This window comes from Mesoplodon bidens (assembly GCF_964165515.1).
Source record: "Mesoplodon bidens genome assembly, chromosome: 4".
Taxonomy (NCBI): Eukaryota; Metazoa; Chordata; class Mammalia; order Artiodactyla; family Ziphiidae; genus Mesoplodon; species Mesoplodon bidens.
Genome location: NC_138160.1, coordinates 144419504 through 144683149, shown reverse-complemented (window position 1 = coordinate 144683149; position 263646 = coordinate 144419504). Strand labels below are relative to the sequence as shown.

General features: G+C 52.2%; 9 protein-coding genes and 1 pseudogene across 32 annotated transcripts; 7 read left to right on the top strand and 3 right to left on the bottom strand.

The window, feature by feature from the left end:
* The first annotated feature begins 6571 nt into the window (after nucleotides 1–6571).
* On the top strand, nucleotides 6572–35825 carry ILF3 (interleukin enhancer binding factor 3). 8 transcript variants are annotated; one of them, XM_081232119.1, is made up of 21 exons: nucleotides 6572–6755; nucleotides 10032–10175; nucleotides 19783–19880; nucleotides 20434–20663; nucleotides 20858–21035; nucleotides 22901–23048; nucleotides 24461–24552; nucleotides 24942–25037; nucleotides 25669–25780; nucleotides 26203–26300; nucleotides 26852–26963; nucleotides 27068–27178; nucleotides 27543–27742; nucleotides 28100–28267; nucleotides 28707–28844; nucleotides 28953–29129; nucleotides 29227–29380; nucleotides 29529–29582; nucleotides 32985–33353; nucleotides 34144–34272; nucleotides 35145–35825. In XM_081232119.1, the coding sequence occupies exons 3-21, from the start codon at nucleotides 19878–19880 to the stop codon at nucleotides 35279–35281; spliced, it is 2706 nt and encodes a 901-aa protein (XP_081088245.1). In that variant the 5' UTR covers nucleotides 6572–6755; nucleotides 10032–10175; nucleotides 19783–19877; the 3' UTR covers nucleotides 35282–35825. The 8 variants fall into 8 exon arrangements, with proteins under 8 accessions (XP_081088245.1, XP_081088244.1, XP_081088246.1 ...); XM_081232118.1 differs by lacking the exon at nucleotides 10032–10175 and adding an exon at nucleotides 7498–7632; XM_081232120.1 differs by lacking the exon at nucleotides 10032–10175 and having other exon boundaries at nucleotides 28719–28844.
* A 13427-nt stretch (nucleotides 35826–49252) lies between these two features.
* On the top strand, nucleotides 49253–61569 carry QTRT1 (queuine tRNA-ribosyltransferase catalytic subunit 1). 2 transcript variants are annotated; one of them, XM_081232228.1, is made up of 10 exons: nucleotides 49253–49525; nucleotides 49768–49836; nucleotides 49932–50070; nucleotides 56169–56247; nucleotides 56390–56505; nucleotides 59649–59787; nucleotides 60024–60099; nucleotides 60202–60311; nucleotides 60399–60486; nucleotides 61259–61569. In XM_081232228.1, the coding sequence occupies exons 1-10, from the start codon at nucleotides 49283–49285 to the stop codon at nucleotides 61307–61309; spliced, it is 1110 nt and encodes a 369-aa protein (XP_081088354.1). In that variant the 5' UTR covers nucleotides 49253–49282; the 3' UTR covers nucleotides 61310–61569. The 2 variants fall into 2 exon arrangements, with proteins under 2 accessions (XP_081088354.1, XP_081088355.1); XM_081232229.1 differs by lacking the exon at nucleotides 61259–61569 and adding an exon at nucleotides 60576–60774 and having other exon boundaries at nucleotides 49254–49525.
* A 2122-nt stretch (nucleotides 61570–63691) lies between these two features.
* Nucleotides 63692–165304, top strand: DNM2 (dynamin 2). 9 transcript variants are annotated; one of them, XM_081232133.1, is made up of 21 exons: nucleotides 63692–64030; nucleotides 98399–98472; nucleotides 117725–117874; nucleotides 119923–120126; nucleotides 122435–122533; nucleotides 124370–124530; nucleotides 127960–128102; nucleotides 132614–132749; nucleotides 134129–134196; nucleotides 136044–136182; nucleotides 137334–137420; nucleotides 139400–139470; nucleotides 143020–143071; nucleotides 143925–143936; nucleotides 147857–147970; nucleotides 154040–154149; nucleotides 156927–157038; nucleotides 157576–157740; nucleotides 161394–161626; nucleotides 162696–162950; nucleotides 163539–164457. In XM_081232133.1, exons 1-21 carry the CDS (start codon nucleotides 63870–63872, stop codon nucleotides 163603–163605), a joined length of 2613 nt encoding a protein of 870 aa, XP_081088259.1. In that variant the 5' UTR covers nucleotides 63692–63869; the 3' UTR covers nucleotides 163606–164457. The 9 variants fall into 9 exon arrangements, with proteins under 9 accessions (XP_081088259.1, XP_081088252.1, XP_081088258.1 ...); XM_081232126.1 differs by having other exon boundaries at nucleotides 63693–64030; nucleotides 163536–164457; XM_081232130.1 differs by lacking the exons at nucleotides 136044–136182; nucleotides 163539–164457 and adding exons at nucleotides 134809–134947; nucleotides 164915–165304 and having other exon boundaries at nucleotides 63695–64030.
* Nucleotides 165050–168389, bottom strand: TMED1 (transmembrane p24 trafficking protein 1). Its single transcript, XM_081232253.1, has 4 exons — nucleotides 168109–168389; nucleotides 167355–167452; nucleotides 167032–167215; nucleotides 165050–166066 (listed from the first exon to the last, which is right to left on the bottom strand). The coding sequence occupies exons 1-4, from the start codon at nucleotides 168289–168291 to the stop codon at nucleotides 165848–165850; spliced, it is 684 nt and encodes a 227-aa protein (XP_081088379.1). The 5' UTR covers nucleotides 168292–168389; the 3' UTR covers nucleotides 165050–165847.
* Nucleotides 168390–174693: 6304 nt separating this feature from the next.
* On the top strand, nucleotides 174694–184817 carry LOC308616130 (protein HIDE1). Of its 2 annotated transcripts, XM_081232251.1 has the most exons (7): nucleotides 174694–174811; nucleotides 175864–176172; nucleotides 178163–178255; nucleotides 179193–179220; nucleotides 179954–179997; nucleotides 181204–181238; nucleotides 184098–184817. In XM_081232251.1, the coding sequence occupies exons 1-7, from the start codon at nucleotides 174781–174783 to the stop codon at nucleotides 184242–184244; spliced, it is 687 nt and encodes a 228-aa protein (XP_081088377.1). In that variant the 5' UTR covers nucleotides 174694–174780; the 3' UTR covers nucleotides 184245–184817. The 2 variants fall into 2 exon arrangements, with proteins under 2 accessions (XP_081088377.1, XP_081088378.1); XM_081232252.1 differs by lacking the exons at nucleotides 179193–179220; nucleotides 179954–179997; nucleotides 181204–181238.
* Nucleotides 184818–186322: 1505 nt separating this feature from the next.
* On the top strand, nucleotides 186323–227787 carry CARM1 (coactivator associated arginine methyltransferase 1). 4 transcript variants are annotated; one of them, XM_081232172.1, is made up of 16 exons: nucleotides 186323–186585; nucleotides 211148–211273; nucleotides 213560–213666; nucleotides 214614–214718; nucleotides 216561–216671; nucleotides 217754–217931; nucleotides 220050–220140; nucleotides 220322–220403; nucleotides 224536–224621; nucleotides 224817–224906; nucleotides 225352–225489; nucleotides 225580–225669; nucleotides 225766–225878; nucleotides 226032–226109; nucleotides 226348–226416; nucleotides 226579–227787. In XM_081232172.1, the coding sequence occupies exons 1-16, from the start codon at nucleotides 186360–186362 to the stop codon at nucleotides 226719–226721; spliced, it is 1833 nt and encodes a 610-aa protein (XP_081088298.1). In that variant the 5' UTR covers nucleotides 186323–186359; the 3' UTR covers nucleotides 226722–227787. The 4 variants fall into 4 exon arrangements, with proteins under 4 accessions (XP_081088298.1, XP_081088299.1, XP_081088300.1 ...); XM_081232173.1 differs by lacking the exon at nucleotides 226348–226416; XM_081232174.1 differs by lacking the exon at nucleotides 211148–211273 and having other exon boundaries at nucleotides 186362–186585.
* Nucleotides 227788–227797: 10 nt separating this feature from the next.
* On the bottom strand, nucleotides 227798–232799 carry YIPF2 (Yip1 domain family member 2). Of its 3 annotated transcripts, XM_081232237.1 has the most exons (10): nucleotides 232717–232799; nucleotides 232492–232552; nucleotides 231603–231757; nucleotides 231434–231514; nucleotides 230417–230504; nucleotides 229013–229129; nucleotides 228760–228926; nucleotides 228499–228681; nucleotides 228279–228410; nucleotides 227798–228182 (listed from the first exon to the last, which is right to left on the bottom strand). In XM_081232237.1, exons 2-9 carry the CDS (start codon nucleotides 232520–232522, stop codon nucleotides 228297–228299), a joined length of 936 nt encoding a protein of 311 aa, XP_081088363.1. In that variant the 5' UTR covers nucleotides 232523–232552; nucleotides 232717–232799; the 3' UTR covers nucleotides 227798–228182; nucleotides 228279–228296. The 3 variants fall into 3 exon arrangements, with proteins under 3 accessions (XP_081088363.1, XP_081088362.1, XP_081088361.1); XM_081232236.1 differs by having other exon boundaries at nucleotides 227798–228199; nucleotides 232492–232765; XM_081232235.1 differs by having other exon boundaries at nucleotides 232492–232765.
* Nucleotides 232800–232839: 40 nt separating this feature from the next.
* TIMM29 (translocase of inner mitochondrial membrane 29) lies at nucleotides 232840–233928 on the top strand. Its single transcript, XM_081232246.1, has 2 exons — nucleotides 232840–233040; nucleotides 233117–233928. The coding sequence occupies exons 1-2, from the start codon at nucleotides 232947–232949 to the stop codon at nucleotides 233803–233805; spliced, it is 783 nt and encodes a 260-aa protein (XP_081088372.1). The 5' UTR covers nucleotides 232840–232946; the 3' UTR covers nucleotides 233806–233928.
* A 1574-nt stretch (nucleotides 233929–235502) lies between these two features.
* LOC308616135 (GTPase HRas-like) lies at nucleotides 235503–240815 on the top strand (annotated as a pseudogene). Its single transcript, XR_014017878.1, has 4 exons — nucleotides 235503–235887; nucleotides 236054–236244; nucleotides 236348–236507; nucleotides 237008–240815. The product of XR_014017878.1 is annotated as a GTPase HRas-like (transcript).
* A 13291-nt stretch (nucleotides 240816–254106) lies between these two features.
* Nucleotides 254107–255085, bottom strand: LOC308616137 (transcription factor BTF3-like). The gene has a single exon (XM_081232259.1). It carries the CDS (start codon nucleotides 254980–254982, stop codon nucleotides 254461–254463), a length of 522 nt encoding a protein of 173 aa, XP_081088385.1. The 5' UTR covers nucleotides 254983–255085; the 3' UTR covers nucleotides 254107–254460.
* Nucleotides 255086–263646: the final 8561 nt, after the last annotated feature.

Genomic DNA, 263646 nt, shown 5'->3' with positions numbered 1-263646 from the left:
GTGGTCCAGAGCCCAGGGGTAGTTCTCTGAAGAAGAGTTGCAGGTACAGGCAGTGGTGCAAAACCACACAAAGCCCTAGCAAGGGTGCAGAGAAATGATAAAGTGGACCCGAAGGGACCTGGGTAGGTAGGTTGGGTTTTTTGTTTTGTTTTCTCTCGCTTTTTTTTTTTTTTAGCTGCGCCACGCAGCATGTGAGATCTTAGTTCCTCAACCAGGGATCGAACCCACACCCCCTGCATTGGAAGCGCAGAGTCTTAACCACTGGACCACCAGGGAAGTCCCAGGTAGGTTCATTTTGGACCCACTGAACACAACATCTCCAAGGGAAGCTGTCACATAGATGGTTGCGTGGGTGGATCTGGACCACAGGGGAGAATTTCAGGCTGCAGGCATGCCATCAGGAGTGCTCAGTGTTTTGGATGGCCTTTCAAGTCCCCAGGACTGGCTGAGACCACCTGCCCTAGACAGAGGCCAGTCTGAGCCCTGGGGAGGGGAGGAGAAAAAGTGGACTTGAGGAGAGCCAGAGAGGGACATCTGGAGCTGGGGGAAGGCAGGGATGTGGGCACAAGTGCTCATGGCTTTCGTGGTGGAAGAATATGCATGGGAGCAACTGCTTGCTCTTGAAATAAGCAGGAAAGTCATCAGCTGAGAGCAGAGCATGGGGAGATGGCAGAGGCTGTGAGAAGAATGAAGGCGTGAGAAATCATCTCTGCGTGCGGGAGAGCACCGCGTGAACAAGGAATGTTATGAGGGTTGTGGGAGTTTCTTTTCTCCCCCCAAACTCACCGGGGTACGAGGTGCAGGTGGAAAGCTAGATTTAGTTGGGGCTAATGGAGAGGGGCAGGGACTTGAGGGTATGGGCAAGGGAGAGATGAAGGATGGATCCTATCTCTCCGCTGCTCAAGACCCTCCTACGTGGCTAAAAAGAACCTGCTGTACAGCACAGGGAACTCTACTCAATACTCTGTAATGGCCTATACAAGAAAAGAATCTAAAAAAAAAAAAAAAGAAAAAAGAGTGGATATATGTATATGTGTGATTCACTTTGCTTACACTTGAAACTGACACAGTTGTAAATCAACTATACTCCAATAAAAAAACTGACACAGTTGTAAATCAACTATACTCCAATAAAAAAAACCAAACCAAACCAAACCAAAACCCTCCTATGGAGTTCAAAGCACCCAGAGTGAAAGCCACTGTCTCCATGTGGGTCCAGGGGGCCCCTATAGGACCTCTTCGCCCTTTCCTGGATGGCGCTTCTTCCCCTCCTCCCTCACTGGCCCTGTTCCAGCCCCTCAGGCCTCCTCCTCGCTGCTCCTTCCACAAGCACAGACAACCTCTGGGACTTTGCACTGGCTGTTCCCTCTGCCTGGAAGACTCTACCCAGTAATCTGCTTGGCCTAGGTCCTTTGGCTCCCTGTAAGGGCTTTTCTGCACACCATCTGACTTAAAATCGCACCCACCCTGGCCCTGCACCCCCCAGCTTTATTTTCGCCACTTTCGCAGTTGCCACTATAGACATCTTACATACTTCACTCATTGTTTATTGCCTTCCTCCCTTTCTAGGTCAGCTCCATGAGGACAGGCCCGTGGGATGGTTTTCTCACTGGGTCCCAGCAGCTGCTCCCAGCTGCACGGCCTCTAAGGCCAGCTCCTCTGCCTCCAGAGACAGTCTGTAAGTTACCAGCTCTGGTGGCCAGCATTCATTGCTGCAGTTTGCCTCTCTGAGAGGTATGGATCTAGAATGAGTCAGGATGAGGCCAGGCCAGGGGGAGAGGACCGCTGCTCTTTTGGAAAGGAGGTACAGATGTGCGGGCCAGTTACAAGCTGGCAGAAATCTCAAAAGTGGCCCAGGCAAGGGACAGACACAGAGATGTCTTCCAATTCTGTAACATTCTAGAACAGGTAATGTTCACCCTGGTGATGTAAGAAAAGGCCTGGCAATTGGCTGGGAAGGGCAGGAGGTAACTTCCTGGGGTGGTGACAATGTTCCTTGTCTTGACTGGGGTGGTAGTTACACACATGTATGCTATGTAAAAATTTACCAAGCTCTACACTTAGGATTGGATAAATATTATATTACTGATCTGTGAGGTTGGCCTGATTTGGGCACAGCGGTGGGTGACCCATGTACTAGCCATTTTGAGTGTGCTCAGCCATGCACTTCATGTAGTAGATATAAGGGACTGAAGAAGAACTGTGTTGGAACTTCCCTGGTGGTGCAGTGGTTAAGAATCTGCCTGCCAATGCAGGGGACACGGGATCGATCCGTGGTCCGGGAAGATCCCACACTCCACGGAGCAACTAAGCCCGTATGCCACAACTACTGAGCCCGCACACCTAGAGCCCGTGCTCTGCAACAAGAGAAGCCACCGCAATGAGAAGCCCACAGGCCGCAATGAAGAGTAGCCCCAGCTCGCCGCAACTAGAGAAAGCCGACGCGCAGCAACGAAGACCCAGCACAGCCAAAAAAACAAAAGTCATAAAATACACGTTAAATTTACCACCATAACCATTTTAAAGTGTGCAGTTCAGTGGCATTAGGCACATTCACATTGTTGGGCAACCACCAGGCACCTCCAGAACTTTTTCGTCTTCTCAAACTGAAACTCGGTCCTCATCAAACACTAACTCCCCCTCCCCCTCCCTCAGCCCTGGCACCTGCCATCCTACTCTGTGTCTATGGACTTGACTCCTCTAGGGACTCAAATGAGTGGACTCATGCAGTATTTGTCCTTTTGTGACTGGTTTATTTCACTTAACAAAATGTCCTCAAGGTTCATCCACGTTGTAGCATGTGTCAGAATTTCCTTTCCTTTTAGGGCTGAATAATATTCCACTGTATGGATGGACCACATTTTGTTTATCCATCCATGGACATATGAGTTGCTTCTACCTTTTGGCTATTAATGCTGCTACAAACATGGGTGTACAAGTATGTCAAGTCCCTGCTTTCATTTCTTTTGGGTATATACTCAGAAGTGGAATTGCCAGGACTTCCCTGGCAGTCCAGTGGTTAAGACTCCATGCTTCCAATGCTGGGGGTGCAGGTTTGATCCCTGGTCGGGGAAGTAAGATCTCACATACCTTGTGGCACGGCCAAAAAAAAAAAAAAAAAGAGATAAGAAGTGGAATTGCTGGATGACATGTTAATTCTATGTTTAATTTTTGGAGGAAACATCATAATGTTTTCTTGCCCCATCTTTTGGCTCGGCTTTCTTCCATGTCAGTTTCATTCTCTGTTAAACACTCCCTGTCCCCCAACCACACCTTGTACTTTCTTGGCTTAGAGATCAGAGAAATAAAGGTTTCTTTTACCCCCAAATCCCAAGGCTGGTGCTCACTGGCTCTGACTAGCCTGACTTTGGTCAGTTACTGCTAAGCCAATCATTGTAGCCAGGCCATGGGGCTAGTTTCAGAGTCCAGCAGTGGGGACCCAACAACTGAACTACAGATTGCGCAAGGGAGCGGGGTGGTTCCCCAAAGCACAGCGGTCAACCTATGTTCACTCTACTGAGACGGTGGGAAAGCAGCAAGTGTGGTTCAAAAAACTTTCAAGCAGAGTTCTTGGGTGTGATCAGGGGACTTTGGGGTTGGGGGGCTGAAGTAGGAGAAATCTCTGAAGTTGAGGAAGGCAAGGAATGGAGAGGATGTTCATAAAGACACTGAAGTCCCAGAGGATGGCAGAACCTGTTTAGATCAAGGGACTGCAAGAGGAGAGGGACAGACCTCACTCTTCAACTAATGAGGGAGTGTGTGTAATGGAGACAGGAGAAGGTAAAGCCAGATGACAGTGGGCAGGGGTCAGCTAAGGCAAGGAGGTGAGAGAATTGTTATGCATACAGGGGGTTGCTAACCATGGAGTAATGGAAAGGCAAGGGTGGGAGGCTGGGTCAGGGTGGAGGTGTAGGGATGAGAGGGAAGATGACATCTTGGGTCTCCATCTTGTATGGTGACCATGGAGAGAACATGGACAAGGAAGGCTGGGCTGAAGACCTCTTACCCAGCAGCTCCTGGTGGATGGCGTACGGGTGGGTCCACAGGAATACACTCCTAAGGGAGTTCTGGTTTTCTCATCACCTCACCTGAACTTTAATGGACCACGTCACTGAAAGAATCTGGTTGACGGGGCACCAGTCCAATAGGTAACAATCACAACCACAACTGTTTCTTTAGCATTCACTCCATGCCAGCCACTCCAGCAACCCTTTGAGGTTCAAAAACTCTTCAGGTCCATCCTGGGCTCCTCCATGGAGCCTTGGCCTGTAATCATGATCTTATCTGCCCATATATCAAAGGAATTTGGTAAGGGCTACCTTAGAGGAATGAGATCCTCAAAAGCCAGTTCTTCAGAAATGTAACCTTGGGAATTCCCTGGCAGTCCAGTGGTTAGGACTCAGCGCTTTCACTGATGTGGGCCCAGTTTCGCTCCCTGGTCAGGGAACTAAGATACTGCAAGGTGCGTGGCGTAGCCAGAAAAAAAAAAAAAAAAAAAAAAAGTAACCTTGGGTCCCTCCCAAGAAAGGTCTATGGGCTTGCCAATCAGAAAACTAGAAACCTTCCTTGTTCTGCCACTTGGTAGCGCTATTAGCTTAGTCAACTTGCCCCACCTCTGAGCCTCTTCCCTCAAAGTGTCACGCAGAGGAATAGCTGATCTCTAATTCAGTGTTAAAGCCAAGTTATTACCTTTATTGTCATGGTGACCTTGAACAATCTAAATTTATTTTAGCTAATTTTTTCTGAATACTGCCCCATTAATTTAACCAAAACTTTTTTCAATCTCAAGCTTTATTTAAAGAAAGATCTCCAAGTCAGGGAAAAAAAAAGCAAGATGCAGAGCGTCTATTATTTACGAGAAAAACTCTAATAAAAACATAATTAAGCATCTCTGGAACTAAAACATCTCTGGAGAGATGCACAAAAAAAAAAAACTTTACAATGGTTGCCAAAAAGGAGGGTGTCTGGAGGAGACAAATTGACTTTCTCACATCGTTTTGCACATTTGACATTTTATTTATATCATATGAATAGATTATTGGTTCAAGATCTAAGTGTAAACAAAAATGAAAAGTGATAGGTACAGCATACACTCATTCTGTAATCACATTTTTACACCTTACCTTGTTAATAACAACTATCATTTTGGGGCATTTGTTCTGCTTAAAGAATTGTGTGGGGAAGGGAAGACCTTGGTGTTCCGGAGGATATAAATGTGCCTATGACTTAAATTTTAAATATCAAAAAAAAAAAAAAAAGAATTGTGCCAGGTGCTTTTAAGAAAAGAAATCATCACCATTTTGTAGATAACAAAACGGAGGCTCAGGGAGGGGCACTATTCTTGGTCACACCGGGAGACTCAAACCTAGGGCGACCCTGGATCTTGCATTCTTAACAAATTAGCTGCACCATCCCTACGTTTTTGCAAGGAAAATCCGTTATTACGCCGTAAGTTTTGAACGACTTCTCGCCTTCTTTAGGAAGGAAACCTTTTGAACTACTCCTTGCTCCAAATCTCGGCAGTGTCTGAATCACAGACTCGCACACGACAACCTGCCTAACAACGACGCCTGTCGAGCGCCAACTTGATCCTGACAATGGAGATGAGTGGGGTTTAGTTTATGCATAGGCTGTACATCGGGGATCTCACGAAGCGCTCGGGAGGATTCAACGACACCAGGCTTGTAAAGAAAAGGCGCTCGGTCCCCGGTAGCTTTACTTATGAGCCCTGAGAAGTGGTTGGCCGAGCATCTCTGTCGCAGCCCCAGCTCTCCCACCAAAGACCGTTAAGTCTCCAGCTAGGTTTTTTTCTGGATCGGGCGTCAGTTTCTCCATCTGTGAGTGGGCGACTGGAAGATCCCGACCAACGCGGTTCTGCCCTTCAGAAGCTCGGCAATCCGGCTGGGCGCTACACCGGATAAAGTTTTAACACCAAAGACCCCGGGCGCTCGCTTGGCACCAGTCCCGGGGCAGCAACGAGGAGCTCGGCCCGCCCTTTCCTCGCACACGCACCTCGAGTCTGCTCGGCCTCTCGCAGGAGATGCGGACAGTGGGGAGGAAGTTCCGCGGGAATCCCTCGATTGGAGGCCGAACCTCCTCTACCGAGAACAAGCCACTATGAGTACGCTCACACGCAAGCTTCTAAGACCCGTTTCCGCCAACGTACTTCAACGAGTGTAAGATGGCGTCCGCGCAGGCGCGTAAACTAGCAGCCGCAGAGAGACAGCCGCTCGCCCTGCCTCACGTGGTAATGGCCTCTCAAAACCGCCATTGAAAAAAAGAGCCGCGATGTTGTCACATGACGCAGGCCTACCAATACGACAACGGGAAGGCGCCAAGGTCCTTGTCACGTGGCCAAGGAGAACTCTGAATTTGCCACTGTCACATGACCAAGTAGAGGCGTGGCAAGGGGAGGGAAACGTTCAGACGCCACGTAACGCCTACGGTTCTGTCACGTGACTAGGGCCCGCCTCCTTATCTTTCTTTGTCCCTCCCTCCCGCTCCGGCTGGGCCTGCGTCGAGCGGCAACGCGGCGGCGAAGGGGCGGGGCTCCGACCGGTCACGTGGCCCCGCACCTCCCCGGCGCGCGCCCGCCCGCTCGCCCCCGGCCCCTGCTCCGGCTCCTCCTCCTCGTCTTCTCGCCATTGCAGTTGGACTCAGCAGCCCGGTGCGCACCGCGTGGCTTTGGGGGCGAGACCCCGGCGGGCTCTGGCAGGAGGGCGGCGGCTGCGGTCGGAGAAGGGGACGCGGACAAGGTAAGAGTCAATGTGGCGGCGGCCGGGCCCGCTCCCGCCTCTTCCCCTCCCCCGCCCGTCCTCCCACTCAGCGCGCGCTCGGCTGAATAGTCGCGGTGACAAGGCCTGAGGCGCCCTGCGCTCCCCGCTTCCGCCCAGTCGTCTCGCCCTGGCGCCTGGCTCATTCCTTCCTTTCCAGCCTTGCTCCCGCGCTCGGCCGTTACTCTCCCCCATTGTGCCGAGGAAACAAAATGGCGGCGGTGAGGGCCCGGTGCGCGCGCATCCGCCCCCCCTCGCGGCCCCTCGGCCGGCGGCGGCGCCTCTCGCGGGGGGTGCGCGCGCACCGGGCCCCCGGCCGCCGCCTCCCCCGAGCCGGGCTTTGTCTGTTGTGGCGCTACGCGCGCACGCGCGCACGTGCCGGCAGCACACACCCCCCTCCGGCCGGGAGCATCCTGACCCACGCTGCGGGGGTGACCCCCCTTTCTCATCTGTCCTCCTCTTTGTCCCAGTCCCGCCCCGAGTTCCAGGAGGGTCCCAGGTTCCCGAGGCGGGAAACGTCGCCTCCTTTGTCCTTACGTGGGGCAGGGAGGCAGACCCCCTCCCTGGAACCCCGTCATTATTTGGATTGCAAAGGAGGCTTCATGGGGTTCCCAAATCTCTGGCTACCTAGGCCTCCCCCAGATCAGGAGCCAGATTTGGCGGAGGGTTTAAGCTTTTCTTCTTTTTAATTCAGGTGTTTCATTGATGTTGAATTTTTCTCCAGATTGCTTCGGACTTGGCATTCAGTCTCCCCCAAAACTGTGATCTGGTGCGATATCTGAGTGTCCTGTGATCTGCAAGATTGGGACCCAAGCATGAGAGCTTGAAACCCTTTCCCTTTTCTACCTTATTTTCTCAGGTAGTTGAGTGACAGATTCTTGGGGTTGCTCTTGAGGTTCTGTCCCGGGTAATACTCCGCCTGGGGGAATTATTTGGGGTGTACAGTGATCAGCATGTTCTCCCCCAGTTCACTGTCTAAACCTAGGGAGAGTACGCCATCTCTTCTCAATATTTCCAAAACCGTTTGAAAGTTGCTTGGGATTCTGCCTTGGGGACCTGATCGATCAGCAAGGAAGCATTGGTTAACCTTTTCCAGACTCAGGTATTTCAGAGATTCTGAATCTTTTTATGATTGCTTAGGACTGTGATGTCTTTAAAATGAGTGGTCTGGTTGGCATATTTGGAGTCCACAGGAAAACACAAGGTGTCACCCGAAGTTAGGACTGAAATTTACGACTTTAGGCTCTTTTCCTCAGGTATTTGTGGTCTGGAATCCCCACGGATTGCTCACAGTGCTGCCACTATACTTTGTGTGTGGTCTCATGGGATGTAGCTACAGCAGCCGCTCAAGACTGTGAATGAAATGTGGGAACCAGAGGCTCATTCACAGCTGGAATGTGGGGGGGGGGGAAGGCCCCAGGGCACTGGCAGGTGCTACTATCCCTGTCACTAGTCCTGGGGTCTTTACCCCTGAGCTGTCTCTTGGCCTTGTGGACAGCTCCTGGTCCCTGGGATTTGTGAATAGAATCTGTGCAGACCCTAGCGTTGTCTGAACTGTTTGGAGGCAGGCAGTTACTGCCAGGCTTGGCCTTGCTAGCACTGGGCACTGATTTATCAGGGCCTCCCTACCCTGCTGAAGCTTGGGCCAGCCTGGGAATCTCCCTGTTTCTGGAGTGGAGTGGTGCCTAATCATTTGCAGTTTTTCTTTATTTTTTTCTGATTGAAATTGTCCAGTGCCTGTAGGTAAAAATTCCTTTAACTACTTCCATTGTACTCGAGGAGATAGATGCCCATATTCCTGGGAGTGAGGGATCTAAGGCTGTCTCTTATTTTTCTTAAATTTTTTTCTTGTCAAAACAAACAAAAAAATATTGGCAGGAGTGGCTGCTAATATACATATATATTATGTAATTATAATTTTATTTTTTTGTCTGTTTTGGGTCTTCATTGCAGCGCGCGGGCTTTTTCTAGTTGTGATCAGGGGCTACTCTTTATTGTGGTGCGCGGGCTTCTCATTGCGTTGGCGCTTCTCGTGGAGCACACGCTCTCGGCGCATGGGCTTCAGTAGTTGTGGCATGCAGGCTCAGTAGTTGTGGCTCACAGGCTCTAGAGCGCAGGCTCAGTAGTTGTGGCACATGGGGTTAGTTGCTCCGTGGCATGTGGGATCTTCCCGGACCAGGGCTTGAACCCATGTCCCCTGCATTGGCAGGCGGATTCTTAACCACTGTGCCACCAGGGAAGCCCTGGCTGTTAATATCTTTTCTTTTCTCAGTTTAAGGAGAACACTTTGGGTTTATTTATTTATTTATTTTTGGCTGCGTTGGGTGTTCGTTGCTGCACGCAGGCTTTCTCTAGTTGCGTCAAGTGGGGGCTGCTCTTCTTTGCGGTGTGCAGGCTTCTCATTGCTGTAGCTTCTCATCGCGGAGCATGGGCTCTAGGCGCGCCGGCTTTAGTAGTTGTGGCACGCGGGCTCAGTAGCTGTGGCTCGCGGGCCATAGCGCACAGGCTCAGTAGTAGTGGCACACGGGCTTACTTGCTCCGCAGCATGTGGGATCTTCCCAGACCAGGGCTCGAACCCGTGTCCCCTGAATTGGCAGGTGGATTCTTAACTACTGCACCATCAGGGAAGTCCACTGGCTGTTAATATTTTGATGTCACAAATATGGTGCTCATGCTCCCCTGGTTAAGTTTGCCACATAGGGACAGGTGGAGTCGCTGATGAGGAAAGAACCTTTTACAAGTCTATAAGCCTCTTCTCTTTGGTTAAACATAGGCAGCACTTGTAGGCTTCAGCAGCATGTGGGAGTTGGAACTGTGCTCACTTTTTAAAAATTATTTATTTATTTTTGGCAGCATTGGGTCCTCGTTGCTGCATGCGGGCTTTCTTTTAGTTGCGGTGAGCAGGGACTACTCTTAGTTGCAGTGTGCGGGCTTCTCATTACGGTGGCTTCTCTTGTTGCGGAGCACGGGTTCTAGGCGTGCGAGTTTCAGTATTTGTGGCGCATGGGCTCAATAGTTGTGGCGCATGGGTTCTAGAGCGGAGGCTCAGTAGTTGTGGCGCACGGGCTTAGTTGCTCTGCGGCATGTGAGATCTTCCCCGACCAGGGCTTGAACCCGTGTCCCCTGCATGGGCAGGCGGATTCTTAACCACTGCGCCACGAGGGAAGCCCTGTGTGCTCAGTTTTGAAAAAGGATTTAAAAGTTTTCTTTGGGCTGAGGTGGCTCCCTCTTATTTACCTTTCTCATCTTTCTCTCCAGTTCCTCCTGATTTCACCTTTTACATCTCAGAGGAATGATTCCTTCCCCCTGGAAACTTGCCCTCCTGCTACGTTTTGTCATTAAGTTGCTTAACCTTGTGCAGTCTTGAAAGATGTGTAAAGTGTCACCATCTAGTATTAGCAGGTATGGCCCACAAAATGGTGATATTTGATTTGCATGTTGCTTTGATCGAATATTCTCAGGAGTTAGGATTTTTAGGCTCTGTGTATTATTATTATTATTATTATTATTTTACTTAATTTATGGCTGTGTTGGGTCTTCTTTGTTGCATGCGGGCTTTCTCTAGTTGCAGCAGGCGGGGGCTACTCTTCGTTGCGGTGCACGGGCTTCTCATTTCAGTGGCTTGTTGACGGAGCATGGGCTCTAGGCGCATGGGCTTCAGTAGTTGTGGCTCACGGGCTCTAGAGCACAGGCTCAGTAGTTGTGGCGCATGGGCTTAGTTGCTCTGCAGCATGTGGGATCTTCCTGGACCAGGGTTCGAACCTGTGTCCCCTGCATTGGCAGGCGGATTCTTAACCACTGCACCACCAGGGAAGTCCCTCTGTATATTATTATATATTATATTTTATTTTAGCAAAGTCCTGGGCAAGAAAGATTTGATTTCTTTTTCCAGTGGTAGGGTTCAGAATTAGAGGCAAATAGTGGTTTGATGGGAGCCTACACACTGTTGGTTAGTGAAATGGGGTTGCAGCCCTGAAGAGATGAGGCGGACTTTAGTCTTCTGCTGCAGCATTTGACAATTTTGTCTGAAGCCACTAGTTTCCCTCCTACTTCGTTATTTAGGGTAAGTCGGTGCTGCCTCTGTGGTGCTAACAGTGTTACAGAAATAATACTGAAAGCAGGGTAGGCATATGTTTGTTGGGGAGGCTTGTCAGTGTGCTGACTTTCTAAAAGAAATTGTTTCTTGCCATTGTTATGTTCTATTAAATCTCTGTGGGATTTTTCCTAGACATCATTTTTTAGGTGATACTGTTATAAATAGCAATTGGAAATTCAGTCAGACTTTTTAAAAATATATATTTATTTATTTGGCTATATTGGGTCTTAGTTGCAGCATTTGGGATCTAGTTCCCCGACCAGGGATCGAACCCGGGCCCCCTGTGTTGGGAGTGTGAAGTCTTAGCCACTGGACCACCAGTGAAGTCCTTCATTCAGACTTTTAACATCAGCTGTTTTCAGATGTTTTGTGAAATGATGTCCAGTTGAAATTTAATTTTTTTCTCTTCTCATTGGATGTCCACATAATGAAGAAATTGAAAACCGTGGCTCTAGTTTTAACAATAAAATGAGTTTACTGTCCAAGGGATATTTTCTTGTCCATATAAGATCACAAAGGATCATTTACAAAATTGAATGTGTGTCCTTTTACTAGAGTCTGTAAATTTATTCCAGATTAGTTTTTTAATCTTAGGTGATTAGTGAGAAGAGGTGCTATTGGCAGTTTGAGGTTCATGGTAATTTTCCTTGAAACAACCATTTATATGATTTCCATTAGGATTGTGGTTCAAGCTCAAGGGTAAGGTCTTACTGGGATAATCTTCTAGGCCACTTGCTTTTGTGCTGCTTGCCTTTGAACTGATTTCTTTCTTTTATCTGAGTGTGTGGTGTGTGTGTACGTAAAGGATGAGTGTGGTAAGTTAGGCTTGCTTTTCAGTGGTACATTTAGAGCTTTTGCAGGTTAATAATTCTTACTGTTTATTCATAATTCAAAAAAAACCCAGTCTAAATTTCCCTAATATGGAAATGACCAGCCCAGCCCCATGGCTCATAGTGTCTCTTCATATTTATTTCTAACAGCCAAGAGCTAGAACCTACCCAGATGTTTTAATGGGTGAATGGTTAAACTATGTTACATCCTTATCATGGAATACTAGTTAGCAATAATGAACAAACTGTCAGTACACACACAACTTGGATGAATCTTGAGGCAGTTACGCTGCAAGAGACAAGCCAATCCTGAAAAGCTGTATGCTTTACAATTCCATTAATATAACATTCTTGGAATGCTAAAATTACAGAAACCTTAAAAGGATTAGTGGTTGCTAGGGGTTAGGCATTGGGGAGGGGGGACAGTTGGAAGGTGAATGTGACTATAAAGGGCAACAGGAGGGATCCTTGTGACAGCAGCAGTCTGTATCTGATTGCGGCTGTGATATTGTTCTAGAGTTTGCAAGATGTTGCCATTGGGGGAAACTGGGTAGAGTACATGGGGGATCTCTCTTATTTCTTACAGCTGCATGAGAAGCTACAGTATCTCAAAATTAAAAAGTTTCATTTGAAAAAGAAACTCTTACCCACTAAAATAATTCAGTTTTCATGTTACGTTAATATTTAACATCCTTTGAGAGACAGTCATTTTTTTGTTTTTTTTTTCTTAACTAGAAACTAGTTTTTAAAAAAACTGGGGAGGGGGCTTCCCTGGTAGCGCAGTGGTTGAGAGTCCGCCTGCCGATGCAGGGGACACGGGTTCGTGCCCCGGTCCGGGAAGATCCCACATGCCGCGGAGTGGCTAGGCCCGTGAGCCATGGCCGCTGAGCCTGCGCGTCCGGAGCCTGTGCTCCGCAACGGGAGAGGCCACAAGGGTGAGAGGCCCGCGTACCACACACACAAAAACAAAAAAACTGGGGAGGGCTTCCCTGGTGGCTCAGTGGTTAAGAATCTGCCTGCCAATGCAGGGGACTTGGGTTCAATCCCTGGCCCGGGAAGATCCCACATGATGTGGAGCAGTTAAGCTCGTGCACCACAATTACTGACCCCACGTGTTGCAAGCTAGTGAAGCCCGTGGGCCTAGAGCCTGTGCTCCACAACAGAGAGAATCCACCGCAGTGAGAAGCCCGTGCACCGAAACGAAGAACCCCTGCTCTTTGCAACTAGAGAAAGCCCATGTGCAGCAATGAAGACCCAACACAGCCAAAAATAAATTAAATAAATTTTAAAAAAAAATCTGAGGCTTTCCCATGGGAACACAGGGGAAGGTTGCCTCTGCCTGCCCCTCCCCCCTCAAGGATTTCTAAGCTGGCTTCCCTTCCCCCCTTGCTGCCTGAAGGACATGTTGCTAAAAGAGTTTAATAATTCCCACTTGGAGTCACATTAAACCTTTTTGCTGTAATATTGTTTTTTCACAGGCAGATGTTAAAATATTTCTGTTGGTTCATCCAAGAGTAGCTGAAATTACTCCTTCAGTACATTGCATTTGTAGTTCTACAGCTGATAGAGCATTTTTCCACCTAGTCACCTTTAATCCTTACTGTTTTCGGCTCTGAGGTGTAGGTAGTGTTTTAATCTCATTTTTGACCGAGCTCTGAAAAGATAAAGTGATTTGTTGGAGGTTCCACAGTGGCCAGGTTGGAAAGCCCAGGTGGGCGCAAACCTGGGGCTTCTGTTTCTGAGACCTGTGGCTGTTCCACGGTGTCATTGGGCCTGGAGGCCTGGGTCTCACAGACCAGTTATAGTTCCAGAAGCAATTTAGGAAACAACCTGAATTTGCCAGTTAAAATATCTTTTTAATTAGTTAACATACTCCATCTCCACCTTTTCATAAGAAAAAAGGATGTTTTAATACTGAACATATAGGAAGAAAATAAGTTTAGAGTAGAGGACAGTCCTTTCTTTAATTAATTTATTTTTGGCTTTGTTGGGTCTTGTTTGCTGCACGCGGGCTTTCTCTAGTTGTGGCGAGCGGGGGCTGCTCTTCATTGCAGTGCGCAGGCTTCTTATTGCAGTGGCTCTCTTGTTGTGGAGCACAGGCTCTAGGCGCGGGCTTCAGTAGTTGTGGCATGTGGACTCAGTAGTTGTGGCACGTGGACTCAGTAGTTGTGGCACGTGGACTCAGTAGTTGTGGCGCACGGGCTTAGGTGCTCCGCGGCATGTGGGATCTTTCTGGACCAGGGCTAGAACCCGTATCCCCTGCGCTGGCAGGCGGATTCTTAACCACTGTGCCACCAGGGAAGTCCCAAGGACAGTCCTTTAAATAGAAAATATTTGTGAACATCTTTATTCCTAACTTTATACCTCCCTATGGACCAGTAAAAACACTGTTGGGGACAGAACTGGGAACCATTGCACTAGACTTAAGATATGTCTTGAGTTGAAAATTTTCTCACAGTGGCATCCATAATCAGATTTTAGATTGGACTCTTCTGGCTGGGTTGCTTTATTAAAATTATTTTCCATATATCCTCAGTGATGTGAATCTGTAAAAGTTTAAGGAGTCACTTACAAATTGTATGTATTATTTCACTTCGCATTCCAGGATAGGATTATATCTCCAGAGGTCAGGGAACCAGGATTGGGTCCTGTACCTTTTAAAGCCTAATTAGGTCTCTTTAAGAGGAACATCCAGTTTGGGATCATTCCCAGGAGTGACTGGGACTCTAGGTTTTGTGAAGTACCCTGGATGGGGGAATTTACTCTGGAAGATAGGTGGGGCCATACCTGTTGAGGTGTTGTCACTACACCTGTTCATTCATTCTACAGACATGTGTTGATCCACACATGCTGACTTGGGCACGTTTCTTTCCCAACAGCAAGTGGTCATGAATGGCATATTCCAGTTAGTGAGAGGTCAGAGAGGTGGTCATCTCACCGCATGCTGTCAGTTTAAACTTCTGTAACTCTGCATGCTCTGGGTGGGCTGGTTTTGAGAACAAAAGAAAGAAACCTGATCCCTGCATGTTAGAACATCCCCAAACCACACAGAGGTTGTTTAAGATCCTGATTCTTCGCCCTTCACTCGTTCTTTTTTTGGACTTCTTTTCAGAGAGGCTGGGCTGGTAAATATCAGGCTTCAGTTGGGCCTGGTTTGAATCCTGAATGAGGTTGCAGGAGCAGCTCTGTGAGCCTTTCAAGGCTTGGGTTTAAAGTTAGATTGGCAGGGGGCAGTGGAGTGTTGCATATATAGGTGGGTATTGTGGGTTTCTTGCCAGCGGTGTTCCTCAAAATCTTGAAAAGGAGGTTAAATGAGGTGGATTCTCTGGTATTCAGGACTGGAGCAGCTGGCTTCCAAGAAGCTGATTTGGATGACAGATCAAGGCGCACACAGAAGCAAGTGAGGCCGGTTTTGTTGCCCTGCAAAGAAGTATTGACTCCAGTTTTTGTTTTTGTTTTTGTTTTTGTTTTTTTTGCGGTACGGGGGCCTCTCACTGTTGTGGCCTCTCCTGTTGTGGAGCACAGGCTCTGGATGCGCAGGCTCAGTGGCCATGGCTCACGGGCCCAGCCACTCCGCGGCATGTGGGATCTTCCCGGACTGGGGCATGAACCCGTGTCCCCTGAATCAGCAGGTGGACTCTCAACTACTGCGCCACCAGGGAAGTCCTGACTCCAGTTTTTATTATTTATTTATTTTTGGCTTTGCCACGTGGATTGTGGGATCTCAGTTCCCCAGTCAGGGACTGAACTCGTACCCTCGACATTGAGAGTACAGAAGCCTAACCACTGGGCCGCCCGGGAATTCCCGACTTCAGTTTTTACATGTTTGTTTTAGTTCACAGAATAAGTACTCTTACTCGCTTTGTGCCCCTGAATCAGAAGCCATCGCCACTAAGGCCTGGCCTGAGGGAGGAGGGCCAGGGGATGAAAGGATCGCAGATGGGCCAAGGGTGGTGGTCAGAGTTAGCCACAGCCCAGTGAGCCCCTTTAGGGGTCCCTTCTTGGGCCTGCCTCTCAGGTGAGGCAGCCTGCTGGAGCAGAGGCCACAGCCATGCTCCTAGCTTTAGCAGTGAAGACAGCAGGTGGAAACCTCGCTGCGGGACGTTTGCTGAAGACAGGAGCATTTGGCGGGGGGCACAAATGTCCTTGAGGGCTGTGATGGGCTGATGTTTTACACAGTTTTTTTTAAGGTTTCATTTTATTTTATTTTTTTATTTTTGGCTGCGTTGGGTCTTCGTGGCTACGCACGGGCTTTTTCTAGTTGTGGCGAGCGGGGGCTACTCTTCATTGCGGTGCGCGGGCTTCCCATTGTGGTGGCTTCTCATTGCGGAACATGGGTTCTAGGTGCGTGGGCTTCAGTAGTTGTGGCATGCGGGCTCAGTAGTTGTGGCTCGAGGGCTCTAGAGTGCAGGCTCAGTAGCTGTGGCGCATGGGCTTAGTTGCTCCGCGGCATGTGGGATCTTCCTGGACCAGGGCTCGAACCCATGTCCCCTGCATTGGCAGGCGGGTTCTTAACCACTGCGCCACCAGGGAAGTCCTATCTGCCATTGACATCTGACTTTAGTTGTGATTCACATATCTCTCCATCTCTATTCTTTTTTTTTTTTTATAAATTTATTTATTTTTATTTTATATTTTTTACTTTTGGCTGTGTTGGGTCTTTGTTTCTGTGCAACGGCTTTCTCCAGTTGCGGCGAGCGGGGTCCACTCTTCATCGCAGTGCGCAGGCCTCTCACTGTCGCGGCCTCTCCCGTTGCGGAGCACAGGCTCCAGACGCGCAGGCTCAGTAGTTGTGGCGCACGGGCTTAGTTGCTCCGCAGCATGTGGGATCTTCCCAGACCAGGGCTCGAACCCGTGTCCCCTGCATTGGCAGGCAGATTCTTAACCACTGCGCCACCAGGGAAGCCTCCATCTCTATTCTTTTCGTCTTTCAGTCCACTTCATTTTATTGAAACATAATTAACATAATCTATTTTTACGATGCTTTTCAAAGTAGCAGAAAGTTGTAGTCTTTCCTTTAAATATTAACTAGAGTCCAGTATTTATTTACATTTCTTTTATTTTGAAGTAAATGTACAGATCTTGAATATCCAATTCAATGGATTTTGGCCAGTGCATGTCCCCATCAGTGTTACCAAGATGTAGACCATGACCATCACCCCAGAAGGTTTCTGGGACCCCTTCCCAGGTGTTTCCTGCCACCATCCCCCAGAGGCAACCGCTGATGAGTTTTGGCTGTTTTGCTGAGTTCGAGAACTTCATCTGGGTGGAAGCTTTTTTTTTTCCTTTTTCTTTTTTGATAGTTGCCCCAAATGTAGCCACTGGAAGTCTTAACAGGTCAGCTCAATTGTCCTTTGGACAAGCTTGCAGTAATCTGTGCATGTTTCCTTGCTTTCTGACACTGCAGCGTGACCCAGGCTCACCCACCATAATTGTGCATCAGGTGCCGAATCAACAGTTTCTTCCAGGAGCTCCTTTTAGAAGATTTTAGACAATATCAGTCCTACAAAACCCTGAATAAAAAGGTCTTAGTCACCTGGGATCTCAGTTTAAGCTCTGTTATTTTCAAGTCTCTATATCTGATATCTGTGGTGGAGGAAGAATGTAAGATGAAGAGATGGTAAATGTACAGTGATGCATTGGCTCCGGGCACCATGTTGGATTTGGAGGGAAGGCGTTTCTCCTTTAGGGTACACTCGCTGGCCAGGTCCACAGGAATGGGGGACTTGCGTGCTGTGTTCATCACTGTCCCAGCATCTAGCTCAAGGTCTGGCACGGGAGGTGCGTGCTGGATACTTTTGAATAAGTAAATGCAGTTTTTGTTTTTTGTTTTTTTTTTTAGTAAATACAGTTTTAAACATCATCCTTCATTATCAGATTGATGAAGTTTCAGTATAGATATGGCCAGGACTGGTGGCTGTTTAACATGGGCTCCTCACCAATCAGCTGTGATTTCTGATGGCCTGCCTCTTGTCAGTTTAGAATTGGTTTTCTGAGCTTTGCTTTAAATTTTAGACTACCTGCCATGGTTGCACTTTTGTAAGAATTCTTGTTTACTACTCACTTAAAAAAAAACCCCAAAAACTGTTATGGAAATTTTCCAACATGCACAAATGATCCCAGTATACCCATCCTCATCTTCAGCAGGTATCAACATTTTCCAGTGTTGGTTTATCCTTTTCCCTTCTCCACTCCCCACCTCACTGGAGTATTTTAGAGCAAATACCAGGCATGTAGTTGAAGCCATAAATTTATCTTAAATATGTATCTAACAGATAAAAACATTCTTGTCTTTTTTTTTAATAAGATATTTTATTTATTTATTTTAGCTGCATTGAGTCTTCGTTGTTGCGCGCGGGCTTTAGTTGCGGTGAGCGGGGGCTACTCTTCGTTGCGGTGCGCAGGCTTCTCATTGCGGTGGCTTCTCATGTTGCAGAGCATGGGCTCTAGGCGCGCAGGCTTCAGTAGTTGAGGCTCGCGGGCTCTAGAGCACAGGCTCAGTAGTTGTGGCACACGGGCTTAGATGCTCCGCGGCGTGTGGGATCTTCCCGGACCAGGGATCGAACCTATGTCCCCTGCAGTGGCAGATGGATTCTTAACTACTGCGCCACCAGGGAAGCCCCAAAGACATTCTTTTCAAACACAGCCATAATATCATTCATTCCTAACTGAAGAACAACTATTCCTTAATACAGGATGTGCTTTTGCATGTGCTCCGCCCCTACAACAGCCAGTGATGTACATCTTGTCTATAGCAGAAGTTGGTGCTGTTTTTGTGGGTCTGTAGGATTTATGCTCCATGCTTTCCATAGGTCAACTCATTTAATTTTCACAGTCCCCTTGAAGAGGTAGAGGAGTAGATTCATGTTGCAGGTTAGAAGGAAACTCCAACGAAACTTCAGGGCAACACAGGTAGTGGCCCAGCTGGCAAAGTTTCAGGCCCACATCTTTGCAAAAGCTCCCACGTGGTGACTACCAAGGGCCCAGGCTCAGCCAGGAGCTGAGCCCAGGGACTGGTCCTCCACTCCTCCCTTCCCTCCCTCCAATGTCAAGGAGCATTTGACGCCACCTGTCCTTTTGCCTGGCTCTGCAGGGGCATCGCCTGTCATTCCACCCTTAGATTTTCAAGTTCTACTTTGGAACACTTCAAGTTTTTGATGAGATTGCTAAGTAGTCCTGAAGCATTGTGGGAAATTCTTGTTCTGGCTAGCCATGTCGGAGTTTATCCTTGAAGGGGGTGCGTTTCCGAGATGAACCTGCTGCCCTGGCTGGTAACTGGTATGGATCGAAGGGGCTAGCTGTTATGTGGCTGGAGGGAATGGGAGGATTCATCTGTTGCCTGTTACGCTGATGGAGTTTTTTTGGTTGTTTACTCATTTGGAAGATTTCAGTGTGGACCAGACTGTTTGCATAGAGTAGGAATTGAGTAGGTTGTAGTCAGCATGTTATTTAGAGTCCAAAATTCTAATTATAGCTACGTTTGTCTTGAAGACTTCTGTTGTGTATTTCAGTTGTCTCAGCCACTCCAGAATTGAACCCACAGGTGTGTCCACGTGCTGCAGTGGCCACATCCACCTGACGTTTCAGAAGGTTCTTGCCTCTCCAGTTTAGAGAAACCTTTTGAGCCCCTCTGTTTCCTGCTTTCCTTCCATCTCTTCATTGCCCTCAAGGACCAGAGCTCTTTCCCTCTCTTTTTCTTCTCCAAATACCAAGATTTTGCTGAACATTTTCACCTGTACCATTTTCTGGAGGCTTGTTAAAAGGTTTATTTTTTATTTGTAAAAATTGGCATACTTATATAAAGATACGACGAAAAGGGATTTTTTAAAAAGTAAAAATCACCTGAGTGTGGGCCTGAAGTGAGACGCACCTTCTAGAAACCAGCTGTTTTCATTTTTATGGAATTTTATAATTAGTTGTTTGTACCGTGGCTTAGTGGTTACTTGGAAATAAAGATGTGTCCTGCTGTGTGGACGGACCTCCTTCCTGAGGCAGCGCCGCTTGCATCCTGCTGAATATCTGACTGCTAAGATTCATTCATTGATGAAATATGTGAAACTAAAAAGATTTTCTGATCTTATAGATAGTTGAAGTATTGATAACACCAAGGAAATCTGTCACAATTTGAAAAGATAAGCAAAAATTTGATTTCCAGACACTACAGAAAAAGAAGTAAAAATGGTAAGAAAGTTTTTTTCTTAATCATAGATACTGTTTCTTCATTCATGTACAAAAATGTCTGTAGTGTTGCCCCAAAGCATTTGATTCTTTTTTCTAAATTGAAGTAGTTGACTTACAATATCATACTAGTTTCAGGTGTACAACAGTAATTTGATACTTATTGTAAATTATATTCCATATAAAATTTTTATAAAATATTGGCTATCTTCTCCATCCTGTTCATTGTGTCCTTGTAACTTGCTTATTTTATACTTAATAGTTTGTTCCTCTTAATCCCCTTCACTATCTTGCCTCCCCAAAGCATTTGATTCTGTAATCATTTTTCATTGGACTTTTTTCAAGTACATAGTGTAACAATTCTAGTAATATAGAAACGTGTAAAGTAAATGCCCCCTTCCTCCCACCACCTAGAGAAAGCACAGCTGTTATGTTTGGTTGGCCTTCTCAGGCTTTCAGATATGTTTATATAGTTTTATTTTCATATGCATAATTCTCAGTTGTACAGCTTAAAAGATAAGCATCAAGTTGCATTGTTTTTAACTAATTTTTCCAGCGTCCAGTGAGAATTTTTGTGAATGATGATCGCCACGTGATGGCAAAGCATTCTTCCGTTTATCCAACACAAGAGGAGCTGGAGGCAGTCCAGAACATGGTGTCCCACACGGAGCGGGCTCTCAAAGCTGTGTCCGACTGGATCGATGAGCAGGAGAAAGGCAGCAGCGATCACGCCGAGTCCGAGAATGTGGATGTGCCCCCAGAGGACGAGACCAAAGAAGGGGCCGGGTAAGTTGGTTTTGTAGGGTGGTTGTTTTTTGTTTGTCTGTGTGTTTGTTTTGTTTTTTCCTTTCTCCTTTCTAGGGATACTGGCCAGGGTAGGGTTGAGCACCTCCTTTTCTAAGAAACTCCAGCCTTCCCACGACCCCTGGGTTCTGGCCAGGTGGAATCTCTCACTGAACATGTGTTGGGCTGTCCCTCAGGGAGCAGAAGGCAGAGCATGTGACCAGAACCCTGAGGGGCGTGATGCGTGTTGGCCTCGTGGCAAAGGGCCTACTGCTCAAGGGGGACCTGGACCTGGAGCTGGTGCTGCTGTGTAAGGAGAAGCCCACGACTGCCCTCCTGGACAAGGTGGCTGACAACCTGGCCATCCAGCTCGCTGTGAGTGTGACCACCACTGGGGTTGGAGGGTGGTCAGGGGAAGAGGTGCCCAACCACGCTGTGCGCCAAGAGGTACGCTCCAAACCCAGCCTTGCACCTGCTGTGCTCATACCTTCTGTAGGTAACAGGCAGGACGCTGCAGAGCCACCCAGATGCTCTGGCAGCCAAGAAGGGCCCAGTGCCTGCCGTGCACAAGGCTGCACTGTTTTGGGGCCGCACTGGGCATGACCTTCACATCCAGACTCCAGTGATGGTGGGCGGGTGAGTGGATGAATAGGTAGCACAGTTGTTGACTCTTTCTCCCTGACGCAAAGCTGGACGTAAAAACATTTTTTTTACCGATTTATTTGTCTCATTACAAAAGTATTACATAAATAATAGCCTCTGGCATTTCTTGAGCATTGACTACACCAGACTCCAGGCCAGAAGAGCTCTTTATCATTTCATTGTAATGACTGAGATAGGGCTTTATCATCTAAGTATTTTCAAAGATGTGACTGAGGTGTGGGGAGCTCAGTAACTGACCCCACATACCCAGCTGGTGAGGTCTGGGGCTTCAGAACCTCTAAGTGTCACTGCCACTCAGTGCCTCTTCGGGACACATTTACCCTGGATTTAGTGACAGGGTAAGCAGAAGAAGAAAGTAAAGACTCTCTTAGACACACTGTTCTTTTTCACGTGTGAAGGTATGTTCTGTCACGTGTGAAGGTACGTACTGTCACGTGTGACTGACAACTGGGGATTCAGGACAGAGGTCAGAATTGAAATCAGTTAATTTTAATCTTTGTCTATAAAAAGTATATTAAGTGAAGAAAATTAATTTGACATAAATGTTTCTAAAGGAAAGGCAGTTTTTGTAAGTCTTTAAAGATAGATACAAAGAAAGTATATTTTTTATCAATTTAGCTTAGTGGTTTTTGACTGGGGCAGATTTTGCACCCCAGGGGACACGTGGCGAGTCTAGAGGTAGTTTTAGTTGTCACAGCAGGAGGAGAAGGGTGCTACTGGCATCTCCTAGGTAGAGGCTGGAGATGTTGCTCGAGGTCCTGCAGTGCACAGGACAGCCCTACAACCATGAGTGATCTGGCCCAGAGCGTCCATAGTGTTGAGGTGGAGAAAAGTCAACTTAGATTTCCATAGTGCCTTTGTCCTCCCCGTAATGTGGTATTTACTTTGTTTTTCTTGACAAAAATCAAAAACGCTCGAGTTTTCTTGATCAAGGCATATAAACTGGTATAAAGAAGAAAGCAGAAGTCACCATTGTGAACGTCCTTTTATAGACATGTGCATTTGCAGCAAGTACGTGCTTTTATAGGCATCATATGATGAAACTATTTTACCGCACACAGTTTCCATCATCCCACGTTTTGTGATAGCTGCTCAGCCTGGTGTGGAAATAGCGGTGGCTGGATGCCCACTCTGTGCTGGGTGCTGTGCTTTCCACGGAGTGTCCGGTTCAAGTCCTCTGCAGCCTTGTGCTGTCGGCCATGTCACTAAGTCCATTTTACAAATTAGAAACCACAATCTTGATGAGATGAAGTGATTTGTCCAGTTACACAACAATCAAGCAGCAAAATGAGGATTCACACCCTCATCTCCTCCCAGATGCTAAACTCTCTTACCGTTGCGTTATAAAGCTTCCCGTGAAAATCACTCCTCTAAGTAGTCACCTCCTCCTTGGAGTACCTGGAAGATGGCCAAAGACCTGTCCAGCAAGAGGAAGGTTCTGACCCCTAAGCTGAAGGCACTGCTGTCAGTCACAGTCCAAGAAACTGGCCTGTCTGCTGTAGTAACCAGGAGCTAAACAGAACTGTCGATAGCCTTGGGGGGGAAAGTGCGTTTGAAAGTTGCCTTTTCTTTTGTAGGCTGTTACAGATGACAAGTACGAAATACTCCAATCTGTCGACGATGCCGCAATTGTGATAAAAAACACAAAAGAGCCTCCATTGTCCCTGACCATCCACCTGACATCCCCTGTTGTCAGAGAAGAAATGGAGAAAGTATTAGCTGGAGGTAGGGAGGCTGAGAAAGGCCAGCAGGACACTGGCAACTTGGTGTTCCCTCACGATTCAAACGTGCTATTCAGTTTTAGACTGCTTTGATAAAAGGATAGCGGTGTAGCTTTGACCACCTTTTACTCTGAGATCACATCTCCCACTCGGTTTCAGTCCTGGGAGTTTGACAAAACGGTTGCACTAAAAGTGAGTAGCACTTTTCCTAGAGGATTGCACCATTTTTGTTTGTCTTAATCCTTGGATGTTCTCATCGGTGTTAAATGTGATTTTTTTCTGTTGAGCCAGTCTCTGGCCTTGGAAAAGCGTGTCCCTGGTGATTATAGGCTTTTTAAATTATGGAAGACAACCAGATGGTTTCTGCATGAGCATCACGTTGAACTTGTGCAAACAGCTTGTGTTGCAGCAGAACCGAGGTCTTCTTCGTTTGTCCTCTTCCATTGGCTGCTTTTATCAGTTGCAGTGATTGAAATGTAAAGAGCTGATGCAGAGTTTTGGATAAAGTTTTAAACAATTGAGCGATTTTCAAATCAGGTCTTTTGAACCTCAGACAGTGATAATGCTTTCACCATTCAAAGTCCACCCAGGGCCCATCATACATCTCTGGGTGGACATTTTTCAGTCACAACTCTCACACCTCAAAGTAAAGGTGACAGGCCTTATCCAAACCCCTGATGCACAGATGGCGGAAACGACAAACGCTCCGGTTTTGCTGCAGCACAGGCTCACACTGTGCCCTTGTTGCTGTTCTTTGATTACCTTTGGTTCCGATACCTGATTTACTACCAGAGCCCTTCTAGTTTATCAATTTAGGGACGCTGGACCTTTGACCAACAGGACTCTCTCTGTCAAGGGCTGGGGCTAGGGCAGTCCCGCCTGGTGGGCGGAGGTGGTCCCCTTTGCCGTAGACGCCTCAGGGGAAGGCCTGTGGGAAGCAGAGAGGGAGTGCATTTCTACTCCCCCCCGCCTATTTTTTTGGGGGGTTTTTGGTTTTGTTTTTCATTTTTTGCTAATGAATTTTTTAGCATAGCTAATTTATTGGGAGATCCTGGGGAGGAAGCAAGGTAATAGTCTCTACTAGAAGATAGGATCCACCTATCTGTCCCCCTCCCCCATGGGATTATTCCTTTTAGAGTAACTTCCCACTTTTGTTTTTGTTTTTCTTATTGTTGTTTTTTATTTTTTTGTTTTTTTGTTTTTTTTTGTTTTTTTGGAGGGGGCCTCTGATTTTTACGATCTCCTCTTGGGGCAGAGTTAATGCACTTGAGCGTCTCCTTCCCTGGTCAAGGGTGGAGATGACTTGAGATTCTGGGAGCCTCAGCTGCCCTTTAGGAAGCTGCCACATCCCCTTTCCACCTGACAGAAACCCCTTGGTCAAACTGTACCTTGTCTTCTTATTCCATCCATGAATAGAAACGCTATCAGTCAACGATCCCCCGGACGTTCTGGACAGGCAGAAATGCCTTGCTGCCTTGGCGTCCCTCCGACACGCCAAGTGGTTCCAGGTTTGCATTTTGTTCTTCTATTTGTCTTTCGGTAGAGAATTCCTAAGTTTTAACTTGGCTAATTTTCACCATAAAGTTTCGGTAACATTGAAGAGCACCGTGCTGAACTTAGCACCTGCAGGCGTGCAGTTGCTAAAGGAGCACGCATAGACAAATTTGACACCCCCAAAGGAGGATTGTGACTGAGTAGGTGGGTAGCTGCTGCTTTGTGCCAAGAGTAACATCATTCTTGTCCACTCGGTGAAATCGCTGCCAACCACACACTTGATGGTTGTGAACGTTCACCGTTTACCCTTGACAAAGTAGCACCCTGAGACTTGTGTTTTTCATGTTCGCCTTGTGTTCAGGGAGGTGCCTTGGTGTGAAGAGCCTGTGCTTTGTTCCTCTAGGCCAGAGCCAATGGACTGAAGTCGTGTGTCATTGTCATCCGGGTCCTGAGGGACCTGTGCACCCGTGTTCCCACCTGGGGTCCCCTCAGAGGATGGGTAAGGCACCTTTGTAGCTATAGCCACCCTGGGTCATGTGTTCAGAGACCTCCCAGATCCCAAGAATATGTTAATGGTAAACGGGCTGGAGTGGCCCGTCAGGGTGTGGCCGATACTCCAGTCACAGCTGCTCATTGAGCAACTGCTGTGTGCCACACCCTGGGTGGGGGATGAGAACAAGACCAGACTCCCATGGAAGGTGCACAGCTCAACCTAGGCACAGGCCGGCCAGGTGGCACACTTACTGTGACAGATTGCACTCCGTGAAGGTTTTGTAGCTGTTCTTGGACAGGGGTCAGCAAACTGAGGCCCACAAGCCAATTTTGGCTAGTTGCCTGTTTATCTATAGTTAAGAATGCTTTTTATGTTTTTAAATGGCTACATTTTAAGAATAAGTACCTATGTAACAGCTTTAACTTTGCCTCTTGGCCTACACAGCCTACCCTTGTAACGTCTGGTCCTTTAAGGAGAAGTTGGTTAAGACCCACTCTAGGCGTCCTGTCTTGGAGAGAGAGAGACACACACACACACACACACCCCACCCCACCCCACCCCACCCCACCCCACCCCCGCTCAGCATCAGCCAACTCCCTCCTGGACACTGTGGCTAACTGTCCCTCTTGCCTTTCAGCCCCTCGAGCTTCTCTGTGAGAAGTCCATCGGCACAGCCAACAGACCAATGGGTGCCGGCGAGGCCCTGCGGAGAGTGCTGGAGTGCCTGGCTTCAGGCATCGTGATGCCAGGTTGGGGCCTTGTGCTTTGCAAGTTGCAGGGAAAGGACAGGGATTGAGGCCCTGAGGCCACTTCCTGGCGGGTCCCCTGACCGGGTTAGGGCAGCAGCAGCCCCGTGTCCCCCTAGGGATGAAGCATGTGACTACCCTCTTGCACCATCATATCCAGCCCTGTGCCGGCTCCGCAGCTGTGACTCAGGGCGGATCCGGGGCAGTGGTGACCCACTCCCACACGAGCTCCATGCTCTGAGATACATGTGGTTTATTTCTCTCACAGGCTGGATGCTGAGTGGGTCACCGAGCTCGGTGTGTTTTCCAGAGCTGGGTGTGGATGGGGCGTGGGGGGTAACGCACTTGGTTCCCTCAGCCAGCACAACTCTTCGGAGATGCTAAAAGATAATCCTCTGCATATCTTCCTTGTTTCCTGCCTTCAGATGGTTCTGGCATTTATGACCCTTGTGAAAAAGAAGCCACTGATGCTATTGGGCATCTAGACAGACAGCAACGGGAAGATATCACACAGAGTGCGCAGGTATAGTCATCGCCATTGCCAACGTGAGCCCTTACCCAGTCTGTAATCACTGGCTTCCAGTTCCATTACTGGGTATTCTCAGGGTAGCCACTGGACTCATAGGCTCAGGCTGGGGATTCTGAAGGTCAAGGGATCATGCCTGATACAGGGTGCCCCAATCTGGGTTACTTCTTTCCCCTGGCGCCACGCGTGGTTGTCGCCTGCCCCCTCAGCCTGCTCGAGTGCTGTTTTCAGACACCGAGTTCAGCGGGGAGATGTGTTTACTGTGCGGACTGCTCCAGGGGTCCTTCCCTTGCAGGCCCACCACGTGGCTCCGTGTGGCAACCAGTCCCCAGGTTGGGGTCTCCTGTAATCCTCTCGAGGGGGGTGGTCACAGGCTGGCCTTCCCCCACAGCAAGGCTGGGCCCTGGCTGTTGGGGACCCCTCGCTGTTATAGGGGAGACCGTTAGCAACCCCTCAGCTCCCACCCCTTCCAGAAGGCATTAGTGAGAGCACACACGTTGGCTGGGAACGCAGGGCGGCTGAGTCAGGTTCCTCTTCCCCTCCTCCAGCACGCTCTGCGACTTGCTGCGTTTGGCCAGCTCCATAAGGTCCTGGGTATGGACCCCTTGCCTTCGAAGATGCCCAAAAAACCAAAGAATGAAAACCCAGTGGACTACACAGGTAAGCATGGCGCAGTGCCCATGCCCAGGCGGGCGGTATCATCGCACGCTCCCAGTAGAGCCCAGACTGGAGTCTCAGCTGCTTCCGTCCTTGTCTCCTTTCAGTTCAAATACCCCCCAGTACCACCTACGCCATTACGCCCATGAAACGCCCAATGGAGGAAGATGGGGAGGAAAAGTCCCCCAGCAAAAAGAAGAAGAAGATTCAGAAGAAAGGTACCAGCATTTATTCATAGTCCTTGTTTTACCCTCCACGTGGCTTCAATTAAGGTTCACCCCAAAGTGAGTGGGATACCTCCTTTTGCCTTCTCTTTCTCGGACATGATACTTAAGTCCTTTTAAGAATGGTTAAATAAATACAGCATGGGTATGGAACACAAGTGGGGTGGACGTGCCTCAGCTGTTGACCGCAGGCATGGTGTGCGCCTGGGAGTGGGGCAGGCAAGGCCTCGGCACGTGTGGCTGCCCAGTCCCCTGCCCAGTCCTCCACGTCGTGCATCAGGGCGCAGTCAGGAGAGGTTCCCTGGCCCGGTTCAGAATTGACTGACTTTCCAGAGCAACATTGGTGTGTTCTCTCTAGAGGAGAAAGCAGAGCCTCCCCAAGCGATGAATGCCCTGATGAGACTGAACCAGCTCAAGCCGGGGCTGCAGTACAAACTGGTTTCCCAGACTGGTCCAGTTCACGCCCCCATCTTCACCATGTCTGTGGAGGTAGACGGCAACTCATTCGAGGCCTCTGGGCCCTCCAAAAAGACTGCCAAGTTGCACGTGGCCGTTAAGGTGAGCGCGGCCAGCAGCGTCGTGCAACAGCAAAACACTTCCCTCATCTTGCGCCCCTTCAGAGCCATCGTCCCCTGTTTAAGCATGAGGCTAAAGGAGGGCATGCGTATACTGAAATGGTTAGATTCCCGAATGGTAGCCAAGTCACACGTGGCAAGAATGCCATCATCACTGTGGCTGATGGGCAGAGGGCCCCCAAGTGTGTCCGGGCATCGAGGTGGTTTTGGGAGCTATAGGAAAGCTCCTCCAGTTGGCTGGACGCCACCCTAGGCGCTTCTGATTCAGGATCCTGGGTGTGGGAGGGGTTCTGCGTGGTTGAGCCCTCCCTCACTGGGGGCCTGGGTCTCCCTCCTGCAGGTGTTACAGGACATGGGCTTGCCCACGGGTGCCGAAGGCAAAGACTCCAGCAAGGGGGAAGACTCAGCTGAGGAGACAGAGGCGAAGCCAGCCGTGGTGGCCCCTCCACCTGTGGTGGAAGCTGTCTCGACCCCCAGCGCTGCCTTCCCCTCAGATCCCACTGCCGAGGTGAGCACGGGGTGGGTGCTGGAGTGCCCGGCAGGAAGGAGCAGGCGGCCCTGGGTCCCGTGAACCGGGACAGTTATTGGTCCTTGTTCTCTTACCCCAAGAGAGTGTACCTTCTAGTCCAGGAGCCTGTGGAGGGAGTTGGGTGTGAGCTGTTGAGTCATGACCGAGAGGCCCTTGCTGGTGTTGACCCAGCATCTGGGGCTGCACTGGGGTGGCCTGCAGTCGAGGATGTGCCGTTTCCCCGGGAGATGGAGTGTGGGTAGAGGTGGTCCCATTGCTGGGAAGGCCACAGATGATTTCTGGAGACAGGAGTGGCGAGGGGGACAGCAGAGTAAGTGGAGCGGAGGTCCTCAGCCATGACATAGGGGCGGCTGCCCTCCTCTACGTGCTGGAAAGCCCTTAGCTGAGTTTGTTGGTTTTCTTTTCTGTTTTCCCTGAGAACGTAAAACAGCAGGGGCCGATCCTGACCAAGCATGGCAAGAACCCTGTTATGGAACTTAACGAGAAGAGGCGTGGCCTCAAGTATGAGCTCATCTCAGAGACAGGGGGCAGCCATGACAAGCGCTTCGTCATGGAGGTGAGTGGTCCTGGGGTCGGTTCCTGTGGGGGCCTGGAGTCTTTGGAGACTCCCCCCCGTCCCAAGGGGGGTGTTGGGTCACCCCAGACACGCATGTGTTCTTCCTAGGTCGAGGTGGACGGACAGAAGTTTCAAGGCGCTGGCTCAAACAAAAAGGTGGCCAAAGCATATGCCGCCCTTGCTGCGCTAGAAAAACTGTTCCCCGATGCCCCTCTAGCCCTCGAGGCCAACAAGAAGAAGAGAGCCCCCGTGCCTGTGAGAGGTGGACCGAAATTTGCTGCTAAGGTGAGCGGTCACCCCGGAGCTGTCTGACCTTGGCGTGTATTCTCTGGTGATTCGAGTGGGAGGCGAATGTAACTCGTCTATCTTCTTTCCCATCCAGCCACATAATCCTGGGTTCGGCATGGGGGGTCCCATGCACAATGAAGTGCCCCCGCCCCCCAATCTCCGAGGACGGGGAAGAGGAGGGAACATCCGAGGGAGAGGGAGAGGGAGAGGCTTTGGTGGCGCCAACCATGGAGGCTACATGAATGCTGGTGAGGACCATTGTCCTGTGCTGTCCCAGTGGGCTCAGCCTGCTCCCTGGAGTGGGTGGGACCCCTTGGGCCAACTGAGATGCCAGAAGAGGCAGGGGGGCCGGCAGACCCACCTGCTGCCCTGGTGACCCTGTCTGTTACCTTTCAGGCGCCGGGTATGGCAGCTACGGGTATGGAGGCAACTCGGCGACCGCCGGCTACAGTAAGTGTGTGTTTCTCTTTGTCTGAGCTTGGGGAGAAGCTGCAGCTTAGCTCCCGTGGCCTGAGTTAGAGCAGGGTGGCCCAGCAGCAGGAGCCTCCCTGAGGCTTAAGGGCGGCTGGCACCCATTCTTGGTAGTTAGGTCAGGCGGTCCTCCAGCACCCCCCATCCTGCAAAAGTGTAATTTACTCTTTAAATGTTAATGCACACACTTGTGTGACTTGAAAGTTCATTAAAAGTCAGAATTTTAAATTTCTCTGCTTTAAGCCATGCGAAGCACCAATCCTGTGAATATACTTTTCCTGACAGTGCACAGCTCTTGTCTTGAGAAGGAGCCTTCATTGGGGGGTTACAGGAGCAGAGAAATCTAAAACATGAATTTCAAATGTGGCGCTCTGTGCCATTTTTCAAAAGAATTCTAATTTTTTTTCTCTGCTCTGTCTCCCCCTTTTGTAGGTGACTTTTTCACAGACTGCTACGGCTATCATGATTTTGGGTCTTCCTAGAGCATCTAAAAGTATTGCACACAAAATCAACTTTTTACTCCAATTTTCTCGAACTCCAAAACCCAAAGTGTCCGTGCTGTGCCCTGTGCTTCACTGGGTTTCTCAACCGTGGCTTGTCACCGCAGCTTGTCTGAAACTCTTAGCCTGCAGAATTTAAGACAATGGCAGTTTTTATCGTGATTTGCCTTTGAACTTGGTCATATTGAAGTTCACAATAAGTGGAAAACAATTTTCAGAGAATGCGTTTTTTTGTGCAGAATTGCACAGAATTCTAGAGCCAGCGTTGGTCAGCATCAAGGCAAAAGCCCACCTTTGCTTTTTATGGAAAGCATTACTTTATTTAAGAGACAGATAATAATGCATTTTAATCTACCTTTGTCTTAATTTACAGCAGGTTTTGTATGACTTTTTAACCTTTTAACAAATTCCCAAATCTGGTTGATGCCTTTGACAGTAAAGATTTCACCACATCTGAATCCAGAGCAACCGGCCTTTTTTTGTTTTGTTTTTTCATAAGCATGTGAAACGTTGGGAACGTTGGGGAATTGTATATTGTGCTAAGTTAACCTCTTCCACCTTTTGTAAATGCTCTGGTGGGTTCTTGTTCCGGGATGCAATGTTCTGTGGCTGCTTTAGCTAGAGGTGAACTCTCAAAGGTATCAAAACTGTGCTTCCACTATTAGTGCAAGAAACAGACAGGCTTTAAGGAAGAGAGAACGTGGAATTTTGCAAGTCGTAATCACACCTGCAAATGCATGGGATTCTAGAGGTTTTTTTCCTTTTTTCTTTCTTTTTTTTTTTTTTTTAATGGGGCTTTAAAAATAATCAAGCAGGAAGAGCTTAATACATAGCACAATTCTCCAGTGAAGAGCCAAGCCTCAGCAGGGCCTGTGCTGCTGGGCGCACATCCACGGCAGATTCCAGAAGGCCTGGAAAGCTTCTGCCCTCTCACCTTAGGGTGCAGGCTTGAGCTTGTGTGGCTTCTTCCTTGTGCGCAGAGGCACACAGAGGCGTTTTGGCTCTTGAATGAGACCCCCGTCTCTTGGCGGGAGTCCTTCTTGGGAATGAGTGTAGTTTTGGCTCTGGTCAGCAGGTTTTTTTTGCAGCAAGGCCTGCCTCTGCGTTGACTTGCAAAATTTTGCGTTTATTCAGTCAGGCAAAAAGTTGGTCAAAACGGTTACTTCATAATTTGTTCCCAGGGGTTTGAAACATTCAGTGAAACTTTTTAAAACTTTGATTGCATGATGTATTTTTTTTTCCTAGAAAGTTATTGTTTGAGAATAATGTCTTTTTATACCAGGAAATAGTTATCCTGAAATGACGTTGAAAATTTCCCCTCCCCTTTATTATTATTATTATTTTTTTTTAATCAATACATGTTAAAGTAACAAGCCCTCAGTCCTTGGCGTCTTCATTCATTCCCATGCTGGCGGAGGGGCGAGGAGGCACTCAGTGCTGGCCGTGGGCAGCCGAGGTGGTGGGCTTCCGAGAGGGGGTCTGCAGGGGACCTCCCGTCCTCCAGCCTCCTTGAGAAGCCTTCGCGCGTTTACTTTCTTGCATTGTGGGACACGTCCTTCTCCTTGGTGTTTTTGGCTTTGGGTGGGGTGGGTGGAAGGGTCTAGAGAAAATTAACTGATGTTGCAGATCGGTTCTATCCAAATTATCGTTCAAACCACCCAAGACACAGTGGTGTGGGGCGTACATCTGCAGCGGGTGGAAGGAATTAACCCCATTCAAAAGGCAGGAGATCCTTGGTGCTAAATTCGGGAAGGAAGGACAGGGTGTGTGGGGAGCGTCCTCTCCCCGTCCTCCTACCCTGGGCATAGTGGCCACACCAGGCACCAGCCCCGGCTGTCTGTGGCAGGGGCAGCGGCCAGCCAGCACAGGTGCGCCCAGGCCCGCCTGCTCCAGGAGCCCAAGAGTTCTGCAGCCCCTGTGTGAGTGCTAGGGATTGCCCGGCTGGGTCGGAGAGCCACCCACGTGACCTGTTCTCCTCTACCTGTCGCCTCACTTCAGCTGACCCATGCCCCGTCAGTACATCTGAGTGGTGGGGCTGTGTTAACAAACCTGTCTTCCGGGGTCTGTACCTAGTGACCGGAGGGGGGACCCACCGTGACATTCTCCGCTCCAGGGCCTGAGAATGTGGTGGCCTGGCTGCACGCTTGTCAGTCCTGCCCCGGGTCCTGCCTGCGCCTGGCAGCTGTGCTGGGAGTAAGGAGGGGCCCTCTGGGGGGGCCACGCAAGGCAGTAGCTTGAGGCCCCACCTGGGTGTTCTGAACCCAGCGTAGTGTTTCATTCCCCCACGAGGCTGTGGCAGTCACACCAGGGAGATGCCCCAGGTCATTGGGCTAAGTCTCCATTCGGTCCTCCCAGACCCAGGTTGGACCAGCTGGTCTTCCAGGATCGACCCTGGCTTTTAGGGGCATCGTTACAGAGCATCTCCTGGGGTCACCCAGGCCTGGGACTACAGAGCCTCTTCCCAGCACAGCAGGGGGGAGGTGGCGGTGGCCAGCTGCTGCTTTGGGGCTTTGCTTTTCCTCTCACCGTTGGGGACACCTGGGTAGCAGTCAGCTAGTCGTGAATGTCATCCCACGCTTGGAGCCCATCTCATTGTAATGTTGACATCCGCTGCGAAAGCTGCTGCTGGCCTGCTGTCGTGCTGCTGCTTGGGCAGAGAGCCATTGTTGTCGTCAGCTGATGGGTGAGTGGGGCTGAAGGCTGGGCCAGCCCATACCAGGCTGCTTCAAGGACCGGAGCTGCTGCTCCTCGCTCTCCTGCCTCTTTCCGTCTCTCCCGGCCTGGCCAGTGGGCTTGTGGGTCAGCCTTCAGGGCCCACAGCTGTGACCTTCCCCTCCCCCGTCTCCCGATCCTCCAGCTGACCCGCTGCCTTCCTGTTTAGGTCAGTTCTACAGCAACGGAGGGCATTCTGGGAATGCCGGTGGTGGTGGCGGCGGCGGGGGCGGTGGTGGCTCTTCTGGCTACGGTTCCTACTACCAAGGTGACAACTACAACTCACCAGTGCCCCCGAAACACGCCGGGAAGAAGCAGCCGCACGGGGGCCAGCAGAAGCCCTCCTACGGCTCGGGCTACCAGTCCCACCAAGGCCAGCAGCAGTCCTACAACCAGAGCCAGTACAGCAACTACGGCCCCCCGCAGGGCAAGCAGAAAGGCTATAATCATGGACAAGGCAACTACTCCTCCTACTCAAACTCCTACAGCTCCCCCGGAGGCGGGGGCGGATCAGACTACAGCTACGAGAGCAAATTCAGTGAGTTGGCTTCCAGAGCCGCCAGGGGTCCAGGCCAGCAGCACATCCCAAGGAGTGGTGGAAGCTCAGCCCTGCCCCAACCTGACCTCTGGTGGAGGGACTGGAAGGAAGCCGGGTGGTGCTGGCTGCAGGGCGGGCGTTAGGAAAATCCTGAAAGCAGGGTCCCCTGGCCCAGGTTTTTGCTGGTCCCTCCCTGTTGCCTTCTCCGAGGTCCCGGAGGCTGTGGGCTGAGGCTGGGGCCCAAGGGTGGATAGAGCCTGTGAGTCTGGGCCAGCTGCTGCGAGGTCACCTCCAGGGATGGGCTCTGGAGACAGCCCCCAACACATCCTGAGTTACTTCCCCGTCCGCCGGTCCTTCTACCTTGTGCACAGACCCAGCAGGCCTGGGGAAGCGTGGGTGTGAACTCCCGCATGGCAGGATAGCGGGCAGCTGCGTGCCGGGGACCTTAAAGAAGCTGTGCTGCCTGTGCGTGGGCCTGGCGGTGGGCCTCGGGTGCCTGGCTGGGTGGGAGAGGGGAGGAGGCCGCTGGGGAGCCTGGGTTGGAGGAGCAGGTGGGAAGGCAGGATGGACCTGGGCTTCAGAACATGATGATGTTACAGGGCTCCAATGGCCCCTGGCGCTTCGTGGTTGGACTGAGTGTGCCAAATTTCATCAGTCACGACGGGGATCGGGCAAGGCCCAGGCGTCAGGCGAGCTCCTGCCACTGCCAAGGCCGCGCACAAGGAACCTAGATTGCCCCAGCCGCAGTCTTGGCCACAGCCCCTTAACTGTGTTATCTTCTCTCCCCCAGACTACAGTGGTAGTGGAGGCCGAAGCGGCGGGAACAGCTACGGCTCAGGCGGGTCGTCCTACAATCCAGGGTCACACGGGGGCTACGGCGGAGGTTCTGGGGGCGGCTCCTCATACCAAGGCAAACAAGGTGGGCCTGGGGCAGCAGGCAGCACAGCATGGGGCCCCTTAAACTCAGAGCCAGCAGGGACCACACGGATTCCATGAGGAGGGGGCCTGGCCTGGGCAGATAGCCGCACAGGTAGGGGGGCCCCGGTGGCAGCTGCCGCTTGGCTTCCATGTGGGGTAAGAACAAGGAGTGGGAGACACGGGCACACCAGGACCCTGTGAGAGCACGGGCTTAGGCACACCTCCAGCGTCGGGTTCTTTCCAAGCCAGGCGTTCAGAAATTGCCCTACTCTTCTTTTTTTCCTTTCCTTTTTTGTGGCGCGCGGGCCTCTCACTGCTGTGGCCTCTCCCGCTGCGGAGCAACAGGCTCTGGACATGCAGACCCAGCGTCCATGGCTCACGGGCCCAGCCGCTCCGCGGCATGTGGGATCTTCCTGGACCGGGGCACGAACCCGTGTCCCCTGCATCGGCAGGCAGACTCCCAACCACTGCGCCACCAGGGAAGCCCTGCCCTACTCTTAAATGTTGGCACCAACGGGGAAAAATACAGAGAACAGTGAGGGCCAAACAGAGCCTGACGTGGAGCTCTGGTTTGGGGTGGTGAGCTCAGCCTGTGTTCAGGCAGCCCCCGGTTACAGCTTCCGCTGCCCATGTGTCGTGGCTGGGCAGCTCCCCACCCCTCATAAACGCAGGGCTGATGGTCCCACCTCAGGGCTCTTGGGACGACTAGGCCCAGTGATCCTGGAAAGGCACTTAGCAGAACAAGGTGGAGCTTCCATGGCTGCCCTGCTGCGATCTCTGGCAGACACAGTTCCGGTGTTGGCCGACGTCCTGCTCTCTGACCGCAGGGCAGGCCTGTGCCTCTCACCTCTAACCACCCCCTCTCTCTCTTAGGAGGCTACTCATCACAGTCGAACTACAACTCCCCGGGGTCCAGCCAGAATTACAGCGGCCCTCCCAGCTCCTACCAGTCATCACAGGGGGGCTACGGCAGAAACGCAGATCACAGCATGAACTACCAGTACAGATAAAGCCCCCAAGGGGTGAAGATTTGTACCTTCTGCACTTACTCCCCTGTTGTAAGATTCAGTTTTATGCATCACAGTTAACATGTCAACCGGCCTCTCCAGGCCCCTTCCGCCCTACCCTGTCCACGTTGCTGTGTTGTGAGGTGCAGCTGGTCACTCCCGTGACCCGTCCTGTGACCCATATTTAGCTGTGTTTGGGACTCCGTGTCTTCAGTGGTTTGTTAGTTGCCATTACAACTTTGTCTGAGTAGAGTTTTTTTGAGTTCTTGCAATTAAGTATCCCTCTGTCTATTTACAGTTGGTGTTAGTGTTAACTCAGTTTGTCTTTAAATAGTAACGGAAGGGATACGTCATCTGTTAATGCTTTTGTGAAGTGAGTTAAACGAGCTTTCTGTATTTTAATGCTTTAGTGTTTCAGTTTTATAAGTGAAGATTTTATTTTAAAAACCAGTGGGAAAGAGTGGGGTTTTTTTTGTATGTCTGGATCATTCAGGCAGTACATCTGAATTGAGCTGAATGTAGACGAATAAAGAAAAACAAAACTCTGTGCCTGTCGTAGGCCTGGGTGTCTGGGCCACCAGCAGCAAGATGGGCAGGTTCTTCCACTCTGTTCCCAGCACAGGAAGGCAGGGTGTGGAGGGCAGGGCAGTCCCTGGTCACCAGAGAACTGCCAAGGCCAGCAACCCAGTTTCCTGGCAGCTTGTAGAACCGGTGTCCCAGCGGCTCCATAGTCCCGGCTCTCCTGTTGGGCTGCAGAGAGACTTCCGGAGACCCACACTGCTGTAGGGGGTTTGCTCACACAGTTGGGCATGCTTTGTTTTCTGCTCCATGAATTCTCATATAGTTTTAAGTGCAATTTCAAGTCACCATGGAGTAAAACATCCTTGTAGGTTGGGTACGTGTAACCTAAAAAAGCCCAGTTGAATCTGGCTGAAAGATGCCAAGATCTAGGGAACCCAGCCACAGAACCATCCATGCCAGGATGGCGCTTTGTGTCTGCAGCAGCCATGGCCTTTCCCCTGGTGCCGCCCCACCTCGAGTGTGTTCCACAGAGTGTACTGTTGGCGTGCTTCACGATCCTGGGTAATTTTGCAGTGGTTGGGAGACATCTGTCACCTAGTGGGTAGAGGCCAGGGATGCTGCTGATCATTCTACACTTAAATGTCAGCAGTGTGCAGGTGGAGGAACCCCCTCCCCAGAGCAGCCCTTCTCAACTCTGGCCCTGTGTCCGGGAGAGAGTGGGGGTCACGCACGGATTGCTTTACCCGCCTGTCTGGAACGAGCCCCTCAGCGAGGCCTGGGACTGCAGCTCTACAGGAACCCACCTAGTCTTGCCACCTCTCCACTCTCTCAGACCAGGTACTGTTCAAGATTGTGGCCCCTTGGCCTCCCGTGCTTGGTTAACCATGGCCTCTGGGAGAAGTGCGAACCATTCTTGACTCAGAATCACTCAGCTGAGGCAGAAAGTCCAGTGTGCCTTCAAAGGATGAAGATTTGCCTTCTTGGGGAGGTGAGAGAAAGGTGTTCTCCACTAAAAGAGGAAACATTGGAAGAATGTTGCTTACTGCCAGAGCGAGGAGGCCTGGGATGCCAAATGGTCCAGCCCCGGGAGCGGGTCCCACAGTGCAAACATTTGTGTTGGCCTCAAGTGCCCTGGGATCCCTCAAGCATGTGCACTTGGAGACCAGAGCCAGACCTGAGGCTTCCAGCCTCGACTCCTCTCCCAGACAAGTCTGGGGGATGGAAAAAGACCCACACGAGATCACTTGGACCTTGTGTTTGAGAAGATAGGATAAAGGTGTGGGCGGAAGCTGTGTCACTGAGAGGTCCATGGCGAGGAACACTCCTGCACCGCCTGCCAAATGCCTTCAACTATGGACCTGCGTTCTCAGCACAGGTTTCACCATTGGTTTCCCAAGCAGCAGCCACCACCACCATTCACATTTCTGAATGCAGACTCACCGCAAGGGAAGGAATCTCAAGGTTATAGAAGACAGTGGGAAAAGATGTACTATGGTGACAAGTCCTCAGGGAGTTGAGACTTGCTGCCATGTTCCTCTGTTGTGGGGAAGGGCTAGACCCCGGGTGGCTTATCTTTGATCAGATGCCTGTCTGTGAGTCTTTGCCATGGTCAGGACAGGTTTATTGCCAAAAAGAGGGCGTTAACTGGGAAGCAAGCAGGATTTCCCCTGGCCTCTTCCAGCTTCTGGTGGCTCCAGGCGTCCCTTGGCTTGTGACAGCATCACGCGATCTCTGCCTCTGTCTCCACGTGACCGTTTCCTGTGAGTCTCTGTGTCTTAAGTCTCCTTCCTTACATAAGGGCACCAGTCACTGGATTGGGGGCCCACCCTAGTCTAGGATGAGTTCATCCCAAGATCCTTAAAAACATCTACAAAGACCTTTCCAAGTAAGGTCACGTTGACAGATACCAGCTGTTAGGACTTGGACATGCCGTTTTGGGAGACAATATTCGACCCAGTACAAGGCTGTGTGAAGGTTTCATCTTCGTTGATGCAGGCACAGCCCTGGGAGTTTGTCGGACACAGGGTTACCGTAGTCAGGTCTGGACGGCACAGAGCCAGCAGCATCTTTGCAGCACGGGTAACTGTCCTGAGGAGACAGCTCGTGAGCCCAGATCCTTGGCACCCTGACTCTGCTCAGGGGCTTCACTGGTGGTGATGCAGCTGGCCAACAACAACAGTATCCCAGCCCTCAGGACCACCCCAGGAAGCTGGGTTCAGGAAGATGTGGCTGACACCTTGAGCATGAAGAAGGCCTTGTTGCTGGTGCGTCACTCCTTCAAAGCTGACTTGAGGCCTTCCCCCAGGCCTATTGCCCTCCAAGTCCAGGAGGCCAGCCTGGAGGAGGTCCTAGCAGAGCTGCTTCTCCAGCTCCTCCTCAGCCAGGGCCATGGTGGGCAACAGCTCGCTTATGAAGAGATGTCTTGGCCCACGTGTTGCTGGAGGATGGCGTCAATGCGTCCTGGAGTCACCAGCAGAGAGCACCAGGAGTGTCAGCAGAAGGATCGATGGCCCACACCCTCAGCAAGTTGATCGGGACAGGGTACTTGGTGGATAGGCCCTGGGGGTCAGTGACCTGGGACTGGGCACCACCCTGGAGGGTGTCTTTGGAGGGAAGGTAGGAAGGGAGAAAGCACATGACTGACACCTCATGGTGGGATGGGATGATGTCCCAGGGAGGGGCAGGGCCTTGCTGGGAATTTGAACTGATCCCAGGGAGAAGTATTGGGGATTAGAGACCTAGGATGAAAGGGGGCTTCTGAGCAGGAATGGGGGAGGCAAATCTAGGATTTGCACCTCTAGATTTAGCAGTCACTGGGGCCCTGGTTGTCCCTGGGGTCCAGCCTGACCTGAAGTCACCACCCAGCTGCCCGACTACTCTCTACCCTGGCAGGGACCTCCGATCATCAACCATTCTTGTGTAACCAACAGGGCTGGCCCTGCCCCTAAGGACCCAGGCCGGGACCTCTCTGCAGCTGGGCTGTCCAGCCTCAGGAGTCCGTGTCCAGGTGTGAGCGCCATGCCAGCTCTTTCTTCCCTTTGCGGGCCTGTTCCAAGACCTCTGGACACAATCTTGGGCAACAGTGCAGCACGTGTTTTTGGCCGAGAGGCTCATTCTAACCCATCCCGGAATAAATGGAAACTTCATGTGCTCATTTGTTTCATTCACACAACATGTATTTATTGGGTATTGCTTACGTATCAGTCCTGTACTGCACGCTGGGAATGTGGCAGTGAACCTGGCCCCTGCCCTCATGGAGCTTCCAGGCACCAAGAGGGCCCTGTCCCAGCTGGGGCAGGGAGTGTCAGGAAAGGTTTTCTGTGTCTCGAGACAGTGTTGTTGAGTGGGACCGAAAGGTGTTTTGGGCGGTGGGGGGAGGGGTGGTGAGCCAAGGGTATGCCATGCCAAGGGAACAGACGGCTCAAACAATTCTGAGAGGTGGGAATGGACTTCAAGGAGCTAAAGTCAGATGAGTGAGGCGTTTGGGTTGCAAAAAGGAAAAAGTGTGGTTTGATGTAATCCTGGAACCACCCAGTGCTGGGCCTTGACAGGCAGGCAGAGGTCTTCTAACCTTTATCCTGAGGACAATGGGGAGCCATGGAAAGATTCTGAGCTGGGAAGAACCCAGGCTGAGTGATGCTCAAGAACAGTTCCTTTGGCTATTGGGCAAAGAACAGGTGTGTGCGGAGCGGCTGGGCCCGTGAGCCATGGCTGCTGGGCCTGCGCTTCCGGAACCTGTGCTCCGCAACGGGGGAGGCCACAACAGTGAGAGGCCCGCGTACCACAAAAAAAAAAAAAAAAAAAAAGAACAGGTGTGTGGGAGGTGAAAATGGAGGCTGAGAGACCAGGAAAGAGGCTTGAGTTCTGGAACATCTGAGCTGAGGTTCAGAGTGATTTATGTGGCAAAAGTCCACTGGCCTTGGTGAGGGACCAACTTCCAGACCCAAGGGGATAAAACTGAATATCCCAGACAGCTGACTGGGACCAAGAGAGATGCATTGCCTTGCCCCAGGACACAGGAAGGAGAGGGGTCCAGACTCACCAGCTCTCTGCTGTGCTGTGGGAAAACAAGCAGGAATGTGTGGCCACAGAGGTCATTCCGCACAGGTCGCAAGTCCTGGGCCTATGGCCTTCCCAGTGTTTCCCCAAATGCTGGCATCCTGGCACCGGGTCTGTGGGGGCCGAGTCTCTCACAAGACAGCTCCCACCCCCAGCTGGATAAACCAGAGAAAATACCATCCAGGCTTCTGGGACCCCTATTTCAACATCAGAGGTACTCAAACCCCCAACTCTCATCCAGAGGTTCTGGATTTTCCACTCCACGCCCAGAAACTCCTGCCCTTCTGGGTCCCAGAACCTTAGTACCCACTCCTTAAGGGCAACCCCCTACTTCTAGTTTTGGGGGGTACCCTGCGCAGTTGCGGGGACCCCAATGAAGGGGAGGTTGGGGAATCTACTGAGTCCCAACCCCGGTCACGCACCTGGAAAGGTACGCGGGCTTCCACTTGAGTGGCACAGAAATCACCCGAGGACCCGCTTGTGCAAACACCACCCTTTGAAAAACGACGTCCTCCTTCCCCTAGGACCGCCTCTTGGCGCACCGCCGCTTCAACAGGGCCAATCAACAGGCCCCACTCCGGATGGGAGCTTTTCACAGGCTCCGCCCCTTGATATCGTACGCTGTGTCATCGAGCCAGCGCTTCTAATTGGACAGTTTCTCAAGCTTCACCCATGGCCCCGCTCCTATAGGATGCGCCCTTGCACAAAGTGCGCCGCTTTTAATAGGCCGCTTCCGCAGGCTCCGCCCCGAGGGCGGCTGCCTCCCTGGTCTCCGGGCGACGTGCGCGGCTCTGTCCAGAGTGCTGAAGCCGCGATCCTAGCGCTGCCTCAACGGGCGGTCTTGTGGACCCCCACAGCCCTCCCTGCTGAGCGGCGCCGAAACGGTAAAGCAGATGCCACTGTACCCCACCTCCAACCCCGACTTTACCTCTGGTGATAGAAAAGGTTCCCTTCACTCCATGCTCCTATCTAGCTCAGAGGAACGCCAAAGTCCCCACCTCAAACCAGAGGCCTTTCAGGATCTCACGCTGTGACCTTGCCACACTCACCTTCCGCTCCTTCCCTCACTCCCTCCAGCCACACTGCTCTCCCTGCTGCACTGCAAACGATCCAGATACATTCCCACCTCACAGAGCCTTCGCTCTCACTGTTCCCACTGCCTGAAAAGCTCTCTCGGATCTCATTTGGCCCCTCCCTCATCTCCTTCAGTTCTTACCTCAAATCTCACCTTCTCAGTGAGTCTGGTCCTGACCACGCGACTTAAAATAGTCACCTCCCAACTCCTCTCCTTTCCTGCCCTCTTTATTCCCCAACACTCATTACCACCTGAGACATGATGTGTTTTACAAATTTTTCTTGTTCACCCCTCCAGGAAATGGATTTTTGTCTGTTTTTTCACTGCTATGTTGCCAGCTATGAGAACAGTGCCTGACACAGAGTGGGTGCTCCATAATGTTTATTCATGTGTGTATGTTGGCATTTACTATGTACCTTCATAATGACCCTCTGCCCCAATTTAAAGATGAAGACACTGAGACTCACAGAGTGGCCATCGCCTGACTAAAGTCACCTGGCTTCTGAGTGGCAGAACCTGAATCCCCTCTTCCACTTCCTCTGGCTGTAACCCTTTCGCCCCTGCTCTGTGCTGCAATCCCTAATACTGCCTTCTTCAGGAAAAGAAGCTGTATAAGAGGGCGGCGTCACAGGGCTCAGACAGGACTAGATTTCAATTCCTGTTCCTGGATTACTACTCCTGTGACCAGGAGCGAGTTAGTAAATATCTCTGCCTCATTTACTTTATTCATAAAACGGAGATGATAATAGTACCCACCTCATTGTCCTGTGAGAGTCCAATAAGGCAATGACAGCGTATGGCTTACCAGACACCTGACACACACTGGCACCTGCTCCATTAGTGTTGGCAGCGTTGGCTCTTAATCATCATATTATAATTTTTGGGGAGAACAAAAAGAAATATTGGAAAATCAGGAGAATGAGACTAGAAAAGCTATAGGAAGAATGTTTCAAGAAGGTGGGAGTGAAGAATAGATGCAAGACCTCACTGGGAATTAAAGAAATGCACATTAAAAATAACACGGAGGGCTTCCCTGGTGGCGCGGTGGTTGAGAGTCCGCATGCCGATGCAGAGTACACGGGTTCGAGCCCTGGTCCGGGAATATCCCACACGCCAAGGAGCAACTAAGCCCGTGCGCCACAACTACTGAGCCTGCGCTCTAGAGCCCGTACGAACCACAACTACTGAGCCCGCGTGCCACAACTATTGAAACCCGCGCGCCTAGAGCCCGTGCTCTGCAACAAGAGAAGCCACCACAATGAGAAAGCCGCGCATGGCAACGAACAGTAGCCCCCCGCTCGCCACAACTAGAGAAAGCCCATGCACAGCAACGAAGACCCAATGAAGCCAAAAATAAGTTAAATTAAATAAATTTTTTAAAAAAGGAAAAAAAAGAAAATGCATGTTTTAAAAAATAATAATAACACGGAGTTACCAGAGTTCTCCTGTTAAGGGGGCAGGTGAAATCGCGTTGGAGAGACTGTGCAGAAACAGGCACTTCCATATACTGCTTGCTGGTGAAGGTGCAAACGCCACAAACCCTATAGAGGGCATTGGGTAGGATTTATTATTCTCTTTGACCTAGTCAGCTAGCTGCTAGAAAATCTTCCTAAAGAAATACTTGCTGCCCTGTGAAATGACTTAAATACAAGATCATTCATTGCAGCCTTGTTTGTAGAAGCAAAAGATTACTCACAACACAAGTGAGAATCAACAGGAGACCCCATAAGCGAGAGATGGTCTACCCATACTTTGGGATACTAGACAACTTTTGAAAAAGAACAAGGATGGCAATTTCCTGGTGGTCCAGTGGTTGGGATGCCTCACTTTCACTCCAAGGGTCTGAGTTCAATCCCTGGTTGGGGAACTAAGATCCCACAAGCCATGCAGTGTGGCCAAAATTTTTTTTAATAAATAAATTAATTAAAAAAGAAAAAGAACAAGGAGACTATGTACTGACATGGGATGGCCTCCAAGGTGTACACAAAAAGTGAAGTGCATGCCCCATGGTAACTAGCAAGCCTCCTTTTGTGTATAAAGGGATAAAAGTAAGTATTTAACTTAATATTTGCTTCTGTTTGCATGAAAAAACACTAGAAGGACACAAGAATCTGATAAAACATGTTACTAGGAAAGGCTGAGTTGGAAAGTGAGTGTGGGGGGGATGAGTTTGTTCACCTTTTGTATTTTCTGAATTTTTTATACATTCAGAAATGTGAAATATTACAAATACAGAAAAGTGCATAAAATACAAAAGTGCTGTTCATTGAACACTCTTGTAGTTACAACCTCCAAAGACCAATATTTTGTATTTTTGTTCCATACGAAGATTTTATACACACACACACACACACATACACACACACATATTTTATTTTATTTTTAAATTTATTTATTTATTTATTTAGGTTGTGTCAGGTCTTAGTTACAGCATCTTAGTTCTTAGTTACGGGATCTTTAATTGCAGCATTCGAACTCTCAGTTGCGACATGCATGTGGGATCTAGTTCCCTGACCAGGGATCGAACCCGGGCCCCCTGCACTGGAAGCACGTAGTCTTAGCCACTGCACTGGACCACGAGGGAAGTCCCAGTACATATATATTTTAAAAGGGAGTGTTCAGCTCAGCTGTGTTGAATTCTGCTGCCAAATCATCTGAGTAATGAAAGATGTCAGTAACTGGCTCAAACATCTGAAAAAGTGTTCAACCTCAGCAGCATAAAATCATGGAATGCACATTAAAGCCAAAGGAGATGCCATTTCTCAGGCACCTGATCGGCAAAATTGAACAGTTCTATAAATGTAGTTGGTGAAATCTGATGAGGCAGCTTATCTACACTGCTGTTGTGGATGTCAATTGGTGTGATCACCTTGAAAAAAGTTGGTCCTGCCTTTTAAAGTTGAATATCCACCTGATCTAGGGTCCTGCAGTTCTATTCCTAGGATTTTTGCAGAAGTGTACAATGAGATGCACGCACAAATGCTCAGAGCAGCACTGTTTATAATAGGAAAACCAAACACACAAAACAAAAGCTGGGGACTTCCCTGGTGGTGCAGTGGTAAAGAATCTGCCTTACAATGCAGGGCACGATTCGATCCCTCGTCAGGGAACTAAGACCCCACATGCCGTGGGGCAACTAAGACTGTGCCACAACTACTGAGCTCGCATGCCTCAACTAGAGAGCCCGAGTTCTGCAAACTACAGAGCCCATGCGCTCCGGAGCCTGTGCACCACAATGAAGAGCCTGCGTGCTACAACAAAAGATCCTGCATGCCTCAGCGAAGATCCTGCATGCTGCAACTAAGACCGGACGCAGCCAAAAAAAATAAATTAATAATAATAAATAAATAAATAAATAATGAATAAATCTTTAAAAACAAAAACTGAAGAGTTCACAAGTCCATTGACTGGAGAAATGATAAGTACATCGCAGTATATTTATACCAATACATAAAAAAGAAATGAATGGATCACAACTACATACAACACAAATGAATTTTACAAACATACTTGTAAGGAACATTAAGCAAGCCACAGGGACTAGATGTGGTATAATATGATTTTATTAGTGGAATAGCTGTGGGACAGACAGCAATTTCTCCCATACCTCCTTTTTGCTATTGAGTTTTTAAAAAACTATTATGAAACTTATACTGGAGTAAGTTGTAAAGGTTTTGAAATTTTTAGACAATTCCATGAGTCAGTGATCCATGACTAGTGGAAAATGACAGTTCAAAAACTTTGTTAGTCTATGAAAGATTCCAGAGGATTAAAAAAAAAACAACCCACAATTAGTAATATTGAGATGAATCAACCCTAAACAAAACAACTGCAACAATAAAGTACATATTTTCTTTTATATGCTGAAAAATATGTAAGGATAGACAAGAGTGAATACTAAAGACTTCCCTCGTGCCGCAGTGGTTAAGAATCTGCCTGCCAATGCAGGGGACAGGGGTTCGAGCCCTGGTCGGGGAAGATCCCACATGCTGTGGAGCAATTGAGCCTGTGCGCCGCACTACTGAAGCCCTCCGCACGTAGAGCCCGTGTCACCGAAATGGGAAGCCACCGAAATGCGAGGTGCGGTGCAGGGGCTTCTCACTGCAGTGACTTCTCTTGTTGCAGAGCACGGGCTCTAGGTGCGTGGGCTTCAGTAGTTGTGCCTCGCTAGCTCTAGAGCACAGGCTCAGTAGTTGCAGCACACGGGCTTAGTTGCTCCGTGGCATGTGGGATTTTCCCGGACCAGGGCTCGAACCCATGTGCCCTGCATTGGCAGGAGGATTCTTTAACCACTGAGCCACCAGGGAAGTCCCTGGAGTAGTTATTTTAATATCAGATAAAAAGATATACACAAACCCATAGGATGTGGAGATAGGGGGATGAGGATTAAAGAGAAGAAAGCAAGAAGGAGAGGTCCTACATGGATCACAATGGTAATGTGCCACCATTCAAGGACTATGAATAACTCAAACCTCTGCATCTGAGCTCCATAAAGACGGGAATAAAATAATATGAGGACATTAGGAGCAACCATAGGCCAATAAATTTGACGACGTAAACGAAATAAATTCTTAGAAAAATTCTACTTACCTGAATCGACTTGAGAAGAAATAGAAAACTTGAATTGTCCTTTATAATCATTACAAGACTTAAATCAGTAGTTTAAAATATTCCTACAAGAAAAACAACATAACCAGATGGATTTACAGGTAAGGCCAATAAAACATTCAAGATGCAAATCACTCCAATCTTGCACAATTTCTTCCCGAAAATAGAAAGAGCAGAAACACTCAATTTACGAAGTTAGCATAATTTGAACATGAAACTCAGGCAAAGACAGTACGTGAAAGGAAAATTATCAACCAATATAATTTATAACAGAAATGCAAAATTTTTCAATAAAAATAAACGTTAAATGCCACGATATATAAAAGAATACCATGACCAAGCTGGATTTATTTCAGGAATGGAAATAAAATGTATATAATAAATTAGAAAGTAAATATTATATGATGGGACTTTCTTTTCTTTTCTTTTCTTTTTTTTTTGGCCCTGAGGCTTGCAGGATCTTAGTTCTCCTACCAGGGATTGAACCCGGGCCCTCAGCAGTGAAAGCTTGGAGTCCTAACTATGGGACCACCAGGGAATTCCCTGATTTGATATTTTCAATGAGGCAAATAATATGGTTATCTCTATAGATATGGAAAACCATACAATAAACATTTATGATACAAATCTGTGAGTGAACAAGGAATTGAAAGCACCTTTCTTTACTTAATATGGTGCATCTTCAAAAAACTTAGAGACATCATACATAATGGTGAAATGTTGAGAGCATTTCCTTCACAATGTCTTCAGGTTAGGTGAGAAGTCAAGAGTTCAGTGAGGAGTCTACTGCAATAATCCAGGCAAGAGAGGCTGGTGATTTGACCAATGTGAGAGCTATGGAGAGGTTGTTAAGTGGTAGATTCTGGATAGATTTAGAAAGCAGAGCAACCAGGAATTGCTGATAAATCAGAGGTAGGGAGTGAGAGACAGTGAGGGCTCAAGGACCATTCTGAAGTTTCTGGTCTGAGCTGCTGGAAGGATTGAGATGGTACTACTTATTTTATTTTGTTTGAAATAAATGACATTTTATTTGGGGAAGGAATTAAAAAAAAAATAGGGACTCCTGTGGTGGCGTAGTGGTTAAGAATCCGCCTGCCAATGCAGGGGACACGGGTTCGAGTCCTGCTCGGGGAAGATCCCACATGCTGCGGAGCAACTAAGCCCGAGCGCCACAACTTCTGAGCCTGCGCTCTAGAGCCCGAGAGCCACAACTACTGAAGCCCGTGCACCTAGAGCCCGTGCTCCGCAACAAGGGAAGCCACCGCAATGAGAAACCCGCGCACCGCAACAGAGTAGCCCCCACTCGCCGCAACTAGAGAAAGCCCACGTGCAGCAAGGAAGACCCAATGCAGCCAAAAATAAATAAATAAAGATAAAATAAAATTTTAAAAAATTAAAAAAAACCAGAATAGAGTTGGGAACACAGAGCAGGGGTGAATGCAGCCCATCTTGTCATGAGTTTTGCTTTGCTTAGGCAGGGAACTGTTAAATTAGAGAAAGAAGTGGGCAATCACTTTTCTACTTTGCTACTAAGTTTTTTACTAGGGAAAGACTCTTTCAGTGCCCAGAAAAATGTGTACATGCCACGTGTGCCCCTGTGGACTCCATCTAAGAAAACGTGTGTGAACATGGAGCTGTCTTTGTCCATGACCTCAGCTGAGCATCTCTACACAGCCCCAGCCAGGAAAGGAGGAAGCATCACCAGGGTGCAAGTGTTCCTAGGTGTGCTCCCGTTCACTGTGACCCCCCAAGTGGCTCCCCTCCATGCATCCTAAATAAACAGTAGTTTTTTGAATTGTAAATACCAAGAAAATTAACAGACTTCTTCAAAGCCATTTCATAACTGACTTATTTAACAATAATGGGCTGAGAATAAACATGCACATGCTAAGATCAAGCCTCACTTGGCTTCCCAAACTCATTGTCAGGGGCCCACAGGCTCTGAGTATCAACTGGTTTTCCCAGAAGTCCACCCTAGGGGGGCGAATGGGAGTCAATATGCTGTCAGTGAACTTGTCCCCACCCCAGTGGAGGACACAAGTGCCGACCTCTGTAGGCTTCTTGCTTTCACCACCTGCAGTCATGAGCAGGTCCACCCAAAGGGACTAACTACGCAAATCCATCTTCCCCAACCTCCTCAACTCCATCACCCCGAGTCACTAAGGCATCTCATATGTAGGTTTCACCCTTCTTCATCTACTGCCTAACCCCCTGCAAATCACAGCCTGGCCAGTAGTGACACCAATCCCTTCAAACCTTTAGGCCTTTTTAAAGTTCAGTCCCAGAGGTGGAGGGCATGAGCTGGTACTACTGAGAAGGGGAAGACGGAGGTGGGTAGGCAAGCTTGGGAGGACAATCATTAATTCTGCTTTGGACATGTGGAGTCTGGATGTCTACAGACGCCCACTGGGGGTGTCAAGGAGGCATCTCAAGAGGAGATGGGAGCTCAGGAGGGAGGACTATGCTGAGAATAAAAATTTGGGTATTGTCAATGTATAGAGGTTTTTTTTAAAAAATAAATTTGTTTATCTTATTCATTTATTTTTGGCTGCTTTGCCTCTTCATTGATGCACGCCGTAGCTTTCTCTAGTTACAACGAGTGGGGGCTACTCTTCGTTGTGGTGCAAGGGCTTCTCATTGCGGTGGCTTCTCTTATTGCAGAGCACAAGGCTCTAGGTGCGCGGGCTTCAGTAGTTGTGGCTCGCGGGCTCCAGAGTACAGGCTCAGTAGTTGCGGTACACGGACTTAGTGACTCCGTGGCATGTGGGATCTTCCCAGACCAGTGCTCAAACCTGTGTCCCCTGCATTGGCAGGCAGATTCTTAACCACTGCGCCACCAGGGAAGTCCTGTATAGAGATTTTTAAAAGCATCATATCAATTACAGGATATGTGATATACAGTCATCGGTGGTGGAGGGTTTTTAAGATTGGGGGAGTCAGGAGCAACTGACGGTGACAATATGAGCCAGTTGTGGGAATATCAGATGAGTGTTGCTGACAATGGCAATAGCAAGTTCAAAGGCCCTGAGGTGGGCTTCATTGGTGGGCGTTTTCCAGACGTGGACTCAGTGAGGACTCCACCACACTGAGAAACTGGTAGCATTAGCCCAAGGCTTCTAGGTCAGGCTCCTGCTGAGATCAGCGGGGCTTTGGGCGGGTGGTCCCGAAAGGAAGGCTTCTGGGGCAAACGCGCCCTCTGCTGGCCAGGACAGATATCAGCTCCATTTCCAACCATAAGATTATTAAAATATTAATACATATCTATTCTGTTATTATTATTATTAGTGGGTTAGGACCCAGATTGTATCCCTGGTCGGGGAACTAGGATCCCGCAAGCTGAGAGGGGCGGCCAAAAAAAAAAAAAAAGACAAAAGATTACGTCAGGCACCGTGTAAAAATCTATATACATCCATCCTGTCATTCAGTATTCGCAACGTCCCTATGTCTAGATACTATTATTCGGGCCATTTGATGGAAGATAAAATTATAGCTAGAGAGGCTTTTACTTCGAGGAATTGGCAGGAATGGGCCTCCAAACCAAGACAATTTTAATACTTCGCAGCAGTGTGCTGCCTGTGGGAACTAACTGGGCGCAGCGCAGAGACAAGCGCGCAGACGTCCGTTTCCATGGTTCATCTGACGCTCTCCCCAGGTTTCGGCCCGCGTCGCGCGCCACGTGACCTCAACCAACATGGCGCCGCCCAGGGTGTTCCACGGCCCACGTGGTTCCGGCAGGCAAGATGGCGGCAGTCGCCAGCCCGACTTCCCTGGAGTCGGCTCCGCGCATCATGAGATTGGTGGCCGAGTGTAGCCGCTCTAGGGCCCGGGCAGGGGAGCTGCGGCTGCCACATGGGCCGGTGGCTACTCCAGTGTTCATGCCAGTGGGCACGCAGGCCACCATGAAGGGCATCACGGCCGAGCAACTGGACGCGTTGGGCTGCCGCATCTGCCTGGGCAACACCTACCATTTGGGTCTGAGGCCGGTGGGTGGGCTGTGCCCCGGGCTGGGCGGCGGCGAAGCGTGGGGGAGCCCAGGAGATTCCCTAGACCTGGGCACGCCTCCCAAACTCTATCGATAAAACGCATATCGAGAGTCCCGGGTGGCTCAGGCCTTGTGCTGGGCGTGAGGGACCAGCGAGGATGGAAGTTGGCCAACCCTGTCGCCCCAATATGAGCCCCAAGGGTTGCCCTCACCCCTAGCCTGACCCTCCTTCCCCCACCCCAGGGCCCCGAGCTGATCCAGAAAGCCCGCGGTCTCCACGGCTTTATGAATTGGCCGCACAACCTGCTGACGGTAAGGCGGGGTCAGCTCCGGGATCCGAGAGTCCTCCTTGGGCGTGGATTTTCCCAGTCCCGTTCTTGACAGCCCTGCGGTGGGGTTTTCCTCAGGACAGCGGCGGCTTCCAGATGGTGTCCCTGGTGTCCCTGTCCGAAGTGACGGAGGAGGGCGTCCGCTTCCGCTCCCCTTACGATGGTGACGAGACCCTTCTGAGCCCCGAGAGATCCGTGGAGATCCAGAACGCGCTGGGTGAGCGGATACCGGGGAGCCGCCCCTTCCCCTGCCTTTCGGAGGTGGAGGTGAGGCGGGCCTGCTCCTTTCGTGCTGCTTGGCTTTGGTCAAGTCACTCCCCCTCCCTGAGCCTCAGCTGAGGGGATAGTTCACAAAAATAACGATGTAATGTCAGTAAATCTCTTATCACAATGCCTGACATGTAATAGTAGCTTTTAGTATTATCTTTCTTGGCTACTGTTTCTCTTAGATAGTAAATTAGCTGGGCAAAGATATGTTGAAATAATGGGGGCAACAAGGGAGGTATCGGGGAGGCTTTAGACCCCTCCCATCTCCATCAATATCCCCTATTCCTTGATAAGGACAATTAACATTTCTCAATCTCATAAAGTGCTATGGAAACAGGTTCAAAACTTCCCATCTTCCAAACAGACTGGTGCTTTTAGACCCCTCTATGTACAGATTCTGTGGCTTCTGCTTATAGCAATGGGCCTGGGTGCTGGTGCCATACCATCCGTGGAACTTACAGTCCAAAAGGGAGACAGGCATTGGTGAAAACATCTTAATTAGAAAGGCGGAAAAAAGAGAAAAAAAAAAAAACCCAAAAAACAATGCAGGTAGAGTGCATTGTATGTTTCCATTTGTATTGAAAAAAAACCCCAAAACCCCAAACACATGATTTGCTTTTATTTGCTTACGGTATCTCAGGAAAGAAAAATAAGAAACTGTAGTATAGGTTCTTGGAGGGAAGGGAACTGAAGAGCTGGTAGACAGGGAGCATTTAAATTCTTTTCCTTTTTTTAAAATTGGGATATAATTGACATGCAATAAACTGCACATATTTAAAGTATACCCTCTGGTACGTTTTGACACATGTATACAGCCATGAAACCTTCACCATAATCAAGATAGTGAACATGTCCATCACCCCTAAAGGGTTACTTGTGCCCCTTTGTAATCCTTCCCTTGGTGGGCAAGAGACTTTTCATCAAATATCCTGTTGTATTTTTTAAAATTGGGGGTGCATTTAACATTTTGAATAATTATATATTATTATTAAAATAAGTTATTATGGAATTCCCTGGTGGTCCAGTGGTTAGGACTCTGTGCTTCCACTTCAGGGGGCACGGGTTCGATCCCTGGTCAGGGAACTAAGATCCTGCAAGCTGCATGGTGCAGCCAAAAAAAAAAAAAAAAAAATTGTTTTAAAGGCACAAATAGATATAAGGTTGGGACCCTGACTGTGAAGGCCAAGTACATGGGACTTTTGGCATGATTCAGTCTGTAGGCTCAGGGAATGTTGCCCTAGGCCTAAAACCTATGGATGAGGAGGAATAAACTAGACGTCCAAAGGGGGGAAGTATGTTCTGGAAAGAGGAAGCAGCCAGTGCAAAGGACCTGAAGCAGGACCAAGACTGGCATGGCTGGAGCCGAGTGGGGTAGGGAGAGTGTGTGTGTGTGTGTGTGTGTAGGGTGAGGACAGGGAGGTGTTGGGGACAGGTCCTACAGGACCTTGTGAGTTTTGGTTTGTCCTTTAAAGAAAAAAATTGAACAAGAAAACATTTTGTATATATTTCTGTATAAAGATGTGTGCAGGAAACAGTGGTCTTCCCATGCCTATATTCTATCCATCTCTTTCACAAGTCACCACTGTTTCTAGTTTCTTATGTATTCTTCCAGAGTTTATGTAAATACAAGCAAGTTCAAATCTATTCTTATTTTTTCCATGATGAGAGCATGCTATTTATGGCACATTCTTCTGTACCTTGCATTTTTATTAATTTTGGAAAATTTCAAGTATATACCAAAATAGACACAACCCCATTGACCTGTCACCCAGCTTCAACAATCACCAGGTCACAGCCATTATATTTCATTAGTATCCCAGCCCACTTTGCTTCTCCCATGTTATTTTCTGTTGGAATTTGCCTAAGATTGGTGTTATGTTTCATAGAATTGTCCAGTAAATCCCCCTGGGCCTGGAGTTTTGTTGTGGTAAGGTTTTTAATGATGAATTCGATTTATTTGACATTTTGATTTGGCTATTCAGATTTTGTGTTTCATTTTGGGTCAGATTTGATAAGTTGGATTTTTCAAGGAATTTGGCCATTCCTTGAACTTTATTTCAACTTTCTTGGCATAAAGTTGATCATTAATATTCTCTTATTAACCTCTTAATGTTATAGTGTCTGTAGTGATGTCTCCTTTTTCATTCCTGATGTTAAAAACTTGTGATCTCTTCTTTCTTGATGTCTGTTAGGGGTTTATTGATTTCGAGTTTGTTGATCTTTTCCAAAAACCAACTTCTGGCTTATTCATTTTCTTCATTTGTTGGTTTTCTGTTTTGTTGACTTCTTTGTTTTTTTTTTTTAATGGCTTTATTGAGATATGATATACAGACAATTCACCCATTTAAAATGTACAGGTTGGGACTTCCCCGGAAGTCCAGTGGTTAAGACTCCATGCTCCCAATGCAGCGGGCACAGGTTTGATCCCTGGCTGGGGAACTAAGATCCCACATGCTGCACAGTGCAGCCAAAGATAAAAAAAAAAATTTTTTTTTAAAGAAGATCAAAAATAAATAAATAAATAAAATAAAATGTACAGTTCAGTGGTTTTCAGTGTATTCACAGAGTTGTACAACCATCACCACAATCTAATTTCAGAACACTTTTATCACCCCAGAAAGAAATCTTGTACCCATTATCAATCACTCCCTATTCCTCCCTCCTCCAGCCCTATGTAATCTACTTTCTGTCTCTATAGATTTGTGTATTCTAGACATTTTATGTAAATGAAATCATACAATAGGAGGTCTTTGTGAATGGCTTCTTTTACTTAACATAATGTTTTTCAGGTTCAGCTATGTTGTAGTATGCATCAGTACTTTATTCCTTTTTATAGCCAAATAACATACTAGTTAATAGATATGCCTCCTTGATTTTATTTTTTGATAGTTGCAATCTTATGTATCTTGTTTATTTTTAAATTTTTAGCTAGTTTTGCATTGTTTTCTTTGTCTAGCTTCTTAGTCTCCGTAGATCATCTGTATTATATCAAACCGAATCTCAGATGTCCTACCACTTCACCTATAAGTATTTTTAATTTGTATCTCCAAAACATAGTTTTTTTAAAAAATTTATTTAATTTATTTATTATTTTTGGCTGTGTTGGGTTTTTGTTGCTGCGCGCGGGCTTTCTCTAGTTGCGGTGAGCGTGGGCTACCTTCGTTGCAGTGCACAGGCTTCTCTTGTTACGGAGCATGGGCTCTAGGCAGTTGTGGCTCACGGGCTTTAGTAGTTGTGGCTCATGGGCTAGAGCGCAGGCTCAGTAGTTGCAGCACACAGGCTTAGTTGCTCCGCGGCATGTGGGATCTTCCCGGACCAGGGCTCGAACCCTTGTCCCCTCCATTGGCAGGCGGATTCTTAACCACTGCACCATGAGGGAAGACCCATAGTTTCTTTTTTTTAAACATAATCACAATACCATCATCCCACCTAAAAACAATTAACAATAATTCATTAACATCATCAAATATCTGGCCAGTGTTCAACTTTCCAGTCGTTTCATAAATGTCAGTTTTTCTTACAGTTTGTTTACTTCAGGATCCAAATAATGTGCAGATACTGCAGTTGTTTGAAAGATCTCTTAAGTCTTTTTAAATATATTATATATATTACATATCATATAGTTCCGCCTTCCAATTCCATTTTTTTTTTAGCAATTTGCTTCTTTTTCTTTTTTTTTTTTTGCTTCTTTTTTTTTCATTAAATTTTTTTTATTTTTTGGCTGAGCCGAGCAGCTTGTGGGATCTTAGTTCCCCAACCAGGGATGGAACCCATGCCCCCTGCAGTGGAAGCCCAGAGTCATAACGATTGGACTGCCAGGGGATGCCCCAGCAATTTGCTGCTTCTTTTTTTAAAAAAGATTTATTTATTTATTTATTTATTTATTTATTTATTTATGGCTGTGTCGGGTCTTAGTTGTGGCACGTGGGATCTTTCGTTGAGGCGCATGGGCTTCTCTATAGTTGTGGTGCACGGGTTCCAGAACGTGCGGGCTCAGTAGTTGCAGTACACTGGCTCTCTAGTTGTGGTGCGTGGGCTCAGTAGTTGTGGCACATGAGCTTAGTTGCCCCATGGAATGTGGGATCTTAGTTCCCTGACCAGGGATCGAACCCACGTCCCCTGAATTGGAAGGCAGATTCTTAACCACTGGACCACCAGGGAAGTCCCAGCAATTCGCTTCTTGAAGAAACTGGTTCCTTTGCCCTATAGTGTTTCACCGGGTCTGAATTTTGCTGGTTGCGTCCCCTGGGTGTCGTGTAATAGTTTTCCTCCACCCTCTAGATTTCCTGTAGGCTGGTACTTGGATCTAGAGGTTAGAGCCAGATTCAAGTCCTTCTTCCTTTTGGCAAGAAGTCTTCACAGTGTGTCTGTCCATCAGGGGGCATCTGATGTCTGCCTGTCTCTCCCAGTGAGCTGTCATGCTCCTTCCCTGGAACCATTATTAGGACTTGCAAACCGGTGATGTTCCAATTCTGTCATCCTTTCTTCATTTATTAACCAGATTACTTCTGTAAAGAGAAACATCTCTCACCTACTCCTGGGAGACCAAGCAGTTTAGTTCACACAGGAAGAGTGGGATTCATTCTTTTCCCTCATTTACTAGTTTTCATGGGTTGATTACGTAGCATCTTCTAGCAATGACAAACTAATGTTTAGTTTTTTAGGATCACCATGAACTCATGGGTTTAAATGTATTTGATACGTTTCAATCCATTGCAGTTAAAATCCTTATTGCTTCTCAAATCACCCCATCTTTGGCTAGTGTGGTACACTGTGCTTTTTTCCTATAATGATACATCTTGGCAATATTTCCTTGCGATTTCTAACCTATAAGTCCACAGTCTCTAATCTGAAATTCTTGTGGCCAGATAGGTGTCAGTATTCAGAATTCCCACATTTTAGAAAGATAATAAAGGGTACATACCATTTATTACACAGTACCTCAATTGGGTCTGGGGCAGTACCCTGTGGTATTACACTTCACTTCTTTTTTTTCAATTAAAAAAATTGTGTTAAAATACACATAACATAAAATTTACCATCTTAACCATTTGTTTCTTCTTTTTTTTGGCTGCACCGTGCAGCATGCCGGATCTTAGTTCCCTGACCAGGGATCAAACCCATACCCCCTGCAGTGGAAGTGCAGAGTCTTAACCACTAGACTGCCAGGGAAGTCACTACACTTCACTTTTATTGCATTAACACTTATGAATCTTCACAGTAAATTAGGTTTTTAAAAAGATGACAACTGTCTCAGGTTTTGCTGCCGAATGAAGATGCCATAAGCCTAAGAAAAATCCTATGATTTTGAGAAGTTTCTGGATTTTGGAATTGTGGGAAAGAACCTTCCATTAAGGCCTGGACCATGGTTTACTTAACTAGACCCCCTGTGACACTTGGACTCCCATCTTGCTATTACCCAACACACTATGAAGAATCACTTGCTACACACGTCATTTGGTTCTTGAAGGGTAAATTTGCAGAGGTGGGATTTTTTTTTTTTTTTGGCTGTACCGCACAGGTTGTGAGGTTTCAGTTCTCCGACCAGGGATTGAACCCGGGCACTCGGCAGTGAAAGCGCCGAGTCCTAACCACTGGACCGCCAGGGAATCCCCGAGGTGGGATTTTATTCTACAGTAGTGCCAGGGCAGGGTTTTAGCTGGGGGATGGCAAGATCAGATGTGCATTTTTTTTTTTTTTTTTGTGGTACGCGGGCCTCTCACTGTTGCAGCCTCTCCCGTTGCGGAGCACAGGCTCCGGACACGCAGGCTCCGTGGCCATGGCTCATGGGCCCAGCTGCTCCGCGGCATGTGGGATCTTCCTGGACCAGGGCACGAACCTGCGTCCCCTGCATCGGCAGGCAGACTCTCAACCACTGCGCCACCAGGGAAGCCCCCAGATGTGCATTTTGAAAAGCTTCCTCTGGTTGCTGTATAAGCAGATTGGGGGTTAAATGGGAGTCAGCAAGACCTGGAGAGGGACCTGGGGTCCAGCTTGTCCTCAGCGTGGGGGCTTTCCCAGTGACTGTGTTCCTGTCTTACTCTCCAGGCTCAGACATCATCATGCAGCTGGATGATGTAGTCAGCAGCACTGTGACAGGGCCACGTGTGGAAGAGGCCATGTACAGGTGTGTGTGTGTGTGTGTGTGTGTGTGTGTGTGTGTGTGTGTCGGGAGAGGGAGGGGGAGAGGGAGAGGATCCTGGTCCTGCAGCCTTGTCTCCCTACCCCTCACAAAGTCCCTATGGCTTACAACCAGGGTCCTCTTTCAGATCAATCCGCTGGCTGGACCGGTGCATTGCAGCCCATCAGCGGCCGGACAAACAGAACCTCTTCGCCATCATCCAGGGTGGGCTGGATGCGGATCTCCGGGCCACCTGCCTCGAAGGTAAAGCCATGTGCCAACAGGACCAGGGCTTTTCCATTGCAGAGAGCCCCACATGGGCCTGGCATGCGATGGTGCTGAGAGAGTTGGGGTTTTTTTTGTTTTTGTTTTTGTTTTTGGCTGTGCTGAGGCTTCTGGGATCTTATGTCCCCAACCAGGGACTGAACCCAGGCCCTCGGCAGTGAAAGTGTGGAGTCCTAATCACTGGACTGCCAGGGAGTTCCCAAGAGTGACTATTATGTGTTGTTGTGTGTTTTTTTAAAAAAATAGTTTCCTTGTTTTTTTTGATGTGGGTTGCTTTGAATTTTATTTTTTTCTGATGTTAATATTGCAACTCCTACTTTTATTTATTATTTTTTCTCTTTTTAAATTTTTATTTATTTATTTATTTGGCTGCATTGGGTCTTCATTGCTGCATGCAGGCTTTTCTCTAGTTGTGGCGTGCAAGGGCTACTTTTTGTTGCAGTGCATGGGCTTCTCATTGCGATGGCTTCTCTTGTTTCAGAGCACAGGCTCTAGGTGCGCAGGCTTCAGTAGTTGCAGCATGTGGGCTCAGTAGTTGGGGCGCGCGGGTTCAGTAGTTATGACTTGTGGGCTCTAGAGTGCAGGCTCAGTAGTTGTACGGCACGGGCTTAGTTGCTCCACGGCACGTGGGATCTTCCTGGACCAGGGATCAAACCAGTGTCTCCTGCATTGGCAGACAGGTTCTTAACCACTCCGCCACCAGGGAAGTCCAAGAGTGGTTATTAATTGACAAAAGAGCACTCTAGGTGGAAGGAACAGCTGAAGCAAAGGCCCTCAGGCAGCATGGAGCAGAGTGTGTTTGGAGAATAAAAATTCCAATAGCTATCAATTTTCGGGTGTTCAGGCACTGTGCCAAACGCTGGTCATGGACTGACCCATTGAGGTTTCATAAAGATCCTGTAAGGTGGAAACTACCAGGTTCCCAAGGTTACAGGAGGGGAAACTGAGGCACAGAGCTGTTAAGTTACTTACGCCCAGCCACACAGCGTGCATGTTACAGAGCCGGTATTTGAACTCAGACCTTGGGCTCTGGAACCTACAGTATTAACAGATACATAGAGCTGCTCCATCCCTGGGGAGTGAGACATGCAGTCAGGAGCAAGGGGTTGGACCCGAGGCATTGTGCTGACGGTGGAGGCCCTGGGACAGCACACCGAGGTGCTGGGGAGCCATGGAAGGCTGTTGAGTGGGAGAGTGGGAGAAAAATCCCAGTGAGATAGGAAGCATAAGGCCCATAGAGGAAGCTGGAGTAGTTGCCCAGGGGGAGGGTGACAGTGAGGTCTGAACCAAGACCGTGGTCATGGAGACAAAGTGGAGGCAGAGATGGGGGCTCAAAGGCAGTGAGGTGTCATGGGCAAGACTCTGGGTTCTGGAGTCCACGCAGCTGGATCCAACCCCCTGATCTGTTGCCTCATGGCTGTGCATCCTAAGGCTAGTAGCTTGGCCTCTCTGAGCCTCACTTTCTTCCTCTGTAAAATGGGAACATACTCCCAATGTCATGGGATCGAAGTGAGGAATAAATGGGAAAATTTGTTTAAGGTGTCCTGCCTGCACCTGGCATCAGTGTATGCTGTTGTGAAGACTGTCCTGTTGTAATTCCTTTTGTCCTCAAACTGCCCACCACCCCTAGTCCCCACCCCCACCCCTGGTCCAGTAAGTCTTTTTAATGGAGACCCACAGTCAGAAGTACATTTCATGTCATGGCTTCGGATGCGTGCACATAAATGAGAGTGGAAACCAAGGCTTCCTGAAGCATTTACCATTATATGTGAGATACTCTTTGATACAATATTTTCTGTTCTCTCTCATTTAAAAAAAACAACAACAGCGACAACCCTGATCTCATCCCATCAAATCAAATTCATTTCTCAGCCACCTGCAGTTTGACAAGCACTGTCCTGCTGGTGCTTCTCAGTGCTCTGAGTCTTGCCTGCACCAGAACCCCCCAGGCTCTCCCTATGACTGGGTCGGAGTCTGGGGCCAGGGCAGACTTGGGAAGCTGCATTTGAACAACTCATCCCCAGTTGGTTCTGCTGCTCACTCCGGCTTCAAAACCCAGCCCCAGACCAGGCCTGCTTTGTCAATGCTGTGGCCTCCCCCATAGTTGAACTGGGCAGCTGGGGCCAAAGATAAGTCTTGGTTTTGAGGCTAGACCTGGGTTCGAATCCAGCCTCTGGCATATGTGGCCTGGGGCCAGTGGTTTAAGCTCTGCATGCCTCAACCACAGTGCAGATCTGCAGCCCCTGCCCAGCAATTGTGGAGCCTCATTGCCCACTTCTTTTTTTTTCTTTTTTTGGTCTTACTGCGAGGCATGTGGGATCTTAGCTCCCGGACCAGGAATCGAACCTGCACTACCTGCAGTGGAAGTGCAGATCCCTAACCACTGGACCGCCAGGGAATTCCCCTGCCCACTTCTAATATCCAAAACACGCAAGAATTTGCAATTCATTTGGTGGCAAGACCAGACTTACTGACCCCAGTTTGTTAGGAGTCTTTACACATTTTTTTTTTTTTGTGGTATGCGGACCTCTCACTGCTGTGGTCTCTCCCGCCGCGGAGCACAGGCTCCGGACGCGCAGGCCCAGCAGCCATGGCTCACGGGCTCAGCCGCTCCGCAGCACGTGGGATCCTCCCGGACCAGGGCACGAACCTGCGTCCCCCGCATCGGCAGGCGGACTCCCAACCACTGCGCCACCAGGGAAGCCCCGTCTTTACACATTTTGCTGTCAAAATGTTACAGCGTTTGATGACAGGCTGTTCTTCAGCATGTAGGATGTTCACTGTTCTAAAATCTGGAAAATTTTGAAACACATCTGGCTTCATCTTAGGTTTCAGCTAAGGGAGTGTGGGCCCTGGGCCTCTCTCCTGAGGATTGAAGAAGAAGCCCTGACATGCAGCAGGCATTCTATAAATGGTAGCTGAGATCACCAGCAGCCCCCAGACACACACACACCACACACATACTCTCTCTCTCTCTCTCTCTCTCTGTCACATTCTCTTTTCCTGATGGCCTGTGGAGGTGTGGGCAGGGTCTGTCCTGAGGGTGAAGAGGAAGAAGAGGAGGAGACTACGGCCTATTTCCCTTTTTCTGATCACCACTGACCTTGCCCCTGCACCCCCAGAGATGACCAAGAGAGACGTGCCAGGCTTCGCCATCGGGGGCCTGAGCGGGGGTGAGAGCAAGGGCCAGTTCTGGAAGATGGTGGCGCTGAGCACCTCAAGGCTGCCTAAGGACAAGCCCCGATACCTGATGGGGGTCGGGTATGTGGAGGAGAGGGGAGACAGCCCCGCCTGCGGGGAGGGGATTCCTGGGAACCCCTGCCTCTGGGGGAGGACGGGGAGTGAGAAGGACACAGCCCTGCTTGGGAGGGAACTGAGGAGGACAAGGTCCTCTGCTGGGGGTGGTCCTGAGGGTGCCAGTCTTGGGGAGGGGGGCCCTGGGTATGTGACCAGGGCTTGAGGTTCTCTGCTCCCCTCCCCCATGGCCCCACCCCCAGCTATGCCACTGATCTGGTGGTCTGCGTGGCTCTCGGATGCGACATGTTTGACTGCGTCTTCCCCACACGGACAGCGGTGAGGCCCTTGGCAGGGGAAAGACCGGAGAGGGATTGCGGGGGCCAAGGCGGGGAGGAAGACCTGGTTGACCCACCTTCCCCTCCCCCTGTCCACCCCCAGCGCTTTGGCTCTGCCCTGGTGCCCACGGGGAACCTGCAGCTGAAGAAGAAACAGTATGAGAAAGACTTCCGCCCCATAGACCCAGAGTGTGCCTGTCCCACCTGCCAGAAGTAGGGGAGGATGGAGCCTGAGGGCAGGGGGAGGGCAGGGAGGGGGGAAGGACCTGGCACTGCCCAGCCCCCTCCTTCTTTCCCCAGGCACAGCCGGGCCTTCCTGCACACGCTGCTCCATAGCGACAACACCGCGGCCCTGCACCACCTCACTGTCCACAACATCGCCTATCAGGTGGGCCTGTAGCTGGGAGGGGTGAGGCAAGGGGGATGGGGGTCTCCCCTATGCTGGTGGCTGATTGCTGACCCCCCCCCCCACTGCAGCTGCGGCTGATGAGCGCTGTGCGTGCCAGCATTGTGGAGAAGCGCTTCCCCGACTTCGTGAGGGACTTTATGGGCACCATGTATGGGAACCCCACCCTCTGTCCCTCCTGGGCCACTGAAGCCCTGGCCTCTGTGGGAATCACACTGGGTTGACCCCGCTTGGGGGAGGGAGGGAGGGAGGGCATGGGAGATATTGAAGGATTTTTTTTAAAAAATTATAACGTACAGTGTGTCCGTGTCTTCTTGGGGAGGTGGCCTGTCTAGGTTCCCTTCCTGGTCTGAGTGTCACTGGGGCCCATGTCCCCCCCACCCCCAACTGATAATAATAACAAGTAACCATAGCAGCAGTTGTTATCTGGAAACTGAGCATGTAGGAAGTGCTCAGAGTGGGAGCTGCATTCCTTTCCTGTGGCTCAGGCCCCCCAGCCATCCTGGGGGTGCGGAAACAGGTCCAGAGAGGGGGAAGTCACTTGCCAAGGTCACCATCAAGGAAGAAGCAGCTGGGCTCCAAAGCTCTGGTTCTTGACCTTGACTCTTCAGACATGTGGCTTAATCTAGTTGTCAGTAAACACAGTGATGATAACATGTGTGATCTAGAAGGTACTTATACTGTGCCTGGCACTGTTCTAAATGGTCGTCAAGTGTATTTAATTCTTGCAACTTTATGGTTCCCCATTTTACAGATGAGGAAACTGAGAAATGAAGTCACTTGGTCATTATCACCCAGCAAATAAACAGGCCTAGGATCTAATCCAGATATGGCCAATTACAGAGCTGGTGGTGCTCTTAGAAGCTACAGTTTTTTAAACTGAAAAAGTAACACGTGTAGGATCTACAATTTAAATATCATAAAAATGCAGTTACTTTTATAAATTTGTGTATTCCATAAATTTTCCATGTGTACATTTTTTCATGAAAGTCAGCATCCTTTACATGCAGTTCTGTACCTTGCTTTTTTCCCTTCTCTTAGTGTATCTCAAATTGTTTACATGTCAGTACATGAAAACTTCCTCAATCTTTTTTTTAAATAAATTAATTTTATTTATATTTATTTTTGGCTGCGTTGGGTCTTCGTTGCTGTGCGCGGGCTTTCTCTAGTTGCAGCGAGCGGGGGTTACTCTTTGTTGCAGTGCGCGGGCTTCTCATTGCGGTGTCTTCTCTTGTTGCGGAGCACGGGCTCTAGGTGTGCGGGCTTCAGTAGTTGTGGCCCTTGGGCTCAGTAGTTGTGGCTCATGGGCTTAGTTGCTCCGCAGCATGTGGGATCTTCCCGGACTAGGGTTTGAACCCGTGTCCCCTGCATTGGCAGGCGGATTCTTAACCACTGTGCCACCAGGGAAGCGCCCCCTCAATCTTGTTTACAGCTGCTGCACAGTATTTATTTAATGAGCTCCATGGATGAGCAGTTAGGGTGTTTCCAGGTTTCTGTGATCGTGGTCAAGGCTGTAGTGCCAAACATTGTCAGTCTTTTTGCCTATCTCTGAGACTAGTAGTTTTGGGTCATGGAGCAGGCATATACCTTTGGCCACTCTGCCATCCTCCTACTCCTTCTTTCTCCATTCCCCTGTTATGGCCCCACTCTGTCAGACTACTTCCCCACCTCCTTTGCCACTAGCTCCTTACTGGGCTGTCTCTCTGGCCTATCTATGCCCAGCATAATCAAATCACTTGCCTTAAAATTGTTCCACCTATTCCCGGCCTCTTTTCCAAGTGGTCAAGAGTTCCCAGTTCCAAGAACCCCCACGTTACCTGCAAAATAACGTGTTTTTTCCTGGGGAAAGGGTCCGTTGAGTTTCATTGGGTACTCAAAAAGATCCAGGGGCTTCCCTGGTGGCACAGTGGTTAAGAATCCGCCTGCCAGTGCAGGGAAAACGGGCTCGAGCCCTGGTCCGGGAGGATCCCACATGCTGCGAAGGAACTAAGCCCGTGCACCACAACTACTGAGCCTGTGCTCTAGAGCCCGCCAGACACAACTACTGAGCCCGCGTGCCACAACCACTGAAGCCCTCATGCCTAGAGGCCATGTTCCGCAACAAGAGAAGCCACCGCAATGAGAAGCCCACGCACTGCAACGAAGAGTAGCCTCTGCTCGCCGCAACTAGAGAAAGCCCACACGCAGTGAAGACCCAACACAGACAAAAATAAAAAATAAATACATTTATTAAAAAAAGATCCAAGATGCGCTGAAGTTCAAGAGGCAGGGGAACAACGTTGGAGCGTTAGCCGCATCAAGACAGGAGTGAGCGGAAGGTATTCCTAGGGGAGAGCACAGCGTTTGCAAGGGCATGGAGACGACTTAATAGGAGTGAAAGTGGGAGCCAGCGAGACAGTGCTAGACTGCCTCTCCCTAGGAACCATTAACAGCCTGACTCTCACCTTCAAAGTGCATTGGGACCCCGCGCAGGGAGCTGATTTGCAAGCCCGGGCCCGAGACGCATTCTGGGACTTATAGTTTTCTCTAGAGCCCAGAAATTCACAAGTGAGGATCGCCACTGCGTCCTACCAGGAGGTGGCGCGCGTTGGCGAGTACTGCGGGCCTACCCTCTGCTCCGGAAGACTCCAGTAGACACGACAATCACAAGTAAGAACGGGAGGAGGTTCTTTGATGGACAGGTACGGTTTTCAATCAGAGTCAAGATTCGGAGGTTAAGTCCCAGTCTCTTGATTTGTTGGCTGATGGAACGAGGTGATATTTATATAAACCAATGGGAAATTTTTAGGGAACTAGGTAGCGTCAAGTGACTGACCGTGGTTAAGAACCGATCCCTAGTATCATTGGCCAGCTTTGTTGACTGGCGGTCTCCCTGCCAATAAGATTGGCGGACGTTCCTGCTATCCTGGAACTGCCCCTAATGGGCGGGGCCAAAATGCCTTTTCCCGAAACACCGCCTCCGGGCCTGGATAACTCGCTTCCCGCCGCTATTGGCTTCTAGCACAATAGCGACAGTTCTTTTGTCCAATGAATCCGAGAGAAGGTCCCCAGGGGGAAGACTCATTTGGCCGTAGGCCCGTGCTTCGCTTTCACTGGCTTATGTGCACGAGTGACAGCGCAGCCGACCAATCGAGGGTGGCGCGAGAGCTTTGGGTGCAGCCCCAGGGCCCGGGCGGGAGGTCGCTTGGGTCGGGTGTTGCCTGAGAACCGGATGAGGCGGCGACCGTGAGGCCGAGCCGGGAGCGGGCGTCGCGCCGAGGCCCGGGCGGGCGGGGAGCAACGGCCGCGGACGCCGCGGGGCCGCATCGTCGAGGGCCAGGGGCGGGCGGGGAGCGCTGGGCTCTCGGGCCGGGGCCGCCGGCGCCATGGGCAACCGCGGGATGGAAGAGCTGATCCCGCTGGTCAACAAGCTGCAGGATGCCTTCAGCTCCATCGGCCAGAGCTGCCACCTGGACCTGCCGCAGATCGCCGTTGTGGGCGGCCAGAGCGCCGGCAAGAGCTCGGTGCTCGAGAACTTCGTGGGCCGGTGAGCGAGCGGGGCGGCGACAGCGGGCAGGCGGCGGCCTAGGGCGCGGAGGGCGGACCGGGAATGGCGCGTCCTGCGCTGCCGGCGTAACTGCGGCGCTTGCGTGCCCGCGACGGGGACGGGGACAGGGAGGCGGGCCCTGTGGGACGCCCTGGGCGGAGGGCTCCCTGCAGGGGCTGGGGGCGTGGGCCAGGAGGTGCGGTGAACCCCCGCCGACTCTCTGGCCCCCGGCTGTAGTGGGTGAATTATGCCATCTGGTTGTCTGTGGGTCAGGGATAGGTTTCCCTTCTGTCTGTTCGAAACCTGTCACCTAGATATCTATTGGGCCGATCCCTGCGGTCTGGCTGGCTGTTGATTTATCTGGAGCAGTTTCTGTCGTCTGGTTGGCTGACTCTCTGTCCTGGATAGGTTTCCCCGCCGCCACCATTTGGCTATCCATCTGTCCAGTACCGCAGGGCAGTCCCCTGCTGCCTGGCTAGCTATCCAGGATGACCTGTCCTGTCTGGTTGCCCTTCCTTCCCCTCCCAGACTTTAACACTTAGCTATTCCTCTGTTGGGTTATCCAGCTGGCCTCTGCTGACTGACTGGCTGGCTGGACCTAGGAGACCCTGTTGTCTGGCTCTCCTGGGCTGACTCTTCAACTTGGTGCCTGGTGAACGCTGGCTCCTCTCTTCCAAGTGGACCCTTTTGTCTGTCTGTCCTGGTGTCTTTCCTCCTAATCTGCCTGTCAATGCCCTAGCCGTCACCTCTGTGGCAGGGGGTGGTGGGAGCATGCAGAGGAGAAGGGAGCTGAAGGATGAGACCTGAACTCCTTTCTGTTGAAAGTAGGACCCCAGGGGGAACTTCCTCCAGGAGTCTTTCCTGGCCCATGTCAGGGTGCCTCCGGGGCCCTGGAACATAGGGTCCAAACCCCAAGCTAAAGCCTGAAAATTGGGGGCCCTCCTTGGGTCCTGGGAAGGAACTTCTTGCCTGATCAGGTTGTGGTGGCAAGAGCTGGTATACAGCCTTCCCTAGGCAACCCTAAGAAGCCTCAGATTGCCCATCTGTCCAGTGGACAAATTCCACTCTCTGGGCTGTTTCCAGGATTCTGGAAGCTAATGGATGAGAATGGACCCTGTGGCCACTGAGGGCGGTTGGTTCTCCCCTCTCCCTTCCCCCACCTCTTGTCCTTCTGCCTCCCAGATGGGTGGCCACTTCTGCATTCTGGGAAGGACTCCATTGGTGATTGTGGCTGCCAAGTAATAACGTCATAGTCATCATTATTATTATTGTTGTTATCAATGTTAAGAGGTAATGTTCATCCAGCAGGCCCCAAGCTGAGTTGTTTCTTGGTTCAGTTCAGAAAAGACTCGCTATTTGCCCAAGGCCACTAGGCTGGCACTCAGTGGAGCCCAGCTGGGCGCCCAGCCCCGCCCCTGCCTTCCCAGAGGCCTGGGGTTTTGCTCCCAGCAGCACGAATTTCCTCCTTTGCTGCTTTGTCTCTGGCGCAATGCCCTCTGTCTACTGTGGCGGAAAGGTGTGTACTTGGGATCAGCGCGGCCTGGGTTGAGCCTGGGGCTGGGCTGTGGGCCCCCAGCTTGGCCATCTTCCTGTCTGCCCAGGCTTCCTGTGAGCGTCTGTAAAGCTCTGTCCATTTCATCTGCCTTGTGACCTCGCACAGATTGTTTGACCTCTTTGAGCCTTAGTTTCCCCTCTGAAAAATGGAGTGATGGACCCTCAACAAGACTGTTGCAAGGATGCAGTGACATGGTATGTTGAAAGTGCTTACTTAGCATAGTGCCTGGCACACAGTAGGTGTACTTGGCTGGGGCTCTTACTCCCCAGGCTGGTTCCTTTCATATCGACAACGAAGGCTAGTCAGAATTAAAAGTGCTCTGAAGTTACACACTGGACTTCATTTAAGCCTTATGAGGCTGGCACTGCTGTGATCCCATTTTCCAGAGCAGAAAACTGAGGCTCAGAGAGCTGAGCATTCTTGCTCGAGGTTGTTCAGTGAGGGATTGAGGGCTCTGGGTTGGAGACCCCGGGTCTCTCTCCCATCCCCACCTCTTCTTGGGCCCCCTGCCCTTCACCTTTCCCTCCCACCCACCCTGGCATCTGGCAACTGCCAACTGCTATTGAGCTGGCTCCTATGGCGACCTCCTCCTAGAGCCTGCAGCGTGACATCAGTCGTTAAGCGCATTAATTCAGGGCTCGAGAACCAAAGCTGTAAAAAGGCCTCTCTTTGGGTATGGGGTGCTCAAACAGAAGCCAACTTCTTTTTATTTCTGGAGTGTGGGTAAGGCTTCTCAGCTACAAAGCCCTGCCATAGGGGGATGGCAGGCAGGCCTTGCTTTGAGTCCCACTGCCTGCTTCTTTTTGTGACTTTGGCCAAACTGTGCTGCAGCTGAGGACCCTTTTCCTCCCTTGTGCCCTGGACCCACATAGAGGGTTTCCCGGCTGGTTTCAAGGAACAAACAGGAGAGCATGTCAAGCTCTGTGCCTTGGGGGCAGCAGGGGCTGCTCTGTTTCCCTGCCTCCTCCTTGTGGCTTTTCTAAGAACTTGATCCGAGAGTGAGAATAGCCCAGATAGCCCAGCCCCGTACCTGGGGTTGCAGGTCCATGACCACGGAGGCCGAAGCCTGCTTGCTCTGTCTTGTTTTTCACCAGCATGGAGTTTAAAATGTTTTGGGTTTTTTTTTTTGTTTTTTATTTATTTTATTTATTTATTACTTTTGGCTGCGTTGGGTCTTCGTTGCTGCATGCGGGCTTTCTCTAGTTGCGGCGAGCGGGGGCTACTCTTCCTTGCGGTGCGCGGGCTTCTCACTGCAGTGGCTTCTCTAGTCGTAGAGCACGGGCTGTAGGTGTGCAGGCTTCTGTAGTTGTGGCTTGCAGGCTTCAGTAGTTGTGGCTCATGGGCTCTAGAGTGCAGGCTCAGCAGTTGTGGCACATGGGCTTAGTTGCTCCGCGGCATGTGGGATCTTCCCGGACCAGGGCTTGAACCCGTGTCCCCTGCGTTGGCAGGCAGATTCTTAACCACTGCGCCACCAGGGGAGCCCTAAAATGTTTTGTTTTTAATTAGCTGTCAACATTTAAAAGTGAGATTTTGCATCAAAATCAAGATTTTATTCGTGCTAGCAAAAACCCCAAAGATGTTTAGGGTTTAGCGGTTTAGCACACAGGCTCTGGGCCCTAGGCCTGGCTCTAGCATGTTTGGCTGTGTAACTATGGCCCAGTTCCTTTTCCGTAAAATGGGGTGATTACTAGGCCCTCTCTGCAGGACAGGGTGAGTTAACATGTGTTGAGTGCATGGACCCTCTACCCGTGGCTACTGCTGTTATAATCATTGTATTCTGGCCTTCCTGGGCCTGTGCCTGGCACGAACTGCCTGGGTCTCAGAAGCAGCAGCCACTGGCTCCCCCATCAGACTAGGAGTGGCCCCTTGAGCTGCCAGAGTCCCCACTACTCCCTAGTGCTTGCCCAGGCCCATTTCATATTTGCCCGGAGCCTCCCGGCCCCGGCAACCTTTAAGTTTAAGGCCCAGGGCTTGTCCTGCCCTGTACCAGCAGATAGACCCGTGGCCCTATAGAGAGTGGAGGATGTGGCTCCCTGGTGACCCTTGTCATTTAGCCTCAGGGACTGGCAAAGGGAAGGGCTTTAGAAATTTTCCCTTGGGAGAAGAGCAGGAAGGGGAGGCAGAGGTTGAGGCCTCCAGCTTGGAGTCTCCCAGTCTTGAACTTGATCCTGTCAGTCTTTGTCCTCCAAGCCTCAGTTTCCCCAGCTGGGAAATGGGGCTCTTAACATTACCTACTCATGGGCCCCATTCAGGCCACCAGGTTGGGTGTGTTTCACCTCTTAGGGCATTAAGGGTGGAGTGAGGGTTAAATGAGTCTTGGAAGAGTGTCTAGTGTGAAAAAGCACTTAAAAGGTCATGCATTTTTCATTCGTTCATTGAAAAGTGTTTTCTGAGCATATATTCACTCTGTGCCCGGTTCTGTTCTAGGGCTGCAGACACAGCCCTGAGCAAGATACCAAAGCCCCTGCCCTGGGGGAGCTGACCTTCCAGCAGGACGCAGATAAAGAAGAAACAAGGTAGAAGATAACCGTTTTATGGAAAAAAAAAAAGAGAAGATTATGGAGAGGGCAGGGGGAGGTTATAGGTTTTTTTTTTGTTGTTGTTGGCGGTATGCGGGCCTCTCACTGTCGTGGCCTCTCATGTCACGGAGCACAGGCTCCGGACACACGGGCTCAGTGGCCATGGCTCACGGGCCCAACCGCTCCGCGGCACGTGGGATCCTCCCGGACCGGGGCACGAACCCATGTCCCTTGCATCGTCAGGCGGACTCTCAACCACTGCGCCACCAGGGAAGCCCTGATCTTGCCTTTGATGTGCAGCTCTGCCTCGATGCCCTCAGTGAGTAGTGCCTGGGAGCACATGTAGGGCCCGGTGCCATTTTTCTTTTGACAAGAAACAGCTGCCCACGGACTCTACCGTTTCCGGCTGCGTTTCCATTTGGTCTCGGGTGATGGGTCCCTGCAGGGAGACGTAGCTGTATCATGGGGCCGCTGCGGGGCACACAGTGGGTACTGGATGAATGCGTGTCAGATGACCGTTGGCTCACGTCCCTGCCAGACTGAGGGGTGGGCACATGGCTTGCTCTTTGGGCTGGTTTGTCCCTTAACAGCTCTTCGGTGTTCAAAGACACTTGGAAATGACAGCTGCTGTTTCCATGGTCCTTCCTTTCAGGCAAAGCCGAAGGGCCTTTGCCTGTGTGATCTGTAGTACCCAGGCCAGCCGGAGCAAGCAGAGTCCAGAGGCACCTGTGGGAAGGTGGCATCCATCAGCTGAATGACCTCACTTCTTGGGCCTCAGTTTCTTTGTCTGGAAAGTGGGGATCATGATGGTTCCTCCCTCCTGGGATCAGGCTGAGCATTCAAATGAGCTAATCCTTGTGAAATATTAGACCTGTGCATTTTGTATAGCCCTGGGTCAGGACTCTGAAGATCAGTTGTTAATTTCTCTTGCCTTAAAGAAAAGGAATTCATGATTACTTTGTTAATATAAGTAACGCCTCATTTTAGCAGAGACACTCATTGAGCACCTGTCAGTGTACTTTGAGCTCTGGGGATGCAGTTGGAACCAGCTGGTGAACCAGGTCCTGAAATGCTTGTGGGAGCCCGTTCCTGCTGTTTCTAAGTGGGAATGGTGACTGTGAACAAACATTTGGCCATGAGAGTTTTTTTGTGCTCATTCAGCATATGATGGTGGGAAATTGGGAGCAAAAAAGGCCCAACAGTATCGAATTGACTAGACAATGTGTCCAGACAACCAACTACGAAATAACTCCTCAGAGTGATCTAGAAGAGGATTGAATGACCCAGAAAGCCTCTGCAAGACCTGTTAGGGCCCAGACCAAGTGGACGTGTGAGCCCATCTTATTCCAAACAGTTGTATTTTCATAGTAAAAAGCCTGGAAAAATGTACAGCTTCGAACCCCACATGTGGGTTGTCTCCCCACATAATTCTTTGTTCGTTTTGGCTTGTTTGGGGATTATGTTTATAACCAGGAAGACCGATTTCTCCAGAGCTCAGCTCTGGGCTGCCCAAATGCTTTTCAGAGTTATTTGTCTGGGGATAATGGCCCTCGCTAGGTACACGGATTGAAATCCTCTGGTAAAAAGTCCGGTTCATTGTGGGTGAGGGCAGAGGATGGCCTCGTGGACAGTTCCAGATTTGAAGTTTTCAAAGGTAGTGTGGGCAGAAAGCGCTGGGCACGGCATGGAACCCTGTGTCTCTCTGGTGTTTGCATTTGGTTCAGAGCCGCATCTGCCAAGCTTTTGCCTGATTTGAATGAAAATGCCGAAATTACAGGCCCCTCAGCTGCAGAAAGGAATGGGGACATCGGCTAACCCTTAATTTACTGGGGTTGCCAACCGCATGCTGTAATTAAGCCCTTATTGTTAGAGCTTTGGAAAAATGCAAGCCAATAATGAGATATTTATAGGCCATTAGCCACAATGCAAATAAAGAAAAAAATTACCCTGCCTCCGAGGCAAAATGGCACTAGAGAGAAAAGACTCCTGCTTCCAGGTACATTGGGGTTCCTGTTAGTATTGGCATCTATTGCTAGATGCTGGGGATTTTCCCCTTCGGAGTCACCCTCACCTTGGACAGGGAGCTGGGTGGCCCTTTCGGTTTCACCTGCTGCTGGCTGTTTATAACACAGTAAGAGCTGATGTTTGTGGAGCGTCACTGTGTGTCGTGCCCCGGGGACTTATGTCTAAAATCTGACCACATGGTCCCAGCAGTCCTTGGGGGCAGATACTGCCCTTAGCATCCCTGCTTCACAGGTAGGAAAACTGAGGCCTCAGAGGTGGACTGGCTTGAAGTCACATAGGGAGGAGGGCAGGAGCGGGCCCTGAGCTGGGCCTGTCTCCTCCAGAGCCCACTGCCCGGGGATCGTGGGGTTGGGAAGGTGTGGCCATGGCTTTTGGCTATCAGGTCAGTAGTGGACACTGCGGTGCTTGTATCTGGGGCTGGGGCCGAGGTGACGGATGGAGCGATTTCTGGCTTTCCAGATCCTTGAGGTTGTTAACTCTGTGTCTGACAGCATGCCGGGTGCTGGGGACCCAGCGGGGACCGAGATGGACAGAGGTCAGCAAAATGGTTAAATGAGCAGTGACATTCTGAAGATGGAGAAGTGCAGTGAAAATGGTGGGGAGAGTGAGAGAGTGGCTGGGCAGGGGCTGCTTCAGACAGGGTGGTCAGGGTGGGCCTGCAATGGAGCCAGCCCCTTGAAGACCCCAGAGAAGGGTGTCCCAGGCAGAGGGCTCCACAGGTGCCCCCTTCAGATATGGAAAGGGACCTGAGTCGAAGGCAAGACCACACTGGGCCCATGAGGGTCAGGAAACTGCCTGTCAGATGCCTGTCTTTCCTAAGTTTTAATTATATAAGTAGAACACTGAAGACTGAGTTCTCAGAAAAAGGGAAACCATGACAGATGAGGAAGGATACATTGCCCACCCTGTCCCTCCCTTCCAGCTCCACGTGGAAGCACCACTGTCAGTTTGGCATATGTCCTGTCAGAGCCCTCTCGTGTTTACGTACATATGGACACGCTGGTACCTATAGAAAATACACAGCACTATTCGGGGTTGCTTCTTTTGGGGGTACATCTTCTTTCCAGAACTGGGACTACCCTGTTTCTATCGTTCAGAAACTTGTTTTCCAACCACGCAGCACATCCTAGGGGGTCCTGCTTCGTCGAAATGTTTGTAACTGCTGCTTGGAGCTTCCTGATCCTCCCAGAGGGGTAAGAATGGAGGTGGGGGGCCAGCAGGAGTCACTGCGGCTGTCCCAATGAGAGAGGACAGTGCTGTCTCACGTGCTGTTTGCCAGAATCCATGCTGGGACCTGGGTACAAGGCGCCTCACCTACTTCGAGGCCAGTGCTTGATCTCTGTCTGCTGACGAGGAAACTGAGTCACGGAGGTTTGCCCAAGTGGCCAGACTTGAACCCAGAGTCTCGGCCTTCATGGGTGGCCCCCTTCCCCCAGGCCTGCTGGCCTGTACCTGAAGTAGCATCCTCACCCCTGGCTCCGCTGGATTTTCCAGCCTCCCTTTCCCCCTTGGCTCCAGCTTCACAGGGTTCAGTTTTCCCTCCCTCTGCACTGCATTTGTACCTCAGAAGTTTCTGGAACAAAGCCGGGTGTTGAGGAATAATTGAAGCCCTTGTGGGGATTCTTGCAGTGCCCATTGGGGTGCCCGGTGCCATGGCTCAGCTGCTCGAGTTGCCTCCTCTGGTGGCGATTGGGGGGCGGCTCTGGTCTTCCTGTCACACTGAATGGACTTTCCATGCCCTTGACCTACTCACCATGTGCTAGGCACTGAGTGTTGTCTGTACGTCCCCTCAGCTTGGCCCCATTTTACAGATGAGGCAGTTGAGGGGGCAGAAATGGGGCAGGCGGTGGGGGTGAGGCTCTGAGCCCCATCCTTACCCACTTGTTCACTCTACCCAAGAGGCCCTAGAGGTTCTTCTCTGAGGAGGCACTTTCCAGTGAGAAGGGAGTGGGGAGGCATGTGGGAGACGGCAGCCCCGTAGGGAGCCTTGGGGTGGGAATAGTGGTCAGGGAATGCTTCTTGGAGGAGGCAGTAGGTCTTTCTGTCCAGATGAGGACAGACAGACAGCAGCTGCCTGGAAGCAGACGACACCAGGACCTTTGTGCCCATCCTGCCTGGCTGTGGGCCCTGGCTCAAGGCTCATGGCCTGTTATACAGGGTGCTTTCTTGTTGTTGTCACGGCTGCATAGTACTCCATGGTACATAGGCACCTTTGTTCGTTCACCAGTCTCTTGGTGGTGATGGATGCTCAGGCTGTTTCTTGTCACCCACTCCCAGGATTTGCACGTGGACATGGGATACCTGTGTAGAACACGTGTCTACACAGAGGAGGACATGGGGAGGTGGATGGCCAGCACTGGCTGTGTGGCCCTTCCCTCCCTGGGTGTGGAGACCAGGATGCTGCCCGGCAGCTGTTTACCTGGGTTGAATGAGTGGACTTGGGATTGGCCAGAGAATCCATCCCAGTGCTCCTACATCAGTGTGTCCTCGCTGCGCTTCACCCATCCCGACCCCTTCCACGGCCTGGACCAGTGCAGTCGCCTCTGCCCTGGTCCCCTGGCACCCGCCCTGCCTCCCTCACCGCCCACAGTGTCCACAGGGTACCTGTGAACACCTGAGTCTGGGCATGTCCCTCTTCTGCCCACCACGCTCTGTGGCCCCCACACTTGGGCTAAAAGTCCAAGTCCTCCACTGGCCCCCCAACACCCCCACCCTCGCCTGCTCCCACTGTCCCCCAAGCTCATCCCACCGGCCACACGGCCTCCTGGCCGCCCCTGAACCCCCCAGACTCACGCCTACTCAGGGCCTTTCTCTTCCTCCCTCCACATCTCCTCTTTGTCCAGAGTTCTCCACCCCCTGCCCCTCTCTCCTTGGGTCCCTGCTCAAACCTCACCCCTCTTGAGAGGCCATCCCTGACCTACCCTGGTTCACACAGGGCCCTGGCACTCAGACCGCGTGCCTAGATGTGTTTTCTTCAGAGCTCGTCTTAGGACCTGAAACTGTTTTGTGTTGTTTCCTCCCCATGCCGCAGACGGCAGGTCCACAAGGGCAGGGATCTTTGAGTGTTCCTCGCCATCCTGGCACAGAGTAGGATCACGCATATTTGTTCCGTGAAGGTACCTTAAGACCAAACTTGGATTAATTTCACTGCATAGATGTCCATTGAGAAGGGGACCAGCGGACAGCCCTGTGACTTGCCTTTGGGGGCTCACAGCCCACCTGGGTTGTGTGGGACTGAGAATAGAAGAGGGTTTGGGGTGCTCCAGGGGGGACAGAAGCAAGTGTATCCTTTTTATGGGGAGGGCTGTGATTTGCCCCTTGGGCACAGAGTAATAACAGTAACAGGGTAAGACCTCCGGGCCGGCCAGGCATGGCTATCTCCCTGGACTGGCTTCCTGGCTATGAGATGGGGCCGAGCAGGGCCCCCTCCCTGGGCTGAGGTTACTGAGGCCCCCTGCACAGCTTCCAGTGAGCCATCCCTTCAGACTCTTGCTTCTTGCCTGGGTGCCAGGCAGCCCTGGAAGGAATGGGCCCCACTCTGTCCAGGCGCTGGCACACTCTCACAACGGGGACCCGAGGTCTGAAGGCAGCTTCCCTCCCACCCCCACCCCCCTGCCCGTGGATACCCAAGTGCCTGCTTGGACCAAGAACCAAGGAAAGGAAGCTGCTGGGGTCATCACTTCTCAGTCCTGGCAGCCCATTAGTGTCCGTCACGGGGAGATGCCCAGTGCCAGACCCTTCCCCAGACCAACATAAAACTCCCAGGGGAATTCCAGTCAAATGCCACAGCATAGAGAACCATGCTCTGTTTGTTCTGGGAGACCTCCTTTGCCTAAACTTGAACCCACTTGGACCACAGACCCGTAGCGTGTGGACAGGTGGCCAGCAGAGCTGTCCAGGGCCCCGATGACACCCTCATGCCCAGACGGAGGAGGAGGACGAGGCGCCTTGGAGACTCTGCCCCATGACACGTTTTCCCAGCCATAAGAGTCTCTAGGGACTGGCAGGCCAGCCAGCGAGCACAGCAGGCAGGAACAGTCCCAGCTGGGGTTACGTCTGCTTGCCGGGTGATACACCCTGGCACAGCCAGGCCAGCCCTGGAGGAAGCCCGGGGTGGGGTGGGGACACAGCCCCTACTGTCCCAGCCATGGGGCCTCTGTCTTCTGTGCTCATGGCCAGGATCCTTCTGGAGGGTCACAGCCTGCTTGCGTACAAGGCCCTCAGCAGGCCCTGCAGCCAGGGAGCCAGTGGCTTTGAGGATGATGCCCTCAGAGTTGTTCTTTTCTGGCTGGTGGGGCGATGGAGTCCCAAGGATCTATAAATCAAGATCAGGGGGCCTGTGACCGGAGGCTGTGAGCCGCCCACTCAGCTTGAGAGAGGCTGCCTGTGGTTTGGGCTGACACGTCTCCTCATCTTGCAACACTTCCCCTCGTCTAGGCGGAAGCCGTTCAGGCAGAAGCCCGGCTCCAGCGGCCTCTGCCCTAGTGGCATCTCCCTGTGGCACCGCCTGGCACAGGTTGCCAACGAGCTCAGAGCAGGCCACTTTCTGAGGTGGGGAGACCCCTACCTGGAATACGCTCCTGGCAAAAGGATGTCCTAGCTTGATTTTTTTTTGTTTTTTATTAATTTTTATTGGAGTGTAGCGGCTTTACAATGTTGTGTTAGTTTCTGCTGTACAGCAAAATGAATCAGCTATACGTATACATATATCCCCTCTTTTTGGATTTGCTTCCCATTTAGGTCACCACGGTGCATTAAGTAGAGTTTCCATAGTGGTATACAGTATGTTCTCATTAGTTATCTATTTTATACATAGTATCAATAGTGTATATGTGTCAATCCCAATCTCCCAATTCCTCCCACCCTCCCCTTCCCCGTTGGTATCCATACATTTGTTCTCTACATCTCTGTCTCTATTTCTGCTTTGCAAATATCTGTGCTGTATCTCTAGATTCCACATATATGCATTAATATACGATATTTGTTTTTCTCTTTCTGACTTACTTCACTCTGTGTGACAGTCTCTAGGTCCATCTAGCTTGATTTTTAATTACAAGAGTTCTTGGACTGTTTACTTGCTGTAAAATACAATTCTCTCCTATAGGAAGAGTAAGGTGGAGGTTCCTCTCGCCCTTTGCTTGGGACCACCTTCATCAGCTTGTGGCTCTTCTCAGATCCTTTTTCTTTATCTTTATGTGTGAATGTCCGCCCCCCCCCACGTTAAATGCCATGATTAAGTCTGTCTTTTTGTTTGGTTTTGGTTTTGGTTTTGTGTTCTTTTTTTTTTTTGACCGTGCCGTGCAGGTTGTGGGATCTTAGTTCCTGACCGGGATTGAACCCAGGCCCTGGTAGTGAGAGCTCTGAGTCCTAACCACTGGACCGCCAGGGAATTCCCAGGTCTTACCTTTGATAGTGCAAAATCTCGCTGGAATGTGTCATGCCTCATGCCAAGTTCTTTGCTACTTAGTGTCTTGAGGGGTTTTTGCCTTTGTTTTGTTTCTTTAAGAAATTTTTTATTTTGGCATAATTTTAGATTTACAGAAAGTAAGCAAGCTGTAAACATACAGGAAATTTATGAGGATAGTACAGAGAGCTTGCATATACTCTTCACCCGTCTTTCCCTAAGTTAACCTCTTACCTTGCTGTGGTATATTTCTCACAGCTAAGAAATTAACCTCGGCATATTATTATTATTAACGAAAGCCAGAATTGATTCACATTTCCTCAGCTGTCCCCAATACGTTCTTTTTCTGTCCCAGGACCCCATCCAGGATCCCACATCGCATTGGGTCGTCCCGTCTCCTTAGCTTCCGCTCAGCTATGACAGCGCCACAGCCTTTGCTTTTCATGACCTTGATATTTTATAGACTGTCCCACAGTTTGGGTTTATCTGGTATTTTCTCATGGTTCGACTGGGGCTATGGGTTGTGGGGAAGAGGACCACAAAGATGAGGTACTCTTCTCTTCACATCCCATCCGTGGTCCATGATATCAATAAAGCTTACAGTGGATGATGTTGACCTTGATCTTTTGTGTGAGATGGCATGTCTGTCAGCTTTCCTTGCCACAAAGTTACTTTTTTTCTCCTTTTTGTACACTATACTTTGGAAGCATTGAAGATTCTTTTTTTTTTTTTTTTTTTTTGGCTGTGTTGGGTCTTCATTACTGCGTGCGGACTTTCTCTAGTTGCGGCGAGCAGGGGCTACTCTTCGTTGCGGTGCGCAGGCTTCTCATTATGGTGGCTTCTCTTTTTTTTAAAAATTTTTTTTAATTTATTGTTTTTGCGGTACGCGGGCCTCTCACTGTTGTGGCCTCCCCCGCCGCGGAGCACAGGCTCCGGACGCGCAAGCTCAGAGGCCATGGCTCACGGGCCCAGCCACTCCGTGGCATGTGGGATCTTCCCGGACCGGGGCACGAACCCGCGTCCCCTGCATCGGCAGGCGGACTCTCAACCACTGCGCCACCAGGGAAGCCCACGGTGGCTTCTCTTGTTGCGGAGCACGGGCTCTAGGTGCGCGGGCTTCAGTGGTTGCAGCATGCGGGCTCAGTAGTTATGAATTCCAGGCTCTAGAGCACAGGCTCAGTAGTAGTGGCACACGGGCTTAGCTGCTCCACGGCATGTGGGATCTTCCCGGACCAGGGATCGAACCCGTGTCCCCTACACTGGCAGGTGGATTCTTAACCACTGTGCCACCAGGGAAGTCCGAGTGTTCTTTTTAATATAATTGTTTGAATAGGTAATATGTCCATGGAACCAAGTTCAAAAATGTCAGAAAGAATGGAGAGAAGCTTGCTTCCTGTCCTCCTACTTCTACAGCCATGGCTAACCACCCTCTCTCCTCTCCTGCGTCCTCCCAGTTTCTCAATGCAAATGGAAGCAAATACGAATGTGTGTGTATCCACTTCCCTCTCCCGCCCAGCTTAACACCCTGTTGTGAACAATGAGATTGTCACTTAACAGTATTTCTTGGAGATCTTAGTGTATCAGAACAGTGAGCATGCTCATTTTTGTGGGTTTTTTCCCCCACCCTAGAGGTATAAAATTTACATATAGTGAACACACAAAGAGTTACCACCACAGACAATATATGGAACACTTTTATCACCCTCCAAAATCCCCCGTGTCCTTTTGCAGTCACCCCCCCCCCGGCCCGCCCCCGCTGATGGGTTCTCCATTCTATCGTTTTGCCTTTTCCAGAATGTCATATAAATAGACTCATGCAGCCTTTTGAATCTGGCTTGTTTCATTCTGCATAACACCTTTGAGAGCCATCCAGGCTGTGTGCCTTGATAGTTTGATCCTTTTTGTTGCTGAGGAGTATTTCATAGTGTGTCTGGATCACTGGCTGTTGAAGTGTTCACCCACCGAAGGATGCTGACGGATGCTGGGTTGTCTCCAGTTCTGGGTGATTATGATCAATGCTGATATAAACATTTATCTGCACGTTTCTGTGTGCCTTATAACTATGATGCATTTTGAGAGATTTTGAATTAATTAATTTTTTAAAATTTGGCTGTGCCACGCGTCTTGCGGGATCCTAGTTCCCCAACCAGGGATCAAACCTGGCCCCAGCAGTGAAAGAGCCAAGTCCTAACCACTGGATCACGGAATTCCTTGTTCTTTTTCAGAATTGTTTTGGCCAGTCTAGTTTCTTTACCTTCACATGTAAATTTTAGATTCAGCTTGTTGTTTCTGCAAAAATGATACTTGTGCCTCGGTACATGGAGAGCTTTGCTATTAGTTGTTTTTTCTTTTTTTAAAAGAAAATTTATTTATTATTTATTTATTTATTTTTGGCTGTGTTGCGTCTTCGTTGCGGTGCACGGGCTTCTCATTGCGGTGGCTTCTCTTGTTGCAGAGCACGGGCTCTAGGTGTGCGGGCTTCAGTAGTTGTGGCTTGAGGGTTCTAGAGTGCAGGCTCAATAGTTGTGGCGCACGGGCTTAGTTGCTCTGCGACATGTGGGATCTTCCCGGACTGGGGCACAAACCCGTGTCCTCTGCATCGGCAGGCAGACTCTCAACCACTGTGCCACCAGGGAAGCCCCCGCTATTAGTTTTTATAACCGTTATTATTCCCTCTGACATGAGCGCTGACCTGGACCATTGCAGTCACTTCCTGCTAGGTCCTGCACCTTCTGACTCCACTCCCTCCCCCCTCCCCCTCCCCCACCCCAGGCTGTTCTTCCTACAGTGGTGGGAGGGAGCCTTTTAAGAAGGTGCCCCTCCTCTGCTCAGAACCCAAGATGGCTCCTAGTTCACTCAGTGTAAAGGCTAAAGTCCTTGGGAGTTCCCTGGTGGCCTAGCGGTTAGGATTCTGGGCTTTCACTACCATGGCCTGGGTTCAGTCCCTGGTCAGGGAACTGAGATCCTGCAAGCTGCACGGTGCGGCCAAAACAGTCCTCATTATCACCCAGAAGGCCCTGCATGATCTCCTTACCCTCCTCCCCCTGCCCCATCACCTCTCTCCCCTCCCCTCCTCCTATTCCTCTCTTTCTTGCTCTGTTCCAGCCACACAGGGCTCCACACTGTTCCTCAAACATGTTAGACACAGTCCAACCTCAGGACCTTTGCACGTGCTGTTGCCTTTGCCTGGAAAGCTCCTTCCCTCAGATAGCTGTGTGGCTCATGTATCATCTCTATTGGGCCTCTGCTCAAATTATTTCCTCCTCAAGAGTCCCTCCCTGGCCACCCTGCTAAAATGTCCCCACCCTATTACTCCATCCTCTTGCTCTGCTTATTTTTTCCTGGAAGCACTTGTCACTCCGCGTCCTTGTCCTACCTGTTTATTTGGTCTATTATCCTACCACCCAGTAGTAGGTGAGTGCCCTGATGGCGGGGCCGTGCTCCTAGGTGTGCGCCAGCCCCTTGAACTGTGCCCGGCGTGTATTAGATGCTCTCGAAATCCATCTCCCTTTCAGTGTAAACTCACCCATCTGCGTCTCCATCACTAAGTGGGACCCACTCAGCAAAGGTAGCCAGAGCCTGTTCGGTGCCAAGCTCTGACCCCAGCCGCTACTCAGCTGGGGCCAAACAGAGCTGGTCACCACTTGGAATTAGACTGGTTTGTGTGGGTCAGCAGAAGTTCTTTTTTTTTTTAATAAATGTATTTGTTTGTTTTTATTTTTGGCTGCGTTGGGTCTTAATTGCTGCTCATGGGCTTTCTCTAGTTGCGGCGAGCGGGGGCTACTCTTCATTGCGGTGCACGGGCTTCTCACTGCGGTGGCTTCTCTTGTTGCGGAGCATGGGTCTAGGCACGCGGGCTTCAGTAGTTGTGGCACGTGGGCTCAGTAGTTGTGGCTCGCGGGCTCTAGAGTGTGGGCTCAGTAGTTGTGGAGCACGGGCTTAGTTGCTCCGCGGCATGTGGGATCTTCCCGGGCCAGGGCTCGAACCCGTGTCCCTTGCATTGGCAGGCAGATTCTTAACCACTGTGCCGCCAGGGAAGCCCAGCAGTTCTTTTGTTTGTTTGTTTTTTGTTTTTTGTTCTTTGGCTGCGCTGGGTCTTCGTTGCTGCATGTGAGCTTTCTCTAGTTGCGGTGAGCGGGGGCTACTCTTCGTTGCGGTGCGCAGGCTTCTCATTGCGGTGGCTTCTCTTGTTTTGGAGCATAGGCTCTAGGCATGCGGGCTTCAGTAGTTGTGGCTCGCGGGCTCTAGAGCGCAGGCTCAGTAGTTGTGGTGCATGGGCTTAGTTGCCCTGTGACATGTGGGATCTTCCCGGACCAGGGATCAAACCCATGTCCCCTGCATTGGCAAGGCAGAGTCTTAACCACTGCACCACCAGGGAAGTCCCTCAGCAGCAGTTTTTCTATCTTAAAGCTTTTTTTTTTTTTTTTTTAATAAATTTATTTATTTATTTATTTTTGGCTGTGTTGGGTCTTCGTTTCTGTGCGAGGGCTTTCTCTAGTTGTGGCAAGCGGGGGCCACTCTTCATCGCGGTGCGCGGGCCTCTCACTGTTGCGGCCTCTCTTGTTGAGGAGCACAGGCTCCAGACGCGCAGGCTCAGTAGTTGTGGCTCACGGGCCTAGTTGCTCCGCGGCATGTGGGATCTTCCCAGACCAGGGCTCGAACCCGTGTCCCCTGCATTAGCAGGCAGATTCTCAACCACTGCGCCACCAGGGAAGCCCTATCTTAAAGCTTTTTAAGATGGACTTTTGCCCTTGTTGGTACATAGGTGGCTCTTGTGCTTTTTGTTCTAAAATAACATCTTTACTGAGATATAATTCACAGACCATAAAATTCATCCTTTTAAAGTGTAGTATCCGGCTGATTTTAGTGTATTCAGAGTTGTGCAGTGATCACCAGTATCTAATTTCAGAACATTTTCATGTCCCCAAAAGCAACTCTGTGCCCATTAGGCAGTCAAGTCACTCCTCACCCCCAGCTACTGGCAGCCGCTCATCTACTTTCTGTCTATGAATTTGCCTGCTCTGGACATTTTGTGTGAATGAAATCATATGCTCTGTAGCTGTTTGTGCCTGGCTGTTTCACTTTGCATTAATGTGTTCAAGGTTCATCCTTGCTGTAGCATCTATCAGAACTTCATTCCTTTTTTTGGTTGCATAATATTCCACTCTGTGGTTATGCCACCTTATGTTTATTATCCAGTCCTCACCTGATGGACATTTGGGGTGTTTCCACTTTTTGGCTATTAGGAATAATGCTGCTGTGAACATTTTTGGACGAAGTTTTGTGGGCGCATATGCATTCATTTCTTCCGGGTATGTACCTAGGAGTGGAATTGCTGAGTCATATGGTAATCCTTGTGTTTAACCTTGAGAAACCCCCAGACAGTTTTCCATAGTGACTGCATCATTTTACGCTCTCATCAGCATTGTAGGAGAGTGCTGGTTTCTCCACATCCTCGTTAACACTTGTTATTATCTGTCTTTTTGAATTCAGCTTCCTAGTGGGTGTGAAGTGGTATTTTCCTCAATGTGGGTTTTTTTTTTTCTTATTTTCCTAATGACTAATGGTAAGCTTTTCATGTGCTTATTGTTCATTTGTATATCTTCTACGGAGAAATGTCTATTCAAATCCTTTGTCCATTTTAAAAAAACATTTATTTATTTATTTATGGCTGTGTTGGGTCTTCGTTGCTGCCCGCGGGCTTTCTCTGGTTGCGGTGAGCGGGGCTACTTTTCGTTGCGGCGTGTGGGCTTCTCATTGCGGTGGCTTCTCTTGTTGCGGAGCATGGCTCTAGGCACACAGGCTTCAGTAGTTGTGGCACCCGGCCTCAGTAATTGTGGCTTGTGGGCTCCAGAGCACAGGCTCAGTAGTTGTGGCGCATGGGCCTAGTTGTTCTGCGGCATGTGGTATCTCCCCGGACCAGGGCTCGAACCCGCGTCCCCTGCATTGGCAGGTGGATTCTTAACCCCTGCGCCACCAGGGAGGTCCCCTTTCGTCCATTTTTTTTTTTTTTTTTTTTGCGGTACGCGGGCCTCTCACTGTTGTGGCCTCTCCCGTCGCGGAGCACAGGCTCCGGACGCGCGGGCTCAGCGGCCATGGCTCACGGGCCCAGCCGCTTTGCGGCATGTGGGATCTTCCCGGACCGGGGCACGAACCCGTGTGCCCTGCATCGGCAGGCGGACTCTCAACCACTGTGCCACCAGGGAAGCCCCCATTTTTAAATTGGGTTATTTGTCTTTTCATTTGTTGGTTAGCAAAAGTTCTTTACATCTGGTATCAAGACCAGCCCTTTATGAGATAAATGATTTGCAGATATTTTCTCCCATTATGTGGGTTGTCTTTGCACTTTCTTGTGTCCTTTGAAGCAGAAAGTTTAAAATTTTGATGAACTCCTGTCTTGTTTTTCTTTTTGCACTTATGCTTTTGGTGTCATATCCAAGAAGCCATTGACCAATCCATGAAGATTTACTCCTATATTTTCTTTTAAATATTTTGTAGTTTTAGCTCTTACATTGAGGTCTCTGATCCAGTTTGAATTAACTTCTATATATGGTGTGGGGTAGAAGTCCAATGTCATACTTTTGCTTGTAGCTATCCAGTTATCCCAGCACCAGTTGTTGAACATTCTTTACTCATTGAGTAGTTTTGGCACCTTGGGTTAAAAATCAGTTGGGGGATTACCTGCTAGTCCAGCTGTTAGAGCTCCACGCTTCCACTGCAGGAGGGCACGGGTTCGATCCCTGTTTGGGGAACTAAGATCCCGTATGCCGCAGCACAGCCAAAAAAGTAAAATAAATCAGTTGGCCATAATGCAAGAGTATATTTCTGGACTCTCAAATCTATTCCAGTGATGTTTATGTCTACCCAAATTCTAGTACCACACAGTCTTCATTTCTGTACCTTTGCAGTAAGTTTTGGAATTGGGTAGTGTGAGTCTTCCAACTGTGTTCTTTTTCAAGCTTGTTTTGGCTATCCTGAGTTCTTTGCATTTCCATATGAATTTTAGGATCAGCTTATCACTTATTGCAAAAAATGCTGTTGAGATTTTGAGGAGGATTGCATTGAATCTCTAGATCAATTCGGGGAGTACTGCTATCTTAACAGTATTAAGTCTTCCAGGGAGGAGGGATAAATTAGGAGATTGGGATTAACATATACATACTACTATATATAAAATAGATAACTAATAAGGACCTACTGTATAGGGCAGGGAACTTTACCCAATGCTCTGTGATGACCTATATGGGAAAAGAATCTAAGAAAAAGAGCGGATATATGTATATGTATAACTGATTCACTTTGCTGTACACCTGAAACTAACACAACATTGTAAATCAACTATAATTTAAAAAAAAAAGTCTTCCAATCTGTGAACACAAGCTGTCTTTTCGTTTATTAGGGCTTTAATTTATTTCAACAGTGTTTTTTAGTTTTCAGTGTAAACGTTATGTACTTCCTTTGTTAAACTTATTTCTAAGTATTTTATTCTTTTCGATACTATTATAAATGAAATTGTCCCCTTAATTTCATTTTCAGATTGTTCACTGCTGGTATGTAATAATATAACTGATTTTTGTATATTGATCTTGCATCCTGGAACCTTGCTAAATTTATTACCCCTAATTTTAAAAAATTTTGAGATTTCCCAGCATCTGCTATAGACATGATCGTGTCATCTGTGAATGGTTTTCCTTCTTCCTTTGGATGCCTTATTTCTTTTTCTCCCTGACTGCTCTGGCTGGACCCTCCAGTACAATGCTGAGTAGAAATGAGGGTGGGCGTCCTTGTGTTGTTCCTGATCTTAGAGGGAAAACTTTGAGTGTTTCGCCGTTAAGTATGATGTTAACTGTGGGTTTTGTGTGGACGTCCTTTATCAAGGTGAGAAAGTTCCCTTCTATTCATAATTTGTTGACTGTTTTTATCATGAAAGGGTGTTGGATTTTATCAAATGCTTTTTCTGCATCTGTTGAGATAATCATACAGTTTTGTCACTTACTGTATTAATATGGTGTATTGTATTGATTGTTTTTCCCAATTTTGGACCAACATTGCATTCCTGGAATAAATATCACTTGACTATTGCACATAATTTTTTTTTTTTTGGGTGCGCTGCACAGCTTGTGGGATCTTAGTTCCCTGACGAGGGATTGAACCTGGGCCCCCAGTAGTGAGAACGTGGTGTCCTAACACTGGACTGCCAGGGAATTCCTACACATAATATTTTTTTTATGTTGCTGGATTTGGTTTAATAGTGTTTGTTGTTGATTTGTGTGTGTGTGTCTTTTTTCATAAAAGATGATTGATTTGTGGTTTTCTTGTGATATTTTTGTCTGGCTTTGGTATCAGGGTGATGCTGACCTCATAGAATGAGTTAGAAAGTGTCCTGGTTTAGGGGAAGAGTTTGTGAAAGACTGGTATTAATTCTTTCCATGTTTGTTAGAATTTACCAGTGAAGCCACTTGAGCCAGGCTTTTCTTTGTGGGAAGATTTTTTTAAATTAATTAATTAATTGATTTTATTTTTGGCTGCGTTGGGTCCCTGTTGCTGCATGTGGGCTTTCTTTTAGTTGCAGTGAGTGGGGGCTACTCTTCGTTGCGGTGCGCAGGCTGCTCATCGTGGTGGCTTCTCTTGTTGCAGAGCACGGGCTCTAGAGCGCAGGCTTCAGTAGTTGTGGCGCACGGGCTTAATTGCTCCGCGGCACGTGGGATCTTCCCAGACCAGGGCTGGAACCCCGGTTCCCTGCATTGGCAGGCGGATTCTTAAACACTGTGCCACCAGGGAAGCCCTGTGGGAAGATTTTTGATCAGGAATTCAATCTCTTGTTATAGGTCTATTCTTTTTTTTTTTTTTTGAGTCAGTTTCAGTAGTTTGTGTCTCTCTAGCAGTTTGTCCATTTCATATAGGTTATTTAATTTGTTAGCATAGTATTTCCTTGTAATCCTTTTTATTTCTGTAAGGGCTAGTAATATCCACTTTTTTTTTTTTTTTTTTGCGGTACGCGGGCCTCTCACTGTTGTGGCCTCTCCCGTTGCGGAGCACAGGCCACGGACGCGCAGGCCCAGTGGCCATGGCTCACGGGCCCAGCCGCTCCGCAGCATACGGGATCCTCCCGGACTGGGGCACGAACCTGTGTCCCCTGCATCGGCAGGCGGACTCTCAACCACTGCGCCACCAGGGAAGCCCTCCACTTTTCTCGTTCTTAGTTTTAGTAATTTGAGTCTTCTCTCTTTTTTTCTTAGCTAATGTAGCTAAAGCTTTGTTAGTTTTGTGGATCTTTTCAAAGGACCAACTTTGATCTTACTGATTTTATGTATTTTTCTGTTCTCTATTTCATTTATTTCCTCTCTGATCTTTATTGTTTTCCCTGTCTGTTCACTGTGGGTTTGGTTTGCTCTTCTTTTTCCAGATTCTTAAGTGGGAGATTAATTTTTGATTTGAAATCTTTCTTCTTTTTTTTAGAAAAATTTTAAAATTATTTTTAATTTTAAAAATTTTATAAAGCTTTATTGAGGTATAATTGATATATAAAAATCTGCAATCTCCTTCTTTAATATATAGGAGCTTACGTCTATAAATTTCCCTCTGTACTGCTTTAGTTGTGTCCTATAAGGTTTGGTATATTGTACTTTAATTTTCATTCATCTTGAAGTATTTTCTAATTTCCCTTGTGATTTCTTCTTTGACTCATTCACTGTTTAGGAAGGTATTGTTTAATTTCCACGTGTTTGTGAATGTCTCAAACTTATCTTCTGTTACTGTTTTCTAACTTGATTCCATTGTGGTTGGAGAACATACTTCGTATGATTTCATTCAGTCCTTTCACAGTTAATCAGTCTTGTTTTCTGACCTCAAATATGGCCTATCCTGGAGAGAGTGTTCCATGTGCCCTTGATAAGAATGTGTATTCTGCTCCTGCTGAGTGGAGTGCTTGATACATGCCTTTAGGTCTTGTTGGTTTATGGCGGTGTTCACGTTTTCTGTTTCCTTGTTGATCTTTTGTCCAGTGTTCTATCCTTTTTTTTGTTTTTTTTTGGCTGCGTCATGCGACTTGTGGGATCTTAGTTCCCTGACTGGGGGTTGAACCCAGGCCCCACGCAGTGAAAACGTGGAGTTCTAACCACTGGACCGCCAGGGAAGTCCCTATCCATTATTGAACGTGGGGTATTGATGTCTCCAACTATTATCATTGACTCGGCTGTATTTCCCTTGCCCTGTGCTTTCTTTATGGCTGTGTAGTATTCCTCAGTCCCACTAAATCCAGTCACTCTCCTTCATGAGTTTTTTTTTTTTTTTTTTTGAATTCAATTTTTATTTTAATTTCTTAAATACACACATGAATTAAGAAAATTGGATAGTTTAACCAGAAGTTCATATCATTTTATAATGTGACACATACTATTTTTTCCCCAAAAGGAAATGTTCAAGGCAAGTAAGAAAAAAAGTTGCTTTTATAGAAGAGAGAAAAAAATCTTAAATTCATAACTTTATGCAAGGCTGCCTGTGGCCATAAGCAATGCTAGAGTTCTATGTTTCACAGCTGCAAAAATAATTACATGAGCATTATCTAAGCAACAATCTTTAATGGATTACATTTTGTTAGCTTTTCTTTTTTTTTTTTTAAAGTAAAGTTTATTTATTTATTTTTTTAATTAGTTTCTGCTTTATAACAAAGTGAATCAGTCATACATATACATCTGTTCCCACATCCCTTCCCTCATGCATCTCCCTCCCTCCCACCCTCCCCATCCCACCCCTCCAGGCGGTCACAAAGCACCGAGCTGATCTCCCTGTGCTCTGCGGCTGCTTCCCACTATCTATCTACCTTACGTTTGGTAGTGTATATATGTCCATGCCGCTCTTTCGCTTTGTCACAGCTTACCCTTCCCCCTCCCCATATCCTCAAGTCCATTCTCAAGTAGGTCTGTGTCTTTATTCCCGTTTTACCCCTAGGTTCTTCATGACATTTTTTTTTTTTAAATTCCGTATATATGTGTTAGCATACGGTATTTGTCTTTCTCTTTCTGACTAACTTCACTCTGTATGACAGACTCTAGGTCTATCCACCTCATTACAAATAGCTCAGTTTCGTTTCTTTTTATGGCTGAGTAATATTCCATTGTATATATGTGCCACATCTTCTTTATCCATTCATCCGATGATGGACACTTAGGTTGTTTCCAGCTCCGGGCTATTGTGAATAGAGCTGCAATGAACATTTTGGTACATGTCTCTTTTTGAATTATGGTTTTCTCAGGGTATATGCCCAGTAGTGGGATTGCTGGGTCATATGGTAGTTCTGTTTGTAGTTTTTTAAGGAACCTCCATACCGTTCTCCATAGTGGCTGTACCAATTCACATTCCCACCAGCAGTGCAAGAGTGTTCCCTTTTCTCCACACCCTCTCCAGCATTTATTGTTTCTAGATTTCTTGATGATGGCCATTCTGACTGGTGTGAGATGATATCTCATTGTAGTTTTGATTTGCATTTCTCTAATGATTAATGATGTTGAGCATTCTTTCATGTGTTTGTTGGCAGTCTGTATATCTTCTTTGGAGAAATGCCTATTTAAGTCTTCTGCCCATTTTTGGATTGGGTTGTTTTTTTTGTTTTTTTTAAGTTGAAGTATAGTTGATTTACAATGTTGTGTTAGTTTCAGGTGTACAGCAAAATGATTCAGTTATACATATAGTATATATTCTTTTTCAGATTCTTTTACATTAGAGGTTATTACAAGATATTGAATATAGTTCCCTGTGCTATACTGTAGGTCCTTGTTGTTTATCTGTTTCCTATAGTAGTGTGTGTATGTTAATCCCAAACTCCTAATTTATCCCCCCCACCCCGACCCCTCTCTCCTCTTTGGTAACCATAAGATTGTTTTCTGAATGAGCTTTTAGGTTATTTCCAGTTTTCTCCTCCTGACAGAGCCTTGGGGGTCAACTGGCTTGCACATCTGCTGGGCTCACGGCTGATCCCTGGAAGGGGACTGCTGTGTTGGAGAGGGAGTGGATTTAGGATCATCTTGCCAGAGGCCTTCTGGGGGTACCAAGGAGGGTCTGTGGTGCCAGGGGGTGACACCCCCCCTCCATCCCCATCACCCTTGTGAACTGTCCTGTGGAACAGGGCCCTACATGTGCCGGGCATTGGGCTTCATGTGACTTGTCCTAGTCCTGCCAGTGACCTGACGGGGTGGGCACTGTTATTAGGTCCATTTTACAGATGGAGAAACTGAGGCCCGGGGAAGTCATGACCTTCACCCAGGTCCCACAGCAAGGCTGTGGCTGAGCTGTCTGGCTGCAGACTGTGCTCTCCAGCACCATGCTCGGCTCGCCTGTCTCTACAGGCAGCCGTGACTGGCTGTCCTGCCTTCAGCATTCAGGGCTCCTTTCCATCTTCATTTCCGGATGTGTGGTGTAGTGACTGGGATGGTGCCTGGCAGTGAGGACAAGAAAGAGTCCAGCTGGATGGGTGCCTCAGTGGTTGGGGAAGAGGGGTGTGCTGTTAGCTGTGAGGCTTTGGTCTAGGTGACCTAGCCTCTCTCGCCTCAGTTTCCCCATCTGAGAAACGGCGTGGGTGAGAGTGTCCGTGAGAGTGAAACAGGGACTTGCGTGCGCAGAGGCCAGCTCAGGGCCTGCATGTCATACCCCAGAGATGTTAGCCGGGCTTGCTGTTTGCTCCTCAGCAGGCATTTATTGGGCACTTGCTGTGTGCCAGACACCGGCAGTGAACAAAGCAGACAAGCATCCCTGTCCTCATGGGGCTGACGGTCCGGGGGGGGGACCAGTGAGCAGGAAGGAAGCGTGGAGGGGGTGCAGAGGCCGGCCTGGGGAGGCGGTGAGGGCAGCCTCTCCCAGGAGGTGCCATCCGGCCAGTGTCCGAAGGAAGAGTGGAGGGCGCTCTGGCGTGTCTGGTGGCAGAGCAGCCCAGGTGGAGGCCTCGGCCAGCAGGGCCTTGAGGTGGGAGACGAGGGAATGGTAGGGAGCAGTGGGGCACTGGTTCAGGCAGGGCCTTATGGGCTGCGGGGAGGACACTGATTTTGTCCCAGCGTGTGCGGGAAGCTACAGGTGGGTTTTGAGCGCGTGCGCAGCGTGATCTGACTTGCGGTTTGAAAAACTCTCCCTGGCTGCTGGGCTAAGAACATACGGGGCCGGGGGAGGGAGACAGGCGTTAGGGAGTGTGGCTGTGACCCAGGGGACTTAGCCTAAGGATGTTGGGACCGAGCAGGAGAGAAGGGGATGCATCTGGGTCTGCTGAAGGCAGCAGCGACAGGATTTGCTGAGAGGTGGGCCCTAGGAGGTGGGAAAGAGACCACCCAGGGAAGGGCGGGAAGCCCGTCCTGTCTCGTGTGTTCTTGTGCCCCTGGTCTGCCTTGAGGGTTCCTCACAGTGTGACACCCCATCACGCTGGCAGAGGCTCTGGGAAGGAGATGGGGTGCGGAGGGGTGCAGTTATCCCCAGAGGCCAATGCCCACCCTCTTGCTTGAAGGAAACCTGCAAGGAGGAAGGTTCTGGAATGCTGGCAGTGGGCTGGGGCGCTGCCTGACTTTCCTTTCCACGTATTTACCAACACCCTGCCCCTGCGTTCGCTTGGGCCCCTCTGGGTGGCGACGTACACAGAGCTAGAAATCCACATATGGCTGACCACCGTCCAGGGGCTGCAGATTCGCGGCGAGCACCCACCACCTCCCCAGCACCTGCGATGTCTCCTCTCTCCCCCAGCACATCCCATTTTACGGGTGAGGACACCGAGCCCAGAACATGAGTGACTTTGCTGCCAAGGTCACATGGCCAACACTGCGCAAGTCAGGCCACCTGCTGCAGTGTAGAGCCGTGAGGAGGTGTCAGAGGGACGCCCGGGAGGGTGGAGTTGAGAGCTCGGCTCCCCCAAAACTGGTGGTTTCCCCATCACCCTTGAAAATGTGGCTTGGCTGACCAGTTGCTTTGGAGCCTCAATACAAATGGAAACTTATGAATTAGTGGGAATTCCCTGGTGGTCCAGTGGTCAGGACTCTGCTTTCACTGCCCAGGGCCCCCCCAAGCTGCACGGTGTGGCCGGAAGAAAAAAATAAGTTAAAGTTACAAATTAGTATTTGCCTGTTATAAAAGTTATTTAAAAAGTTATAAAAGACCAAAATCCAAATCACATTGGAGACTATAAGAAACAGAAGGTTTTCCATTCTCACTTCATAGACGACCTCCATGAAGGGCTCAGGGTGTCACCTCCAAACTTACTGTCCCTACACAGGCAGGAAAAAAAAATGGAGGACACAAACTGTTCTGCATGTCACACTTTGCTTTCAGCCCTACGGCCTGGATTGCTCCCTGGGCCAGTTCCAAGGTCGATTTAGCCAATTCCCTGCTGATGGACCTCTAGGTTGTTAATGGGTTTCACTCTGGAAAGTACTGCCGCAGGGAGTGGCCGTCCTTGCAAACCCACTCAGGAGAATGAAAACCCAGTGACGTGGGGCAGGAAGGGTCAGAAGAGGACAGTCAGGCCTCTCAGAGGAGGTGAGATCTGAGTTGAGTCCTGAGTGACCAGAGGAAGCCAGGATTATGGAAAGGCTCCGGGGAGAAGGTCATTCCAGGCAGAGAATGAGCATGTGCAAAGGCCCTGATGCAGGAATTGCTTTGACCTGCTTGCTGTACCTTGACCACCAGTGTGGCCAGAGGGAGTGCACGAAGTGAAGGTGGGGGTGAGGGAAGGGAGGTGATGGGGTGATTGCTCAGGGCCTCGGAAGCCACAGGGAGCACTTTGGAGCAGAGGAGGGAAGTGACCTGACTCGTACTGTGTTGGGTTTTTCTTTGATTGCATGGGGCAAAGGGTCTCTTTTGGGCACCGTGGTAAGAACTTTTGCAAACCTTCCACTCTACCTGACCTCACTTAACAGTTGAGGAATTTGAGGCACACAGGTGTCACCCCACCTGCACAGGTTGTCCAGAAAGGATTCCAGCCGGGGTCTGAAAGGCCCAGAGCCAGGGCTGCTGTATGCTGTGAGCCACTTCCTGCTTTTGCTCCTGGCCTGGCCGCCAGATGAGACCACAGAGCAAGTGATACTATGGCTGAGTGCCTGGCAAGCGGCTGGCGAACCTGCAGGATTCCTGAGCAGGGAGGAGCCTGCTGGGAATTTTGTGAAGGGTGACACCTGGAAGTGAGATTATGAAAGCCGGCAGGGGCACCCACAACCTTATCCCATCGTCCCATTGCCATCCGAGCCTCAGTCTCCTCATCTGTACAATGGCAGGTTTGGTCCTTCGTCCCACAAGCATTGGTCCTCTGCCTCGTGCCAGGCAGAGGACCCTTTCCCCGTGAGGCTGCCACTCTTCTAATGGGCGGGTGGGTGGGAAGGGATAAACCACAGCCATGTGAACAAATCAGTAAACTAGAAGGTGGCGGTTATGAGTAGAATTGAGAATTGAGCACGATGGTGGGTGACAGCGGGGAACTGCTCTATATCAGGGGGCAGGTGCAGGGAGGAGACCATTGGGCCAGGAGTTGCCAGCTGGCCTTGTGAATGCTGCAGGGAGAGGGTTCCAGGTCTAGGGAGCAGCCCGTGCAAAGGCCCTGAGGCACATTGTGCCTGGTGTGTTTGGAGAACATGGAGGAGGCCAGTGTGGCAGGAACTAAGTGACTGAGGGGAGAAAAGGAGGAGGTGAGGGCAGGGAGGTGACTGGGAAGATCACGCAGGGAGGGTCACATGGGCCGCAGGGAGGACTTGAGCTTTTTTTTTTTTTTTCCCCTTGGCCAAACTTCATGGCATGCAGGGTCTTGGTTCCCCAGTCAGGGATCAAACCCGTGCCCCCTGCAGTGGAAGTGTGGGGTCTTAACCACTGGACCACCAGGGAAGTCCTCAGGACTTGGGTTTTTAACCTGAGTGAGGTAGTAGCCCTGGGAGGGCTCTGAACAGAGGGCGTCATGCCCTGACTGTGGTGGACAGCCTGAGAGGCAGCCACTGCACTGGTCCAGGCAAGCGCTGGGGGGCCAGGCTGAAGGCCTTGGATGTGGAGAAGAGTAGGCCCATTCAGGCTCCATTTGGAGGTGGAACCTGCAGGACTTGCCACTTGGTGGGGTGGGGGATGGGAGACCGGAGGAGCCCCTGGTCTGTGGTCTGAGTCAGGGGCATAATCACCGTACCTGGCCCTTGGGGGGACCACAAGGACATGGTGGCACATGCCTAGGGACACTGAGTGCAGGCTGGGCTCCAGGTAACCGATGGTTACTGTTGGATGGTATCAAGAGGGGACGTGAACGAGGCAGGGACCAGGGCAGGGACCAGGGGGGTGTGCACAGGCCAGATGTTGTGCGGCCTCGGAGACTGAGCGATGATGACCTCTACTTCTGTTCTAGCAAAACTACAGAGGAGTCCCCCCAGGCAGGTGGGGGTGACTGGGGGCTCTGCCTCATTGGTGTCCCACCCAGGTTCCCATCCTGATTCTGCTCCTTCCTTGCTGAGTGGCTTTTGCAGGTCTCGAAACTGAGCCTTAGTCTACCCATCTGTGAAATGGGGGTATTGACCCTGGCATCATTCCTTTGGCGTTGCTAGAGGGTTTACTGAGATGTTACCTAAGATGGGGTTAGAGCTGGGCCGGGTGGGCGGCCAGGGTTCCCTGTATGGGCTCTTGTGAGAGCTTGAGAGAGTCAGGCCGGACATGAACCTGGGGCATGTGCTCCTGCCCAGGAGCTCTTCCTGTGGCTGGCATTGTGTGTGGTCTCCCAGCCCCACTGAGGCTTTGGGTGACCCCTTGAGGAATTGATGAGGAGGAGGGGATCCCAGCCCGGGCCCCTTGCCTGGGCCCTCACAGGCTCTGGCTTCAGGCTGACTCATCCTCTGCCAGCTTTTGTGTTTGTTTTCCCTCTCCTGGGGTTTTGGTCTCCATTGTTCCTGCATCTCCACCCTCCTGGGGACTGCAAGTCAACGTGCTCCTGGAGAGGCCTTGTGCTCCATTCAGAAGACAGTAAATAAACAGCATGGGCTTCTGAGTGGCCCACTGTGCCACCTCCTGTTGCGCCTTTCCCTTCCCCCTACTGCCTTTTCCGGAACCCTCATCACCTTCTAGGGAGAGGCAGCCCATTTTAGAGCCTGGAAACTGAGGCTCCAAGAGGGTGAAGTGACTTTTGCCAGGTCACGTATCCCGGTGGATGGGCGGTGTCCTCCCATCCCACAGGTGGCTGGGCCAGTGCCCAGAGAGGACAGAGACCTGGCAGGGTGGGATCAGATCTGGGCTTTGAAGCCATGCCGTCTGGCTCCAGCGTCCATGTTCCTCCTGTCCATTCAACATTTAATGAGCACCTGCTGTATGACAGGCTCTGTTCTAGGTGCTGGAGATCCAGTGGTGACCAGTTTAGGTGAAGAGGTCCCATCCTGACACAGGACTAGACCTCCACTGGAGGCCAAGTTGGTGGTAGTGGGAATGAGCATGCATTTGGGAGGGAGAGGTGCAATCCACTGCATCTGCAGAGCCTGAGAGGAAGGCAGAGGGAACAGCCCTTGCAAAGGCTTGGAGGCCAGCAGTGCAGGGAAGAACCCAGAGGCTGGGGCCGGTGGGCGGGGTGCGGCTACGAGGGGGCAGCCCTGTGGGGGGGTGGGATGGGCAGGTGGGGGACCCTGTCAAACCTGGGGTTGGTCATGTGACCTCTGCAGGAGGGAGGCTTGGAGGCCCAGGTCTGTTTTAGGAGGATAACCACATATAGCCTGGGAGGAGGATGGGTCAGAAGCCTGGGACCAGGGGTGGGCCCAACGGATTAGAGGCCAGGGATGGTGCTGAAATGACCACAGTTAACACTTATTGAGCACTTACTGTGTACCAGGGAGCAGAATAAACCACAGATCCTGTTCTGGGGAGCTGACATGGGGGTGGTGAGGGGCAGACAAGAAGCAGATAAGTGACATACAAGGGGTTAGTGCTTTGGAGAAAAATGAGGCACGGGAGGAAGATGGAGGGGGGTGTTGGAGCTGTGAATGAGGGTGGGAGAAATCTCCCTAGGGAGGTGTCGTTTGAGCCAGAGCTGTGGGTCGCGAGTCATGGGGGGCCTGTTTGTCTGCTACCTAGCTGCCCTCTGAGGTGAGAGGAGTTTCCCCATTACTAACTAGGAAACCCAGATCAGAGAGGCTGGGAAGCTGGCCCAAGGTCACACAGTATGCAGGGCCACCTCGGGGCGCAGTGGCCCTTATAGCAGCTGGGAAGAGAGAGGAGGGGGTGGGCACTTTGGGTCAGAGGGAGGGACTTGGTGACCAGTGGAATGTGGGTGGGGTCAGGGAGGAGGAAGCTGATGACTGAGGCTTGAAAGTCTCCTCCTGATAAGTGGACAGTCAGTGTTGCAGGCAGAGCTGCTTGGGGGAGGCGGTTTCCTTCCACCACCGAGGCCAGGAGGGCCCCAAGAGTGCTCCCGCTGCTGGGCACCAGGAAACCCTGTGGGTGGGTCTTACGGCACAGCTGGGCAGGCACCTCCTTACTGAGCCCCTCGGAGATTTCTGGGGGGCTGCTTTTCAGGGACTGTTGAGGCTGAGGGTGGGTGTTGCAGTCCGGTGGCTTCCGGATACACATCCCAGCCCAAGTCGCAGCCTTCCCCTGCGAGGGCCCAGAGCTCTCATCACGCTGGCCCTCGTGTTCTTCTGAGGCTCGCATTGTCCGTTGTGCGTGGTGTCACCATTGTGCTCACGGTGCCTTGGGCCCCTGGACATACCCAGAGCAGTCACAGGACAGCACGTGTCAACGCCAGTGGCGGAAAGCCTGGTCCTTGCCGGGGAGATGCCTGTAGCTTCCACGGCAGACATGCAGGCCCAGAGGCCGGGGGCCTTGGTGGTCAGAAGCTCAGACCCCATGGGTTTCAGTCTACGCTCCTGCCACCCCTGGTTGACAAGTGACCGTGGGCAGTTGCCCAACCTCGGGGCCTAGTGACCTCCGTAAAATGGAGCTAGCTCACAGACCACCTTGTTGGATCTTATCATGGTTAAATGGGTTAAGTGGCACGGAAAGTTCTCAGCTTTTTGCCTGGCATACAGTGAGCTCTCGACAACTGTTAGCTACTCTTAAAAATTTTTTTTTTGGAGTCAGTAATCCATGTGGATGATGCAGAATTCAGAGATGTTCCAGAACAGTGCAATGACTCTTCCCCCCTCCCTAACCCCCTGCAACAGGCCCCAACCACCCTGGGCTCTGTTTTGGGGCTCTTTATTTACTTACAAAACACACTCTTCCACACGTTTTGTTTTCCTCACTTAATACACCCAGAAGGAAGTTCCGTGTCAGGAGATAAAAAGCTCTTTTTTGTTGTTGTTGTTTTTGGGTGTGTGTGTGTGTGTGTACATGTGTGTGTGGCTGCACAGTGACACGAATGAGCCATAATATAATTAGTCTCCCCCATGGGCTTTAAAGTTCTTTACATCTGAGCTATTACTGGGAAACTAGTAAGATTATAATGCTTTTTTTTTTTTTTTTTTTTTTGCGGTACGCACGCGGGCCTCTCACTGTTGTGGCCTCTCCCCTTGCGGAGCACAGGCTCCGGACGCACAGGCTCAGCGGCCATGGCTCACAGGCCCAGCCGCTCCGCGGCATGTGGGATCCTCCCGGACCAGGCACGAACCCGCCTCCCCTGCATCGGCAGGCGGACTCAACCACTGCGCCACCAGGGAAGCCCAGATTATAATGTTTTTGTGGGCAAATTTTAGTAGAGTGTTCTCTCTGTGCTTTGTATCTGAGTCTTCACGAGTGCGTGTTCCTGGACCTCCTTGTGCTTGTGACCTTGAGATTGAACTTAGATATGGTAAATTGTCCTAATCTTATATGTACACCTTCATTTTTAAAATAAATGCATGCACTGGTCAGATCAAGATAGAGGGCATTGTCATCACCCCACAAAGTCCCCTCCTGCCCCTTCTAGTCAGTTCCCCCAGAGGGGACCAACTGCTCTGATTTCTATCAGCAGAAACTAGTTTTGCCTGTTCAGGGTTAGGTCTACCCTGTGACTCAGCAAGAGAAACAAGGGCATATGTCAACAAAAGGCATGGATGAGAATGTTCATAGCAGCTTTATCTGTAATGGCCCCGAGCTGGAAAGACAACCCCTCGCTCCCCACCGAAAGCCTCATCAGCTTTTGAGCGGATGAACAGACTGTGGACCATCCACGCAGTGGCGCACGGGTCAGCAAGGAAAAGGAACCAGCCCTGATCACACACGACAGCGTGGAGGAGCTGCACGGGTGGGACACTGGGGATTCCATTCACATGCTGCTCCTGTCTTGTTTGGTCACTGACCAAAGCCCTCTTAACCCCCATGATGTGTCTTCTTTGTCCCCACCCACACTGTCTCACGTGGTTCCTGTCAGGAGGTTGGCACTGGTGTCCCCAGCACCTCCAAGGTGCTCAGTAGGTGTGAGTAATACTTGAGTGAACAAGCTTGTGACCTTGGCCAGGTCACAGATCCTTGCTGCTCCTCAGTCTCCTCATCTGCCAAATGGGAGAATGGGAGTCACGCTCGGTGTCACGCTGCGTGAAGCAGGTGTGAGACGAGCAGGGCAGGGTGGCCCACAGGTTCTTTGTCATCTTCAGGAATGTGGTTCCATGGGGAGCATCCGAGGTGTGGAGGGTTGACCATGCATGCCGCCAGGGGCTGTGGGCTTTATCCCCACCCCCCACCCCCCACCCGGGGCTTGTGCGTGCCCTTGGGGCGTTCTCCCCTCTGTTTTGGCCCTTCCCTTCCTGCATGGGTCTTCTCCACCCAACCTGTTCCCCAGTCATGGCTGGCTGTCTCCTCAGCTCTTCTTGACTCTCTCCAGTGTCTGTTGACTGCCCTCTGTGTCCCTGCCATCCCCCAATCTAGCCCGTCATCGCTCTCCTTGACCAGTGCAGTTGCCTCCTGCCTGCCTCTTGGCTCCCACACTCAGCCCTGAAGCTGCCAGAGGGGTCTTTTATTTATTTTGTATTGTTTTTATTTTTTGGCCATGCCACGTGACATGTGGGATCTTAGTTCCCCGATCAGGGATCGAACTCCTGTCCCCTGCATTGGAAGCGCAGAGTCTTAACCACTGGACCACCACCAGGGAAGTCCCCAGAGGGGTCTTTTAAAGCCACATACCTTTAAAAGCACACAGGGTTATGATCTGACTGTCCCTCAACAGTGATAGCAAGTGGCCTTGCTCTAAGAATGACGACCAGCCTTCTCCCCGTGACCTCCAGCACCACCATCACCCCACCCGTCTCTGGGCCCGTTCACTCGTCCACTCCAGCGCCCCACTCTGCTGCTCACAGCGGCGCCCCCATAGGACCTCCAGAGCCGATCTGCCCCTGGGATGTCCCTCATCTCACAGGCCGACCTGCTGCGTGGTCACTGCCGTGTCCCTGTGCCCAGCCAGAGGAGGCGCTGCATAAGCGTGGTGGGACCGCTCACGGGCCGATGGGGCGCGACCCTCATAGTGCATGGCGTGTGGTGAGGGCGCGCCTCCTCCCTCATTCCGCCCACTGGGCTAACAGGTTCCCAGGGGTTCCGACACCCAGCCCATGCTGAGAACCAGCAACCTCCTCTGGGGCTCTCTCTGGGGTTCCCGATCAGGTAGGGTGCCCCTGAGACACTGGTTGTCACAGTTCTGGGGAGTGGGGTGGCACCAAGGATGCTTGCCTGTGTGAAACACACCTGCCCAGTGTTCTGCATAAATTTCAGATAATCCGAATGTTTATCTGGGTGCAAAACTTGTTTAAAATTCCCTGAGCCTAGAACCTTTCTCCATTTTACATGGAACGACAAAGAATCCTTTGCCTGGCTTTGGTGATCTCTGAAAATGTTGCTGCTTTTGTGCCTGCCTGGACCCCTGCTCTTCTGCTTTCCTTTTTTTTTTTTTTTTTTTTCTGCCGCACCCATGCGGCTTTCAGGATCTTAGTTCCCCCACCAGGGATCTAACCTGGGCCTTCAGCAGTGAAAACGCAGAGCCCTAACCACTGGACTGACAGGGAATTCCCTTGCTTTCCTTTCTTAACAGTCCAGTGTGACTCCCGGCTTTCCCACTTTGCATGAATCCAGGTGTATTAGTGTAAGTCAGTGCAGGTAGTGCCTGTGTATTTCCATAGTGAAATACATAGCATAGATATATTTTTTTTATTAAACAGCTTTATTGAGGGATCATTTACATGCTAGGAAATTCACCCATTTCAAATGCAGTGGTTTTTAGTAAATGTATAGTAAGTATTAGTAAACAGCACTACAGTCCAGCTTTAGGACATTTCCATCACTCCAGAAAGCTCTCCGCTCTCAGTTTCCCACCCCTGGGGCAACCATTGATCCACTCCCCGCCTCTATCGATTTGTCTTTTTGGGGCATGAAACACATTGTGTTTTGTCATTAAATATTTTCCTTTTATTTTAGTCTTTATATCATATGTATGGCATTATATTACTTTAAAAAATGTAGGTAGGAAATGTACTGATCTGGGGACTTTCCCGGGCAGTCCAGTGGTTAAGACTCCGCACTTGCACCGCAGGGGACATGAGTTCAATCCCTGGTCAGGGAACTAAGATCCTGCATGCCACACGGTGTGGCAAAAAAAAAAAAAAAAGAAATGTACTGATCTCTTTTGGGTCTGGGGGTCCAAATATTTGGCAGGGAAACGGCTCTTTGGCCATGCTGGGGCCGGAGCATAGCCAGCTGGAAGGAAGTGGTTCCGTTTGCCGCTAACCTTCAATCCAGCCCCTCCCCCATTCCTCTGTGGCCTCAGGACCCTCCAAGGCCAGAGCGTTCCCTGGTACCCTGCTGGGGTTGGTGTCTTTGCTGAGATCACCCAGATTGCAAGAGGGGATTGCTCCACTCCATGTGGCCACACTTCCTGCTCCCTGCAAGCCGGCCTCGTGAGTAATTTCTGACCCTTTCCCCTCCCACAGGGACTTCCTTCCCCGAGGTTCAGGAATCGTCACTCGGCGGCCTCTCATCCTGCAGCTCATCTTCTCAAAAACAGGTACGACGGGGTGGCTTGTAGCCCAAACAGGAAACGAACGTGGATGCGGTGCCCAGCGGGAGCCAGGGGCCTTCTGATGAGTCTCAGGTCCTAGGCTGCCATTTGGGTTTGAATTCACTTTTTCCTTGTATGCAGGGAAGTTGAAGCACAGTTCATTGAGCACCTCCACCCACCCCCAGCTAGCATCCTCAGCTGTGACCAGGCCACCAGGTGCCATATTTCTGGCTCTATCGTAGATGACACGTTTTTGCTGAACACTTTGAAAATCAATAGCAGACATTGTGACATGTCAACCCGAAATGCTTCAGTGCATCTCCCTTTGCAATAAGGACACTCTCTTACACTCACGGAACCACACCCAAGAGAAGTCATCATTTCTGCCTGTTATCTTACACCCAGTCCATACGTTGCCAATTTCCCCCCAGATATCTTCCCTGGCTGGTTCTACAGCTGCTCTGATCAGTCCCACACTACCCTTCATTGTCGTGTCTCCTCTTTTCATTAGAGCAGCATCCCCACCGTTTCTTTTTAAACTACAACACTGACTTTTGGGAGAGACCCGGCCTGTTGAATATAGAATGGCCCACATGTAGATTTTTTTTGTCCTCCCCTTGGCGGCCTCCGTTCTTCCCACACAAGTCTGACGTAACATGGGCATGTCTCCCAACTTGAAACCCACTTGGCTTCCTTGTAAAGCATCTCAGGTCAGAGGCTGGAAGGGGAGAGGGGAACCGTTGGGGGTGGGGCCTCTTCTCTCCAGAGCCTCCAGGGGGTCTCCATGCTGCTTCCCCACTGACCTGGAATGTCAGCCATGGTCGGTTCCGCAGTCAGTGTGCCAGCGTCACCACAGGCCATGTTAAACACCCCCACTCTGGGAAGGCAGCTGACATATTCCCATTTTACAGAATGGGAAACTGAGGTTTAACCAGGTTACCTGCCTTTCACCTGGGATGAGTACCCAGGTGGGGTCAGACCCCAGACTCCACTCTCAGCTGGTTCTAGTCCCTTCATCTCACCTTCATCCTCCGGGCCTTCACCCAATCCACCTGCAGGAGGGCGGGACACCAGTGAGAGATGGCAGTTGATTGGTCCAGCTCCTGCAAGGGGCGAGCCAATGGGCTGCCTCCTCTGGGTTCAGGTGTCCAGTCAGCTGTGCCAGGAAGGGCAGCAGCAGGGCCGCGGGTTTTCAGATGTCAACGGGATCAGAGTCACATAGGGCTTGGCCCATTGGGTTTCTGTTTCACATTCAGTAGGTTGGTGGAGGGTGGAGGGGTGAGAATCTGCATTTTTAATGAGTTCCCAGGTCATGCTGATGCTTTTGGGAAAACTACATTGGGAAAACCTCTGCTCTGGTGGGTGGGGGCTGAGAGCTAATACTGCCCAGGTTCAGATCCTGGCTTTGTAGCTTACTGGCTGTCTGGCCCCTGGGGAGGGACTGCTGCTCACAGCTGTGTTTCCTGTCTGGACAGTGAAGATAATAATAGTACTGCCTTTGTCGGTTGCCACGAAGACCGTATTATTCAGTTCACGTACAGCCCATAGAACAGTGCCTGGCACACTCCAGGCCCTTGCCGAGTGGTGCCATCCCATTGGCTGTGGTTTTGTGCTTGCTGCCAGCCTGTTTGGGGACAGCTTGCTGTTTGGGGAACAGGTTGGCTGGCTTCCTGCAAGAGAAGGTCTGTGGCATTGTCATGGCGGGAGGGCTCCCCCATCACCTCCCCAGTGGCTGTCACCCAGCAATAATCCAGTGGGCACTTGCTGCATGCCACAAGCTGGTGCAGGGCTGGGGCACAGTGGTGAGCAGGACCAGGGATGCTGCCACCACCTGTCACCTTGCCTCTTGGTACTTCTTTTAGTGCTGAGGGACAGTGTAGGGGGAGACTTGTGTCGAGAGCAGGAGGGAGACACACAGACATGGCCCTCACCAGATGCGAATATGTGTGGTGGTGGTGGGTCCATCTGTTGGGAGCATCACAGGGCTTCTCGTAGGAAGTGACGTTTGAGCCGAGGCTGGCAGGTGCTTTGGGGTGTGTTGGGGGAGGGGAAACTCTCCCTCCTAGCAGAGAGTGGTACGTGTGAAGACCGTGAGGCAGCGATGCCCAGCATGGCCTGCTGGAGGAACTGAAATTCCTTCTGATGGGGGAGAGAAGAGAAGCACGTGACAAGTGGCAGTCCTGTGGGAGCACATCTGCCCAGCGCCTGCCCCGGATGATGCTGAAATCCCCATTCCTGTCACCCCACTTTACAGAGGAGGGAACTGAAGCTTCCAAGCCGCTTGCCTGAGGGCACATGGGAGGGCCATCTTGAAAGCCCAGTCTTAAACTCATTCTGGGGGAGTGTGGCCTTAGGCCGAGGTGTGGTTTGACCAGATCCTGTGGCCACTGGTGGAGAAGAGATCACAGGGACCAGCTCTGGGGCAGGGGGACCCAGGAAGTAGGGATGGGGTGGCATCCGTGGAGATGGAGACATATAGTTGGATCCTGTTGGGCTGGGACTGGGGGCGTGGGGTGGGGGAGAGGCGTCCAGGGTGTCCCACGTGGGAGTGCTCCTTGCTGTATCCCAGCTTGCACACTCTCCCCCCACCGACCATGGCATTCCCAGTCTCTCTCTTTTTTTTTTGGCTGCGTTGGGTCTTCGATGCTGCGTGTGGGCTTTTTCTAGTTGCGGTGAGTGGGCGCTACTCTTCCTTGTGGTGCGCGGGCTTCTCATTGCGGTGGCTTCTACTGTTGTGGAGCACAGGCTCTAGGTGCGCGGGCTTCAGTAGTTGTGGCATGCGGGCTTCAGTAGTTGCGGCACGCGGACTCTAGAGCACAGGCTCAGTAGTTGTGGCACACGGGCTTAGTTGCTCCGCGGCATGTGGGATCTTCCCGGACCAGGGATCAAACCCGTGTCCCCTGCATTGGCAGATGGATTTTTAACCACTGCGCCACCAGGGAAGTCCCTTCCTAGTCTCTTAATGTCCCGAGCAGATGTGAGCTGGGCCTTGGCCGGATGCCAGGGAGGCACTGTGAGCACTCCGAGGGTCCCGGCCCTCCCTGAGCTCAGCCTGTTGGGTGCGGCACACGCGGGGTTGCTATGGTCCAGCTGAGAGGGGAAAGCACAGGGGACTGTGGGAGAGTATACCAGATACTGGATCTACTTTGGGCCAGGGACCCCGGGAGAACATTCTAGGCAGGGCAACAACTGTGTTGTGAAGCTGTGAGGTGAGGCTGGGTAGGGCCCGGGAGGCAGGTGGCACATCCTGGCAGGTGTGATAAGGGGTTCAGGCGTTGGGAACCCGAATGGCATTCAGGGTGTGGAGAGACCGGCTTAGCCCATTGGCTGCCTTGTGGAGGAGGGACGGACAGGCGCAGGAGTGCAGGTGGGGAGGCCAGGGAGAGGTTGGCCTGGCGCCAGGTGAGAGATGTTGGGGCTTGGCCCAGGGCGGTGCTGTGGTGGCGAGGGCAGAGTCTACAGTGATCTCGAGGTGGGGAGCCCAGGTGACGGTCACCAAGGCACCAGGGCTGGGGGTGACACTGATAAGAGGGAGGAAGCTGAGCGAGTGTGGGACTTGGTGATGGCTGGGGCTTTAGAGCTTTCTAGGGGCTACACGGGGCTGCATTGCTCCTAGAGATTAAAGTTTTGTTCAGGTGGTTCTCAGAGACAGGACTCCAGAGCCAGGCTGCCACCCCTTCCTATCCGTGACCTCGGGCAGGTAGCTTCCCTCTCTGTGCCTCGGCCTCCTCATCTGTAGAATGGGGTGGTAGTGGTGACTCCCTCGTGGCCCTGGCACCCCATGGGTCTTTGGTGTGGCTGTCGCCTCCTGTAGGGTCTGGAGTCCCTGGTACTATAAGTTCCTAATTCTCTGACTTCGGCAGCGCCCAGTGGCGCCTTGCTTCTCCTCGTCCAGGTTGGTCTCAGTGAGCCATTACTTTTAATTGGCTTAGTTTAAAAATTACGTCAGACTGCAGCCACCAGGAAGTTTGGTGGCTCACGGGGGAACCCTGCTCCTCCTTGGGAAACACCCCTGGACCTCGTAAACCCTGGGCGCTGGGGACCGTTCTTTTGTGGAATGTGCACAAGCCTTCCCTCCAAGCCTTGACCTTGGCTGGTGCTCACAGGAGCCAGAGAGGGGATGTCAGGGCTTGGCGCTCAGCCTCCTTGAGGCTTCGTGGCCCCCATGGGGCCTTGCTGGCCTCTGGGACCTCACCTCCTCCTGGTGCTGCAGTCTTCCTCTTCATCCTCAGGACCAGCTCGATGGTTCCCACCTCTGGACCTTCACCCTCAACTGTGCGTCCTGCCTGGAACACCCTGCCCCATCCTCCTCCTCCCCTGGGGGAGCCCCACCCCCAAGTCCCACCCCAGTCACTGCTGCCTTAGTTCTTCTACAGCGTGCGTTATGAGGCACCATCCTGTTCTCGTATTTCCTTTTTTTATTCCCTTAATACATACTTATTTACTTATTTATTTATTTGTGCCGGGTCTTAGTTGCGGCACGCGGGGCCTTCGTTGCCTCATGCAGGATCTTTGTTGCCACATGCGGGTTCCTTTAGTTGAAGCATGCGGGATCTTTACTTGCAGCATGCAGGATCTAGTTCCCTGACCAGGGATTGAACCCGGGCCCCCTGCATTGGGAGTGCGGAGACTTAACCACTGGACCACCAGGGAAGTCCCTTGTATTTTCTTTCTTTCTTTCTTTTTTTAATTAATTAATTAATTATCTATCTATCTATCTATTTATTTATTCTTGGCTGCGTTGGGTCCTTGTTGCTGCATGCGGGCTTTCTCTACTTGCGATGAGCGGGAGCTACTCTTTTTTTTTTTTTTTTTGCTTTATAACAAATTTAATCAGTTATACATATACATATGTTTCCATATCCCCTCCCTTTTGCGTCTCCCTCCCACCCTCCCTATCCCACCCCTCCAGGCGGTCACAGAGCACCAAGCTGATCTCCCTGTGCTATGCGGCTGCTTCCCACTAGCTATCTACCTTACGTTTGGTAGTGTATATATGTCCATGCCGCTCTTTCACTTTGTCACAGCTTACCCTTCCCCCTCCCCATATCCTCAAGTCCATTCTCTAGTAGGTCTGTGTGTTTATTCCTGTCTTACCCCTATGTTCTTCATGACATTTTTTTTTCTTAAATTCCATATATATGTGTTAGCATACAGTATTTGTCTTTCTCTTTCTGACTTTCACTCTGTATGACAGACTCTAGGTCTATCCACCTCATTACAAATAGCTCAATTTCATTTCTTTTTATGGCTGAGTAATATTCCATTGTATATATGTGCCACATCTTCTTTATCCATTCATCCGATGATGGACACTTAGGTTGTTTCCATCTCCGAGCTATTGTAAATAGGGCTGCTATGAACATTTTGGTACCTGTCTCTTTTTGAATTATGGTTTTCTCAGGGTATATGCCCAGTAGTGGGATTGCTGGGTCATATGGTAGTTCTATTTGTAGTTTTTTAAGGAACCTCCATACCGTTCTCCATAGCGGCTGTACCAATTCACATTCCCACCAGCAGTGCAAGAGTGTTCCCTTTTTTCCACACCCTCTCCAGCATTTATTGTTTCTAGATTTCTTGATGATGGCCATTCTGACTGGTGTGAGATGATATCTCATTGTAGTTTTGATTTGCATTTCTCTAATGAGTAAAGATGTTGAGCATCCTTTCATGTGTTTGTTGGCAGTCTGTATATCTTCTGTGGAGAAATGTCTATTTAGGTCTTCTGCCCATTTTTGGATTGGGTTGTTTGTTTTTTTGTAATTGAGCTGCATGAGCTGCTTATAAATTTTGGAGATTAATCCTTTGTCAGTTGCTTCATTTGCAAATATTTTCTCCCATTCTGAGGGTTGTCTTTTGGTCTTGTTTATGGTTTCCTTTGCTGTGCAAAAGCTTTTAAGTTTCATTAGGTCCCATGTGTTTATTTTTGTCTTTATTTCCATTTCTCTAGGAGGTGGGTCAAAAAGGATCTTGCTGTGATTTATGTCATAGAGTGTTCTGCCTATGTTTTCCTCTAAGAGTTTGATAGTGTCTGGCCTTACATTTAGGTCTTTAATCCATTTTGAGCTTATTTTTGTGTATGGTGTTAGGGAGTGATCTAATCTCATACTTTTACATGTCCCTATCCAGTTTTCCCAGCACCACTTATTGAAGAGACTGTCCTTTCTCCACTGTACATTCCTGCCTCCTTTATCAAAGATAAGGTGACCATATGTCCGTGGGTTTAACTCTGGGCTTTCTATCCTGTTCCATTGATCTGTCTTTCTGTTTTTGTGCCAGTACCATACTGTCTTGATTACTGTAGCTTTGTAGTATAGTCTGAAGTCAGGGAGCCTGATTCCTCCAGCTCCATTTTTCGTTCTCAAGATTGCTTTGGCTATTCGGGGTCTTTTGTGTTTCCATACAAATTGTGAAATTTTTTGTTCTAGTTCTGTGAAAAATGCCAGTGGTAGTTTGATAGGGATTGCATTGAATCTGTAGATTGCTTTGGGTAGTAGAGTCATTTTCACAATGTTGATTCTTCCAATCCAAGAACATGGTACATCTCTCCATCTATTTGTATCATCTTTAATTTCTTTCATCAGTGTCTTATAATTTTCTGCATACAGGTCTTTTGTCTCCTTAGGTAGGTTTATTCCTAGATATTTTATTCTTTTTGTTGCAATGGTAAATGGGAGTGTTTCCTTGATTTCACTTTCAGATTTTTCATCATTAGTATATAGGAATGCCAGAGATTTCTGTGCATTAATTTTGTATCCTGCAACTTTACCAAATTCATTGATTAACTCTAGTAGTTTTCTGGTAGCATCTTTAGGATTCTCTATGTATAGTATCATGTCATCTGCAAACAGTGACAGCTTTACTTCTTCTTTTCCAATTTGGATTCCTTTAATTTCCTTTTCTTCTCTGATTGCTGTGGCTAAAACTTCCAAAACTAGGTTGAATAAGAGTGGTGAGAGTGGGCAACCTTGTCTTGTTCCTGATCTTAGTGGAAATGGTTTCAGTTTTTCACCATTGAGGACGATGCTGGCTGTGGGTTTGTCATATATGGCCTTTATTATGTTGAGGAAAGTTCCCTCTATGCCTACTTTCTGCAGGGTTTTTATCATAAATGGGTGTTGAATTTTGTCGAAAGCTTTCTCTGCATCTATTGAGATGATCATATGGTTTTTCTCCTTCAATTTGTTAATATGGTGTATCACGTTGATTGATTTGCGTATATTGAAGAATCCTTGCATTCCTGGAATAAACCCCACTTGATCATGGTGTATGATCCTTTTAATGTGCTGTTGGATTCTGTTTGCTAGTATTTTGTTGAGGATTTTTGCATCTATGTTCATCAGTGATATTGGCCTGTAGTTTTCTTTCTTTGTGACATCCTTGTCTGGTTTTGGTATCAAGGTGATGGTGGCCTCGTAGAATGAGTTTGGGAGTGTTCCTCCCTCTGCTATATTTTGGAAGAGTTTCAGAAGGATAGGTGTTAGCTCTTCTCTAAATGCTTGATAGAATTCGCCTGTGAAGCCATCTGGTCCTGGGCTTTTGTTTGTTGGAAGATTTTTTTATCACAGTTTCAATTTCAGTGCTTGTGATTGGTCTGTTCATATTTTCTATTTCTTCCTGATTCAGTCTTGGCAGGTTGTGCATTTCTAAGAATTTGTCCATTTCTTCCAGGTTGTCCATTTTATTGGCATAGAGTTGCTTATAGTAATCTCTCATGATGTTTTGTATTTCTGCAGTGTCAGTTGTTACTTCTCCTTTTTCATTTCTAATTCTATTGATTTGAGTCTTCTCCCTTTTTTTCTTGATGAGTCTGGCTAATGGTTTATCAATTTTGTTTATCTTCTCAAAGAACCAGCTTTTAGTTTTATTGATCTTTGCTATCGTTTCCTTCATTTCTTTTTCATTTATTTCTGATCTGATTTTTATGATTTCTTTCCTTCTGCTAACTTTGGGATGTTTTTGTTCTTCTTTCTCTAATTGCTTTAGGTGCAAGGTTAGGTTGTTTATTCGAGATGTTTCCTGTTTCTTAAGGTGGGATTGTATTGCTATAAACTTCCCTCTTAGAACTGCTTTTGCTGCATCCCATAGGTTTTGGGTCGTCGTGTCTCCATTGTCATTTGTTTCTAGGTATTTTTTAATTTCCTCTTTGATTTCTTCAGTGATCACTTCGTTATTAAGTAGTGTATTGTTTAGCCTCCATGTGTTTGTATTTTTTACAGCTCTTTTCCTGTAATTGATATCTAGTCTCATAGCATTGTGGTCGGAAAAGATACTTGATACAATTTCAATTTTCTTAAGTTTACCAAGGCTTGATTTGTGACCCAAGATATGATCTATCCTGGAGAATGTTCCATGAGCACTTGAGAAAAATGTGTATTCTGTTGTTTTTGGATGGAATGTCCTATAAATATCAATTAAGTCCATCTTGTTTAATGTATCATTTAAAGCTTGTGTTTCCTTATTTATTTTCATTTTGGATGATCTGTCCATTGGTGAAAGTGGGGTGTTAAAGTCCCCTACTATGAGTGTGTTACTGTCGATTTCTCCTTTTATGGCTGTTAGTATTTGCCTTATGTATTGAGGTGCTCCTATGTTTGGTGCATAAATATTTACAATTGTTATATCTTCTTCTTGGATCGATCCCTTGATCATTATGTAGTGTCCTTCTTTGTCTCTTCTAGTAGTCTTTATTTTAAAGTCTATTTTGTCTGATATGAGAATTGCTACTCCAGCTTTCTTTTGGTTTCCATTTGCATGGAATATCTTTTTCCATCCCCTTACTTTCAGTCTGTATGTGTCTCTAGGTCTGAAGTGGGTCTCTTGTAGACAGCATATATATGGGTCTTGTTTTTGTATCCATTCAGCCAATCTGTATCTTTTGGTGGGAGCATTTAGTCCATTTACATTTAAGGTAATTATCGATATGTATGTTCCTATTCCCATTTTCTTAATTGTTTTGGGTTCGTTATTGTAGATCTTTTACTTCTGTTGTGTTTCTTGCCTAGAGAAGTTCCTTTAGCATTTGTTGTAAAGCTGGTTTGGTGGTGCTGAACTCTCTCAGCTTTTGCTTGTCTGTAAACGTTTTAATTTCTCCATCAAATCTGAATGAGATCCTTGCTGGGTAGAGTAATCTTGGTTGCAGGTTTTTCTCCTTCATCACTTTAATTATGTCCTGCCACACCCTTCTGGCTTGTAGAGTTTCTGCTGAGAGATCAGCTGTTATCCTGATGGGGATTCCCTTGTGTGTTATTTGTTGTTTTTGCCTTGCTGCTTTTAATATGATTTCTTTGTGTTTAATTTTTGACAGTTTGATGAATATGTGTCTTGGCGTATTTCTCCTTGGATTTATTCTGTATGGGACTCTCTGTGCCTCCTGGACTTGATTAACTATTTCCTTTCCCATATTAGGGAAGTTTTTAACTATAATCTCTTCAAATATTTTCTCAGTCCCTTTCTTTTTCTCTTCTTCTTCTGGAACCCCTATAATTCGAATGTTGGTGCGTTTAATGTTGTCCCAGAGGTCTCTGAGACTGTCCTCTGTTCTTTTCATTCTTTTTTCTTTATTTTGCTCTGCAGCAGTTATTTCCACTATTTTATCTTCCACCTCACTTATCCGTTCTTCTGCCTCAGTTATTCTGCTATTGATCCCATCTAGAGTATTTTTTATTTCATGTATTGTGTTTTTAATCGATGCTTGATTCAGCTTTAGTTCTTCTAGGTCCTTGTTAACTGTTTCTTGCATTTTGTCTATTCTATTTCCAAGATTTTGGATCTGGGAAATAGAATCTTGGATCATCTTTTTTTTTTTTTTTTTTTTTTTGCGGTATGCGGACCTCTCACTGTTGGGGCCTCTCCTGTTGCGGAGCACAAGCTCCGGACGCGCAGGTTCAGCGGCCGTGGCTCAAGGGCCCAGCCGCTCCGCGGCATGTGGGATCTTCCCGAACCGGGGCACAAACCCGTGTCTCCTCCATCCACAGGCGGACTCACAACCACTGCGCCACCAGGGAAGCCCTTGGATCATCTTTACCATCATTATTCTGAATTCTTTTTCAGGTAGACTGCCTATTACCTCTTCATTTGTTAGATCTGGTGGGTTTTTATCTTGCTCCTTCTCCTGCTGTGTGTTTTTCTGTCTTCTCATTTTGCTTATGTTACTGTGTTTGGGGTCTCCTTTTTGCAGGCTGCAGGTTCGTAGTTCCCGTTGTTTTTGGTGTCTGTCCCCAGTGGCTAAGGTTGGTTTAGTGGGTTGTGTAGGCTTCCTGGTGGAGGGGACTAGTGCCTGTGTTCTGGTGGATGAGGCTGGATCTTGTCTTTCTGGTGGGCAGGTCCACGTCTGGTGGTGTGTTTTGGGGTGTCTGCGGACTTTTTATGATTTTAGGCCACCTCTCTGCTAATGGGTGGCATTGTGTTCCTGTCTTGCTAGTTGTTTGGCTTAGGGTGTCCAGCACTGTAGCTTGCTGGTCGTTGAGTGAAGCTGGGTGCTGGTGTTGAGATGGAGATCTCTGGAAGATTTTTGCCGTTTGATATTATGTGGAGCTGGGAGGTCTCTTGTGGACCAGTGTCCTGAAGTTGGCTCTCCCACCTCAGAGGCACAGCACTGACTCCGGGCTCCTCAATTTGGGATGATGTGTTGTTTATTCATGTATTCCACAGATGCAGGGTACATCAAGTTGATTGTGGAGCTTTAATCCGCTGCTTCTGAGGCTGCTGGGAGAGGTTTCCCTTTCTCTTCTTTGTTCTCACAGCTCCTGGGTCTCAGCTTTGGATTTGGCCCCGCCTCTGCGTGTAGGTCTGTTCTTCGCTCAGACAGGACAGGGTTAAAGGAGCAGCCTCTTCGGGGACTCTGGCTCACTCAGGCCGGGCGGGAGGGAGGGGCACGGAGTGCGGGGCGAGCCTGCAGCGGCAGAGGTCGGCGTGACGTTGCACCAGCCCGAGGCGCGCCGTGTGTTCTCCCAGGGAAGCCGCCCCTGGATCCCGGGACCCCGGCAGTGGCGGGCTGCACAGGCTCCCGGGAGGGCGGTGTGGGCAGTGACCTGCGCTCGCACACAGGCTTCTTGGCGGCGGCAGCAGCAACCCCAGCGTCCCACGCCCGTCACTGGGCTCCGCGCTTTCAGTCGCGACTCGCGCCCGTCTGTGGAGCCCCTTTAAGCAGCGCTCTTAATCCCCTCTCCTCGCACACCAGGAAACCAAGAGGGAAGAAAAAGTCTCTTGCCTCTTCGGCAGCTCCAGAGTTTTCCCGGACTCCCTCCCGGCTAGCTGTGGCACATTAGACCCCTTCAGGCTGAGTTCTCGCCGCCAGCCCCAGTCCTCTCCCTGCGCTCTGACCAAAGCCCGAGCCTCAGCTTTCAGCGCTGCGCGCCCCGGCGGGCGAGCAGACAAGCCTCTCGGGCTGGTGAGTGCCGCTCGGCACCGATCCTCTGTGTGGGGATCTCTCCGCTTTGCCCTACCCAGGTATGTGGGGAGTTTCTTGCCTTTTGGGAGGTCTGGGGTCTTCTGCCAGCGTTCAGTAGGTGTTCTGTAGGAGTTGTTCCACGTGTAGCTGTATTTCTGGTGTATCCGTGGGGAGGAAGGTGATCTCCGCGTCTTACTCTTCCGCCATCTTACCCGGAAGTCTCGGCATCTCTCTCTCCCGGGAGCTACTCTTTATTGTGGTGTGCGGGCTTCTCACTGCGGTGGCTTCTCTTGCTGCTGAGCACGGGCTCTAGGTACGCAGGCTCAGTAGTTGCGGCATGTGGGCTCTAGGGCACGCAGGCTTCAGTAGTTGTGGCTCGTGGGCTCTAGAGTGTAGGCTCAGTAGTTGCGCCACACGGGCTTAGTTGCTCCGCGGCATGTGGGATCTTCCCGGACCAGGGCTTGAACCCGTGTCCCGTGCGTTGGCAGGTGGATTCTTAACCACTGCGCCACCAAGGAAGTCCCCCTCGTATTTTCTTGATGGTCTCTCTCTCTCTCTCTCCCTCTGCCTCAACATCAGTGCCACCAGAGCAGGGCCGCTGACCTGCTTTGTCCATCGCTCTCCCCTGTTCCCAGTATGGGGCCTGGCACCCAGTAGGAGCTCCATCATCATGGGACAGGTGGCTAGCCATGCTCTTAAGGGCTGCTTCTGTGCTCCTTCTCTCCCGTGGGAGAGTAACCACGACTGTGTGCAGCACCTTTCCCTGGCCAGCCTGGCCTTGGCAGGGCCCTCTCTATAAAGCTTATAGACCCTGCCATGGTCGGGGTGTGGCCTTGTGTCTCCATAAGGAAACCAAGCTGGGAGCTGGTGAGGGTCAGGTGGGAGCTGGTCAGGATGGCAGCCTGGGACTGTCACCTTCTCCAGTGTGTGTCTTTTCCCACATCAACAACCAGTTCTCCAGTTGTCAGTGGACACTGATCCGGTGTGCTCCAATTTAACTCAGTTCTGACACTCCCTACCTGGAGGCAGCATTACATCCCACAGGTTAAGGGGTCAGTCCCACCAGACTGTACCCCCGCACCCGCTTCAGATGCCAGTCCCAAGTCCAGGCTGTCCCCTGTGCTTCTGACCGCCCGACTCTGGATCAGAGGTTCCTGTGAGCCCCTCCTTGGGTTCAATCAGTTTTCCAGAGTGGTCCACAGAACTCAGAGAAACATTTTACTCCCCAGATTCCCGGTTCATTATAGAAAGATATGTATAACTCAGGAAGAGCCAGATGGAAAAGATGCATGAGGCAAGGTATGGGGAAGGGACAAGGAGCTTCTGCGCCCTGTCCGAGCTCGCCACTCTCCCGGCCCCTGCGCCTGCTCACCAACCTGAAGCTCTCTGAACGCCATTCTTTTGGGGTTTTATGGAGGATGTAGGGAATGGCTGATTAAATCATTCCCATTAGTGCTTGATTCAACCTTCAGCCTCTGTTTCCTCCCCAGAGGTCAAGGGGTGGGACTGAAGTTTCCAACCTTCTAATCACAGCTGGCTGGTTTCCCTGATAACCAGCCCCCATCCTTAGGTGCATTCCAAGTCACCTCATTAACATAAACTTAGGTATGACTGAGAGGGGCTTGTTGTGAATATCACTCTTATCACTAGAACATTCCAAAGATTTTAGAAGCTCTGTGTCAGAAGTGGAGGGAAGACCGAATACATATTTCTTATCATAAATCATAATGTCATACCTTCCCAGTGGCCAGAATGTGTCCTAGAATGGGAGGTGTTCACAACTTGTCTCAAATCTGGGGGTGGGGGGCGTTGAGGACCACACAGACTTGGAGGTGCCATGTGCTTTGCCCCCTTCCTGCTCAGCTGAAAGCTCTGAAGAGTTCCTCAAGTCTGGATCCCTTCAGTTATGTGGTGCGCAGGGTCTCCCAGGTGTCTCTGAGCCCCAGGTTGTTTCCTCCTGGGCTGTGTCGGCCAGACCAGCATGTTTGTTGATAGGTTGGGGAAGGCAGACCCCCATCTCCGCTGCCCGGGGTCAGCCTGGTTGTTCTGCTCTTTGTTGGGTTGAGAATGGAGAAGGGATGGGACATGCTCCCAAAGGTCAGGACAGAACCGTCACACACACCCCTGAAGCGCTGAAACCCCAGGGAGCATCGGAAGTTACCCTAAGCCCGGCAGCTGAGCTATCTGCGCGCTGTCTCTGGGCCTGGCACTATCTGATTGCTTTATCACATCGCTAACCCTGGGCTCTCTCTGTTGTCTTGTGTCACTGTGGGGAAACTGAGGCACTCCCACCTCCCTCTCATCCTCCTGTCACCTCCCCAAGTCATGCTGTGGTGCCTGACTTGGCGTTCTCCAGGCCCGAGGGGCTGTTTTTTAAAAAAAATTCATTTTTTTAATGCTTTATCAAGTTTTAGCATTCCGTATTCTTTTTTTTCTTTATAAATTTATTGATTTTATTTATTTTTGGTTGCATTGGGTCTTCGTTGCTGCACGCAGGCTTTCTCTAGTTGCGGCGAGCGGGGGCTCCTCTTCGTTGTGGGCACATGCTTCTCGTTGTGGTAGCTTCTTTTGTTTCGGAGCACTGGCTCTAGGCGTGTGGGCTTCAGTAGTTGTGGCACACGGGCTCAGTAGTTGTGGCTTGCGGGCTCTAGAGCACAGGCTCAGTAGTTGTGGCGCACAGGCTTAGTTGCTCCGTGGCATGTGGGATCTTCCCAGACCAGGGCTCGAACCCATGTCGCCTGCATTGGCAGGTGGATTCTTAACCACTGCGCCACCAGGGAAGCCCCCGTATTCTTAAAGATATCCAGTAATGTTTTCTTCTTATTACACGTCTCTCCTATCTTTTTCTTCTTTCTATATCCTTGATCCTTTTTCTTTTTTCTTTTTTTTTAGGGGGGGGCCACGCCACTCAGCTTATGGGATCTTAGTTCCCCGACCAGGGCTTGAACCTGGGCCCCCTGCAGTGGAAGCGCAGAGTCCTAACCACTGGACCACCAGGGAAGTCCTGAGGGCACCTTCTTGAAAGGCATGCCTGGGAGATGCCCGAGGCGGAGTGTTGGCTACTGAACACAGTGGGGACCCACATGGGAGTCATGGGGTGGGGGAAGTCCTCCTACGCTTCGGCACCTAATGCTTTGTAACAGGCCACCTAGTAATTAAGTTTTATTAAGCAGTTACTATGCACCAGGCACCGTGGAGTACAGAGACCAAAACCAAGTCCCTCGCAGTCCCTTCTTGCAGCTCTGACTTTAGCAGGGGACACACAAGCACATGGTGAGTCAGTGTGGAGTGCCGCGAAGGGCCAGCTGGTCTGGGTGGGCCTCCCCAAGCAGAGTTGGTTAGAGCCAAGACCTGAAGGAGGCAGGGAACAAGTCCTGGGCGGAGGGCAGAACCTCCTTCTAGAAAAAAACTGCAAGTGCGTTCACTGACCCCATGGGACGCGGATGGGATGCCCTGCAGTGGCTAAGGGTGGCTGGCTCTTCGGAGTTGGCAGCTCAGCTGCTCGCCGAGGGCCCGCTTTATCCTTGATTCCTGCTGTGCCCTGGGCTGGTCCCATGGAGCCTCCGGGGACTGATCACACGTGGCTGGCCCTTCTTCCAGGGAAGCCTGCTGCCGGGCTCCGGTGGGGTGCCTGTGTGGCCGTCAAAATGCTGTAGCAGGGCCCAGGGACCTGAGGGACTGGCTTTGTTATCTGAGCACAAGGAAAGGAAGGTTTGAAAACGCTGCAGCTGCTCTGGGGATAGACCAACGCTGCAGCGGGGCCTGGAGACCAGGGCAGGCAGAGCTGGTGGTGGCTCGACCTGGGCTGCTGGGGATGAGTTGAGAGGGTGCTCTCCAGGCATTGCAGGCCATTAGCTCAGCCTCAAGGCCTCTGAATTACTCTTTGAGACGGTACATCATTAAAAAAAAATCACCTCCCCCATCCAAGCACTTACAGGGCTGTGGAAACTCAGGCTAAATACTCCACCTATTTGTCATATTGTTTTGTTTTGTTTTGTTTTTTGCGGTACGTGAGTCTCTTACTACTGTGGCCTCTCCCGTTGTAGAGCACAGGCTCTGGACGCGCAGGCTCAGCGGCCATGGCTCACGGGCCCAGCCATTCCGCGGCATGTGGGATCTTCCCGGACCGGGGCACGAACCCGTGTCCCCTGCATCGGCAGGCGAACTCTCAACCACTGCGCCACCAGGGAAGCCCATGTCATATTTTAATTTTCCTCACAGGGAAACTGAGGCACAGAGGGGGAGCCTGGCCAGTGGGCATCACCCCCACCTTTTCTCCATCTCCTGTAGACTCCCCTGTGTCCAGAGCATCCTCAGGGCATGGGGAAAGGTGTCCACTTCAGAAAGACCACGCAGGCATGCGGTAGGCCAGGGCTGAGTCGGGCAGGCCGCCCCTCTAGGAGACGCCTCCTGGTTCCTGGTACGTTGAATCTCTCTTCTGAGCGCCTCTGGCACCTGCTGTGACATGCTTGTGCCGAGTCCATCTTCCTCATCAGACCAGGACCCTGGCTCTGGTCTGGACCTGTGCCATCAAGAAGTGCATTGGGAACGAGGGAGGGAGGGGGAGATAGCAGGTGGTCCCATCAGACCCTGTTCCTGTCTAGTCTCCCGTATATCCAGCTTGGTGGCCGTGGCGGTGCTGGGCCACCTCACGGAAGCTGGAGCAGGGACCATACTACCTTTCTGTCAGTCATTTTAGTTGTAAACGTAATTACAGCGCACCTACTGTGTGCTCAGAGTACTGTTCCCCGGGGACACAGAACAACACAGATTCAGATCCCTGCCTCGTGGGGTGGACCTTCTCCTGGGGATCAGAGAAAATACATAGGCTGACAAGGTAAACCATATTAGAAGGTGGCAGGTACTTGGGCGATCCTAAGGAAGGGAAGGGGGAAAGAGACTGAGGAGGTTTGGGGTCAAAGCAGGCCTGATGGAGAAGGAGAGGTGACATTCAAGCAGAAACCTAGATGGGGAGAGGGAGGGACCCGTAAGGGTATCTGTAGGCAGAGAGAAGAGTCAGTGCAAAGGCCCTGAGGCAGGAGTGGAGGGCTTGGAGTGTGAGAAACCAGGCAAGCCAGTGTAGCTGGAGGGGAGGGAGTTGGGGTCAGAAGCTGGGGGGAAGGAAATTTTGTAGCGCCCTGCGACATGTGGTGAAGACTTCAGCTCTTTTTTTGGGGGCGGGGGGCCGCACCGTGTGGCTTGTGGGATCTTAGTTCTAGGACCGGGGATCGAACCTGTGCCCCTTGCATTGGAAGTGCGGAGTCTTCACCCCTGGACCGCCAGGGAAGTCCCAAGACTTTGGCTTTTACTGGGGTGAGGTGGGGGCTATGGAGGGTTTCAAGGAGCAGAGGCTGAGGTCTGGCTTTAAGAGGGTCAGTGCTTGTGGGCGGAGAGGAAGGAGGGTTGGCAGAACCTTTCTTAGTTGGTGTGAGCCTGGAATGTAGCCCATGGTTCCTAAGTGACGAGGAGCCCAGTAAAGAAGGCAGGCTGTGAGGGATGGGCCTGGCTGAATCCTTGACCTTCCTGTTAGGCACAGAAGGTATGGTTTCTGCTGTCCACTGACCCTCTGGGGAAGAAGCTGTGGCTCTCCAGCACCATCTCCTGCACATCTTTCACTCACACAAAGGGTCTGGCAGAAGGGAAGGCTGCCTGCCACACACACTAGGCTCTGGGAGGCTACAGCTGGCAGGTCCTGGTCCCATAAACACAATACGGGGTGACCTGGCTCTGCCAGGGGAGGAGGTCCAAGATGCACAATGGGGTTCCAGGTGGCATGGAGTCAGGGAAGGCTCCCTGGAAGAGGCAACAGGCAGGCCGGCCTGGCAGGGGAGAGGTTTGCAAGGGACAGGGCCTGTGTCCTGGTCTGCAGCCCCTTTCCCATCCTCCATTCCCCTGCAGTCTAGGAAGGGGGATGGCACCTTGCAAGTGCTGAGCCCAGGGCCTTGAGCCAGAAGAGAGCTGAGGTTTGCTTTGTGGGTTGGAGGACTGTTCCATTTTTGGTGGCTGCTGCAGGAAGAGCAACGGAGTATTTCCTCTTGTCCCTGTGGAGGGCTGGAGCATGACTGTCCTTGGGAACTGGGTCAGCTGAAGGGGGTGGGGTGGTTGGTCCTGTACCCTCCAGCCAGCGTCTTCATTGCCCTGCTCCCGAGTGGCCAGTGCCCACATTGGGTAAGATCCTCAGTGATCTGATCGCGGAGTCCCCCTGACCCCCGCAGCAGAGGTTAGAGAGGTGAAGAGCCTGTCTGTGGCCTCACAGAGGCCATGTGACTCGAGTGCCACCATCTGGAGACAGATGATCTGAACTCCAAATCCCAGTTCCGCCACTGAGCTTGAGCCAGGTTGTGTCACCTCTCTGGCCTCAGTTTCCCTGTCTGTGATATGGGCATTATGGAGGTGCCTACCTGCTAAGGTGCTCACTTGTGAGGAACAAATGGGACCACATGCAGGGCCTGGCCAGAGCAAACAAGGCCTGACTGTTGGCCGTAGTTTGTTCGGTTATGGTGATAGGATGGCGAACCTCTTTGCATTCATTTCTTTCTGCTGTGTTCCACCTCTGGGTAGAGATTCTTCACCTGCCTGGCCTTTCTCTGTCGCAGGGGTCTTTCTCCATCCTTTCTTCGGATGCAGCTGATGGTAACACTGTGCTGTGATTTATGTAGCCAGGTCTCCTCCTGGTGGACATTGAGGCAATTTCTAGTCTTTTACTGTGAGAAACAGCGCTACAGTGTACATCTTTGCATCTCTGCCATGGACCAGTTCTTTAGGCTGTTTACCAGTGAGACTTAACTTCCCTCTTTTTAGCATCACTTGCAGGAGCCGTGATCTCTGGGCCTAGAAGGTCCCCCCTCCCCAACATATACTGTGAAAATTCAAACACATGGAAAAGTCAGGAATTGTACAGCGAATGCCTATAGACTCAGCACCTACGTCCTGCGATGAACATTTTTTCTTCCTGCTTTATCCACATTGTGCTTTGGATTTCTCTGCCTTGATGATAGGACCAGCACTGTCATTAGTCACTTTTATTTCCCTTCATCTCAGTGTCAATAACGGCTTTCAGACACCCCGGGCTCAGAAGGCCTGAAGAAGCCAGAAAGCATTTCTCTTGAGGGGTTCACGTCTAGGTCGGGGGGCCCCATGAACAGCCAGGAGGGGAGGAGGGGCAGCGAGATGGGCTCTGGTGAGGCCAGTGGTGCTGCCTGCTCCCCATCCCGTGCGGGTGCCTTGGGGAAGGAGGACAGTGAGTCCCAGGGACACGCACCGGGGATCTCGCCTGGCTAGAGGGAGCTGGCGGCTCAGGATCCCACCAGGGCAGCAGCTTGCGGCCCTTCTGACTGAGATTCTGCATCACGACCCAGGACCATCTCGTGTAATATAACACCAAAGCAGAAGCTTCATCAAATGTACATCACTGCACTCTGGGTGATGCATGCTGATCTTTCATATGCTGTTCATCAAAAAAAAGAATAAGTGCTGTTTGCATCCGCCTGTTGGTTGTTGTCTTTTGTTTTTTGTGGGGTTTTTTGTTTTGTTTGTGATTTTTTTTTTATACTCATAATATGTCATGACGTGTTGTTTTGCAAAACGCTTCATGAGAATGTCCATTCCACAGAGTCAGGATTTTTGCCAGTTTTGTACCTTGTGGAATCCCTGAGGTCTGGAAGCGGGGCATGGTCTATAGGAGGGCCCCCCTCAGATACTTGTCAAGAGAATGAATCTGTTGCTCCCCAAATTCCTGGAAGGCCTGTAACTGATTCTTCACTTTCTCTGCTTGACAAAGCACCTGTCCCAGAAGGCCATCTGTTCCCCCGCACACAGCGAGACCACTTCTCTTTCTCATTTGGAACGTCTTTCTTCCCTTTTCAGAATATGCCGAGTTTTTGCACTGCAAGTCCAAAAAGTTTACAGACTTCGAGGAAGTCCGGCAGGAGATTGAAGCCGAGACCGACAGGGTCACGGGGACCAACAAAGGCATCTCCCCAGTGCCCATCAACCTGCGGGTCTACTCGCCACACGGTAGGCAACAGGGACCCCTCACATACGGGGGCAGTGGAAGGCTGACTCCACGGGTCACGCGTCGGGTCGGCCTCAGTCTCAAGAATATGGCCCCTCCCATTTCTCTTCACACACAACACAGCCCTCTTGATCCGTATCTTCCCACGTCTGATCTCAGCTCTAAGAAAAACAGCATGCCAGGGAGACTGTCGGGAATGGTGGAGTCTGGGGTGAATTGCAGCTCGTATGTTCCTTTTAAAGGGGCAGCCACCGCTCGGCTCCCAGGTGAATGGTGGCCACACAGTGATGCCAGCCCAAGGCAGCCAGGTCTTCTCGTTCTTCAAGAGGAGCCAGAAAGCCATATTTTTCTGCGTAACATCCCGATTTTAAAACTGCATTATTTAAACAGAGCAAGCAGCCTGTAGCCATGTATAACCTCTGACCCAGAGGCATGGATTGCTAACTTAATTGGTATCTGGTGAATATTGCCGCTGACTCCTAACACCTCAGTATGGGTTCTTTGTGATGAGTTTATTTATTTGTTTGTTTGTTTATTTATTTATTTGTTGGCCACGCCACGTGGCTTGCAGGATATTACTTCCCCAACCAGGGATTGAACCCACGCCCTTGGCAGTGAAAGCGCAGAGTCCTAACCACTGGACTGCCAGGGAATTGCCAGTTTATTTATTTTTGAATAAATGATGCCTGTACATGGCTCATATTCAAGTTATAAAAGGGTATATCCAGCGAAAACCTGCCTTGCCCCCCCAAATTAAAAATATATTTCATGTTCTCGAAATGATACATAATGCCTTTGTAGGCAGTTATGAACATGTATGTATAAATTGTGTATATGTGTTTCACAACTTTTACTCAAATTGTAGCATGGTATAAAAGTCATTGATGCCTCTTTTTTTTTTTTTTTTTTTTTGCGGTACGCGGGCCTCTCACTGTTGTGGCCTCTCCTGTTGCGGAGCACAGGCTCCGGACGCTCAGGCTCAGCGGCCATGGCTCACGGGCCCAGCCGCTCCACGGCATGTGGGATCTTCCCGGACCGGGGCATGAACCCGTGTCCCCTGCATCGGCAGGTGGACTCTCAACCAGTGTGCCACCAGGGAAGCCCAATGCCTCTTTTTGGTATGAGTGCATCTCAGAGTGTGCTTCTTACCAGAGTATCATCTTTTTGTTTTTAATAGTTCCTTAGTATTGGCTGAATTGATGGGCTGAAATTTATTCAGCGATTGAGAGTAATTCCAGTCTGCAAATGCAAATGTCCAGATTGAAAACTGTATCGCTGGTAATAGCTATAAATGGAGTATAACTTTAAAAAATTGTGAATCACTGGGCCTCCCTGGTGGCGCAGTGGTTGAGAGTCCGCCTGCCGATGCAGGGGATACGGGTTCGTGCCCCGGTCTGGGAGGATCCCATATGCCGCGGAGCGGCTGGGCCCGTGAGCCATGGCCGCTGGGCCTGCGCGTCCGGAGCCTGTGCTCCGCAACGGGAGAGGCCACAACAGTGAGAGGCCCGCATACCACAAAAAGAAAAAAAAAAAAAAGAAAAAAAAAAAAAAAAAAATTGTGAATCACTATATTATATACCTGTAACTTATATAATATTGTATTTCAACTATACTTCAGTAAAAAAAAAATAGTCACTCCATTAAAAAAACAAAGCTGTCTCACTGAAATAGAGTACAGGAGGGTGTCTGTAAGATGGGATTCCTAGGAGGGAGTTTTCGGGTCAAAAGGTGGGATCCAGGGCTTCCCTGGTGGCGCGGTGGTTGAGAGTCCACCTGCCGATGCAGGGGACGCGGGTTCGTGCCCCGGTCCGGGAAGATCCCACATGCCGCGGAACGGCTGGGCCCGTGAGCCATGGCCGCTGAGCCTGCATGTGAGAGAGGCCCGCGTACCGAAAAAAAAAAAAAAAAAAGAGGTGGGATCCAGTTGGAGGGCAGGAGAAATCCTGAGGCCTGACCCCCAGCACTTGGAGAAGTGGGCCGGGTCCCTGCAAGGCTGTGCTGCCTCCCTTGCCCTGGCTCTGACAGCCTCTCCCTCTGCTTTCCCTCCCAGTGTTGAACCTGACCCTCATTGACCTCCCGGGCATCACCAAGGTGCCTGTGGGGGACCAGCCCCCAGACATTGAGTACCAGATCAAGGACATGGTCCTGCAGTTCATCAGCCGGGAGAGCAGCCTCATCCTCGCCGTGACCCCCGCCAACATGGACCTGGCCAACTCGGATGCCCTCAAGCTGGCCAAGGAGGTCGACCCCCAAGGTACCCCCCGAGCCCCACGGCAGCAGCTCCCTCTCTCCGGCGCCTTGGAGCATCACGACTTGCCCCACATCCTCGATTCCACGTCACTGGCGTTCTCTTTGGCGCACAGCCTCCCCAGGAAAAGGCCTGGGACACAGAATTTCCTATGAGGGCCAGCAGTTCCGGGGGGCATCCCTTGGGAGGCCAGTGTGTGGCAGTTGGCATTGCTCCTTGGAAAGCTGGTCCCTGCTTCGCCTGTGCAGAAAGCTAGTCCAGGGGGCTGGGAAGAGGGCAGCCCTCCTTGGGCACAGATGTGAGTCCAAATCCCCCCTCTAGAAGTTCCTCTTCCTCCTGTCGAAATGGCAACAGCAGTCCTAACTTGTAGAGCTGTCACGAGGACTGGAGGTCTCTCCATCACTGTTCGGGGGGTCCGGCAGGGAAGGTGAAAGGATGACGAATTAATGAAGCCAGTTGGGGCAGGAGGGAGTGGTGGAGACTGGGGCAGGCTCCGTTTCGGCCTTGGGAACCCTGCAGGGGACAAAGTTGAGAGGGGCCCCCTGCCACCAGTGAGCTGATATTCCAGTGGGAGCAACAGAATCCCCCACTGGAAATAAGCAAGTGGAATAACTTCCGGTAGTGGTAATCACTGGATGGAAATAGAACCCACTGAGGGAGGCTGGGGTGGAAGGGGGTGCAGTCACGGGCCTCTGAAGACGTGAGGTTCTGGGCAAGATCAGAATGAGAAAAAGAGGCAAAACCCAGGAAAATGGACAGTGGGTGCTAAAGAGCGGGGGTGCCCAGGACACAGCAGGGAGGCCAGTGTGGCCAGAGCAGAGTGAGCTAAAGGGAGGGCGCGGGAGCGAGGGCCGAGAGGGGCCGGGACCAGTCGAGCAGGCCCCGTGGGCTGCGGTGGGGAGTTGGGTGTGCTCTGAGAGCGGCGGGGGGTTAGCAGAGTACGACACACACCGAAATACATTCTCCAGATTGTCTGCCGACTGCCTGGATCCCACAGTGTTTTGGAAGGAGTTGGGGACCAGTGTGGAGTTGGGGGAGACTGGCTCTGTGGCTCATGCTCCCTAGTCTGTAGGCCTGGGGGACAGTCGGCGAAGGGGGCTCCTTTCCCGCCGGGACTGTGAGCTCCTCAAAGCTCAGGGCTCTGGCAGCTCTTCCCCAGGGTCATCCAGGTGTGCTTTCCTGGGAGGGGCCACCCCTGCCCACAGTGCCCCCCTCAAACCTTCCTGTCCCCCTTGTCCAGTCCCAGGAAATAGCGTGTGACCGTGACTGCAGAGGCTAGATCAGGCAGCGAGGATGTGCGGTTGAAAACAGTTAAGTGAACTTGACGCTAGCGTTCTTCCAGAAAAAAGTAGCTTTCTAACTTTGAAAGTATTCATGATAATTATCCCCAAAATGTCATGTCACCATTGTAAAATGTAGGACCTAACATGTGACCGCTCCTCTCCCCCCGCAGGTACTGGTGGCCACACTTGGCAAATATTCTTTCAGAGTTTGTTCTTCCATGTAAAGTCACATTTTTAGAAATGGGATGGTCTTTCCTTATTTTTTCTGTAGTGTGTGTGTGTTTACCTATTACCATAGGGACATAGGTCCATAGCCATCCATCGTGCGGCCCATTGCTGTCTTTGTTTTGTTCTTGAACATTTGGGTTGTTTCTGAGCTTTTAGGAACAGTGCTTCAGTGAGATTGGACATTTCTAATAAAGTAGATGCCCCCAGACCCCCTCCCCAGTTATATCTCTCTACCTTGGGCTGCCTCTGCCCTCCCCAAGCTTCACATGGCTAGAACAGAGGGGCCCTCAGGCACCAGCAGGGGCAGTTGATCGATCTGCAGGGTTCCCTCGATTCTGGGCAACTTGGGACGAAGAGAAATTCCATGGGGTGGTTTCCAGTGTGGAATTTTGGCCATTCAGATGAGAGGTAACCCTAGAAAGAATTGTCACGGGTTAGCGTGTTACGTTGCATGCCACTCAGCACAGTGTGGAGATTCTGACCTGGGGTTCAAGTTTGATGAGGTTGCCCCTGATGCTGCAACAAGATGCCGTCGCTGGTCGTACCAGTGATGACATTGGCCAGCGTTTATTGATTGAACATTGGCCACGTGCCAGGTTTATCCTCATGGACGACCCCCTGAGATTGGTGTGTTACTGCCTTCATTTGACATGAGGGAAACTAGGGTCCAGGCAGGTGATGTTATGGTTTGTCCCAGGTCACACGGCCTGGAAGCGGGGGGATCCAGCTGGGCCCCAGGTGGCCCGGGGTCGCCAGCCCGTGCTCCTTCCTCATGGCGCCCTCTGACCTCTGTGCTCTTTCAGGCCTGCGGACCATTGGCGTCATCACCAAGCTCGACCTAATGGATGAAGGCACTGATGCCAGGGACATCCTGGAGAACAAGCTGCTCCCCTTGAGAAGAGGTGCGGACCGGGAGGGCCTGGGGGCTACAGGGCAGGGGAGGGCAGGCAAGATGGGTGGGCTTGAGCAGCAGGAGAGCTGGTGCACCTTTGCTTTTGGAAGATGATTTGTTTTTGTTATCTTTACTGAAACCCCAGCAAATGCTCACAGATGCATTCACCATCCCATTTCCCCACTGCCCAGAAGTAACTGCATTTCTGTTCCATTGTAGAACCTTCTTTTTTTTTTCTGCCCGAGTGAACACAGGTAGCTTTTTCTTCTGATTTGCGTGCATTCATTTTTCAGTTACACAGTGAACGCCTACTCACTTTGGCAACAGAAAACGAGTGTCCAGAAGAAGGAAACTGAAATCATCCACAGCGCAACTTCTCCCCCTATTTAATGCTCTGTGGTTCTCCTTCCCAAGAGTTCCCGAGGATTTGTAACTTTTCTTAATGTTCAATACTTGCTTTCAAACATTCTCTCAAGTGGAGAGAAAAGTGCAAGGAGAACCACTGGCCCAGCCTCGCTGCTAATCACATACAGCTAACCTTCAGTGCCCCAAATATCCTCTCCTGTTGTTCTTTCCTCCCTTGGGGGATCATGAAGCAAATCCTAGGCATTCTATCATTTGACACGTAAATACCTATGATTCTATTCCAACAGCTCCTCCTCCGGCCACTTGATCTGTACTGCTTCACTTGGGATCTGGCCAATTGTAGTTCCCTATAAACCAGTCATTTGATCTAGGCAGAGGCTGATTAGGCTCATGTTTAGTTTAGTTTCAGATATTCTGACAAGAGTAGCCCAAGTATTTTTATTTTCAATGAAATGAGAATAGCAAACATGTATTAAGTACCTATTACATATCAGGCACTGTTCTGCACTCTTGGTGTGGAAGAACCCATTTAATCCCCGTAACAATCCAATGCAGTGGCTCTGTGCTCATCCCCATTTTATGGATGAAGAAACTGAGGCACCGAGAGGCTAAATCCCTTGCCCCAGCTCACAAGGCTGGCAGGTGGCAGAGCTGGTTTGGAACACCAGCTCTCCAGCGCCACACCGCCTGGTGACCTGCTTTTCCATTTCACTTAGCAAAATAGCAGAATGTGTCCCTGTGAACATTCCCTTGAAGGCAAATACTCTTCAAAATGACTGTAAAAGATCCTGTGGGGTCCCTCATGTGGGGGTACATGGACCGTTACTCAGACCCCATTTGGTGGACACTTCGGTTGGTTCCTGTTTTTCACTGTGGCACAGTGTAGAATAGGTATTAATATCCCGCAAGATTAGCTTTCCCCCATTGCCCTTATATATATATATATTTTTTTTTTGCGATACGCAGGCCTCTCACTGTTGTGGCCTTTCCCGTTGCGGAGCACGGGCTCCAGACGCGCAGGCTCAGCAGCCATGGCTCACAGGCCTAGCCGTTCCGCGGCATGTGGGATCTTCCCAGACCGGGGCACGAACCCGTGTCCCCTGCATCGGCAGGCGGACGCTCAACCACTGCGCCACCAGGGAAGCCCTGCCCTTGTTTTTGAAGTTTTTTTTTCTGTTTCTAAAGCTCGGATTGTGGAATTCATCTTCTCCAGAGCTTTTCTCTTTCCAGCCCCTCACACCATGCTGAATATAACTTCTTCCTCCAAACACTTGGGTTGCTTTTCAGGACTGTACTCAGTGTTTGCATTCTCCGTGTTGCTTCTGAGTAATGCGTATGGCTTGTCACCTCCTCTGTGAGTGACTTGTAGGGCAAGATCCATGTCTACACCCGCACACTGCCCAGTCCCGTGCAAAAAGGGGGACATCTGGGCTCCTTGGCTTGCCTGGCACTGCCCTGACCTGACCCTCTCTCCCCACAGGCTACATTGGCGTGGTGAACCGCAGCCAGAAGGACATTGAGGGCAAGAAGGACATCCGCGCAGCGCTGGCGGCGGAGAGGAAGTTTTTCCTCTCTCACCCAGCCTACCGGCACATGGCGGACCGCATGGGCACCCCACACCTGCAGAAGACTCTGAATCAGGTACACAGGGGTTTTGTGCAGTTGCTCAGGCTGCGCGCTGCACAACAGCTGCCATCCACAATGCCATTGGCCTTGGTCTAGAGCAGCACTTGTTTTAGCAAAATGGGTTCAGTGAACATTTGACTCAGGGCCTGGAGAAGAGTGGGTGTTCAGTAAGTCTGTACTGGTACTATTATTACCATCACTACTATTGTTACCATTATTTTATTTTTATTTTTAAAAAAAGTTTTATTGAGGTATATAGTTGATTTACAATGTTGGGTTAATTTCTGCTGTACAGCAAAGTGATTCAGTTATACATATATATATTCTTTTTCATATTCTTTTCCATTATGGTCTGTCACAGGATATTGACTGTAGTTCCCTGGGCTATACGGTAGGACCTTGTTGTTTATTACCATTATTTTAATTACCACCGTAATTATTTAGTCACGTACCCGGAAGTTTGCATACAGTTCCTGACACTGATGACCTGGGTTACGAACGCCTCGCCTGAACAAACACCGGGTGGCTAGCAGCGCTCGACAGTAGCCAAGTGGGAGGACTTTGGAGTCTGGCCTTCCTTGGTCCAAAGCCCAGCCCCGCTTCTCCGAGCCTCCCTGTCCATCAGGCGGGAATCGTCCGCATCCCTGCCCCCAGGGCTGGCGTCTGCTACATGAAATGCAGCACATAGCAAATGCCAGCAACTCTGGTATCTCACTGCTTTTCTAGTGTTATTTTTTCCCACAGGTAGTATATTCACAGGGCTTATAAAAAAAAAACAGTGTTTAAAAGTATATAGTGGGGGCTTCCCTGGTGGTGCAGTGGTTGGGAGTCCGCCTGCTGATGCAGGGGACACGGGTTCGTACCCCGGTCCGGAAAGATGCCACATGCCGCAGAGCGGCTGGGCCCGTGAGCCATGGCCGCTGAGCCTGCGTGTCCGGAGCCTGTGCTCCGCAACGGGAGAGGCCACAACAGTGAGAGGCCCGCGAACCGCAAAAAAAAAAAAGGGGATATAGTGAAGCACCCCCATCTGCCCCTGCTTCCTACCCCTAGGGCACCACTGTTAACACCACCAGAGTTTCTTTCTGTTCATAAAAGCAAAAAGGACTTTTGAGAATCACATTTCTCTCTTTCTTGCATAGTCATGGATAACCGCCCCTTGGTTTTTGGTTTTTTGTTTTTATTTTGCTCAGCAGTATCTCCTGGAACTCTGTCCCTACAGAAAAAGCTTCCTCACTCTTTTTCGTGGCCCTGTAGTAGTCCCTGAACACATGGGTCTTAGTCTGTTTAACCAGGCTCTTTTTGGCAGGCTGGTTGCTAATGTTCCTAGTCAGTAAAAGGCTGCTGTTTCATAACATCGTTTTGCATGTGTGCCAGTTTCTACGAGAGTAAAATCCCTAATGTGGGATTATGTAGCTATACTGTAGCAGGCGGTGTGGTCCTTAGTGGCCCCGGGGTTACGAGGAATTCCCCCTCAGTGCTATATGGTAGCATCTCGGATGGGGCAGGGCCTCCGAGCGACAGTCTGAGTCCTTCATGACTGCAGTGGACACAGTGGCAACGTGGGAGCTGGGCCCTGTCCTTAGGGAAGGGATGTTTCTAATTGGGGGCACCAGGTGGAGGCACAGTCGAGTGTTAGGCAGTGATGGGGCCGGGAAGAGAGCAGGAAGGCAGAGCAGGCAGCTCAGCAGAACAAAGAGGGAAGTAAGTGTCCGGTGGGAGGGGCCCTCCAGGAAAGGAAGCAGCGGTCTGCCTGGGCAGGGGGTGGAGGGAGAGGAAGGGAAGTAAAACTCCCCGCAGGTGCCTGGGGCCCCCTCTGAGAGCCGCAGGTGAGCAGCCCAGCTGGCCTCCTGGGGGCCTAACTCCACATCCTGGTGCTTCCTGGTCCCCCCACCCCTCCTTTGCCTCACGAGCTAAATGGGGCCACTGTAACGCCCCAGGATGCTGTCAAGGACCGGAGTGGACTGCCACCCTTAGGGACCTGCAGCTCCCACAGGGAGGGGCCCCAGCTCACATAGGGCTTTGGGGTGACCATCAGATTCATTCCACGGAGTGTGAGGCTCCTTCATATGTTTTTTTCTAGCTTGATGGATAGTTGGTCATTTCTTTTGTCTTGTAGGACAGATGGCCGCAAAACACTGCTTTTCACTTTGTGGGTTTTAGCTGATTTTATGGCTATTATTTTTTTCTTCCCTTCTCTCTTTCTCTTTTATCATAGTATTAAAAAAAGTCAGACAGTGCAAATATAGTGAATGTCCCATTTCCTCCCATCCCGCGATGGCTCTCTTCCCCTGAGGCGGCCAGTGTCACCACTTCCTGGCCTTCCTTCTCGAGACGCTAGACACTGATGTGTCTGTACCGCCAGCCTTCCTTTTCCTCCTGCTTCTCTTTTCCTTCTCTTCCCTTTCCGTCTTCCTTTTCACCACCTGAACAGTTAAGATATTTACCCACTGCTCTGTAGCTAGCTTTTTCTTGAATGACCCCTCTTGAGGCTCATTGCCTAACATTTTCTGCACTGCTGACCCCTTTTAAAATTTGTGAATAAGGAACAAATCCCCGTGGTTCAAAGGCAGAACAGTAGGGCTTCCCTGGTGGCGCAGTGGTTGAGAGTCCGCCTGCCGATGCAGGGGACACGGGTTCGTGCCCCGGTCCGGGAAGATCCCACATGCCGCGGAGCGGCTGGGCCCGTGAGCCATGGCCGCTGACCCTGCGCATCCAGAGCCTGTGCTCCGCAACGGGAGAGGCCACAACAGTGAGAGGCCCACGTACCACGAAAACAAAAACAAAACAAAACAAAAAAAGGCAGAACAGTAGAGGAAAAGGGGGCTGTAGAGAAGGGTCCTTCCACCCACGTGGTCCATTCTGCCCTTCTCTTGTGAACCATCCTTCACTCTGTTCGTGCAAATGAAAATGTGTTCTTACTTTCTCCCCGTCTTTACAGAGGGGAGCACATCATAGGTGTGTTCTGTGCCTTTTTTGGCAAACTGTTTCTGTCGTAGTTTGTAGGGCCCGTCCCCGTGTCTGTACGTTCCCCCAGCGTTCTGCAGTGTGGATGCACCATCGCCCGTCTGGCAGTCCTTCTGTACCTGGGTTCTGCGGTGGCTTCTAGGCTTTTTTCTTTTTTTTTTTTTTTTTTTGCCCCACTGAGCGGCACTTGTGGGAGGCTGTTCCTGGTCAGCACTTGGGTCCTGCTGCCTGGTCCTTGCGAACAGTTGCATGTACTCTTTGGTGTGACAGCCTGGTTGATCTGTCCTCCCAAGGCCCCGCGGGCTGTTTGCAGCATCTCGCCACTGTGGACGGAGCTGTGCCACCTCTCCCTACCCCTCACACCAGCGTGACTCCAGCTGGATGTTTCTGTTGGTCCCTCGAGGCTGGGGGTGGAGCGGGCCCGCCCCTTCTCAGCATCCTGCCGGTGCTGACCTCTGACGTCTAGCCTCTCTCCCGCAGCAACTGACCAACCACATCCGGGAGTCACTGCCGGCCCTGCGCAGCAAGCTGCAGAGCCAGCTGCTGTCCCTGGAGAAGGAGGTGGAGGAGTACAAGAACTTCCGGCCCGATGACCCCACGCGCAAGACCAAAGCCCTGCTGCAGTATGTGCCCCTCCCCCTGCCTGGCGCTCTAGGGCCTCCACCTGGCCTCATGCTCTCCCACTCATCTGTCCATCCGTTCGTTCAGCAAACACTTGGCCAGAGCCCTCTGTGTGCTAGGCCCTGTCTTGAGCACTGGGGTCTTCCCAGTGTGCTGGGCAGACACCCCATATGCTCAGAACGGGGAGAAGGGAAGGATGAGGCAAGATAAGTAGATGAGAACGTGTGTACTCTGTGAAATGGCCAAGTATTGAAGTAGGGAAGGGGCTAGAGAGTGCCAGGGTAGTTGTAGGGGTGCCATTTAAAATAAAGTGGCCAGTGAAGGCCCCCCTGAGACAGTGAGAGTCAGGCAGAGACCTGAAGAGGTGAGGAAGGGGGCCATGCAGAGTCCTGGGGTTGGGGGCCCGGCCAGTGCAAAGGCCCTGAGGCAGGATTTCATCCAGCATGTCAGAGAAGGCCCATGTGGCTGGAGCAGAGTGAGCGAGGGGAGAGTGGGAGGAAGGGAGGGCGGGGAGGGAACAGGGTAGAGCCTACAGGGCCTTGTAGACCATGGGGAGGGCTTTGGTTTTTGCTCTGAGGTGGGAGCCATGGAGGGTCTGAGCATCGGCAGGACATGGCCTGACTCAGGTGTTCATGGGCGCCCTCTGGCGGCTTCAGGGAGGACAGACATGGGGGGAGGGAGCGGAGCCATGTGTCAGCTACTTCTGCTTGCTTTCTTGGAATCCTCACCCTGACTCTAAGGAAGTGCTCCCGGCAGCCTCCCAGCTATGAGTCGGAGGAGTGGGTGTGCCCCATGATCTCAGCTTCTCACCCGGGGCTCTTCCTGCCTCCGCACTCCAGGTGTCTGCCCTGCCAGGGACCCCTTAGCTGGCTTGGCTAGAATGGGATCCAGAAGCTCCTTGGCACCTCAGATGGCAGATGGTGCCGCGTACAAGACCCCTCCCAGAGGGACACTGTCCTGTTTGGCCGTTATAGCCCTGACGTCCCCCTACCCTCTCTGCCAAGTGGCACTGCGAATGCTTTTAACATCAGACAGCCTCAGCCCATTCCGAAAAGCTTTTTGCAGCGCCAGCGCTGGCTCCTTACAGGCTTTAGGAGATCTGGTCTAGCGCGTGCTGCAGAGGCCACGGCCTGGGGCTAAACCTGGGCTTGATGGGCAACCACAGGCAGGTGACCACACCCCTCTGAGCCTCATTTTCCTTGCACCGCAGCCCGCAGCAGCTCTCACGTCACGTGGCCATTGGGGAATCTTGTGAAGATGCTTTTGGGGCCCTTGGGGCGGGCCAGGGGACGCCCTCCATGACAGCACCCATCCCCCAGGGTTCGTGTCATTTTTCACCAGTGCCCTGCGGCCCGGCCCGGGTGGTTTTGACATCACAGAGGAGGTGCACCGCTGTCATCTGTGGCCCCTCAGCGAGGGCTGGTGTTCCTTCTTTAGCATCTTATCTGCAGTCCCAGATCCTCCTGCAGGCTATGCGCCACACAGACCAGCGGCCAGCAGAGGCCCTTGCTTCTTCCTTCCCTGCTGGTGGGCGTCCCTTTGAATGGCTTGTTGCATGACCTCCTCCTCGGCCTTTATTATAAAAATGACTGCCTTCACGTGTACAGAGGGTGAAAACTTCCCCTCCCTCCTCTGCACCCCAGTTCCTGTCTCCAGGCTCTTGTCTTACCAGAGAATGAGAACAGTGGCATCAGACTAGCCCCCAGTTCTGCTCTCTCGCAGCTGATGGAAGTGGCATCGAGAGCCTTCCATTTCCCACGGCCGCCCGGAGTATCCCATACGCTCTTCATGTGACCCGTGACCCGATGCCCATAGGGGACATTCGGGTATTTTTTTGCTTCTTCGATAGTTGCTTCTCAAATTCATTGTTGAGCTCACAAGCGAGGATTCCCACAGGGCAGGCTCCTAAAAGAGGGATCACTAGCTTGAGGAGAACTTGAATTTGAACCAGTAGCCTCCAGGGGGGCCCATGCCCGCTGGCCCTCCCGGCCTGGTTCTGGGCACCCCCTCGGGTCCCACACAGGTATATATGGTATGTGGCTCACTTGGAGCCAGTGATAGGAAAGCTAACTGTCGTTACTTTAATCATCCTCATTACCATGATCGATTGTTCTGAGTCTAGCATCTTCCTCCCAGGCACAGCTTGGTCTTTGCTCCATGTCGGGGAACCAAGTTATACAGTGACCTTCACCTCAGCTCCATCCTGTGCACAGAACACAGATCACTTAAAACCCTGGCAGGTTTTTTTCCCCAAGCAGAGGTGATCGGGGACATTTTTCAAACCAGCTCTTGTCCCTCGGCTTTTGTGTTTTGCGCCTGGATCTCTCTCCTTCTAGAACTAGGATCAGGAATGCACATTCCCTAGATGTGCAGTTGTGGCTCTAAACTCAGGACCATTCATCTCTAGGGACCGCTGGTCATCTGTAGATATCTTACCTGCCCTGTACCTTGATGTATTTATTTGCTGTGGCTGCAGCAAAGTACCACGAACTGGGTGGCTTAAACTAAAATAGAAATTTATTGGGAATTCCCTGGAGGTCCAGTGGTTAGGGCTCTGTGCTCTCACTGCCGAGGGCTTGGGTTCAGTCCCTGGTCAGAGAAGTAAGATCCCACAAGCCCTGCAGTGTGGCCAAAAAAAAAAAAGAAAAAGAAAGAAAAAGAAATTTATTGGCTCATATTTATGTACGCTGAGTGTCCAAAATCAAGGTGTCGGCAGGGTTGGTTTCTTCTGTGGAATTCGAGTGGCTTGCTGGCAACTTGGGGGTTCCCAATCTCTGTCTTATCTTCACATGCCGTTCTCCCTGTGTGTGTGTCCAAATTTCCCCTTTTTCTAAGGACACCAGTCACAGAGGCTTAGGGGCCCACCCTTCTCCAGTATGACCCCATCTTAACTAATGACATCTGCAAAGACTCTTGTTTCCAAATAAGATCACATTCTGAGGTACTGGAGGTTAGGACATCAATATGAATTTTGGGGGGGGACACAATTTAACTCATGGCAGTTGGTAAGGATGCTCTCTGAGTGCAGCTCGGACTCCAGGGCCCCTGGGAGGCTGGTGCTCATGCATGCTACGTCTTTTCCCTCCGAGTCTGGCGGCAGCTGCCGTGGTCTTCATCCTGATGCCTAAACCACTCCCTGCTCTGTACTCTGTCCTTGCTGTAGTGCTCAGCCTTTTATGATCTGGGCCCTGATTTGGCCACTGTTCAAGGTCCCCATTCCAGGTGCAGCATTAACGTAGGCCTTTGTGTGTCTCCGGGAAGGAAGTCAAACGTGGGCACTGTCTGCTTCATGTGGGCAGAGAGCTTCTGGGCATCTGGGACACCCTGTGTGTGACCCCCTGGGTGTTCTGGAAGAACCCCATCCATTGGTGGCCGAGGCTGGCCGCCCTGGCAGCTTGCAGGCATCAGCTGTATTTGCCCATAAGAGCCGGGCTTCTCTGTGCCAGGGAACTGCCAACTCCCTGCTGCCAGCCCAAGGCGGGGCTGGTCCCGATTGGAGCAGCTCCTCTTCTGGGGAAACTCCACACAGTACTTGAGGAGATCCAGAATTGGGGGAATGGAAATGAGGAAATGATTCAGACACACAGTGCAAGGGACTGGGGGAAACAATTAGAAATGCTAAAGAAGACCAAAACACTGATAAATATCTTGGTTCTTTACTGCTCACTTCCTCACAGCACTAATCAGCAATACTCTGAGACACTTTTTTTTTAAGGGCTGGGCTGGGTTCTAAGGGGCCACGCATTGTGTTACCACATTTCATCAATTACGTGTGCACTTAAAAAATTTTTTTTACCTTCTCAAACCAGATGATTCAGGTGAATTAGCATTAATTGGCAACATTTTTCTTTTTGGGGGGTGTCCAGGGCCATTAGTGCATTTGGGGACCAGTGCCTGCTTTGAGTTGCTGAAATCTAGAAACTCCTTAAATCCTTATTACAGTGACCCTGTGTGGAAGTGCTGTTACAACCAGCCCACTTTGCAGATGAAGAAACTGAGGCTCAGAGGGCAGAGTCACCTGTCCAAGGCCTCTCAGCCCATCAGTGGTGGAGTCCTGACCCAAACAGACTGGGAGGTGGCGGGAACCAGTGGAAGCCACCTGAATTGTGTGGAGGGGCTCCCTTTTCATGTCACAGTCCTGCCGGATCAGGCCAAACCTCAGGGCAGAGGTTGCTAAACTGTGACCCCTGACACACACCCCGCACCTCCCTCTTGCCATCTGCAAAATGGGAGTAATAACGGCCCCCACCTTGCCCCCAACTCGATGAATGAATAGTCGTAACAGGCCTATAGAGCGGGCCTGATGTGTAGCAAGTGCTTGCCACTGGCAGCTCCTGGATTTTGTCTGTTTTTGGTGCTAAAAAATAAAAAGATGGACGTTTTCTGGTGGCCTAGTGGTTAGGATACAGTGCTTTCACTGCGGAGGAAAGTAAGCCACGGCTTGACCAGAGACGTAATTCCGGAGCTGTGTTAAAACCTCGCTTTGACCTTCAGGTTTTCTTTTTCCTCATAGGATGGTCCAGCAGTTTGGGGTGGACTTCGAAAAGAGGATCGAGGGCTCTGGAGACCAAGTGGACACGCTGGAGCTCTCCGGGGGTGCCCGGATCAATCGCATCTTCCACGAGCGGTTTCCCTTCGAGCTGGTGAAGGTAGCACTGCCCGGGCCAGGCCCTCTGGTCAGCCTTGACCCTCCTGCTCAGTCTGCCTTGAGCCCGGCCTCCTCCCAGGCCACGAGGTCTCGAGCTCCCACTTCCAGGCCCGGGCCTCCTTCCCTGAGCTTAAGAGATTTCCAGCAGAGCTGTATGAAAGTTCCATTTGTTCCTCTGAATACATGTTCTTTGCAAAGTACATAGAAAATATAGGTAAATTCACGTGGGAAAATGTCCCCAGCATGTGGTTGAAAGGGGAAAAGCAGATTATGGAGCCAGCATGTGCAACAGAACATACAGATGATAGTTACAACATCCTTCATATGAAATCATACACGCATGTCTAGATGTGTGTCTTTGCAGAGACAGACCTGCAAGGATATTCACAAAATGTCAGCTCTGGGTGCTGGGATTGGAGGTTTTCTTGTTGTTTTAATTGCTTGAAGTTTTATACTTTTTTACAGTGAGCATGTGCCATCTTTGTAAAAACCAGTCATGTTCTTTTCAATAGAAGAGCAAAAGCTAAAAGGAAAAAAACACCCATAATCCTAACACCCACAGACAATGCCTCTTAGCACCTGGATGTGTGTCCTTTGAGAATTATTTCTGTGCAAATGCAGGCAAAAAGCCTCCCTGCATCCACAAACACAGTACATATATTCATCCATACCAGTGTGTGCATATGTATTTTTTAAAAAATTAATTATGTGTCTTTGTATTTTTGTTTGTTTGTTTGTTTGTTTGTTTGTTTGTTTGTCATGCCATATGGCTTGCGGGGTACGGGATCTTATTTCCCTGACCAGGGATCGAACCCATGCCCCCTGCATTGGGAGTGTGGAGTCTTAACCACTGGACTGCCAGGGAAGTCCCAGTATTTTTTTTTTTAATATAATTTGCCATCTTTCCAAACTAGTGTATACATTTCATGCATTGTCAATGGCAAAACACTATCTTATTTTATGACTGTCCCATCGTTCATTTAACCAGTCTCCCATTTTGGGGCATTTAGGTTCTTTGCACATTTTTCAGCAGTTACGGATGGTTTTGTGAATGTAGCTAATTCTTGATTAATTCCTCAAGATAAATTCCTAGAGCTCTTAAAACGACCTTGTGACAGTGTAGGTATGTTTTGATTTGTACTGCCACATAGCCCAGAAGAAAGTTTATTTGAGTTGATTTTCTTTCCAAGAGAGCAAGAGTGTTAGTTTCAGAGCATCCTTGCTGAAACTGAGTTTTAATGTTCTTGAAAATGTTGACCAATTAAATATTCTGCCCTATGAATATAAATGGTACACAGGAGGTGACATTCCCTAGGTACAGACCTGATGTGGCGGTGCCTCAGGTACCTCCTTGCATGTGTTTGGTTTGTCTCTTCTCAGATGGAGTTCGATGAGAAGGACTTAAGACGGGAGATCAGCTACGCCATTAAGAATATCCACGGAGTCAGGCAAGTTCCCCGGGGGGAGGCGCCGTGTTCCCTTCACCTCCATGGTGCCACCCTGCAGCAAGTCAGTCCCCACAATCCTTGGGGTGCCCCGACTCGGGGACCTGGAGAGGGCTCTGGGATGGTTTGCAGTAGCTGTCAGTCTCTCCCTCTGGGTCTCCAAAGGCACTCGAGGGTGGATGTGCTTACTTCTGTGTGGATCTGTCGTAAGCCCCACGGCTGTCCACTGCCCTTGGGTTAAACATGGGTTAAAGGGCCCAGTTACAGTGGTCAGCCAAGTCAGAAAGCTCGCTGCAGATTTGCCCTGGGGGGTGGGGAGGAAGTCAGAGCCAAGGCACGATTGCAGGAACGCCAGCATTTGTCCCCGTCATGGGTGCCCCGGACGCCTCCTGGGTCCCCACCATTTTGTTCCCGCCCTCCACTCTTGTGTCACTGTGGGGTCCTCAGATTGCCCTGGGGGGTTCCAGGTAGCGGACGTGGGCGTCTGACCCCCAGACTTGCTGCAACCTTGGCTCTCTCGGGAACCCAGCCCGTGCCTATGAAATCACTGACCGTGCTTTGTTTCTCTCTGACTTATCTCCCCTGCCCCCCCGCCCCGGGTACGGATGGTTTTAGGACCGGGCTCTTCACCCCGGACTTGGCATTCGAGGCCATTGTGAAAAAGCAGGTCGTCAAGCTGAAAGAGCCCTGTCTGAAATGTGTCGACCTGGTTATCCAGGAGCTAATCAATACAGTTAGGCAGTGTACCAGTAAGGTATTGGACCCTCGGCAGGGTGACTCCTGGCCTTGTGGAAACGGGGCTGTGGGAGTTTGGTATCAGGCTCCCAATGCTGCTTGGCCTGTGCCCCGCTGGTCCCCCTCCCTCCCCTTCCCAGATTGCCTCAGTTTCCAAGAACGTGGCCTCTACCCAGAGGCTGGGGCAGAAGCGTTTTGGCCTGGATGCAGCCCGGGGGTGCCAGGCCTCCAGATTCCAGACTGGTGGGCAGGGCTCCCTGGGACCCTGATACCAAGCTTAGCATGTGTCTGATGGGGGTCTTGCTGGGCTGTTGCTTTGCTGTCTTCTGGGAAGCAGAGAGGGACCTCGCGTCACCTGCTGGAGGCCAAGCTCCCTGAACCTCCCTGCCCCTCACAAATGCCTTCTTGACAAATGCCTGGCACCCTCAGGCTTTCCTGGAGCCAGCCACTTCCCTGTCCCCAAGACGCCGAGAAAGGCCCAAACGCCAGCGGCCTAAGGAGTGCTCGGCCCTGGGCTCGCCCCTACCAGCCTCCACCAGCTCCCGCAGGAGCAGTGCTGTCTCCAGGCAGTGGCCCTCGGACCCCCGGCCTGGTTCCCGGGGCAGCACATGTTGGCCAAGGTGCTGAAGCGCTTCCTGGTGGCCAGTTTGTGCTTGCACGTCCCCCATGGCCGTGGAGCTCTGGGTCGGCCTTCCAAGGCAGGAGTTTCTGCTTCATCCTTCTGTTCTCAGTCTGGAAAAGCCCACATTTGCTTCTTAAGCTTCTTCGATTGGAAAAGGGAAGGGAAAGAAACCCAGATGGTTTGGAGATGTTCGTCCTAGAGCTCATTGTCACAGATACGAAAAGGAAAGGCCTCCCCAAACCTTTAGCTGTTCGTACGCTGACTCCCATCCGTAGCACTTTTATAATTAAACCCCAGACTGAGCCCACCCCTTGGACCCAGGTCGCCTCTTGATCCGAAGCAGCTTCCGGGGCAAATGCGGGCGCAGGCTCCTCCATGCATGTCACTAACCAGCTGACTCTCGTTTCTTCTTTCTCTGTCTCCCGTCCCGCGTGTGTGGCCTGCACTGCCCCTGGGTGTCTTTTTACCTCATCCCGCCCTCCGCATGACCCAGGACGGGGCTCTTCACCCCCGACATGGCCTTTGAAGCCATTGTGAAAAAACAGATTGTAAAACTCAAAGAGCCGAGTTTGAAGTGTGTTGATCTCGTGGTCTCAGAACTGGCCACGGTCATTAAAAAGTGTGCCGAGAAGGTAATAGAAGGTTTCATTATTATCACCTATGCATCTGTCCCCCATCTTCTCTTTCCCATCTGAGTCTTAACCCAAGCATCTGGGAAACTCTGCCTCGGCAGGAACCCCCTTCCGTGGGCCAGTGGTCGCTTGGAGACATCTCAACTTTGCCGTGGCAGACACAAGGGAGTGGGCCAGTCGCACTTGGGTTCCACCTTTGCATTTTGGGCCTCTGACGGGGATGGAAGGCCTTTGATGTGGCCAGATGCACTTACTAAGCAGGCAGCAGGGATGAGTGTCCATGCCCATCCCTGGAACACTTTGAGAAAGGTGGTTTCCAGACTGCCACCAACGCGGTGAAACACTTCGCCCGTGTGCTGATCTGCGTGTTCTTACATCACAAGGCATTTAAGAATTTTTCAGAATTCCTTGGCGGTCCAGTGGTTAGGACTCTGCAGTTCCACTGCAGAGGGCCCGGGTTTGATCCCTGGTCCAGGAACTAAGATCTCACAAGCCGCGTGGTGTAGCCAAAAAAGAAAACGGAATTTTTCCTCTAGTGATTTTGACCATTTGCTCAGTTTTTCCCAACTTGTCGTCTTTCCCCAAACCATGGAAATTGGGCTTCTGTGCATTGGTTTGTTTGCTGCTGCAAAGGCTGGGGCAGCGGGGGTGTCAGAGGAGTGGATCCCAAAGGTGAGATGATTGGGAGCAGTTTCCCGCCCCCCGCAAGGGAGTCCCTCCGAGGTCGATGGCCCAGATGCTGGCCCTCCCTCCATTCTAGAACGGGCGCTGCTGCGCACTCCTGAGCTGCGCTCGGACCCTCGCCCTGGTGGCCCAGGGGCTTTAATTACACTGTGTCCTTGCTCTCACCCAGCACTTCGAGGGAGGGGGGTAGCTGTCACCCGCTTTCTCTGCCACTTTCCACCTCTGAAACGCATTCTCGAAAAGCACCTCTGCTTGTGTGCGGGCACCCTCTTGGTCTCTCCGGCCCACCGTCCCCCCACCGTCCCCTTCCTGTCTCCCAGCTGGAGCAGCTCTGAGACAGGAGCGGGGTGGGGAACCAGTGGGCACACTCCATGTCACCCCCCCTCCGCCCATGTTTTCCGTTTGGCTCACGTTGCTGCCCAAGCCACGAAGACCCAGCCGACGCTGCCACTCTGCTTTCCCTCCAGCTCAGCTCCTACCCCCGGTTGCGAGAGGAGACCGAACGAATCGTCACCACTTACATCCGGGAACGGGAGGGGAGGACCAAGGACCAGGTACTGGCTTTTTGTTTCATTCTTCAGATACAGTTTATGTGCAGTAGATCTTGGTTGTGCAGTATGAGTTTTGACAAATGCATACTGCAAGGTCACCACCACCTCACCCAACATACAAAACAGTTCTGCCACCACCCCCCAAATCCCCATCCTTGTGCCCCTTTGTCAATCCCTCCCCGACCCCCAGGCCCACAGGCCCCGGCAACCACTAGGCTGCTCCCCGTCCCTGTAGAATGTCATGCGAACGGACTCTTGGCTGTGGTAGCCCTTTTTTTTGCAGTACACGGGCCTCTCACTGTTGTGGCCTCTCCCGTTGCGGAGCACAGGCTCCGGACGTGCAGGCTCAGCGGCCATGGCTCACGGGCCCAGCCGCTCCGCAGCATGTGGGCTCTTCCCGGACCGGGGCACAAACCCGCGTCCTCTGCATCAGCAGGCGGACTCTCAAACACTGCGCCACCAGGGAAGCCCCTAGACTTTCTTTTTTTATATATATATATTATTTTCCATTATGGTTTATCCCAGGAGATTGGCAGCTGTTTATTCAAACTGGAACCGAAACAAGCCCACCTGTTGTATTTGCTTGTGAGATCACCTTGTATAAAACAGTCCCTCTCCCCTTGACATTGACGGAGAAGAAACTTGCTCATTTGTCCTTTACAGGGTCCCCCATTCCCTCGAAGCTTCTGTAACCTGGAAGTTTTGTGAAAAGCTTGAGAGACTCTAATTTGTTTTGTTGTCATGGTTGGCAAGAATGCTACTGTCCCTTCCATTACACACCAGAACCCCCTGTTGCCCCACTGTTGTCATGGCTGGGCTCCGGGGCAACAGGACTCAGACCTTCTAAACCAGCAACAGTGTCTCCCATGGACGGAGCACCCCAGCATTTTCCAGCACCCCCCAAGATCCGAGTGCCTGGCCCGCTTTATGCTTGAGGGTTCAGAGGCACAGTGAAGTGACAGGACTGTTTAAGGGCCTGTGTCTTATCTGAGATGACATCCTGACTGGCTGGTGTGTGCCTTTGTGCCCGTGTGTTTCATTTTAATGTCCTCACCTGGCCAAATTACCTTTGCCAGTTTTTTGTTTGTTTTAATTTTACCTAAGTATAGTTTTTCTGGTTTTTTAAAAAATTTTTATTTATTTTTGGCTGCGTTGGGTCTTCGTTGCTGCGTGCAGGCTTTCTCTAGTTGCGGCAAGCGGGCGCTACTCTTCGTTGCGGTGCGCAGGCTTCTTATTGTGGTGGCTTCTCTTGTTGCAGAGCATGGGCTGTAGGCACGCAGGCTCAGTAATTGTGGCTCGCAGGCTGTAGAGCGCAGGCTCAGTAGTTGTGGTGCACGGGCTTAGTTGCTCTGCAGCATGTGGGATCTTCCCAGACTAGGGATCGAACCTGTGTCCCCTGCATTGGTAGGTGGATTCTTAACCACTGCGCTACTAAGGAAGTCCTTTACTGAAGTATAGTTGATTTACAGTGTTGTTTAATTTCTGCTGTACAGGAAACTGATTCAGTTATCCATGTATATACATTCTTTTTCATATTCTTTTCTGTTATGGTTTATCACAGGATATTGAATATAGTTTCCACCTTTGCCGTTTTAATGAGGCACTTACAGCATGCCGGACACTACTCTCAACATGACATATTGTGACCTATTTAAGCCTTTGCAGTGAGGCCTTATTGCCCTGTTCCAGGCCTCGGAGGCCGCACTTGTGGCTACCACATTGGGCTGCCTCACTCTGCTCTTTTGGCCCAGTCTTTCTCACTTGTGAGGCCTTGGTGTCTGGAAGCACCCATGCCCCCTTTCCCCTGCAGATGGGCCCCAGGATATGGGAAGGGGTGGGTGGGTGACCGCTGTTCTCCTGCCTGGGAAACAGCGTGGTTGTTCCGGGGCACCCCCTGCTGGCGGGTGCGGGAAGTGCTCTGGCAGCGGCCCCTCCCTGCCACGCTGGGCTCTGTACTCACCATGACCCACGCTTCCCCCCAGATTCTTCTTCTGATCGACATCGAGCAGTCCTACATCAACACGAACCATGAAGACTTCATTGGATTTGCCAAGTATGTACTTTTCAAGATAGCGGCTGGTGGGGTGGCATGAGTGTCCACCCTCAGAGCCATGCCTTGAGAAAGGCGGTCAAGTTGGGATTCCGCTGCTGGGCCGGGGCACGAAGGTCTCTCTGTCATGGGTCCCCAGGTGAAGCGCGGGGCCATCGGAGAGCATCTGGAAGCTTTGCTGGATAGCAGCGACCCCCCAGCCTCGTTGTCCCCAGTGCACCCCCTGTGGGGCATCCCCATGGTTAGTTTACGGAGGAAAGAGCAGTCCAGTGGTCAAAGGCTTCGAGAAAGGGCAAGGCTAACTAGCGTTCAATGCTTCCTTTCCTGCAGGATTTCTCAGAGCCTTTCGTAGACTCACGTGCAGCTTTCCCAGTCTCCCCCACATGCACTGGGCCCTTTCACTGAGCAGCTCAGGGGCTCAGGGCTCCAGGGGCTGCTCTTCGGGAAGTGCTGCCAGGATTTGCATGGCTTCTGTCTATATGCTGTAGATTTAAAACTAGAACCTTCCACGGCACCTGGATAAGGGGCCAGAAGAGCAGGGAGCTGATTTCAGCAGGATATAAATATAAATGCTGGTGGCCTCCAGTGTCACCCACTGATGCCATCAGCCCCCCGCCTCGGTGAGTATCACACAGATTGTTCTGATGGCTCATGAAGGTCCTCTTTCCGGAGCCTGATAGAATAACAGGCGGTTGGTAGCCAGCCTCCTTGTATTTGTTTAGCCAATATCGCTGGTGTGCTTTCGTTGCACCAGGCCCTGTGATAACAGCAGTGAGCAGGCCTAGACCCAGGTCCCCACCCTGAAAGGAAGGTCCTGCGCCGGGGACAGAGCTGCCCCCAGGCAGTTCAGACACAGTGTGGTCAGTGCCGGGGTCGGGCTGTCCACCGCCCATGGGAGTCTGGAGGGCGGCCTTGTGGCCTGGTCTTGGGGGTGCAGGGAGGAAGGGGCTAGCAGGCTGGGCAAGAGGGTCTTCCCGTCCAGGGTCTCTGCTGGCTGAGTAGTTCCCTAGGTAGCCATTTATCAGTGCACTCAGCTCTTCTGTGCTGGACACGTGGTCGGTGAGTGGAATGAATGAATGAGTGAATGAATGAATGAATGAATGGGGGGCATGATTAGAAGCTGCTGCCCCAGCCCAGATGAGCTGAGGGCCCCGGCCGGACTGCCCCTGCTGTGGGGAAGGCTGAGGGGCCCCGGCCGGGGATTGCCCCTCAGGCTGGGCTCTCGGCCTGGGGAAGCAGCCCCACTTGCTCCTGTTCCCCCAGCAGCCGGGTGTGTGGGGCCTGAAAACGCTGGTCCCCCTTTTCAGGTTGCTGCTGCTTTCCTCACCTTGATGTCTCTGCTTCTCACACTTCATCCACAGTTCCTTCTCACAATCTCTCCTGTTTTTCCTTTGACCACTCCACTCTTTCCTCTGGATTCCTGGGCCTTCCCACTTGCCCCAGCTGTTACTATACTGAGCAGCTGGTGACCGGGTGGGTATTGCCTGCTGTGTGCCTTTTCCCTAGTGTGTGAACGGGGGACGCCCTGGCTGGGGGCGGGGCCCAGGGTGCCAGGCTCCACCCGGCCCAGGCCCAGGCCCCAGCCCTGGGTGGGATGTCGCAGGGGCCCCCGGAATAGCCACGGAGCACTGCCTTTGTCCTAGGACGGTGAACAAGCCAGACTTGGGCCTTGCCTTTTCAGAACCCAGAGGCTGAGGACCCACACGCTGTCGTTAAGCCAGGTCTCATAAGGAGGATGTCAGTTGGAAAGGAGGGCAGGCGGAGGGGCTGTGGGAGAGGGCAGTGAGGGACGAGGCTTGGAGAGATCTTCCCAAGGAAGTCACGACGGCCAGGCGATGGGGCCGGAGCGGGGTCAGAGAGCACTGGAGACAGGGAAGGAAGGCTGAGAAGCAGGAGCGTGAGGAGGCCAAGGCAGGGTGGAGGGGAGAGGTCAAGGCCTCTTCGCCAGGAGGGCCAGCAGGCCAAGGGGAGCACTTTGGATTTCCCCCCCAACACACACCACACACACACACCACACACACCACACACGCACACGCACCACACACACACACACGCACCACACACGCACCACACACACCACACACACACACACCAGACACACACCACACACACATACCACACACACACACGCACACACACACACCGAGGAGGCAAGGGAAAGAGGAGCTGCCAGGCATGTGTGAGACCCAGGAAGCCCTTAGGAAGTAGAGCATCTGGGACCTCACCAGCACCCAGACATCACTGTGAGTGGCTTAGCTCTGTGTCCTTCAGGCACTATTGATCCACCTCCTTCCTGTGCTTAGAAGTTCTGGGGTGTTTCCTCACTGCCCTCGAAACACTAAAAACAAGGCCCAGAGAAAAAGTCCTTGTAGTAAATGTATTGATTCTTAGGGAAATCATTGGATAAATTCCACTTCCATTCTTTTCTTTTTTTTCTGCGCCGCACGGCATTTGGGAATCTTAGTTCCCTGACCAGAGATTGAACCCATGCCCCCTGCAGTGGACGCGCAGAGTCTTAACCACTGGACCGGCAGGGAAGTCCCTCATTTCCATTCTTAATGTTCCACCGTTTACTGATCTAGGAACAGAAGCCTACTTCCTTAACACACATGCACGCACGCGCACGCACACACACACACACACAGAGGCACACACGCTACCTTATCCAACAGCCAGCTTGAACTTTAAGGTAAAATCCCAGAGGCAGTCAGTAAAGGGATTAAACAAGATGTTTTGCCTTTTCTTATTGTTTCAAAAGTTCCAGCTAAAACAGTATGATACGAAAAGACAATATGACCCCTAAGTAACAGGAGTTAACAATTGGTTGCCGGTGGTGATAATGATGGTCCGAGTAGAAAATATATTAGGACAAACAAGGGAGCTGAGTAGGTGCCCACGTACAAAATAAAGGAGACTTGATATGTCTGTCTGTTGTGAGCTAGCCAGCAAACAACATAGATGAAGAAGAAAAGAGATCTGGGACTGTAGGTAAATAAGGGACCTTGCAGAAACACATTGACCTTGACTGTCCTCTGACTTGGGTCAGGAGCCATCCAAGATGAGTAGCGTTTTCATGGTGAGCAGCTGTCCCATAGCCTCATCTCCCAGGCTGGATGGCCCTGTGGTCAGAGCCGCTCTGGGCCTGGTGCCCGGGCCAGGATGGGAGGAGAAAGCGGGAAGAAGCCGCAAGTTTGACCCCCCAAACACTGAAGGTTACTCTGAAGCCAGCATGGCTACCTCCCAGCCACTTGGGAATCCAGCTTCCCATGCCCGCTCTTGGAAGTGCCAGGACCCAGTGACTCCTAGAAATAGCTGGCGCTCTCAGGAGTGGCCGAGATCAGGGATGAGAAGTCAGGGTTTAATTCGGTATCTCGTTCGTTCCACGAGCCCGCTCTCTTTCCCTTGGGCAGCCCTTCGTACACGGGGGGCTCCTCTCTGCCTCTGCCCTTGGCCCCCACTCGGGAGAGAACCCCGCCTGGGCCACGAGGGCCTCTTGCTCCTCGTCCCTCTGGGCTTCCCGCCACATGAGCTCTCTCTGTGCTTTGGTTTCAGCGCCCAGCAGAGGAGCACCCAGCTGAACAAGAAGAGAGCCATCCCCAACCAGGTAACCGCCCACCCCTGCACCCTCCGCGGCCCACAGCTCCACCCTCGGGGGTGGGAGGGCGCTAAGGGACCACCGAGCCCAGCGATGGCACCTGGCTCATAGCATGTCCCGCCAGAAACCGCCCCCACACCCCGCCAGCCTCTCAAGTCCACTTAGGTTTTGATATTTTGGGAAACCAAAGGAGAGGGGCAGCCCAGTCCCTCTGGTGTCTGCAGCCACATTGGGTTCCCGGGCCCAGCCCTGGAGACTCAGAGCCTGGGGGGAGGCTGGTTATGACAGGCGGGTCTGGGGAGCCTGGGGGTGCTTTGATCCCCATACCTGGAGAAACCCAGAGCTGTATGGGGGGTTCTCTACCTTGATGTCATGCCCCAACCAGAGGCCTTGTGAAGTAAGAACAGCTTTATATAGGCCAGTATTAGGTGCCCTTTTTTTTTTTTTTCCTGCTTAAGAAAACACATCATCTTTGCCAAAATTTCTGCCGGTGTCCCCTGCCTTCTCCACGTCGGGCGGGGGTCGGGGTGGGGGCTCTGCTGTTTATCTTGCACGATGACAGAGCCCTCTGGAAAAGAAAGGTGTAACCATTGCATGATTTTTTTTTGCGCTTGCCATAGGTAATACATATATTGTTGCTTTTTCATTTCGGGAGATGATAATGAATTAAATATTAACACCATGAATATAATTAATAGCATGTAATATTTTTTTTCTTTTGCTGTTTTCTCCCCCTGCTCTTCTCTCTCCTCATTTTTGTGCCTTTCCTGCTTTTTCTCCATCCCCTCATGTCCCTTACGTCTCTTTTCCTCCGCCTGCTCTTCTTTGATTTCCCCACAACCCTAACTTTGCATTTTCAAAGGGGGAGATCTTGGTAAGTACTCACTTAGTGTGGTAGCAAACATTAGAGAACCTGGTAGTGGTGGAGACCACGCCACCCCATAATAGCCCCTCCCCCACCGCCACCCCCTGCCATAAATAAATAAATAAATAACAGAACAACTAAAAATCCAGCTAACCTTTAAAAACCCCTGCTGTGGCTCCCACCTGCCAGGCTTCGTGTTGCCCTGGGCTAAGCTGACTCACACAGGCACTAACCTGACCACTGCCCCCATCTGGCGCCCACCCCTCCAGCCCATTCCTGACATGATTTCCTTGTTTCCTATAGGTCAGGGATGGCAAATACTCAGCTAACACCCCAGGCCTTTCTCCCTTCACCTCCCTGGCTGGGGAAGATTTTGCTTAAGCCCTGAAAGAGCTTATTCTTGCCACTGCCACCACTCTGTTTCCAGACAACACCATGCAGAAAATTTCCCCTCCTGCACTCAAGGCAGACATTATTAATTGATCCAGCACTCTTTTCCTTGTACCTCTTTCCTGTCCTGTGCCCCTGGCAGACATCACTAATTGATCCTGGCATTTTTGTTTCCTAAGCATGTCACTACTCCTCATTCCGTGGCAGAAGTGACTAACGGGTCAAGGAATTTTTTCCCCCATGTGATAGCTTTGCACGTGATATCCCTCCTGTACCCATGACAGACATTGATCAGGGGACTCTCTCCTGGATGCTGCCACTATCCTCCTGCCTCCATAGCAGATACGATGATTGATTAGGCTGTTCTGTTGCACTTGCCCCTGTCCCTTTGCCAATGGCAAACATCACTAATTGATCCTAGTGTCCTTTCCCACAGTGCCCAGAATTCTCACCACAGTGCTACCCATTGATTGGTGAATGGTATTTGCCATCCCTGTTTTAGGTAACACCTCTTCTCTGTGTGTGACCCAGCCCAGCCCGGCAGGGAGCAGGCAATGCTCACTTCTGAGAGTTGGGCTCTTTTCAAGGTGCTTGCCTTTGGGCAGCTGGCTTCGGCCGCACTCTCCACCTTGGAGACCATGGCCTGGCCACCAGCCTTAACCGAGGCCTCCTTCTCCGGGGTTCTCTCCCCCCACACTGGGCGGGCCCTACTGCTGCCCTCTGGCAGGGATCTTCTGGTGACCCCAGGATCTTTCCAGTAGCTGAGCTGAACCCCTAACAGGACCTGGAAGATGCAGAAGAGGCCAAAGCTTGCCATGGTTGGGGGCGGTTGCAGGAGGAATGGATCGTCCTTGGGCCCATGGTTCCCACTTTCCCCGTGTGTCACCCCCAATCCCCTTTGAATGGTTTCTTCCCTCTAAACAGCCCAGGGGCATGTTTCTCCCCACACCCATACCCTGAGAAGTTTAGTCATTCTTTTCCTGCCAGATTCCACACCCCTAGCCACGAAGCCCAGCCCTGCTGTGTGTGTGGCTGTGGCTCCTGGGTCTCCCAGCCATGGTTTCCATCCCTGCCCAGGCGACTCACCCAGGGAGGAGGTGGGCCCCAGCTGCTTCGCTTCTCCTGGCAGCCCTTCCTCCCGCCCCCAGCGTGCCTTCCCCCCGGAGCACGGGAACCCCGCCTGCCTCTTCTGTCTCCCCAGCTGACCCTACTCCTGCTGCCCCCGCCCCCCTTTTCTAAGCTCAGTCCCTTGGGCACAAATCTGGCTTTTGGATGAGAAGGCCCGAGCACTCCTTTTCCTCTAGACTCAGCGTCTGTGTCTGCCACCAGCAGCTTGCCCCTCCCCAGGGCAGGATTTTGTCTCTGAATCCCCTTGGGCTCCCACACAGGCAGCTCTCTGGGTGGCTCAAGGGCAAAGGGACCTGAGGGGGGCCAGTGCTTCTCCAGGCCTAACTAGCAACTTCCTGCCCCAAGGCTCAGATGTGCCATTTCCAACATGGCCACATGCCCTGGAGCATTATAAGGGCCCCATCTGCTAGCTTTGACCTGTACCTGACCCAGGGTGGAGGCAGGCAAGCCAGCTTGGCCACCGAGGGGTGGCGGTGGGGGCACATCTGCCTCCCTGGGAACGAGGCTGGGCCTGGGAGTGTGGAGGCCTTGCCATGTGAGGACTTCTTCTCTGGGGAGCACCCAACACACACAGCCTCCTCCCCGCCCCGGCTGTCGATCGATGACTGAAGTTTAGAAGCACCCACTCTAGACCTGGACTAAGACAAGGCAGGCCCTACCCTGCCCCTGGGGGAGCGAGGAACAGGTGGGGACAGGCACCCACGCAGCTCTGGAGCTGGGTGTGGTTGCCAGATGCAGGGGCTCCTTCCTGGGTCCTTTGTAGGACGGCCTCGGGCCTGAGTCTGGAGACCAGCCTCGCCCCCGGCCTGACCACCCGTCCCACTTTGCCCGGGACTGAGGGCGTTCCCAGGACTTTGAGGGCTAAGCCTGGGGACCTCCTGGACAACCCAGGGCGGGTCGGTCACCCTGCTGCCGGGACTGAGACCGTGACCTTGTTGGGGCTGACAGTCTCTGCCTGCTGCCCGACGGCCACAAGACTCCCAGGTGCTGTCTCGTCATCCCAGGGAGGGAGAAGCCTTAGCACGGGCTGCCAGGTGGCATTTCAGTGGTGGCACAGCCTGGGCAGGGACTTCTATGTGGTGCAGCGGTCCCTGGTCACTCTGTGGCCGCCTCCGCCTTCCTGGTCTCTGAGGCTTAAGAGCTCATTTCCAGCCACAGGCGGGTGGTGGCCCTGTGAAGATTTGGTGTGCCTGGGGGCAGGACAGAGTAGACAGGATGAAGCCCCTCTTGAGACGCATCCACTAGGGAGGCATGTGGGAGGCACGTGTAAGGGCCCAGAGGCAGCCCCAAAGCCCTACCCCACCCTGGGGGGTACAGCGCTAGCCCTTCCCCTCTGTCCATGGCCACTGGCAGCCCAGCTCCTGCAGCTTAGCCCAGTTTGTCGCTGCCTTGGCCCCGGGCGTCCCTGCCTGCGCCTACTCGTGCTTCCCACCGCCCCGGGGTCCCCAGTCCAGAGTGGTGGGAGGCTCCAGCCCACAAGCGCCTCCATGGCCCGGGGAACATGGGAGCGTGGCCTCCCCAGGCTACCTGCGTTTAGCTGTCAGGTGAGTCCCCCACGCAGGCCTGGGTTCCGTCTCCTGCTCAGATGACAGCAGTGGCCAGATGAGCCCCATCTAGGGGGTCTCCCAGCCCAGAACCCGGATGTGCCAGTCAGAAAAGTGGGACCACGTGGGTTAAAGCCAGAGTGGGGCATGATCCTTGGCGGGTCCCCTGGGCTCAAACTTTTGTCCCCAGCCCTCTGGGTGGAGGAGTCTCTTCATCCTCATATTCTGAAAAGAGCCTGTGGGGAGGGGAGCCCTGGGGCGGGGGCTGGCCTTGACTCCTGGTCAGAGCAGGTCCCTGTGCCCACCGATTACCTGCTTGGGTGAGCCGGGCAGCAGAATCAAGCCTCTGCCCGTCGCCTGGGCGACTCCTCCAGCTCTGCATCCACAGCCGCCTTCCACAGGGCGCGAGGGGCAGGGCCCAAGGGTGTCGCTGGTACCGCGTCTCACCAAGACAAGTGTGATTCCTTCAGTCACATCCAACGTGACATGGCCCCCCATACACACACACAAGCCTGGGATGCCGTCCTCTGGGCCCCTTCCAGCTGGGAGTACCTTTTGCCACCTGTGCTAATTCAACCTAACCCCAAGCGTAGAGGGGCTCCCCAGGGACCCAGTTCCCAATCAGCCTGGGGACTGTGAGTGAGTCCACGTCCGCCCGCCCGAGGGCCCCACGTTGGGTCTCCGTTGGGAAGTGCTTGGGGCAAGGTGGCCTGGAATCAGGGTGCCTGGCTTTGGGCTGGAGGTGTCTCTGCCATGGTCCCCGGTTTCCCGCCTTGCTGGGGGCGAGGGCGCTGGCCACTGCGCTGGGGCAGGCCGGGCTGGGTGGTGGCCGCTGTCCCCTGCTGAGCCCCGCCCTCCACCCTCCAGGTGATCCGCAGGGGCTGGCTGACCATCAACAACATCAGCCTGATGAAGGGCGGCTCCAAGGAGTACTGGTTTGTGCTGACGGCCGAGTCACTGTCCTGGTACAAGGATGAGGAGGTGAGTGGCTGGCAAGGATGGGATGGTTGGGCAGTTGTGGGTCGTGCTCTCCACACCTCCCTCCTCTGGGTGGCGCTCCCTCAACTTACTGCTCATTCGGGAAAGGCTCCCTGAGCACCACCGTACCCCAAAGCTTACCACTAGGATGGTATCAGCCAGGGCCGCAGGGTGTCCAAAGGCACTGTGCATCATATCTGAGCCCCTCACGGCCCCCCGTGCAGTCGTGCCTCATGGGGGCTGGGCTCCCTGAGGAGGAAAGGGACATGGGGGAGGCTCCAAACTGATTCCACCCTTCAAAATCATGGCAAGGTGGGGGGCTTTCAGAGGGGGCACGGCCTAGGGTCGGGGACTCAGGTTCATGGTGAGGCTGCTGGGGTTCCATTTTCTACAGCTAACCCAGGCTCAGCCAGGCCCTTAGCCTCTCTGGGCCTCAGTTTCCCCATCCGTGAAGTGAGGTAGAATGGCCCTTGCATCTTTTTTTTTTTTTTTTTTTTTGCGGGACGCAAGCCTCTCACTGTTGTGGCCTCTCCCGTTGCGGAGCACAGGCTCCGGACACGCAGGCTCAGCAGCCATGGCTCATGGGCCCAGCCGCTCCGCGGCACGTGGGATCCTCCCGGACCGGGGCACGAACCCGTGTCCCCTGCATCGGCAGGCAGACTCCCAACCATTGTGCCACCGGGGAAGCCCGGCCCTTGCATCTTTGAGGTGCTCAGTCACGATGTCTGTCCTGAGATCATTCCACATGTGTTGTCCTCCTCAGAAGGATGAGGGAGGCCTCTGGGAACAGCACCAGGAATAATAAGCACAGGGGGTGGTGTTGCACGTTGCCTCGTGCCATGGTCTCCCTGAGCCTGTGGACGGGGCTGTGAGTGCACCCCTGTTCCCTGGCCTAGCGGGCAGCCCCACCGGGTGCTGCCGTGCAGATCCCTCCCCCACCTCGGCCCATCCTCCCGTCCTGAGTGGCCCATTTCGTGGCTTAGTTCTCTTAACAGAACGACAGTACCATGGCTTAGTGGCCTGGGAGTGAAGCCACTCCTCTGGTGTGACTGCACAGGCTTCCAGGGGCCACCAGCGAGGGCCAGTGTGTTTCTCTGGGTTGCCCTGTGAGAGGCAGCACAGGCGCTCCCTGTCGTCAAGGTGGTATTAGGTGGCTATCGATTTGCGTCTGTCACAGAGGTCCCAAATGAAGGCACTTACAGAGGTGGTCTGTTCCTTGCCCGCATCCCGGCAAGCTTGGCAGCCCTGTGCCGTGAGGCTGGCCAGGGCCCTGGCTCCGCCTCCCCCATGGCCATTGTAACACATAGCTCCTCCTCGTGGTCCAGGATGGCTGCCCCATGCCCATCACCACGTGGCCACAGGAGGGAAGGAGGTGCCTGACAAGGAAGGCACACGCATCCCTCTGCGCACATGCTCCGGAATCTTTGCTTCCGCTCTGTGCTTTGCCCACATGGGATGGCACAACCTCCAGCCCGGCCCAGGTGCCCCTGGAGGAGAGGCCGGGCTTCTCTGGTCGCCCCTGGAGCTGCCCTACCTGGCTCTCCCCCCTTGGGGTTTTGGGGTGACCCGCACACCTGGGGCTTCACTGGCAGCTGACCCCATCCCAGAACAGGCAGGCCTGTGCCCAACCATGTGTATTTCTACCCAGGCTCAGAGACAAGACAGGTAGAACTCTGTTGGCGCCTCTGGGTAGCCCTCTCTTGTTTATGAAGCCCCTGCCCTGTGCCAGGCTCACTGGCTGGGAGAGCCTGCCATGGTCCCACACGGAGGGCATTCTCTTCTTCCTCCTCGTCAGTAGATACTCACGTCCTTTTGTCAGGGAAGGAAACTGAGGTTCTGAGCAGTGACTTGCCCCCATGTCACAGGGTGGGGAAGTGTCCCCGTGCGGTGGGTACAGGACACAGGCTCCCTGACCCGAGGCATCTCAGCCCCACACCTGGACCACTCCCCACTGCCCAGGCAGGAAGCGGTTCCCACAAGTGGCGGGTGTTTAAGAGTAGAATGTCATCATCCCACTCCCCGTGAGGCCGGAGACTCATCGCTGGAATGTCGTGAAGACTTGGGAGCCCCGAGTCCCCCAGGGGACCTTGTCTGGGTGGCTGCTTCTAAACTGGGGTTGTCCTGGGCCTTCCTGGGTCGAGATGCAGAGGGAGGGTGGGCGGGACCGGGCATTTCTCAAGGAACCTGCGTGGCCAGATCCGCTCCTCAAAATGGCCGGGGTGCAGTGTGGGTGGGGATGACGCTTGCACTTTTTCTCCCTCTCTTTCCTCCCCCGCAGTCTGAAACCCAGTCTGCTCTGTGCTGCATCAGCTGTCAGATAAGCTGAGAGCTGGTTCGCATCTTTGGGCTTTGGGGGTCCCCGGGGCAGTAATGCCGGGCCTCAGGCAGTTGGAGAGGGGGCTTCTGGGCCCATCCCCTAGCCTGGCGATTCGCTGTATGGCACAGCGAGAGCTGTGAGCTCAGTTTTTGACTGAAGGAGGAGCCCTACGTTTCTCCTTCATCTGGGGGTTGAAAGCAGGAGCCCCAGACCCTCCCTTGGGGCCCCAGAGCAGAGACGGGGGCAGTGCTGGGAGGAGGGTCGAGCGCCGCCGGCGGTAATGAGAACCAGCAGACCTGTGAATGGGGCCCTGTGTACACCCCAGACACAAAGCTGGCTGAGGTCGGGGAGAGGCAGGCGCGCAATCCTGTCTGTCTGTCCGTCCCCCGCCCTCCCCCATCCCCGCCAAGTTAGGATCCCAGCAAGGGCCCTGAAAATCACACAACAGGGTGGCCACCCCCGGGGTCAGGCCACCATCGCAGAGAAGCCTCAGAGAGAGGCAAGACACCAGTATTTCTTTATTTAAAAAAATAAACAAGAGGTGGTGGTTACTGGAGGGTAGGAATAGGAGGTTGATTCCGCCAGAGCCCCCAACCCCTCAGCCGGTGTCGGGGCTCTCTTTGCCCCTGCCCGGCGCCTCTTTTCCTCCCCGGCGCCCACCCCCGCCCAAGCCCTTCTTCTTTATTCCAGAATCTTCTGTCCAGGCCTCCGGCCCGTGGGGAGGAGGGCGGTGGGTAGTGGCACTCACCTCCTGGTCTGCCTCGCTGCGTGGGTGGCAGCAAGTTTGGGTGGGGGGCCCATCCCGATGCGCCGCTCGCCCGAGCCCAGCCTAACCAATGTGCAGACTACTGTACACATTCAGAGCCCCCTGAACAGGTAGTCTGAACACTGGGTTGGCGGGGCCGGCTGTCCGTCCCGCGGGCCCCCTGGGTAGCAGCAGGGCTGCAGCGCCCCAGCACCTCCGAGCAGGCGAGGAAGCCACTGGTCCGCCCGCGACGATCTGCTTCGTCTCTTCTGACGTGGCACGGCCGGGGCCAGCGCGCATCTGGAGAAAGTTGTGGGTTTTCAGGAAATCCTAAGGAGGCGGGGAGGGGGGGGCGGTGGGGCGGGAGGGAGGGTTTGGGTCCGTGGCCTCTGTGCACAGGAGAAGGTCTCTTTGGGGGTGGGGGCGGGGTACATGCATGCCTCCGTGTCTGTGTAGTGTGTGTTTGTGTCGTGTATGCGTGTGTGTGCGCGCGCGCGTGTGTGTGTGAGAGTGTGTGTGCGTGCGGGCAGCATCAGGAAGGCAGCCTGTTGTGCTCTGGGCGGAATCACGCTATAAACACTTCCAGATGTGGTGTCTCACTCGGGGCCCGAAAGGACTGTGACTCAGTTACTTGGCCTTAGCCGGCCAACTGGAAGCTTCCTTCCTCATGACATGATAGGGTGGGGGCAGCAGAGGCTCTTCACAAACTTCCGGGCCAGGAACTCCTGCCCTGGCCCTTTCTAAAGCCCCCCAAAATTCTTCCCTGAGATGTTGGAGGGCCCCGGGCTCCACGTTCCCTGGCCTGCCTATACCCCCCTCCCCTGCCCCGGCTCCCAGCATGAATGGGGTTCCCGCCTCCTTGGCTCCTCTCCTTGCCCAGAACCCGGTGGACTGACTGACCCTGGAGCATAAGAGTGACAGACAGACAAAAGAAAATCCCTGGCGCCTCGCAAGCACCAGCTCTGCGGTGGGCATGTGCTCGGGACTTTCACCGTGTCTGTCCTCACCTTGCACCAGGAGGACGAGACTCCTACCCATCTTTGACAGCTGAGGAAACTGAGGCAGAGAGGGGCAATGACTTGCCCAAGGGCACATGGCTGGGGAGGGGCCGGGCCCAGCTGAGCTCCTAACGCCTCAGTCAGGACTGAGCCCACGCACCGAGCCTGCCACTCGCTCCTACCTACCGTTGAGTAGTCCTGAAACTCCAAGTGGCCCTCCACCCTCTGGGGGGGGCCCCTGGGCCCCCTTCCCCGCCACCACTGTGGCTGCTCTTGATTTGGGGAGGAACCGCCACGTTGGGCTTTATTCTGAGCCCGTCTGGAGGTCGGGTAGGACGGGTGAAAAGAAGTGAGCTGCTGTGTGAGGGGGGCAGGTCTCTCTTCTCCAAAGATGCCCAGGAGGTCAAAGACCAGGAGGGCAGTGGGGAGAACCTGGCTTCTGAAGTCCCACCGTGGCCCACTCCACCTGCTGCGTGGCCCTGGGCGGCCCGCTTCCCTCTCTGAGCACGATGCTTCCCTGGCAGGGATGTGTGAGAGGGCCCCATGAGCTGCTGGACAAGCAGCATTTCCCATCAGTCCTTGAGAGCTGCTGTGGGTCGAGTGGGAGTCAGGGAGGGGCGGGGGGGTACCCTGATGCTGTGCTTTGGTTTCCTGATGTAGAAAACCCAGTTAATGCGCTGCCACCTCCTCCCCCCACCCCCAGTAAAGATTAATAGCAATGCATCTCACGGACCTAGGCGTATCGTAGGTGCTTAGCTAACAGGAGGTGGGCTCCGGAGTGTGACTCTCAGCTCTGAGACTCACCAGGCCCGTGCCCTTGACCGTGAGACACGTCCTCTCTGAGCTGCTTTCCCCAGCAGCCGGCAGGACTGCCATGCCCAGCACTCGGTTGGCACTTCCTTTTTTTTTTTTTTGCCGTACGAGGGCCTCTCACTGTTGTGGCCTCTCCCGTTGTGGAGCACAGCCTCCGGACGCGCAGGCTCAGCGGCCACGGCTTATGGGGCCAGCCGCTCCGCGGCATGTGGGATCCTCCTGGACCAGGGCACGAACCCGTGTCCCCTGCATCGGCAGGCGGACTCTCAACCACTGCGCCACCAGGGAAGCCCGGTTGGCACTTTCTGAGCAGGGCCACCCCGGCTTTGGGACTCAGGCATCAGCTCACGGGGGCCTCGCTTTCCAGCCCCCTCCCCCGCCCCCACTGCCTGCCCCTCTATGCCTCCGTCTGTCTGTCTGTCTGTCTGTCTGCCTCTCTCGAAAATGGGATCATATTGGTAACTCACTTGCAGGCTCGTCATGAAGAAGTAGTCGTGTTAATGGTTTCATTCACTCAGTGGTTGGAATCTGGGTGGAGTCAGAGTCAGCCAGTTTTGAACATCCACTGTGTGTCAGCAGTAAACCAAACAGACAGGAGTCTCCACCCGCCCCCACTCCGAGGATCCAATGAGTCATCTAGGTGACCCTAGGTCAATAAGCAAGATATGCGGGGTGAAGGGGGAGGCTTCCCTGGTCCAGTGGTTGGGACTCTGCGCTCTCACTGCCAAGGGCATGGGTTTGATCCCTGGTCAGGGAACTAAGACCCCGTAAGCCACGCGGCGCAGCCAAAAAAAAATCCAAAAACATACGTGGTGTGTTGTGTTATGTGAGGGGAAGCGCCAAGGGGAAAAGTAGGGGGAGAGTTTGGGGTGGGGTCAGGGCAGGCCTCTCCTGGAGGGTCCCTCTGTACAAAAGAGGCAAGGAGGGCACCAGGCCGGTGTTGGCGGGGGTTGGGGGGGCATGCTAGGTGCAAAGGCCCTGGGGTAGGAGCCCGCTTGGGATGTTCAGAGAGTCACAAAGGCCAGCGTGGCTGGGGCAGGTAAGCGACGGGGAGGGCAGTGCCAGACTAGTTCACCCGAGGAAAAGCAGCATGGGAGGCGTCTGGTGTTGGCCGTGGTGCTCCCGGTAGAGTCCAGCCCAGGGCAGCCTCAGGGCCTCAGTTAAACAGCCCAGGGTGACCCCTCCCCTTTCACCCTCAGGAGAAAGAGAAGAAGTACATGCTGCCTCTGGACAACCTCAAAATCCGCGATGTGGAGAAGGGCTTCATGTCCAACAAGCACGTCTTCGCCATCTTCAATACGGAGCAGAGGTGAGTGCCCCCGACCCCGACCCCCACCCCCCGAGGTCCCAGGGAGACCGATGGCCCCCGTTCAATCATTCATCAGTGTCCACCGAGCACTTGCTGTGAACAGTCCCTACCCTGAGGTCTCACATTGCAGAAAGGGTGTCAGTCAAGAAACAGAAAAGTGCTTCTGTGGGGTGGTCAGCGGGGTGGGGAGGCCCCTCTGGGGAGAGATGAGGATGAAACGATGCAGGAGCCCTGGAGGGTTCTGAGCAGAGGAAGGATGGGAACCTGGCTCTGCTGCTCACCGGCGCCCCCTGGTGGCCACGAGGGGAACAGGCTGAGGAGGCGAACATGGGAGACCAGGGAGGAGACGCCTGCACTGGCCCAGGTGGGAGATGGTGGGGCTGGACCCCAGTGGGGCTGAGGACATAGAGGAGGAAGGGATGGATTCCAGTAGAGCGACTGAACTCCTGGTGGGTGTGGGTATGAGAGCAAGAAAGGTGTTGCTCAGGGACTGAGCTGCCATTGACTGACATGGGGAAGGCAGAGGCAGAGTAGGCTCGGGGCCAGTCGGAGGCTGGGTTGGGGTGATGCTGAGGGAGGGGGACCTGTGAGACACAACGTGGGGCGCGGGGGAGCCAGCTGGGTAAGTATGAGAGACTGGTGTTCAGGAGTGCGCTCCGGGCAGGAACGTGAATTTGGGGAGTTGTCGTTGCATGGAGGTGTTTCAAGTCTAAATGGGATGAGATTCCCTGGGCCAGTATAACAGAGAAGAGAAGGGCCCAGGAGGCTCTCGGTAAACCCATGCCAAGGGGCGTTGGTGGGAGACTTTAGCAAAAGCAAAGACACTTCTCTCAGCTCAGGAAGAGACCCAGTTGGCAGGAGGTCTGAGAGCAGGAGGAAGGGCTGAGCATGGACCCAGGAGGGCCCCTGCCCAGACTCACACCCTCATCCAGGGAACCCCCAAGTCAGGGGTCAGCTGTCAGCCAGGGCCTGGTGGTTCTTCATGACTGGCCAGCAGGCACTGACATCCTCCTTCCTGGCCCCAGGATCACCTTCCCCACTGCCCATCCACATGCACCAAATCCAGCTGAGCCACCTGTTTTGTGCAAGAATCGTTCTATCCTGCTTTGTTCTGGGCTGGCCTAAAACTCTTGAGACCCACTTTGACCATCAGCTGGCTCCAAAAACCTTTATAACCCTTTTAGGCTCATCTATCCCTACCCCCCACCTCCCCTGCCTAAGAAGCCCTAGGGTGTGTGGGAGAACCTGGGTTCTGCGATGGGACAGGCCTGCTGGGAAGCTCTTCCTGGCTGTGTAACGCCAAACAGCCATCCCACCTCCCTGGCCCTGTGATCTCCTGTGCAGCGGGGTGGGGGGGTGAAGATATTACCTAATGTATCATTTAGGGGTGAGTTCAGGAAACCCAGAATGATAGTAGCAGAAACAAGATAGAAGTTGGGTTTTTTTAATATAAATCAAGTCCAGACTTTACCATCCGGGGCAGGTTGGACAACCCCACAGGCATCCAGGCCCAGGCCCTGCTTCTTATTTCTCAGCTCTCCTCCTCTTTGTCCAAGATGGCTGCTCAAACTCCAGCCATCATGATGATGTTCCAGGCAGCAGGAAGGAGGAGGAGCAACAAAGACATGCTCCCTTTCCCTGCTCTCAGCTCCCTCCAGAAGTCTCAGGGCAGCCACTCACTGACTGCTGGTTGGCCTGAGCACTGTTGTGAGGCCATCCGTGCCTAACCTCAGACCCAGATCTCACTCGAAGACTTTGGGACAGCTTGGCACCTGCCTTGTGGGACAGGATGGCATGCGTGTAGCATGGATCCTGGCCTATGTATGGAGAGCACTGCCCAGAAACACTGGTTAGTGTCTGTCCGTTTTTCCCCCAGCCTTTTGGCTCTGCACCTTCTGCTCACAGACCCACATTTGCCCAGCAGTTCACAAGCCTTTGCTGGGAGTTTCAGTCCTGCCCTGGCCAGTTCCACCTCCCTCCCAGGAATCGGGGCACATGCTGGGTGACCTTTACTGTCCAAGGCAGTAGCCACTAGCCGCATGTGACTGTTTCTTTATTTTTATTAATTTTTATTGGAGTTTAGTTGTTTTACAATGTTGTGTTAGTTTCTGCTGTACAGTAGAGTGAATCAGCTATACGTATACATATATCCCCTCTTTTTTGGATTTCCACATGTGACTATTTAAATGTAAATTGATGGAAATAAAATAAAATTTTACATTCACTTTCTCAGCCATGCTGGCCCCATTCCTGATGCTCAGAAAGAAGCCACCGGTGGCTCATGGCTACTGCGTCAGGCCAGAACGGTTTTTTGGATGATGCTGCTGTAGCTTCTCTAGAAACACCTTGATGGGAGCTCCCCAACTGGCGGAGGGTGTCGTGGGTCACTGCCCACTTCTGGAGGGGTCGTTGGCAGCCTTTGGCTCCCCCAGGAGAGCATAAAGGAGGGGATGGGCAGTTCCCAGGGGAAGGAGAGGAGTAGTTGAGCCCACAAACAAAACACTGCAGATGCCGCTAGATGCAGACTCTTGCTGAGCACACGCCCTGCTGTCGGCACGGTTTTGGGTGTTACAGGCACGAATTCACGGTACTGCCGTCAGCCCAATGGGGTGCAGGGGCTGCTGCCATCCTGGGGCCTCTGGTCGTGAGTGCCCCTGGTCAGGGGTGAATCCTGGCCAGTCAGGCCAACCCCAGAGCCTGAGCACCAGCTCACTGCACCCACCGGGCCCACGGGCAGGGTCAAGCATGCGCCTTTCCCTCCCTCCCTCTCACCACAGGAACGTCTACAAGGACCTGCGGCAGATTGAGCTGGCCTGTGACTCCCAGGAGGACGTGGACAGCTGGAAGGCCTCATTCCTCCGAGCCGGGGTCTACCCTGAGAAGGACCAGGTGAGGAGCGCCCTGCCCGGCCGGCACACCTTGAGCTGAGCTGGGAGAAGAAGGGCGGCCGGCATCTCACGGGATGCATCATTTCAGGCTGTGTTTGCCAGCACTCTCTGAGGGCATGTAGCCCATTCCCTCTTGAGCAGACAAAGCAGAAGGGGCTGGAGAGGGTTCTGTCATCGGCGCCCAGAAGGTTCTCCAACTAAAGTCAAGGACAGGGACACACGTGGACCGGGATCCAGTCTGCTTTGTTCTCTCTCCTTTTTTCCTGTCCTTGAGGCGGAGTGAACATGGCCCCCAAATTAACATGTTCCAATCCCCAGGTGAGAGGCACTAGCCCACCTTGGACTGTGGTCACCCCCAGGTCCGGGCAGCTCAGCCCAGGGGCAGGCAGGGCCACATGGTGCCAACGCGGCCATGAGGGGCCAGCCCCAGAGGATCAGCTGCGGGTGGGGTAGGGCAAGCAATCCCCAGAGGAGGGGGGCTCCCCACGCTGGACTCAGGCTGCAGTCACCCCTCATGGCCTCCCCTCCCCACTTACAGGCAGAAAATGAGGACGGAGCCCAGGAGAACACCTTCTCCATGGACCCGCAGCTGGAGCGGCAGGTGGAGACCATTCGCAACCTGGTGGACTCCTACGTGGCCATCATCAACAAGTCCATCCGTGACCTCATGCCAAAGACCATCATGCACCTCATGATCAACAATGTGAGTGCCTGCCCCTCCGGGTCCCCCTTCCCCCAAGACAGGGGGGCAGCCGCGGCCAGATCTGGGCTGAACACAGTCTGTATAAAATCAGAAATGAGAGCGAGGGCTTCCCTGGTGGCGCAGTGGTTGAGAGTCTGCCTGCCGGTGCAGGGGACGTGGGTTCGTGCCCCGGTCCGGGAAGACCCCACATGCCGCGGAGCGGCTGGGCCCGTGAGCCATAGCCGCTGAGCCTGCGCATCCGGAGCCAGTGCTCCGCAGCAGGAGAGACCACAAAAATGAGAGGCCCACGTACCGAAAAAAAAAAAAAAAAAAAGAAATGAGAGTGAGTCTCACCACCTTTTAAACATCACAGTCAGGATCCCCAGCCTCTCTTGGGAAATGGGAAGGTACAGACACATGGGGCTCACACTCCCATTTAATCGGGTCATTGAAGCTACCACCATGCTTGTGCACTTTCTCTAAAGTTTTCCAGCCTTACAGTAACCCTGGGAGAGGGCCTGCTATCATCCCCATTTTATAGACAGGAAAACAGAGGCCCAGAGAGGTCAAGAAGCCTGACCCAAGTCACTCAGAAGAGCGAGGGGTGGGATTCAAACCCAGGCTGAGTCTGTCCCCAACTGTGGCCTCCTGGTGGCCTACAGCCCGGCCTGCCTTCACCCCAGGGCGTTACCTGCTACCCCCAGGGCTCCTGAACCTCTCAGGGTATTAGACTTCTCTTCGGTGAAATGCAGCTGTACTGATGTCTCCTGCTCCAGGCTGCTGGGAGGGCTCAGGCCTTGGGCTCAGCACTAGGCACTCAGAAAGCTATGTAACCCAGGTTCAGTTTATGTCGTGACTATGAAACCTCTAAATACGACAGAGTCTAAAGCAAAAATCCCATGCCCCTTCCCTTTCACTCCATTCTTCCCAGTCTCTTCTTCAGTGGTGGTCAGTGTTAAGTTTCATGGGTGTCCTAGTACCTTGTTCACGTATAGATGGGATTTGCTGCAGCTATGAACTTTTAAATTCATGTATGCTTTGACTCAGCAGTTCTTCTTGCAGGGATTTCTCCCACAGAGACGTTTGCCAACATGCAAATTGAGCATGTACATGGTTATTCTTTTCAGTGTGTTTTATAGTGGCCAAAGATAAGAAATCTCTATCCATTTCTTAGAATCCATTAAATAAATATCCAATCTATTGCAAAAAATACCAAAAAACAAAAGGATGAGAACTATCTCCAGGTCTGTAATTTTTTTAAAACAGAAAAGGTATAGAGCATAACAGAATGATCAGAAAGGCTCCATTTGTGTAAAAACGGAAGGGAAATTATCTATTTATAATATGCCTAGAAATCTGGAAGTTTGTTCAAGGACCTAATGACCAGTTGCTCCCTAGAGGGAGAACTCAGGGGGCCTAAGGAGGCCTGAGTGGACAAAGGAGTTTTCACTGTATCTTTAGGTTATATTCTATTTTTCCTTTTACTCATTTTTCAGAATTTAAATGTTTGACTAGCTAGTGCATTTACGTGGTTCGCAAATGAAAAACTATCCAGCACTGTCATCTTTGTACATGTTGAAAGTTCGAGAAAATTCATCCATCCATATATGTATTTTTTTCATGTTCTTTTCCATTATAGCTTATTATAGGATATTTAATATAGTTCCCTGCAGTATACAGTAGAACATTGTTGTTTATTTTATATATAGTAGTTTGTATCTGCTAATCCCAAACTCCTAATTTATCCATCCCTCCACCCTTTCCCCTTTGGTAACCATAAGTTTGTTTTCTATGTCTGAGTCTGTTTCTGTTTTGTAAATGAATTCATTTGTATCATATTTTAGATTCCACATACAGGTGATATCATATCCATTATTCTTTATGGCCGAGTAATAGTCCATTGTATATATGTACCACATCTTCTTTATCCATTCATCTCTCGATGGGCACTTAGGTTGCTTCCATGTCTTGGCTATTGTAAATAGTGCTGCTGTGAACATAGGGGTGCATGTATCTTTTCCAGTTATAGTTTTGTCTGGGCATATGCCCAGGAGTGGGATTGCTGGGTCATATGGTAATTCCATTTTTAGTTTTTTAAGGAACTTCCATACTGTTTTCCATAGTGGCTGCACCAATTTACATTCCCACCCACAGTGTAGGAGGGTTCTTTTTCGCCACACTCTCTCCAGCATTTATTATTTGTAGACGTTTTGATGATGGCCATTCTGACTGGTGTGAGGTATACTTCACTGTAGTCTTAATTTGCACTTCTCTTATAATTAGCAATCAACATCCTTTTTTTTAAATTAATTTATTTATTTTTGGCTGCGTTGGGTCTTTGTTGCTGCGCATGGGCTTTCTCTAGTTGCAGCGAGTGGGGGCTACTCTTCGTTGCGGTGCGTGTGCTTCTCATTATGGTGGCTTCTCTTGTTGCAGAGCACGGGCTCCAGGCGCGCGGCCTTCAGTAGTTGTGGCTCGCAGGCTCTAGAGCGCAGGCTCAGTAGTTGTGGCACACGGGCTTAGTTGCTCCATGGCATGTGGGATCTTCCTGGACCAGGGCTTGAACCCATGTCCCCTGCATTGGCAGGCAGATTCTTAACCACTGCGCCACCAGGGAAGTCGCCAACATCCATTCTTAAAAGGACAATTGTAGAAGGCGACTTCTCCTTTGAGATCTCATACATCCACTGAATTGATATTTCAGTCTCAAAACCACTCTTGCCCTTAATGGGGAAGCTCTGGAAGCATCCCCTCCAAAATCAAGAACAAGTTGGCCATTTCCACTTTTATTTAATCTTCTTGTAGGGTGACTAGGCAATGCAGTTAGACAGGAAAAATTTTATTTATTTATTTATGTGTGTATGTATGTATGTATGTATGTATGTATGTATGTATGGCTGTGTTGGGTCTTGGTTGCGGTGCACGGGCTTCTCATTGCAGTGGCTTCTCTTTGTTGCAGAGCACAGGCTCTAGGCTTGCGGGCTTCAGTAGTTGTGGCACATGGTCTCAGTAGTTGTGGCTCGCAGGCTCTAGAGCGCAGGCTCAGTAGTTGTGGCGCAGGAGCCCAGTTGCTCCGCGGCATGTGGGATCTTCCCGGACCAGGGATCAAACCCGTGTCCCCTGCATTGGCAGGCGGATTCTTAACCACTGTGCCACCAGGGAAGTCCCAAGAAAAATAATTTAAAGCTGTGAACATCAAAAAGAAAAGGAAAAACTGTTCGTATGTAAACATGAACATGTGTACTTAGAAATCCCAAGAAAAGTAACCGAGGGACTTCCCTGGTGGCACAGTGGATAAGAATCCGCTTGCCAATGCTGGGCCCGTGAGCCATGGCCGCTGAGCCTGCGCGTCCGGGGCCTGTGCTCCGCAATGGGAGAGGCCACAGCAGTGAGAGGCCTGCGTACCGCAAAAAAAAAAAAAAAGATTCTAGGAATAAGTTTCACAAGAATCTGATGAAATGGGTTGGAAGAACACTTGCAAGCACCCCTGAGGGAACTCGGGAGACAGCTGAGTGGAAAGCTCACCTCCTTGTGAGTATCTCCCATGTTCTGCAGTCAGGTGAAAGACGAAGCCCCGCCCAGCATGCTGGATGCTCTTCTGGCCATTCGCAAGGCTGGCTGAGTTCTTGGCTGGTGTGGTGGGAAGCCCTGACCTCTCCAACCCTTGTCCTCAGACGAAGGCCTTCATCCACCATGAGCTGCTGGCCTACCTGTACTCATCGGCGGACCAGAGCAGCCTCATGGAGGAGTCGGCTGACCAGGCCCAGCGGCGGGACGATATGCTGCGCATGTACCACGCGCTCAAGGAGGCGCTCAGCATCATCGGGGACATCAGCACCAGCACGGTGTCCACGCCCGTGCCCCCGCCCGTTGATGACACCTGGCTCCAGAGCACCAGCAGCCACAGGTCTGCGAGGCCTGGTCGCCTGCAGGCTGCAGAGGCTGCTGCCTGTGGGATCCGAGCTCCACCCCCTGCCACGCCCCCACGTGTCCATCAGGGCACAACCCATGGGTGGGCGGGGTGCAGGGGCCCCGACCACGGATGGCTCAGCACCCAGGGCTAGCCACAGTGTGGGACGGCCTCCCTGTCTAGGCCTGAAGGGACTGGAGACAGAGGGTTAAAGGCTGGCCTGTCTCCTGGTGCCTTCCATTGGTTAAGCCCCAAACAGAAGCCAGAGAGGGCAAGGGGCCTGGGCAACCCCGGCCATAGGGGTGAGCCTCCTGGGGCACAGAGAATAGCTGAGAAGGGCAGACAGAGGGGGGGAACTGGAGGGACACGTGGAGGGTGTAACCGGCATCCCCCGCCCTGTCCACCCTGGAGCTGAGATGGAAATAAGGCCCTGGCATGGGCAAGTCAGAGCATCGGGCAGGGACATCTAACCAGTGACGGGACAGATAGTGGGAAGAGAGAGGACTGGTCAGGGAAATTTCAGAAGGTGCCAGCCCTACTGAGCCCTCGGGGAGAGGGCACAGCAACCAGCCTGAGGGGCATCAAGTGCTTGGCCCCAGAGGGGAGCCTTGGGCGGGGAAGGGCACCTGGGACAGAGGCCGGTGGGCCCTGCAGCCTCTGGAGGTATTTGGCCCTGATCTGAAGGGCAGGGCTGGGCTCTGAAAGGATCTTTGGCTATAGAGGGGGGATTGGAGGAGCGGGGGGAGGCCCGAGTGGGGCCAGTGAGAGAGGAATGCCCAAGGGAACGAGGCCAGAGGGAAGCAGGAGCCCTTCGCAGCTGAGGACAGGTGCTGCGCCCTGGCTTAGGTCTTGGGGCTGGACAGAGGGGCCCAGTGTATCTGCGCTGCCCCACGCCCAGGACCGGGCAGTCACCTGCATCTGGCTGGGTGGTAGCGGGTGCCAGCCCATGTTACAGAGGCCACCGTGGCCAGCACCCCATGCCCCGCCTCGGGCTTCCACGGCCACACGGATGCGGCCAGTGCTGCCACCCCCCACCTTCAGCTCACACCCTCTCCTTCCTCCACAGCCCCACTCCGCAGCGCCGGCCTGTGTCCAGCATGCACCCCCCAGGCCGGCCCCCAGCAGTGAGGGGCCCCACCCCGGGGCCCCCCCTGATTCCTGTGCCGGTGGGGGCAGCAGCCTCCTTCTCAGCGCCCCCCATCCCATCCCGGCCTGGACCCCACCCCAGCGTGTTTGCCAACAATGACCCCTTCTCAGCCCCGCCTCAGATCCCATCTCGGCCAGCTCGGATTCCACCCGGCATCCCCCCCGGAGTGCCCAGGTAAGGCTGGACTCCCTCGCTGCCTGCCACCTAGAGCCACCAGCCTGCGCCCTGCGGGGAGCGGAGGAGTCACTGGCATCCCCATTGGGCCAGTGGGGAAACTGAGACTCAGAGAGGCCAAATTCACAGAGTGGTGAAGTCAGGGTGACTCCCAGGCTCTTAGGCCTGTCCTCTTCGTGAGCAAATGGGCCCGCCATGTAGCTTGGGTCCCCTCCCACGGGGCCCCTTCTTCCGGTTTTGACCTGTTCCCTTTCTGAGGATACACACGTCAGTCACTGCCCGCCCCGGCCCTGCCTCTCCCCACCCTGCAGGCCAGGGTCTTTCCTCCCCGCTTCTCCTGTAAGTAACCTGAGGTCCAGGGCGGGCGGGGGACTTGCCCAAGGTCACAGAGCAAGGGAGTAATGGCGGGGGTACTGATGTCCAGGCTTGGCACACTCCTTTCAAGCACCCAAGCAGCCTTTAGAGGAGCAGCCGGCTTCGGCCAGCAGCCTGGGGCAGCGGTGGTGGGGCCTGGGTCCTCCTCCTTGCCCTGCTTCCGGCCTCAACTGCCCTCTCCCCTTCCCCGTGTCTCTATTCTCTTTGCAGCAGAAGACCCCCTGCTACGCCCAGCCGGCCCACCATTATCCGCCCAGCCGAGCCATCCCTGCTCGACTAGGCTGCGGGCGGCATGTTCTCAGGGGTCCTCGAGCAGGACCCTCGGTGCAGGAGCTTCGGTGGTCCGGGCCCATCCACCGCCACCCCTGGCCCTCCAGTCCCCACGCGGGACCAGGCTCCCTGCAGGCAGCCCCTGACTCTTCCCTAACCCTGGCCCCAGCCAGGGGCTGGCCTGGCCCCCATCCCCAGCTGGACACAGCACTGAATGGAGGGGCCCTGTAGCCCCAGGACGAGGGGAGCCGGGGTGTTGCACTTTGGGGGATGGGGTCTCAGCAGAGGAGGCAGCTGCGTCCTGAGTGCCATCTTGAATGAGGGGTCCAGGCTGGGGTGGCGGTGCTCACCCAGGGGCTTCTCTGGCCAGGAAAGCCTGAGTAGGCCAGGCCTTATAGAAACGGCACCGAGGGTGTCCATACCCCCAGTCCTTGCTGGGGCACAAGGAGTGTGTCTGCTTCTCAGCAGTGGGAGCTCCCAGCGGCGAGCCAGGCCCAGTGGGCCCAGCGCTACCTGCCCGCCCAAGTTGTACATATTCCTTCCTTGGCCGTATTAACCGCACGGCCCAGCCTCAGCTGCCGGAGGTGCCTTTCCCAGGTCTGGAATACTCGGCCTGGCCAACCTCGCTGTCTCCTCCCTGGGCCATCTCCTCCTCCTGGGTACCCGGGGCAGCCTGGGCTCAGGGCTGAGTGGGTGGGGAAGCTTCGGAGGCCTCTGGGCTCCCACTCAGGCCTCCCCCACGGGTCGGGCCCAGGTGGCCTCTCTGTGAGCAGACCTTCTCGCTCGCTCGGTTTGACCACTGTAAGTGCCTGCACTCTGTATCCTATTAATAAACTAAAATAAAGGGAAGACGCTTCTGGTGGCTGCTGTGTGGGCCTTTTATGTTGACCTTCAGGCTGAGGACGGGGGCTGCTGGCCTTCCCTCTTCCCCCTCCCACCTGCCCCCCAAACGGCACTGCTCTTGGGGAGAGGGTTCAGTTCTGGAGGGGAGAGCTTTTACTTTCCCTAACACTTCAGGAGTAGGAGCAGACATTCACGCAGCCACACACACAGGCCTGGCTGTCCCCCCACCTGCACCCCAGACGGCACTGGTAATAGAGGCCAGAACGGGGGCCTGCGGCAGGCGTCGCAGTTACTGAGGGGAGAGGGCCTCCTGGCCCTGCGCCCCAGACTGTGCCACATTCAGGCCCCCTGCCCACCCCCAGTCTCCTGAGGACTTTCCCCAGAGGTCCCCTTCGCCCTCTTCGGGGCACAGGCCTTCCAGCCCAGCCGGGGACACAGTTAAACTTTGCTTTTTCTGATTTTTCTCTTGTGCCCAGGCGACCACCTCCATCGGCTCCTGCCCGACCTTTCTTCTGAGCTTCGTGGGAGACCCCTCCCGCCTGCCTGGCTGCCCCCTTGGGGGCAGGTCTGTCCCGGCTGGTGTCCCTGAGCCCCAATCACCAGGCTCTGTGATTTTTCTGACCATAATTTATTGACTCTGGTGCCCAGGCCAGACTGCCCTTTGTTCCATCAGGCTCCTGTGCAGGCTTTGGCTGAGGCCACCCCTCAGCCCTGTCTGGGGCCCCTGCAGGGACAGCGGGAGGGGCAGGTGGTCTCGGAGGCCCCGCTCCTGGAGTTCTGTTACCAGACCTCACACCCAGCCTGCCCCCAGCTGGGCCGAGGGGCCGGGCCCCTTCCTGTCAATAAAGTGACTGTTCTCTCAAGAACACTGCGGCCACGTCTCCTTCCCGGCCCCTAGCACGAGCAGGCCACCCCCAGCAGTAGCACAGGCCTCAGGTGGAGCCACGAGGAGAAGAAGCCATGGCATCCCACAGCAGCAAGCCCCTTCCTACCGGGACCTGGCTTGGAGGGTCAGTGGGGAAGGGAAGGGGGAGTTTGCTTCCTGGGCCCCGTCTGCACCGCATAGGGCTGGTGCAGGCTGGAAGACTCCGGCTAAGGCACGTTACAGTAGGGGACACAGGCAGGGCCAGAAAACCCAAGGGTTGCATTCGAACGCTGCAGTGCCCCCCATGCACAATTCCCGGGTGCTAAGCCACCCCTCCTGGAGCGCCCACGTCTGCAAGCCAGCTGGTATTCCCTACCCGGCCCCTGAAGAGAGGAGATGCAGGACGGACCCACACCTCAGCCCCAAACTGCACAACCTCCCCTCCCCTAGGAAACTAAGCTGGGGAAGGGACACCCCCCCGACCAAGTCTCACACGCATGCGGCTTGCTGCTCTTCCTTTTGCCTGTTCTTCCATGGCAGCAGGCTACGTAGGCACGGGCCGCTTGTCTTGAAAGAAGCGCTTGAGCGTGCAGACTTGCAGCACAGCCACGAGCAGCAACACGGCCACGTTCACGGCCGACCAGAAGTTGACCCGCTCCAGGTTGCCCTCTTGAAGGTTGCGGTCACGTGCCTCAAAGGCCCGCAGCAGAGTCAGCATTTGGATGCTGCGCTCAAGCCGGATCCTCATGGTCTCGATGGACTCCTATGGCACAGAGGGAGAAGCAGGTCAAGGTTTTGTCCTGCAGAATGGGGTGAAAGTTCATGTTTGGGGGGAGAGGGGGAGACAGCTGAGAGCACAGACTCAGTGGCCAGGCTGCCTGAGTCTAAATCCCTCTGCCACTCAATGGCTGTGTGACCGTAAGCAAGTAAATAACCTCTCTGGGCCTCAGTTTCCTCCTCAGAATTAAACCTCAGAGTTGCCATGAGAATTGAATGCCTAATTTTTTTTTTTGGCCGTGCCACATGGCTTGCAGGACCTTGGTTCCCCAACAAGGGATCAAACCCCGGCCCCTGGCAGTGGAAGCTTGGACTCCTAGCCACTGGACTGCCGGGGAAATTCCTGAATGCCTAATTAAGTATAAAGAACATATTAGTGATTAATAAATAGCAGTAGGTGAAGCCAGACTGCTTGGGTTCAAATATTGGCTCTGTCTGTTGCTGGCTGTGTGGCCTTAGAAGAGTTACTTAGCCATCTTGTGCATCATTTTCCTCAACTGTAAAATGGGGGTAGGGCTTCCCTGGTGGCGCAGTGGTTGGGAGTCCGCCTGCCGATGCAGGGGACGCAGGTTCGTGCCCCGGTCCGGGAAGATCCCACATGCCGCGGAGCGGCTGGGTCCGTGAGCCATGGCCGCTGGGCCTGCGCGTCCGGAGCCTGTGCTCCACGGCGGGAGAGGCCACGACGGTGAGAGGCCCGTGTACGCCCCCCCAAAAAAAATGGGGGATAATTAGAGCACACTCCCTATATATAAGGTGGTTATGGAGATTTAATGAGTTATTTAAGCCCTTAGAACAAGGTTTACACCTAGAAATGTTCTACTGTTACTAGGTTGGGGGCACCAGTATGTAGGAAAGGCAGGGTCAGGCCAAGGCGGACCCCAGTCAAGGTGAGAGGGTAGGGTCCAATGCCAGAGATCTGGGAGGAGTGGCCCCAGCTTGGCCTGGGCGCACCTTTATGTCCTCCATCTTGACATCCAGCATCTCCTCGGGCTCCACAGCCTCTGCCCAACCCTCCACCTCCTCATCATCCTGCAGGCTGTCAAAGATGAGTTCAAAGAACACCAGCTTCTCTGAGATGGTGCTGAAGGAGTTGTCAAAGCACAGCTTGTAATCCCCGGCCTCCGTGGGCTCCACCCTGGGCAGACAGATACACAGACATGACCCTGAGTGGCCGGCCAGCCAGACTTTTCAAGGCAGGCAGGGTGGTAACCCGAGGCCGCTGGTGAGGGGCAGGGCTGTAACTGAACCTGGGCAGCCAACAGGACTTAACTCACGTGTGCACACCGTCTGCCTTGCGAGACTCACTGACCAGCAGCACTCCCTGAGGGCTCTCCAGAGTGAAATCCACGTCCAGCCCAGCACCTCCGATCACCTGGGGGGCAGGTAAGAGCGGGTGGAGGGCTAGGGGTAGGCCAAGGGCACCTGCCAGAGAAGGCCAGGGCTCGGCCGACCCGCACAGACCCGTACCGACCACCACCAGGGGCCTACCTGTGCTCCGACACCTACACCTGCAAGCCAGTCCCGCCCCTCTCCCGTGCTTCTGGCCGCGCCCCTTGCCTTGACTCCGCCCCCATTGATTTGATGGCCTCAGGACCGGCTCTTTTATCTGGTCACGCCCCCCCAGAGACCACGTCCCGGCTTGGCCACACCCCAAATGAGATGACGGAGCCCAGCAGGTTGGCCACGCCCTTTCTTGTACAGCATTCTGGTCTCGCAACTCCCGCAATCGACCAAACCCTTTTGGCCACGCCCACCCGCGAGGGTCCTGCCTTCTGAAGGGCTCCCTCGTTCTCCCGATGGCCCCGCCTCCCCGCTGCCCCCCTCTAGCCCCGCTTTCTGCCATTATTCCCATCCCTTCCGCTCCCACGCGCTGTCCCCGCCCCCTCCGCCTAGCTCTCCCTGGCTCCGCCCCCGCGCTCCTACGCACGGGCTCCTCCTCCTTCCCTCTTCAATGCATGCAGTGCTTGGTCTGTATGGCCACGCCCTCTCTCCCTGGCTCCGCTCGCTCTACGGCCCGGGACACTCTACCTGGTACTCAGTCTCAAGGCTTGCGTTGGCCGGCGCGGACTGATAGAAACATTGCTTCCGCCCCGCAGGCAGTAGGAACGTGAACTCGCCGTCCTGGATCGGCGGGGGCCCTGCCCCTCCCACCCCCACTGGCGGCAATAGTAGCCACAGGGCCAAGGCTAAGGCCGCGCCGGCCGCCATCATCCGGGTCACCCTCTGGTCTGCTAATAGGTCGCGGTTCCTTTAAAGAGTTAGCCCTGCCCCCTCTGCTACACGGCGTGGCTCATTGGCAGCCGCTTCTGCCCGTTGTCCGAAGCCCGCGGAGCCCGGAGTGAAGGACCCCCTGAGAGCATAGCTGCCCGAATGAATGACTGATGCGCCTGAAAACACTCGACTTTCTACAGGCTTTTTCTTTGCAAAGCTTGCACTTCTAGTCTCAAATGCTGGTGGGGGGGCAAAAGTACAAAAATAAGACACGATGGCACATTTTTCTCAGGCAAAAGTTAAGACAACTGTAGTGGAGGTGGCCAGGTCCTTCCTGCGGTTTTCCCAGAGTACCCCGCGCGCTACGACGATTGTGCGATCCAGCCTGGGTGTAGCGGATCGGAAATAGAGGCAGGGCATGGCCCTGCACGCGACCCGTAGGGCTCGTCTAAAAAGGCTCAGCTAGAGTGGGCGGAGAACCTTTTATGTTAACGTGGGGGGCAACTTGTGACAGGTCTGCGAGTTTGGTCCCAGGTCGGATGCCTCACCGCTCATTCCTTGGCGCCTTAGAACCGTCACTTTATCAGTTTCCTCGTTTGTGAATTAGAAGTGATGAGAATTGAGATGAGGCCTGGTTTATAGTGAGCGCCCCGCATTTCTTGCATATAGTTAGCACGGCGGCTTGGCCCCGCCCTGCACCCCAATGGTCTCAAACTCGAGGGCTTTGAAGTGGCCCAGGGTAAGAAGAATGACAGCCGAGGTGCTTCGCGTCAGAAGAGAAGAGCGGAGAAGAGACTGTGGGTTTGGGAGGCAGGTTGTCTAGTTCAAAGCACGCCTCACGCTTTACTTGAGGCATCACTCTGCTGGGCCTCACTTTTCTCATCCATAAAAGGGGTACGGGGACTTCCCTGGTGGCTCAGTGGTTAAGACTCGGTGCTCCCAGTGCAGGGGGCCCGGGTTCCATCCCTGGTCAGGGAACTAGATCCCACGTGCATGCTGCAACTAAGAGTTCGCGTGCGGCAACTAAGGAGCCCGCCTGCTGCAACTAAGACCTGGCGCAACCAGATAAATATTTAAAGAAAAGGCCGGGGGGGGGTGATACTAGTCCTAGTTCACTGGGCTGTTGTGAAGATTAAGTGAGATGCTTGTTTAGTGCATGGCATATCATAGGCCCTCAGTAAATATTATCCGTTATATTCCAGGTTTATCGCCCTTCCTTGGGCATGCCGCCAATTAACCTCTCCCTCAGTCTGGCTTAGAGGATTTGGAGGCGACCTAAGCAGATAAGCAAAGATGTCGCTGGAGAAATGGACTTTGGTGATTCCATCTAAACATAAGAAAAATGTTCAGATGGAAATTTTGAGTCTTTCAAGAAAGGCCTGAGAGAGGTTGGCAGGTGGTGGCAGTTACTCTTCGAATACAGCTGGTGGCTGTCAACTGTTTCTGGCGTTTGGAGAGCTTGGGGAAGTAACACTTTGTAATGTCAAAGTTTATGTATGGTCACGCTTCGTACTCCTTTTCGTTCCAAGTTTGTCTATCATTCAGACTCACTACTTGGACATTTTGAAGTAGTTGTGGAGAATGAGTGATAACTTTTTTTTTTAATGAGATGAATTTCACATTGCATTAGATTAATAATTTTAAGTGAACAACCCAGTGGAGTGGCATTTAGTATATTCACAATGTTGTGCAGCCACTATTTCTACCCACTTCCAAAACATTTCATCAGCCTAGAAGGAAACCCTGTACCCATTAAGCAATTATTCCTCATTCCCCCTTCACCCCAGCTTCTGGCAACCAATCTTCCTCTATGGAATTAGCAATTCTGGACATTCCATATAAATGGGATGTGTGACTGTTTGTGTATGGCTTCTTTCACTTAGCATGTTTTTAATATTCATCATAATATCAGTATTTAATTCCTTTTTATAGCTGAGTAGTATTCCATTGTGTGGGTATCTGCTGGACACTTGGGTTGTTTCCACCTTTTGGCTGTTGTGAGTAGTGCTGCTAAGAACATGTGTATTTTGAGTATCTGCCTTCAGTTCTTTACAGTGTATTCCTAGGAGTGAAATTGCTGGGTCATATGGTAATTCTGTGCTTAACTATTTGAGTAACTGCCAAACTTTCCCACAGTGGCTGCACCATTTTACATTCCCACCAACCATGTACGAGGGTCCCAATTTTTCCACATCCTCATCAACACTTGTTATTTTCTATTTTATTTTTAGTATGTCCCTCCTAATGGATGTGAAGTGGTATCTCATAGTGGTTTGTTTGTTTCTTTTTGGGGGATCAAGCCATTTTATTGAGGGGCATCGGGGGAGGGCCTTAGAGCTGGGAGGACAGTGATAACTGACATCCTTCTCCCGGCCCTGGGATCTCCTCAGCTTCGCAGTCTCTGAAAGCTCATAGTGATTTTGTTTTTTTGGGTTTTTTGGCTGTGCCACACAGCTTGTGGGATCTCAGTTCCCCGACCAGGAATTGAACCCTGGCCACGACAGGGAAAGCCCGGAATCCTAACCACTAGGCCACCAGGGAACTCCTGAAAGCTCATAGTGGTTTTGATTTGCATTTTCCTAATGATATTGAGCATCCTTCATGTGCTCATTGGCCACTTATGTATCTTCTTTGGAAAAATGTTTGTTCAAGTCTTTTGTACATTTTAAAATTGGGGTGGTGTTGATTCATATATTATGGAATGGAAAAGGAAGAAAGAAAAACAATGAAAAACCTCTCCCACTCTTTGCCAGTCTCTGCTGGGGCACATCAATACTTCACCTGGGTGTTTATAACTCTGCCTTAGTCTTCTCTTCCTGTTTGCACCAAGCCTAGAAATCAGCCAGAGATGAAAGAGTAGGGTCTTCTTAGTTCTTTTCTGAGCATTTGTCCTGCCCTGGGCATGCACATTGCTTTCTAAGTTACCCAGTGTGTATGGGTGCTTTTGAATGCCTTAATTACCCAAAGAAACTCTCACCCCAGCTTTTCCTCCCAGCTTTTGGTATGTCAATTGTGCCCCAGAGAACTGTGGGTTCTTCCTTTGCCTTACAGTGTTTTCCAAGAATGTGTTCTGAGTTAAACAGACAAGCACCTTGAGGCAGTCCCTCAGGTAACCCCCAGACATCTTTTTTTTTTTTTTTTTTTTTTGCGGTACGCGGGCCTCTCACTGTTGTGGCCTCTCCCATTGCGCAGCACAGGCTCCAGACGTGCAGGCCCAGCAGCCATGGCTCACAGGCCCAGCCGCTCTGCGGCATGTGGGATCTTCCAGGACCGGGGCATGAACCCGTGTCCCCTGCATCGGCCGGTGGACTCCCAACCACTGTGCCACCAGGGAAGCCCAACCCCCAGACACCTTAGAACAGACACACACGACACTGTGAGAACGAGGGCTGCTCTGCTCCCTTAGAAACTGGGGACCAGGGCCCTACACTGCACTTGAAGACACAGGCTGCTGTCTTCAAGTCCTCCACTGGAGATGACGAAGGGCAGGGAAGACACCACAAAAAGCTTTCCTGCCATGATCAAGTTGCCTCTTCTTGATTCAGCATTTCCTTGGTTGGCATAAACATTTAGCTGTTTTCCAGAGTTTGGATAAAGTTAATTCTTACCACTTTTGCTCAGTTGGTCGATGTTTTGATGGAGGTACAGGTCCGTGGAGCTACCAGCTCCGCCATTTTCACTGTTGTCTGGTGTGAATGGGTGATTCTTGTTTCCCTCAATTAAACAAACCCCGCCCCCAAGTATTCAACAAAATGTACTGAGTGACACTGTGAATAAAACAGACAATGTCCTCATGGAGCTGTGATCCCAGTGCTGCTCCACTAAATGATTTCAGGTAGTCAGAGGCACCGAGAAGTAAGTGCTAGGTGGGTAGGTGGGGATGGTTCATTTCACCTGGATGGAGTCGGAGAGCTTCCCCAAGAAGGTGGCATTGAAGCTCAGGTTTGAAATAGAAGGGAGAAGAGGCAAGCAGAAAAGAACAGTGCTCTGAGGTCAAAGGCTCTCAGAGAATTCAAGAGGCAGAAGGGAGATGAGGGTGGACTGGGTGAGAGGAGTAGCCAGAGAAGAGATGGGAGCCTTCGGCAGAGGCCACATCATACAGAGTCCCTCTTCCATTTGTAATGTTGGCCTGGAATCTTAGCCTGGGGTTCTTATAACCATGGGGAGTTGGCAGACTGGCTTCTGGAGGTCAGGGATCCCCTGAAATTATAACCAAAAGATTACAAGACCATGTGCTGGGCAGACTCACTAGTTGGACATTTTGAAGTAGTTGTGTTTGTTTGCCCCACCAGAGCTGTTCTCTACCATTCCCTGTACTGCTTCGCAGTGGGAGGCGGGGAGCTGATATCTACACACCGGGTCAACTTGGCTTCCTTTTCCTCTTATTTCCAGTTGGGTTCAGCCCTGGTAGGATATCTGAGGGCCGAAGGAAAGGAAAGTCTAGATATCTATTCCCTGGCTCCTACCCTGTTGGTCTGCACCTTTCCACCAAAGCCTGTAACTCCAGCTCTCTCCAGGTTCCAGAACTGTTTTCTCCTCAGCAACTTCAGGCCTGGCTGCTAACAGTTCCCTGACCCCAGGGAGTCACCATCCGTCATTGCTTTCCCTTCACCCTGCCCATGACTCCTCAGTCCTGTCTCTTAAGGGCATAATCTGTGTGTCAGCTGACCAATACAGTTATGTGTGGCTATTTCTGAATTCAAAATTCCAGGTTATAGGGACTTCCCTGGTGGCGCAGTGGTTAAGAATCCACCTGCCAATGCAGGGGACAAGGATTTGAGCCCTGGTCTAGGAAGATCCCACATGCTGCAGAGCAACTAAGCCTGTGTGCCACAACTACTGAGCCTGCGCTCTAGAGCCCACAAGCCACAACTAGTGAGCCCGCGCTCCACAACTACTGAAGCCCACGCGCCTAGAGCGCGTGCTCCGCAACAAGAGAAGCCACTGCAATGAGAAGCCCGCGCACCACAACGAAGAGTAGCCCCCGCTCGCCGCAACTAGAGAAAGCCCGCGTGCAGCAATGAAGACCCAATGCAGCCAAAAAAGTAAATAATAAATTAAAAAAAAAAAGAAGCTAGGAAAAGAAGAGCCAATTAAACACATGGTAACTGGAAGAAGGAACAAAATAATGAAATAGCAAACTGAAAATAGAGAAAAACAACAAAGCCAAAAGTTGGTACTTGGAAAAGATTAATAAAACTGATTAACCCCTAGCAAAGCTAATCAAGAAAAAAAGAGAAAAAACACAAATTTCTATTATCAGGGATGAAAGAGGAGACATCACTACAAACCCCACAGATACTAAAAGCCTAACAAGGGAATATAAACAGGCTTATAGCAATAAGTTTGATAAGTTAAATGAAATGGACAAGCATGAAAATACAAGCATGCTAGTTGCAATCAAAGAAAATTACAAGGTACTATGGCAGGATTCAGCAAAGGCATTTTTCTAAGTCCAGAGGAATCTGGAAAGATTTCCTAAAAATGGCATTTAAACTGAGACCTGAAGCAGAAGTGGGATTTAACCAGGTCTATAGAATTGTGTTCCAGGCAGGGATGATGGAACACATGCAAAGGCCCTGAGGTTGAAATGAGCTTTGTGTATCCAAAGAAAAAAGTCCACTCTAATGGCCCTTTTTAGTATTTGGCAACTACATGCTTACATCCTTCCTGGGTGTAAACCTCCAGGTGGACCTACCTGCTGGACTTGACCAGAAATGTTTGGAGACCAAAGCAAATCTGGTAAGACAGACCTTTGGAAGTTTCTGGGCTATCAACAGGAGGCAATTTATGCTGCAAACAATGTCATTTCCTCAGTTCGGGAGCTAGTGTTTCCTTTCACCTGGCTGGTGGAGCTCCTGAGGCTTTTCTCCCCTGTGGCCTCACACTGAGAACACTCACACTACACTAGGCATTGCACTTCATGACATGAATTCTTTGGAGCTAGTGTCCACTACTCTTAGCCCCATTCTTCAGAGCAGCAAGCTGAGGCTTCCAGGAAGGACCTTGTCTTGCCTGAGGTCACAGAGGCCAAGCCCTAACCACCATGCCCTACCAACTTCCACCCAACATGTTTCAACTTCAGCACTGATTGGGCCACATTTTGTGACTTGGGCCTGGGTTTCCCAAAAAACCCATGTTCCTCGTGCTTTCTCATGCCCAGGAGTTCTCAGGGGAAAAACAAAAAACCAAAAAAAACTACGCACTGGACCACCTCATTCATTTTTCCCCTCCCATCTGCCGAACCTTGGCCCCTAAGGAACAGTGAGGTGCCAGGGTCTGATGTGCGTCCGTGGAAGGGGTGGGGAGGGGAGAGAGTCCCTTTCAGCGCCCAAGTGTGTGTGTGCAACTTCCTGCCAATGAGGAAACACTCGGCTCAAATCAGCCCTGGTTCTTCTTTCCTTGCTCTGGCCTCACAGGAGGAGCTGGCTGTGAGCCGTGGGCCGCGCTGGTCTCAGCCAGATTTCCCGGCCAAACGCAGGAGGAGAGATGCCCTGGACCGTCCTGCTCTTTGCAGCCGGTGAGCCTGGTGCCCCTGTGCCACCCCTGCTCCGCTCCCTCCACCTCCCCAACCTTGCCTCTGCTGGGGGGTGGCAGGGAGGGTGTGTGTGTGCAGAAACCAGGAGCTGGAGAAGCTGAGCCCTGACCGATTTGCCCCAGAGCCTTGGAAATGCCCCAGGAGCACGTCCCGTCTCATTATCCCCACCCACATCAAGGGTATCAGAAATGCCACCCCACCAGAGACAGCAGTGCCCACGCCCCATGACTCAGCCCTACTTGACCTCTGCAGGCTCCTACCTCCAGGGCTGGGGCAACAGGAGAATCTGCTGGGGGCTCAGAGGGTGGGGCGGGAAAGCTAGATAAGGGAAGGCTTGTGTCGACCTCACCTGAGCCAGGCACTCTGCTCGGGAGCCTGTGAGCAGCTGGGGAGACACTGGTCCCTCCTGCAGGATGTCGTGCCCCCAAATCATATTCTTCACCACAGCCTGGAAAACAAGATAGAACCCCTCTGCCCTCCCCTGCTCCCCTCAGTCACCCTCCCTCCTGCCACCCAGGCTCCTTGAACACACCATACCCCTTCCAGCCTGTGGCCTTTGCCCCAGACTGCCCCTCTACCTGGAATGCTCGCCCCCAGCTCTTCCTGTGCCGTGTCTCCATGGAAGCCCTCTGTGGCTACCCTACCACCCTTGCCTCCCTGAGAAAGTCAGCCCCGCCCCGGGGCAGGCATACCTTATCTGTCCATCTATCTGTCTATCTCGTCAGCTGCTCTGTCCCCAACACCTAAACAGGGCCTGGCACGTAGTCAATGCTGTTGATCGAAGTAGTACAAGTATAACTGCGCTGCTGTGTAACATCCACGGCTATTATAATAAAATGACTCAAATGCAGCCATCTCTCACCACGCGCTGGGCACTCCTACCCCTTCAATATCACAGTAGCATAGGGATGACTAGCCTCCAGTTGTACATGAGAGCCAAGGCCCAGATAGGGTGAGCCACTTGCCCAAGGCTACACAGCCAGGCTGGCCTCTGCTCTAACCACCAAGACAGCCTCCCCTATCTTGCTTCGCAGGCTCCTTGGCTATCCCAGCGCCATCCATCACGCTGGTGCCCCCACATCCCAGCAGCCAGGAGGACCCCATCCACATCTCATGCATGGCCCCCAGGGATTTCCCGGGGGCGAATTTCACACTGTATCAAGGGGAGGAGGTGGTGCAGCTCCTGCAGGCCCCCGCGGACCAGCTCAAGGTCATCTTCAACCTGAGTGGTGGCAGCAGGGAGGTTCCAGGGGGACCATTCCGCTGCCAGTATGGCGTGCTCGGCGAGCACAGGCAGCCTCAACTGTCGAACCTCAGTGAGCCCATGCACGTCTCCTTCCCAGGTAAGGCCCTCCCATCATTCCTCACTGCCCCGGGCTCCATTTTCTCACCGCCGAGGCTTTGTAGGTGCTGTTCCCTCCACCTGGAAGTCATCACAGGACGAGCCACCTCTTCCAACTTGCCAGGACTCTCTCACTTTTCCTTGTTTAATCCTCACAGTCACCCCATGCAATGGGTACAGCCATTCTCCCCATTTTCCAGATAAGGAAACTGAGGCACAAGAGATGAAGAGACTGGCCCAGGTCACCCAGCCAGCAGGTGGCAGAGTGTTAAACCTGGCATGCGTTCACCCTTCCTGAAATCCAGGCGTTAAACCTGCATTCTCTCCTGCACCCTCCCTTGAGCACCTGCTATGTACCAGGCACTGTCCTTGGCACTGCAGGTTCAGCAGTGAATGAAACAAAGTCCCTGATGCCTCACAGTTGACATTCCGAGGGATAGGGACAGACGATAAATAAGGAGTTTGGTAAACATTCAGTCTGCCAACAGGGGACAAGGAAAGTGGCAGGGATGAAATATAGCCTGGTGAAGAGATGAAATATAGCCCTGGCAGTGAAAGCACCAAGTCCTAACCACTGGACTGCCAGGGAATTCCCAAGGGTGTCATTTTAAATAGAGAGGAGAGTGGCCAAGGAAGGCCTCTCTGAGGAGGAAACGTTTGAGCAAAGACCTGAGGGATGAAGAGTCAGCCACGTGAGTGTCGGGGGCAGGAGTGTTCCAGGCAGAGAAAGCAGGCTGTGCAAAGGCCCTGAGGCTGGAGCGTGCCTGGTGTGTTTGAGAGACATAGAGGCGCCCCATACGGCTGAAGCATAGTGAGCAAGGGGGAAAGGTGGGGGCAGCGGGGAGGTGACGAGGATTGTGCAGGGTCTTGTGGCTGCAGCAAGGACTCTGGCTTTTCGTCTGAGTGAGACAGAAGCCCTGGGAGGGCTGATGTCTTCCTCTGGTCTTTCCAGGAGAGGGGACTGGGCCTGGGCTCTGGATCAAGGAGCCGGAGGGAAGGAGGAGCCTCTGGGTGGAGCCTCTGCTTCACCATCAGTCAGAATTTTCCTGCTGCAAAGAGAACTTTGTTGCCAGCAGAGGCCCACAGGCTGTGATGACAGAACAGTCTCTGTGTCCTTCCCCGGCCTCAAGTTCCACAATCAAAGGCCCCCTTCTCTCACCTTGGTCCTGTGGTCTCAGAGTGGGGAGGTGACACCCCTCCTGCCCCAGGTGAATGAATGAACAAGGGCTAACACTGAGAACACCAAGTGTGTGCCTCTCCTCCCCTCCTGGCTAGTTCCTGACCTCCACTGGGATCAGGGCATCTCCTGCTGGCTTCCCCCTCTCTCCAGGGAGGGTCAGCCGAATCTTTTGCAGAGACATTAACTGGAGCTGGCACTTCATGCTTTTGTGGCTGACCTCTATGTGGGCCTCAGGGTCCACCATGTGGCTGGGGGTGGGTGTTGTCTGACCCCCTATTACCCAGCCAGCAGGACTCTTCAGGCCACAAGTAACTGAAAACTTGACTCAAATTGGCTTCAGTGACAAAAGGGGATTTGTTGGTTCACTGAACAGTGCTGACTTCAGGCACGGCTGGATCCAGGTGCTCACTGATGTCAGGAATCATGTGCCACTTCTCAGCTCTGCTTTCTTCTGTGTCTTATTCTCAGGCAGGCCCTCCCTCTCAGGGTGTCAGAATTGTACCTTGGAGCCCCAGGTGTATATCCTACCAGCTTTGTAACGCTGACCTGAGGAGTAAACCTCTCTTCCCAGTGGTCTAGCCAAAGTCCAGAAATTACTTCCATTGGCTCAGCTTAGGCAACATGCCCCTCCCTGAACCAATCAGGTTGGCCAGGGGGAGGGAATATGCTAATTGGCCAGAAACAGGTTTGCTAGATCCCCAGGGTCTAGCAACACCCAAACCAAATGGAGGAATGACAGGAGTCCCACCTTCTCCCTGCAACCCCACAGTTCCATGACCTGCCCAATCTCTCTTTTCCCATCTTCCTCTAGTGCCCACCTGGATCCTGGCACTCTCCTTGAGCCTGGCTGGAGCCTTCCTCCTCCTCGCTGGGCTGGTGACCATTGCGTTGGTCGTCAGGAAAGGTAAAGGCAGGCAGAGAAATTATATCCCACCAGAACTTGTATATGCACTCCCACTCACACCCATTTTTAGGAGCATGGTTGGAAGTTCTTACTACAAAGGTTTAGCAGTGAAGGACCCTCCAGAATTTCAATGATGGTGGTGGGCAGGGGCAATTTATATATGTATATATACATGTGTATGTGTGTATATATATAAATTGTTGTAAAATATACATGACATAAAATTTACCATTTTAACCCTTTTAAAAAAATTATTTTTTTGGCCACGCTGCGCAACTCGTGGGATCTTAGTTCCCCGACCAGGGATCAAACCCGGGCCCTGGCAGTGAAAGTGGATCGCCTGGGAATTCCTTTATTTTTAAAACTATTTGTAAATTTTTAATTTTTTTCATTTTAACCCTTTTTAAGTGTCCAGTTCAGCAGCATTAAGTATAGTCACTTTGTTGTACAACCATTGCCACCATCCATCTCCAGAACTCTTTCATCTTCCCAAACTGCAACTGTCCCCTTTAAACACCGACTCCCCGTTCTCCCTTCCCACAGCCCCTGGCACCACTGAACTCAGTCTTTAAAAAAAAAATAAAGCAGGAATCCCCTGGTGGTCCAGTGGTTTGGACTCCGTGCTTTCACTGCAGGGGGCATGGGTTCTATCACTGCTCGGGGAACTAAGACCTCGCAAGCCGCATGGCGTGGACTTAAAAAAAAAACCCCAACAATTTTACATGCTTGTACCTTGTTTGAGGTTTTTACCAACATACACTGATCATGAAATTGGGGGGGGAGTGTCTTCAGTAGCTCCCCTGTTGAGTGGGAAATTTGCCAGCGAAGAAGGAAAGGCTGGGCTACAAATGTATGTGGGCCTTTTGGTTTCTTGGCTTTTTGCAACCAGGATGCAACCAGGACTAAAATCTAACAGACGCTTTTTTTTCTCTCCCAGTTAAAGTAAAAAACTTGCAGAAGAAACGGTGAGACCATCCCTGGAGACCCTCAGAGGGTGGTTTTGGGGAAAGAAAACTCAGTCCCAAGGCAGGAGTTCCTGGTGGCCATTAAAGACTCTGATAGCTGGCTGGGTTCTGGGGGAAGAAGGGTCCTTCTAGGGCTCCACCCCAAACAGCGTCTTCTGGTGGGAGGCTGGCTTAATAGAAACAGGTGCTATTCAGGAAGCACCTACAGTGTGCCCAGCGTTGTGCTGCGGGACTCTGGACCCTGAGCTCACGTGATCCTCGTGGCAGCGCTGGAAGCAGGCACTAGGAATGGCCCCATTTTACAGATGAGACTGAGGCTTCCTCGCATCCCTTTATGGCCAGTTGCCAAAATTTGCTAAGTAATCATTCTAGAAATCCACAATTGTGGGAGAGGCGAGTGGTGCCCCTGGGGTTGTGCAGTGCCCAACTTGTAGCCTGTAGACAGTGGCCCTGGTTCTTGGGCATCAGAATCTACTGGCTCCAGCCTCGGTTTCTCCCCTCTGAGAGAGGGGTGGACACCGTGCTGCCTAATGGCAGAGAACTAGCAGTAGCCCCGGTGATGGAATCCTGACTTCACCTGGCTGTGGGGCTCCCGCGAGAGAATTTCCATCTGAGGGGATTCAGGGAATATGCGGAGGTGGGGTTGGGAGGAAGGGCCAAGTCTGACCAGGGCTACCCGGAATGAGCCTCCTGCCTGAGACAAGTCATCACTTTCTCCTGAAACCCTCTGCAGGGAGCGAGAATCCTGCTGGGCCCAGGTTAACTTCGCCACCACAGGTCTGTGCCTCCCCATTCCTGTCCCTCACCGGGGCAGGGTCATTGCCTCAAAATGCCATTGGGTCTCACTACTAGTTACTGAGCCCCTTCCACAGCTGCTCACTTCCCTTAGAGTTGAGAACCCACGCTCTTTCTCCCCCATCCCCTGCCATTTCCCGACCAGGTTCACCTTTTTTTTTTTTTTTTTTTTTTGGTGTGAACAGCTTTCACCTCTTATCTCTCCTTGCCTTTCACTCATTCTGCCCTCTGCCTAGAATACTTTTCCTCCCTGTGGTCTGTCTAAAGGTCGCCTCCTTCGGGAAGCCTTCCCTGACTTCCTAGGTAGGATCTACTCTTTCTACTTACATGCCCTCAGAGCCCTGTCGTTCCTCTTAGCCCTCAGTAGAAACACAATTAAGTAATCATTGCATGCTTGGGTGTGTGACACTCACCTCCGCCACTGGATTATCAGCTCCAAGGGGGTGGGGAACTGCATCTGTTCTGTCCACCATCAGGGCACTGGGCTTTCACAGTGCCTGGCACCGTCCTTAAGTGGAGCCCCACTTGTGGTCCAGAATGTGCTGTTCTGCTGGCTTCCACTGGGGGTGGGGAGAGGGAGCCAGCCAGTGAAGTGCGATGCCCAGGAAGGGGCTCCAAGCAGAGAAAACTCCATTCTCTGTACTCCTTTCACTGTCTCACTATTTATTGAGCACCCCGACTATGTGCTAAGGTCTGGGGGCTCCCAGGATAACCAAGACAGAGGTGGTTTCTGTCCACAAGCCCATACTCCGGTGGGGAAACAGCCCATGGGGGGCTGGACCCTGTCTGGGCTAGGAGGGTAGTCCCCAGAGGAAGTGGTGTTGAATCAGAGACCTATAGGGGGGAGCAGGGAGTAGCTGGGTGAAGAGTGGGCAACCCAGGGTGGGGGAGGAGCCGAGAGGTGTTCTGGAAAGTGGGAGTGGAGATGAGGCACCATTTTCCTGGAGGGCAGCCAGAGGTCCCTGAGGGAGGGTTCTGAGCAGTGGGAGGACACAGTTCAATTTGTAGCTCTGCACAGTTCACCCTGTAGAATGGGCTGGAAGGGGGCAAAGAGGATGAGGGGTGATGGACCTTACGCCCTTCCTCATGGTTGACTTGGGGCCTGTGGGCTTGTGGGGAGGGCCTGGGGAGGGCGGTGAGCAGGAAATCTGAACCGGTCCCCATCCTGGTCTTCTCTTTCTGTTGCAGACATGTCCTTCGATAACTCCCTGTTTACCATCTCCGTAAGTCGTCCTGTTTCTCGGTCCCTATTTTCTGCTGATTGTCCTGACCATGGGAAGCTTGGGGCTGCCACCAGGCTGGTTGACCTGTTTGTCCCTGAGCTTCTGGGGTCTGGGAAAAGCCCAGAATCACTGAGCAGGGTTTGTTTGTGAGCTGAGAGTCGGCACTTGAATATTCCAGGGGATTGGAGGTAGGCACGTTGTCCAGGCCTTCATGGGACAGTGGGCAGGCCCCTGGTTGTCAGCACTGCCTTTGCACTCAGAATGGTGACAAGGGACTCAGGGTGACCTGGTGGCTTCTTTGGGGTTATGGAGCCTTGGGATAATCTGGTGCACACTGTGGTTCACTCCTGGTATAAAGAAAAGCCTTCTTTTGTGTTCAGTTTCAGGAACTTCAGCTTAGCTGTCCCAGACATGCGTCTCCCTTTCAAGGGGGAGGGTCTCAACCCCCATTCCCACCCCCACTCCCCACCCCCTGCTTAGCAAGGGGTGTTGCTCCCCCAGATCACACAGTGTCCTGGCTGGGATTTGAACCCAGGTCTATGGGACTCCTCTACACAGCTGCATCTTGTGATGGCCTTGGGGTACTTATTATTATTAGTTTACTAAATTAGAGATATCCGATCCCTGGACATGATGGATCAAGAAAATGTCCAGCTAGGGGAATTCCCTGGTGGTCCAGTGGTTGGGACTCCACACTTCCACTGCAGGGGGCCTGGGTTTGATCCCTGGTGGGAAAAACTAAGATCCCACATGCCATGCGGCATGGCCCGGCCAAAAAAAGAAAAGAAAAGAAAAGAAAATGTCCAGCTAGCTCTTCTCCGTGCAGAGAGGGGTACAGGTCTGGGGTGCAGGTGGTCCCCCTTGAGGCGGCCTCAGAAGTTCCATTTGTGTAAGTGGACGCTTTGGGACTTCAGTCAGGGAGCTTGGGGTGGAGTCAGTCTGCTTGGGGCACCATGGTGGGGAGCGGGGTGGGGGGAGGTTTGGATAGGTTCAACATAGCCTTCCTGGGCATCTGGACAAGAACAAGATGAGGCCCTACATCCCTCAGAGCTTCTTAATTCTACAGGGGGAGACAGACAATGCCACGTGGGGTAGGAGTGACCAGGAAGCTCACTTAGATGGGAGATCCGGGAGGTCTCTGAGATTAGCGACAAGCAGGAGGTAGCTGCGGAGGATTGATCCAGGCTCAGGACACGTTCTTGGCACGGCCCAGTAGGGGTGCAGCGGAGTGAGGAGTAGAGAGGAGAGCCGCGCGGAACTTTGACTTGACTTTGACCCCAAGTGAAGGGTGAGCCGTGAAAGGTTCAGAGCAGAGGTGGGACTTGACCTGATCTATGTGCTCACGGGCGCCCTCTGGCGGCTTCGGGAAGGACAGACTGTGGGGGACCGTGGACGGACGGGAGCTCGGGGACCCGGCAATGGTTCAGGCGCCAGATGTGGCGGGTAGTTTGGTCCAGTGTGTTGGCAGCGGAGGTGGAAGAAGCGAACAGATGCAGGTCAGGTAGACTCAGGGGATGGGAAACACGGCGCTGATTTTGGAGTGGATGAGTGGGCCGAGGGAGAAGGAGGCGTGGCGGAGTTCCGGAGAGACAAGAGACAGGTCACCTCACCCAGTGCTGCCACAGAGCAGATGGAGACTGGCCCCCAGTCACTGGTATACAGATGGTGGGAAGGAAGGGGCTTGGCACCGGCCTGTCCAGCCCTCTGAGATCTCAGCTCAGGGAACAAATCCTGAGCTGTTAAGAAAAGCCTGGCAGGGTGGGGCAAGTTCTGAAACCTTCTGTGAGAAGTCACACCGCTCAAGGCACTAGCCTGGGGATTACTGCCTCCCCCGCACCGCCCCCCCCCCCTTTTTTTTTTGCGGTACGCGGGCTTCTCCCGTTGCGGAGCACAGGCTCCGGACATGCAGGCTCAGCGGCCATGGCTCACAGGCCCAGCCGCTCCGCGGTATGTGAGATCTTCCCGGACCGGGGCACGAACCCGTGTCCCCTGCATCGGCAGGCGGACTCTCAACCACTGCGCCACCAGGGAAGCCCATATCCTCACTCTTTTAAAAACAAATGACAGCATGCTAACCACACTGTTATGAACAATGCTTCTTTTCCTTGACAGTAAATTCTAGTGATCTTTGCTAGTTTTTAAAAAAATCATTGTAAAATAGACATAAAATTTACCATTTTAGTCATTTTTCAGTGTACAGTTCTGTGGCATTAAGTGTATTCATATTGTTGTACAACCATCACCACCATAATCCCCAGAACATTATCTTGCAAAACAAATCCTGTCCCGGGACTTCCCTGGCAGTCCAGTGGTTAAGACTCAGCACTTTCACTGCAGTGGCCTGGGTTCAATCCCTGGTTGTGGAACTAAGATTCCACAAGCCGCACGGTGTGGCCAGAAAAAATAAAACTCTGTCCCTATTAAACACCAACTCCCTGTGTCACCCCCACTGCAGGCCCTGGCACCCACCATTCTACTTTCTGTCGCTTCAATGGATTTGCCTATTCTGGATTTTACACAGAAATTATGCCATACAGTGTTCATATTTATGAGTTGTAGCCACCCCGGGGGGGTGTTGGCATTCTCCCCCATTGAACAAAAGGGGAAACTGAGGCACAAAGGGGGCGATCACACCCCTAGGGAGAGGGGGAGCTGCGATTCGATCCCAGGCTGTCTGGTTCCCTATTCAGCAGAGAGGAAGGCAGGACAAGACAGCAGGATCAGGGTGCTGAAGCTGTGTGTGTGTGGGGTGAGGTGAGACCCGATGGACTGGGGGAGTCTCGGGCTCAGAACATGGGGCAACCCGAGATCATGAAACCCCAAATCACCCGGTTCTCTATTTTTCCTCCACGGATAAAGAAAATGACTTCAGAAGAAGATGCAGCCACCCAGGATGCTCCCTCAGGCTCTGCTGTGACACCTGGCAACTCTGGGACCCGGAAGAGGCCCACCTCCACGTCATCCTCACCCGAGCCCCCGGAATTCAGCACATTCCGGGCCTGCTAGGGGAGCCCTTCCCTCTGTCTGCGTGCCCTCCGTTCAGCCCTCCCCCTTGAGCTGGCTGGGCTTTGTGGGGTCTCAGTTCCCTCCAGCTACTTTGAGGACTTCTGGCTGCTGCTTCCTCAGGGCAGTGAACAGAGGAAATGAAGGGGACCCCCTGGCCTTGGGACCCTCCTCGCAGAGGAGCAGGAGTGGGAGAGGGGATGCAAGCATCTGCCTGGAGGCTGGACAGAAAGCAGGAAGCCTCTCTGGATTGCCAGCTTTTCAGACCACCACGGAAGGAGCTGTTAGGATCCCTCAGCTGGGCCATTATGAAGTCTGAGCTCTCCACACACCCCTCTGCTTTCCTTCATCCCATGCATAACATGGTGTGGACACCATGCACACTGTCCCATGCAAAAACCCAATAACACCTGACTTGGGTTTTTGGAGCATAGGGTACCTGGGGGTTATATTCTATGTGCCCTGCTGGCATGCCTAAGTTATTAATTATAATGCTTGGAGCTGTTCCCAAGGCCTCTGTGGAGTGTAATCCTTCAAGCCCAGGACCTCTGGGGTCCAATCACTGATTGCAGGGTTGGGGGGAGGGGGCAGTACCCCTCAACTGCATGCAGTCAGGGTGGTGTATGGGGAGGCCCATGGGGGTGTAGGGAGGGGGGCAGTGCCATGTGGGTTCTCTGCTAAAGTCCTTGCATTGGTGAGTACAGGAGGTGGAATGATGGAATGCTTGAGGAGAATGAGTAGTAAATGAGCAGGTCCAGGGACTTCCCCGCCGGACTAGTGGTTAAGACTCCTCCTTCCCAATGCAGGCGGCACGTGTTAGATCCCTGGTCCAGGAACTAAGGTCCCGCCAGCGGCACGGTGGGGCCTTAAAAAAAAAAAAAAAAAAGCAGGTCCCGGGAAGAGTGGCAGCTGGAGATGGCGGGCGGCCGCAAGCACCTTTGGAAGCCACCAAAGAGGTGAATGGGGCCTTGGGGCAGTGGAGGGGGGACTTGGAGGGAAGATGGGTGTGTGTATCTGTGTATTGAAAGGGGCACTAGGCCCTAATCTGCTGGATTCACTGGTCAGCCATCACTGCGGGAAGGGAGAGTGAGTTGGGGTGGGGGGGAAGGGGCTAAAAGAGAGGTCCAAGAATTTTTTTGTGGGGGCGAATACAGTGAAGGGCCAAGGATGGAGGAAGAGGGCACTGGGGGAAGCGGCTGGAGATGATGGGGAAGAGAGAAGGAGACGTTGAGTGCTCGGAGAGGGGGCACAGGTGACGTGCAGAGGCCAAGTCCATGCTCAAACTGCTTTTCCAGCGGGCGCACTGGGGGTGGAGCCACAGGCTGGGGCGCGTCCCTACATCCTGTCCCCGCCCCTCACTCCGGCCCTCCCCAAGAACCCAGAGCTTCACAAAGCGAGACCAGTGGTGGGGTGGGGAGCAGGACCGGTATAGGGGCGGGGCCTGTTCGCAGCGGGACCCCGCCCCTCAGTGAGCCGCCGTACAAAGCCTGGCGGGACCAGGGGCAGAGCCCAGCCTCAGGGGCGTGTTGGAGCCCGTCGGGCGTCTGGCCAGCTGCCGCCGTTCCCCTGGCTGGGGATCCACCTCACATAGCTCGGCCGCTTGCGCGGGGCGGGGCTCCGGCGTGTGTCCGCACGGCCGAGCACCGCCCTTTGACACGCGCTCCGGGCTGGGCAGCCGCACCACCTTACAAAGCGCGGCCATTCGGGCCGCGCCGGGTTGGGGGCGGGGCCCAGCCCTAGGGGCGTGTCCGCGCGGCCGAGCACCACTCCTGACGTACGCTCCCGCCCCCGCTGTTCCTGGGCCAAGGAGTCACCTCACAAAGCTGCGACCGCTAGCGCGCGGCGGGGCGGGGCGAGGCGGGGCCGGCCCCGCCCCCCAGCGTGCTTCCTCCCAGAGCCCAGGGCCGCCGGCAGGGGGCGCTGCGTCACGGGGCTGGACCGCAACGGCGGTGGCGGCGAGGCGGCGCGTGGCCATCAGGCGGCGCTACCTGGCTCGGCCTCGGCCTGTGCGGCGGCGGCGGCGGCGGCGGCGGTGGCAGCGGCGGCGGCCTGGGCCCGGGCGCGGCGGCGGCGGCGGCGGCGGCGGCGGCGGCGGCGGGGCCTGGAGCCGGATCTAAGATGGCAGGAACGGCGGCGGCGGCGGCGGCGGGGCCGGGCGTGGGCGGCCCGGGGGTGGCCGGCCCGGGTGTCACGGGGCCCTGCGGGGCCGTGTCCGTGTTCCCCGGCGCCCGCCTCCTCACTATCGGCGACGCGAACGGCGAGATCCAGCGGCACGCGGAGCAGCAGGCTCTGCGCCTCGAGGTGCGCGCCGGCCCGGACGCGGCGGGCATCGCCCTCTACAGCCGTGAGTACGGGGCCCCAGGGCCGGGCCGAGGGCCGGGCTGCGCGCGGGGGCTGCGCAGGAGGCCGGACGGGCGGGGGGCCCGGGGTGGACGGGACGCGGCCGCGGTGAGGGGCCCGGGGTCCCGAGGGTGAGGGTCCCTGATCCTTGGGGGCCTGGTGTGGGCTCCGTGGGGCCGGGCCGAGGGAGCTGAATGTGGGGGCCCCCGAGTGAGGGGTGTGGAGGAACGGTGTCAAAGGGGCAGAAAGAGAAAAGAGGGCGTGAGTGGTGGCCAGAGGTGAGGTGCCCCGAGTACAGAGGGAAGCGGGAAATGGGGGAGTAGCGAGGGCCCTGAGATTGGGAGGGGGTGGGCAGGAAGTGGGGGGCCGAGAGTGCAAAGTAAGAATTCGGAGGAAGCCGGGGGTGGGCGGGCTGGGTGGGAGGGGAGAGGGCCTGGGCGTGGGAGAGGTGGGAGTCTGTGGGCGGGTGTGGCCGCTCTAGCGGGGAGGAGGGAGCGGTGTGGGCAGCCTCTGGCTATCTCAGGGGACCCTATGGACTGCCAAGGACGGTTGGAAAGTGGTGCCCAGTCTGGGGGAGCCTGGAGCACCCTGTGCCACTCATCTGGAGGGCTTGGCGTTCCGGACCCCCGAGTGGGAAACTTCTAGATCTGGGGAGAGGGGTCCTGCGAGGGTGGTGCGAGCTGCTGTGTGTGCGCCTCGTGGAAACGTGGATAGGGAGGGCCCCTATCTGGACGCACAGCTCCGAAGTAAGAGGTAACACGGACTCCTCCCTCGCCACGGTCCTCCGATCTACCTTTTTGGGGATGTGAGAAGCTGGTTACATTTTCTGAAGCTAGTTTCAAAACTGATATTAAGGTGGGAAAAAAAAAATCACAAATGTGTTTGCCAAGGACCTCGCGTCTTTGTAGTTCATCCTTTTTCTTTCTCTTGTTACTCTTTCTTATCAGTTCTCTCTGGTCACGATTCCTCCTTCACATTTTTTTAAAATTAATTAATTAATTAATTGTTGGCAGTGTTGGGTCTTCATTGCTACGCGTGGGGTTTCTCTAGTTGTGGTGAGCGGGGGTTACTCTTCGTTTCGGTGCGTGGGCTTCTCATTGCGGTGGCTTCTCTTGCTGCAGAGCACTGGGCTCTAGGCGCACGGGCTTCAGTAGTTGTGGCACGTGGGCTCAGCAGTTGTGGCTCGCCAGCTGTAGAGCGCAGGCTCAGTAGTTGTAGCGCACGGGCTTAGTTGCTCCTCGGCATGTGGGATCTTCCCGGACCAGGGATCGAACCCGTGTCCCTCGCATTGGCAAACAGATTCTTAACCACTGCGCAGGGAAGTACCTCCTCCTTCATGTTTTGTTATTCTGTTACACTCAGCTTGGTCTCTCCAGATTTCTTGCACTGATGCTCTGTGGAGTCATTGAGGGGGCCTCTCCTGGCTTTGGCCTGTGTGAGTTTTTGCCACTTCGGGAACGGGGGTTTTCCGAAGGGAAGTGTGTGGAGCAGTTGGTTTCCACACAGGATTCTCCCCACACCTCAACTTGGAAAACCCAAAATAAAGGAGCTGTGCGTCTGTCCCCAGCGTCACACCTCTTTTTGCTGGGGCAGAGCTGGGTCTTCTTGGATCAGATGAGGAGAAAGAAGGGTATCCCCGGTGGGCATCAGAGCTCAGGACAGACACTTAAGCTTGGCAGGATCCCCCAGATCACAAGCATGGCCATTCATTCAACACACATTAATGGGATACAGAACAAAGAAGGGCAGTGTTTCTCAAACTAGGGTTCCAGGGCTGATCCGCAAAGGAGTTCCAGGGGAGGTGGTTTATCTTTGGTAAATAAACTTTTGATTTTAGAACACTTTTAGATTGATAGAATTACTAGGAAGATAATACAGAGCGTTCTCATATACTCTACACGTAGTCTCCTCTCTTTACATGTTTCTCCAGGAGAGTTTTTACTTTTGTGTTTTTGTTTTGTGGATCTACTCGGAATTGTTACTAGTTACAAAGGGAACACTTCCCTTTTTAGAGGTCATTCATAACTGAAGCGTTCGTCAAGAGGAGAAAGTCCATGTTTCTCAAACTGAGAGCCCCAGTCTGAAATTGTTTCAGACCCCTGATGATAAAGTCTCAGAGGTCTGAAATAATTTTTTCCTCTTTAGGCTCAAGTAACATTAGTGTGAGGTATTAGTGTAAAAGTATGGGTCCTGGAGTTGGCCAAAGCTGGTTGTATTAGTTTTCCAGGGTTGCCGTAACAAACTTGGTGGCTTAAACCAACGGGAATGTATTCTCTCATAGTTCATGGGCAGAAGTCCAAAATCAAGGTGTCGGCTGGGCCACACTCGCTCCACAGGCTCTAGAGGAAAACATCCTTTCTTACCTCTTCCAGCTTCCAGTGACTCCAGGTGTTGGTTGGCTGGAGGCCACAGAAATCCAGTCTCTGCCTCTGTCTTCACATGCCTGTTCCCCTGTGTCTCTGTGCCTTTTCCTGTAAGGTCACCTGTCGCTGGATTTAGGGCCCACCCTAAATCCAGGATTATCTTAGATCCTTAATTATTTCTGTAAAGACCCTTTTTCTAAGTAAAGTCATATCCACAGGTTCCGGGGGTTAGGGCTTAGACATATTTTGGGGGGCATCCACTACGTGGGCTAGACTGGTGCCCTGAGGGTAGTTTTGGGTGTCTGTGCCTCAGTTTCCTCGGCGGTAGAAAGGAGGTGATGACAGGACTGTGGCACAGCGTGTTTGCTCTATGAACGAACACTTCTTCTTTGGAGGCAGCGCCTGCTCCGGTGAAGGCCTGGTGATGGCCTCAGAGTTGGTTGGGTTACTGCTCAGGGTGGGGCAGCCCTGGTTCCTGAGCCAGCTCCGCCTGGGGAGCGTGGGCCTCCGGGGAAGAACTGCTCTGAAGTCTGCCGGGGGAGTGCAAAGTCCTGGATCAGAGATCAGGCCCGGCCTGCTGGGTGTGGAGGGCTGGCTGACGGTCCCCTGGAAAAAGGCAGAATGGTCCGGCCACTGAGGGGACTTAGGGGTGAACCATGCTGCTGCTGGGAGCTGTAGGCTTTCTCTTGGGATGAACTTCCATCCCTGGCTTCAGCATTTCCCCAACCTGGACCCTTCTGGGACCCGAATGCTTTGGCCAGGTGAGGAGGCTTCAGGAGCCCTGTTGTGCTCTCCTGTCCCTTGTGAGGCGAGGTCTTGCGAGCCGCTGGTGATTCCAGATCCCGGGCATTCGCCTCTGTTGGTGGAGCTGGGGTGGGGCGGGTGGGCAGTCGACCGAGACATCCGCCCGAATCTCCCAGTGTCTCACATCTGGGAGCTGAGGGTCCTGAACGTGGAGTGTGACTGGTGTGAGTCACCAGCTATGCGGCTTTGAACTAGCCATTTCACCTGTAGCAGCAGCCCTGTAGCGACACCTGTACACGTCCTCCGTTTCCTCACCTGCGATGGGAATAGTGCCACCAGGGGCTCACGGGGTTGTGGAACAGGGTGTCCGGCGGTGAAGGGTAGATCTGTCTATAGATGTTATCCGTGGTGATGCTACTGGCGTGGAATGGTGAAGAGCTGGCTTTTCTAAGAGGGAGTCCCTTATGCTGTGGGGCTGCCCAGCTGCCTTGCACCCCCAGCAGACGGGAGGGGGGCCCCTGGGCTGCCACCTCTGTCTCAAGTGGCAGGGCTGGGAGATGGGTGTGGGTAGCAGAACATCCAGCCCCTTTCCTTGACGTTTGCCCCCTCCCTGTGGGAAAGAGGACAGCTGAGGAAGGTCCTGTCCCAGTCACCCTGCAGTGAATGGTGACCCTCCCCACCCCTTCTTTTTTTTTTTTTTTTTTTTTGGCCTCGTGGCTTGCAGGATCTTAGTTCCCTGACCACGGATCGAACCCGGGCCCCCGGCAATGAAAGTGCAGAGTCCTAACCACTGGACTACCAGGGAATTCCCTCCCCACCCCTTCTTGCCACTTGATGTCACCCTGGCCCGCGTCCATGGGATTGGCTAAATGGCAACTACCAAAACTGGGCCGTTTTCCTTGGGCAGAGTTGCCAGCTTCCCGGGCCTTGAGGAAGCTTTGGCACAGCCTCTGGAGTCCTTGGACGTGGGCTGCCATCCCCTTGCAGGGAGGCAGCTCCTCGGAAAGCCCATCGTGGGGCGGTAGGGCGGCGAGCAGAACAGACTCTCAGTTCCTCAGCCCTGTGGCGGCCTTTCTGGAGCTGTGGCGGCCTTTCTGGAGCTGACTGTGCTGCTTTTCTCTTTCGGTCCTCTGGCCTGTCCCCGCCGCATTGGCTAGGAAGGGATGTACGGCAGGGCTGGCTCTGACAGGGGCTAAATTTCAGTTTGTGGGGGACGTGCCAGGGGTGGAAACCCCAGAGAAAAACCCTCTGTAAAAGCAAGGTGAAGCATGGCCTGCTGTCCCGGAATCAGGACCCTGTGACTTCCTTCAGTCACCCTCCTGGTAGCCCACACCCCCGGCAGCTGCGGCAGGGGGTGGTAGTGAGAGGGTTTGGAAGAGTTTGTCCTCCACCCAGCCTTGAGGATATTCAGTGTCAAGCTGGGGGGAAGACCCAGAAAGTTACACCAAAAGGCATTCACGTTTCAGTGGTGCCTGCCAGTTGCTGCTGGCTGCTGTCATTTATTGAGCACTTACTGTGTGCCAGGCCCTGCTTAAACCAGTGTTGACAGACTCAAATGCTTGACTTTGGGGGCAGCTGGGGAAAGGATAATAATATAAAGCAGGGCCTGTGGGCAAGCTATGGCCTGTGGACCAGATCGGGCCTGTGGCCAATTTTTTTATCAGTGACGGCTAAGGGCGGTTTGTACATTTTTTTAAAAAATTAATTAATTAATTAATTTTTGGCTGTGTTGGGTCTTCATTGCTGCGCCTGGGCTTGCTCTAATTGCAGCGAGCGGGGGCTACTCTTCGTTGTGGTGCACGGGCTTCTCGTTGCGGTGGCTTCTCTTGTTGCGGAGCACAGGCTCTAGGCACGTGGGCTCCAGTAGTTGTGGCGCAGGGCTCAGTAGTTGTGGCACGTGGGCTCAGTAGTTGTGGCACGTGGGCTCAGTAGTTGTGGCTTGCAGGCTGTAAGCGCAGGCTCAGTAGTTGTGGCGCACGGGCTTAGTTGCTCCATGGCATGTGGGATCTTCCCGGACCAGGGCTCGAACCCGTGTCCCCTGTGTTGGCAGGTGGATTCTTAACCACTGAGCCACAAGGGAAGTCCCGGTTTGTACATTTTTGAAGTGTTGATTAAAAAGAAAAAAACAACCCAAGGGAGAATATTCAACCAAGACCACAGAGTTCTGCAAAACCTAAGATGTTTACTTACTGGCCCATGACAGAAAAAGCTTGCAGACCCCTGCGATAAATGAATGAAACAGGCAGGAGGAGGGGGTACTTGGGAACTCAGCCCCAGCCAGGGTTGGCAGATCTGCCACAGCTTAAGAGAAACTGAAAAGCCCTTCTTTGTGTAGGTCTGTTTGTTTTGATTGTGAAGTGTCCTGATTGCTCAGGCCAGATAGAGTACACTTTCTGGACCATGTGGGTCAGTTAGCCTGATAGGTGTGGCCCTTGCTGTGTGTTACCACTGGTCCTTAGAACAGTTCTGGGAGGTTGGCACACCACTCTCATTTTATTGCTGGAAAAGCAGGGGTGAAAGGGCTTGACCGAATAACATGGCTGGCAGGCAGCAGAGCTGGCTTTGGAGTTCACGGCTGTTGGACCCTCTGCTCACTGCAGAGTGGTTCAGTGGAAAAGGGTGGTCAGGATTCAGTTTATCTGTGCATAACAGAAACCCAACGTGGCAATGGCTAAACAAGATGGCAGTTCATTTCTTGTGCTCTTGTCCTGAAGCCTTGGAGGTTGGCAGACCAGGGCTGGTGTGGAAGCTCTGCTCCAGGAAGTCCTTGGACCCAGGTCCTTCCAGCTAACCCCTCTCCCACATCCGGGGTTTGGGTCTTGTCATCATGGATCAACATGACGGCTGGAGTCCAGCTATTACACCCTGGTTTTCAGACAGCAAGATAAAGGAAGGGACAAAGGATGCCAAGAGCATTGCCAGGTGTCTGTTAGGGAAGGTTCCCAGAAGCTGGCCCTGGGTGCCTCTGCTTGCATCCCATTGGCTAGAATGCAGTCACATGGCCACCACTAGCTGCAAGGGAGCCTGGGAAATGTAGTCTTTAGTCTGAGGAGCCCTGTACTCAGTTAATTTCAGGGTTTCTCTTTCAGTGGGAGAAAGGGGAAACAGACATTGGGAGACAGTCACCTTGGCCACAGTAGGTAGGATGTGGATGTAGCCACCAGTGTTAGGAAGGATACTCCTGGATTATGGAAAGATGCTCAAGTGGGGGGTGGGGACAGCAGCCTGGTGTGGAGCAAAAGGGTCCCTTGGAGGAGCTAAAGAATGGGTAACAAGGTTGGGCCCAGGTCACTTTCCCGAGTGACAGGGCCTTTTCCTTTATGTGGTCAGGAGTGGCCTGCCATTTTTCACGGGGGCCTAACATGATAAGAATGGTATTTCTGAAGATTACTCTTGACAGCAGGTTACGCTGTAGACGGGAGCAAGGAGAGAGAAGCCTGCAGAAGCTTCCAGGCGAGAGAATGCAACAGAAATGTAACTGAATAGTTTCACCTTAGTCTGCCCCTGAAGCGTGTCAGAGGCCAGGAATCATGTTATGGAACAAAAGGTGAATTCTGCCCAGGGCAAAGGCAAAGGGCAGATGGCAGAGGCCATGACCCATGGCCAGGGGTCGTGAGTGACCTGCCTGCAGGGTTAGCTCCACTGTGTGGTTAAAAGGAGACTCCCAGTATTTTAAAAATCAGAGGATTTCACATCAAAATCTGGCTTTGTACTTCTGAAAAAGCAGAAAGGCTGGCAACCCTAGGCCTTCACACCCCGAGGCTGGGTCAGATGGCAGTTCTGCCTTCAGAAGGGGCAGGCACCCCACATGGCTAGAGTCCCTTCTGTGCTCGCCGCCACCCAGCACAGGCCTCGCACCAGGAGCCATTTGCCCTCTCACTTGCAGCGGTTTGTCTCCTCTCTTTCTTTTCTCTTCTTTTAATTTTATTTTTGGCTGCATTGGGTCTTTGTTGCTGTGCGCAGGCTTTCTCTAGTTGCGGTGAATGGGGGCTACTCTTCGTTGCAGTGCACGGGCTTCTCATTGCAGTGGCTTCTCTTGTTGTGGAGCACAGGCTCAAGGCATGCAGACTCAGTAGTTGTGGCTCACAGGCTCTAGAGCGCAGGCTCAGTAGTTGTGGTGCATGCGTTTAGTTGCTCTGTGGGATGTGGGATCTGTGCAGTGGTTTGTTTCTTAAAGTAGAGAGACATTTCTCTGAACCCAGGTTTCCATCGGGGGTGGGAAAATGTTTCTTACCGTTAGCCCACACCCTTCTTCGTCCCCCATCCCTTTCTCTAGGCGGCTGAGTTGGAGCCCCGTGGAGCTGGGGGCTGTTACCCTAGTCCAGGTTGACCTGGCTTCCAGTCCCGAGCCCCGCCCACTGCCCACCTCCGAAGCCTCTCCCCTTCCTCACCTCTCCCTGCACCTGTGTAGCCCACAGGCCCTCACTGGCAATTTGGAAGTCTAAAAGGTATGAAAACCTAACTTCTTACTCATTTGACAGCAAGCTCTAACCTGACCCAAACTGGGGCACAATTCCCCCCTGAGCTGCCACGTGGGGCTCTCTGTAATCTCTGGGTATCAAGTTTAAAATGACTGTTCCCGCTTTTGGCTGCAAGACTGTGCTCGGTTCTGGACGTTTCCTATAGTTTGCTGGGGATGATCCACGTTATCTGAACCTTGTTAGCTTTTTCCAGATCTGAAGAATTTGTAATCTGAAACACACTGGGCCGCATGTGTTTCAGGCAGGGACTAAGGGCCTTGCGCGGTAGCCCCATTGGGGTTGTTTGGGCCCATATGTGAGATCACGGGTGGAAAGTGGCCGGCGTCGTGAGTAGCACCTGGCAGCAAGCACAGGCATTAGGTGTGGGGGCCTGCGTGAGGTGGGCGTGCAGGGCCTTTTATCAGAAGGAGGAGTCTGGTGTGAACTTAGGTGGTTCTGTGCTGCCTTCTGGGAGCAGGTCATATCTAGCAGCATGGGGGAAGCAAGAGAACTCTTGGCGGCACGTGAGGCTCCTTGCCTGGGGAGCCTGAGGAGGCACCTGAGGAGGTGGTGAGTTTGCCGGGACGTCAGGACAAATACCCATCCCAGATAGGGGAAGGGGGGGTTGGAGGGCCAGAGCTGGGCCAGACTTGGCTGCTCCCATGGAGAGTGGAGGCTGGGAGGGGCTTCAGGCAGCTCAGAGCTGAGACTCTGAACCCGAAGTCCTTGGATGGCCCCTGGGAGGGGGTTGTCCCATGATCCCTTGAAATTATATGCCGCTTGCATAAGGGGAGAGGAACAAGAGTCCATGGCTGGGACCTCAGAGGAGCCTGTCCGGAGGCAATACTTCTAAAATGCCTATTAGGTCTGTGTGCTCCTGGTAAACTGTGGCTGTGACGCTGCGGTTGGTTCTCTGTGCATTTTCTGGGAGAGAGGCTCCCTTGCTTTTGATCCTCCTCAGAGGGCTCTGTGACCCGAGAAAGGCTGACAGCCACTGAGCTCAGCCGCAGATTGGGGGTGAAGTGGATGCCGCTGGCTTGTAAGGGATGGTCAGTGGGAGAAGCGGGGTGTGTGTGTGTGTGTGTGTGTGTGTGTGTGTGTCCCCCGTCCTCAGACAGGGGGAGTGACTTTGAAAGGCAGGAATGCCAAGGGCAGGTCACTGGATTTCAGGCGGGGCAGCCCCACCCGAGGGCTGCGGTGGGGGAGGGAACCCAGGCCGATGGCAGGTCTGGGGAAGGCTGGGTGGAGCGTGGGAGAGCGACCCAGGACAGCAGGGCCCACAGCAGTTCTCTGAAAATGGGGAGACCTGAACTTCCATTCTTTCAACCAGAAACGTATCCAGAGTGGACTTGCTGTCGCATTGTGGTCATTAACCATTTGTCTCACTTTAAACAGCGGAACTTGACTGAGCATCCATTGTGTGCCAGGTACTGTTTTAGGAGCTGGGGTTAAGCACGTGGGCCCACACTTGGGGGTCTTGGGGTGTGTGTGTGTGTGACAGGCATTAAGTCAGCAGTCACCCGCTAGTGGTCAGCGCCTTGGAGGAGGTGAAACGTACTGAGGCTTGAGAGTGCTGGGGAAGGGGCTGCTCAAAGTGAGGGGGAGGAAGGGGTTGGTCACAGATGGTCCCTGCTCAGAATGGGGCATTAACGCCACCAGGAGAAGCGCAGGTGAGGCAGCGCCTCACCGTCGGCGTGACTGCTCTGTGCCTCAGTTTCCTCGGCTGTAAAATGGGAATTTTGGTAGCATCTACCTTGGAGGGTTGTTATGAGTTGTGAGCTAATAGAAGTAAAGTGCTTAAAATAGTGTCTGCTACTCAGCAGGGCGGGAAGAGCTGCTGGGGAGTGAGCCTGTGGGCCCGCGTGGCCAAGGACAGCCAGGGGCCAGTGTGGCTGGAGCAGGGCGCGTAGGGGGAGGGCCGGGCCCCAGCAAGGGGCTTGGCGTTTATTCCCAGAGTGTTGGGGAGGGAAGCGACACCTGTGGTTGTGTCTGGGCTCAAGCCCAGTTCTGTCCCCTGTCCTTTCCTGGCAGGGTGATCCTGGGCGAATGACTCAGCCTCCCAGATCTCAGCTTCCTTGTCGGTGGGGAGGTTCCGCTGAGGGGCTTGGCTGGTGGCAGGTGATCACCTGTGCCCGAACTGTAGGCACGCTCCTAGTTTCGGGGAGCAGAGAAAAGGCGGAGTAAGAACTCCTCTCATTGTTGCGCGGGGGAAGTGGCCCAGGAGCCAGTCTGAAGAGAATGGGGCAGGAGGCCACCAGCCGGAGAGAGTAGAGGTGGGAAGGAGGCAAGTCCCAGGGGCAGGGGGCAGTGGCTTAGCTGGGGTCTGCTGTATCTCTGGGTCAGTCCTGCTCTCCTGGGTCCCTGTCTCTCGGCCAGGCCAAGGGACAGGCCTGCTTTGCATTCCTGGGTTGGAATGCCCGCCCTTCTCCCTTCTGGTCAGCAGCAGTCCTCTCCAGAGTCAGAAGCAGCTGGAGGTCATGATTAGCATAGGCCGTGGAGCCTTATCTGACTTGACCTTGTGACCCTGGCCAAGTGACCCTACTTCTCGCTCGTTTCTTCCTGGAGCATGGAGAGTGGTCTTGGGGTCTGGTATTAGCCCCGTACACACAGCAGGTGAATGACATGATGTTAGATATCACTGGCCTCCTAAACCTGCTGTGTGGTCTGGAAGAGGTGATCGTGAAACCCCCAGACAGGTACAGGAGGAGCTGGGAAGGGCACAAGGAGGTGGCCTTGGAGATCCTGCCAAGCCCCTCCAGGTCCCGAATGACTCACTTTGTGCGTTCACCCTCCTGTTTTCTCACTTCCGGGACTTGCTTGGGAAGCTTCAGGATTCGGGGTCCCAGGAACAGTGCAGGCCAGGGCTGTTGGCACCCTTCTTCACATCTGCCCAGAGAAACCATGGCACTTGGCCTGACACTCGTTACGCTACACAGCTCCAACCTATGGTTTAAGAACCCCGAGTCCCTGACTTCTCCCACACCCACCCCTTTTGTTCCCTGAAAACCAGTTCTGTGAAGGAAGTTGAGACCAGGCTTCACCCAGGCCTGCAGGAGTTGGATATGGAGGCTCTGTGGCCCTCATGCGTCTCCTCTGGTGGTTATTCTTTAGATCACTTACTTTAATGGTTGTTTAATCAACACACACAGACGCCTGGGCCTTAGGTGCACTTGACAGTGTGTGCACCCATGTAACCGCCACCCAAAGCCTGACCTAGAACTTGTCCCCCAGCCTCTGGGTGGGTTTTGTTTGGTCAGGTGGGTCTGTCCCCTGACGCCAGGCAGCGCATACTTGAAAACAGGTCCAGACTGGTGGGGCGGGGCGGGGGGGCCGGCGGGTGTGCTCCATCTCCTACCATCCCCCATTCCTTGCGTAGTGAGAGGAGAACCCCTTTGCTTCCCTCTTTTTGTCTGTCTCTTTCAATTGATTCATCGCCCACAGCTTCGGTAAGAGCGGGTCTGGGCTGTTTTCTTTTAAGATTGTTTGGCGGATTTGCTCCCCCGTGAATTGTGTTCCTGTGGCTGGGGTTCCTTTTGGCTGGATGTGTTACTTGTGTAATGGTTTTGTGTGTCAGGAACCTGCCTGACAACACAGGAACTGGTGAGATTCTGGTGGGGTCGGCCGCAGGGACCCTGGCAGATCACTGCTCTAATGAAAAAGGGATGCTCTTTTAATCCCCCCACAGGGGGCACGTGAGTAAATACAATCAAAGGCAGACTGGGGGGCGTCCTGCAGACCCAAGAGGGATATTCCAGGAGCTTGCCACATTCTTCCCTGAGCTGGAGGTGAAAACAAAGGCAGGCTGGGGCTCCCAGACTTCTGTTGTGTGTCCCGAAGGCCACCTCCGCAGAGCCTGGCTCTGGTCTGAGCCCTCTGTGTGACCGGAGGTTGGCGTCCCTAGTGATGGATGAGCCCTGGGTGGGGGATGCTGACGGGTCACGTGGCCTTGACTCCCTTCCACCACCACGCCACCCCCGTGCCCTGCCTATTGCCGCTTTGAGGCCCTACCGTGGCTGACGTGGGCTGAGCCCAAACATGTGGCGGGCGGGCGCCATGCCAGGCACTTTACGTTCATTGACTTGCCTCGCCGTCAGAACAGCCCCTTGGGGAGCCACCAGAGCCACAGCTCATCCCCGTTTCATAAGGGAGGAAACTGAGGCACTCAGTGGTGGGCGACAGTCGGATGCCAACCCAGCTTTGGCCCTGACGTCTCGACTCAGCCCTGCCACCCCTTGGGCGCAGGTGAGGAGTCAATGCCGTAAAGGAGAGGTAGCACCTGGCCCTTGTGGTCTCTGTCCTGTGTCGGGGCAGTGGCCCCGGTGGCTTCTTCTGGAGCCCGAAGCCAGTCTTTCCTTATTCCTGCCTCGTTGCCAATTCCGTCATGGTGTCAGGCAGCCTCTGTCCCCTCTCACCTGGGCCACATCTGGAGTCAACATCTGGTGAGGCAGCCTCGGGTGGGCGGGAAGGGGCCCTCCTACCTCAAACATCCTGTTCTCTGAGGCCGGAGGGGCTCCCGGAGCCCCAGGGGCCTGGCGGAGGCCCTTCCGTCAGCCGTGAGGCCCCAGGACATCCTGTTTCACCTTTTTCTTTGTCGATGGGCCCTCCACTGGGACTGCAAGTGGGCCTCAGCCCCCTGAGCTGGTTTCCTCCATCACTCTGCCGCCGAGGCTGCCTCTGCCCCGTCCTCCGGCCTCTTCCGGTTTGGCCTCCCTGGAGCCACCCTGGTCTGAGGGTTGAGGCCCCTCAGCTGGCCAGAGGAGGGACACGTTTGAGTTCCCCAGACACCGACTGGCTCCGCTGCCTGTGCTGGCGCAGCGTCCCCGGCAGCTGCGGGAGCCAGAGTGTGGAGCGTACCAGCCGCTCTGAGGGGGTCCTGCTGCTGCCCTTGACAGAGCTCGCCCGCCCACCTCCGTCCTCACGGAGCACTGCCAGCCCAGCTCCTGCTGGCACAGGTGGTGGCCGCCCTCAGTGATGCCTCCCAGCCCTAGGAGGCAGGCTCCATCGGGCTCAGGGGGATGGTGCCTGCCAGCCATGGTCAACCATCCAGGCCTGGCTCTGCCCGGGCCCAGGGCCCATGTCCTTCCCAGGGCCTTGAGCATGGTCCCCACAGCCCCCCAGGGCCAACTCTCCTCCCAGAGTCTGGGATGGGGTTCGGCTCTCTTTCATGAGCTGCTGAGTCCGCAGGCTGAGCCGCTCCCAGCATGTCAGTTCTCTGTGCCTTGGTTTCCCCTCTTGAAACTGAGCTAAGTGTGCCCAGGCAGGTGGGTGGGAGCATTAGCTGAGCTACTGCACTGCGTTAGGTGTTTGTCTGGTACCACATATGGCAGCAGCTTCAAAGTCATGGCCAGAGAAGAAAGGCCCGGCAGAGGAGGCCAGCAAAGGAGGCCGGCAACCCAGCGCATGGAGTGAGGGGCTGGGCTGCTGGTTTAGTTGCCTCCACCCCCCGCCCCCTGCCCCCAGTTATCCGCTAAGCCCCCGTGCTTTCATGGGCCAAGGAACAGGCGCACATCTGCTGTTCCTTTTGTAGCTCACAAAGCCCAGGGCTGCAGGCTGATTAGCATGGAGGGGGCAGACATTTGCATGTAATGGCTCCTGCCCAGTCGGAGCCCCTAGTATTCTTTGCAGAAAAGCCAAGCCCTTTCTTTGGTCCTTCTTCTCTTGGGGTTGCCCTTCCGCACACCCCACAGTGAGACTCATCTTTGGGCCCCTCCAGACCAGGCCTGCAGGACCAAAGCCTCCAACCCATAAAGGCAGATATCGCCCCCCAGCCCCCATGGACCAGCCCTTTGAGAGGAGTCCCTGCTGACACCCCCTCCCCGGCCCCTGACCCCCTGAAGCCAGAGCTGACTTAGGAGGTTTGGGTGTCTCCAGTGCGGGGCCCTCTTCTCCAGCCTGTGGTCAGCCCCACTGGAAGCGGGGGAGAGGTGACAAGGGGCGGGCCAGCAGAGTTGGGTGGCTCTTATATTGTGAAATATTTTCAAAGAATGAAGGATAATACAGCAAATACCAAGAGCAGTCACTGCCACCTTAAGAGATAAAACACCCATAGAGCAAAGGGCCTCCTATCTTGTCTCCTCCCAGGGAGGTAACCTCCTGTTCAGCCAACACCGGTGGTCAGCCTTCACAAGAGGCCACTTTGACGTGGCCTAAAGACCCAACCTGGCACCTTTGAAACCTAGAATCAAGACTTTTCCAATCACGGTATGAAGCTGGTGCCTCTCAGCCTCGGCCAGATGGCTGCTCTGGGTCTAAGTGGCCTGCACCAAGCCTGGCTGGGTGCCCAGTCAGGCTGGTCCAGTGGCCAGATGCCTGGTCTGGGCCCAGTGTGGCCTTGTGTCCAGAACTCTCTCTGGGATTCCTTCTCTCCAGTCTTTGCGTCTGGTCAGAGTGCCATGGGGATATGGGGCCCCGAGGTGGATGTTTTGTGCTCAGAACCCCTGCTATGTGCCTGTGGGTCTTGGGCTGGGCACAGGGTGTGTTGGTCCTCATGATGGTGCTGAGCGATGCATTATTATTTTATTTTTCTAGACCTGAAAGGTGGGGGGTGGAGCCCCAGGTAGCAGAGCCCAGGTTCAAAGCTGGGTCTAACGGACTCCAAAGCTGGAGTTCTGGGATCTGCACATGCAGTGTGGCCTCCCTGGCAGGGGGAGAGGGACTACCCTGGGCTTCAGGAAACCCAAGTCTCTAGTGGCCCCGGGCACCCCAGCCTGGCCCCGCCTGCTGCTTCTCCTCCATCACACCCACTAAGGGGGGGAGGGTTGGGTGCAGGCCTGTGCCAGGCAAGACAGTCACAGGCTGAGAAGCCGGTGTCCTCCATCCTTCAGCCCTAGTGGTCACTTGGGTCACAGGACCTGAGGCTGCAGCGGAGGGATCAGAGCCGTTCCCACTACCCTCCCCCCACACCAGCAGAGTCTGACCTGCTCACTTCGGAGAGGGCCCAGGCGATTTGAGTGGGCACCAGGCCTCCCCCGCTGTCACGATTGCCTTTTGTCTGCTTACCCTTCAGGAACGTGGTAGAAATTCAAACCGCTCAGGAGGGTGTAACATGAAAAGTCCATCTCTTCGTCCTGCCTGATCCTGGCCTGCCCCCCGCGCCGCCGCTTGTCTTCTGGTGCGCCCTTGCCGCGCAGTGTTTTGGGCACACACGGGCTTGTGTGCACACGTCTCCCCAGGAACCCACTGGGCTCAAGGTTCTGCAGGTTTAAACCATGGGAGAGAGGGGTGCCTCCCTTCCAGAGGCAGCCCCTGCAGTCATTTCGTGGTGTTTCTTTGTAGACAAGCCCCAGGCAGGCAGCGCGCCTGGCCCCTCCCCCTCCCCGGCCCCCCCGCTCATTTTTGCACCTGTGGTGTGTGTGTATTTTACCCCATCTGCCCCTAACAGTGCGGCTTGGTCATCTTAACATGTCAGCGTCTAGAGACGGAAATCTGTGTCTTTCCATTGGCTGTACCTTCTTTCAACTCATTCAGTGGCTCTTTAGGTTTTCTGCTGCTTTGGACAGTGCTGTATCTAGGTGTATCTTTGCAGACATTTAGAAGTAGAACTGTAGGATAAGGTCCCGCAAGGGGACTTCTGGGTCAGAAGTCTTTGACAGAGATGCCCAGATGAGGGCTGGCCCAGTGCGCCGGGGTGCTTGGGGGAGGGGTTGGGATTCACCCCGGGACAGGGCCAGGCCAGAGGAGCCCAGGGTGACCTCATGGTCCTCAAATACCCCAGGGCTGGGCAGTGTGGCAGCAGCTGCTCGGAGCGTCTGCGAGGACAGCACTGGAGCAGCCGGCTTAGGTTACAGCCAGAGAGGGAGGCCAAGCCGGGTTAGGATTCCCCGGGGTGGGATTCTCTTCCGAGACTGTAACCATGGCTGCTCCAGATTACGAAGTGCATAGGACACTTACTAGTGCCTCCCTTATCTCATGGAATCCTCACTGCAGGGAGAGTTTTATCCTCGCTTTATCCCCATTGCACAGATGGGGCCCCTGAGGTTCGGGGTGAAGGCAGGTGGTGGGGCCCTCCAAGTGGGCTGTGTCCTCTCACCCTGCAGGCTGTGCCGCGATCACCTTTGGACAGACGAGGAAACTGAGGCCCGCAGTCACATCTGGAGAGTGGCACAGTTGGCCCTGAACCCAGGTCTCCCTGGATGCCCATTCATTTTTTTTTTTTTTTTTTTTTTTTTTTTTGCGGTATGCGGGCCTCTCACTGTTGTGGCCTCTCCCGTTGCGGAGCACAGGCTCCGGACGCGCAGGCTCAGCGGCCATGGCCCACGGGCCCAGCCGCTCCGCGGCATATGGGATCCCCCCAGACCAGGGCACGAACCCGTGTCCCCTGCATCGGCAGGAGGACTCTCAACCACTGCGCCACCAGGGAGGCCCTGCCCATTCATTTTGACCACTGCTCTCTTGGCCTTCCCTGCTGTGGAAGTGGGGCAGTGGGGCCTGGTGCCTCTGGAAGAGGGGAGGCCCTTTGAGGAAGGCGAGCCCTGCATCCCCCGGGGCCTGGCTCGGCTTGGATGTCACCGCCTAGGCAGCCTGTAACCTGTATTGCACAGGGCATCGTGTGTATCAGACCCCCGAGTCCCTCCAGCCCCTCTTACCCGGCCTTCTCACTGGTGTCGCCTGCCTCCCTGTGGTGCCCGGTAGCATGGGAAGGCAGGGCCTGGCTGGCTTGTTCACTGCGGTGCCCTCGTGCCCGTGCTTGGCACCGAGCGGGCTGCAGGCCGAGCCACCCGGTGAGCCGATGGCCCCGAGCAGAGGGTGGGCCGAGGAGAGCACCCTGATTTCTCCATGCCTCGTCCTCCTCTTCACCCAACTCTCCTCTCTCCTGTGGAGTATTTTCCTGTGGAAGGTGAACAGCCTGTGTTTTATTTGGCTGTAGGAGGTGATTTAATAAGAGACCTCACATATGGACAGGCGTCCCCCCACCCCCGAGTCTGCCAAGGTAAATAGCTTTAATTATGCCTTGCTTGTGGCTGTAGTAGTTTTTCTGCCAGAAAGGCAAGGACTTGAAATGTGGCCCTTTTTTGTGTTGGTTGCTTTTCTTTTCCCCCTGAGCTGGTGGCTGCTCTCCCGTCTTGCCCTCCACCTCTCTGTTGTCCAGGAGGCAAAGAGCCGCTCTCATCTCACACGAGGATGGAAGGTTCTACGGGAGGAGAGAGCTTGACTCCAGGCATTTATCTCCATTCCACTGGGTCCCTCTGACACAGGTCTGTCCAGCCTGAAGGACTCAAGGACCCCCTGCTTGTTCCAGAGCAAAGGGGAAGGGGAAAGAGGGCAGAGGTTACCATGGGGCTGCCCGGTGCCCAGCGTCTTCCAGTAGTTAAGTGACCTTCCCCAGGCCACACACTCCCTCGGCCTGGGCAAGTGGACCCCCATTCTGGTTGCCTCCTGCATGTAGGGAAGGGGCCCAGTCTCCCTGACCCCAGGCCCTGGGGTGGGGGCCGTGCAGGTCAGCATCCCCAGGTGCTGGGCTGGGCACTGGGCCAGCCACGTGCGGAGCTCTGGATTCAATAAGGAGTCAGCCTACGATCAGGGCTCATCCAGGAAGTGCTGGAGAACCTTCCTGGTCTTCCTCCACCTGGAGGAGGTGACAGGGATGCAGGGGAAGAGAGGCAGGGTGCCAGGGAGGGTCTGCGGAGCCACGGAGGCTGGAGAGAAGGCCTTCTGCCCATGGTCTGGAGGGTGGTGAAGTCAGCGTGGCTTGACGGGGCGGTGGAGGGGCTGTGTCGAGGTCGTCCGTGTTAGCAGGGGCTCACGAGCCCCATAAGGAGTTTGGACTTGTTCCAGAAGGCTCTGGGGAACCACTGAGGGGTGCAAGCAGGGGAGAGAACACAGCAAATCAGCCGCGTTAGGTGCTGTGACTGGGACATGACTGGAGGCTCAGCACGTCTCCCGGGTCGTCTGGTCAGTGTCCCTGAGAGAGGATGCCTACCCCTCCCTGAGGCCGCCTGCTCTTTTGAGGCCCTCCTGGGTGCCGGGCCCCGCTTTGGGCCCAGGAGTGAGGGTGGGGAGCAGGGTGTTGCCTTCAGGCCTGGGACCGGGGAGCCCCCGTGCTTCAGTGTCTGCCAGATTCTGCTGCCCTGGGTCCCACGGTGCTGTCCAGGGAGCCGACAGGGAGAAACATCGGGTGGCGCTGTGCTGGGTGGGGGCAGGCAGCCTGTCCCCGAGAGCCGCCTACTTCCCAGCTTCCGTCGTCTCTTGCTGGGATGGCAGCTGCCCTCCAGCCCTGGCCCTCTTTCGGCACGGGGTCCCTCTGGGTACTGCCCGTGGCTCTGGGGGAGCCAGACTTCTGAGCCACAGGTCCACCGGGGCCTCTCTCACCTCCTCCACAGCCTTCCTACAAATCGCCCGTCTTGCCTGGGAGCCTCTGCAACCTCTCTGGGCTGCAGCCAGGAAGTCCCAGTCACCCCCATTCTCCCTGCTGGGCCCCTGCAAGGAAAAACACTGCTCCTGTGTGTGTCCCCCGCTCTCAGCACTCACACTGAGCACTTCTGATCCCCAGGTGTTGGGCGGGTGTCCCCACACACCAAGCAGTTCTCCAACACCAGCCGGCTATCTGACAATTCAACTCAATTCTGAAACTCTCCCTGGAGGTAGTGTCAGATCCCACAGGTTGAGGGCTCAGTCCTATAAGACTGTACACACCCCACTTCATTCGCCAGTCGCAAGTTCGGCTTGGGTCATCTGTGCTTCTGATCAACCTGCTATAAATCAGATCCTAGGACCTCTTCCTCAGGTTCGATTAATTGGCTCCAGCAGAATTCAGGAAAACAGTTTACTTACTGGATGACTGGTTAATACAAAAAGATGCAACTCAGGAGCAGCCAGATGGAAGAGCTGAATAGGGCGAGGTGTGTGGGAAGCAGTGCAGGGCTTCCGTGCCGTTTTCGGGGGCACCAACCTCCCAGCACCTCCACGTGCTCATCAGCCTGGAAGCTCTCCTGAACCCTGTCCTGTTGGGGTTTTTTGGAGGCTGAGGAGGGGGGACTGAAAGTTCCAACCCTCTAATTACTTGGTTGGTCCCCACATGGCTTTCTAAGTCCTATATCCTGGGGTGGTTGAAGGGGGCTTCACATGAATCATAAAAGACACCTTTTATGATCGCTCTTCTCACTTGGGAAACTCCAAGAGTTTTAGGAGCTCTGTGCCAGGAACATGGACCAAATAACATACGTATTATAGATCACGGTATTACCACCCCCCTTCCTCTCTGCTTTCCCACATGCTGTTTCCTCTCGCTGGAGCATTTGTTCCCAATCTCTTTCCCTGGCTGGTCAGGTGCCATCTCTAGCCTCCCACAGTGCCTCTGTGCCCCTGGCCTCAGTGCCCATCACCTGGGGATCCTCATCACTCTGGCTGCCCGGCTCTCCTCACCCCCTCTGGGATGGGGAGGGTGTCTCCTTTCACGCCACTACCGGCTTTGTAATAAAGTTTTATTGGCACATAGCCATGTTCCTTTACATATTGTCTGCGGTGGAGTTGAGTCACAGTAGCAGAGATTAAATGGCCTGAAAAGCCGAAAGTATCTATTTTCTGGTCCTTTACAGATAGAAGCCCAGAGAGGTGGTACACACACTGGCTAGGAGCACAGACCTGGAGCCAGTCGGCTCAGCCCCTCGCCCTGTGACCTTGAGCGAGATACCTAACCTGTCTGAGCCCCCTTTTCTCATCGGAGCCAGTGGGGGTGGTAGCAGTAGATACAGGGGTGCTGTGAGGGGGTCCGTGGATAGCGCAGGAACAGAGCCTGGCACCTGGGAAGTTACTACTCACAGTCTGACCTCCCAGCCCCATCGTGGTCTCAGCAGTGTGTGAGTGGGTGGGTGCTGGGCCACGCTGCCTGTGGAAGCTCAGTGTTTGTGACTTGGCTATTCAGGGGCCTTGCTCCCCAGGGAGCAAGACAGGTGGGGTGGTTTTCCTAGCTCCCCCCGCTGTACCCCGAGCGCTGCATTGCCTGTGGATTTGTCCCTGGCGATTCCGGCCCCTCGTCCCCTGGCCCCAGAGCCTGGGCGGGACAGACTTTGCAGTGTGGTGGCTGGGAGGCCAGCCCGGGGTGGCAGGCCGGGTCCAGGAGCAGGGTGGACACGTTTGTGATGGCTGCGGCATGACTAATACTCCTTGGGCTGACTTCGTTTCCCGTTCAGAGCCCGTCTTGGGTGAGCCTCTGCGGAGCCTGTTCACCGCTCAGCCCTCCCGTCCCATCACTGCAGGGAAGAGGGACACCGGCTCTGCCCGACCTGGCTGCGGGGGGGACCCAGCACAGCCTCCTGGCCTGCAGCCCCCTTTGTGGTCGCCCCCAGTTAGAGCGACACGGCAGTCTGCCAGCCCCTCTCCCGCTTCCTGTCCCCACCTCTCCGGGCTGCGTACATGCAACAGCCTCCGAATGTGCCAGCTGGTGTGACCAGGGTGGCGCTTTCTGGCTTCGTTTCTGGAGGCAGGGCACAGCGACCACAGCCTCTTGCACCGCTTGCCCACTGCTGGGTCCAGGGCCTGTGGGCTCCGGTCCCCTTTCCTGGGGGGAGAAGCCCTCTCCCAGGAACCCCTCCCCCGGGGCCCAGGAGGCAGGCTGCACCACCTGGCTGGGATAGGCCCAGCGCCACCACCTCTGCCCACTGTCCTGGGGGCCCCCTCCCAGTGAGGCGGGGGGAGGGGAACGGCGATCGACCAAAGGTGCGGAGCCCTGCCCGCTGGGGACGGGGGCGCTGAGCGTGGCCACGGGAAGGGGCTGGGGAGGGGAGGCCCGTGACTGCCAGTCCGAGAGCTTGGACTTCTCCTGAGACTTTAAAAGAGGTAGGAGCCTGGTCCGGCTTTTTAAACATTTTTTTTGGTTTGTCATATATTTACCTAGCATCTCCTGTGTGCCAGGGACTGGCCTGTGGGTGTATGGCTGTGACTTATACAAAATGCTGGCACCATGGGCTTTGGTGGTCCCACCTGTGATGGGACAGCTCAGGTTGCCCTTAGCCCTGGCTTCCCTGGCCTGAGCCTCTGGATGCGGCCAAGCTTCCCTTAGCCACAGGTCCTTGTGGTCGCCTGCCTGGCGCCAGGTTGCAGGGGCTGCCTAGGGCAGCCGGTCGGGTTGCCAGGCTGCTTTGTAAACAGGCCCTCCCTGGTCTGCTCGCTGCCACACAGGCGTAGCTGACAGATCGGCTTTATTTTCTGCCCCAGGAGTGGGCATGGGTACCACGTCAAGGTTTCGGGTCCCTTCCTGAGACCCATTTATAGCTGGACTTGGGAGCACCTTGTGGGTGCGGCGTGCCTGTGAGCCTGGGGCTGGCCTCCCAATCCGCTCTTCCCTCCTGCCCGCTGTCAGGAGGCTGCCTGTGCCCTGCTCACCCCTCCCTCCAGGAGGTGGCACCTGGCTCCAGAGGTGGGAGGTCATCTGGCAGAAACCCAGGCTGTGGCCCCAGGAGCCTCCTCCAGGCGGTGGCCCAGGCTTAGGGCTCAGACTAAACAAGGGGAGAGCAAGGGGCCCAGTGGACACCCATAGGCCTTTCATATCCAGATTCACCCATTGGGAACATTTTTCTTTGTCTATTGAGATAAAATTCACATGGCATAAAACAATTGAGTGGTATTTAGTGCACTCACAGTATCAGGTAACCATCACCTCTATTTCCAAAATATTTTCATCATCCAAAGAGAAAACCTTGTTTCCATTAAGCAGTCATTCCCCATTCTCCCACCCTCAGCCCCTGGCAACCACGAATTTTGCTTTCAGTCTCTATGAATTTACTGGTTCTGGATGTTCCATATATATGGGATCATATACCTGTGAGCTTTTATGTCTGGCTTCTGTCACTCAGCATGATGTTTCTGAGGCTCATCTGTGGGTTGGGACTTTATTTCTTTTTATGGCTGAGTGATATTCCATTGTATGGATGGACCACATTTTTTTTATCCAGTCATCAGTTGATGGACATCTGAGTTGTTTCTACTTTTTGGCTGTTTTGAATAGTAACACTTTGAATATTTGCATCAAGTATTCATTTGAATACCAGCTTTCAATTCTTTGGGGTGTATACCTACGAGTGGGATCGCTGAGTCAGATGGTAATTCTGTGCGGCTGTACCATTTTAAGTTCCCACCAGCAGGGTCTGAGGGATTCAATTTCTTGCCAACACGTGTTATCTCCCCCTTTTTTGTTTAAAATTACAGCCGTCCTGCTGGGTGTGCAGTGGTATTTAATTGTGGTTTTGAGTTGCGGGTCCCTAATGACTAATGATGACGTGCACCTTTTCACATGCTGGTCATTTGTATACCTTTGGAGAAACATCTCTTCAAGTCCTTTGCCCGTTTTTGAATTGGGTTATATTTTTGTTGTTAAGAGTTCTTTTTTTTTTTTTGCGGTACGCGGGCCTCTCACTGATGTGGCCTCTCCTGTTGCGGAGCACAGGCTCCGGACGCGCAGGCCCAGCGGCCATGGCTCACGGGCCCAGCCACTCCGTGGCATGTGGGATTCTCCCTGACCGGGGCACGAACCCGTGTCCCCTGCATTGGCAGGCGGACTCCCAACCACTGTGCCACCAGGGAAGCCCAAGAGTTCTTTATATATTCTGGACAATAGATCCTTATCAGATATATGATTTGTAAATATCTTCTTCCATTCTGTAAGTTGTCGTCTCGCTTTTTTGATACTGTCCTTTGATGCAAAAAGTTTATTTAAAAAAAACTTTTTTTTTTTTTGGCCGTGCCGCATGGCTCTCAGGATCTTAGTTCCCCAACCAGGGAGCGAACCTGGGCCCCTGGCAGTGAAAGCACCGAGTCCTAACCACTGGACCGCCAGGGAATTCCCCAAAAAGTTTATAATTTTGATGAAGTCCAGTTTATGTAGTTTTTCTTTTGATACTCTTGCTTTTGGTGTCATATCTAGGAATCCATTGCCAAATCCAAGGTCTCAGAGATTTACCCCTCTGTTTTCTCCTAGGAGTTTTATAGTTTTCACTCTTACGTTTAGGTCATTGATTAATTTGCGTCAGGTTTTTTTTTTTTTTTTTTTTTTTTTTGCGGTACGTGGGCCTCTCACTGTTGTGGCCTCTCCCGTTGCGGACCACAGGCTCCGCACGCGCAGGCTCAGCGGCCATGGCTCACGGGCCCAGCCGCTCCGCGGCATGTGGGATCCTCCCAGACCGGGGCACGAACCCGTGTCCCCTGCATCGGCAGGCGGACTCTCAACCACTGCGCCACCAGGGAAGCCCCGTGTCAGGTTTTATATATGGTGTGAGGGTAGGAGTCCAGCTTCATTCTCTTGTACAGGGAGACCCAGTTGTCCCAGCACCATTTGTTGAAGAGACTATTTTCTGCCCCTTGAATGTTCTCGGGACCCTTGTTAAAAATCAGTGGGCTATATGGGACTTACCTGGTGGTCCAGTGGTTAAGAATCTGTGCTTCCAAGGCAGGGGGCATGGGTTCGATCCCTGGTCAGGGAACGAAGATCCCACATGCTGTGAGGCATGGCCAAAAAATAAAAAACAAACAAACAAAAAAATCAATTGACTATAAACATAGGGTTTATTCTGGACTCTAATTCTATTGATGTGTATGTCTCTCCATTTGCCAAAACTATTCTGTTTTGATTACCATACCTTCGTAGTGCGTTTTGAAATCGGGGAGTGTGAGTCTTCCAGCTTTGTTTTTTTTTTTTTCAAGGTTGTTTTGGCTATTATGAGGGCGATTGGGAACACTTTGCACATTTGTACTCATGCTTCTCTCTATAAATACATTTTGTCGTTGTTGTTGATTTGGTGAACCACTTGAAAGCAAGTTGCAGACATCACAGGAATTCACTTTCCTTCCATGTGCATCTTACAATAATAAGAACATTCTTCTGCAGAATAATGCTCCTGTCACATCTAGATCATTTGAAGTTATGGCTCTTGCAGTCCACACATCTCCCCACTTGTCCTTTGTAGCTGTTGAACGGTGTTCATTAGGCGGCAGTCCTGGACCACGCCTGGCATTTGATGGTCACGTCTCTTTAGCCTCCTTCACTCTGGAATACTTCCCAGCAATTTTTGCCTTTCCTGACTTTGGCCGTTTTGAGGCAACCAGGGAGGTTGTCTTGCAGACTGCCCTGCGACCTGGCACTGTCTGTTGTCCCCTCGTGATGGGACCAGGGTGTCTGTCCCGCTGCCCCACATCCGGGCTACAGCATCGGGTCGGTTTGTCTCCTGGTGTTGCCGTGTCTCACGGTTCGGCTGAGGTGGGGTGCCCCATGCTTGCTGAGTGAATGACTAGTAACAGTAGTAGTGGCGGGCGCGGGGATGCAGCGCTTCCTGTATGCGTGTGTTGGGCCCGACCCCTGCCCCACCGTTAGTCCCGCTTGACAGATGAGAAAACTGAGGACTCAGACCTGCCCTGGTGACACACTAAGTGGAGTAGGTGGGGCGTGAACACAGGCCGTCTGGGTCCTGTGGCCACACTCACAATACATGCAAGAAGGAAGGGGCTCAGCGGGAGGAAGCAGAGGCGCCACTGGCATTTCTTTCTTGACCCCCGCCCACCCCTGCTCAGCTCTGAAGGCTGACGACGCCCGCGTGTGACACGGAGGGGCTGCTGGCTGAAGGCCCGACTCCCTCAGCTGGGCCTGAGCTGCCCGCTGGGTTCCCGTGACCCTCTGACCCTGCCAGACTTGCCCTTCTCTCCCCTGTGTCTTCCCACCTCAGTGCCCAGGAGCGACATGGGGTCTGGCACCAGCAGGTGCTCCGTGAGGGAACGTCCTGGCACAGGTGGCCCCCTGGGCCCCCCAGTGCCCGGCAACTCCCCATCCCCCCACCTCAGCCCTGGTTGCCCTGTGGACAACTGTCCTCTCCTGCTGGACAGACTGCATCCTGTATCCCCACTGGGGATGCTGATCAGCCACCGCCTCGTCCTCAGCGTAGGCTGGGCAGGCAGAGCACATGGCAGCGCTTGTGGGGCAGGTGTTGTGGCACCCTGGAAGAATCTGGGGTGCCATGGGTGGGGGGAAGGTGGCCCCGGGACCTGGCGGCTCACGCCCGCCTCCCTCCTCTCGCAGATGAAGACGTCTGTGTGTTCAAGTGCTCGGTGTCCCGGGAGACGGAGTGCAGCCGTGTGGGCAAGCAGTCCTTCATCATCACCCTGGGCTGCAACAGCGTCCTCATCCAGTTCGCCACGCCCAGCGGTACGTCTCCCTTCTGTCCCAGCAGCACACGGAGCGCCCAGAGCCAGGGGGCTTAGGCTCTCAGCCGTGGCGGGCGGGGGGCCTAGAGCCCGGGTAAATCATAGCCCATTCATCTGACCCAGCGAATGCCCCACCAACATCAGAAATATTCCCAAATAGAAATATGTCCACGGTAAGAGTACGTGCTCACTGCCTGGACACTCTGCCCCGGACCTCGCCGGCTCCTTTGGGTCCTTCTGGGCTCTGCTTATATGTCCCCTCCTCTGAGAGGCCTGTCCTGACCTGCCCACACCCCAGGCCTCTTGGAGGAGCCGGTCAGATGGGGGTCAGGGGCCCAGCCCTCCCGCAGCAGTGGATGGGGGTGAGACAAGGTCCTGAGGTTGGCAGAGGCTTTGTTCCGAGTGCAGAGGACTCTGGAGGGTTCTAAGTAGACCCATCTGGGGGACACACGAGCAGGGACGGTGGAGCCCCAGGCGAGTGCTGCTGGTGGCTCTGGGTGGGGGTCAGCAGTGGAGGTGGTGAGCCGCCCTGGGCTGGAGACCCCTCGAAGGGTCCAGCAACCGGGCTTGGTCCCTGCAGAGCCAAAGTCAGTGGGCCTGGTGGTTGGCACAGGGGCTGGGGCAGGAGAGCCCAGGATGGAGAGACTGCCTGCCCACGGCTGCCCCCAGCTTCCCCAGAGCCCTCTTACTTGCCTCAGTGCCCCCGATGGAGAGAGGAGGCTACCCCAACCCAGACCCTCAGGACTACCCGCCCTCAAGTGGCCTGGCTTCAGAGCTGAGAGAAGGCCGGGCTGGGAGAAAGCAGCCAGGTGGCTGACCACCTCCCGCCAGAAGCTCCACATTCCGTTTTCTTCTTTATCCAAAATCAATCCCAATTCAATGTTTAAAAAAATAAGTTACAGAAACACCACCAGGGTTATCATTAAGAGTTGATGTTTTAGATCCGCCTAGTCTTTTTCTGCTTCATGGATAGTTATATTCTGATTTTTTTCCTTTCAGTCCTATCAGTTTCTTAAATTGTGGTCAAGTACACATAGCAACAATTCTGCCATGTTAATAACCCTTTTTGAGTGTACATTTCAGTAGTATTAAGTATATTCATTGTGCAACCATTGTGCACATTGTGCAACCATCACCACCATCCAGCTCCAGAACTGTTTTATCTTCCCAAACTGTATATTTTTAAGATATTGTCTTTTAGGTAGGTTTTTTTTTTTAAATTTATTTTTGGCTGCATTGGGTCTTCATTGCTTCACGTGGGCTTTCTCTAGTTGTGGTGACCGGGGGCTGCTCTTTGTTGAGGTGCGCGGGCTTCTCAATGCGGTGGTTTCTCTTGTTGCAGAGCACGGGCTCTAGGTGTGAGGGCTCAGTAGTTGTGGCGTGCAGGCTCAGTAGTTGTGGCGCATGGGCTTAGTCGCTCCACGGCACGTGGGATCTCCTGGATCAGGGATCGAACCTGTGTCCCCTGCGTTGCAGGTGGATTCTTAACTACTGCGCCACCAGGGAAGTCCTGTCTTTTAGTTAATTGTGTTAAAATACGCCTAACATAAAATTTACCATCAACCATTTTCAAGTGTCCAGGTTCCAGAGGTATTAAAGCACATTCATGTTGTTGTGCAACCATCTCCACCATCACCCATTTTCATCTTCCTAAACTGAAACTCTGTTCCCATTAAACACTAACTCCCCCTCCCCCACCCCCACCCCTCCAGCCCCTGGCCCCCACCGTCCTATCTGTCTTCATGATTTTGTTTTGCTTCTTTTTCTTGACGCAATTTAGTGGTCTGTGTTAATAAACATAGTTCATTTGCCACGTAACATCTGGTCCTGCAGACCCCTGGTGACTGGTTCTGTCATGTGCTTCTCAGCGTCCACTGGGGTCCATCCAGTCCCCTCTGACCGGACACTGGGGTGGTGTCCCTGTGTCCACTTGCCACCCACAGACACTGCCGTGAGCTGTGGGTGGACCCATGGGTATCTGCTGGGGTGAGTCCCAGAGACTTGATGCCCAGGTCATCCTTTGAAGGCTTTGGCCAAGCTGCCCTTTGGCGAAGCAGCGCCAACCGCGTGGAGCACGCTTGTCCCTGACACCTGCCTTCTCCCGTGCCAGTCACCAAGAGACAGGCTTGGCTGCCCTTCTTCTTAAGCTTCAACATTTGTGTGTATGTGTGTGTGTGGGGGGGGTTTTCAGATCACTCGTGCTCAAGGTAGAAAAGTCGGGGTGCACGCCTAGACAGAGCCCGCCACCCCTGAGCCGGCCACACGTGACCTGGCTTCCCCCTTCCAGATTTCTGTTCCTTCTATAACATCCTGAAAACCTGCCGGGGCCACACCCTGGAGCGGTCGGTGTTCAGTGAGCGCACGGAGGAGTCCTCTGCTGTGCAGTATTTCCAGGTGGGTACATACTGCCTGGGCCAGGCTGCTGCCCCCGGTGGCCCCCAGAGGCTGTGCGGCACAGGGCAGGCCCACCCGGGTTCATGTCCTGGCTCTGCCCCTTACTCGCTGAGTAACCTTGGGCAGGTTTCGTCCGCTTGCTGGGCCTCAGTTTCCTCATCTGTGAAACAGAGATGCCAGTGCCTGCCTACAAGGGTTGCTGGAAAGATTTGAGTGCAGGTGAAGCTCAGGTCCACAGGCATTTTGAGTAATGATAGCATAGTTACAGTGTCCTGAACACGTAGGGCATGCCAGCCACTGGCCCCAGCGCTTTGACACGTGCAGAAGCACTTGAACCCTCCCAACAACTCTAGGAGGTAAGTACTATTGTTGTCCCCATTTTACAGATGAGAAAACTGAGGCTCAGAGAGGTTAAGTGACTTGCTCCAAGTCACACAGCTATTATGCAACAGAGCCAAGATGGGAAGCCAGGTCTGCCTGATGCCAAAGCCTGTGCCCCTGCCCAGGTGCCACGCTGCCTCCCGATCGCCTGTTGTCTTACAAAGAGACCCCACAGCACCTCACCTGCCTGGCGCTCTGAGTTCTAGGGTTCTGTTTGATCCACTCCTCCACTTCTTTGGGGCCCCTAAGATGGGGCAGGTGGCCCTTGATCCCAGAACCCTGCGTGTGGCATATCCTGAGTTCTCCTGGGTGGCTTCCAGGACCAGGTATCAACCAACTGTGTCCTTTGGCCACGGTGACGGTGGTGGTGTCCTCCCTGGGGGCTGCCTCTAGCTTCCAGCTCCCTCTGCTGGAGCAGGTAGCCGGGGAGTCCAGGCCAGCAGAGGGGGTGTGGCCTCCCCAGGGAGATCTCTGCCCGAAGTGGACCTCCTCTGTCACAGGGTCGGCCAGGGCCTCGGCCATCTGTCTGCTGCGTGCCCTGTGCCATTGGCATGTCTCTGTTCCAGTTTTATGGCTACCTGTCCCAGCAGCAGAACATGATGCAGGACTACGTGCGGACAGGCACCTACCAGCGCGCGATCCTGCAGAACCACACGGACTTCAAGGACAAGGTGAGCAGGGCCGGCTGCATCCACCCTGCTGCCTTCCTCCCTCTCCCTCAGGCTCCGTGCCCGCCTCACTGGTTCAGTAGCCTCTTATTATTTTTTTCCCTTTGTTCATTGATTTTATCTTTAATTTTTTCAGATTGCAAAAGCAAAATCTACTTTTTGTAGAAGCCCAGTGTGTATCAGATGGGCATGAAAGGCCTCTGTCATTTCCCTCCAGAATGACCACTGCCAACAGTAAAGCTCTCTTCTTCCAAAATTTTCCCCATGCGTATACCAGCATATATATTTTAGGGTTATAATCTTTTTAAAATACAGATATACAAAATAGGACTGTATTCTACATTCGCTTCCTGCAAAATACTTTTCCCCCACTTAATGTTGTGTCTTGGCATGTACTGTTAAGTTACGTGGATGTAGTGTAATCTAAGTCACTTCCCTAGGTCCTTTTAAAATCTTTTTACTGTTACCAAGTAGTGAGCAGTTGACCCTTGAACAGCATGGGTTTGAACTGCACTGGTCCACTTATATGCAGACTGTTTTCAATAGATATGAGCAACTGTGTTACACGATCCACACTTGGTTGAATCTACGGCTGCAGACCCGTAGATATGGCGGGCCAACTGTATGGTTATACTCGGATTTTCTACTGGGTGGTGGGGTTGGCGTCGTCCCTGACTCCCGCATTGTTCAAGGATCAGCTATATACTCGTGATTAAAAAGAGACCAGGGTATATATATTCGGAGGTGAAATTTTATTCTGTTCTCTTCCCATGGCCTAGAGTTTGTTTTTCCTTTTTAACCACATGAAAGCTTGTGGTTTTCTTGACATATCTAGGGGACTCTCCACATGATCCACGTGGATCTATGTCATCCGGCGCCTTGGTGATGCCCTCCCCCAGCATTGCTGAGAATCCCCTCAGGTGACTGAGCCTCCTGGTCCCAGGGCCTGAGCCCCAGAGGCTGGGGAGGAGTCATCCTCGACACAGCAGCCATCCCTAGGCCCCGGCGGCTGGCATGGGCAGCGTTGGGGCAGTACTTGGGGCCCGGGAAGCCCATGTCCCTTCAGCAAAGCCTCTTCCAGCTCTCCCAGGATGCAGATCCATTTCCTAGTTCATCTAGAGCTCTGAGAGGCACCCGAGGCCCTCCCACCCGACAGCACCAGCGCCCCTGGTGGGCGCTTGCCCTGTGCCCCACCACCGCGCCCAGAGCAGGTCTCTTTTAGCGGGTGCGCACCAGAAATGTTTATCCTGATTCCGCTTGTGCGCAGAAGCAGTCAGACGAATCCAGAGTGTGGGACAGTCTACCACATACTAGCCGGGACTCCTCCCAGAGCCTGTGCTCTGGGGCCCGGCAGCCCTGGAGAGGGCACCCGAGTGGGAGCTTTCCCCGGGCCTCTTCCCAGGTTGCGGGGTTGCCCTGTGGGGCCTGGGGTGGGAGGCTGCCCTCCTCCTGCTGGCTGCTTGGCCCTGGCCAGTCAGCCCTGCGTCTCAGTGGTTCTGCTGCGGGGCTCAGAGGTATCCTTACCTAGGGAGCACTCATTCCCACGTGCTGCATAGATGGCGCACACCATTTCTTCTTGAATTGGGTCTGAGAGTGTGTACTGGTCTTAACATCCTAGCTGTCCTCAGAAGTCCCACTCTACCACCTTCGGATCCAAACTGCAGGCTCCTGTGGCTCTCAGAAAGCACCCTCGTGGGCAGCTGTCCGTGTAGAGGGGAAGCAAGCCGCAGGGCAGAGAGCGTGCTCCGTGGGTGGGTCTGTGGGGAGGGAGCACCCCGTGACACACACGTGTTTACGATCACGTCACTTTACCACTAATTTGTCCTCACTGCCCCCCCACCTCAGATTGTTCTTGATGTCGGCTGCGGCTCTGGGATCCTGTCATTTTTCGCCGCCCAGGCTGGAGCGAGGAAGATCTACGCGGTGGAAGCCAGCACCATGGCCCAGCACGCCGAGGTCAGTGGCCCTCAGGGGCCCAACCTGTCTCCGTGCCCCAGCTCTGTGCCTGCTCCAGCCTGGGGAAGCCAGCCCTGCTGGAAGCCCCCAGGAGACCTGACCCCTGGGTCCAGGGGAGCCTGGGAATGTCATTCTCTACTTTGGTCTCTTGTCCCTGAAACTGAGTGGTTTCAGGGGGAGGGGCTTGCTGGGCCTGAGGTAGTCTCCCTTCCATGACGGATGGTGGCCCACCGGGTTCAGGGGTGATTTGGGTCTTCAGGGGCTTGATGGACTGGTGCTTCAGGGGCTGGACTGTGCAGTCACACAGACCAGTGTGGGATCTCGGCCCGGGGCAAGCCGCCCACCTCTCTGAGCCCTACTTGAGAGGTGGATGACAACAGGATTTCCTTTTGTCAGTTGATGCTTTTTTGGCACTGAAGCCCTCATCCACAAAGTTTAAAACCTAAAAGCTACAAAGGTAAACAGTGAGGATGCTTCCCTCCCCGACCCCTGGCTCCCAACCACCTAGATCCCCCCCACTGGAGGGAGAGAGACATATGTAGAAGCTCCCCAGAGCCGCTCCATGAGCCCCCATGGGCTTCTCCACCCGCCAGCTCCCACACGAACGTACACACCACCGTCTTGCACCTGGTTCTGCTCTCTTTACGATACATCTGGGATATGTCTGTGTCATCATGTAAAGAGTTTCCTCACTCTTTCTAGCGGCTGCAGAGCATCCCTTTGCCTGGACGGACCATTGTGTGTTGAGACACAGGCTGTAATGGACACTGAGGCTGCTTCTCAGTCTGTAGCACAAACGCTGCACCGAATCCCCTGTACACGTGTCCCCTCTCCATGTGAGGTTACATCTGTAGGGCAGATTCCTAGCACTGGAATCGCTGGGTCAGAAGGTGTGTCCAGGTTTAGCTTTGGCGGCTGTAGCAAGGCCTACTTGTCCTCATCCCCAAGGTGACATCAGGAGGCTGTGGAGCTGCAGGAGGGGTGACCCAACAGGGAGGCAGAGGGGAATCTGGTGGCCGAGTGTGGACGGAGGCCCTCCCCCACGAGGACCCCCGTGACCCCTGTGGCTCGCCCGCCCTCAGGTCTTGGTGAAAAGTAACAACCTCACGGACCGCATCGTGGTCATCCCCGGGAAGGTGGAGGAGGTCTCACTCCCCGAGCAGGTGGACATCATCATCTCGGAGCCCATGGGCTACATGCTCTTCAACGAGCGCATGCTCGAGAGCTACCTCCACGCCAAGAAGTACCTGAGGCCCGGGGGTGAGTGTCCCTGCCGGCGTGGGCCACTGCCTGGGTGGGTGTTCCCTGGGCCCGAGGCCAGGGGTGCGCCCCCGGGGGCCCCTTCAGAGAGCCCCTGGCTGCCACTTAGTCAGCACGGGTGTGGTTCAGCTCCCCACTGGCCTGAGCTGGCGGCCTGGGGTACAGAGGGCATCTGGGCCTTCACCCCCACTCCCTACCCGGACCTGACCTCAGCTGGCTGGGCCCCAAACGAGGCCACGTGTCCACTTGCCCGGTCTGCTCGGTCAGGGTACGGTGGGGCTCCCCTCAGGCCCGCGGAGAGCCACTGGGCTGCCCCTGGCATCTCATGGCCCATGGGGGACAGTGTCTGGCTGGGCTGTGGTTGGAGCAGGACATGTTCTGTGGCCGGCACCTTCCTCGAGGAACTGCCCTGTCGTCTTCATTCCTAGCGTTGTAGACCTTGCCCTCAGCCTGACAGACTCCTGCGCTCATCACCATGGGGTGGGGTTGTGTGTGTGTGTGTATGTGTGTGTTTGTGAGTGGGATGGGGGTTCTTGTGCATTGGGGGGCAGCTGATGGCTGTGGTCTCCTGTCCGTGTCACTACCTGCCTGTCTGTGCTCTGGGGTCATTGGGTCACTGTTGACACCTACTCATCTGTGTCACTGGTGGTCTGGTCTGTGCGTGGCCCTGAACATCTGCCAATGCGTCCATTTCTCTGCTCAGTTCTGGGCCATTCTGAGTATTTCTGTACAGGAAAGGGGCTGTGTGTGTGTGTGCGTGTGGTACAAGACGACCCCCGCCAGGGCAGAGCACGGGAGGTCCGTGCACTTGCGGCCTCGTGGAGGGCAGGGGAGGAGTTGGTCTGTGGGGAAGGACCTGCCTCAAGCTCCACTCCGAGAGATGGGAGGTAGGAGGTGGATGCCATTCCCCACAGCTCTGTCCTGCGATCCAGGTGTGTGGGAAGCCAGGCTGCCCCAAGGCTTGTCCTAGACCTGCTCTCATGCTCTGCCCTGTTGATGGGCCAAGCTAGCCGGGGGGGTGGGAATTGGGGGTGGTGGTGAGCAGCAGCCCCAGCGGGGTGTGGGCTCCTCCTTATGGGACGGAAGGACAGACAGGAGTCAGGCTCCAGTGGGCAGCTGCACACTCACCCCACTGGTCAAGCAGCCTGTCCGGGATGAGGCCTGGGGCTAACCTCTTCCCCTTCAGCCTGCATGAGTGTGGCTTCATTCCATCTCAGGAAGCTCTTTTGGGGGATTAAGGGAACCCTCCCCGCAGCTGCACAGTTTTAGGTGCCTTCAGGGCTAGGGGCACTTTTCCATGATGCTCCGGGGGCTGATGGGCTCCTCCTGGGAAGGGGGCCTGGCTTGTGGCCTCTGGGCCAGTGAGCCTCTCCCTTCCCCACCCCAGTAGCTACAGCTGAAGGAAGGCTTGAGAAGGCAGATTCCCAGCACCTCAGGGACTCTTCCCTGGAATAAGAGGAGGGAGGGGGGCCCACATCTGGAGGCCAGGTGACTTGGGGCCCTAGACTCTCGAAGTAGGCGGGGCCTCCTGAGCCCTGGCTCTCCTTTCTACTGGCTCCGACTCATCTATCTGTTCCTTGAGTCCCCCTCCCATTTCAGGCCATGCAAATGGTCCACCCTGCCTGCCAGAGCCTGGGCAGTCCTGTGGTGGGGATTCAGCTGGGGCCCGTGATGCCATAGCCTGGGGCTCACCCTTGCTCTGTCCACAGCACTTTCCTTTGCTTTCCCTGCTGCACGCCTTTCCGAGAGACACTGGCTGGCTGATGGAGCAGGGCCCCTGGGGGCCTGGCCGCACCCCAGGCACTGCTTACTTACCCCTGAGGCTCTGGCAGGTGCTTTCCTGTCTCCCAGCCCTTGTAATGGGACTTGAGGCCAGGCCCTCCTGCCTCCCTGGCTAGCTGTACAGGTTTAGTAAGGAGGTGTATGTCAAGTATTCAGTGGCCACTGGCAGAGTAGGTGCTCAGTATCTCCTCATTGCATGAGTGCATGAATGAGTGAATGATGAGTGAGAGGCTGGGAAGGCCCAGAGCTGGGGTCCTGGGGCCCTTTGGAGCCTCTGCCAGGTCCTGCTGGATATCCCACCCTGATGCCAGCACCCCTCCCTGCCCCCACTCCCAGGAAACATGTTCCCCACCATTGGTGATGTCCACCTCGCACCCTTCACGGATGAACAGCTCTACATGGAGCAGTTCACCAAGGCCAACTTCTGGTGAGTGTGCCCCTGGGTGTCCTGCCTTCTCAGGGATGGCCCCACCTTTCTCTTATTCCTTATCCTTAGTAGGACCTAAAAGACTTGGGCTGGATGAGGGCCAGCTGGGAGAGAAGGCAGGCTGCCCCAACTGTGTCCTGCTGCTGGTGACCTTGCCATGGGGGGCTGGGGCTTTCTGCAGGTACCAGCCATCCTTCCATGGAGTGGACCTGTCAGCTCTCCGAGGTGCTGCGGTGGACGAGTATTTCCGGCAGCCTGTGGTGGTGAGTGGGGGCACCCAGGGCACTCACTACCACAGTAGCACTGGGCATGGCTCTCCTCTGGGGTGACAGGAGAGGGGCATGGGCTTTCCTGTAAGGCCTTATGCAAGCTGTGCAGCACTAGGCAGGCCACCGTTGCTCTCTGAGCTTCTGCCCCTGCACGGAGCTCTCACACAGGGATGTTGGGAATTAAGTAGCAATGCATGTAGAGTGCTTAGCGCATAGTAAGCATGCAGTAACGTGTTTACTGTCATTAGATAAATTGATCCTTGGTGAACTGATTTTATTTAATTGATTTTAATTATTGAGATTTTTGAACTGATGTATAGACCCATGGTTCAAAAATCAAAGAAGTATAAAAGTGGAAAACCTCCCTACTTCCATTTCCAGCCACACAGTTCTTTTTCCTATAGACAAACAGTCTTTGTTGTGTATTTTTCTAGAAGTCTTATATCTAAATGTGTGTATACAAATATACATATTTTAACCTTTTTCCCTTTCAAAGTATAGCATAATCAATACATTGTTCTGTCTTAGTTTGTCTGTGTTCAGAGGATATACACTGTATGATTTTGGTCCTTTGATATTTGTTGAGAGCTGCTTTATGCCCAGTATGTGGTCTCTCTTGGTTTATGTTCCCTCTGTACTTGAGAAAAATGTATACCAATCACTTGTTGTGTACATTGTTATATTAATATCAGTTTGGTCACATTTGTTAATCATGTTGGTCAAGTCTTCTCTATCTCTGTTTTTTTTGGTCTGCATTTCCTATCTATTACTGATTGTAGATTTATTTTTCCATTTAGTTCTGATAGTTTTTGCCTTATTTTTTTTGACATTACTGTTATTAGGTGCATACAGGTTTAGGATTATTTTTATATCTTCCTGTTGGATTGATCCTTTTGTCACTATAACAAGTGTCTTATCTCTAGTTGTACTTCTTGCCTTACAGTCTTTTTTTTTTTTAATTTATTTATTTATGGCTGCATTGGGTCTTTGTTGCTGCACGTGGCTTTCTCTAGTTGCAGTGAGCAGGAGCTACTCTTCGTTGCGGTGCGTGGGCTTCTCATTGCGGTGGCTTCTCTTGTTGCAGAGCACGGGCTCTAGAGCGCACGGGCTCAGTAGTTGTGGTGCACGGGCTTAGTTGCTCTGTGGCATGTGGGATCTTCCCGGCCAGGGCTTGAACCCGTGTCTGCTGCACTGGCAGGCAGATTCTTAACCACCGCACCACCACAGAAGTCCTTACAGTCTATTTTTTTCTGACAATAGTTTAACTACTCAGGCTTTCTTTGGTTAATCTTTATAGGATACATACTTTTCATCCTTCTTCTTTCAGCCTTTTTATAACCTTATTACTTAAGATTTACCTCATGTAAATATCATATATTTGGGTTTTGTTTTTAACCAGATTGACAGATTTTTGTCTTTTAATTAGAATATTTAGACCATTTATATTTAATGTGACTACAGGTCTTTATGGCTATAAATCTATCATTTTAGTATTTTTCTATTTATCCTATTGTTTCTTTTTAACTCTTGCTTTCTTTTGTTTTAATAAGGTATATATTATTTTTCCCCCTCTTGATTGTCTTTCACTAGTTTTGGGAGACTCTAGGGCAGCATCTCTCTCTTTTTTTAAAAAATTATTTATTTATTTTTGGTTACGTTGGATCTTTGTTGCTGCGCGCGGGCTTTCTGTAGTTGCAGCGAGCGGGGGCTACCCTTCATTGCGGTGTGCTGGCTTCTCTCGTTGCAGAGCATGGGCTCTAGGTGCATGGGGTTTCAGTAGTTGTGGCTCGCGGGCTCAGTAGTTGTGGCGCATGGGCTTAGTTGCTCCGCGGCATGTGGGATCTTCCCGGACCAGGGCTCGAACCCATGTCCCCTGCGTTGGCAGGAGGACTCTTAACCGCTGCGCCACCAGGGAAGCCCAGCATCTCTTTAAACACTACCTCTGCCCCATTCTCTTTCTTCTTTTGGAACTCTGATTATGTATACATTAGACCTTTTCACCATTTCTCAGATGATTCTTATACTCTTTTCTATACTTTTCTATCCCACTTGCATAATTTTCATGTTTTCTCCTTATCCATCTCCCAGTTCCAATCCTCTCATCACTATGTCTAATCTGAATTTCTTTTTTGTTTTTGGAAGAAAAAATTTTTTTGTGTGATGAGAACTTTCAGGATTTACTCTCCTAACAACTTGCATGTATAACGTACAGCAGAGTTAATTATATTTATAATGGTGTACACCCCATCCCTAGTACTTACCTTATAACTAGAAGGTTGTAGTTCCTTTTGACTGCCTATCCAACTCCTCCTCCCCCCTTGGTTTTCTAAAATTTCAGTTCTAGTTTCATCTTGCTTATCTGTTTATTATTTCAGTTCTCTGTGAAATTTGTTCACCTTTTTTCCTTAAACATGTTAATTCTAAGTCTCTGATCACTTTTAGTATCTGGATAAGTGGTAAGTGTATTTCTGTTTTTTCTTCTCTTGGTTTTTGGTACTTTGGTTCTGTTTCTTGGTATGCCTGGTCATTGAATGCCAGAATGAAAAATTATAGAGGCTCTGGATGATGTTTTTCTTTCCAAGGATTCGTTTTTGTTCAGGCAAGAAGCCATAATGACAGATTACCTTGGTCCTATGAGGCATTTAAGACATTTGGAGGTTGCTTTTCAGACTCTGCTTAACTGGCATATCGCCTGGCTTCCCTGTAAGGCAGCAGTTATCAAACATTTTCGTCTCAGGACCCTTTTACATTCTCAAAAATGTAGGATTCCAAAGAAGTTTTGTGTGCATTGTATTGATTGATGTACTGTCAATATCTATTGACATTAAAAACTAAACCCAAGAACATTTAAAATACACATTAATTTAAGGATAACAATAAAAACCCATTACATGTTAACATAAATAGCATTTTTAAAAAGAAAACTATTTTGCAAAACTTTTCAGCAAGAATTAGCGACATTTTAAATTTGCAAATCTCTTTAATGGCTGGCTTAGCAGAAGACAGTTGGATTCTGCTTCTGCATTCAATCTGTTGTGGTATCACAGGTGAGTGAATGAATGAAAAGGGCAGAAAACAGTGTTATATCGGGAAAATAGTTTTGACCTTGAGGGTGCTCTGGAAGGGACCACATTTTGAGAACCGCTGCTTTAGGGCATAGTCTTCATGGTCTTGGTGAGCCTGGTGGTTCACAGGGCCCCTTGTTCCAGCCTCCGAGCACCAACATAGTGCTGTACCTTTCATTAGCTTTTTAATCTCATAGAAGCAGCTTTCTGCTTGATTTCCCTACCCCCATCCCACATGTAGCTCAGGAATTGGCAAATGCCACGAAGTGAAATCACGTGCAGACTGTCCACCTTGAATTTCCACATTTCCGTTTTCTTTAGCATCTTGGCCCCTTGACTGCTAGCTGCCTTGGTAATCCCGAGCCCCCATTTTGCTTTCCCCACCCAGGGAGGCTGCTGAAAGGCCCCATCCCAAGGGGTAAGGCACAGGCCGAAAAGCATCTCTCCTCTCTCTAGGATCTTGGCCCCAAAGCTGTGGCTGCTGTGGTCGCTCTCCAGTGATTTCAGACAACTGGGGGTTTTTTCCTTTGTTTTTTATTCAGTTCGTATAGTTCTTGGCAGGAGTGTTAGGCTGATAAGAGATCTCCGTCATGGCTGGGAGTGGACGACAGTGCACGTCAGTGCACAGTTCTCTTTTTTTGTGTGTGTGTGAACTTGTTTAACGGTTTATCTTAGAGATCTTTCCCCATCATAAACAGCCTCTTCATTCTTTTTCATGTACATAATCTTTTATCGTTGGGCCATTACTTGTTTCATTAGATAGTTTCCAGTGTGTCGTTACTATAGGCAATCTGTAACTCCATGTGTAAGTTTGTACATGTGCACATAGATCTGTAGGTTAAAATCCCAGAAGTGGAACTGCCAAGTCTTTAATGCAGATGAGTGGTTGTCATTTTGCGAGCTGTCACCTAATTGCCCTCCATTGTGTTGTACCAATTCCCCCTCCCCCCAGCATGTCTGAGAAGGGTAAACTGGTTTTAGCTGAATGGTCTAGAAGCCATGGCCAGACTCAGGACTTCACCCCGTGCCTGAAGTCAGGTCACACCTCTGATCTCTCCCAGGACACATTTGACATCCGGATCCTGATGGCCAAGTCTGTCAAGTACACGGTGAACTTCTTAGAAGCCAAAGAAGGAGATTTGCACAGGTACCGGCACCTATGCCCCGTCCTCCTGGGCCTGGCTCCTGCCAGAGGTCAAGGTTGCAGCCAGCTCTCTCAGGCAGAATTCTCCCCCCCAGGGCAGGCGGGCAGGACCCTCGAGACTCAACACCCGGGTACCCCTCTTCTCTCCTGGCAGCCCCTGTTCAGCTTCCCCAGCAATCACTGCCCTTTGCCTTTCAGGATAGAAATCCCATTCAAATTCCACATGCTGCATTCTGGGCTGGTTCATGGTCTGGCCTTCTGGTTTGACGTCGCTTTCATTGGCTCCATGTGAGTGTAACAGGGCAGAGCAGGTGGCCCCTGCCCCTGGCCCCAGGGACTTGCCTGCAGTTGGGAAGCCCAGGCCTGGCTGGCTCAGATGATGAACTGGGGGCTGCGAGGGCAGGACCCGACTCCTCTGGGTTCTACTGTTTCTTCCAAAGGCAGTGGACACTGGCCTTCAAGCAGTAGGCTGTTGTGGCGGGGTGGGTGTCTACCCTGTTCTGAGTGACTGTTCTTCACGGGACCTGACTGTGTCTCTTGGCATGTATGTCAGGGTGAGTGGGTGCCCCATAGCTGTGGGGCTATGTGTTAACTTCCTGGACAGCCAACCTGTCTCGGCTCCAGGGCCCCAGGTGAGACCTGGGTGGCGGGGCACAGATGCCTGGGGAGAACTCAGGGTGCACAAGGTGGGGGCCGCAGCCCGGGCAAACATGTGCCTCTTCCTGCTTGGCAGAATGACCGTGTGGCTGTCCACGGCCCCGACGGAGCCCCTGACCCACTGGTACCAGGTCCGGTGCCTGTTCCAGTCACCACTGTTCGCCAAGGCCGGGGACACGCTCTCAGGGACATGTCTGCTTATTGCCAACAAAAGGTGTGAGCTGCTGGCCGGGGCTGGGGGAGGCAGGGGTCCAGTCCATCCACGCAGCCGGCTCATGGCCGGCCCCTCCTGCCTTCTCTACAGACAGAGCTATGATATCAGTATTGTGGCCCAGGTAGACCAGACAGGCTCCAAATCCAGTAACCTCCTGGATCTGAAAAACCCCTTCTTCAGGTAGGATGGGCCCTTGGCCTGCACGCGGTGGGAGGGGGCGTGCCCCTCCTCGCCTGCAGCCCCTCAGCCCTGTCGACCGGTCCGTCTGTGTCGCAGATACACAGGCACGACGCCCTCCCCGCCGCCTGGCTCTCACTACACGTCCCCCTCGGAGAACATGTGGAACACCGGCAGCACCTACAACCTCAGCAGTGGGATGGCCGTGGCTGGTGAGCAGGCCCGCGCGTGGGTGGGGCAGGTGCCAGCGTCACTTCCTGGACACACCTGCCGGTGCTTCCTGAGTAAACGCTGGCAGTTCTGGCCCCTCGAATCCCTGCCCAGGACACTGTCCCCTGCCCCTGACATCTCCCTCCCCGGCACAGGGATGCCGACCGCCTACGACCTGAGCAGTGTTATCGCCGGCGGCTCCAGCGTGGGCCACAACAACCTGATTCCTTTAGGTGAGCGCACAGGGGGTGGGCGCGCTGGGGGCGAGCTCAGGCCTTCGGCCTCACCCCCTCTTCTTCTTCCTGGGGGTTGAGGTCCCCCGTGCCGTTCCTCTCTGCCTCGCTCTGCCAGCACCGCGCCCACCCTCCCCACATCCGAGTGTGAGCACCCACTACGCCGGGCACGTGGGCCGGGCGGGCTGGGGGCGGTGACGCCATCTCCTTTCCTTCCTTCCTTCCTCTTGCTGCGCAGCCAACACGGGGATTGTCAATCACACCCACTCCCGGATGGGCTCCATAATGAGCACGGGGATTGTCCAAGGTAACGGTGGGCGGGGGGAGCAGGGTCCCGCGGGTGTGAGGGTGCCCACCGCCAGGCGCCCGCCTTCCCTCTCGCCTGCGCTCTCTCTCTCTGACTCTGCCGTGGGTCTGGGCGGGCGAGGGGGCAGAGCTGGCCCCTCAGTGCCCACACCCTGCCCCACAGGGTCCTCCGGCGCCCAGGGCAGCGGCGGCGGCAGCTCCAGCGCCCACTACGCGGTCAACAGCCAGTTCACCATGGGCGGCCCCGCCATCTCGATGGCCTCACCCATGTCCATCCCAACCAACACCATGCACTACGGGAGCTAGGGCCCTCCGGCGTGGAACAGACTGACAGCACCAGGAAACCAAATGAAGACCCTGCCCACCCCCCCTCCACCCGGGTGGCTCTCACCCTTGTACCGGAGAAGCCCAAACACCCGCTCACAGCCCTCTTTGCTACGGGAACTTGAACACTTTTTTACACGATGTTACCGCCGCCCCCAGCCCGCTGCCCGCCCACATCTTGGCCCTGAGCGCGTGTCGCTGCCATATTTTACACACGATCATGTTGTGGGAGCCCTGTTACCCGCTCCTGCCCTCTCCACCCTGACCTGGGTTTGAAATCTTCTGTAACAGGTGTGTCCAGGCCTGACAGCTGCAGGCCTGGCAGGGAGGGAGGGGAGCAGCTGCCGCCCGCCCCCACCCCAATCCCCCGGCCCCTCAGGCCTGCCCCCTGCCTGTCTCCAGTGGGAAGGCAGTCCTGGCCAGGTGGGGCCTCCCCTTCAACTACCAGGCCTTGGTCACAATGGGCGTGACATGCTGCTTTTTTTTAATTTTATTTTTTTACGAAAAGAACCAGTGTCAATCCACAGACCCTCCGAGACATCAGGCCGGCCGGGCCGAGCCAGCAGCCCCTCTCCCCGACTCAGAGGCTCAGTGGCGAGGGGCAGCCCTGCCGAGTCTTCAGGATGGGGCGGGGCCGGGCCTCTGGAGCCCCTCGGCCCCCTCCCACCAAAGGGTTCACCTCACACTTGAATGTACAACCCACCCGGCTGTCGGGAAGGCCCTCCGTCCTCGGCCCCTGCCACTTGCTGCTGTCCTGTCCCTGAGCCCCTGCAGGTCCCACACCCACACCCACACCAAGAGCTAGGTGGCCCCGTGGGCCCTGGGGGGAAGGGTCACTGTCAGCCGCTTGAGCAGACACAGAAACCTCAAGGGTCTGTCGTGGAAGGCATCCTTTTTCCTTGTAGCTAACGTTAGGCCTCTGTATCCCCTTCAGTATTTGTAGATGCTCCAGTCCCTACTACTATGATGGCATTTTGGTCCCTCCCCAGCCTGGGAAGGGGCCTTGCAGGGACCTCTCCAAAAAAAAAAAAAGAAAAAAACAAATAAACAAGGAAATGTATGTTTCAGCACAGGCAATTTTCTTCTACTTCTGCTCCCCGTTTCTAACACCCCCAAACGCGGATGTGGTGGAGCTCAGGCTAGGCCCAAGGCCCACTAACTGGGCCCCCCAGGAAAAGCAGGCACAGCCGAGGCTGGGGTGGCCCCCTGTGCTGCCCGCCCATCCTGGCAGGTGGCCGGTGGGGCAATGGCTGCCCTGGAAGCTCCCTGCTCTGCCCCTCTCCCGCCTTTATATAAATTCTCTGAATCACCTTTGCATAGAAAATAAAAGTGTTTGCTTTGTAAGAAAAGTCTGGAAAGTAGCAAAATCATCTCGAGGTCTCAGGGGAGCCTTCAGTCACCGTCTGGGAGCAGGGCAGGCAGAGGTGCCCCCTTACGTTGGGCCTGAAAGAGAGAAACTCCTAGGAGTGGCCTCATGACTTCTAACCTTGGGATGGGGGCCGGAGACCCCCTCAGCTACAGCTGGAAACAGTTCCTCACCTGTGGGCTCCAGCCTTCCTAGGCTGCTGCGGACCTTGGCGGGGGCGGTGACAGTACTATGGTTGGGGGCTGAGATGTGGCCTGGTGGGGAGGTGCCGTGGGCTCCGGAGGCAGCGGCTGGAAGAAGTAAAACTGAACCGAGAGAGCCCTGGGTCAGCATCAGAGCCAGCGAGCCAACCCCCCACCCCAGGCCCAGCCTGTGACCACCCCAGCCTGGTACCTTACAGCCCGTGGCCAGGAGGGCGTGGAGCAGCACCACCACGGAGAGCAGCAGCACAGCCGCCAACCGGGTGTCCTCGCGGACGACGGGCCAGAGGGTGAACACCAGGCCCGCAGCTGACAGGGCCAGGGCCAGGGCCCCGGAGAGCCACTGCAGCCATGGGACAGGGATGAGCCACAGGACCTGGGGACGACACAGGCAGCTGGCTACCAGGTTGTCCCCATGGCGCCCGGGGCCCACCCGTCCCTGAGCCCCACTCACCACAGTGGGGATGAAGACAAAGAGGGAGTAGCCATAGACGCACACCGTCTCCAGGAAGGTGTAAGGCCCCACGCGCTCCCGGACACCCTTGCGCCACTGCAGGAAGCCCCACAGCGCCAGCGGCACGAGCCACGCGTAGCAGTAGATGGCAGTGCCAGCCACGGTCACTGCGGGCAAGGCAGGTAATCGTCCCCGGGCCACGGCACCGCCCCCCCACCCCCACTAGGTACCAGGCCTTGCCCACTTCGCTTACCTTTGTGGAACTGGGGGCTGTAGTGGATGGAGGGGTCCCTCCTCTGGGCCAGCACCAGGGTCAGGTTGCCGGTGACGGCCAAGACGAAGGCCAGTGTGGCACAGATCCAGAAGGGGCCTGCGGGGGGGGCATGCTCAGGGTCCCAGGGTGGGACCTCCCAGGACAGGTGACTTGTCCCATCTTGTCCCAGCCTCTTCCCAAGCTCCGGGCTACCTCCACCCCCCCCACACCCCCCCATCGACCCAACTCATCGACCCGGCGTCAATCACACCAGTGACAAACTGGTGGCTGAATCCAGTGCTGGCGCCCAGCACTCATCATTCTTGGCCTCTCGATGGCCTTTGACATAGCTGACGCCCTCCTTCTGGAAACACTCTCCATGTGGTTTCCAGGACTTTACGTTTTTGCTTTTGTCTCATCTCACTGGCAACTCCTCAACCTTTTTGACTCCCTGAGCTCTTTAACAGCAGGGAGCTGGCCCGGGGCCCAGTCTTCAAACCTCTTCTCTGCATTCATTCACCCCTTGTGTGATCTCATTCAACCTCAGGGCCTTATGTCACCTCTGTGCCAACGACCCCCAAATGTCTCAAGTCTGGGCCTCTGCCCTGAACCTGCGGCTCCTATTCAACGTTCCCACTCCACCCCACCACACTCACCCTTTCCCCTCGAGTCGCCCACCTTTCCGCATCAGTAAATAGCAACTCCCGCTTTCTGGTAGTCTAGCCCAAAACTCTGGAGCCTCCTTATCTCCTCTCCTTCCACCCCACATCTGACGTGTTGGCTTGGCTTCATCTTTGACGTATGCCAGAATCCAACACCCGGCGCTCTCCACCCCAGGCCAGGCCCATCATCCCACTCTGCACCTCAGCAGTCGCCTCCTCCCTGGTCTCCCAGCTTCTGCCCTCCCCCCACCCCGCCCCCGCCCCAGGCTCAGAGCACCTAAGGACACTTAACTAAGATCCCTTCTCACCACAGCATAGGAGGCCTGTGGGATCTGTCCTGTCACCTCTGTGGCCTCCTGGCAGCTCACTCCGGTCCAATGACAGTGCTGCCCTGCAGTGCAGGCCTGTTTCCACCACATCCCACTTCTGTGATGTTCTTCCCCGGGGTCTCCCCACACCCCGCCGTGACACCAACCAGGCTTATTCTCTCACCCTCCTCAGAGGGGTCTTCCCTGACCAACCCGTGTGAAATCGCAATTCCCATCCTCTAAACCCCGTGCTTCTCTTCCTAGCCCCAGCGCCCTCCGCAGCCTCATTTGGCTCTATCTCCCTGAACAGAGTGTAAGTTTCACGCTCACCATGAACGATTCTGCTTTGTTCTCAGCTGTATACTGGCGCCTGGCACTCAGTCCACGTTTGCTCAGTGAATAATCGAATGAACTGAATGCACAACCGCACTCACCGTACAGGTCTGGCCGATTCCGCAGATGGTGCCGTACAAAGTTGTGGCCGGGCCGGGGCAGCAGCGAGCCTTTGATCCGGTCCAGGACCTGGGGGGCAAGGCCGGGGCCTAGGATGGAAGCCCTCCTGGGGCTCCTCACCACCCAGGAGGAAAGGGGTCAAGCTCCTTAGGGGCTCCTGTCTTCCTATGGCCTGGAGCCCGCCCCTTCCCTGGGCAGCCCCCACTCAATATCCCAGTGTCCCACCACTCTAAAGGATGCTTCAGGGCCTCCCATCTTCTTCTTTGCTTCCTCTGCCTCCAGCTTGGCTGCCCCGGACTCCCCTTTTGGCTCTCTCCCCCCACCCCATTAACAGTCGTCAACAAGTCCTAGTCCTGGGCGTTCTCCTTCCCCCATCTCTCCCAACGTGTTCCCTACTCCGCAGCCCTGGTTTATTACCATCTCCCACCCTGGCCTGGGGCCTCCGATCCATGTTCCATGCTACTCAAGCCTCTCCTGCTCTAAACCCTTCCATGACTCCTCAGGACCCTTAGGATAAAACCCAGACTCCTTAACATAGCTCATGAGGCCCTTGGTGATCTGGCTTCTCTCCGCCAGTCCCCCACCTCACTCTCCAGCCTGAGTGACAGGTAGCCTCTGCAGTAGTGTGTGCCTTCTCTCACCTTTGATCCTCCACATGTGCTGTTCCCTGTGCCTGGAACATACTTATGCTTCCCTCCACTCCGCCTGGCTAGGTCTACCTTCTCCTCTAAGTCTCAGCAAATTCCTCACCTCCTCCAGTGGGCCCTTCCCTAACCCACCATATCACTTGTGTCCCCCATGTTCCCAAGAGTCCCGGTCACGCCACATCCTTGCAGCACACACAGTCACACCTACCAGCCTGGGTAGGAGCTCTTGTTCTCCCAGGTGCATATTGCCAGCACTTGCCCAGGGCCTCGTGCACAAGAAGTGCTCGGTGACTAGTGGCTGAACCCCAAGCGTGACTCCAAGTCCCATCCCACCAGCTTTCCCGGCCTGACCTGTGAGGTGTCCACGTCAAAGAAGGTCTGATAGTAGCCAAAGGTCCAGAAACCAGGCTGCTGCTTCTCCTCCTGTAGGAGCTGCACAGTGCAGGCTTTCAGCGCTCATGGGGTGGCAGGGGTGGGTGGTAGGGACAAGAGGCAGGGCACGGGGACTTATGGGACTCACCGCGGTCTTGTCACTCTCCTCCACCTCGTCCTCAGCTCCGTAGCTGCCACCTGAGTCCATGGCCACAGCCACGTGCTGCTGGGGGACCAGCTGATCACCTCTGGTGGTGGCCTCATTTGGGGTCTGGGCCAGCAGATTAGTAGCTTCCTCGAACTCTGTCGAGAAGGCATATGGGACACAGGCATATTTGGGAGTCAAGACAATTTGGTTTTGAGGCTTCCCTGGTGGCGCAGTGGTTAAGAATCCGCCTGCCAATGCAGGGGACATGGGTTTGATCCCTGGTACGGGGAGATCCCACATGCCGCGGAGCAGCTAAGCCCGTGCGCCACAACTACTGAGCCCATGCGCCACAACTACTGAAGCCCACGCGCCTAGAGCCCATGCTCCGCAACAAGAGAAGCCACCGCAATGAGAAGCCTGCGCACTGCAGCGAAGAGTAGCCCCCGCTCGCCGCAACTAGAGAAAGCCCGTGCGCAGCAACGAAGACCCAACGCAGCCAAGATAAATAAATAAATAAATAAATTTATCAAAAACAAAACAATTTGGTTTTGCCCACTGCTCATCTGGGGGCCAACGGTAACCGTGACCACCTGGGTGTTCACCCCCAACTCGGGGCACGTCTTCCTCAACTCTGGTGAGTGGGAAGGAGGTGTGTCCCCTCCCTTCTAACATGGGCCCGCAATTGAGGGCTGATCCTGGAATGAGGTAGAGGCTCGGGTTTGAGGCCTGAGTTTAGGGCGGAAGCGGGATTCCAGTTAGGGGTGGGTTTCATGCCTGGGTCGGCGTTCACAGCTGACTGGGGTTCGGGTTAGATCTGAGTTGGAACCTGGATGGGAGGTTCAGGCCAGCGGAGGGGGCAGGAGTCGGGCCCGGTCGCGGATGCACTCACCGTGGAAGGCCAGCTCGTCTGCCGCTGCCATGGTCGCTCAGGGCCGTCACCGCATCCCGCTCTGAGGACAGAGGCCAATCAGGCCCGCCCCCGACCTCTCTCGGGGCCCCTCCTGGAGGCTAGCCTCACCCCCGAGCCCGGTCTGGCGGCTAACGCACCCACCGGGGCGTGAACTCGCCGCTCCTGCCCCACAGGTGCACCCACGGCCCCCTCCCCTGCGGCTACCTCAACCGGCGGGGCCCGGGCTCTCTCTGCGCCTGCGCAACCCGCCTGCCAGCCACAGAGGACCGTACTCCGATCTGACAGGAACATCCGGCGTCGGTCCGTATTCTACCCTCTTCCGATGGGAAGCCACTTCCGGCAGTGTTGACGCTTGCGCAGAAGAGACTCCCCGGGCCTTCTGCTTCGCCTACCTGGCGTTTCTCTTCGGAGTACGGACGCAAAGCCGGAAGACAATGGCGGCGGCCGTTCTGAAGAGATTTTGGCCCCGAAGCCGTGGAGAGACTGGTGACACTGTGGCCGCAAAGCCCGGCGTGTGGGCACGGTTGGGTGAGTAGCGGCGGGAGGCGGCGGGGTGGGCGGCCGCAGCGGCCGGACCGCCCTCATCGCGCTTCTCTCCCCTCAGGCGCCTGGGCCCGCGCGCTGCTCCGGGACTACGCTGAGGCCTGCGGGGACGCGGCGGCGGCGGCGAGGGCCCGACCCGTGCGGGCGGCCGTGTACGTGGGGCTGCTGGGTGGCGCGGCGGCCTGCTGCGCCCTCGCGCCGAGCGAGGCGGCCTTTGAGGAGGCGCTGCTCGACGCGTCGGGGACCCTCCTGCTGTTGGCGCCCGCCACGCGCAACCGCGACTCGGAGGCGTTCGTGCAACGGCTGCTCTGGCTGCGGGGTCGCGGCTGCCTGCGCCACGTGAGCCTGGGTCTCTGCTCGCTGGTGTACGAGGCGCCCTTCGACGCCCAGGCCAGCCTCTATCAGGCCCGCTGCCGCTACCTGCAGCCCCGCTGGGTCGACTTCCCGGACCGGATCCTGGATGTGGGCTTCGTGGGCCGCTGGTGGGTGCTGGGGACCCGGATGCGCGACTGCGACATCAACGACGACGAGTTTCTGCACCTGCCGGCACATCTGCGCGTCGTCGGGCCCCACCAGCTGCACTCGGAGGCCAACGAGCGGCTCTTCGACGAGAAGTTCAAGCCCGTGGTGCTCACCGACGATCAGGTGGACCAGGCGCTGTGGGAGGAGCAGGTCTTGCAGAAGGAGAAGAAGGACCAGCTCGCCCTGAGCCAGGCCGACCCGCTGGTGCCATCGGAAGTCGCGAGATGAAACCCAGACCAGCCTGGGTCCCGATCGGGCTCTGAGCCCCGGCAGACTGTTGGCCCGGGATTGTGCAGTTGGTGCGAGGGAGCCTCAGACGCCGAGTGACGGAAATAAATTATTTGCACTGTTCTCTCCCTGCGTTTTCACAAAATCCGGGGCCTCCCTCTCACCTGTTGATTGTGAGCTGACGCTAATTCAGAGCCTCCTTGGTCTAGGAGTTGGGGCGAGCAGAGCGGCATGCCATGTCACGTTTAGCACTGCCGGAGTTAGCAAGGAGCATTAGCCCGAAATAAGCCTTTTTTCACTGGGCTTCACAGCCTGAGGTATCACAGTTGTTAGGTAATCCCAAGCTCTACTAAGAACTTTGAGACTGACCTGGAATAGGTGAAGTGCCCTCTCCACACCTCACATTCTTTCTCTGTAAACAGGAGCACAATCTGCTCTGGGTGTTAGCAAAATCAGAGACCACCAGCACGCACTTGGTACCTAGCAGGCCCTCGCGGTGTGCAGTGGGGCTGAGCGGGGAGGATTGTGGCTCTGACTCCACACCCTTCCTGCCTGCCCCTGGGAAGGGAGCACAGCTCCCCAGCTTCACCTGCAGCCCCGCAGGGCCGCCCCGGGAAGTGCTCAGTAAACGGCGGACCACAGAGCCGGGAGCCTGGGTTCGCTTCTCTCTCGGAACAAAAGGATGCTTGGCTATAACAGGAACATTTTCCAGTTCTCTCTTTTCCTTTTCATTCTTAAGTACCTTGAATCACTTCAGCTTTCCAGGCCAGTCCAGGAGTTGGCCTCTAGATGTCCTCAGGGGATGCAGGAGCCGGGCCAGGCGAGGTGCCTGCTGTCCTCGCCAGGCATGCGGGGGCTCAGGTGAGACACGAGCAGAGGTGCTCCGCTCTGCCTTACCCAGGCCAGCCCCTCTGGCTGTGTGTCCCTGGCCCTGTCTTCCGGGACCCCACAAGTGTGCTGGGTGCCCCCGAGAGGAGGCTCGCCCGTGACCATGGGGCAAGGCAGGTCTCCCATCCGCCAGAGCCCCATGGACCCCTGCGAAGAGCTCGGGCACCCCATGGCCATCACATACACCAGGCGAACCTGGAGTTTAGAAAATCACTGCCCACTGCAAGGGACCCCCTTCTTTAAGCATCGCAAAATGGGGACACCCAAGCTAGGAGCGTTGGCCCCAGGCCCTTTTCCTTTCTTACCTGTCCCCTGTTCCCACATCTCCTTTGAGTCTTTTCCTGTGATCAGCTTCTGCTTCCTGGAGCTCTGGCCCCCGCCTGCCCACTTCCTCACCTGCCTTATGTTTTCCAAACTTCTGGCATTGGGGCCTCGTGGGTTTCCCTTTATCTCCCCTTTACGTAGATCTCTTCCTTGGAGCAGAGCCCCACCCTGCCAGGGCAGGGATTCTTGCTGTCTGCCCGTCACCCTGTGCCTGGAGCAGCACCTGGCATGCAGTAGGCGCTCAGTGAATACTTGTCAAATGCACGAGCATGCCAGTTGGGGGTGGCTGGAGCTGCTTGTCGGCTGCCATTTGCCAGTCCCGGCACATTGCTGTGCCCTCCACTGTGGCAAGGCCTGTTCTCGTGGGGATGCTGGTATCCTCAGCCCACGGCACCTCCAGTTCAGGCCTTTTGCCCACCCAGCAGATTCTAATTCAGGTGCTTGCTTGGGAGATGCTCTCAGCTGTCTGCCCTGTGTTTGGGTGGCTGGCTCCCTGCTTCTCTCACACAGTCATTAAGTGCAGCTGGAGGTAGGACCCCCCCCCACCTCTGGGCTGGAGGTGCTACAGGTGAGCGTCTGGGCCACCCTTCTGGCTGGGGCCCCTGTTACCTGTCTGGGCACAGAGGGCAGGCCGGGCCTGGGCATGCTGGCGCAGGGAACTTGGTGTGCCCTGCGTGGTCTGGCCGTGCTGCGTGAGGCTTCCTTGGCGGGCGGGACAGGAGACCACTGCAGTGCCTTGTGCTGCGGTCCCTTGAGGACTGATGACGGAGTATAAGCTCACGGTGGTGGGTGCCAGTGGCGTGGGGAAGAGTGTCCTGACCATCCAGCTCATCCAGAACCACTCTGTGGGAGTACCTTCCCACCATAGAGGTGAGCTGGCCCGGCTCCCGTCCACAGCCCAGCTCCTGACACAGGCTTGTCTCCCACCCGCGCTGCAGGAGGGGTCTCCTTGTCATTGGTCCTGGGGGGCATGAGAGGAGCGAGGGAGGGTCCCATCCCTGGAGGGCCAGCTGTCTCTAAGCAGTGTCCTCCCCAGGACTCCCACTGGAAGCAAGTGGTCATCGATGGGGAGACGTGCCTGCTGGGCATCCTGGACACGGTGGGCCGGGAGGAGTACAGCGCCATGCAGGCCCAGTACATGCACACCTGGGAGGGCTTCCTCTGTTTGCCGTCAACGACGCCAAGTCCTTCAAGGGCCAGATCCTTCGAGGACATCCGCCAGTACAGGTGAGCTGCCCGGCAACCCTCGGGGGCCTCCCGTCCACTCTGCGTGTCCCGGGTGCAGCCGAGCCCACAGCCCACTGGCCGACTCACGCTTTCCCCCTTGCAGGGAGCAGATTGAGTGGTTGAAGGAATTGGATGACATGCCCAGGGTGCTGTTGGGGAACAAGTGTGACCTGGCCACGTGTACTGTGGAGTGTCGGCAGGCCCAGGACCTGGCCCGCAGCTATGGCATCTCCTACATGGAGACTTCGGCCAAGAAGTGCCAGGTGAGCCGGAGCTACCCCCCGCCCCGCCCAGGAGCAGCTCTCACTGCCCCCTCTCCCTCGACATAGGGCAGCCGCTCTGGCTCTGGCTCCAGCTCCAGGACCCTCTGGGACCCTCTGGGACCCCCGTTGCCCAGCAGCCCCTCACGCTGTAATTCTCCCTGGACGTCAGGACAGTGAGGGAGGCCAGTGTCCAGGTCTGGGCCGACACAGCTCCCGGGGGATGTGGAGGTCCCCAGAGAGAGCTGCCCTGACCAGGCTGGAGTGGTGACCCTGGGGCCCCAGCCCCTGTACCCCCAGAGCAGCAAGTAGGTCCCAATCGGCCCAACCCCCCAGGAGGCCATGGGGGAGTTGCTGAGGACAAGCCTCCCAACGGGGTGGCCCTGGGGATCAGGACGGGCAGGGCCCAGCTCCCCGTTTGCGGGGTGGGGTGAAGAAGGGGCTGGGGTTCCACTTGAGGCCAAGGCAGTGGTCCCCCCAACGAGCTGGCCCCCTCTTTCCAGGGCGTGGAGGATGCCTTCTACAAGCTGGAGCGCAAGAGCCGGCAGCACAAGGCGAGCAAGCTGAGCCCGCCTGCCCGACGGGGGTGGCCTGGGCTGCCTGAGCTGCAGGGCCTGCTCTCCTGACTGAGGCACAGACGACAGGCGTGGAAGAGGCACAAGCAGGGAAGATGCAGGGAAGGAAGCTCCGGCCAGCCCAGGTGGGTGACAGAGGAACCATGGGTCTGCCGGGACACCTTGCACAGACTGTCGTGAACTGATGCCACTGGCCCCCCAGCTATCGCTCTCCTCAGCCCCATACTGACCCACTGGGCACATGCTGAGTCACTGTAAAGTATCTGATGGGCTTGACCCTGGTGTTCGGCTGAGCCCAGGAGGCTGTTTTGCGTGTGGCCCCCCAGGAGGCATGTGGGAACCTCAGCTTCGTCCTGCTGGTGGCCCCTCTGCCTCTGGGGGCCCTGGTTGCATCCTGCAGAGACCCTGGGTGCTGCAAGAATGGGCTAGTCTAGCACGTAACACATGAAACTTTATTCACCTTCAACCAGCAAAGGGGGAAACTAAGACAAAGGCTGTCCCTTCCCCTGGGAGGGAGGCTTTCATAGGGAAGGGCTCTGGGGGTGGGGAGCTCATTTGGACTCCGGCTGGGGTCGTATCTCCTGAGTTTTGGGGACCCTGAAAGGCAGTAACTGACTTTGGCAAAGGCAAAGGTGCAGCCTGTTGGGCGCAGCCCGCCCAGAGCGCCCTCTGCTCTGCCTCGCGGGGCCCAGGTGGCTGCGTGGGCTCTGGCGTCGGCCAGCCCTGCTTCCTTATGTGTATGGGGGTGGGGTTGGCCCACCTGCCCCTGCCACCCCCTCGGTGGAGGTGGCCTGTTGCTCCCAGAGCCACCTCAGGTCACCGAAGTGTCCTTGTGGGGCATGTCCAGGCCCCAGCTGGTCATGTGCGGCTCCGAGAGGGCCCGCCTGGCCTTGGGCCAGAATTCTGGACTGGCCTGGGTGGCCCCTTTAGTCACCATCCTGGCTGGGGGGTGCTCATGGCGCACCTGCCCTCCTGGGGCCCAAATGCAGGCCAGGCCAAGCCCTTCTGGGTCAGGGCCTTGTGCCGTGCAAGGGGGGGCACCGTCCCACGGGAAGGCCAGCGTGAAGCAGCAGGGCATGTCGCTGGCTTCCCGGGGCCTCGGGGTCACTGTGCTCACAGTCACCTTGTCTTCTGGAGGCCCCTGTGTGTCCAGCTTCTCTGGGGACACAGACGTCAGGGGGTTGTAGGCACATGCCCCGGCTCCACTGTGGCCGTGCTGGTCACTGCCCCGGGAGGGGCGCTGGCTGCAGGTGCCACAGGGCAGGAGGAGCGTCCTGGGCCCGGCGGCACTGTCTTCAGCAGGCTGGGCAGAGCCGGTGGCAGGGGCCTCAGTGGGGTTGCAGGGCCAGGCCTGTCATGCGGCCCTGGGGGGGCCCGGCCAGGCGCTGCAGGGGAAGGGACCCAGCCTTCCGGCTGAAAGCTGATGTCCGCGGGCCACTTGCCTGTGGCCTCATGGTTCACTGGGAGGTTTGGGAGGGAATTCCATCGCCGTGGCAACAGCCAATCCTGAGGGCTGTTTTGGGCTGCCGGCCAGCAGGCCAGACGTGGAGCTGATGTTCCTCGAGGGAATGTTCTGGAAAGAGCAGATGGGGTGGGGGCTACGTCCCTTGGGGCCCCACAGGAGTCTGGGTTACTGGGAACGTTCATCCCTGCTAAGATTCCGATTAATAATACGGCATCTTCAGGATCAAAACTCAAGTTTCATGACAACAGCAATGCTTGTTAGGCCTCGAGCTAACTGTTACAAAACCCTTCCACTGCGGCGAGCACCTGGCAGCCCCATCAAGTGCAGGTCTCATCAACCCAGGAATTAGGTGCTGTTTCTGTCCTGAAATGTGGAGTCTGCCCCCCAGCCTTTCTGCTCAGTCTAAGATTGGGGAGCCCCCTTCATCATCTCTGTGACCCTGTGCGCCTGCATCCTGACCATTGCGAAGAACCCCCTGGAAGGGGCAGGGCCTGGGCGCGGGGATACTCACGGTGTCATACACGGAGTAGTCTGCCAGCACGTGGAACAGGGCTTGCTGCTTGGGGAAGGGGACACAGGGGTGCTTGTTTCATGCTGATGCTCTTAGTTTCATATTGTCTGACAAACCCTCATGACAAAACAGGTGTGTTTAAGAAATAAGGCAAAAAAGCAGTGAACTCTTCAGGACACCTCAGTGTGAAACATTTTTCAGGGGTAAAGTGTACATGCAAGGAAACGCATAGATCCCAGGTATACCGTGTGACGACGACCTTTGACTTTCTTTATTTTTTCGGTTTGTACACGTAACAGCTCAGTCTCTGGGATGCATGGCCCGTGGGTTTTCACACAAGGGTGGGGCCGCCGCATCCGCACTCCAGCGTCAGCCCCCAGCCTCGCAGACCTGGCAGCCACTGCTCCTTATCCTCCTGGAGTTGCGCCTTTTCCAGAACGTCCTGTGAAGAGAGTCATACATGGGTCTGGATTCTTTCACTTAGCAAAACAAGTCTAAGACTCACCCATGCTTTGAGTGAATCAATAGCTGGTTCCTTTGTGTCCTTGAATCGTAGTCCGTTTCATGGAATTCCACGGTTTTTCCATTCCCTCTTTGAAGATCATCTCGGTTGCTTCCAGTTGTTAATGATCATGAGCAGAGCAGTGAAGATTGCATGCAGGTTTTATGTGGATGTATGTTTTCAAGTCCTTTGGGTAAGTCCAAAGGAGCATGATTGCTGAGCACATGGTGAGGGCGTGTGCGGTTTTGTAAGAAACGGTCAAGCTGTCTCCCACGGTGGCTGTGCCATATGCATCCCCACCAGTGCTGGACGAGAGTTCCTGTTGCTCCACATCCTCGCCAGCACTTTGCTTCTTATTCTGCACTAGTCTTTCATTAGATACACGATTGGCAAATCTTTTCTCCCACTCTGTAGCTTTTTCATTCTCTTAGCTGTGCCTTTTGCAGAATGACAGTTTTACATTTAGATACGGTTGTGCTTGTTGCTGCTTTCCATCATGATTTTATTAAAGTTCCTTACTGATGGGCACTCATGTTTTTCTGATCTGGCAAATGCACAAGGGCCAACGGAGGGCTCCAAGCTCATGCTCTTCCCACCTGTAGAGGATGCTGTCCCCTCCGTGCTTTTAGCTTTAACAGTGTGTTCATGGTACCTGATGACCCCCAACCAGAACCCTCTGAGATTCCTTGACCTTCCCTCATAGCTGTGACCTTGCTGCTGAGGTGAGATGGACACGGTGACATTGATTTGGTGTCAATGTGCACATCTCTTAGGAGCGAAGTGAACAAGCATATTTTATCATTCCTTCCTTTTTTTGTGAACTCTCCCTTCTTATCATTTCTCATATTTTTGCCTTGTAAGAAATTGATTTGTAGAAAGTCCTCACCCATTAAGGGCATTAGAACTGTAAATATTTTTCCCCAGTTTCATAGTTTCTTTGAGTTTGATTAGGGATTTCCCCCCACGCAGATACTTGATTTTCATGTGGTTGAATCAGCCACTTTTAAAAGTAGAATCTAGGATTTTGTCTGACTTAGAAAGGCTTTTGGTAATTACGGTAGCATTAGTTTAACCTTTATCTATGTCTTGTAGCTGGTGTCCCTAGTCCCTCTTTCACACTTTTACAGGGTTTTCCCAGCAGTTCTTGCTTAGTTGCTCTGCATGTGAACTTTGGAATCAGCTCCTCTAAGTCCCGAGACAGCTGGCACGACATCTTCTTGGGGCTCCTCCATGTCGTCGACTCAGGTCGCACACGTCCTCAGGGCGCGGCGCCCCATATGGTCTCTGACTACCCCCCCGGCTGTGGGGAGGGGTCAGCAGGCTGGGCACATGGTCAAGTTCCTGCAAGGAGGTCCCTCGGGGGTCTGTAACTTCTCAGAACTAAGACCCCACTAAAGCAGAGCAACGTGAATAAGGCCCTGTGTGGGCACCACACCAGCCTCCGTGTGCTGTCGGCCTGGTTCCATCACGTCACCTGGTGCAGGTGTCCCCCTCCAGCTCTGGCTCCCGAGGAGGCCTGTGCGTGCCTGTTGGTGGGGGGGCGTCCCGCTCCTCCTCTGCACCCAGAGGACCTGGAGCAGATGGGTGCTCCCCAGATTTGCCCCCCAACTCTGTCTAGGAGTGGCTGGGGGTACAGACTGAGGGGCGGGGGCACGGGCTCCAGGACTGCCCAGAAGGGCAGGAATCAGCAGACTTTCCCATCCCTCACTCCTGCCTTCCGTCCTCATGACAGGAAGGGCCGGAGCCCAAGCCAGCGGGACTGGGTGGACCCTCCGTGCCAGGCGCCCCTGACCAGTCCCAGTGGTCGAGGTGGCTGGGGACCGGGGATGTGAACTCACCACTCGCTCTCAGCTTCTGCCCCGCAGTCAGGGTGTCAGGTGGGGCCCCATAGGACAGGAAACAGGACAGAATTGGAAATGACTGTGGCCTTGGCCGGTTCTGTGCCCACGGCCCTCCCCCTGCACAGCCCCCGACCCACAGGGCCGGGCCAGGCAGCGACAGCCCAGGCCCTCACTCCCCAGAGGCAGGGACGAGGGGCGGCACCCCCAGGGCCCGGACCCTGCTCAGCCGGCCCTCTCCTGCCCCCTGCTCCCGCCCTTGAACCCTGGCCCCAGCACAGCAGCCACCCTGGCCTGGAGACCCCACAGGCCATGGACCCCGTCCATCCTGTCCCACCCCAGGCGTCTAAGCCTCCTCCCCGGAGGGAAGGAGAAATAAAACTCCCTGTTTGCATAGGACATGGTTGACTTTAGAAAATTACAGGGTATTGACAAAAACACATGCAGAAGGACAGAGAGGGCTCAGCAAACCCATATATGTGTCAACGGGTGCCTCCCTGCTGACAAGGATCAATGGTGTGGAAACCAAAGACACCATACCGGCTACAGTCACGCCCCGGAAAATAAGATATTGATATATACATATAACCAAATCACTTTGATGTACACCTGAAATGTAAATCAACTATACTTCAATTTTTAAAAAGCAAAAAAATCTAAAAGCTAGCAAAACCCAATTCTCTGTGGTGATATACAGGGAGTCAGGGCATACTAAACACTGGTGTGATTCATGACAGACAGCCACTGTCTCTGGCCTCTGGGGAGGGGCGGGCTGAAGACTTGAGCTGTCTTGGAAAAGCTTGGTGGGGGGGTATGTGGATGTCTGTTGTGTGAGTCTTCATAGTTTTGCATCTCTTAAATTTTGCATAGTGAAATGTGGAACATCAGACGAAACTGGGAGTGGGTCAAGGGAACAGCAGCTGAGTACCTGGCTGGTCTTTCATTTTTCACCGGATGAGGTCACCTGCTGCCTGCTCAGTACCACCCAGGCATAGGGTCTCTGGGAAATCACAGTTTGGAATTAAAGATGAGCGTGAAACTACCTCTATCCCCTTTGCCAAAATGTTCAGCAGAAATTTGGGTCCAGGCACCAAAGCTCTATTAATTGGGGGAAGAGTTTACAGAGACCTACCGACTGTGCAGGAGCTCTCATGTAACCATGGTCTGAAAGCAAACAGCCCACAGACTCCAGTCTTTCCGGGGTGCTTAGCAAATTAAGGAGTGAAAGCTGGGTTTTTGGAAGTAGGTTTTAAGGAGTGTATTTCTCGGAGTAGTCCCATAAAGCGTATATTTGTTGCAGTGTGGCAATGTCTAAAAATTGAAATGAGTGTAAATGTCCATGAGGAAACAGTAGTTAACCCCAGGTCCATCCTTCTTAGGAAATAGCACAGTCATCAACAAGAGGGCGAGAATTATATGCACGACATGGAAGGATGGCCAGGTTACGTCATGAACTAACAAAAGCAAGTTTTGGAAGAGTTTAAATTCCCCAAAGTAGAATTGCTGGGTTAAAAGATGTGTGCATTCACACTTGTTTGGGTGGCTACAATTTAAAAAAAAAAAAAAACCAACTCGAAAATAACAAGTGTTGGCAAGGGTGTGGAGAAAATGCAACCCAACAAAATGCACTGTTGGTGGGAATGTAAAATGATGCAGCTGCTGTTGTTCGGTGGTTCCTCAGAAAGCTAAGTGTAGAATTACTGTATGAGCCAGCAATTCCACTCCTAGGTGTGTAACCAAAAGAACAGATAGCAGGGAATCCAACAGATACTCATCCAACCATGTCCATCGCAGCACCATTCACAGTAGCCAGAAGGTAAAAACAGCCCTCGTGTCCATCCTCCGATGTATGTGGTCCATCCATACAATGGAATACTATTCAGCCTTAAAAAGGAAGGACATTCTGACGCCTGCTACACCATGGATGAAACCTGAAGATATGCTGAGTGAAAGAAACTGGTCACAAAAGGAAAAATAGGGTATGACTGCATTTATATGAGGTCCCTAGCGTAATCAGAGTCATAGAGACAGAAAGTAGATTAGAGGTTTCAGGGGATGGGGGAGGGGGATGAGGAGTTAGTGTTTAATGGGGACAGAGTTGCCATTTTGCAAGGTGAAAAGGGACCTGGGGATGAATGGTGGTGATGGTTGCACAGCAATGTGCATGTACTTAATGCCACTGAACTGGCAGCTTAAAAATGGTGAAGATGTTAAGTTTTATGTTATGTGTATTTTATCACACACACACAAGCTACTTAGAGGAAAAAAGGAAATCATACAGTTATTTGAGGAAACCATGGGATTATCCCTTTCTAAGCTTGTCTTAGGAAAAGCCTTCCTAAGTATGGCTCTAAAGCCAGAAGATGAAACTCTGATAAATCCGACTCCATAAAATAAACTTCTTTGTGGCCAAAGTCAAAAACTTACTAGGAAAAAATATCCACATCCCAGATCCCACAGGTTCAGGGCTCAGTCCCACAAGGTTGTCCCCACTTCAGATGCCAACTGCAAGTCCCAGGCTGCCCCTGGTACTTCTGACTCAGTGGCTAAAGAAGGGGTTTCCACGACCTCTCCTCAGGTTTGATAATTTGTTAGAACAGTTCACAGAACTCAGGGAAACACTTACTCATGCCTACGAGTCTATTATATAATAAAGGGTACAAATGAACAGCCAGATGAAGACATACATAGGGTGAGGTCCGGAAGGGTCCAGAGCGCAGGAGCTTCTGTCCCCATGAAGTTGGGGTGCACCACTCTCCTGGCACATGGACGTGTTCACCAACCCAGAAGCTCCCTGAACTCCAAACCCTTGGGATTTTTATGGCGCTTCATCACGTAGGCAAGATGGATCATTAGCTCAATCTCCAGCCTCTCTCCCCTTCCCAGAGGATGGGGGTGGGGCTGAAATTCCAAGCTTCTCACCATGGCTTGATCCTTCTGGCGCCCAGCCCCCATCCTGAAACTATCCAGGGCCTCACCCAGAGTCGCCTCACTAGAACAAAAGGCACTCCTATCACCCAGGAAATGACAACAGGTTCAGGAGCTGGAGCCAGGATCCAGAGGCAGAGACCAATATATTTTCTGTTATTTCACATATGCCAACACCATTTATTGAACCCTCTGTCCTGTCTCCACAGTTTTGAGATGCTGTCTTTTTTATTTTTTGGCTGCACTGTGCGGCATGCTGGTTCCTCAAGCAGGGATCGAACCCACGCCCTCAGCAGTGAAAGTGCAGAGTCCTAACCACTGGACCGCTAGGGAATTCCTGATACCGTCTTTTTAAAAGAAAATTTATTTTATTGAAGTATAGTTGATTTACAATTGAGATGCCGTCTTGATGATCTATTAAATACCTGTATTACAAAGTGAGTTTTACATTACAATTTATTTAATCTGTTATCGGCTAATTCTTTCTAGAGAAAGCTATAATGAATATTCTTGTACATATATCTTTGATTCCCGACCCCGTCCACCTAGAATTGCTAGTTTAAATGGGGTGACTTTGGAAATTGATTTAAACAAAAAAAATCTAGCAGAGTCTTCAGTTCTGTTTGCTTTCAATTCCAAACGGGAAAAGGGAAACATCGAGAATCATCTTAAGGTTTAGCAAAGAAAACTCAGGAGTACTTAAACACTTCTGAAGCTACCCGATGGTTTTAATATGACCAGGACAACAACTTAAAAAGATAAATAGTCTGAATTAGATTTTTTTGTTAAGTGATTAAAGATACTTTCATGGGACATAGAAATAATCTTTGTGGCATGGGTGTCTTACAGGCCTCCCTTTGTAAGATACATTTGCAAATTCATATTTCTGATGCAGCCTGCTTTTCTACAGCTGTGAAAAAAAGGGATAGTGAGAGAGACAGTTGTCTTCTTATCTTGCTAGGAGTTCTGTTACTAGCAGTTTGGAGATGGTATTTTAAGGCCAAAACATGAAATTCCTTTATTTAGCATGAAGCCAGTAAAAGCGTGTAGGCTTAAGAAGCTCAGAAATTTAAAACGGAGGGAATTCCCTGGCGGTCCAGTGGTTCGGACTCCGTGCTTTCACTGCCAAGGGCCCGGGTTCTATCCCCGATTGGGGAACTAAGACTCCACAAGCCGAATGGCACAGCAAAACAAAACACCCAAAATTAAACAGGGAAAAAAGATAGATGGGGTTGTAAATGACACATGACTTGAGGGATTTATGTCCCATGGCTCTGCATGCTTTTAAGACATTTGATGCATTATTGCCAAATCTCAAGGACTTCTTGTCTGAAGGCAAAGTGGTAACAGCCCTCTCCCCTCAGGAAGGCTTCACCTACAAGGTGTTTAAAACTCAGGAGGGGTGAGAGCAAAGATTCTGGCCAGAACTCGAGAGCCACAGGGATGGCAGGATGAGGGGCTTGGCACTAGAGTCAGCCTTGGGTATCCACGGGTTCCACATGCTGGGATCCAACTGATCCCGGGTGGCCTCAGCCTGCAGAGGCTTGAAGCAGGATTTCGGTTCCAGGCCAGAGATTGAAGTCAGGCCACAGCAGTGACAGCGCTGAATCCTAGCCACTAGACCAGTGGCCAGTGGCAAGGCCCTGGCCCGTCAGCTGTGTAGAAACGAATTTCCACATAGAGACGGAAAGTAGTGAAGCAAGTAAAGTGTTTATTAGGAGGAAAAAGGGTATGTGTGGATAGACACATGGGCGGGCTCAGAGAAAGAGTCGCGCCCCAGTGGTAGTTTGTATCACTCATATGGGGCATTTCTTCCAGGTCTCCTTTGGCCAGTCATCTTGCTTTGCCTCGTTCTGAGTCCAGAACGAGGCAAAGTTTATCTCAGGGTCCTCCCATGTGTGGGTGCACATCTCTTAGGCAAGATGGATTCTGGCTAAGTGGCCTGTGGGTAGGTTGACATCACCTACTATATTGGTGGCACTCCCTCCCTTTTTGACCTTCAAGGAGCGTTTCTGTGTGTGTGTAGTCAGGAAGGTATTCTTGACCTCGAGAATGAGAAATACGTGGTCTCTTATCTGGGCAGGGCTTAGCTTCTCCTCCCTCCTGCTATTTTGGAGTGTCTCTCCACAGGGGACAAACTCCAACTGCCCAGCCTGGGACCCATCTATCTCCTGCCTTGCAACCAACCGTGGATGGAAAATACTCAGGAGAAAAAAACTCCAGAAAGTTCCAAAAAGCAAAACTTGAATTTACAACTATTTACATATCATTTACATTGCATTTACAACTATTTACATAGCATTCCTACTGTATTAGCTGTTGTAAGTAATCTAGAGATGATTTAAAGTATATGGGAAAAAAAAAAATAAATAAATAAAGTATATGGGAGAGGGCTTCCCTGGTGGCGCAGTGGTTAAGAATCTGCCTGCCAATGCAGGGGACACGGGTTAAAGCCCTTGTCCGGGAAGATCCCACATGCCGCGGAGCACCTAAGCCCGTGCGCCACAACTACTCAGCCTGCACTCTAGAGCCCGTGAGCCACAACTGCTAAAGCCTGCGCACCACAACTACTGAAGCCCACACGCCTAGAGCCCGTGCTCCACAACAAGAGAAGCCACCACAATGAGAAGCCCACACACCGTAATAAGGAGTAGGCCCCGCTCGCCGCAACTAGAGAAAGCCTGCACTCAGCAAAAAAGATCCAATGCAGCCAAAAATAAAAATAAATAAAAATAAATTTATAAAAATAAAAAATAAAAAAATAAAGTTTATGGCAGGATGTGTGTAGGTTATATGCAAACACTATGCCATTTTATATCAGGGTCCTGAGCATCTATGGATTCTGATATCCTCAGGTCGTGGGCAGTGGGGGTTGTCCTGGAACCAATCCCCCTGGATACCAAGCAGGAACTGTACTGGGTTTTTCTACCCCTCAGGTCCTGAAACATCATGCAGCAATTTAGGGAAATCTTTCCACACTGCGTTAAACACTGGTGTAATCTTTTTTTTTTTTGAATTTTATTTTATTTATTTTTTTATACAGCAGGTTCTTATTAGTTATTCATTTTATACATATTCGTGTATACATGTCAATCCCAATCTCCCAATTCATCCCTCCCCCCCCACCCCGCCGCTTTCTTCCCCTGGTGTCCATACGTTGTTCTCTACATCTGTGTCTCTAGTTCTGCCCTGCAAACCCGTTCATCTGTACCATTTTTCTAGGTTCCACATATATGCGTTAGTGTACAATATTTGTTTTTCTCCTTCTGACTGACTTCACTCTGTATGACAGTCTCTAGATCTATCCACGTCTCCACAAATGACCCAATTGGTGTAATTTTTTTTTAATTTTTTTATTGAAATGTAGTTGATTTACAATGTTGTGTTAATTTATGCTGTACAGCAAAATGATTCAGTTTATATATATGTCCATTATGGTTTATCACAGGGTATTGAATATAGTTCCCCGTGCTATACAGTAGGACCTTGTTGTTTATCCATTCTATGTATAATAGTTTGCATCTGCTAATCCCAAACTCCTAATCCATCCCTCCCCCATCCCCCTCCCCCTTGGCAACCACAAGTCTCTATGTCTGTGAGTCTGTTTCTGTTTTGTAGATAGGTTCATTTGTGTCATTTTAGATTCCACATGTAAGTGATATCATATGATATTTGTCTTTCTCTTTCTGACTCACTTCACTTAGTATGATAATCTCTAGTTCCACCCATCTTGCTACAAACACTGGTGTAATTTAAACACATACTGACCTTTTAATCCCCCTGCCCTACGACCCAGGCTCATCCTAAGTGAAAAATGCAACACTCCTCTCTGCCGTTCAGCTAAGGATGCCTTGGGTTTCTCTCTTACTAAATTCTCCAAGATACTGTACTGATTGAATTCTACAAGTCACAGAAGGGAGGCAATGACATGATTCTCCCTTGCATGTATGTATGTATGTATTTTGGCTCCATGCGGCTTATGCGATCTTAGTTCCCCGACCATGTATTGAACGTGCACTCCCTACAGTGGAAGCCCAGGGTCTTAACCACTGGACTGCCAGGTAAGTCCCTCTCCCTTGTATTTAAAGTGTGTGAGGGACTTCCCTGGTGGCGCAGTGGTTAAGAATCCGCCTGCCGGGACTTCCCCAGTGGTCCAGTGGTTGAGACTCCACGCTTCCACTGCAGGGGGCACGGGTTTGATCCCTGGTCAGGGAGCTAAGATCCCCATGTGCCACACAGCAGGGCCAAAAAAAAGAAAAAAGAATCCGCCTGCCAATGCAGGGGACACGGGCCCTGGTCTGGGGAGATCCCACATGCTTCGGAGCAGCTAAGCCCGTGCGTCACAACTACTGAGCCTATGCACCGCAACTACTGAAGCACACGTACCTAGAGCCCATACTCTGCAACAAGAGAAGCCACCGCAATGAGAAGCCCACACACCGCAACGAAGAGTAGCCCCCGCTCGCCACAACTAGAGAAAGCCCGCACATGGCAATGAAGACACAAGCAGCCAAAAATAAATAAATGTATTTATTTATTTATTTATTTATTTATTTAAAACACAAAGCGTGTGAAAAGAAGAGCAGGGGATTGAGTCAGTCACCATCCACCTGTGCCAGGTCAGGCCAGACTGTATCTTAGATCCTGGGGATACCAGGATGATCTAACACTTGCCCTGCAGAGTATCAGGGCAGTCAGACACCGTCACAGAAAGGACAGCACATCTGGGGGGATGGGAACCAAAATGTCAGCTAACAGCGGTCCTTTGCCTGTGGTGGGAGAATGAATTAGGATTTTTTTCCTTGTTGCTTACCAATATCCTTGTTGCTTACCAATATCTCCTAAGTATTTTACATTAAATATGTAATTCCATAATTCAAGTTAAATAAATATTAAAGAGCTGGCAGTAGACTAGAGGATGCTTTGGTAACAAGGGAGGGGGCTGAGGACACAGAGGTACAGTGGATAGGATGGAAGGTGGAAGGGGAGGAGAAGGGTCCAGAGCTGAGGGATGAAGCTTCTGCTCCAGCCAGGGGAGTGACAGGAACCAGATTTCCTCTCCCATCTGACACAACTCCCAAATTGGGCAAGATGTATGAAAGAAGGTTTTCAAGACACTGGACATGTCTTGGAGGGACAGTGGCTCCTGAGACCCACGTGACCGCACCAGTGTGCTGCTTGAGAGAGTTCCAGGCTGTGGTGCTGGGGACCACATGCTTCGGAGCAACTAAGCCCGTGCGTCACAGCTACTGAGCCTCTGCACCGCTCTCTCCCTGAGCGCCCAGGGAACTGAGAGTCCAAGCAGACCAGGGCACGCAGACACCACCCGAGTGCGCCTCGCAGGGAATGCGTGAACACGGGAGGATGTCCCCGCAGTGGCATACCGTGTGGCAGTGAAAAGAAACCAACTCCTGATCCAAGCTGCCACCTGTCTGAATAACATGGAGTGAAAGAAGCCAGAAGAAAATGGTACATAGTGGATGATTCCCAGCTATTTAAAAGTCTAGAAAACGCAGCCGTCTTTAGTGACAGAAAGCACATCAGTGGTTGTCTGGAGGGAGAGGGGGGTGTGGTTCACAGATGCTTCATGGGTATATACACACGTCACAATGAATCCAATTGTGCACCTTAAGTATACAGAGTTTACTGTATGTCAACTATACCTCAATAAAGCTGTTTTAAATAAAATTAATAGGCTTCAATTTTAGGTTTACAGAAAAACTAAGCATACAGTAATGAAAATCTCCACAGACTCCCCGCCAGCCCCCGTTCCCCCACCCAGTTGTTTCCCCTATTATTATTATTTTTTTATTATTATTATTATTTTTAGAAGATGTTGGGGGTAGGAGTTTTTATTAATTAATTAATTTATTTATTTTTGCTGTGTTGCGTCTTCGTTTCTGTGCGAGGGCTTTCTCTAGTTGTGGCAAGCAGGGGCCACTCTTCATCGCGGTGCGCGGGCCTCTCACTATCGCGGCCTCTTGTTGCAGAGCACAGGCTCCAGACGCGCAGGCTCAGTAGTCGTGGCTCACGGGCCCAGTCGCTCCGCGGCATGTGGGATCCTCCCAGACCAGGGCTCGAACCCGTGTCCCCTGCATTAGCAGGCAGACTCCCAACCACTGCGCCACCAGGGAAGCCCCTCCCCTATTATTAACATTTTGCTTTAGTCAGGAACATTTGTTACAATTGATGAACCTACAAACAGATATATACATATTTATTTATTTTTTGAAGTATAGTTGATTTACAATGTTGTGTTAGTTTCTGGTGTACAGCAAAGTGATTCAGTTACAAATATATATTCTAATACATTCTTTTTCATATTCTTTTTCATTATGGTTTATCACAGGATATTGAATATAGTTCCCTGTGCAACACAGTAGGACCTTGTTGTTTATCCATTCTTTACATAATAGTTTGCATCTGCTTATCCCAAACTCCCAATCCATCCCTCCACCATGGCTCATTTATTTTTATCATTGAATATATGCCATTGTCTGGATGTACCATCGTGTGTGTATCCGCTCACCTCTTGAAAGACATCCTCAGAGCCTACTGGGCGGGTTAGGGCAGACACCACGGAGCGGCACAGCAGGACGAGTTGTGGCGCGTGATGACCACCAGAGGGCGCCAGATTCTCCCTCCTGTCTCACCAGGACGGCACCAGCCATTTCCCGCCTGTCCTAACCCCACTGTTCGCTGCGCTAGGGTTGATCGGGTCTTTGCCTTGAACTAGGGTTGATCTGGAAACCACTTGTGGGAAAAATTAAGTTGGACTTGTTTCCTTCGGATTAAAAACCAGGGTTTCATGACTAGATGCATGACGGGGTGCGGGGAAGGCGTGGTACTTTGTTGAGCGCTTATGGGGGCTTGTCCAGAATCTCTCCCCCAAAGAAGTTAACTGAAGAGTCAGCTGGATCTGCCATCTGTAGAGATGAACTTAGCTGTTGGGGGGCGGGGGAGGGGGGAGGAAAAGCAGCCCCGAGCCTGATTTCCCATGACTGCAGTGCCAGCGACCCCTTGCCCAAGGCTGCTTGCATCTGGTTGGATGAGAAATCAGGGGCTCAGCAGAAGGGGTGATGGCTTGGAATCTGTTCCGAGGGACAGCCCCCCTTCCTCTATCTATTGATTACATTAAGCTGCTGTTGCTGGCTGCAGACAGAGTTGCCTTCCCGGGTGTGTGCAGGGCTCCCCGCGTGGATTCAGGGCAGGTGATGCGTGCCTTGTCTTCACCCTGTGTTCTCAGTTATGGCTCTTTAGGGAAAATAGTGCCTGTTCCAGAAATACTGATCGATTTTTTTCAGAATGTATTATTAAGGGCTCAGAATAAGGAATCTTATGCCTACAAATAGGTTTTTAATTATTGATTCATGATAACTTATTACACACTGAATCGTATTGAGGGACGATTATGCATTTAAAGCCATGTAAGTGTTCCCATGAAAACTTGAGTGAAGCTGGAACTTTTATTATTTATTTATTTATCGGTGTCTCGAGGCATGAGGGATCTTAGTTGCTCGACCAGGGATGGAAACTGTGCCCCCTGCAGTGGAAGCGGGGAATCCTAACCACTGGACCACCAGGGAATTCCTGAAGCTGGAACTTTTAAACTCTTTTTTCATTCCTTATTTCCTAGTCTCTCGCCTTCATCCCTTTTTAAGGAAAATGATAATAGTTCATTCTGGTGAATCCGGAGCAACCTGAACAAAGATAAATTGACCCCAAAGAGGACTTAAACAAAGTCTAGTTCCTTTCTACTCCGGTGGTACCTGGGTTCCTCAGACCCTCATACAACATCTCACCTATAGAGAACAAACTAGTGGTTACCAGTGGGGAGAGGGAAGGGGGGAGGGGCAACAGGGGTAGGGGAGTAAGAGGTACAAACTATTGTGTATAAGCTACAAGGATATATTGTACAATATGGGGAATATAGCCAATATTTTATAATAACTATAAACGGAGTATAACCTTTAAAAATTGTGAATTACTATATAGTACAGCTGTAACTTATATTGTACATCAACTATACTTCAACCCTGGTGGTGCAATGGTTAAGAATCTGCCTGCCAGTGCAGGGGACATGGGTTCGAGCCCCGGTCCAGGAAGATCCCAGTGCTACAGAGCAACTAAGCCCATGCGCCACAACTACTAAGCCTGCGCTCTAGAGCCCACGTGCCACAACTACTGAAGCCTGCGTGCCTAGAGCCTGTGCTCTGCAACAAGAGAAGCCACCACGAGAAGCCTGTGCACCGCAACGAAGAGTAGCCCCGGCTCGCCACAACTAGAGAAAGCCTGCGTGCAGCAACGAAGACCCAAAGCAGCCATAAATAAATAAATAAATAAATAAAAACTATACCTCAAAAAAAAAAAAATCTTGGAATTCCCTGGTGATCCAGTGGTTAGAACTCCAGGCTTCCACTGACGGGAGCCTGGGTTCGATCCCTGGCCAGGAAACTAAGATCCTGCAAGGTGTGCAGTGCGGCCAAAAAAAAAAAAAAAGTAAAAACCAAGCAAACAAAAATCTCACCTAAATCCCTGCCTGCCTCCAGGAGCCAGAAGTCCTAAGTCATGAAGTAGGAGATTACTGGGGAGCCCAGCCTGGGATCGGGGAGACCTCAAGGGTAGGTAGGTGCGTCCTAGGCAGAGGACACAGTGTGGGTGGGCTAAGACCACCAGGTCACATGATCCTGGGCCCTGGTACAGAGCTGGACGTGGTCCTTGGCAGCTGGGGTGGCACATGCACTTTGTAGAAACTAATAGCCTTTTGTAGTTTTAGGTTTACAGAAATATTGAGAAATGAGTACAGAGAGTTTCCATGTACCTGCCCACTTCTCCCTGCCCCCCCGCAAGTTTCCCCAGTTATTAACATCTTGCATGAGTGTGGTGCAACTGTGGTAAAGAAAGAAGTGAGGGCTTCCCTGGTGGCGCAGTGGTTGAGAGTCCGCCTGCCTTTGCAGGGGACATGGGTTCGTGTCCCGGTCCAGGAAGATCCCACATTCCGTGGAGCGGCTGGGCCCGTGAGCCATGGCTGCTGAGCCTGAGCATCCGGAGCCTGTGCTCTGCAACGGGAGAGGCCACAACAGTGAGAGGCCCGCGTACCGCAAAAAAAAAAAAAAAAAAAAGAATGAAGTGAGATTGATGAGATTTAATTAGTTAAAGCCCATAATTTACAGCAGGGTTCATGCTTGGTGTCATAGAGTCCTATGACTTTTGACAAATAATGACACGTATCCACCCAGTATCATACAGAAGAGTTTCACTGCCCTAAAAATCCCCTGGGCTCCACCTGTTCCTCCCTCTGCCCAACCTCCTGGCAACTACTGATCTTTTACTGTCTCTGTACTTCTGTCTTTTCCAGAATGTCATACGGTATATAGTGTTTTCCAACTGGCTTCTTTCACGAAGAATTTAAGGAACCTCCATGTCTTTTCATGGTTTGATAGCTCTTTTTTCTTCTTTTCCTTTCTCATATGCTCTTTATCCATTCCTCTGTTGATGGACATTTAGGTTGCTTCCATGTCTTGGCTAATGTGAATAGTGCTGCAGTGAACATGGGGGTGCATGTATCTTTTCGAATTATGGTTTTCTCTAGATATATGCCCAGGAGTGGGATTGCAGGATCATACGGTAGGCTTATTTTTAGTTTTTTTAAGGCTCCTCCATACCACTCTCCATGGTGGCTGTACCAGTTTACATTCCCACCAACAGTGTAGGAGGGTTCCTTTTTCTCCACACCCTTTCCAGCATTTATTATCTGTAGACTTTTTTTTTTTTTACTTATACTGTCATTTTAAATCTTTAATCAGATTCCATCTGTGATTATCAGTCATATTACATGCCATGATTAGCTTTCTGTAAACAATTTTGCTTTCTGTGTACAAATCAGTATTAATGAAATAAAATATAAAACAGTATACTAAGCAAAGAACTTTATTAATCTTTGTTTCAAACTTTATTCCCAGGCTTCTTCAGCTTAATTAGCTGCAAAGAATGAATTGTATATAAGCAAAAACTGAAAAGAGCTGCAGTGTCCAGGGGCTTGGGCTTAAAAATATTAGAGATCTAGATTTTATCAGATCCATAAACAAAATTTTAAAAAGCAGTCATAATATAAAATAGCAGCTCCCAGTAACTTCTTCAAGATTTATCTTCTTCAGAAGTTGACTCAACCCAGTTTGCTTCATTTTTGGAAGCCTCATCAAAATTCTCCACAAGATCTGGAACTTCATCATCATCATCCTCTCCAGTAGCAAGTGGTGCTTTTCCATCCACAGATTGTTTGGGCAGAGCTTCAGCCAGTCTCCTTAAACTGGTCAGACTGTCTGCGCCAAGCTGGTTTAAGATGCTGGGTAGCATTTCTGTCAGCTGCTTTGTCTCAGCATGGCCTGTAATGGTGAAAGTGTTTGCTGCCAGAGATGCCTGAACTTTAGGGTTGTTAAAGTGGATCACTGTTCCTTGGTTTGTGAACATATTCACCTCTTCAATACCAGAGATATTGTTTACCCCTAACTTCTTTAAAGAGAACTGAAGTTTTTTGTCGTCTGCTGTGGCTGTTCTATGAACCACCTTCTTCTTTCTGCGAGCAGTTCCTTTCCCACCAGTGCGCACTTGTGCCTGCAGTTTGGCGAGTTTCTCCTGGTTCATGATAGTTTCTTTCATCTTGTTGGAGCGGAAATGGGGCCGCGCGGGGGACTAGGGTTGGCGCTCAGGGGTGTCTCGGGCAGACCAGCTGAGATAAGGCGCACACACGCGGGGACGCAAGATGGCTATCTGTAGACTTTTTGATGATGGCCATTCTGACCAGAGTGACGTGATACCTCTTTGTGGTTTTGATTTGCATTTCTCTGATAATTAGCGATGTTGAGTGCTTTTTCATGTGCCTGTTGGCCATCTGTATGTCTTCGCTGGAGAAATATCTATTTAGATCTTCTACCCATTTTTTGATTGGGTTTTTTGATTTTGAGTGGTATGAGCTGTTTGTATATTTTGGAAATTAATCCCTTGCATTTGAAAGTGCAAATATTTTCTCCCATTCTGTAGGCTTTTTGTTTTGTTTATGGTTTCCTTTGCTGTGCAGAAGCTTTTAAGTTTTATTAGGTCCCATTTATTATTTTTTTTAATTTCCATTACTCTAGGAGACAGATCCAAAAAGATCTTGCTGTGATTTATGTCAAAGAGTGTTCTGCCTATGTTTTCATCTAGGAGTTTTATAGTATCCAGTGTTACATTTAATTCTTTAATCCATTTTGAGTTTATTTTTATACAGTGGAATATTATTCGGCCTCAAAAAGGAAAGAAATTCACACACCTGCTACAACACGGATGAGCCTTGAAGGCATCATGCTCAGTGAAATAAGCCAGATGCAAAAAGACAAATAGTGTATCATTCCACTTATATGAGGTCCCTAGAGGAGTCAGATCCACAGAGACAGAAAGTAGGAGAGTGGGTGCCAGGGGCTGGGGGAGGGGGATGGGGTGTGAGTGTTTAATGTGGAGAGAGTTACACTTTTGCAAAACAAAAGTGTTCTGGAGGCTGGTTGCAAAACATTGTGAATATACTTAATAAGACTGAACTGTACACTTAAAAATAGTTAAGATGGTAAATTTTATATTATATGTATTACAATTTTTTAAAAAAACAGGGATATGAAATTGTTGAAAACGGAGTGATCTCAGAGCTGCCCAAAAGGAGTACAGCCAAGGCTAAAGGTAAGGATGAGCTGCTGTATGGCCTGAAGCTGGCGATTCTGTGCGGGACCTGGCCTGGCAGCTCAAGCCGCAAGCAAGGACCCTCCGGAACCCAGCTCCCTGTTTGATGAAGGAAGGTTTAAGAGAACGGGCTCCTGCAGTGCAGATGCTTGCTCTCAGCTCAAGGTCATTCCTGCTTGTCCTTTGATATTTGTGTCTGCAACCTCTGTTTGTTTGGCACCACTGAGTGGTATTCAAGATCTTAGTTCCCAGACCCGGGATCGAACCTGTGCCCCTGGCAGTGCAAGTGCAGAGTCTTGACCACTGGACCGCCAGGGAAGTCCCTGGTGTGCAACCTCTGGGCAGAGAATTTTGCTTGAAAGGGACTTTGGAGATGACCTGGATGAAGCCCATTGTGCTACGTATTTGTATGCCAGCTTTGCCTTCTTCAGATTTGAAGCCTTTTTAAAAAAATTTTTTATGGCTCACAAATTGTAGTTTATTGAATTTTTAGACACATATAGAATAATTAAGCATCGCAAATTTGTTTTAACATTTCTGTTGAAAAAACTTTAAAGTGTATTACATACATTCTTTAGTTTCATAACCACAATATACTCTATGAAGTTTAATTTTTCATGGTAACAAAGGGCTTTGAATATTAACCAGTATACTAAATACTAAACTATTATAATATGTACAAGAGATTTCCTACTACAGTATTCGTATTTTAACCCCATAGCGCCCTACAGATGAGGAAGATAATGTATAGAGGTTATATGACTTGCCCAAGGTCCCATGGCTAGTAAACAGAGCCAAGTCTCCTGTGAAGTGCCTTTATCCATTATACTATGACTTCTATGCATACAGAAGGAGTGAGATACGAGATCAGCTTCTAATCCTAGTAATGTTGCTAGACTAGCTGTTTTGAGTAGATTCCTGATAGGTCTCACTATCATAAAATCAGAATGAAGAAAGCGCAAGTGTACAAACCATAGATTTTTTTTTTTTATTTAAATCATGGCGTAGGTAGATGGAGGCATGGGTCAGGGACTTAATTAAAGAAGAGTGAAGGCAGGGACAGAACATTCCAGACACACAGCCATGTCATTTCCGAAACAGGTTTACCTGCGAGGGTCTCTGAGCGCAGCCGGAGGAAGGAGGTGTCTTTCGTTCACAGTGAAGATGGATTAAATACTTAACCTGGGGACTTCCCTGGTGGCACAGTGGATAAGACTCCATGCTTCCAATGCAGGGGACCCGGGTTCGATCCCTGGTTGGGGAACTAAGATCCCACATGCCATGTGGGGTGGCCAAAAAAAAAAAAAGAAGAAAAAGAAAATATCTGACCAGTATCCTAGTCTGGGAATTGCTGTGAAACAAATGTTTTTTTAATTTAAAAATTTTTTTACTTTTTTTTTTAAAGAGCATATTTTTTAAAAGTTCATTTATTTTTGGCTATGTTGGGTCTTTGTTGCTGTGCACGGGCTTTCTCTAGTTGCGGTGAGAGGGAGCTACTCTTCGTTGTGGTGCACGGGCTTTTCATTGCAGTGGCTTCTCTTGTTGCGGAGCATGGGCTCTAGGTGCTCAGGGTTCAGTAGTTGTGGCTTGCGGGCTCTAGAGCGCAGGCTCAGTAGTTGTGGCGCATGGGCTTAGTTGCTCCACGGCATGTGGAATCTTCCCAGACCAGGGATCGAACCCATGTCCCCGGCACTGGCAGGCGGATTCTTATCCACTGCGCCTCCACGGAAGCCCTCTCCACATCTTAATGCGTGTCAGGCAGTATCTCACTGTGGTTTAGATTTGCATTTCCCTAATGATTAGTGTTGTTGAGGAAATATTTTTTTACATTGGAAATGATTTCAAGGTGACAGAAAAGTATCTAAGCTTATATAACCACCAGCCACTTGTTTTCAGAGATGACAGGGATGCTCAAGTTGGTTCTCATCCATCTTCTATGCTGTAGTGTGACTTTTTTCTTCTTCAAAAACTGAAAATACACACACCTGGGCTGGGCCCAGTGCACCTGGACACACAGGTTCAGCTGTTGGGGAGGGCAGATGGCAGCTGCAAAACCACTTCTGACACGTGATCCCCTGGAAGCTCAAACTCCTCATGTACGCAGAAGACAGCTGTGCTGAGAGGCCGGCTTTCTCTCCCCAGGCCCCACTGGTCCCACCCTTTGCCTTAAGGCCAGCTCCTTCTTTGGGTGTCACCTGCAGCATCTTTCTAGCCAAGGACAGCTTTTCAGGCTCTGGCTTCTTGCTACACACTCTGCCTTCGGAGCACTTACCACAGGGAGATTGTAGAGGGATGTGTACATTCAAGTTTCTCATGTCACGTCCCCAGACCTGACACATAGACACCAGGGACCTGGTCTGTCTTCTATGCTGGAGAAATGTCTGCTCAACTCTGGCCACCATACTAATTAAAAACATAGCTCTAAACTGTTTATTTTCAACTTCAAAAATACATTACATTATTACTAGTGTTACCAGTTCAACATGTGTTTAGATTTATCCACAGTTACCACTTTTTTTTTTGCTCAACATTCCTTCTTGGTTCTCAGTCGTTGCCTCTCAGAACTTTTTGTTCTGCTTGAAGAATGTCCTTTTTAAATTTCTTATAATATAATTTCTTATACCATTTTATTTTTTAAATTATTATTTTTTATTTATTTATTTTTGGCTGCACCCCACAGCATGTGGGATCCTAGTTTCCCCGACCAGGGATCTAACCTGCACGCCCTGCAGTGCAAGTGGGGAATCTAAACCACTGGACCGCCAGGGAAGTCCAGAACGTCCTGTATGGAGGTCTGCTAGTGGCAAACTCTCTCTTTTTATTTGAATGAAAATGTCTGCCTTTTACTATGTTCTTTTTTTTTTTTTTTAATATTTATTCAGGGCTCCCCTGGTGGTGCAGTGGTTGAGTCTTCCTGCCAATGCGGGGTTCGTGCCCCGGTCCGGGAAGATCCCACATGCCGCGGGGCGGCTGGGCCCGTGAGCTATGGCCACTGAGCCTGCGCGTCCAGAGCCTGTGCTCCGCAACGGGAGAGGCCACAACAGTGAGAGGCCCGCATACCGCAAAAAAAAAAAAAAATTTATTCATTTGGCTGCGTGGGCTCTTTAGTTGCAGCATGAGGGCTCTAGTTAACATGACTAGGGATTGAACCCGGGCCCCCTGCTTTGGCAGTGCGGAGTCTTAACCACTGGACCACCAGGGAAGTCCCTTTTACTGTGTTCTTGAAAGTTGTTTTCAGTGCAAAGTTGACTTTGGTTTTTCAGAATCCAAAATTTGTTTACTTATTGAAGATATGATTCCTTGTCTTCTGGTTTCCAATGCTGCTTCTGCAATGTCAGTGCTCTGTATAATTGTTCTTATTCTGCCTGATCTGAAAGTCATCTCTTTGTTTTAGATATTCTACAGTTTTATTACAATTGGACTACATGTGGAGTTTGGGTTTTTTTGTTTGTTTTGGCCATGCCAGGCGGCATGAGGGATCTTCCCTGACCAGGGATCAAACCCATGCCCCCTGCAGTGGAAGGGCGAAGTCTTAACCACTGGACCACCAGAGAATTCTGGAGTTATTATTTTGATAAATTTTAAATTGAAGTGTAACACTGTATAGTGAAGAATTACCCAGAGAGAGGTCTGGCCTCTGTCCTAGCTCCTGGGAGGTAACCTCTAAACCCTTGGGAGTCTCTAAGTGATAGGATGTATTGGCTATTCTTGGAGAGCCCCTCAGAACACACTTTTTTTGCTGTTAGTTTCAAGTGTACATCAAAGTGACTCAGTTATACATATATATATATAATCTCTTTCAGATTCTTTTCCATTATAAGTTATTACAAGATATTGAGTATAGTTCCCTGTGCTATACAGTAGGTCCTTGTTGTTTATCTATTTTATATATAGTAGTGTGTATATGTCAATCCCAAACTCCTAATTTATCTCCTCGCATCCTGATATACCCTTTGGTAATCATGTTTGTTTTCCATATCTGTAAGTCTATTTCTGTTTTGTAAATAAGTTCTTTTGTATCATTTTTTAAGATTCCACATATAAGTGATATCATATGATATTTGTCTTTCTCTGTCTTCACTTAATATAATATCTAGGTCCATCCATGTTGCTGCAAATGGCATTTCATTCTTCTTTATGGTTGAGTAATATTCCACTATATATATATACCACAGCTTTATTCATTCATCTGATGAACATTTAGGTTGCTTCCATGTCTTGGCTATCGTGAATAGTGCTGCCATGAACATTGGGGTGCATGTATCTTTTCGAATTAGAGTTTGCTCCAGGTATATGCCCAGGAGTGGGGTTGCAGGATCACAATGTAACTCTATTTTTAATTTTTTAAGGAACCTCCATACTGTTCTCTATAGTGGCTGCACCAATTTACATTCCCACAAACAGTGTAGGAGGGTTCCCTTTTCTCCACAGACTCTCCAGCATTTATCTTTTTGATGATGGCCATTCTAACTGGTGTGAAGTGATACCTCACTGTAGTTTTGATTTGCATTTCTCTAATAATTAGTGATATTGAGCACCTTTCCATGTGCCTGTTGGTCATCTGTATGTCTTTTTTGGAGAAATGTCTATTTAGATCTTCCGCCCATTTTTTGATTGGATTGTTTGTTTTTTTGATATAGAGCTGCATGAGTTGTTTGTATATTTTGGAAATCCATCCCTTGTCAGTAGCATCATTTGCAAATATTCTCTCCCAGTCTGTAGGTTGTCTTTTCATTTTGTTTATGGACTCCTTTGCTGTGCAAAAGCTTTTTTAAAAAAATTTTTATTGGAGTATGGTTGCTTTACAATGTTGTGTTAGCCTCCACTGCACAACAAAAGGAATCAGCCATACACATACAGATATCCCCTCCCTTTTGAACTTCCCTCCCATTTAGGTTACCACAGTGCATTAGGTAGAGTTCCCTGTGCTATACAGTATGTTCCCATTAGCTGTCTATTTTATACATAGTATCAATAATGTATATGTGTCAATCCCAGTCTCCCAATTCCTTCCACCCCACCACCTTCCCCCCTGGTATCCATACATTTGTTCTCTACATCTGTGTCTCTATTTCTGCTTTGCAAATAAGATCATCTATACCATTTTTCTAGATTCCACATATGTGCGTTACTATACGATATTTACTTTTCTCTTTCTGACTTACTTCACTCTGTATGACACTCTCTAGGTCCATCCACATCACTACAAATGACCTAATTTCATTCCTTTTTATGGCTAATATTCCATTGTATACATGTACTACATCTTCTTTATCCATTTCTCTGTTGATGGATATTTAGGTTGTTTCCATGTCCTGGCTGTTGTAAATAGTGCTGCTATGAACATTGGGGTGTGTGTGTTTTTTTGAATTATGGTTTTCTCAGGGTATATGCCCAGTAGTGGGATTGTTGGGTCATATGGTAGTTCTATTTTTAGTTTTTTAAGGAACCTCCATACTGTTTTCCATAGTGGCTGTATCAATTTACATTCCCACAAACAGTGTATGAGGGTTCCCTTTTCTCCACACCCTCTCCAGCATTTATTGTTTGTAGATTTTTTGATGATAGCCATTCTGACCAGTGTAAGGTGATACCTCATTGCAGTTTTGATTTGCATTTCTCTAATGATCAGTGATGTTGAGCATCTTTTCATGTGCCTCTTGGCCATCTGTATGTCTTCTTTGGAGAAATGTCTATTTAGGTCTTCTGCCCATTTTTTGACTGGGTTGTTTGCTTTTTGATATTGAGCTGTATGAGCTGTTTGTATATTTTGGAGATTAATCCCTTGTCAGTTGCTTCATTTGCAAATATTTTCTCCCATTCTGACGGTTGTCTTTTCATCTTGTTTATGGTTTCCTTTGCTGTGCAAAAGCTTTTAAGTTTAATTAGGTCCCATTTGTTCATTTTTGTTTTTATTTCCATTACTCTAGGAGATGGATCCAAAAAAAATATTGCTGTGATTTATGTCAGAGTGTTCTGCCCGTTTTCCTCTAGGAGTTTCACAGTATCTGGTCTTACATTTAGGTTTTTAATCCATTTTGAGTTTATTTTTCTATATGGTGTTAGATGGAACACACTTGACAGTTTAAGCTAACTTGGTGACTCATGGTGGGCCCCTGGATCGTTTATGCTAACTCGATCACTCGTGGTGGGTCCATGCCAGAAACACCAACCATGTAATTAGATGGATAGGGTTGGAGTCACACAATATCAGCCTGACCTCCAGTGAGGGGAGGTGGGGACGGGGGGCTGGAGATTCAGCCATGTGGGCAATAATTTGATCATGTAAGTATTCAATCAATGATTCCTACTTAAGAAACCCCAGTAAAAGCTCTGAACACTGAGACTTGGGTATACTTTCCAGGTTGGCAATAATCTCTGTGCATTGTTGCAGATGTATGTGTCTAGAGGATAATGTATCCCTGAGGACAAGAGAAACTTCTTGATGTTAAATCTCCATTGTCAATGCCATGGTCAATGCTGGAGAAACATTTCCTGTGAGATGCATTGGGCTACTTTTTTCTGTAGGACCTATATGTTTTTTGTTCTTAATCCCTGCATTATGGTCTTCTTTGGTGTTTGATGGGTATTTTCCCTAGTGTGCCATTTTAATATTATTTTTTTTGGCCGCACCATGCGGCACACGGGATCTTAGTTCCCCGACCAGGGATCAAACCCACACCCCCTGCATTGGCAGTGTGGAGTCTTTTTTTAATATATATGTATATTTATTTATTTATTTGGCGGAGCCAGGTCTTAGTTGAGACACACAGGGTCTTCGTTGCTGCATGCAGGATATTTAGTTGCAGCATGTGGGACCTAGTTCCCTGACCAGGGATCAAACCCAGGCTCCCTGCATTGGGAGTGTGGAGTCTTAACCACTGGACCACCAGGGAAGTCCCATAACCACATTTTTTGAGAATAAGATCCATATTGCTCCCCACTCCCCACCTGGAGATAGCATCAGACCCACAGGTTAAGTAAGGGCTCTGTCCCACGAGACTGGCTCCCAGTCTCTTTGATGCCAATCTCAAGTTCAGGTTGTCACCTGTGCTTCTGACCAACTGGCTATAAACCAGAGGTTACCCACGACCCCTCCTTGGGTTCGACTAATTTGCTAGAGCAGCTCACAGAACTCAGAGAAACATTTTACTTACTATATTACCGGTTTCCTACAAAGGCTATGAAAGGACCCAAATTGACAGCCAGATGAAGAGATACACTGGTTGAGGTCCTGAACGCAGGAGCTTCTTTCCTCGTGGGGTTTGGGGCTCAGCACATGGATGTGTCTGGTTCACCAACTTGGAAGCTCTCTGGACCCCATCCTTTTGGGTTTTTATGGAGGCTTCATCACATAGACATGATTGATGAAATCGTTGGTCAGTGGTGATTGATTCAACCTCCAGCCCCTCTCCCCTCCCTGGAGGCTGGGGTGGGGCTTTGGAACCGAATGTTCCAGACAGGGTTGGTTCTTCTGTCAACCAGCTCGCATCCTCAGGTGCTTTCCAACAGTCGCCTCATTAACATAAACTCAGGTGTGTTGAAAAGCGCTTGTTAGGACTATCAAGACACCTTTATTGCTCTTATCACCTAGGAAATTCCAAGGGTTTTAGG

What these genes read in the sequence shown, in the direction of transcription:
- ILF3 (XM_081232117.1), top strand. An exon ending in GACACGCCAAGTGGTTCCAG is followed by an intron (nt 24,553 to 24,941) that starts GTTTGCATTTTG and finishes TTGTTCCTCTAG; the next exon opens with GCCAGAGCCAATGGACTGAA. An exon ending in CTCATACCAAGGCAAACAAG is followed by an intron (nt 34,273 to 35,144) that starts GTGGGCCTGGGG and finishes TCTCTCTCTTAG; the next exon opens with GAGGCTACTCATCACAGTCG.
- QTRT1 (XM_081232229.1), top strand. Translation starts at nt 49,283, where the DNA reads ATGGCGGCAGTCGCCAGCCCGACTTCCCTGGAGTCGGCTCCGCGCATC. An exon ending in GTGGAAGAGGCCATGTACAG is followed by an intron (nt 56,248 to 56,389) that starts GTGTGTGTGTGT and finishes GTCCTCTTTCAG; the next exon opens with ATCAATCCGCTGGCTGGACC. An exon ending in TCCACAACATCGCCTATCAG is followed by an intron (nt 60,487 to 60,575) that starts GTGGGCCTGTAG and finishes CCCCCACTGCAG; the next exon opens with CTGCGGCTGATGAGCGCTGT.
- DNM2 (XM_081232126.1), top strand. Translation starts at nt 63,870, where the DNA reads ATGGGCAACCGCGGGATGGAAGAGCTGATCCCGCTGGTCAACAAGCTG. An exon ending in GCTGCTCCCCTTGAGAAGAG is followed by an intron (nt 122,534 to 124,369) that starts GTGCGGACCGGG and finishes CTCTCCCCACAG; the next exon opens with GCTACATTGGCGTGGTGAAC. An exon ending in TTCCCTTCGAGCTGGTGAAG is followed by an intron (nt 132,750 to 134,128) that starts GTAGCACTGCCC and finishes GTCTCTTCTCAG; the next exon opens with ATGGAGTTCGATGAGAAGGA.
- TMED1 (XM_081232253.1), bottom strand. Translation starts at nt 168,291, where the DNA reads ATGATGGCGGCCGGCGCGGCCTTAGCCTTGGCCCTGTGGCTACTATTG. An exon ending in AAGGCAGACGGTGTGCACAC is followed by an intron (nt 167,216 to 167,354) that starts GTGAGTTAAGTC and finishes CTGTCTGCCCAG; the next exon opens with GGTGGAGCCCACGGAGGCCG. An exon ending in TCAAGATGGAGGACATAAAG is followed by an intron (nt 166,067 to 167,031) that starts GTGCGCCCAGGC and finishes TCTGTGCCATAG; the next exon opens with GAGTCCATCGAGACCATGAG.
- LOC308616130 (XM_081232251.1), top strand. Translation starts at nt 174,781, where the DNA reads ATGCCCTGGACCGTCCTGCTCTTTGCAGCCG. An exon ending in AAAAACTTGCAGAAGAAACG is followed by an intron (nt 179,221 to 179,953) that starts GTGAGACCATCC and finishes AACCCTCTGCAG; the next exon opens with GGAGCGAGAATCCTGCTGGG. An exon ending in ACTCCCTGTTTACCATCTCC is followed by an intron (nt 181,239 to 184,097) that starts GTAAGTCGTCCT and finishes CCACGGATAAAG; the next exon opens with AAAATGACTTCAGAAGAAGA.
- CARM1 (XM_081232172.1), top strand. Translation starts at nt 186,360, where the DNA reads ATGGCAGGAACGGCGGCGGCGGCGGCGGCGGGGCCGGGCGTGGGCGGC. An exon ending in CCATGGCCCAGCACGCCGAG is followed by an intron (nt 216,672 to 217,753) that starts GTCAGTGGCCCT and finishes GCCCGCCCTCAG; the next exon opens with GTCTTGGTGAAAAGTAACAA. An exon ending in CTGCTTATTGCCAACAAAAG is followed by an intron (nt 225,490 to 225,579) that starts GTGTGAGCTGCT and finishes CCTTCTCTACAG; the next exon opens with ACAGAGCTATGATATCAGTA.
- YIPF2 (XM_081232237.1), bottom strand. Translation starts at nt 232,522, where the DNA reads ATGGCAGCGGCAGACGAGCTGGCCTTCCACG. An exon ending in TTGACGTGGACACCTCACAG is followed by an intron (nt 230,505 to 231,433) that starts GTCAGGCCGGGA and finishes CTTGCCCCCCAG; the next exon opens with GTCCTGGACCGGATCAAAGG. An exon ending in GAATCGGCCAGACCTGTACG is followed by an intron (nt 229,130 to 230,416) that starts GTGAGTGCGGTT and finishes CCCCCCCCGCAG; the next exon opens with GCCCCTTCTGGATCTGTGCC.
- TIMM29 (XM_081232246.1), top strand. Translation starts at nt 232,947, where the DNA reads ATGGCGGCGGCCGTTCTGAAGAGATTTTGGCCCCGAAGCCGTGGAGAG. An exon ending in CGGCGTGTGGGCACGGTTGG is followed by an intron (nt 233,041 to 233,116) that starts GTGAGTAGCGGC and finishes CTCTCCCCTCAG; the next exon opens with GCGCCTGGGCCCGCGCGCTG.
- LOC308616137 (XM_081232259.1), bottom strand. Translation starts at nt 254,982, where the DNA reads ATGAAAGAAACTATCATGAACCAGGAGAAACTCGCCAAACTGCAGGCA.